We start from the raw sequence: 228,887 nt of genomic DNA on the forward strand, positions 1-228,887 counted from the left end.
GGTTTGGCACTACGGGGAATTGGCTCTCAACTACTTTGTTTACCCCTCTTAGATCCTGCACTAGTCTGTAGCCCCTCCCCCCACTCTTTTTCACAGGAAAAATGGGACTATTGGCCGTGCTAGAGGTTCGAACTAGGATTTCTTGTTGGAGCAATCGTTGGATCACAGGGTACACACCTAGTTCGACTTCAGGGGCGAAATGTAATAGGGGGCCAAATGTAATAGGGTGAGAGTTTCAGAAAGTGAGAGATTTTGGGAGAGTTTTCCCATGTTTTTTAAAGCAGCAATCAATTACATGGCAAAATCAATCTGGTTTTGCAGTGTAATTGATTGCTCCTTTAAAAAACATGGGAAAACTCTCCCAAAATCTCTCAATTTCTGAAACTCTCACCCTATTACATTTGGCCCATGGTGCGATTTTTTAGACTAAAAAAAAATCGCACCAAATCGCACCTTTAAAAATCGCGTTTTTTGCCGCGAATTCGCATATGTAATGAGATGCGAATTAGCGGCAAAAAAATGCGATTTGCCGCGATTTGCCGCGATTTTTAGTCATGAAAATGTGCGCATTTTCAGTCATGAAAATGTGCGCATTTTTATAAATGCGCTTTTGTGCCAAAAAAAAAAAAGTAAAAAAAAAAAACGGCGTGGGGTCCCCCCTCCTAAGCATAACCAGCCCCGGGCTCATTGAGCCGGACCTGGTTCCAAAAATACGGGGGAACAAAAAGCATAGGGGTCCCCCGTATTTCTGAAACCAGCCCCGGACTCTTGGACCGGTCCTGGTTCCAAAAATACGGGGGACAAAAAATCTGGGGGTCCCCCGTATTTTGAAACCAGCACCGGGCTCCAACAGCCCGCGGTGTCATGCCACAGCCGGGGGACACTTTTTATACAAGGTCCCCCGGCCAAAACATGAGCACCGTGGCTGGTCAGCCTTGGACGGGGTACCTGGAGGAGTGGGGACCCCCCCAATAAAGGGGTCCCCCCCCCCCAGGCTTCACCCGTCCAGGGCTGAAGCCCGGGGCTGTCACCGGCGTCCGTGGCCAGTGGACGCCGGCCTGATAGGGTTAAATTCATCATACATATCATTACATTGCTTTTTACCGGCGAACTACAAGTGCCAGCAGACCTCCCCCGCATGCTGGGACTTGGAGAACCACAAGTCCCAGCATGCGGGGCATTAATGGGCCCGCTGGGACTTGTAGTCCACCTGTAAAAAGAATGTTTATAAAAAACACACACACAGAGAAGTACAAGTTTATTACACACACACACCTCAATTTTACACCAGCGTTACTTACCATTCCTGGATCCAGCGCTGGTCTGGCTGCTTTACAGCCGGCTCCCCCCGAACTGACAGGCAGCGGGGAGAAGCGGCTGTCTCCGTCGCTTCTAACAGCCTCTGTAGCGCTGTCCGAGTGCTACAGAGGCTGAGAGCGTGATTGGCTGAGCTACAGTATGCGTCTCCATGGAGACGCATAGCTCAGCCAATCACGCTCTCAGCCTCTGTAGCACTGGGACAGAGCTACAGAAGCTACGGAGAAAGCCGGTGACAGGCAACGGAGAAAGCGGTTCTCCCCGCTGCCTGTCAGTTCGGGGGGAGCCGGCTGTAAAGCAGCCAGACCAGCGCTGGATCCAGGAATGGTAAGTAACGCTGGTGTAAAATTGAGGTGTGTGTGTGTGTAATAAACTTGTACTTCTCTGTGTGTGTGTTTTTTATAAACATTCTTTTTACAGGTGGACTACAAGTCCCAGCGGGCCCATTAATGCCCCGCATGCTGGGACTTGTGGTTCTCCAAGTCCCAGCATGCGGGGGAGGTCTGCTGGCACTTGTAGTTCGCCGGTAAAAAGCAATGTAATGATATGTATGATGAATTTAACCCTATCAGGCCGGCGTCCACTGGCCACGGACGCCGGTGACAGCCCCGGGCTTCAGCCCTGGACGGGTGAAGCCTGGGGGGGGGGGACCCCTTTATTGGGGGGGTCCCCACTCCTCCAGGTACCCCGTCCAAGGCTGACCAGCCACGGTGCTCATGTTTTGGCCGGGGGACCTTGTATAAAAAGTGTCCCCCGGCTGTGGCATGACACCGCGGGCTGTTGGAGCCCGGTGCTGGTTTCAAAATACGGGGGACCCCCAGATTTTTTGTCCCCCGTATTTTTGGAACCAGGACCGGTCCAAGAGTCCGGGGCTGGTTTCAGAAATACGGGGGACCCCTATGCTTTTTGTCCCCCCGTATTTTTGGAACCAGGTCCGGCTCAATGAGCCCGGGGCTGGTTATGCTTAGGAGGGGGGACCCCACGCCATTTTTTTTTTATAAAAACACTTTTACACATTTTTATTAACAGAACCATGCACAGATCTCAATGATCTGTGCATGGTTCTGTCAAAATCGCCTGTCAGAACCTGGTCTATTTTTTTTGCGATTTTTGGTAACATTGACCAAAAATCGCACCCTATTACATTTGCGAGTTGTATACTTTATAATGGGAAAACATCTGGATGCGAATTGAAATGTGACTAAAAATCGCACTTAGAAAAGTGCGATTTCGCGGTAAAAAGTGCGATTTTTTTACCGCGATTTTCAACCTATTAAATGTGCGATTTTCGGAAAATGTGCGATTTCGGCCGTTTTTGACCAAAAATCGCACATGTCTAACAAATCACACCCTATTACATTTCGCCCCAGGTTTTAAAGGGTATTGTGGTATTTTTGGGGCTATCCTGCCTTCTTTTAAACAAATCTCTACTGGAGCTACGTTTGCCATCAATCCAGCATCCTTGTGCTGTAATTTCAGCTACCCTAGATGGATTCGACTCTACAACAGTTGAATACAACATTAGCCTCTGAGGACTGTCCAGCATATCTTGCACTTCTTGTGCAAGATCTCTAGGAGTGTCCAGAAATACCCCATCGGGGGTGCAATAGATGACACATCCCATTTTACATAGTAAGTCTCTACCCAGGAGGTTAGTCGGAGCCGCTGCAGCCAACAGGAAAGAATGTTTGGTATGCAGAGGCCCGATTGTAACTTCTGCTGGTTTCGTCAGTGGGTAATGTTGTACTTTTCCTGTTACCCCAATTGCTGCTACTGATTGATCAGTGAAACCCAAGTGAAGGGGAGTGTTGAGAACAGATCTGGCCGCCCCTGTATCAACCAAAAAGGTTTGTCTTACTCCAGCTATATCAACTTTTACCTGAGGTTCCTCCCTAAGGTGTTGTGTCAATCTAACTGGCTGTAGGATACAGGTATGACCTGTTTCCTATTGTCTTACCTGGGTTGCCCTTAGTACGGTGTCAGCCATCAGATGGGGAGGAGGCATGTTGCGTGACCTGTCTGTCTCCTCCCATTGTCTAGGGGCTGGGTATCTCCGTATCTCACCCTGGTGAGATTCCCAGTCTCGCCTATGTGTTTTGTATCTCCTGGGGTTTCCTGACTTGCATTGATTTGCAAAGTGTCCCTCTCTGTTGCAGTTGTAGCATACCATGGGTTTTCTCCCTGTGTCTCTGGTGTTTGGTTGGTATGCAGTTTTATTTGGGACATTTGCAAAAGCTTGGATGCTAACCGCCATTAATTTTTCGGTTTTTATCTCTCTGTTTCTTAGTATGTTTTTGTCATGGTCGACAGCAGATTCCCGTAGGGCATCTACTGTCATTCCTCGCCAATTCGGGAAAGATGTCTGGACCCTGGTCCTCAACTTGCGGGGTGCGGCCGAGTTTTGCATAACACAAAAAAACTTGTTTTTCCTGTATCCTCAAAACTGGTATATTTCTAAAGTGGCTAATCAGATCACTGGGTTCCGATTTAGCTTCTTGTACCCTTCCGGTGGATCAAAATAGGTAGGTCCACGGAAGGGGCAGTTCCTATGGGCACGTCGTCACGTGCGCCTCTATGTCTTAAACCTTGTCCTACTCTGGACTGCGCTGAGTCGTGTCGTCACACACCCGTTCACCCAATGATTGTTTCACACTGGGTGCTACTTACACCTTGGTCTTACGCTTAAACTTGCAATATTTCTGTACAGAAAATCTTCCCAGGTTGGTAGTTTCTCACTAGATACTTATGCAGGTATAAATCCCTTTTAATGGCTATAGGAATCTATTAAAATAATGCTTGAGTTGCTTGTTTTTGGGAAAAATGAACAATAAAAGAAATACTTATTTTCTCTTATTAATTACCGCTTTATCCACAGTATGTTAATATACTGTTGTAAATAAAGCTTGTGATTAATACTAGCCACCTCTGGGCTCCTATGTGTGCTGCATGTGCAGTGCCAGTGAACAGCCACGTGTGCACGTGTGTTTATTAAACCTGTTCACAGGCCGCCGATGACTCGGCCACCCACGTGTTCTACAGTGTATTTGCAAGGTCGCGATCGGGTTTCGCTACACGCAGTAATTGCGCATAAATATGGAATAAATCCCTTAACTCAGTCCGAAAGTTACGTATAAAGATGCAAAATAAATCCCGCACTTAATCTGTAAGTTACGTACAAAGATGCAAAAATTTCCCAACGTAAGCACGTGCGTGCGCACCTTGTGTAATACACAATAGACGCTTCACGTTACTGTAAAAGGCCCAGAACTTATCGCCACGTGGCGGAGTCCCTGGCCCTGCAGTAACTAACAATAAAAGATTATAGTTTTGCACAGAAGGAATCCTCTATGTACTATAATAAACACAGGCAAAGAAATAGTGAAAGAACCTGCGCTCTAAACAAAGGGTGCAGCCCTATCATAAAAGATAGTCACCAAAAACTATCCAACAATGGTAGATACAAAAAAAGGGGTTTTGATAAGGCGCTCCCACTTGGGATATGGATCTTTTCAATATCTGTCGGTCCTGTCGGAATGCGGTACCTCAAAAAGAGAAGAACAAACACATCGCCATCTTCATAGTGTGAGTATTAAAAATAAACATGTATAAAATCTCTCTGGTCAAAAAATATTCTCCGTACCGCAAATGAGCCTTCTCTTAGGCCACAAGATTTTTCGTGTAGTGTTGCTTGATACTCTGTTTGGGATAGTATTCCCCTTTCTCCTCTGCTTGTATACCTCGGTTAAAATTAAATGGTGTAAATTGTTATAGTTTTTACACTATGTGCACCATTTAATTTTAACCGAGGTATACAAGCAGAGGAGAAAGGGGAATACTATCCCAAACAGAGTATCAAGCAACACTACACGAAAAATCTTGTGGCCTAAGAGAAGGCTCATTTGCGGTACGGAGAATATTTTTTGACCAGAGAGATTTTATACATGTTTATTTTTAATACTCACACTATGAAGATGGCGATGTGTTTGTTCTTCTCTTTTTGAGGTACCGCATTCCGACAGGACCGACAGATATTGAAAAGATCCATATCCCAAGTGGGAGCGCCTTATCAAAACCCCTTTTTTTGTATAATAAACACAGGCCTTTGCCTCCACGTGTGCGAACCTTATCGCACGTGGCACATATACTGTAATGAACAAGCAACTCAAGACACTATACCCCGTTAAACTACTTGTGGCAGGCAGAAGTACAGCTTACTAAACCCTTAACATACTTTAAAACACGTGGCTTAATATTTCCTTGGATTTCACTTATTGTACTTCGGGTTCAGACGCTAGCACCTCTCGAACCCTGCACCGCCGCGGACTTGGCCTCTCCAGCAATGGGTAAATAATCACTTCCACCCTTTTGCTGGTATAGGTCAAGCCGCGCAATCGGTACGGTGTTCCAGATTGTGAAACGCCCGGACATGAGCCCCCTATTATCAATACCGATATTTATATGACCAAAGAACAATAAGTGAAAAGCGTGGGTTACGTACTTTTTCCGTAACTTGCTTACCCTTTATTCCTAGCTACATGCGAACAAAGCGTAGCGCAGCGTAGCGTACCTTTACCGTGTATTGTAAACGCTTGAATCAATGCAGTAATAGGAGATCCCTTCGCAGTACTTTGTCTCAAATCTGCAAATACACTTCAAGGACAATGTCGCTTATCGCTAGATGCGAATAATTTAGACGAGACCACGATATAACAAGTGAGGAGATAGATTCTCCGTAAATAGTGTATTTAGTCCCTAATGGACAAAAGGGGATTACAGAAATAAGAAAATACAGGGTAACACGTGATACAATTATCTAACAATAATAATACAATTCAAACTCTACTAGGGAAAGAAAACAGGCACAGGATAAAATCAGCCAACAATACAATAAAAGAAAGTACAGGGAATGCAACCGTTTACCGTCTCAAATATTCGCAGCGCAGTGTGGTCGGAGCTCGCTATATTCAGATTGAACTATAGCCCGGTCAATGGTGAGGGATAGAAGCAGTGCCGAAGAAGTGACCGAGGCAGCCCAGGGTTAGCTATCTTATAGGGTCAGAAGGGGGAGGTCAAAGGCCATTCCTATTGGTCAGGGTTCGAATGTCCAGTCCTCAGTGATTGGGGCAAAGTATTACACCTGGTTTGGATAGGTGCAGGGGGAGTGAACTTTGGAGTCCTTTGTGTGTTGGCATAGTCGTCGGGGGTCGTAAATAGCAACAAGAACCGGTTATATCTAGATTCTTTTGTCACACACATTTTAACAGAAATAGTCCTTGAAATATAGATTTTGTCCGTAATTATCGGACCATATAAGTTGCGAAAACTTCGCAAAGACCGGAGTACTGCGCATGAGAAACGGAACGTAACGGTACCAAACATTATACAGACAGAAGTATGTAATGCTGATTAAACTATGTGTAGTGCTCTAAACCTTTAATTAACTATATTTTATTTGGTGTAAGTATGGCATTATGAATTTATGTGTAATAGTATGGCTGCGCTTCTGGTCCACTTTGTCACACAGACTCGGGTATGTATACTTTATTTGCGCAACTCTGCGAACCAAAATGGTGGCCATACTATCCTAAAATGGCATGTGTGCAACTCGACTTTAACAACGCGACCAAAATTCTCATTCACTCTCTTGTCATCTCCCGCCTTGACTACTGCAACATCCTTCTCTCTGGGCTACCTCTCACCCGCCTCGCACTTCTCCAAACCATTCTTAATGCTGCTGCTAGGCTCATCTTCCTCTACCGCCGCTCTACCTCCGCCTCCCCCCTCTGTCTATCACTTCACTGGCTCCCCATTCCTTTCCGAGTTCTCTTTAAACTCCTCACCACCACCTACAAGGCTCTCTCCTCCTCCACCGCTCCTTACCTCTCTTCACTGATCTCTATCCACACTCCCTCCCGTCCTCTTCGCTCCATCGCTGACCGCCGACTGACCTCTCACCTAATCACCTCCTCCCACTCCCGTGTCCAAGACTTCTCTCGCGCTGCCCCCCTGCACTGGAACAACCTCCCGCCACCCATCAGGCTTTCTGATTCCCTTACCTCCTTCAAGCGCTCCCTCAAAACCCACTTTTTTCAACTAGCCTATCCCTCCTCCTAACCTCTTTTGATCCTCCTATCCTGCCTCCGTTCCCCTCCGTTCCTACTTATCCTATTGTTTTTCGTTTGTCCACCCACCTCCTTTTAGTCTGTTAACTCTTATGAGTAGGGTCCTCCTTCCTCACGTACTCACCCTACCTCATTACCTCACCTGTGCTCCTGTCCTGTTCTTCCCTTCCTCTACTTCATCTTCAGTCTCCTCGACAATTTTGACACCTACTTCTGAACTGATGCTGATTTTATTTCTACCAGCTATAACCCTATTTATACTGTATTTTTCAACACACCCTGTACGTTACCTTGTCATTTGTTTTTTGTTTGCTATGTACGGCGCTGCGGACACTTTGCGGCGCCTTATAAATAAACGTACTACTACTACACTCCCACCAACAAAAGCAATCCCCAGTGGAAGATAATAGGCGGCACTCAATGTTTTTTGTTCAGATTTTGATCTGTATTTCAAAGTGCATAATAGTAGTTAAAAGACACAATCCATGACGACGTTTCAAGACCCTATGGGTCTTTTCATCAGGTCATACAGTGCAAAACAAAAGTGACAACATATGCAGGTGTATAGGCAAACAGCAGTTTCTTACCTCAGCTTGAGACATTATATAGGAGTACAAAACCAGCGTGCAGCTTCAGACGAGTGCGCCAGCACGGGCTTCATGGGGCCGGACACCATGGGACGCCCGAGGGTGTTCCGTCAGCTCCGTCACTGACACACCCCCTGTGGAGATGCACGCTGTAATAATAAACATTACAGTGTAGATATGTAAAAACGTGAATGAAGAAACATTGTGACCAAAGAAAAACACAATGGTCACAATGTTTCTTCATTCACGTTTTTTTGCATATCTACACTGTAATGTTAATTATTACAGCGTGCATCTCTACAGGGGGTGTGTCAGTGACGGAGCTGACAGAACACCCTCGGGGCGTCCCGTGGTGTCCAGCCCCCCGGAAGCCCGTTCTGGCGCACTCGTCTGAAGCTGCACGCTGGTTTCGTACTCCTATATAATGTCTCAAGGTGAGGTAAGAAACTGCGGTACTTGTGTAGTTTCACGGTGCCAGTATGGCGCCGTGCGTCTGAGTCCCCTTGCGGGGCTCGCTTCGCTCGCCCACGCTGCGGGCTCGGTGGCTCGCTACGCTCGCCACACTATTTTAAATCAACTCCATGCCAACATGGATAGTGGGGGTATGAACTATCCATGTTGGCATGGAGTTAAGTTACTTTTTTTAACATAGTTTGTGGCGAGCGTAGAACCCGGAAGTAGCACGGCGCCATGGTGGCGCCGTGAAAAGACACAAGTACCGAAACTGCTGTTTGCCTATACACCTGCATATGTTGTCACTTTTGTTTCGCACTGTATGACCTGATGAAAAGACCCATGGGGTCTTGAAACGTCGTCATGGATTGTGTCTTTTAACTACTATTATGCACTTTGACATACAGATCAAAATTTGAACAAAAACCATTGAGTGCCGCCTTTTATCTTCCACTGGGGATTGCTATTGTCGGTGGGAGTGTCGTTATATATATATATATATATATATATATATGTAAAAAAATAGACAAGAGCGCTCCATAGTGCAATAACAAACGGTAAAACAGGTTTTATTTTTAAAAACTTATCCAAAGACAGGTATCAGGTAACGTAACAAGGGGACTCTGTGCTCTTCGGAGGTGTTTGATGACCGATGATCACGTGTTTTCACCAGATAAGCAAAAAACTTTTTTATACATTGTACGGGCAAAATTTACTTGTCATGTTTGTAAGAGAATAAATGTTTTAGCAATACTTCACTAGTATATTTCCTATTTTCTTGTATATGTGAGGACTTGTCTTTGAGGAATAATCTTGGATGAACCAGAGAAGGAGAATATTAACTCCCTGACGTTGGAAATCTGTTATATAAACGCCTGTCAGAGTGGTTTGGAGACCACTATTAACGGTACACCTGAACTTTATTGGGGTGTATATCTCACAAACGGTGAAGGGTATCACTGTGACGTAAAAAAACGTATTGCACAAGGGGGCGCCCATCTCATCTTTTTTTCATATATATATATATATATATATATATATGTAAAAAAATAGACAAGAGCGCTCCATAGTGCAATAACAAACGGTAAAACAGGTTTTATTTTTAAAAACTTATCCAAAGACAGGTATCAGGTAACGTAACAAAGTGGGCGGTTAAACTACTGCACTGAAACAGCATGAAGTTCTGTGTTTTCCACACAGAGTTGTTGGAGCAGTTTCACTCTTGCATTTGGCAGACAAGACAGCAACACCAGTCCACACTCCAAAGCGATTCATATCCACGTACTTCGTCAGAGGGCTGGCCTGGCGTTGCACAGAATCCTCTCTTATAGCCCACCGACTGCCAATAAGAGAGGATTCTGTGCAACGCCAGGCCAGCCCTCTGACGAAGTACGTGGATACGAAACACGTTGGGGCGTGGCCTGGCGTTGCTGTCTTGTCAGCCGAATGTGGGAGTGAAACCGCTCCAACAACTCTGTGTGGAATACATAGAACTTCATGCTGTTTCAGTGCGGTGGTTTAACCGCCCACTTTTGTGCTGCTGGATGTCGCAGTCTGGTCGCTGTGTCCGTTCAGGTCACGTAAGTGCTCCAGTGGTGCTTGCTTCTGTTCCTTTCTTTATTTACTGTGGCAGGCTGCCCTGTTTCCTTGGTTACCTTGTATTTACTTTGGTCTGGCTCTCCCAGGTGCGGAGAGGCCCACGTTTGTGGGTTTACGCCTGTTTGTGGGTTTACGCCAGCGGAGAGGCCCACGGTTGTGGGTTTACGCCTGTTTTGGGGTACCATTTGTTATTGTGTAATCATTATTTACTTTGTCGTGTTTTAGGTTGAGGTACCCCGGTTCTGTTGTGTCCAGTTTCTCCGACTGGGTCACACTCCCCGACCTTGGCCTGCTGCCGCTAGGCAGGGTGTTCCTTCCAGACAGCGCCAGTTAGTTAGACCTTCTATTGACACTACCTCTGACGGTCGCCGAAGTCTTGTCACCCCGTAATACCTGGTTGCATCGGGGTTGGAGCGGGCCTAACTCGCTCCTTCGAATGCGGCGAATATAGGAGAAGCCTAGTTACCAGCAGACTATGGTCACCTGTCTGAGGAGGTCAACAGAGTCAGTGTAGGGTCTGCTGTGGCCGTTCTAAACAGCGGTCCCGGCTGAGGGTTCTGTCCACCATCACACTCAGGTACCCACTTACATTACACATTGGGAGACTGCACATTGATACCTGTGGCCACCAGAGCAATGAGGGACCGCACATGACACTACTTCCTGCCAGAGCATTGGGAGAGTGCGCATGACACTCCTGATCACCAGAGAATTGGGAGACCACACATGACACTCCTGGCTGCTAGAGCATTGGGAGACCGCACATGACAGTCCTAGCTGCTAGAACACTGGGAGACCACACATGACACTCCAGGAGTGTCATTTGCGGTCTCCCAATGCTCTAGCAGCTAGGACTGTCATGTGCGGTCTCCCAATGCTCTAGCAGCCAGAGTGTCATGTGTGGTCTCCCAATGCTCTGGTGACCAGGAGCATCATGTGTGTGTTCCCAATACTCTGGTGGCCAGGAGTGTCATGTGTGGTATCCCAATGCTCTGGTGACCAGGAGTGTCATGTGTGGTATCCCAATGCTCTGGTGACCAGGAGTGTCATGTGTGGTATCCCAATGCTCTGGTGACCAGGAGCATCATGTGTGTGTTCCCAATACTCTGGTGGCCAGGAGTGTCATGTGTGGTCTCCCAATGCTCTAGCAGCCAGAGTGTCATGTGTGGTCTCTCAATGCTCTGGTGACCAGGAGCATCATGTGTGTGTTCCCAATACTCTGGTGGCCAGGAGTGTCATGTGTGGTATCCCAATGCTCTGGTGACCAGGAGTGTCATGTGTGGTCTCCCAATATTCTGGTGGCCAGGAGTATCATGTGTGGTCTCACAAAGCTCTTGCAGGAAGTAGTGTCATGTGTGGCCAGGAGTGTTATGTGTGGTCTCCCAATGCTCTGGTGGCCAGGAGTGTCTTGTGCGGTCTCTCAATGCTCTGGTGACCAGGAGTGTCATGTGTTGTCTCCCAGTGCTCTGGTAGGAAGTAGAGTCATGTGTGGTCTCCCAATGCTCTGGTGGCCAGGAGTGTCATGTGTGGTCTCCCAATGCTCTGGTGGCCAGGAGTGTCATGTGTGGTCTCACAAAGCTCTAATGGCCAGGAGTGTCATGTGTGGTATCCCAATGCTCTGGTGGCCAGGAGTGTCATGTGTGGTCTCCCAATATTCTGGTGGCCAGGAGTGTCATGTGTGGTCTCACAAAGCTCTTGCAGGAAGTAGTGTCATGTGTGGCCAGGAGTGTTATGTGTGGTCTCCCAATGCTCTGGTGGCCAGGAGTGTCTTGTGCGGTCTCTCAATGCTCTAATGGCCAGGAGTGTCATGTGTTGTCTCCCAATGCTCTGGTAGGAAGTAGAGTCATGTGTGGTCTCCCAATGCTCTGGTGGCCAGGAGTGTCATGTGTGGTCTCCCAATGCTCTGGTAGCCAGGAGTGTCATGTGTGGTCTCACAAAGCTCTTGCAGGAAGTAGTGTCATGTGTGGCCAGGAGTGTTATGTGTGGTCTCCCAATGCTCTGGTGGCCAGGAGTGTCATGTGTGGTCTCCCAATGCTCTGGTGGCCAGGAGTGTCATGTGTGGTCTCACAAAGCTCTTGCAGGAAGTAGTGTCATGTGTGGCCAGGAGTGTTATGTGTGGTCTCCCAATGCTCTGGTGGCCAGGAGTGTCTTGTGTGGTCTCACAAAGCTCTTGCAGGAAGTAGTGTCATGTGTGGCCAGGAGTGTTATGTGTTGTCTCCCAATGCTCTGGTAGGAAGTAGAGTCAAGTGTGGTCTCCCAAATCTCTGGTGGCCAGGAGTGTCACGTGTGGTTTCCCAGTGCTCTAGCAGGAAGTAATTTTGTGTGGTTTCTCAATGGTCTTGTTGCCAGGAGTGTTATGTGTGGTCTCCCAATGCTCTGGTGGCCAGGAGTGTCTTGTGCGGTCTCTCAATGCTCTGGTGACCAGGAGTGTCATGTGTTGTCTCCCAGTGCTCTGGTAGGAAGTAGAGTCATGTGTGGTCTCCCAATGCTCTGGTGGCCAGGAGTGTCATGTGTGGTCTCCCAATGCTCTGGTGGCCAGGAGTGTCATGTGTGGTCTTACAAAGCTCTAATGGCCAGGAGTGTCATGTGTGGTATCCCAATGCTCTGGTGACCAGGAGTGTCATGTGTGGTATCCCAATGCTCTGGTGGCCAGGAGTGTCATGTGTGGTCTCCCAATATTCTGGTGGCCAGGAGTGTCATGTGTGGTCTCACAAAGCTCTTGCAGGAAGTAGTGTCATGTGTGGCCAGGAGTGTTATGTGTGGTCTCCCAATGCTCTGGTGGCCAGGAGTGTCTTGTGCGGTCTCTCAATGCTCTAATGGCCAGGAGTGTCATGTGTTGTCTCCCAATGCTCTGGTAGGAAGTAGAGTCATGTGTGGTCTCCCAATGCTCTGGTGGCCAGGAGTGTCATGTGTGGTCTCCCAATGCTCTGGTGGCCAGGAGTGTCATGTGTGGTCTCACAAAGCTCTTGCAGGAAGTAGTGTCATGTGTGGCCAGGAGTGTTATGTGTGGTCTCCCAATGCTCTGGTGGCCAGGAGTGTCATGTGTTGTCTCCCAATGCTCTTGTAGGAAGTAGTGTCATGTGTGGTCTCCCAATGCTCTGGTGGCCAGGAGTGTCATGTGTGGTCTCCCAATGCTCTGGTGGCCAGGAGTGTCATGTGTGGTCTCCCAATGCTCTGGTGGCCAGGAGTGTCATGTGTGGTCTCACAAAGCTCTTGCAGGAAGTAGTGTCATGTGTGGCCAGGAGTGTTATGTGTGGTCTCCCAATGCTCTGGTGGCCAGGAGTGTCTTGTGTGGTCTCACAAAGCTCTTGCAGGAAGTAGTGTCATGTGTGGCCAAGAGTGTTATGTGTTGTCTCCCAATGCTCTGGTAGGAAGTAGAGTCAAGTGTGGTCTCCCAAATCTCTGGTGGCCAGGAGTGTCACGTGTGGTTTCCCAGTGCTCTAGCAGGAAGTAGTGTCATGTGTGGCCAGGAGTGTCATGTGTGCTCTCCCATTGATTTCTACTTCTACTAGAAGTTCTAGATAACACGTTTAAAGGAAATTATACACTTTCATTATTTTTACTTTTTAATTAAAATTTTCACAGATAAATAAAATGCATACATCATATAAATAAGAAACAAACAGCATTAATATATCTAAACACACATTACACTCGTATAATAAAGGAAATTGTGGATCATGGGTTTATGTAATGAAGCCATGGACAGGGATCTGTGCTAGCCAAGGACCCTGATTTCTCTCCCAGCGCATGGCCCTACCATACAGCAAATTATCTTCTGAGACAGAGAAACAAATACTCTGTGATGGAGGAAAATAAAGAAACCAGTAAGACGCAAATCAAATACAGGAGAGAGGACGGGAAACCAGGAGGTGGCTACGCGGGGGGGGGGGGGGGGGGGGGGGATGGGGGACTGGGGCAAATCTAACATCTGGATCACATTCCAATTCGATTCACAGATAACATACACGCATATGATGTTATTTATATATATATACACACTGTATGTGTACTGTATATATATATACATACATACAGTGCATATATACATCTGTTGGCAGTACATGGAACTACATCTACTAGCTTTGGAAGCATTTGCTTTGAGCGGCTCACTAGTATACACACACACACACACACACACACACACACACACACACCCCCCCTTGCTTTAATGGGACTACTATACCATTTTGCCAAGAGTTCTTCATTCCTATCCCCAGACATTAACCAGACAGAACAGAGAGTTCTGGAACTGAGAATGGAGATGTGACGTACGTATGCTCTGTGATACCCCTGAACGGTAACTGTGCACTGATACAATCACCAGTATCTGTCCTGCAGCATCTGACATTTTGCCCAATTCAGACCTGATCATTGGGCTGCAAGTTGTAAGTGATATGGTAAATGCCGCCATGGGAATGTGAGGGGAAAGCCATTTACAATCACTCTCCATCAATGGTTTCCCCCAGGACTTACTCAGTGCTGCGATGGCCGCTGCGGATGACAGCGATCCTCCCTCCCAACGGCCGTAAAATGCCTTTCCAGGGGCATTCCCAGAAAACGCAGGGTTACTGGCCCCAAATGGCCGCAGGGTGTCAATTACCATGCCAGCAGCCAGTGATGCTGCCTTCGCATGGAGAGCATACGCAGAGCATACCGCGCACATGCTGGTTGTCCGATAATCGTCAGGGCTGAATTGGGCCCATTATCAGTGTTAGATTTTAGAGGAATCCAACATAAACAAAAGGTTCTGTTCTTGTTGCTTCTAGGAAGCTCTGGTCATCTCATTACCCCCCGGGCATGATGGGTGAGCGGTCAGTGGCATTTCCAGAAGGAATTTCTTTTAGTTCTGTGGTTGATCCCAATTGACTTCGTCAGGCTGATTTGCGAGTTCCCACCATAGACGTCTGTGTTAAAGTCTTGGTGAAACCCAGCCATAGACGCACATGCGCATCTATGGAGAAATGCACAGCCTATCAGAGGCAGAGATACCCTGGAGCTGTGCCCTGATAGGCTGAGGGGAGTCCCTCAGTATTGGGGAGGAGCTGATTGTGTAAATATGTGCGATGGAGCGGGTGCCTACTAGAGAAGGTGAGTATAAACATTTATTGGATTATTCTACTGCAGAAAAGGATCGGCCAATGGGGGACCCTATAGCTGAGTATATATGTATGTTGTATGTAAGGTGTATGGATGTACTGTATGTTAATAAACTTTTACTTCACAGGGTATATGTGTTTTTATTTTAACATTGGTACTGCTTTGAAACTGCAAGTCCCAGTGGGCCCTTTAATGCATTGCATGCTAGGACTTTCTGCAGGCAGAGAAGGCTTGCTGTTGCTTATAGTTCCACAACTATAATTGAACAACTACAAATATAGTTAAAAGGTATTGATTTTTATACCATTCTATCAACCTGGCAAACCCCCCCCCCCCGGCCCAGGGGTCCTGGGGATAGCCCCGAGCTTCAGCCCTGGACGGAGGAAGCTGGGGGGAGCTTAATTGGGGAGGTCCCCACTCCCCCATGGATCACGACCAGAGCTGACGAGCCAGGGGGTGATGTTTTGGCTGGGTGGAGTCTATATAAAAAGTGTCCCCCAACTGATTCAATATAGTGGTCCTACATCTAGGACATTACTACTTAACTGTGGCTTCTGTATACGCCCCCAATATGGAGCAGGTGCCTTCCACAATCACTTTTTTCCCAGACTTGAAAAATTAGTTAAGGGTAGTGTTGTTATAGGGGGTTACTTGCAGTACCTGATCTACACTGGGACCACACCCAGTCCCGTATTCCGAGCCCCCTCCACGATCACAGACTCTAAGCATCTGGTAAATTCTATAACCGCATATGGTTAGTTCGATCCCTCAGAATGCACATATTCCCGTTACTCGATTCCCCATGCACTGCACTCCAGAACTAACACCAATAAGCATACCTCCCAACAGTCCCGATTTTTTCGGGACAGTCCCGATTGTCAGGGCCTGTCCCGCTGTCCCACCCGCGGGCGGCAGTGTCCCGCGGTGTGGGGGGGCTGTTGGGAGTCCCCCCTGTCAGCTGCTAAGCAGCGGGGAATAAACGCTGTGCGCATGCGCACAGCGTCTATTCCCGCAGCCAGGGGGCTGGGGGCATGGCTAGAGGCTCACAGAGCCTCTGGGTCATGCCCCCATAGCGGCAAAATGGGGGCGTGGCCTCGCGGCACGCAGCAGCAGTGTCCCGCCTGCTGAGCTGCGGAAGTTGGGAGGTATGCCAATAAGACATAAAGGAAAGCCTGGGTTACTTCAGCTGTGTGGTGTGATCACTTAGCTGTATTCAAAAAACTTGTGTCCAACGTTTCGGGGTGCTTACACCCCTTTGTCAAGGTACAAATGGTGAACATTTGTACCTTGTACCTTGACTAAGGGGTGTAAGCTCCCCGAAACGTTGGACACAAGTTTTTTGAATACAAGTTGTTTGATTGAAAGACCTCCGAGTGCCGTTGTATTTTTCAAGCTACCTATCCTGCCACAAACAGGCACCGGGCCCCAGCGCTTTCAGGAGAGTGCCGGCTCGCTACAGTCTGCTATATATATATATATTTATAGTATGTACATTGATCTATTTTTCTATCTGTGCATCGACCCAGACTATATTTTTAATTATGAAATTAATAAACATTATAATTAAACTTTTTAAATAAAATTCATTAAGAGTGCCGCAACAAACAGTCTACTTTCTTTTCTTCTATATTTTGAATCTACCCACTTGACTCTGGGGAGCACAACACAGCAAAACCCCATTACATTGGTTATTTCCTATCATCTCTGACATCACACGTGAATGAATGAGACAACTATGGTGCGGCAGCAGTAATGTTTGATTTGAAGTGTCACATCTTGCTCTGCTGCAGCGCAAACTATAATAATAATAATATTAGGAGGTATAAAGCGCTGTTTTCCAGTTTAGACTTGAGGTGCTAGAATACTAAGATACTAAATAAGCGTAAGGAGTAACAGTCCACAGAACTGAGAGAGAAGCATCTGGGCTGCAGTTGCGTATGTCAGCACGTGAGCCCCGAATCTGGTTCTGAAGGTTCTAGATTGGATACCTCTCATACTGTGCAAGGGAGCAAGACCCAGAGAGTCAGAGCCAGACATGGGTAGTACTAATCGTCCTGCAGTATGGGATCAGAAGCTGGGTCAGATACCGGAGGCCCTGGTAATGTAGGGCTGGGAAAGTCAGTAACCATCTTCCAGGCAGCCGGTGACGGGAATAAAGAATAGGTGTTATGTGACTGGGACGGGGCTATTTGGGTGCATTCTGTACCATCTGTAAGCAGGGCAATTCTGTTTCTGGGATACCAACGGTAGAGGGCATGATGCAAGTATATCTGTAGGCATATCTTCTGAGGGATGTAAGAGTCTGATTGTGGCTCATACTTGATGTATAAGTGTCAGATGCACCAAGGTTCCACCATGGTCAGTGTGTTGTAGTTCTGATCCCCATGTAATTCCAGCTGGTTGTCTTGTCCTGTGATCTCACATAAGGACCTCTGTATTATCAGGATTCAGCTGCAGCCAGCTGGCATCATCTACTCCTGGAGCTCAGCTAGACACCATGTAGGGTACTGGTGTGTAGCGTATATACTGCATACAGAATTGAGGACAGTATAGAACCCTGTGGGACACCACATGGCAGCGACACTGTTGATGATGAGTAATATAATCCAGATGAAGCTCTCTGTAACCTGCTGGTGAGATATCAACCAGCTGAGGACTGTGCAATCCAGTCCACAGAAATTCTTCAGGTGATCAATCAGAATCCAATGGTCCAAGATTTCAAGTGCTGCAGAGATCCAGAAGTATAAATAGGGTGGCAGGGGGGGGGGGGTTATGCAAGATGACCAGTGGCTGACCAGGTCCAGGAGGGAGATGGAGTGTGAGATGACCAGCAGCTGAGGAGGAGATGGAGTGTGAGATGACCAGCAGCTGAGGAGGAGATGTAGTGTGAGATGACCAGCAGCTGAGGAGGAGATGGAGTGTGAGATGACCAGCAGCTGAGGAGGAGATGTAGTGTGAGATGACCAGCAGCTGAGGAGGAGATGGAGTGTGAGATGACCAGCAGCTGAGGAGGAGATGGAGTGTGAAATGACCAGCAGCTGAGGAGGAGATGGAGTGTGAGATGACCAGCAGCTGAGGAGGAGATGGAGTGTGAAATGACCAGCAGCTGAGGAGGAGATGGAGTGTGAGATGACCAGCAGCTGAGGAGGTGATGTAGTGTGAGATGACCAGCAGCTGAGGAGGAGATGGAGTGTGAAATGACCAGCAGCTGAGGAGGAGATGGAGTGTGAAATGACCAGCAGCTGAGGAGGAGATGGAGTGTGAGATGACCAGCAGCTGAGGAGGAGATGGAGTGTGAGATGACCAGCAGCTCAGGAGGAGAGGGAGTGTGAAATGACCAGCAGCTGAGGAGGAGATGGAGTGTGAGATGACCAGCAGCTGAGGAGGAGATGGAGTGTGAAATGACCAGCAGCTGAGGAGGAAATGTAGTGTGAGATGACCAGCAGCTGAGGAGATGGAGTGTGAAATGACCAGCAGCTGAGGAGGAGATGGAGTGTGAGATGACCAGCAGCTGAGGAGGAGATGGAGTGTGAGATGACCAGCAGCTGAGGAGGAGATGGAGTGTGAAATGACCAGCAGCTCAGTAGGAGAGGGAGTGTGAAATGACCAGCAGCTGAGGAGGAGATGGAGTGTGAGATGACCAGGTCCCGGAAGGAGATGGACAGTGAGATAACCAGCGTCTCAGAAGGGGATGACTTGCAATATGACTACCAGCTGAGATTGTGTGATAACCAGTGGCTGAGAAGGGAATGGAGTGTGAGATGACCAGCGGCTCAGTAGGAGAGGGAGTGTGAGATGACCAGGTCCCTGAAGGAGATGGACAGTGATATGACCAGCAGCTGAGGAGGGGATGGAGTGCAGGATAACCAGTGGCTCAGAAGGGGATAGAGTGTGATATGACTACCAGCTGAGAGGAAGGTGGACTGTGTGATGACCAGTGGCTGAGAAGGGAATGGAGTATGGTGATGACCAGCGTCTGAGAAGGGAATAGAGTGTGAGATGACCAGCGGTTGAGAAGAGGATGGGGTGAGACATGACCAGCAGCTGTGCAGAGGAGTGCAAAATGACCAGCGGCTCAGTAGGTGATGGATTGCGAGATGACCAGCAGCTGAGGAGGGGATGGAGTGCAGGATGACCAGCGGCTCAGAAGGGGATGACGTGCAATTTGACTACCAGCTGAGAGGAAGTTGGACTGTGAGATGACCAGTGGCTCAGAAGAGGATGGGGTGAGAGATGACCAGCAGCTGTAATGGGGGGTGGACTGTGAGAAGACATGGGGTGTATCAGGGGGTTGTGAGATGACCAGCAGCTGAGAATAGGATAGCGTCTATTCGCAGCTTAAGACTGTACCGGTCATGTCTCCACTCTGATCCCGCTAGCCCATGACACATACCCCGATGCCTCCACTCAGATCCCACTAACCCATGACACATGTCCTGATGCCTCCTCTCTGATCCCGCCAACCCATGACATGTTCTGATGCCTCCACTCTGATCCCGCCAGCCCATAACACATTTCCTGATGCCTCCACTCTGATCCCGCTAGCCCATAACACATATCCTGATGCCTCCACTCTGATCCCGCTAGCCCATGACACGTATACTGATGCCTCCACTCTGATCCCGCTAGCCCATGACACATGTCCTGATGCCTCCACTCTGATCCCACCAGCCCATGACACATGTCCTGATGCCTCCACTCTGATCCTGCTAGCCCATGACACATCCTGATGCCCACACTCTGATCACGCTAGCCCATAACACATACCCTGATGCCTCCGCTTTGATCCCGCTAGCCCATGACACATACCCTGATGCCTCCACTCTGATCCTTCCAGCCCATGACACGATCCCGCCAGTCCATGACATATAACCTGATGCCTCCACTCAGATCCTGCCAGCCCATGACACATCCTGATGCCCACACTCTGATCACGCTAGCCCATGACACATATGCTGATGCCTCCACTCTGATCCCGCCAGCCCAAGAAACATATGCTGATGCCTCCACTCTAAACTCGCTAGCCCGTGACATGTCCTGATGCCATCACTGTGATCACACTAGCCCAGGACACGTCCTGATGCCTCCACTCTGATCCCGCTAGCCCATGACACATCCTTATGCCATCACTGATCACACTAGCCCTTGACACATGTCCTGATGCCATCACGGTGATCCCACTAGCCCATGACACATACCCTGATGCCTCCACTCTGATCCTGCTAGCCCATGACACATGATCCCGCCAGCCCATGACATATAACCTGATGCCTCCACTCAGATCCTGCCAGCCCATGACACATGATCCCGCCAGCCCATGACATATATCCTGATGCCTCCAGTCTGATCCTTCCAGCCCATGACACATACGCTGATGCCTCCACTCAGATCCTGCCAGCCCATGACACATACGCTGATGCCTCCACTCTGATCCCGCTAGCCCATGACACATGTCCTGATGCCTCCACTCTGATCCCGCTAGCCCATGACACATGTCCTGATGCCTCCACTCTGATCCCGCTAGCCCATGACACATGTCCTGATGCCTCCACTCTGATCCTGCTAGCCCATGACACATGTTCTGATGCCTCCACTCTGATCCTGCTAGCCCATGACACATGTTCTGATGCCTCCACTCTGATCCTGCTAGCCCATGACACACCCTGATGCCCACACTCTGATCATGCTAGCCCATGACACATATGCTGATGCCTCCACTCAGATCCTGCTAGCCCATGACACATATGCTGATGCCTCCACTCTGATCCTGCTAGCCCATGACACATATGCTGATGCCTCCACTCTGATCCTGCCAGCCCATGACACGTCCTGATGCCATCACTCTGTTCACGCTAGCCCATGACATGTCCAGAAGCCTCCACTCTGATCACACTAGCCCATGACACGTCATTATGACATCACTCTGATCACACTAGCCCATGACACGTCCTGATGCCTCCACTCTGATCCCGCTAGCCCATGACACATCCTTATGCCATTACTGATCCCGCTAGCCCATGACACATTTACTGATGCCTCCACTCTGATCCCGCTAGCCCATGACATGTCCTTATGCCATCACTGATCACACTAGCCCTTGACACATGTCCTGATGCCATCACGGTGATCCCACTAGCCCATGACACATAACCTGATGCCTTCACTCAGATCCTGCCAGCCCATGACACATGATCCCGCCAGCCCATGACATATATCCTGATGCCTCCAGTCTGATCCTTCCAGCCCATGACACATACGCTGATGCCTCCACTCAGATCCTGCCAGCCCATGACACATACGCTGATGCCTCCACTCTGATCCCGCTAGCCCATGACACATGTCCTGATGCCTCCACTCTGATCCCGCTAGCCCATGACACATGTCCTGATGCCTCCACTCTGATCCCGCTAGCCCATGACACATGTCCTGATGCCTCCACTCTGATCCCGCTAGCCCATGACACATTTCCTGATGCCTCCACTCTGATCCTGCTAGCCCATGACACATGTTCTGATGCCTCCACTCTGATCCTGCTAGCCCATGACACATGTTCTGATGCCTCCACTCTGATCCTGCTAGCCCATGACACATATGCTGATGCCTCCACTCTGATCCTGCCAGCCCATGACATGATATCGCCAGCCCTTGACATATATCCTGATGCCTCCAATCTGATCCTTCCAGCCCATGACACATGATCCCGCCAGCCCATGACATATAACCTGATGCCTCCACTCAGATCCTGCCAGCCCATGACACATGATCCCGCCAGCCCATGACATATATCCTGATGCCTCCACTCTGATCCTTCCAGCCCATGACACATACACTGATGCCTCCACTCTGATCCCGCTAGCCCATGACACATGTCCTGATGCCTCCACTCTGATCCTGCTAGCCCATGACACATATGCTGATGCCTCCACTCTGATCCTGCCAGCCCATGACACGTCCTGATGCCATCACTCTGTTCACGCTAGCCCATGACATGTCCAGAAGCCTCCACTCTGATCACACTAGCCCATGACACGTCCTGATGCCTCCACTCTGATCCCGCTAGCCCATGACACATCCTTATGCCATTACTGATCCCGCTAGCCCATGACACATTTCCTGATGCCTCCACTCTAATCCCGCTAGCCCATTACACGTCCTTATGCCATCACTGATCACACTAGCCCTTGACACATGTCCTGATGCCATCATGGTGATCCCACTAGCCCATAACACATATCCTGATGCCTCCACTATGATCCCTCCAGCCCATGACATATAACCTGTTGCCTCCACTCAGATCCTGCCAGCCCATGACACATGATCCTGCCAACCCATGACACATACGCTGATGCCTCCACTCTGATCCCGCTAGCCCATGACACGTATCCTGATGCCTTCACTATGATCCCGCTAGCCCACGACACGTCCTTATGCCATCACTGATCACACTAGCCCTTGACATATGTCCTGATGCCATCACTGTGATCACACTAGCCCATGACACGTCCTTATGCCATCATGGTGATCACACTAGCCCATGACACATCATGATGCCTCCACTCTGATCACACCAGCCTATGACACATTTCCTGATGCCATCACGGTGATCACACTAGCCCATGACACGTCCTTATGCCATCATGGTGATCACACTAGCCCATGACACGTCATGATGCCTCCACTCTGATCACACTAGCCCATGACACATGTCCTGATGCCATCACTCTGATCACACTAGCCCATGACACATGTCCTGATGCCATCACTCTGATCACACTAGCCCATGACACATGTCCTGATGCCATGACTCTGAGCACACTAGCCCATGACACATGTCCTGATGCCATCACTCTGAGCACACCAGCCCATGACACATGTCCTGATGCCATCACTCTGATCACACTAGCCCATGACACATGTCCTGATGCCATGACTCTGAGCACACTAGCCCATGACACATGTCCTGATGCCATCACTCTGAGCACACCAGCCCATGACACATGTCCTGATGCCATCACTCTGATCACACTAGCCCATGACATGTCCTGATGCCATCACTCTGAGCACACCAGCCCATGACACATGTCCTGATGCCATCAATCTGAGCACACTAGCCCATGACACATGTCCTGATGCCATCACTCTGAGCACACTAGCCCATGACACATGTCCTGATGCCATCACTCTGAGCACACCAGCCCATGACACATGTCCTGATGCCATCACTCTGAGCACACCAGCCCATGACACATGTCCTGATGCCATCACTCTGAGCACACTAGCCCATGACACATGTCCTGATGCCATCACTCTGATCACACTAGCCCATGACACATGTCCTGATGCCATCATTCTGAGCACACTAGCCCATGACACATGTCCTGATGCCATGACTCTGAGCACACTAGCCCATGACACATATCCTGATGCCATCACTCTGAGCACACCAGCCCATGACACATGTCCTGATGCCATCACTCTGATCACACTAGCCCATGACATGTCCTGATGCCATGACTCTGAGCACACTAGCCCATGACACATGTCCTGATGCCATCACTCTGAGCACACCAGCCCATGACACATGTCCTGATGCCATCACTCTGATCACACTAGCCCATGACATGTCCTGATGCCATCATTCTGAGCACACTAGCCCATGACACATGTCCTGATGCCATGACTCTGAGCACACTAGCCCATGACACATATCCTGATGCCATCACTCTGAGCACACCAGCCCATGACACATGTCCTGATGCCATCACTCTGAGCACACTAGCCCATGACACATGTCCTGATGCCATCACTCTGAGCACACTAGCCCATGACACATGTCCTGATGCCATCACTCTGAGCACACTAGCCCATGACACATGTCCTGATGCCATCACTCTGAGCACACTAGCCCATGACACATGTCCTGATGCCATCACTCTGAGCACACCAGCCCATGACACATGTCCTGATGCCATCACTCTGAGCACACTAGCCCATGACACATGTCCTGATGCCATCACTCTGAGCACACCAGCCCATGACACATGTCCTGATGCCATCACTCTGAGCACACCAGCCCATGACACATGTCCTGATGCCATCACTCTGAGCACACCAGCCCATGACACATGTCCTGATGCCATCACTCTGAGCACACCAGCCCATGACACATGTCCTGATGCCATCACTCTGAGCACACTAGCCCATGACACATGTGCTGATGCCATCACTCTGAGCACACCAGCCCATGACACATGTGCTGATGCCATCAATCTGAGCACACTAGCCCATGACACATGTCCTGATGCCATCACTCTGAGCACACTAGCCCATGACACATGTCCTGATGCCATCACTCTGAGCACACTAGCCCATGACACATGTCCTGATGCCATCACTCTGAGCACACTAGCCCATGACACATGTCCTGATGCCATCACTCTGAGCACACCAGCCCATGACACATGTCCTGATGCCATCACTCTGATCACACTAGCCCATGACATGTCCTGATGCCATCATTCTGAGCACACTAGCCCATGACACATGTCCTGATGCCATGACTCTGAGCACACTAGCCCATGACACATATCCTGATGCCATCACTCTGAGCACACCAGCCCATGACACATGTCCTGATGCCATCACTCTGAGCACACTAGCCCATGACACATGTCCTGATGCCATCACTCTGAGCACACTAGCCCATGACACATGTCCTGATGCCATCACTCTGAGCACACCAGCCCATGACACATGTCCTGATGCCATCACTCTGAGCACACTAGCCCATGACACATGTCCTGATGCCATCACTCTGAGCACACCAGCCCATGACACATGTCCTGATGCCATCACTCTGAGCACACCAGCCCATGACACATGTCCTGATGCCATCACTCTGAGCACACCAGCCCATGACACATGTCCTGATGCCATCACTCTGAGCACACTAGCCCATGACATGTCCTGATGCCATCACTCTGAGCACACTAGCCCATGACACATGTGCTGATGCCATCACTCTGAGCACACCAGCCCATGACACATGTGCTGATGCCATCAATCTGAGCACACTAGCCCATGACACATGTCCTGATGCCATCACTCTGAGCACACTAGCCCATGACACATGTCCTGATGCCATCACTCTGAGCACACTAGCCCATGACACATGTCCTGATGCCATCACTCTGAGCACACTAGCCCATGACACATGTCCTGATGCCATCACTCTGAGCACACTAGCCCATGACACATGTCCTGATGCCATCACTCTGAGCACACCAGCCCATGACACATGTGCTGATGCCATCAATCTGAGCACACTAGCCCATGACACATGTCCTGATGCCATCACTCTGAGCACACTAGCCCATGACACATGTCCTGATGCCATCACTCTGAGCACACTAGCCCATGACATGTCCTGATGCCATCACGGTGATCACGCTAGCCCATGACACATGTCCTGATGCCATCACGGTGATCACGCTAGCCCATGACACATGTCCTGATGCCATCACTCTGAGCACACCAGCCCATGACACATGTCCTGATGCCATCACTCTGAGCACACCAGCCCATGACACATGTCCTGATGCCATCATGGTGATCACACTAGCCCATGACACATGTCCTGATGCCATCACTGAGCACACTAGCCCATGACACATGTCCTGATGCCATCACTCTGAGCACACCAGCCCATGACACATGTCCTGATGCCATCACTCTGAGCACACTAGCCCATGACACATGTCCTGATGCCATCACTCTGAGCACACTAGCCCATGACACATGTCCTGATGCCATCACTGATCACACTAGCCCATGACACATGTCCTGATGCCATCACTGATCACACTAGCCCATGACACATGTCCTGATGCCATCACTCTGAGCACACCAGCCCACTACATCCACCCTCACTCATTTATTTTGCCAGCACCATTTGTATGAGGAGATGATATAAAGTCTGTCAGGACATGGCTTCCTCCCCCGCTCTCTTGATGTCGCTGTCTCCTACCATCTGCAGCTGTCACACAGAGACCTATCTCATCTCCTGGACTTTTAAACATAATGTTTGAAGGGAACATATTGTGGTTTCCTTTTTTAGAGAGTCCTACAGTATATACCTATATCTTATAGGAGAAGCTCAGAGTATAACCCAGGGGTGTGGTCCATAGTAATGTACAGTATCATAGGCAGTGGAACATATGACATCAGTATAGAATGACTCCCTCAGTACTAGATACAGAGCCTGCCCCTTGTGCTTCTGGGTGACATATAACATTTAAACGCGCCGCTAACCTCCTACCTAGTGGTTCCTCTGTCTGACGCAGGTGTCAGCTTATTCTCATGTCATAATCAGCCTATGCTCCTCATTAGTAATACAGACATCTCCTGCAGCTCGGAAGGAGCGATTCCAATAAAAAGTCCACTCCTCCCACCGCCAGGTCCAGCTCATCACCACGGAGGATTCACAGAATTAGTAGATGAGTTTTTCAAGGTTTATTCTTTCACAACTCTACAAAAATACAGTTCTATTTGGGGAGTAAATTCAACATTTCTTTCATTTCACCTTTTCTGGAGACTCCCGGCCAGAAAAGGTCACACACCAGGAAGTCACTAGCGGGAGGGACATCTGATAAGAAGCTCGGGAGTCAACCATCCCGGTTCTTTGAGGACACCTCAGTGCTATCAGGTCTGCTGGTCACTGCTGGTCATCTCCTGGCGATGACGGGGTCTTTTGGCACAGGGTAAAAGTATCATTCGGCAGTGAAATCCTTGTAAGCGACGGTCAGTTTTTTAAGGTGCAAATATTTTGTCGCAAGTGAAGCTAAAATTGATGGGGTGGCACAAGGTCCTGTGCGTCACTGTCACACCATGTGTATGGCACTGACAATATAAAGTGTGTGACAAGGTACGCCTCTGTCCTTTCCATTACAGTCCTCCACCACTCAGCACCAGACCCCTTAATTCCCCTGCACTGAGTCCTGTCTCTGTGTCCTCCTGATCTGTGTCCAGAGAATCATCATCGCTCTGACCTCCTAACATCACCTGCTGGACAGCCAATGTGGCTCCATCCGATGTCAGTGACTGCAGACTGTCTGCTCCGAGACCACCAGGAGCTGAGAGTGTCACTACAGCACCTGAAACATAATAACACCAAGAGTCAGAGAGAGTGCAGCTGGGAGATTGTAGGCCAGCATACAGCGGGTAGTGAGGGCAGGGGGAGTGCAGCTGGGAGAGAGTGTAAGCCAACATATAGCGGATAGAGATGGCAAGGAATGTGCAGCTGGGAGAGTGTAGGCCAGCAAACAGCAGGTAGAGAGGGCAGGGAGAGTGCAGCTGGGAAAAAGTGTAAGCCAACATATAGAGGGTAGAGAGGGGAGAGAATGTGCAGCTGGGAGAGTGTATGCCAGCACACAGAGGGTAGAGGGAGCAAGGAGAATGCAGCTGGGAGATTGTAGGCCAGCACACAGCGGGTAGTGAGGGCAGGGGGAGTGCAGCTGGGAGAGAGTGTAAGCCAACATATAGCGGATAGAGATGGCAAGGAATGTGCAGCTGGGAGAGTGTAGGCCAGCAAACAGCAGGTAGAGAGGGCAGGGAGAGTGTAGCTGGGAGAAAGTGTAAGCCAACATATAGAGGGTAGAGAGGGGAGAGAATGTGCAGCTGGGAGAGTGTATGCCAGCACACAGAGGGTAGAGGGAGCAAGGAGAATGCAGCTGGGAGATTGTAGGCCAGCACACAGCGGGTAGTGAGGGCAGGGGGAGTGCAGCTGGGAGAGAGTGTAAGCCAACATATAGCGGATAGAGATGGCAAGGAATGTGCAGCTGGGAGAGTGTAGGCCAGCAAACAGCAGGTAGAGAGGGCAGGGAGAGTGTAGCTGGGAGAAAGTGTAAGCCAACATATAGAGGGTAGAGAGGGGAGAGAATGTGCAGCTGGGAGAGTGTATGCCAGCACACAGAGGGTAGAGGGAGCAAGGAGAATGCAGCTGGGAGATTGTAGGCCAGCACACAGCGGGTAGTGAGGGCAGGGGGAGTGCAGCTGGGAGAGAGTGTAAGCCAACATATAGCGGATAGAGATGGCAAGGAATGTGCAGCTGGGAGAGTGTAGGCCAGCAAACAGCAGGTAGAGAGGGCAGGGAGAGTGTAGCTGGGAGAAAGTGTAAGCCAACATATAGAGGGTAGAGAGGGGAGAGAATGTGCAGCTGGGAGAGTGTATGCCAGCACACAGAGGGTAGAGGGAGCAAGGAGAATGCAGCTGGGAGAGTGTAGGCCAGCACACAGCGGGTAGTGAGGGCAGGGGGAGTGCAGCTGGGAGAGAGTGTAAGCCAACATATAGCGGATAGAGATGGCAAGGAATGTGCAGCTGGGAGAGTGTAGGCCAGCACACAGCAGGTAGAGAGGGCAGGGAAAGTGCAGCTGGAGAAAGTGTAAGCCAGCACACAGCAGGTAGAGAGGGCAGGAAATGTGCAGCTGGGAGAGTGTAGGCCAGCACACAGCAGGTAGTGAGGGCAGGGAGAGTGCAGCTGGAGAAAGTGTAAGCCAACACATAGAGGGTAGAGAGGGCAGGGAATGTGCAGCTGGAAGAGTGTAGGCCAGCACACAGCAGGTAGTGAGGGCAGGGAATGTGCAGCTGGGAGATTGTAGGCCAGCAAACAGCAGGTAGAGAGGGCAGGGAGAGTGCAGCTGGGAGAGAGTGTAAGCCAACACATAGAGTGTAGAGAGGGCAGGGAATGTGCAGCTGGAAGAGTGTAGGCCAGCACACAGCAGGTAGTGAGGGCAGGGAATGTGCAGCTGGGAGATTGTAGGCCAGCAAACAGCAGGTAGTGAGGGCAGGGAGAGTGCAGCTGGGAGAGAGTGTAAGCCAACACATAGAGGGTACAGATGGCAAGGAATGTGCAGCTGGGAGAGTGTAGGGCAGCACACAGCAGGTAGTGAGGGCAGGGAAAGTGCAGCTGGAGAAAGTGTAAGCCAACACATATAGGGTAGAGAGGGCAGGAAATGTGCAGCTGGGAGAGTGTAGGCCAGCACACAGCAGGTAGAGGGGGCAGGGAGAGTGCCGCTGGGAGAGTGTAGGCCAGCACACAGCAGGTAGAGAGGGCAGGAGAGTGCAGCTGGGAGAGTGTAGGCCAGCACACAGCAGGTAGAGAGGGCAGGGAGAGTGCCACTGGGAGAGTTTAGGCCAGCACACAGCAGGTAGAGAGGGCAGAGAGAGTGCAGCTAGGAGTGTGTAGGCCAGCACACAGCAGGTAGAGAGGGCAGGGAGAGTGCCGCTGGGAGAGTGTAGGCCAGCACACAGCAGGTAGAGAGGGCAGGGAGAGTGCCGCTGGGAGAGTGTAGGCCAGCACACAGCAGGTAGTGAGGGCAGAGAGAGTGCAGCTGGGAGAGTGTAGGCCAGCACACAGCAGGTAGAGAGGGCAGGGAGAGTGCTGCTGGGAGAGTGTAGGCCAGCACACAGCAGTTAGAGAGGGCAGGGAGAATGCCGCTGGGAGAGTTTAGGCCAGCACACAGCAGGTAGTGAGGGCAGGGAGAGTGCTGCTGGGAGAGTGTAGGCCAGCACACAGCAGGTAGTGAGGGCAGAGAGAGTGCAGCTGGGAGAGTGTAGGCCAGCACACAGCGGGTAGAGAGGGCAGAGAGAGTGCAGCTGGGAGTGTGTAGGCCAGCACACAGCGGGTAGAGAGGGCAGGGAGAGTGCCGCTGGGAGAGTGTAGGCCAGCACACAGCAGGTAGAGAGGGCAGGGAGAATGCAGCTAGGAGTGTGTAGGCCAGCACACAGCAGGTAGAGAGGGCAGGGAGAGTGCCGCTGGGAGAGTGTAGGCCAGTACACAGCAGGTAGAGAGGGCAGGGAGAGTGCCGCTGGGAGAGTGTAGGCCAGCACACAGCAGGTAGAGAGGGCAGGGAGAGTGCAGCTGGGAGAGTGTAGGCCAGCACACAGCAGATAGAGAGGGGACTATACATCTTACACCTGGCTATGAGCACAGAGACTGGACTCTTACCATCCCCCATGTCTCCATGCTGGGATGCGCCTCCGGCAATCGAGTCTGGCCAGAACCTCTGCACAGGGCGGCTTTGACCACTCTTCTTCTTAGTCTTTGGAGTATCCGTTGTGCTGGAATCCAACATGGGCTGCAGGATTCTGCGTCGTGCGTTTATAAACCTGAAGGTGGAAAATGGTGTACACCAAACACAATGTAATAACTCCAGGTATAATGGCCGAGTAGCTATAACCTTTGATGCAGACAGCGGGGGCTTCGCTCATAACATGGATTCACAATTACCTGTACAATCGCTATTCTGTGATTTCCGCACTTCTGCGAAAATCTACATTCACAGCCGATCGCAGATTCAGAGATGGCAGTGACAGTTTTGTGGGAGCAGTTTGGATAATACATAAGTATACAGACCACTCGAGGGGGGAGGGTCGCGGCGGTGTGTGATGTCACACACAGCCGCTGCAGCCTGAAACATGGCCGACCTGTGCAGACAGTACAGACAGTCCCGGGGTTCCCTCACTCCCAGGACACGTGTAATACAGACAGTCCCAGCGTCCCCTCACTCTCAGGACACGTGTAATAATGACAGTCCCGGTGTCCCCTCACTCTCAGGACACGTGTAATACAGACAGTCCCGGCATCCCCTCACTCTCAGGACACATGTAATACAGACAGTCCCGGTGTCCCCTCACTCTCAGGACACGTGTAATACAGACAGTCCCGGTGTCCCCTCACTCTCAGGACACGTGTAATACAGACAGTCCCGGCATCCCCTCACTCTCAGGACACGTGTAATACAGACAGTCCCGGCATCCCCTCACTCTCAGGACACGTGTAATATAGACAGTCCCGGCGTCCCCTCACTCTCAGGACACGTGTAATACAGACAGTCCCGGGGTTCCCTCACTCCCAGGCCACGTGTAATACAGACAGTCCCGGTGTCCCCTCACTGTCAGGACACGTGTAATACAGACAGTCCCAGCATCCCCTCACTCTCAGGACAAGTGTAATACAGACAGTCCCGGCGTCCCCTCACTCTCAGGACACGTGTAATACAGACAGTCCCGGTGTTCCCTCACTCTCAGGACATGTGTACTACAGACAGTCCCAGCGCCCGCTCACTCTCAGGACTAATACAGACAGTCCCAGCGTCCCCTCACTCTCAGGACACGTGTAATACAGACAGTCCCGGCGTCCCCGCACTCTCAGGACACATGTAATACAGACAGTCCCGGCGTCCCCTCACTCTCAGGACACGTGTAATACAGACAGTCCCGGTGTTCCCTCACTCTCAGGACATGTGTACTACAGACAGTCCCAGCGCCCGCTCACTCTCAGGATGTCACACGTAGCCGCGACGGAGCGCGGCGGGTACAGTACTCACCCGTCCGCGCCCGCCGCCGGCTAGCGTGTGCAGGCTCCGGTCTGCGGTGTGCAGGTAGCGGCAGCTCTGGGTAGGGATGGCAGCAGTAGTGGTGCCGGGAGGCCGGCGTCGCCATCTTGGTTGAGGGCAGGAGACAGATTGGCCCAGAGTGGAGGTTCCCTCCTCATCCTGTGCTGACAGCCAATGGCAGCCATCCCCTGGGGATATAGGGGATCTGCCTAGGCTGTTCAGTGTCAGTGCAATGAGTCTTTGGAGTCATTCACAACTCCTAGCTGATTCCCGGATCCTGGCTCTTTCTCTCCTGACTCTGGTGCCTTGCTTCCTGCATCTTGCTACAAGGAAGTTTTCTCCTGACACCAATGCTGCAAGTCCTACCTAGTGCTTGTTCCTGCTTGTGTCCCAGAATTACCCTGCACAGCTTTCCGCTGTCCTCCTTCATACAACTCATTCATTCCATCATCTTTCAGTCATCCGGATCCATTTCTTCTGTCATCAAATCAACCTCCTTCCGGATCCTCATCTATGTACTCTGGCTCACCAAGTATACGTTTCCAGATTTCCCTGCCCGTTATTAGTATTGTGCTGGACTCTATTTAATTTATTCCAACTGTCACTTAAAGAAGTATTTGAGTGAAGTTTATCATTTATGAAATCAGTTATTAAACCTGCACGTTTCAATCCTACTCCTCCTGGTCCGTCTCCGGTTCCTGTGCACCGCACGACTCCATCCAGCCCTTTAGCCGTGACAGTTTGCACTGACCCGATGGAATCGGGTGAAGCACAGGCCTCCATGACGGATGTTCTTCAAGGCATCATGGCTCGATTGGAACAAGTAGAGACTACCCAGCGTCAAGTGGCTCAATTTCTCCAGACCTTGTCATCACCTCAGGTGGCTCCCTCAGTTTCAGCAGCACCAACCTCCGGAGCTTCGGCCTCTGCTGCTCCCCCTGGGCCAGCTGCTCCTCACCATCTACACCTGTCAACCCCCAGTAAATATGACGGGTCCCCGAGGGGGTGTCGAGGATTCCTGAATCAATGTGACGTCCATTTTACCCTCCAGCCTTCCAATTTCCCCTCTCCCAAGACTCGGGTGGCTTACATCGTGTCCCTACTGGCGGGTCCAGCCCTGGAGTGGGTGTCCCCCCTTTGGGAGCGTGCGGATCCCATCCTCAATAACTATGAAGAGTTTGTGGCCTCCTTCCGTCGCATCTTCGACGAGCCTGGCAGAGTGTCCTCCGCAGCCACAGAGATCCTAAGGATTCGTCAGGGCAGTCGCCCAGTGGGACAATATGTCGTACAATTTCAAACCCTGGCTTCCGAACTCAGATGGAACGAAGAGGCTCTCGTTTCTGCCTTCTGGAACGGCCTAGCCGGGCGCATCAAGGACGAGTTAGCAACTCGCGATTCTCCTTCCACCCTGGCTGAACTCATTTCATTATGTAACAAAGTCGATCTGCGACTCCAAGAACGCCAACTTGAGAGGAATCGCTCTGATCGCCTTCGCCCTCGATTTCCTTCCAATGTCGCACCAGCCTCCAAACCAACCCCGCCTCCTGCGGTGTCAATAGATGAGCCCATGCAAATCAACCGCTCCCGTCTCTCTCTCGAAGAGAAGTCCCGAAGACGGCGAGAGAATCTATGCATGTACTGTGGCTCCTCAGCTCACTTATTGGCTTCCTGCCCGCTGCGGCCGGGAAACGACCGCTCCTAATCTCCCCGAGGGAGGTCCGATTAGGAGTCTTGCTTCCATCTCCCTCTTCTTCTGATTCCACCATTCCGGTTACCCTTGTGTGTCCCCAAGGGAGAAAAAGAGTTCAGGCCCTATTGGACTCTGGAGCAGCGGGAAACTTCCTTTCTTCTTCTTTTGTCACCCAACATGCCCTGCCTGTGCAACCCCTGGATCACTCGCTGGTCCTCACTGCAGTGGATGGGAGTCGAATTCGTAGTGGACAAATCACCCATCAGACCACCCCGGTGACACTGCTCATAGGTGCTCTACATCAAGAGACCCTCGAATTCTTCATTCTTCCACAGTCCTCACACCAAATGGTCCTGGGCCTTCCCTGGCTCTCCAAACATAACCCACACATCGATTGGACCAATATGGAGGTCAAGGCCTGGGGAACAGATTGCCAGTCTACTTGCATTCCTCAGATCCTTCCGGTCTACCAGACCCATCCACAACGTGAGGGTAACTATCCTTCATCCTCTTCAGCTCCACCCTTGTCGATACCCGCACCATATCGTTCATTTACAGATGTATTCAGTAAAGGTGGTGCCGACACCCTGCCTCCTCACCGTCCTTGGGACTGCCCGATAGAGCTGGTGGCCGGGAAATTCCCTCCTCGTGGCCGCATCTATCCCCTGTCGCTACCTGAGACTGAGGCCATGTCCTCGTACATTCAAGAGAACTTAAACAAAGGTTTCATTCGACCATCTACTTCTCCGGCCGGGGCCGGGTTTTTCTTTGTGAAAAAGAAGGATGGCGGTCTTCGGCCATGTATCGACTATAGGGGCCTGAACGACATCACCATTAAAAACCGCTATCCCTTACCCCTTATCGCAGAACTATTCGACAAGATCAGAGGGGCAGCAATCTTTACTAAATTGGACCTGCGAGGGGCCTACAATTTGATCCGGATCCGTCCAGGTGACGAGTGGAAGACGGCTTTTAACACGCGCGACGGCCACTATGAATACCTGGTGATGCCCTTCGGCCTTTGTAACGCCCCCGCCGTCTTCCAACAGTTTGTAAATGATATCTTTCGGGACTTGCTGTACCACTCCATCGTAGTCTATCTAGACGATATACTCATCTTCTCTCCAAATCTTCAACTTCACAGACAGACAGTGTCCGAAGTCCTACGACGTCTTCGCCAAAATCAACTGTTCTGCAAGTTGGAGAAGTGCGTTTTTGAGGTCACGTCCATTCCATTCTTGGGTCACATTCTCTCCGCCACTGGGATAGAAATGGACCCAGAGAAGGTGAGAGCCATCCAAGACTGGGCAGCCCCCACAACACTCAAAGGAATTCAGAGATTCCTAGGGTTCTCAAACTATTACTGGCGATTTATCCGGAACTTCTCTACTATCGCTGCTCCCCTCACTGCTCTCACTTGCAAGGGAGCTGATCCAAGCCGATGGTCGCCAGAAGCATCCTCTGCCTTCCAGCAGTTAAAGAGAGCATTCATAACGGCACCAATCCTCCTCCAACCAGACCTCGACAGGCCCTTCATTCTCGAGGTGGACGCATCCTCGGAAGGGATCGGGGCCATCTTGTCACAAAAAGGTGAGGATCAAGAATTACACCCTTGTGCCTTCCTCTCCAAAAAATTCCTCCCGGCAGAGAAGAATTACCCCATCTGGGAACAGGAGTTGCTTGCAGTCAAAACTGCGTTAGAGGAGTGGCGATACCTTCTGGAGGGGGCACGGCATAAGATCACCGTGTATTCAGACCACAAAAATCTGTCCTTTCTTAAACAGGCTCAGTGCCTTACTGCCCGCCAAGCCCGTTGGGCCATGTTTTTTGAACGCTTTGACTTCCAAATTAAATTCCGACCTGGAACCACGAATACTAAGGCAGACGCTCTATCCCGCTCCTTTGAGACGACCTCTGACCTAGAGACACCTCCTCGTCCAATCCTCGATCCACTGGTCTTCGCCCAAGTAACCGTACAGCCATCTCCTCCTCCAGGTAAAACGTTCGTTCCCCCCGAACTCCGCAAGAAAATATTGTCATGGGCACATTCTTCCCGCTTCGCAGGGCACGCAGGAGCACAAAAGACCTTGATGTCCCTGTCACGTTCTTATTGGTGGCCAACCATCCGCCACGACGTAACCAACTTCGTCGCTTCTTGTGTAAGATGTGCTCAGCATAAGGTGCCCAGAACAACTCCCGCTGGTCCTCTCCGCCCTCTAACCGTTCCCACAGAACCATGGACCCATCTGTCAATGGACTTCATTTGCGAACTACCTCCCTCAAAAGGTCATACCGCAATCTGGGTAGTGGTCGACCGATTCTCGAAAATGGTCCATTTTTTCCCACTAAAAGGTCTCCCCTCTGCTCCAGTACTGGCTCAGCTATTTATCTCAACCATTTTTAAACTTCACGGACTGCCCAAAGAGATTGTATCCGACCGCGGAGTACAGTTCGTTGCAAAGTTCTGGAGAGCTCTCTGTGCCGCGGTACAGGTCAAACTCAAGTTTTCCACTGCCTTTCATCCCCAGACCAATGGCCAGACAGAACGGGTGAATCAAGACTTGGAGGCCTTTATCCGACTGTTTGTCTCGTCGTCCCAAGATGACTGGGTGGATCTTCTCCCGTGGGCAGAATATATGCATAACAACTCCTATCACTCTTCCTCCGGAACCACCCCCTTCTTTACAGTATTCGGCAAACATCCACGATCTCCGGATTTCTCAGAATTATCCTCTTCCGAAGTTCCTGCAGCAACCACTTCATTACAACGTTTTGCTAAAATCTGGTCGGATGTCCACACCGCTCTTCTTAAATCTTCCGCCCGATACAAGAGGATGGCAGACAGGAAAAGAAGGGCAGCGCCCAGATTGAAAGTCGGAGACCGGGTATGGCTGTCTACCCGCCATATACGCCTCCGTCTGCCCTCTATGAAGCTGGCTCCCCGGTTCATTGGGCCATACCCTATCATCCAAGTCATTAATCCTGTCGCTTATAGACTTCAACTTCCTCCTTCCCTAAGGATTTCGAATTCCTTCCATGTGTCCCTCCTCAAGCCTTTAAGGTTGAACTCTTATCAAAAGAAGATTCCCAAACCGCCCAAGATTAACTCCGAAAGTGGGTCTGAATTCGAGGTAAGACGCATTATAGACTCTCGTTGCCGCAATTCTCGTACCCAGTATCTGGTGGAATGGGTTGGGTTTGGTCCCGAAGAGAACTCTTGGGTGGATTCCATTGATTTGCACGCTCCAAAACTGGTAAAGCAATTTCTCCAGAGAAATCCGCACAAGGCCCATAGGCGCCCTGGGGTCACCCTGAAAAGGGGGGGTACTGTCACACGTAGCCGCGACGGAGCGCGGCGGGTACAGTACTCACCCGTCCGCGCCCGCCGCCGGCTAGCGTGTGCAGGCTCCGGTCTGCGGTGTGCAGGTAGCGGCAGCTCTGGGTAGGGATGGCAGCAGTAGTGGTGCCGGGAGGCCGGCGTCGCCATCTTGGTTGAGGGCAGGAGACAGATTGGCCCAGAGTGGAGGTTCCCTCCTCATCCTGTGCTGACAGCCAATGGCAGCCATCCCCTGGGGATATAGGGGATCTGCCTAGGCTGTTCAGTGTCAGTGCAATGAGTCTTTGGAGTCATTCACAACTCCTAGCTGATTCCCGGATCCTGGCTCTTTCTCTCCTGACTCTGGTGCCTTGCTCCCTGCATCTTGCTACAAGGAAGTTTTCTCCTGACACCAATGCTGCAAGTCCTACCTAGTGCTTGTTCCTGCTTGTGTCCCAGAATTACCCTGCACAGCTTTCCGCTGTCCTCCTTCATACAACTCATTCATTCCATCATCTTTCAGTCATCCGGATCCATTTCTTCTGTCATCAAATCAACCTCCTTCCGGATCCTCATCTATGTACTCTGGCTCACCAAGTATACGTTTCCAGATTTCCCTGCCCGTTATTAGTATTGTGCTGGACTCTATTTAATTTATTCCAACTGTCACTTAAAGAAGTATTTGAGTGAAGTTTATCATTTATGAAATCAGTTATTAAACCTGCACGTTTCAATCCTACTCCTCCTGGTCCGTCTCCGGTTCCTGTGCACCGCACGACTCCATCCAGCCCTTTAGCCGTGACACAGGACTAATACAGACAGTCCCAGCGTCCCCTCACTCTCAGGACACGTGTAATACAGACAGTCCCGGCGTCCCCGCACTCTCAGGACACGTGTAATACAGACAGTCCCGGCATCCTCTCACTCTTAGGACATGTGTAATACAGACAGTCCCGGCGTCCCCTCACTCTCAGGACACATGTAATACAGACAGTCCCGGCGTCCCCTCACTCTCAGGACACGTGTAATACAGACAGTCCCGGCGTCCCCTCACTCTCAGGACACGTGTAATACAGACAGTCCCGGCGTCCCCTCACTCCCAGGACACGTGTAATACAGACAGTCCCGGGGTTCCCTCACTCACAGGACACGTGTAATACAGACAGTCCCAGCGTCCCCTCACTCTCAGGACACGTGTAATACAGACAGTCCCGGGGTTCCCTCACTCCCAGGACACGTGTAATACAGACAGTCCCGGGGTTCCCTCACTCACAGGACACGTGTAATACAGACAGTCCCAGCGTCCCCTCACTCTCAGGACACGTGTAATACAGACAGTCCCAGCGTCCCCTCACTCTCAGGACACATGTAATACAGACAGTCCCGGCGTACCCTCACTGTCACGTGTAATACAGACAGTCCCGGCGTCCCCTCACTCTCAGGACACGTGTAATACAGACAGTCCCAGTGTCCCCTCACTCTCAGGGCACGTGTAATACAGACAGTCCCGGCGTCCCCTCACTCTCAGGACACGTGTAATACAGACAGTCCCTGCATCCTCTCACTCTCAGGACATGTGTAATACAGACAGTCCCGGCGTCCCCTCACTCTAAGTACACGTGTAATACAGACAGTCCCGGCGTCCCCTCACTCTCAGGACACGTGTAATACTGACAGTCCCGGCATCCCCTCACTCTTAGGACATGTAATACAGACAGTCCCAGGGTCTCCTCAATCCCAGCACACGTGTAATGCAGACAGTACCGGCGTCCCCTCACTCTCAGGAAACGTGTAATACAGACAGTCCCGGCGTCCCCTCACTCTCAGGACAAGTGTCGTACAGACAGTCCCGGGGTCTCCTCACTCCCAGGACATGTGTAATACAGACAGTACCGGGGTCTCCTCACTCTCAGGACACGTGTTGTACAGACAGTCCCAGAGTCCCCTCACTCTCAGGACACGTGTAATACAGACAGTCCCGGCGTCCCCTCACTCTCAGGACACGTGTCGTACAGACAGTCCCGGAGTCCCCTCACTCTCAGGACACGTGTAATACAGACAGTCCTGGTGTCCTCTCACTCTCAGGACACGTGTAATACAGACAGTCCCGGTGTCCTCTCACTCTCAGGACACGTGTAATACAGACAGTCCCGGCGTCCCCTCACTCTCAGGACACGTGTCGTACAGACAGTCCCAGAGTCCCCTCACTCTCAGGACACGTGTAATACAGACAGTCCCGGCGTCCCCTCACTCTCAGGACACGTGTCGTACACACAGTCCCATGGTCCACTCACTCTCAGGACACGTAATGATGTGGTTCTAGATAACTTTTTGTGCACTTACCAGTTGTTCACTTGAAGTAACGTCAGGTTTGTCTGAGCTGCAATCTGCTTCTTCTCATCCTCTGTGGGGTACGGGTGCTGCAAGAATGTGCAAGAGGTCAGTGGAAGGTAGGTGTAATTCCCCATTTATAATAAACACAGGTTTATAGAGGACAGGTGACACACATATCATATGTAAATGAGCTGGATCAGTGGGTACAGGTACTGTATGTGATCTCTAGTCTGTGGTCTATTGGGAACAGGTGTCACATATACATCATATGTAAATGAGCTGGGTCAGTGGGTACAGGTACTGTATGTGATCTCTAGTCTGTGGTCTATTGGGAACAGGTGTCACATATACATCATATATAAATGAGTTGGGACAGTGAGTATGGGTACTGTATGTGATCTCTAGTCTGTGGTCTATTGGGAACAGGTGTCACATATACATCATATGTAAATGAGCTGGGTCAGTGGGTACATGGACTGTATGTGATCTCTAGTCTGGTCTATTGGGAACAAGTGTCACATATACATCATATGTAAATGAGCTGGGTCAGTGAGTATGGGTACTGTATGTGATCTCTAGTCTGTGGTCTATTGGGAACAGGTATCACGTATACATCATATGTAAATGAGCTGGGTCAGTGGGTACACTGTGGAAGTCAAAATTGCAGCTCTACGCCATTAAAGTAGAACGACCACCCACTGCGCAATTCCATGGCGCCACTTGCATCTTATTAGCTTATAAGGGCCGGACGTGAAACATTAATGGTTAAATTCTTAAAGACATGTTCCCTATTGTCTCTTTCTGTTTGCGTGAAACTCCCTCAATAAACCCCAAATTTTGTTTTGATTTAACTTGTTTCAGTTGCCATCAACAGTCGCAGATGTCAGTATAGTGAAACGATCACTATATATATATATATATATATATATATATATATATATATATATATATATATATGACCTTACTGATACCTAGTTTGTGTTGTATGATGAATCAGTGTGCTTGAGAAACAATGACTATAATTCCAGCTCATACCAGTTCCCTGTTCCACCTCACCCCAAGAACAAAGACAAAGAATCCAGCATGCTCTGATGAGATTCCCATTTACAGGAAGACGTCACCGTGAAGCTGAGAGCCAATGAAGTGTTGCCCAGGCCCCTTTCTTGTACCCAATGATCATTTAACCTGACCCCACACCCCTTTGCTTTAAAAGGCCCAAGCGCGGGATCCAAGAGCCATTATGTGATCTATCCAGAACACATACCCAGGATCCTGGGATTTGTATCCGGCCGTGGTATCTGCTTCCCTTGACGGTAATTGCTGTCCCTTATTTGTGCCAGTCCTTGTGTGTGCTAGCGGTACTTGCAGTTATATCTATTGTAGTAATGTTTCTATTTCATGTATAAGCTGTACTGTGCTGGATGTGATCTCTAGTCTGGTCTATTGGGAACAGGCGTCACATATACATCACATGTAAATGAGCTGGGTCAGTGGGTACATGTACTGTATGTGATCTCTAGTCTGTTATTGGGAACAGGAGTCACATATACATCACATGTAAATGAGCTAGGTCAGTGGGTACATGTACTGGATGTGATCTCTTGTCTGGTCTATTGGGAACAGGCGTCACATATACATCACATGTAAATGAGCTGGGTCAGTGGGTACATGTACTGTATGTGATCTCTTGTCTGGTCTATTGGGAACAGGCGTCACATATACATCACATGTAAATGAGCTGGGTCAGTGGGTACATGTACTGTATGTGATCTCTAGTCTGTGGTCTATTGGGAACAGGCGTCACATACTGTATACATCACATGTAAATGAGCTGGGTCAGTGGGTACATGTACTGTATGTGATCTCTAGCCTGTGGTCTATTGGGAACAGGCGTCACATATACATCATATGTAAATGAGCTGGGTCAGTGGGTACATGTACTGTATGTGATCTCTAGCATGTGGTCTATTGGGAACAGGTGTCACATATACATCATATGTAAATGAGCCCGGTCAGTGAGTATGGGTACTGGATGTGATCTCTATTCTGGTCTATTGGGAACAGGCGTCACATATACATATGTAAATGAGCTGGGTCAGTGGGTACATGTACTGTATGTGATCTCTAGCCTGTGGTCTATTGGGAACAGGCGTCACATATACATCATATGTAAATGAGCTGGGTCAGTGGGTACATGTACTGTATGTGATCTCTAGCATGTGGTCTATTGGGAACAGGTGTCACATATACATCACATGTAAATGAGCTGGGTCAGTGGGTACATGTACTGGATGTGATCTCTATTCTGGTCTATTGGGAACAGGCGTCACATATACATATGTAAATGAGCTGGGTCAGTGGGTACATGTACTGTATGTGATCTCTAGTCTGTGGTCTATTGGGAACAGGTGTCACATATACATCATATATAAATGAGCTGGGTCAGTGGGTACATGTACTGTATGTGATCTCTAGCCTGTGGTCTATTGGGAACAGGCGTCACATATACATCACATGTAAATGAGCTGGGTCAGTGGGTACATGTACTGTATGTGATCTCTAGCATGTAGTCTATTGGGAACAGGTGTCACATATACATCATATATAAATGAGCTGGGTCAGTGGGTACATGTACTGTATGTGATCTCTAGCATGTAGTCTATTGGGAACAGGTGTCACATATACATCATATATAAATGAGCTGGGTCAGTGGGTACATGTACTGTATGTGATCTCTAGTCTGTGGTCTATTGGGAACAGGCGTCACATATACATCACATGTAAATGAGCTGGGTCAGTGGGTACATGTACTGTATGTGATCTCTAGCCTGTGGTCTATTGGGAACAGGCGTCACATATACATCACATGTAAATGAGCTGGGTCAGTGGGTACATGTACTGTATGTGATCTCTAGCATGTAGTCTATTGGGAACAGGCGTCACATATACATCATATGTAAATGAGCTGGGTCAGTGGGTACATGTACTGTATGTGATCTCTAGCCTGTGGTCTATTGGGAACAGGCGTCACATATACATCATATGTAAATGAGCTGGGTCAGTGGGTACAGGTACTGTATGTGATCTCTAGCATGTGGTCTATTGGGAACAGGCGTCACATATACATCATATGTAAATGAGCTGGGTCAGTGGGTACATGTACTGTATGTGATCTCTAGCCTGTGGTCTATTGGGAACAGGCGTCACATATACATCATATGTAAATGAGCTGGGTCAGTGGGTACATGTACCAGGTCAGACACAAGCGCAGAGGGGGTTAACAAAATGGCTGCTGGGTGTCAGACAGGGCTTCATGGGAGTCCACAACTGTGGAGCGAGCAGCAGTTTAGGTTACACTTGTGTAAGGCCGCTGCTGTCTGTGCCTCTCATTATGCTACACTAATTAAACACAGAATAACGCTACAGTATGAATGACATACTGTACGAGCAGGCCAGACTCAAGCACAGAGCGAGCGTTAACCAGGGCTTTGTGGAAGCGCACATCTATGCAGTGAGCAACAGCATAGATTTTACACGTCTAAGGGAAATGCTGAAGGTAGGTCTCATTACATTATAACACACAGGGGCTGCTGACAAAGCCACAGACGCTGCAATGATCAACCCGAAGCTCCGGTCCCGTGCCCACACTGCTGTCCAGGTTTGGGCACATCTGCAGTTGAAGAGGGAGCAGAGCACCTGGCAGGAGCTGACCCACCTGAGAGCAGGATTCCTCACTGTCACCTCCCCACAATCCGGCGATGGTTCCCTGGCTGCAGAGGAATCCAGAAACCCCTGAAAGCTGGGCAGACAATTGCACAAGTGCAGCAATGCACAAAATAGACTATAATAACACTAATAATATGCACAAGTGCAACAATGTACAGGATAGACTATAATAATAACACTAATAATATGCACAAGTGCCGCAATGCACAGGATAGACTATAATAACACTAATAATATGCACAAGTGCAGCAATGCACAGGATAGACTATAATAACACTAATAATATGCACAAGTGCAGCAATGCACAAGATAGACTATAATAACACTAATAATATGCACAAGTGCAACAATGTGCAGGATAGACTATAATAACACTAATAATATGCACTAGTGCAGCAATGCACAGGATAGACTATAATAACACTAATAATATGCACAAGTGCAGCAATGCACAGGATAGACTATAATAACACTAATAATATGCACAAGTGCAGCAATGCACAGGATAGACTATAATAACACTAAAAATATTCACAAGTGCCGCAATGCACAGCATAGACTATAATAACACTAATAATATGCACTAGTGCAGCAATGCACAGGATAGAATATAATAACACTAAAAATATGCACAAGTGCAACAATGCACAGGATAGACTATAATAACACTAATAATATGCACAAGTGCCGCAATGCACAGGATAGACTATAATAACACTAATAATATGCACAAGTGCAGCAATGCACAGGATAGAATATAATAACACTAAAAATATGCACAAGTGCAACAATGTACAGGACAGACTATAATAATAACACTAATAATATGCACAAGTGCAGCAATGCACAGGATAGACTATAATAACACTAAAAATATGCACAAGTGCAACAATGCACAGCATAGACTATAATAACACTATTAATATGCACAAGTGCAGCAATGCACAGGATAGACTATAATAACACTAAAAATATGCACAAGTGCAACAATGTACAGGACAGACTATAATAATAACAACACTAATAATATGCACTAGTGCAGCAATGCACAGGATAGACTATAATAACACTAATAATATGCACAAGTGCAACATTGCACATGATATAATATAATCACACTAATACACAAGTGCAACAATGCACAGGATCGACTATAACACTAATAATATGCACAAGTGCAACAATGCACAGGATAGACTATAACAACACTAATAACATACACAAGTGCAACAATGCACAGGATAGACTACGATAACACTAATAATATACACAAGCTGAGCAATGCACAGGATAGACTATAACACTAATAACCTACACAAGTGCAACAATGCACAGGATATAATATAGCACTAATAATACGCACAAGTGCAACAATCCACATGATAGAATATAATAACACTAATAAATACACAAGTGCAACAATTAATATCACTATTAATATGCACAAGTGCAACAATGCACAGGATAGACTATAATAACACTAATAATATGCACAAGTGCAGCAATGCACAGGATCGACTAATAACACTAATAAATACACAAGTGCAACAATGCCCAGGATAGAATATAATAACACGGTACTTGTGTACTTTCATGGCTCCCATCACATGCCATATGTAGTGGCATGCGATGCGATGTCATTTTTCACTGAAATTATGAGTTTTGGCTGTGTAGTCTTCTAGATGTGAAGTATTCTAGTGTAAAGTATGCAGACTATAGTAATATAACATAGGAGATATACAGGAGATGAACAGGAGGGAAACAGGAGGACAAAGAACACTTCGTCCTCCATCTGCAACCCCAGCAATCAACATACTGCAGTGAGTTTCCTGCCTCATCATCACCTTCAGTCTGCACAACCTGGACACTGATCTCCATGCTGAACTAAATGCTGTCACACACTGCTTCTGTCTCCCTTATACATTAACTATACTTCCTGTAGGCTCTCCACGCTTCCAGTAGATCACCCTCTCACTACTCATTCTAGGCCACTCCAACCTCATTCTATATCACTACTCTGATCAACTTTACACAGTAATATGGCTCCTAGATCCAGTCCCATACCAGTCCTTGCTGTCAGGTCTCACCCCCCCTCAACCTCCACACCTTTCACACGCACCCACAACCCTCACAACCTAATTACTATCTCACCTGTCCCCTCCCTTCCTTTCTCCTGTGCTCTCTGGAATGCTAGATCAGTCTGCAACAAGCTCCCAACTATCCACGACCTCTTTATCTCCCACTTTTTTAACCTTCTCGCCATCACTGAAACCTGGCTCTCCTCCTCTGACACTACCTCCCCTGCTGCCCTCTCTTATGGAGGCCTCTCCTTCACACACTCGGTCAGACCTGATGGCCGCCAGGGTGGAGGAGTGGGCATCCTCCTCTCCCCCAACTGCACATTCCGCGCCATCCCACCTGAGCCCTCCCTCACATTCTCCACCTTTGAGGTACACACTATCCGCCTCTTCTACCCCATTCACCTCCTTGTGGCTGTAATCTACCGCCCCCCTGGCCCCTGCTCCCCTTTCCTTGATAACTTTGCTGCGTGGCTTCCACACTTTCTCGCCTCTGACCTCCCCTCTATCATCCTCGGTGACTTTAACATTCCTATTGACATCAATAATGCTGCCTCCTCTAACCTTCTTGACCTTACCACCTCCTTTGGACTTTCTCAATGGACCTCCACCCCCACTCATAATCTCGGACACTCCCTTGACCTAGTCTTCACCCACCATTGTAATCTCTCTGATTTCTCTAATTCTTCCTTCCCACTCTCTGACCACAATCTGCTCTCTTTCACCCTCTCATCCTCCCCTCTCCCCTCATTGCCCAGACCCACAGTCACCAGACGTAACCTCGGGTCTCTTGACCCCACTGTCCTGTCTTCCCTGGAGACTTTCCTCTCTCCTCTCTCAACCATGACTTGCCCCAACCAGGCTGCCTCTTTCTATGACTCTTCTCTCACCTCTGCTCTCGACTCTGTAGCCCCCCTCCACACTGTTCCCCTTCGACGCTCTAAACCACAACCCTGGCACAACAAAATAACTCGATTCTTGCAAAAATGTGCACGCTCTGCTGAACGCCTCTGGAGGAAATCTCACTCTCTGGAAGACTTCCTCCATTTCAAGTTTATTCTCTCCTCCTACAGCGCTGCTCTCTCCTATACCAAACAATCTTTCTTCAAATCTCTCATCTCTTCCCATTCCTCCAATCCCCGACGTCTCTTTGAAACTTTCAACACTCTACTTCGCCCTGCACCACCCCTCCTCCCTTCATCCCTCACTGCCACTGACTTTGCCTCCTTCTTCCTCTCTAAAATTGAGGTAATCCGACATGATATCTCCTTCCATACCCCCGCTGCTGCCCACCCACCCCAATCATCCTCCCCTACCAACTACCCCACTCTGTCATCCTTCTGCCCTACTACAGCTGAGGAAGTCCACTCCCTCATCTCATCCTCTCCCCCCTCTACCTGTCCCTTGGACCCTCTCCCCTCCCGTCTCCTCAGTTCCCTCTCCCCCACTGGCTGCTCCCACCTTGCTCACCTCTTTAACCGATCTCTTTCTACTGGCATCTTTCCCTCACCCTTCAAACACGCTCTGGTCTCGCCTATTCTTAAAAAACCTAACCTGGACCCTTTATCTCCCACAAGCTACCGCCCTATCTCTCTTCTCCCATTTGCCTCTAAAATACTAGAACGGCTGGTTTACAGGCGTCTCACCAGCTACCTGTCTGACCACTCCATCCTAGATCCCCTTCAATCTGGCTTTCGCCCACTTCATTCCACTGAGACTGCCCTAGTGAAAGTCACCAATGACCTGCTGTCAGCCAAATCCAAGGGTCACTTCTCCCTGCTTATCCTTTTGGACCTATCTGCTGCCTTTGACACTGTGGATCACCCTCTCCTCCTCCACACACTCCAAAACATTGGCCTCTCTGGCACAGTCTTCAACTGGTTTTCCTCTTACCTCTTCAACCGTTCCTTCTCAGTCTCTGCCTCTGGCTCTACCTCACCACCTTCTATCCTTCCTGTCGGGGTCCCTCAGGGTTCCGTCCTTGGCCCCATTCTGTTCTCTCTGTACACCTCCTCTCTGGGTGCACTCATTAACTCCTTTGGCTTCCAATATCACCTCTATGCAGATGACACCCAAATCTACCTCTCCTCTCCTGATCTGTCCCCCACTGTTTTCTCTCAAGTTTCCAACTGCCTCGCTGCCATCTCTACCTGGATGTCTGAGCGATTTCTGAAGCTGAATATGGACAAAACCAAACTTATTATCTTTCCCCCACCCAGAGCTATGCCCCCTACTAATATCTCTATCACTGTTAACAACACCATCATCTCCCCCGTTCCCCAACTCCGCTGCCTGGGTGTCACTCTTGACTCCTCCCTCACCTTTGCACCCCACATCCAAACGCTGGCCCATTCTTGCCGGTTCCAGTTACGCAACATTGCTCGCATCAGGCCCTTTCTCTCACAGAGTGCAACTAAGCTGATCATCCACTCATTGGTCATCTCACGGCTTGACTACTGTAATGCTCTTCTCACCGGCCTTGCTCAATCCCAACTAGCTCCTCTCCAATCTGTCCTCAATGCTGCAGCCAGGCTTATCTTCCTCTCCCGCCGCTCTAATTCTGCTACTCCCCTTCAACAAAATCTGCACTGGCTTCCATTCCCCTACAGAATCCTCTTCAAACACCTCACACTCACATACAGGGCCATCTCTAATTCCATTGCTCCATATATCTCTAACCTCATCTCCATTCATACACCCTCCCGCCCTCTACGGTCAGCTGACGACTGTCGTCTCTCCTCCACCCTGATCACTGCTTCCCATGCTAGAGTACAGGACTTTGCCCGTGCTGCACCCCTTCAGTGGAACGCACTCCCTCGCTCCATTAGACTCTCCCCGACCTTGCAAAGCTTCAAACGGGCACTGAAAACTCACCTATTCATCAAAGCGTACCCTTCCACTGCATAAACCAGCTGGTTCTCCGACCCGTTGCCTGTTTCCTGTTTACATCCTGCTATCTAACCACCACCCCCTCGCTTGCACCTCTTGTAATCTGTCTGTCTCCCCTTCCTACTAGATTGTAAGCTCCTCCGAGTAGGGCCCTCTTCCCTCCTGTTGTCAAAGCCAACTTCTCTTCACATTTCACTCACAGCTCAACTTTACTCCAACACTCAGTGACCATCTTCGCCTGCATACTCCTCTCCATCATTGGCCTCAAGCCTCTAGTTGTATGTTGATTGAGTCCTCACTACTTATATCCAAGCTGTAATGTGTATTGATCTGTGGCGCTCTTTATTTGTACTGTATTTTTGTTATTTATTCAATGGTATGCCAAGTTTTGTTTCCCTGTATTGTTCCTTTGTACGGCGCTGCGAAACACTTGTGGCGCCTTATAAATAAAATTATAATAATAAATTATAATAATCATGTGAAATGCACCTAAAATGTCATTTTTCACACTGTACACCCCCACTATCAACGCCAACCTGAAGCGTGGCGAGTGCAGCGAGCCCGCGAGGGGCGGCGGTACGCGTCCTACGACCTTTTCATACCCCCACTATCCACGTCGGCGTGGAGTTGAGAATAGAAAGTGTGGCGAGCGCAGCGAGCCCGAAGCGTGGCGAGCGGACGCGGATACCTTCACAGGTATCCGTGTCCCCTTGCGGGCTTCACAGGTATCCGCATCCGCTCGCCACGCTTCGCGCTCGCCACACTTTCTATTCTCAACTCCACGCCGACGTGGATAGTGGGGGTATGAAAAGGTCGTAGGACGCGTACCGCCACCCCTCGCGGGCTCGCGGTCATGTCCATAATTTCTGTGAAAAATGACATCGCATGAGATCGCATAAGATCTCATGCGATGCGATGCGATTTTTCCCTGTACGATGCACATCGTGGGAGCCGTGATTGTACACAAGTACCAATAACACTAATATGCACAACTGCAGCAATGCACAGGATAGAATATAATAACACAAATAAATACACAAGTGCAACAATGCCCAGGATATAGTATAATAACACTAATAATATGCACAAGTGCAGCAATGCACAGGATAGAATATAATAACACAAATTAATAGACAAGTGCAACAATGCAAAGGATATAATATAATAACACTATTAATATGCACAAGTGCAACAATGCACAGGATAGACTATCATAACACTAATAATATGCACAGGTGCAACAATGCACAGGATAGACTATAATAACATACACAAGTACAACAATGCACAGGATAGACTACAATAACACTAATTATATATACAAGTTGAGCAATGCACAGGATAGACGGTACTTGTGTATTATCTGGGCGCCCATCTCATCGCATACCACTAATTAAGGTATGCGATGAGATGCGATGGGACCCGATTTCCGGGCGCACAGACCCGCACTGTGCAATAAAATATTGCATCGCATGCCATTACAAATGGCATGCGATGCAATATTAAATTGTACAGGCACCCTGATGGGTGATTACTAAGTTAAATGCACCCCCATTGTTAACGCCATCCCCACTATCAATGCCCACCTGAAGTGTGGCGAGCACAGCGAGCCCGCGAGGGGTGGCGGTACGCGTCTGCCAACCTTTTCATACTCCCACTATCCACGTCAGCGTGGAGTTGATTTTAAATAGTGTCGCGAGCGCAGCGGATTACATGGGAAGTAATCCGCTGCGCTCACCATGCTTCGGGCTCGGTGGCACGCTGCGCTCGCCACACTATCTAGAGTCAACTCCAACTTGGATAGTGGGGGTATGAAAAGGTCGGAGGACACGTACCGCTGCGCTCGCCACGCTTTGGGTGGGAGTTGATAGTGGGGGTGGCGTTAACAATGGGTGTGCATTTAACATAGTAATCACCCATCAGGGTCCCTGTACAATTAAAAATCGGGTCCAATTTGGTTGCATCGCATGCGATCGCATGCAATCGGATCAGATGCGATGCAACCAAAACTATGTCGTACGATGGAAATCTTGGGCGCCCAGATAATAGACAAGTACCGGATAGACTATAACACTAATAACATACACAAGTGCAACGATGCACAGGATATAATATAGCCCTAATAATATGCACAAGTGCAACAATGTACAGGAGAGAATATAATCACACAAATAAATACACAAGTGCAACAATGCACAGAATAGACTATAATAACACTAATAATATGCACAAGTGCAACAGTGCACAGGATAGACTATAACACTAATAACATACACAAGTGCAACAATGCACAGGATATAATATAGCACTAATAATATACACAAGTGCAACAATGCACAGGATAGAATATAATCACACTAATAAATACACAAGTGCAACAATGCACAGGATAGAATATAATCACACTAATAAATACACAAGTGCAACAATGCACAGGATAGAATATAACAACAATAATAATAATATAGACTATCATAACACTAATAATATGCACAGGTGCAACAATGCACAGGATATAATATAATAACAATAATAATATTATAAACTATCATAACACTAATAATATGCACAGGTGCAACAATGCACAGGATAGACTATCATAACATAAATATTATATACACACGTGCAACAATGCACACGATAGACTATCATAACACTAATAATATGTACAAGTGCAGAAATGCACAGGATAGACTATAATAACACTAATAATATGCACAAGTGCAACAATGCACAGGATAGACTATAATAATGCTAATAATATACACAAGTGCAACAATGCACAGAACAGAATATAATAACACTAATAAATACACAAGTGCAACAATGCACAGGACAGAATATAATGACAATAATAATATAGACTATCATAACACTAATAATATGCACAGGTGCAACAATGCACAGGATAGAATATAATAACAATAATAATATAGACTATCATAACACTAATAATATGCACAGGTGCAACAATGCACAGGATAGACTATCATAACACAAATATTATATACACAAATGCAACAATGCACACGATAGACTATCATAACACTAATAATATGTACAAGTGCAGAAATGCACAGGATAGACTATAATAACACTAATAATATGCACAAGTGCAACAATGCACAGGATAGACTATAATAATGCTAATAATATACACAAGTGCAGCAATGCACAGGATAGACTATAATAACACTAAAAATAGGCACAAGTGCAGCAATGCACAGGATAGACTATAATAACACTAATAATATGCACAAGTGCAGCAATGCCCAGGATAGACTATAATAACACTAATAATATGCACAAATGCCGCAATGCACAGGATAGACTATAATAACACTAAAAATATGCACATGTGCCGCAATGCACAGGACAGACTATAATAACACTAATAATATTAACAAGTGCAACAATGCACAGGACAAACTATAATAACACTAATAATATGCACAAGTGCCGCAATGCCCAGGATAGACTATAATAACACTAATAATATGCACAAGTGCAACAATGCCCAGGATAGACTATAATAACACTAATATGCACAAATGCAACAATGCACAGGATAGACTATAATAACACTAATAATATGCACAAGTGCAACAATGCACAGGATAGACTATAAAAACGCTAATAATATGCACAAGTGCAACAATGCACAGGATAGACTATAATAACACTAATAATATGCACAAGTGTCGCAATGCACAGGATAGACTATAATAACACTAATAATATGCACAAGTGTCGCAATGCACAGGATAGACTATAATAACACTAATAATATGCACAAGTGCAACAATGCACAGGATAGACTATAATAACGCTAATAATATGCACAAGTGTAACAACGCACATGATAGACTATAATAACACTAATAATATGCACAAGTGCCGCAATGCACAGGATAGACTATAATAACACTAATAATATGCACAAGTGCAACAATGCACAAGATAGACTATAATAACACTAATAATATGCACAAGTGCCGCAATTCACAGGATAGACTATAATAACACTAATAATATGCACAAGTGCAACAATGCACAGGATAGACTATAAAAACGCTAATAATATGCACAAGTGCAACAATGCACAGGATAGACTATAATAACACTAATAATATGCACAAGTGTCGCAATGCACAGGATAGACTATAATAACACTAATAATATGCACAAGTGTCGCAATGCACAGGATAGACTATAATAACACTAATAATATGCACAAGTGCAACAATGCACAGGATAGACTATAATAACGCTAATAATATGCACAAGTGCCGCAATGCACAGGATAGACTATAATAACACTAATAATATGCACAAGTGCAACAATGCACAAGATAGACTATAATAACACTAATAATATGCACAAGTGCCGCAATTCACAGGATAGACTATAATAACACTAATAATATGCACAAGTGCCGCAATGCACAGGATAGACTATAATAACACTAATAATATGCACAAGTGCCGCAATTCACAGGATAGACTATAATAACACTAATAATATGCACAAATGCCGCAATGCACAGGATAGACTATAATAACACTAATAATATGCACATGTGCCGCAATGCACATGACAGACTATAATAACACTAATAATATGCACAAGTGCAACAATGCACAGGACAAACTATAATAACACTAATAATATGCACAAGTGCAGCAATGCACAGGATAGACTATATTAACACTAATAATATGCACAAGTGCAACAATGCCCAGGATAGACTATAATAACACTGATAATATGCACAAGTGCCGCAATACCCAGGATAGACTATAATAACACTAATATGCACAAATACAACAATGCACAGGATAGACTATAATAACACTAATAATATGCACAAGTGCAACAATGCACAGGATAGACTATAATAACGCTAATAATATGCACAAGTGCCGCAATGCACAGGATAGACTAAAATAACACTAATAATATGCACAAGTGCAACAATGCACAAGATAGACTATAATAACACTAATAATATGCACAAGTGCCGCAATTCACAGGATAGACTATAATAACACTAATAATATGCACAAGTGCCGCAATGCACAGGATAGACTATAATAACACTTATAATATGCACAAGTGCCGCAATTCACAGGATAGACTATAATAACACTAATAATATGCACAAATGCCGCAATGCACAGGATAGACTATAATAACACTAATAATATGCACATGTGCCGCAATGCACATGACAGACTATAATAACACTAATAATATGCACAAGTGCAACAATGCACAGGACAAACTATAATAACACTAATAATATGCACAAGTGCAGCAATGCACAGGATAGACTATATTAACACTAATAATATGCACAAGTGCAACAATGCCCAGGATAGACTATAATAACACTGATAATATGCACAAGTGCCGCAATACCCAGGATAGACTATAATAACACTAATATGCACAAATACAACAATGCACAGGATAGACTATAATAACACTAATAATATGCACAAGTGCAACAATGCACAGGATAGACTATAATAACGCTAATAATATGCACAAGTGTAACAACGCACATGGTAGACTATAATAACACTAATAATATGCACAAGTGCCACAATGCACAGGATAGACTATAATAACACTAATAATATGCACAAGTGCAACAATGCACAGGATAGACTATAATAACACTAATAATATGCACAAGTGCCGCAATTCACAGGATAGACTATAATAACACTAATAATATGCACAAGTGCCGCAATGCACAGGATAGACTATAATAACACTAATAATATGCACAAGTGCCGCAATGCACAGGATAGACTATAATAACACTAATAATATGCACAAGTGCCGCAATGCACAGGATAGACTATAATAACACTAATAATATGCACAAGTGCCACAATGCCCAGGATAGACTATAATAACACTAATAATATGCACAAATACAACAATGCACAGGATAGACTATAATAACACTAATAATATGCACAAGTGTAACAACGCACATGATAGACTATAATAACACTAATAATATGCACAAGTGCCGCAATGCACATGATAGACTATAATAACACTAATAATATGCACAAGTGCAACATTGCAAAGGATAGACTATAATAACACTAATAATATGCACAAGTGCAGCAATGCACAGGATAGACTATAATAACACTAATAATATGCACATGTGCCACAATGCACAGGACAGACTATAATAACACTAAAATGCACAAGTGCAGCAATGCCCAGGATAGACTATAATAACACTAATAATATGCACAAGTGCCGCAATGCACAGGATAGACTATAATAACACTAATAATATGCACAAGTGCCGCAATGCACAGGATAGACTATAATAACACTAATAATATGCACAAGTGCCGCAATGCACAGGATAGACTAATAACACACAAGTGCAACAATGCACAGGACAGAATATAATAACACTAATAAATACTCAAGTGCAACAAGGCACAGGATAGAATGTAACAACAATAATAATATAGACTATCATAACACTAATAATATGCACAGGTGCAACAATGCACAGGATATAATATAATAACAATAATAATAATATAAACTATCATAACACTAATAATATGCACAGGTGCAACAATGCACAGGATAGACTATCATAACACAAATATTATATTCAGGTGCAACAATGCACACGATAGACTATCATAACACTAATAATATGTACAAGTGCAGAAATGCACAGGATAGACTATAATAACACTAATAATATGCACAAGTGCAACAATGCACAGGATAGACTATAATAATGCTAATAATATACACAAGTGCAGCAATGCACAGGACAGAATATAATAACACTAATAAATACACAAGTGCAACAATGCACAGGATAGAATATAATAACAATAATAATATAGACTATCATAACACTAATAATATGCACAGGTGAAACAATGCACAGGATAGAATATAATAACAATAATAATATAGACTATCATAACACTAATAATATGCACAAGTGCAACAATGCACAGTATAGACTATAATAACAATAATAATATGCACAAGTGCCACAATGCACAGGATAGACTATAATAACACTAATAATATGCACAAGTGCAACAATGCACAGGATAGACTATAATAATGCCAATAATATGCACAAGTGTAACAACGCACCTGATAGACTTTAATAACACTAATAATATGCACAAGTGCCGCAATGCACAGGATAGACTATAATAAGACTAATAATATGCACAAGTGCTGCAATGCACAGGATAGACTATAATAACACTAATAATATGCAAAAGTGCCGCAATGCACAGGATAGACTATAATAACACTAATAATATGCACAAGTGCAGCAATGCACAGGATTGACTATAATAACACTAATAATATGCACAAGTGCAGCAATGCACAGGATAGACTATAATAAAACTAATAATATGCACAAGTGCAACAATGCCCAGGATAGACTATAATAACACTAATAATATGCACAAGTGCCGCAATGCCCAGGATAGACTATAATAACACTAATAATATGCAAAAATACAACAATGCACAGGATAGACTATAACAACACTAATAATATGCACAAGTGCAGCAATGCACAGGATAGACTATAATAACACTAATATTATGCAAAAGTGCAGCAATGCACAGGATAGACTATAATAACACTAATAATAAGCACAAGTGCCGCAATACACAGGGTAGACTATAATAACACTTATAATATGCACAATTGCAACAGCGCACAGGATAGACTATAATAACAGTAATAATATGCACAAGTGCCGCCATGCACAGGATAGACTATAATAACACTAATAATATGCACAAGTGCCGCAATGCACAGGATAGACTATAATAACACTAATAATATGCACAAGTGCCGCAATGCACAGGATAGACTATATTAACACTAATAATATGCACAAGTGCAACAATGCACAGTATAGACTATAATAACAATAATAATATGCACAAGTGCCACAATGCACAGGACAGACTATAATAACACTAATAATATGCACAATTGCAACAGCGCACAGGATAGACTATAATAACAGTAATAATATGCACAAGTGCAGCACTGCACAATATAGACTATAATAACACTTATAATATGCACAAGTGCAGCAATGCACAGGATAGACTATAATAACACTAATAATATGCACAAGTGCCGGCATGCACAGGATAGACTATAATAACACTAATAATATGCACAAGTGTCGCAATGCACAGGATATACTATATTAACACTAATAATATGCACAAGTGCCGCAATGCACAGTATAGACTATAATAACAATAATAATATGCACAAGTGCCACAATGCACAGGACAGACTATAATAACACTAATAATATGCACAAGTGCAACAATGCACAGGATAGACTATAATAACACTAATAATATGCACAAGTGCCGCAATGCACAGGATAGACTATAATAATACTAATAATATGCACAAGTGCAGCAATGCACAGGATAGACTATAATAACACTAATAATATGCACAAGTGCCGCAATGCACAGGATAGACTATAATAATACTAATAATATGCACAAGTGTCACAATGCCCAGGATAGACTATAATAACACTAATAATATGCACAAATGCCGCAATGCACAGGATTGACTATAATAACACTAATAATATGCACATGTGCCGTAATGCACAGGATAGACTATAATAACACTAATATGCACAAGTGCAGCAATGCCCAGGATAGACTACAATAACACTAATAATATGCACAAGTGCAGCAATGCATAGGATAGACTACAATAACATTAATAATATGCACAAGTGCAGCAATGCACAGGATAGGCTATAATAACACTAATAATATGCACAAGTGCAACAATGCACAGTATAGACTATAATAACACTAATAATATGCACAAGTGCCGCAATTCACAGGATAGACTATAATAACACTAATAATATGCACAAGTGCAGCAATGCCCAGGATAGACTATAATAACACTAATAATATGCACAAGTGCCGCAATGCACAGGATAGACTATAATAACACTAATAATATGCACAAGTGCCGCAATGCACAGGATAGACTATAATAACACTAATAATATGCACAAGTGCCGCAATGCACAGGATAGACTATAATAACAATAATAATATGCACAAGTGCCACAATGCACAGGATAGACTATAATAACACTAATAATATGCACAAGTGCAACAATGCACAGGATAGACTATAATAATGCTAATAATATGCACAAGTGTAACAACGCACATGATAGACTATAATAACACTAATAATATGCACAAGTGCCGCAATGCACAGGATAGACTATAATAACACTAATAATATGCACAAGTGCCGCAATGCACAGGATAGACTATAATAACACTAATAATATGCACAAGTGCAGCAATGCACAGGATTGACTATAATAACACTAATAATATGCACAAGTGCAGCAATGCACAGGATAGACTAAAATAAAACTAATAATATGCACAAGTGCAACAATGCCCAGGATAGACTATAATAACACTAATAATATGTACAAGTGCCACAATGCCCAGGATAGACTATAATAGCACTAATATGCACAAATACAACAATGCACAGGATAGACTATAATAACAGTAATAATATGCACAAGTGCAGCAATGCACAGGATAGACTATAATAACACTAATAATATGCACAAGTGCAACAATGCACAGGATAGACTATATTAACAGTAATAATATGCACAAGTGCAACAATGCACAGTATAGACTATAATAACAATAATAATATGCACAAGTGCCACAATGCACAGGACAGACTATAATAACACTAATAATATGCACAAGTGTAACAACGCACATGATAGACTATAATAACACTAATATGCACAAGTGCAGCAATGCAAAGGATAGAATATAATAACACTAATAATATGCACAAGTGCAATAATGCACAGGATAGACTAAAATAACACTAATTATATGCACAAATGCAACAATGCCCAGGATAGACTATAATAACACTAATAATATGCACAAGTGCCACATTACACAGGATAGACTATAATAACACTAATAATATGCACAAGTGCAGCAATGCACAGGATAGACAGCTCAGATTCTGGTGGAATGTTGGTGGGTGCTATGTCGCATTAGCAAGACCCCCCAAGCACCAATACAGTGGAACCCCCCCACAAGTGACCTCATTTTGCAAACTACACCCCTCAGGGAATTCAACTAGGGGTATAGTGTACATTTCAAACCCCCAGCAATGCACTGGATAGACTAAAATAAAACTAATAATATGCACAAGTGCAACAATGCCCAGGATAGACTATAATAACACTAATAATATGTACAAGTGCCACAATGCCCAGGATAGACTATAATAGCACTAATATGCACAAATACAACAATGCACAGGATAGACTATAATAACAGTAATAATATGCACAAGTGCAGCAATGCACAGGATAGACTATATTAACAGTAATAATATGCACAAGTGCAACAATGCACAGTATAGACTATAATAACAATAATAATATGCACAAGGGCCACTATGCACAGGACAGACTATAATAACACTAATAATATGCACAAGTGTAACAACGCACATGATAGACTATAATAACACTAATATGCACAAGTGCAGCAATGCAAAGGATAGAATATAATAACACTAATAATATGCACAAGTGCAATAATGCACAGGATAGACTAAAATAACACTAATTATATGCACAAATGCAACAATGCCCAGGATAGACTATAATAACACTAATAATATGCACAAGTGCCACAATACACAGGATAGACTATAATAACACTAATAATATGCACAAGTGCAGCAATGCACAGGATAGACTATAATAACAATAATAACATGCACAAGTGCCACAATGCACAGGATAGACTATAATAACACTAATAATATGCACAAGTGCCGCAATGCACAGGATAGACTATAATAACAATAATAACATGCACAAGTGCCACAATGCACAGGATAGACTATAATAACAATAATAACATGCACAAGTGCCGCAATGCCCAGGATAGACTATAATAACACTAATAATATGCACAAGTGCAGCAATGCACAGGATAGACTATAATAACACTAATAATATGCACAAGTGCCGCAATGCACAGGATAGACTATAATAACACTAATAATATGCACAAGTGCCACAATGCACAGGATAGACTATAATAACACTAATAATATGCACAAGTGCAGCAATGCACAGGATAGACTATAATAACAATAATAACATGCACAAGTGCCACAATGCACAGGATAGACTATAATAACACTAATAATATGCACAAGTGCCGCAATGCACAGGATAGACTATAATAACAATAATAACATGCACAAGTGCCACAATGCACAGGATAGACTATAATAACAATAATAACATGCACAAGTGCCGCAATGCCCAGGATAGACTATAATAACACTAATAATATGCACAAGTGCAGCAATGCACAGGATAGACTATAATAACACTAATAATATGCACAAGTGCCGCAATGCACAGGATAGACTATAATAACACTAATAATATGCACAAGTGCCACAATGCACAGGATAGACTATAATAACACTAATAATATGCACAATTGCAACAGCGCACAGGATAGACTATATTAACCCCTTCCTGACACAGCATGTTTTGCCTTCCTGACAGAGCCCTTTTTTTCAAATCTGACATGTATCACTTAAGTGGGGATAACTTTTTTTTGCTTTTACTTATCCCAGTGATTTTGAGATTGTTTTCTCGTGAGACATTGTACTTCAAATTAGTGGTAAATTTGGGTCGATACAGTCTGTGTTTTTTTGTGAAAAATACCAAAATGTCGTAAAAAAATGGAAAATTTAGCAATTTGCAAAATGTTAAATTTTCTGCTTGTGAGACAAATAATCATACCACTCAAAATAGTTAATAACTAACATAGACCATATGTCTACTTTATGTTTCCATCATTATTTCAACTTCCTTTTAATTTTTTTGGACACTAGGAGGCTTACAATATGAATAGCAAATTTTCAAATTTTCAAGAAAATTTCAAACACTGATTTTTTTAGGGACCAGTTCAGTTCTGATGTGACTTTGAGGGACTTGTATGTGAGACACCCCCATAAATGATGCCATTTCAAAAACTGCACCCCTCACAGTATTCAAAACAGCATTTTGGAAGTTTGTTAACCCTTTAGGTGTTTCACAGGAATTAACCCCTTCCCGACATATGACGTACATTTACGTCATATGTCGGTTGGGGGTGAATCAAGCCAGCTCACGGAGTGAGCTGGCTTGATAGAGAGCAGGTAATGGCTGTATATTACAGCCATGTCCCTGCTCTCACGGCCACGAGCGGCGAGTTCGCCGATCGCGGCCGTTTAACCCTTTAAGCACCGCGGGCAAAGCGCCCGCAGTGCTTAAATAGCTGATCGGAGGGGGGGGCGCCCCCCTCCGGCGCCGATCGGGGCCCCCCGCAGCGCGATCGGAGGGTGCCGATCGGTTGCCATGGTAGCCAGGGGTCTAATGTAGACCCCTGTGCTGTCCGTGTATTCATACCTATTACATCCTGCCTCAGGCAGGATGTAAAAGGAAGTGCAAAAAATCACTACGTTCAGCCATAGAGCTCTATGGCTGAACCTAGTACAGGCGATCGCGCCCCCTAGTGGTCAAGTACACTAGGGGGCCTTGTAGTAAAAGTAAAAAAAAAAAAAAAATAAAGTTTAAAAATAAAAAAAAATAATAAAATATTAAAAGTTCAAATCACCCCCCTTTCCCCATTTCCCAAATAAAAATAAATAAATAATAAAAAAATAAACATATTTGGTATCGCCGCGTTCCTAAAAGTCCGATCTATTAAAATATAACATTAGTTATCCCGCACGGTTAAAGGCGTAAACGGAAAATAATCCCCAACGCCAAAACTACGCTTTTTGGTCGCATCGCCTACCCAAAAAAAAATAGCTAAAAGAGATCAGAAAGTCGCCCATATCCCATAATGGTATTAATTAAAAAGTACACTTCAGCCCGCAAAAAATGAGCCCTCACCCAGGTCCGTAGGTGGAAAAATAAAAAAGTTATAAGCCGCAGAACATGGCGACGCGACGCAAATTCGAAAAACCGTAACATTTTCTATTTTTTTTTTTAGTGGTAAAATGTAACGAAAACTATATAAGTTTGGTATTACCGGAATCGTAACGACCCATAGAATAAAGATAACCCATCATTTTAAACGAACTATGAACTCCAAAAAAACCGTAACCAGCGCAAAATTGTGGAATTGCGTTTTTTTTTTTTTTTACCCCACATTGAATTATTTCCTGATTCCCGAGAATATTATACGGTATAGTAAATGGTACCATTAGAAAGTACAACTTGTCCCGCAAAAAAAAAGCCCTCATGTGTCTATATAGCCGGAAAATTAAAAAAGTTAAGCTTATTTGAACACAAGGAGGAAAAAAAAAAAAAATTACCTTAAAAGGCAATGTCGGGAAGGGGTTAAAACAAAGTGTAGGTGAAATTTCAAAATTTGCAATTTTAATACATTTAATACATTTTTCTAAGGAACACAGTAGATTTTACTAGAGAAATGTGACTAAAAATTGATTCCCCCAATTCTTTTGTTTTCATAAATATCCTATATGTGGCCCTAGTGTGCACGTTGACCAAACCACAGGCTTCATAATAGAAGGAGCACCTACTTGATTTTGGAGCCTCCTTTTTATGAGATTATTTTTTAGGCACCATGTAGGTTTCTAGGCACCATAAGATGCTAAAAGTTAGGAACCCCCCCACAAGTGACCCCATTTTGCAAACTACACCCCTCAGGGAATTCATCTAGGGGTATAGTGTACATTTCAAACCCCCAGGGGTTTCACCAATTGTGGTACAACTGGGCAGTGAAAATGAAAAATTAAATTTTTTACACAAAAATGCAGTTCTGGCTCAAAATTTTTCATTTTCACAAGGAATGAAGGAGACAAAGCACCCCAAAATCTGTGCCCCAATTTCTCCAGAGTACGGCAATGCCTCACATGTGACCAAAAAATACCATTTGGGTGCATGGCAGGACTCAGAAGGGAAGGAGTGATTTTTGGATTTTGCAGCTCAGATTCTGGTGGAATGTTGGTGGGTGCTATGTCGCATTAGCAAGACCCCCCAAGCACCAATACAGTGGAACCCCCCCACAAGTGACCTCATTTTGCAAACTACACCCCTCAGGGAATTCAACTAGGGGTATAGTGTACATTTCAAACCCCCAGGGGTTTCACCAATTTTGATACAACTGGGCTGTGCAAATGAAAAATTACATTTTTTACACAAAAATGCAGTTCTGGCTCAAAATTTTTCATTTTCACAAGGAATGAAGGAGACAAAGCACCCCAAAATCTGTGCCCCAATTTCTCCCGAGTACGGCAATGCCTCACATGTGACCAAAAAATACCATTTTGGTGCATGGCAGGACTCAGAAGGGAAGGAGTGATTTTTGGATTTTGCAGCTCAGATTCTGGTGGAATGTTGGTGGGTGCTATGTCGCATTAGCAAGACCCCCCAAGCACCAATACAGTGGAACCCCCCCACAAGTGACCCCATTTTGCAAACTACACCCCTCAGGTAATTCATCTAGGGGTATAGTGTACATTTCAAACCCCCAGGGGTTTCACCAATTTTGATACAACTGGGCTGTGCAAATGAAAAATTACATTTTTTACACAAAAATGCAGTTCTGGCTCAAAATTTTTCATTTTCACAAGGAATGAAGGAGACAAAGCACCCCAAAATCTGTGCCCCAATTTCTCCCGAGTACGGCAATGCCTCACATGTGACCAAAAAATACCATTTGGGTGCATGGCAGGACTCAGAAGGGAAGGAGTGATTTTTGGATTTTGCAGCTCAGATTCTGGTGGAATGTTGGTGGGTGCTATGTCGCATTAGCAAGACCCCCCAAGCACCAATACAGTGGAACCCCCCCACAAGTGACCCCATTTTGCAAACTACACCCCTCAGGGAATTCATCTAGGGGTATAGTGTACATTTCAAACCCCCAGGGGTTTCACCAATTGTGGTACAACTGGGCAGTGAAAATGAAAAATTAAATTTTTTACACAAAAATGCAGTTCTGGCTCAAAATTTTTCATTTTCACAAGGAATGAAGGAGACAAAGCACCCCAAAATCTGTGCCCCAATTTCTCCCGAGTACGGCAATGCCTCACATGTGACCAAAAAATACCATTTGGGTGCATGGCAGGACTCAGAAGGGAAGGAGTGATTTTTGGATTTTGCAGCTCAGATTCTGGTGGAATGTTGGTGGGTGCTATGTCGCATTAGCAAGACCCCCCAAGCACCAATACAGTGGAACCCCCCCACAAGTGACCCCATTTTGCAAACTACACCCCTCAGGGAATTCATCTAGGGGTATAGTGTACATTTCAAACCCCCAGGGGTTTCACCAATTGTGGTACAACTGGGCAGTGAAAATGAAAAATTAAATTTTTTTACACAAAAATGCAGTTCTGGCTCAAAATTTTTCATTTTCACAAGGAATGAAGGAGACAAAGCACCCCAAAATCTGTGCCCCAATTTCTCCCGAGTACGGCAATGCCTCACATGTGACCAAAAAATACCATTTGGGTGCATGGCAGGACTCAGAAGGGAAGGAGTGATTTTTGGATTTTGCAGCTCAGATTCTGGTGAAATGTTGGTGGGTGCTATGTCGCATTAGCAAGACCCCCCAAGCACGAATACAGTGGAACCCCCCCACAAGTGACCCCATTTTGCAAACTACACCCCTCAGGGAATTCATCTAGGGGTATAGTGTACATTTCAAACCCCCAGGGGTTTCACCAATTTTGATACAACTGGGCAGTGAAAATGAAAAATTACATTTTTTTACACAAAAATGCAGTTCTGGCTCAAAATTTTTCATTTTCACAAGGAATGAAGGAGACAAAGCACCCCAAAATCTGTGCCCCAATTTCTCCCGAGTACGGCAATGCCTCATGTGTGACCAAAAAGTGGCAGGACTCAGAAGGGAAGGAGTGATATTTGGATTTTGCAGCACAGATTCTGGTGGAATGTTGGTGGGTGCTATGTCGCATTAGCAAGACCCCCAAAGCACCAATACAGTGGAACCCCCCCACAAGTGACCCCATTGTGCAAACTACACCCCTCAGGGAATTTATCTAGGGGTATAGTGTACATTTCAAACCCCCAGGGGTTTCACCAATTTTGATACAACTGGGCAGTGAAAATGAAAAATTACATTTTTTTACACAAAAATGCAGTTCTGGCTCAAAATTTTTCATTTTCAGAAGGTATGAAGGAGAAAAAGCACCCCAAAATCTGTGCCCCAATTTCTCCCGAGTACGGCAATGCCTCATGTGTGACCAAAAAGTGGCAGGACTCAGAAGGGAAGGAGTGATATTTGGATTTAGCAGCACAGATTCTGGTGGAATGTTGGTGGGTGCTATGTCGCATTAGCAAGACCCCCAAAGCACCAATACAGTGAAACCCCCCCACAAGTGACCCCATTGTGCAAACTACACCCCTCAGGGAATTCATCTAGGGGTATAGTGTACATTTAAAACCCCCAGGGGTTTCACCAATTTTGATACAACTGGGCAGTGAAAATGAAAAATTACATTTTTTTACACAAAAATGCAGTTCTGGCTCAAAATTTTTCATTTTCAGAAGGTATGAAGGAGAAAAAGCACCCCAAAATCTGTGCCCCAATTTCTCCCGAGTACGGCAATGCCTCACATGTGACCAAAAAATACCAGTTGGGTGCATGGCAGGACTCAGAAGGGAAGGAGTGATTTTTGGATTTTGCGGCTCAGATTCTGGTGGAATGAATGGTGGGTGCTATGTGGCATTAGCAAGACCCCCGAAGCACGGTGACATTATGAACCTAATAATCCATAGATGTGTGGTATATTTTAAAACACTCCTTTATACATAGGCCGGGTTTGTCGGGGCAAGTGTCACACTGGAAAGTAGTTTGCTTTCTTATTCCCTTTTTATAGCAAACTTTGCACCTTTTTTGTGTCCTGCCCTTTTTTCCAGTGGAGGGGATTTCATCAGGAAAATGCTGCCCTGGTACAATACGGGGGCCAGTACTAGAAGTACTGGGGCCCTCTGCCTGCTGGTTCCCAAATATTAGGCCCTTTATGACTTCCTCTTGAAAGTGCATAAATGTCCCCCTCTGGCTGGTAGAACGGAATAGCACGTAAGCGTTATACAGTGCCATCTGGATGATATACACGGCCAGCTTCTTGTACCAGATTTTTGTTTTCCGCAGGGCACTGTACGGCTTCAGTACCTGATCTGAAAGATCCACTCCGCCCATGTACCTATTGTAATCCAGGATACAATTAGGTTTTGAGGTGTGGGTACTGGTACCTCGTACAGGGACGGAGGTGGTACTGTCTCCGTGAATTGTTGTCAGTATAAGGACATCCCTCTTGTCCTTATATTTGACCAACAACATATTTTCGGTGCATATTCCCCTGCTTTCACCCCTTCTCATTACTTGGGCAATGTGCGTTTTTGGGAGGCCTCTTTGGTTCTTGCGCACAGTACCGCAAGCTGCTGTACCTCTTGATCCAAGGGCCTTAAACAGGGGGATGCTAGTGTAAAAGTTATCCACATAGAGGTAATAACCTTTATCCAGGAAGGGGTGCACTAAATCCCAGACAATTTTTCCACTAACACCTACGAGGGAGGGGGGGCATTCTGGCGGTTCAATTCTTGAATCCTTCCCTTCATATACCCTAAACCTGTGAGTGTACCCTGAGGTGCTTTCACACAGCTTATACATTTTTATGCCATACCTTGCCCTCTTACTGGGAAGGTACTGGCGGAATTTAACCCTTCCTTTAAAATGTATAAGGGACTCGTCTATGCAAATGAATTTATCTGGGATGTACATCTCTTCAAATTTGGCACTGAAATGATCAATGACCGGCCTGACTTTGAATAGCCGGTCAAAGGTGGGATCATCTCTTGGTGGGCACTGTGCATTATCGTTGTAATGCAAAAATTTAAGGATTAACTCAAAACGAGTCCGGGTCATGGCCATACGGTAAAGTGGGGTGCTGTACAGAACATCTGTACTCCAATATTGCCTAATTTCTGGCTTTTTTACTATGCCCATATGAAACACCAGACCCCAAAACGTCATCATCTCTACTGCATCTACAGGGGTCCACCTAGCAAATGATGACGTGGGGTTTTGAGCAATAAACTGCTGGGCATATAAATTAGTTTGGTCCACCATTAAATTTATAAAATCATCAGAGAAAAATAATTTGAAAAAGTCAATTTCTCTGAGACCTGTGGAATCAAATTGGATTCCTGGGATGGCCAAAAACTCAGGAACCTGGGGCTCAAAATTGTCTGGTGGTGGGGTCCATACGAGATCAATTATTGGGGGGGGGGGTCTCAGCTGCTCTACGGGGGCGTCTTTGAGGGGGTCCCTCATCACTAGAGGAGGAAGAGGAGCTTAAGATGAATCCTTCAAATTCCCCGCTTGCCTCACTGGCTGTGTCAGAGTCAGAGGCAAGCATGGCATATGCCTCCTCCGCTGAATACATTCTTCTGGATGACTGGGATGACATTTGGGATGACATTTGGGATGACATTTGGGATGCCATTTTTATTTTTGTGTTTCTGGTAGTGAAATGTTTCAACACGTGTATAGTGTAGGGGGGGTACAAACTTTATTTCAATGTAGTATGTAGTGTGTAGTGTGTATGTAGTGCAGAAAAAAAAAAAAAAAGGTCCTGCGCCAAAAATTGAGCACAGATGTTGGTCAGTAACGTCCGTCACTGAACATCGCTCAAAGGCAATAGGAATTTGATAAAAAAAAAAAATTAAAAAAAGACCCCACAGCACCCTCAAAAAAAAAAAAAAGGTGATCAGTGATGCGACACTGATTACCAGTGAGGGGCAGCAGGTGCACAACCTTTGGTGCAACTGACAGTGCAACTGGCAGCAACTGACAGGTATATATAAAAAAAAAAAAACTCTGCACCCCCAAAAAGTTGCTGATCACCTCAGATATAGTGATCAGCACAAAAGGGGGGGGGCAGCAGACACAAAATATAGCACTCTCTATCACTCTCTGTCACTATCTCTCTCTATCTCTCTCTATCTATCACTCTATGACACTGCAGCAGCAGCACTGACAGTTATATATATAAAAAATAACCCCTGCACCCCCAAAAAGTTGCTGGGGGTGCACAAAAGGGGGGCAGCAGACACAAAATATAGCAGTCTCTATCACTCTCTGTCACTATCTCTCTCTATCTCTCTATCTCTCACTATCTATCACTCTATGACACTGCAGCAGCAGCACTGACAGTTATATATATATAAAAAATAACCCCTGCACCCCCAAAAAGTTGCTGGGGGTGCACAAAAGGGGGGCAGCCGACACAAAATATAGCACTCTCTATCACTCTCTGTCACTATCTCTCTCTATCTCTCTCTATCTATCACTCTATGACACTGCAGCAGCAGCACTGACAGTTATATATATAAAAAATAACCCCTGCACCCCCAAAAAGTTGCTGGGGGTGCACAAAAGGGGGGCAGCAGACACAAAATATAGCACTTTCTATCACTATCTCTCTATCTCTCACTATCTATCACTCTATGACACTGCAGCAGCAGCACTGACAGGTATATATATATAAAAAAAAAAACCTGCGCCCCCAAAAAGTTGCTGATCAGTTAATTTATACTGATCAGCACAAAAGGGGGGGGCAGCAGTCAGTTGCACACGCAGTACAGCTGTATATATATAAAAAATATATAGCACAATCTGTCACTATCTCTCTATCTCTCTCTATCTCTCTATCTATAACTCTATCACACTGCAGCAGCACAAAATATAGGACTCTCTGTCACTAGCTCTCTCTATCTCTCTCTATCTCTCTCTCTCTATCTCTCTATCTATAAATCTATCACACTGCAGCAGCACAACACAGCACAGCACAACACAGGAAGTCACAAGAAGTAACAAGATCCAGGAACGCTACAAGCAGTGATCAGGTAAGTATTTGCAAGGATCAGGTCAGTATATCGTGGCAGATAGGCACGGTGACCGCACTGCACGCAATTCCAGACCGGAATGGCGTCTGCAGTGCAGTCACCGTTAGTTTAAATCACCCTCCATGGCTGTGATTGGTTCGTCGGTCCGACGAACCAATCACGGCCTTTGGGGGCAGGTGGGGTGAGGTGGGGTGACACCAGTGTCACCCTTACACCCCGTGGTGATTGGTGCTGTACTTTACAGCACCAATCACCACCGATCCCTGTGTCACCGGCGAACGTTATTCGCCGGTACACAGGAAAACGCTGTGAATGGCTGTTCACACTGAACAGCCAATCACAACGATCGCCGACGGGGGGGCGGCATCGCAGCCCCCCCTGGGCATGCAGGGACATGTCTGCTGTCAGGGACAGCAGACATGTTTAAACTGTCACCGCGTCTATAGACGCGGGGACAGTTTAAAGCCATGACGTACATTTATGCCATGTTCGGGAAGTACATCCCGACCATGACGTAAATGTACGTCAAATGTCGGGAAGGGGTTAACACTAATAATATGCACAAGTGCTGCAATGAACAGGATAGATTATAATAACACTAATAATATGCACAAGTGCCGCAATGCACAGGATAGACCATGGGTCCTCAAACTGCGGCCCTCCAGATGTTGTGAAACTACAAATCCCAGCATGCCTTGCCACAGTTTTTACACTCATAGCAAAACTGTGGCAAGGCATACTGGGATTTGTAGTGTCACAACATCTGGAGGGCCGCAATTTGAGGACCCATGGGATAGACTATAATAACACTAATATGCACAAGTGCCGCAATGCACAGGATAGACTATAATAACACTAATAATATGCACAAGTACCGCAATGCACAGGATAGACTATAATAATACTAATAATATGCACAAGTGCCGCAATGCACAGGATAGACTATAATAACACTAACAATATGCACAAATACAACAATGCCCAGGATAGACTATAATAACACTAATAAAATGCACAAGTGCCGCAATGCACAGGATAGACTATAATAACACTAATAATATGCACAAATAAAACAATTCCCAGGATAGACTATAATAACACTAATAATATGCACAAGTGCCGCAATGCCCAGGATAGACTATAATAACACTAATAATAGGCACAAGTGCCGCAATGCACAGGATAGACTATAATAACACTAATAATATGCATAAGTGCAACAATGTACAGGATAGACTATAATAACACTAATAATATGCACAAGTGCTGCAATGCACAGGATAGACTATAGTAACACTAATAATATGCACAAATACAACAATGCCCAGGATAGACTATAATAACACTAATAAAATGCACAAGTGCAGCAATGCACAGGATAGACTATAATAACACTAATAATATGCACAAGTGCCGCAATGCACAGGATAGACTATAACACTAATAATATGCATAAGTGCAACAATGTACAGGATAGACTATAATAACACTAATAATATGCAGAAGTGCCGCAATGCACAGGATAGACTATAATAACACTAATAATATGCACAAGTGCCGCAATGCACAGGATAGACTATAATAACACTATTAATATGCACAAGTGCCGCAATGCACAGGATAGACTATAATAACACTAATAATATGCACAAGTGCCGCAATGCACAGGATAGACTATAATAACACTAATAATATGCACAAGTGCCGCAATGCACAGGATAGAATATAATAACAGAGACCGGGGACTATGTAAGAACACCTATAACAAGTATCATCGGTATTGCTGAGCCAGAATTTAAAGTGCCCTCCAATCAGCTGACCATAGTGTGGGTGATGTCACATGCTTAACTCCACCTGCGTCCCAGCCACACCCGGAAGCCTGTGAGCGCTAAGCAGCGACCCGAGGTCCCACTTTGACCACTATACCCAGGAGGGCAGTAACGGGAAACTTGGTTCCTAACACCCTGAGACTTGTCCGTTGCTTGGACCCTTTGTATGGGAAACACTTTGGAACCATCTTTGATCCAGTTCTCTGATTGCCCTGCTGCTTCCTGTGAGTCCCTGTTGCCTGTAAGGTGTTATGCAGCCTACACCAAAAAGTGCATACATCAACTGCTTGGGTAGGTCCCTGCTAACAGTGTGATGACACCCCCAAATGGTCAGTTCCTGTCAATCTCTTGCAGAGGCGTCCTTATTATGTACAGGTGCACTGATAATCGTTCAGATCCATGAAACATCGACTTGGTGTCCATCTCTGACCCAGACCCCTCGTACAGAATATATGCAATGACTGACCTATGTGTGGTCACGGACAGATACCTCTGATCTGGTAGCTGAGTACTGATTCTTATAATGATGTGCACAAATGTATTTCTATATACAGATTAATATAGAATCAGACTGGTGAAGGACTGTAGGGGGTAAGTGCCCATCTGCAGCAGAGGCTTCCCCTGTGTCCGTGTGGTCGCACCTCATCCTAGGACGCTTGTGTGAGGTTCCTGCTGGTAGTGATTACACACGAGTGGCTGGAATCAGCGAGAGAAGGGATATTGGAAAGTACTCACCCCAATGTGCTGGAAGAGCCAGGATCTCATGACATTGGTGGCCTGCTTTGGGAGCACCCCTCGCTTGTTCTTCCCAGAGCCATCATCTGAGTGTAGGAGACCCAGATCCTGACTCAGCTGTAATTGTAACTGCAGAGGGAGAAGAGGACAGAGGGTAAGAACAGGGACATCCTGCAGTAATTGTAGCACCGGTATAAGGACACTGCTTCCCATGCACTGGGACACGTGTGATTGGTGGGACAGTCTGATTACTGGACGTTCCTGCATTACATGTAGCACCGGAATAAGGACATGGTTCCCCATGCACTGGGACACGTGTAATTGGTGGGACAGTCTGATTACTGGATGTTCCTGCATTACATGTATCACCGGTATAAGGACACGGTTCCCCATGCACTGGGACATGTGTGTGATTGGTAGGACAGCCTGATTACTGGACGTTCCTGCATTACATGTATCACCGGTATAAGGACACGGTTCCCCATGCACTGGGACATGTGTGTGATTGGTAGGACAGCCTGATTACTGGACGTTCCTGCATTACATGTATCACCGGTATAAGGACATGGTTCCCCATGCACTGGGACATGTGTGTGATTGGTAGGACAGCCTGATTACCGGACGTTCCTGCATTACATGTATCACCGGTATAAGGACACGGTTCCCCATGCACTGGGACATGTGTGTGATTGGTAGGACAGCCTGATTACTGTACGTTCCTGCATTACATGTATCACCGGTATAAGGACATAGTTCCCCATGCACTGGGACATGTGTGTGATTGGTGGGACAGCCTGATTACCGGACGTTCCTGCATTACACGTATCACCGGTATAAGGACATGGTTCCCCATGCACTGGGACATGTGTGTGATTGGTAGGACAGCCTGATTACTGTACGTTCCTGCATTACATGTATCACCGGTATAAGGACACGGTTCCCCATGCACTGGGACATGTGTGTGATTGGTAGGACAGACTGATTACTGTACGTTCCTGCATTACATGTATCACCGGTATAAGGACATAGTTCCCCATGCACTGGGACATGTGTGTGATTGGTGGGACAGCCTGATTACTGGACGTTCCTGCATTACATGTATCACCGGTATAAGGACACGGTTCCCCATGCACTGGAACATGTGTGTGATTGGTAGGACAGCCTGATTACTGTACGTTCCTGCATTACATGTATCACCGGTATAAGGACACGGTTCCCCATGCACTGGGACATGTGTGTGATTGGTAGGACAGACTGATTACTGTACGTTCCTGCATTACATGTATCACCGGTATAAGGACATAGTTCCCCATGCACTGGGACATGTGTGTGATTGGTGGGACAGCCTGATTACTGGACGTTCCTGCATTACATGTATCACCGGTATAAGGACACTGCTTCCCATGCACTGGGACATGTGTGTGATTGGTGGGACAGCCTGATTACCGGACGTTCCTGCATTACATGTATCACCGGTATAAGGACACGGTTCCCCATGCACTGGGACATGTGTGTGATTGGTAGGACAGCCTGATTACTGGATGTTCCTGCATTACATGTATCAGCGGTATAAGGACATGGTTCCCCATGCACTGGGACATGTGTGTGATTGGTAGGACAGCCTGATTACTGTACGTTCCTGCATTACATGTATCACCGGTATAAGGACATGGTTCCCCATGCACTGGGACATGTGTGTGATTGGTAGGACAGTCTGATTACTGTACGTTCCTGCATTACATGTATCACCGGTATAAGGACAAGGTTCCCCATGCACTAGGACATGTGTGTGATTGGTAGGACAGCCTGATTACCGGACGTTCCTGCATTACATGTATCACCGGTATAAGGACATGGTTCCCCATGCACTGGGACACGTGTGTGATTGGTGGGACAGTCTGATTACTGTACGTTCCTGCATTACATGTATCACCGGTATAAGGACATGGTTCCCCATGCACTGGGACATGTGTGTGATTGGTAGGACAGCCTGATTACTGTACGTTCCTGCATTACATGTATCACCGGTATAAGGACATGGTTCCCCATGCACTGGGACATGTGTGTGATTGGTAGGACAGTCTGATTACTGGACGTTCCTGCATTACATGTATCACCGGTATAAGGACATGGTTCCCCATGCACTAGGACACGTGTGTGATTGGTGGGACAGCCTGATTACTGTACGTTCCTGCATTACATGTATCACCGGTATAAGGACATGGTTCCCCATGCACTGGGACACGTGTGTGATTGGTGGGACAGCCTGATTACTGTACGTTCCTGCATTACATGTATCACCGGTATAAGGACAAGGTTCCCCATGCACTAGGACATGTGTGTGATTGGTAGGACAGCCTGATTACCGGACGTTCCTGCATTACATGTATCACCGGTATAAGGACATGGTTCCCCATGCACTGGGACACGTGTGTGATTGGTGGGACAGTCTGATTACTGTACGTTCCTGCATTACATGTATCACCGGTATAAGGACATGGTTCCCCATGCACTGGGACATGTGTGTGATTGGTAGGACAGTCTGATTACTGTACGTTCCTGCATTACATGTATCACCGGTATAAGGACACGGTTCCCCATGCACTGGGACATGCATGTGATTGGTAGGACAGTCTGCTTACTGTACGTTCCTGCATTACATGTATCACTGGTATAAGGACATGGTTCCCCATGCACTGGGACACGTGTGTGACTGGTGGGACAGCCTGATTACTGTACGTTCCTGCATTACATGTATCACCGGTATAAGGACACGGTTCCCCATGCACTGGGACATGCATGTGATTGGTAGGACAGTCTGCTTACTGTACGTTCCTGCATTACATGTATCACTGGTATAAGGACATGGTTCCCCATGCACTGGGACACGTGTGTGACTGGTGGGACAGTCTGATTACTGGACGTTCCTGCATTACATGTATCACCGGTATAAGGACACGGTTCCCCATGCACTGGGACATGTGTGTGATTGGTGGGACAGCCTGATTACTGGACGTTCCTGCATTACATGTATCACCGGTATAAGGACACGGTTCCCCATGCACTGGGACACGTGTGTGACTGGTGGGACAGTCTGATTACTGGACGTTCCTGCATTACATGTATCACCGGTATAAGGACACGGTTCCCCATGCACTGGGACATGTGTGTGATTGGTAGGACAGCCTTATTACTGGACGTTCCTGCATTACATTTATCACCGGTTTAAGGACACGGTTCCCCATGCACTAGGACATGTGTGTGATTGGTGGGACAGCCTGATTACTGGACGTCCCTGCATTACATGTATCACCGGTATAAGGACACGGTTCCCCATGCACTGGGACATGTGTGTGATTGGTGGGACAGCCTGATTACTGTACGTTCCTGCATTACATGTATCACCGGTATAAGGACACGGTTCCCCATGCACTGGGACATGTGTGTGATTGGTAGGACAGTCTGATTACTGGACGTCCCTGCATTACATGTATCACCGGTATAAGGACACGGTTCCCCATGCACTGGGACATGCATGTGATTGGTAGGACAGCCTGATTACTGTACGTTCCTGCATTACATGTATCACCAGTATAAGGACACGGTTCCCCATGCACTGGGACATGCATGTGATTGGTAGGACAGCCTGATTACTGTACGTTCCTGCATTACATGTATCACCGGTATAAGGACACGGTTCCCCATGCACTGGGACATGTGTGTGATTGGTGGGACAGCCTGATTACTGGACGTTCCTGCATTACATGTATCACCGGTATAAGGACATGGTTCCCCATGCACTGGGACACGTGTGTGATTGGTGGGACAGCCTGATTACCGGACGTTCCTGCATTACATGTATCACCGGTATAAGGACACGGTTCCCCATGCACTGGGACATGTGTGTGATTGGTGGGACAGCCTGATTACTGTACGTTCCTGCATTACATGTATCACCGGTATAAGGACAAGGTTCCCCATGCACTGGAACACGTGTGTGATTGGTAGGACAGCCTGATTACTGGACGTCCCTGCATTACATGTATCACCGGTATAAGGACATGGTTCCCCATGCACTGGGACACGTGTGTGATTGGTGGGACAGCCTGATTACTGGACGTCCCTGCATTACATGTATCACCGGTATAAGGACAAGGTTCCCCATGCACTGGAACACGTGTGTGATTGGTGGGACAGCCTGATTACTGTACGTTCCTGCATTACATGTATCACGGGTATAAGGACACGGTTCCCCATGCACTGGGACATGTGTGTGATTGGTAGGACAGCCTGATTACTGGACGTTCCTGCATTACATGTATCACCGGTATAAGGACAAGGTTCCCCATGCACTGGAACACGTGTGTGATTGGTGGGACAGCCTGATTACTGGACGTTCCTGCATTACATGTATCACCGGTATAAGGACATGGTTCCCCATGCACTGGGACACGTGTGTGATTGGTGGGACAGCCTGATTACTGGACGTTCCTGCATTACATGTATCACCGGTATAAGGACACGGTTCCCCATGCACTGGGACATGTGTGTGATTGGTGGGACAGCCTGATTACTGGACGTCCCTGCATTACATGTATCACCGGTATAAGGACACGGTTCCCCATGCACTAGGTCATGTGTGTGATTGGTAGGACAGCCTGATTACCGGACGTTCCTGCATTACATGTATCACCGGTATAAGGACACGGTTCCCCATGCACTGGGACATGTGTGTGATTGGTGGGACAGTCTGATTACTGTACGTTCCTGCATCACATGTATCACCGGTATAAGGACACGGTTCCCCATGCACTGGGACATGTGTGTGATTGGTGGGACAGCCTGATTACTGGACGTTCCTGCTTTACATGTATCACCGGTATAAGGACACGGTTCCCCATGCACTGGGACATGTGTGTGATTGGTAGGACAGCCTGATTACTGGACGTTCCTGCATTACATGTATCACCGGTATAAGGACACGGTTCCCCATGCACTGGGACATGTGTGTGATTGGTAGGACAGCCTGATTACTGTACGTTCCTGCATTACATGTATCACCAGTATAAGGACAAGGTTCCCCATGCACTGGAACACGTGTGTGATTGGTGGGACAGCCTGATTACTGGACGTTCCTGCATTACATGTATCACCGGTATAAGGACACGGTTCCCCATGCACTGGGACATGTGTGTGATTGGTGGGACAGCCTGATTACTGGACGTTCCTGCATTACATGTATCACCGGTATAAGGACATGGTTCCCCATGCACTGGGACACGTGTGTGATTGGTGGGACAGCCTGATTACTGGACGTTCCTGCATTACATGTATCACCGGTATAAGGACAAGGTTCCCCATGCACTGGGACATGTGTGTGATTTGTAGGACAGCCTGATTACCGGACGTTCCTGCATTACATGTATCACCGGTATAAGGACACGGTTCCCCATGCACTGGGACATGTGTGTGATTGGTGGGACAGCCTGATTACCGGACGTTCCTGCATTACATGTAGCACCGGAATAAGGACATGGTTCCCCATGCACTGGGACACGTGTGATTGGTGGGACAGTCTGATTACTGTACGTTCCTGCATTACATGTATCACCGGTATAAGGACATGGTTCCCCATGCACTGGGACATGTGTGTGATTGGTAGGACAGCCTGATTACTGGACGTTCCTGCATTACATGTATCACCGGTATAAGGACATGGTTCCCCATGCACTGGGACATGTGTGTGATTGGTGGGACAGCCTGATTACTGTACGTTCCTGCATTACATGTATCACCGGTATAAGGACACGGTTCCCCATGCACTGGGACATGTGTGTGATTGGTGGGACAGCCTGATTACTGGACGTTCCTGCTTTACATGTATCACCGGTATAAGGACACGGTTCCCCATGCACTGGGACATGTGTGTGATTGGTGGGACAGCCTGATTACTGGACGTTCCTGCTTTACATGTATCACCGGTATAAGGACACGGTTCCCCATGCACTGGGACATGTGTGTGATTGGTAGGACAGTCTGATTACTGGACGTCCCTGCATTACATGTATCACCGGTATAAGGACATGGTTCCCCATGCACTGGGACATGTGTGTGATTGGTGGGACAGCCTGATTACTGGACGTTCCTGCATTACATGTATCACCGGTGTAAGGACATGGTTCCCCATGCACTGGGACATGTGTGTGATTGGTGGGACAGCCTGATTACTGGACGTTCCTGCTGTACATGTATCACCGGTATAAGGACACGGTTCCCCATGCACTGGGACATGTGTGTGATTGGTAGGACAGTCTGATTACTGGACGTCCCTGCATTACATGTATCACCGGTATAAGGACATGGTTCCCCATGCACTGGGACATGTGTGTGATTGGTAGGACAGTCTGATTACTGGACGTCCCTGCATTACATGTATCACCGGTATAAGGACATGGTTCCCCATGCACTGGGACATGTGTGTGATTGGTGGGACAGCCTGATTACCGGACGTTCCTGCATTACATGTATCACCGGTATAAGGACACGGTTCCCCATGCACTGGGACACGTGTGTGATTGGTGGGACAGCCTGATTACTGTACGTTCCTGCATTACATGTATCACCGGTATAAGGACACGGTTCCCCATGCACTGGGACATGCATGTGATTGGTAGGACAGTCTGCTTACTGTACGTTCCTGCATTACATGTATCACCGGTATAAGGACATGGTTCCCCATGCACTGGGACATGTGTGTGATTGGTAGGACAGTCTGCTTACTGTACTTTCCTGCATTACATGTATCACCGGTATAAGGACACGGTTCCCCATGCACTGGGACATGTGTGTGATTGGTAGGACAGTCTGATTACTGGACGTCCCTGCATTACATGTATCACCGGTATAAGGACATGGTTCCCCATGCACTGGGACATGTGTGTGATTGGTGGGACAGCCTGATTACTGTACGTTCCTGCATTACATGTATCACCGGTATAAGGACACGGTTCCCCATGCACTGGGACATGTGTGTGATTGGTAGGACAGCCTGATTACTGGACGTTCCTGCATTACATGTATCACCGGTATAAGGACACGGTTCCCCATGCACTGGGACATGTGTGTGATTGGTAGGACAGCCTGATTACCGGACGTTCCTGCATTACATGTAGCACCGGAATAAGGACATGGTTCCCCATGCACTGGGACACGTGTGATTGGTGGGACAGTCTGATTACTGTACGTTCCTGCATTACATGTATCACCGGTATAAGGACATGGTTCCCCATGCACTGGGACATGTGTGTGATTGGTAGGACAGCCTGATTACTGGACGTTCCTGCATTACATGTATCACCGGTATAAGGACATGGTTCCCCATGCACTGGGACATGTGTGTGATTGGTGGGACAGCCTGATTACTGTACGTTCCTGCATTACATGTATCACCGGTATAAGGACACGGTTCCCCATGCACTGGGACATGTGTGTGATTGGTAGGACAGCCTGATTACTGTACGTTCCTGCATTACATGTATCACCGGTATAAGGACACGGTTCCCCATGCACTGGGACATGTGTGTGATTGGTAGGACAGCCTGATTACTGTACGTTCCTGCATTACATGTATCACCGGTATAAGGACATGGTTCCCCATGCACTGGGACATGTGTGTGATTGGTGGGACAGCCTGATTACCGGACGTTCCTGCATTACATGTGTTACCGGTATAAGGACATGGTTCCCCATGTACTGGGACATGTATGTGAGGGGCGGGTGTCTATGGGGGGAGGGGCAGGGGCGGGTGCCTATGGGGGAGGGGAAAGGGCGCCTATGGGAGGAGGGACAGGGACGCCTATGGGGGGAGGGATGGGGCACTTATTGGGGGAAGGGCACATATGGGGGAGGGGCAGGGGTGCCTATGAGGGAAGGGGCAGGGGCAGCTGGGACTCTTATGTGCAGAGTGTATCAGGAGTAATGAAAATATAGTTTAACGGCTTGATTTTAGTCTGTATTTGCACCAAATATAGATTACATAGACGGCATGAGGCTGAAAAAGCAGTTAATCATTACATACATCAGCTTGTATACTGATAATATAGATGAGAAAGGGGATATTATTTCTGGATTAACCTGGCGCTCAATCGCTGCCCTGGGATGCTGTTATTAGGTATTACAAGGGGATAAGAAAGGGAGGTGGTAGGCACTGAGAGGGTGGAATGAGAAATGGCATGCACTGAGAGGGTAGAATAAGGAAGGTGGTAGGCACTGAGAGGGTGGAATGAGGAAGGTGGTAGGCACTGAGAGGGTGGAATGAGGAAGGTGGTAGGCACTAAGAGGGTAGAATAAGGAAGGTGGTAGGCACTGAGAGGGTGGAATGAGGAAGGTGGTAGGCACTGAGAGGGTGGAATGAGGAAGGTGCTAGGCAATGAGAGGGTGGAATGAGGAAGGTGATAGGCACTGAGGGTGGAATGAGGAAGGTGCTAGGCACTGAGGGTGGAATGAGGAAGGTGATAGGCACTGAGAGGGTGGAATGAGGAAGGTGATAGGCACTGAGAGGGTGGAATGAGGAAGGTGATAGGCACTGAGAGGGTGGAATGAGGAAGGTGCTAGGCACTGAGAGGGTGGAATGAGGAAGCTGGTAGGCACTGAGAGGGTGGAATAGGGAAGGTGCTAGGCACTGAGAGGGTGGCATGAGGAAGGTGATAGGCACTGAGAGGGTGGAATGAGGAAGGTGATAGGCACTGAGAGGGTGGAATGAGGAAGGTGATAGGCACTGAGAGGGTGGAATGAGGAATGTGCTAGGCATTGAGAGGGTGGAATGAGGACGGTGATAGGCACTGAGAGGGTGGAATGAGGAAGGTGGTAGGCACTGAGAGGGTGGAATGAGGAAGGTGGTAGGCACTGAGAGGGTGGAATGAGGAAGGTGATAGGCACTGAGAGGGTGGAATGAGGAAGGTGATAGGCACTGAGAGGGTGGAATGAGGAAGGTGCTACGCACTGAGAGGGTGGATTGAGAAAGGTGGTAGGCACTGAGAGGGTAGAATAAGGAAGGTAGTAGGTATTAAAAGGGGATAAGAAAGGGAGGTGGTAGGCACTGAGAGGGTGGAATGAGGACGGTGATAGGCACTGAGAGGGTGGAATGAGGAAGGTGCTAGGCACTGAGAGGGTGGAATGAGGACGGTGATAGGCACTGAGAGGGTGGAATGAGGAAGGTGGTAGGCACTGAGAGGGTGGAATGAGGAAGGTGATAGGCACTGAGAGGGTGGAATGAGGAAGGTGATAGGCACTGAGAGGGTGGAATGAGAAAGGTGATAGGCACTGAGAGGGTGGAATGAGGAAGGTGCTACACACTGAGAGGGTGGATTGAGAAAGGTGGTAGGCACTGAGAGGGTGGAATGAGGAAGGTGCTACGCACTGAGAGGGTGGAATGAGGAAGGTGATAAGCACTGAGAGGGTGGAATGAGAAAGGTGGTAGGCACTGAGAGGGTGGAATGAGGAAGGTGCTAGGCACTGAGAGGGTGGAATGAGGAAGGTGGTAGGCACTGAGAGGGTGGAATGAGGAAGGTGCTAGGCACTGAGAGGGTGGAATGAGGAAGGTGATAGGCACTGAGAGGGTGGAATAAGGAAGGTGGTAGGCACTGAGAGGGTGGAATGAGGAAGGTGCTAGGCACTGAGAGGGTGGAATGAGGAAGCTGGTAGGCACTGAGAGGGTGGAATGAGGAAGGTGATAGGCACTGAGAGGGTGGAATGAGGAAGCTGGTAGGCACTGAGAGGGTGGAATGAGGAAGGTGCTAGGCACTGAGAGGGTGGAATGAGGAAGGTGGTAGGCACTGAGAGGGTGGAATGAGGAAGGTGCTAGGCACTGAGAGGGTGGAATGAGGAAGGTGCTAGGCACTGAGAGGGTGGAATGAGGAAGGTGATAGACACTGAGAGGGTGGAATGAGGAAGGTGCTAGGCACTGAGAAGGTGGAATGAGGAAGGTGGTAGGCACTGAGAGGGTGGAATGAGGAAGGTGGTAGGCACTGAGAGGGTGGAATGAGGAAGGTGGTAGGCACTGAGAGGGTAGAATAAGGAAGGTAGTAGGCACTGAGAGGGTGGAATGAGGAAGGTGGAAGGCACTGAGAGGGTGGAATGAGGAAGGTGGTAGGCACTGAGAGGGTGGAATGAGGAAGGTGGTAGGCACTGAGAGGGTGGAATGAGGAAGGTGGAAGGCACTGAGAGGGTGGAATGAGGAAGGTGCTAGGCACTGAGAGGGTGGAATGAGGAAGGTGATAGGCACTGAGAGGGTGGAATGAGGAAGTTGATAGGCACTGAGAGGGTGGAATGAGGAAGGTGGTAGGCACTGAGAAGGTGGAATGAGGAAGGTGGTAGGCACTGAGAGGGTGGAATGAGGAAGGTGGTAGGCACTGAGAGGGTAGAATGAGGAAGGTGCTAGGCACTGAGAAGGTGGAATGAGGAAGGTGGTAGGCACTGAGAGGGTGGAATGAGGAAGGTGGTAGGCACTGAGAGGGTGGAATGAGGAAGGTGGTAGGCACTGAGAGGGTGGAATGAGGAAGCTGGTAGGCACTGAGAGGGTGGAATGAGGAAGCTGGTAGGCACTGAGAGGGTGGAATGAGGAAGGTGATAGGCACTGAGAGGGTGGAATAAGGAAGCTGGTAGGCACTGAGAGGGTGAATGAGGAAGGTGATAGGCACTGAGAGGGTGGAATAAGGAAGGTGGTAGGCACTGAGAGGGTGGAATGAGGAAGGTGCTAGGCACTGAGAGGGTGGAATGAGGAAGGTGATAGACACTGAGAGGGTGGAATGAGGAAGGTGCTAGGCACTGAGAGGGTGGAATGAGGAAGGTGATAGACACTGAGAGGGTGGAATGAGGAAGGTGGAAGGCACTGAGAGGGTGGAATGAGGAAGGTGCTAGGCACTGAGAAGGTGGAATGAGGAAGGTGATAGGCACTGAGAGGGTGGAATGAGGAAGTTGATTGGCACTGAGAGGGTGGAATGAGGAAGGTGGTAGGCACTGAGAGGGTAGAATGAGGAAGGTGCTAGGCACTGAGAAGGTGGAATGAGGAAGGTGGTAGGCACTGAGAGGGTGAAATGAGGAAGGTGGTAGGCACTGAGAGGGTGGAATGAGGAAGGTGGTAGGCACTGAGAGGGTGGAATGAGGAAGGTGGTAGGCACTGAGAGGGTAGAATAAGGAATGTAGTAGGCACTGAGAGGGTGGAATGAGAAAGGTGATAGGCACTGAGAGGGTGGAATGAGGAAGGTGGTAGGCACTGAGAGGGTGGAATGAGGAAGGTGCTAGGCACTGAGAAGGTGGAATGAGGAAGGTGGTAGGCACTGAGAGGGTGTAATGAGGAAGGTGGTAGGCACTGAGAGGGTGGAATGAGGAAGGTGGTAGGCACTGAGACTGTGGAATGAGGAAGGTGGTAGGCACTGAGAGGGTGGAATGAGGAAGGTGGTAGGCACTGAGAGGGTGGAATGAGGAAGGTAGTAGGCACTGAGAGGGTGGAATGAGGAAGGTGATAGGCACTGAGAGGGTGGAATGAGGAAGGTGGTAGGCACTGAGAGGGTGGAATGAGGAAGGTGCTAGGCACTGAGAGGGTGGAATGAGGAAGGTGGTAGGCACTGAGACTGTGGAATGAGGAAGGTGGTAGGCACTGGGAGGGTGGAATGAGGAAGGTGGTAGGCACTGAGAGGGTAGAATAAGGAAGGTAGTAGGTATTAAAAGGGGATAAGAAAGGGAGGTGGTAGGCACTGAGGGCCTTATTCTAGTTCACTCTTAGAGGCAAATTCCTTCTTAGCCGGACAAAACCATGTGCACTGCAGGTGGGGCAGATGTAACATGTGCAGAGAGAATTAGATTTGCGAGGGGTTTTTCTTCAAAGTGAGATCAATATCGCAGTGTAAAAATAAAGCAGTCAGTATTTTCCCTGCACAGAAACAAAATAACTCACCCAAATCTAATTCTCTCTGCACATGTTACATCTGCCCCCCTGCAGTGCACATGGTTTTGGCCAGCTAAGAAGGTATTTGCCTGTAAGAGTGAACTACAATAAGAATGAGGAAGGTGGCGTGCAGTACAAGGGTGGAACATGGAAGGTGGTAGGCACTGAGAGGGTAGAATAAGGAAGGTGGTAGGTATTAAAAGGGGATAAGAAAGGAAGGTGGTAGGCACTGAGAGAGTGTAAAAAGGAAGGCGCAGAGGTTAAAATGAGAAAGGTGTTAGGCACTGAGAGTATGGAACAAGGAAGGTGGTAGGCACTGAGAGGATAGAACAAGGAATGTGGTAGGTATTGAGAGGGTGGTACAAACAAGGTGGTAGGCATTAAGAGAGTGGAATGAAAAAGGTGGAATAAGGAACCTGGTAGTAGTAGTAGTAAATTTATTTATAAGGCGCCGCAAAGTGTCTGCAGCGCCGTACATAGCAAACAAAAAACAAATGACAAGTTAACGTACAGGGTGTGTTGAAAAATACAGTATAAATAGGGGTATAGCTGGTAGAAATAAAATCAGCATCAGTTCAGAAGTAGGTGTCAAAATTGTCGAGGAGACTGAAGATGAAGTAGAGGAAGGGAAGAACAGGACAGGAGGACAGTTGAGGTAAAGAGGTAGGGTGAGTACGTGAGGCAGGAGGACCCTACTCATAAGAGTTAACATACTAAAAATAGGTGGGTGGACGAACGAAAAACAACAGGATAAGTAGGAACGGAGGGGAAGGAAGGCAGGATAGGTGGATCAAAAGAGGTTAGGAGGAGGGATAGGCTAGTCGAAAAAAGTGGGTTTTGAGGGAGCGCTTGAAGGAGGTAAGGGAATCAGAAAGCCTGATGGGTGGCGGGAGGTTGTTCCAGTGCAGGGGGGCAGCGCGAGAGAAGTCTTGGACACGGGAGTGGGAGGAGGTGATTAGGTGAGAGGTCAGTCGGCGGTCAGCGATGGAGCGAAGAGGACGGGAGGGAGTGTGGATAGAGATCAGTGAAGAGAGGTAAGGAGCGGTGGAGGAGGAGAGAGCCTTGTAGGTGGTGGTGAGGAGTTTAAAGAGAACTCGGAAAGGAATGGGGAGCCAGTGAAGAGATAGACAGAGGGAGGAGGCGGAGGTAGAGCGGCGGGAGAGGAAGATGAGCCTAGCAGCAGCGTTAAGAATGGATTGGAGAGGTGCGAGGCGGGTGAGAGGTAGACCAGAGAGAAGGATGTTGCAGTAGTTAAGGCGGGAGATGACAAGAGAGTGAATGAGAATCAGTGGAGAGGAATGGTCTGATGCGCGAGATGTTGCGGAGGTGAAAGCGGCAAGACTGTGAGAGAGCACGAATGTGGGGAGTGAAAGAGAGGGAGGAGTCAATGATGACACCGAGGCAGCGCGTTTGGTCGGTGGAGGTGATCTCGGTTTCACCAATGCTGATGGAGATAGTGGGAGAAGAGGGGATGTTCATGGGATGGAAGATTAGAAGTTCAGTTTTAGCCATGTTTAGTTTCAGGAAGCGTTGGGTCATCCAGGCTGAGATGGCCGTGAGGCATTCGGAGACCTTGGACAGGAGTGATGGGGATAGGTCGGGGGAGGAGAGATAGATTAGGGTATCATCAGCATAAAGGTGGTAATGAAAACCATAGGAGCTGATGAGGGTGCCCAGAGAGGTGGTGTAGAGGGAGAAGAGGAGAGTGCCAAGGACTGACCCTTGGGGAACACCGACTGGCTGCGGGGTAGTAGGAGAGGAGGAGCTCGTAGTGGAGATGGAGAAGGAGTGATCGGAGAGGTATGAGGTGAACCAGGAGAAGACTGTGCCAGTGATGCCAAAGGAGCGGAGGGTGTTGAGCAGGAGAGGGTGGTCAACAGTGTCAAAGGCAGCCGACAGATCAAGCTGGATGAGGATAGAGAAGAGGCCTTTGGATTTAGCCGATAGTAAATCGTTAGTGACTTTGGTCAGGGCAGTTTCAGTGGAATGTAAAGGGCGGAACCCGGATTGGAGGGGGTCTAGAATGGAGTTAGCAGTAAGGTGGCTTAGGAGACGATTATAGGTCAGACGTTCTAGGAGCTTGGAGGCAAAAGGGAGGAGGGAGATGGGCCTGTAGTTGGATGGAGAGTTGGGGTCCAGATTTGTTTTGTTGAGAATTGGGGAGACAAGAGCGTGTTTGAAGGAGGAAGGGAAGATCCCAGAGGATAGGGAAAGATTAAAGAGGTGAGCCAGGTGAGAGCAGACTGATGGACTGAGACGACGGATAATATTGGAGGGCATAGGATCGAGCGGGCAGGTGGAGGGAGAAGCGGATTGAAGGATAGAGTGGACTTCAGCAGCAGTGGTGGGGTAAAATGAGGACAGGGGTTGGAAGGAGGGGAGTGGAGATGTAGGAGGGGAGGAGGGAGAGGTCATGGCAGCAGTGATGGCAGTTCTGAGAGAGGAGATTTTGGTTGAAAAGTAGGTAGCAAAATCAGCGGCTACGATGGAGGACGGAAGAGCTGGAGGAGGGGGGGAGAGCAAGGAGTTGAAGGTGGCGAAGAGCCTGCGGGGATTGGATGATTGGGAAAGGATGAGGGACTGGTAAGCACTGAGAGTATCGAACGAGGAAGGTGGTAGGCACTGAAAGGGTAGATCAAGGAAACTGGTACGTATTAAGAGGTTGGAACGAGGAAGGTGTCAGGAACTAAAAGGGTGGAGTGAAGAAGGTGGTAGGCTTTGAGAGGTTAAAATATAGGTGGAAGGCATTGAGATGGCAGAATAAGAAAGGTGGTAGGGACTGAGAGGGTGGAAGAGGAAGGTGGTAGATACAGAGGTTGGAATGAGGAAGGTGGTAGGCACTGAGAGGATAGAATGAGGAAGGTGATAGGCAATAAGAGGGTGGAAGAGGAAGGTGGTAGACACAGAGGTTGGAATGAGGAAGGTGATAGGCAATAAGAGGGTGGAACGAGGAAGGTGGCAGGAACTAAGAGGGTATAATAAGGAAGGTGAATAAGCTGAGAAACAGAAAAATGTAATGCATCACTTGGCCCCGCCCCCCATGCCGGAAAACTCAGTGATTCGCGGGCCACGGAGAGGGGTGGGGCTTAAATGGTGCGGTCGCATCATTTTAGCCCCGCCCCCTCTCCGCAAACACACAATTTCAGGTAATTACACCAGCAGGCAAGGGGGGAGCGGGGGCAATTATCAGAATGTGGGAGACTTGCCCACCTTCCCGGGGGGGGGGGCGGGAGAAGGACCCGATTTCCGGGAGGCTCCCGGCTATTCCAGGAGGGTAGGCAAGCCTGGTATAAATTGTATGTGATAGTACAGGGATAATACTGAGAAATCAATAGATGAATAAAAAACAAGCAATTTATCACTACATACATTTTAGCAATTACTCTACAATAAGATAAGTGCATATCATATTTTATAGCAGGACAAGTACACACCTGTGAGTTCTGGATCCGAATGGTGCCTGGTGACAAAGCTTGTGCCACGACTTGCCCCTGTGGGGTAACAACAGTAACCGGCTGATACACAGTGCCACCTGGTGGCAGAGAGATATATTAAAGACACTGACATAAGGAATGTTGGAGTTCCGATAGATGAAAATGGAGAGATGCAAATACCTGCCACAGTTGCTACAGCTACATTCCCCTGCTGGAGGGCTGATGCTGGGACCACAATCCCCTGAGGACTGATGGCATTAGTGATACCACTCTGTAATAAACAGGGCATCAGTGAGGTGAAAGGTCAAAGGAGCATACAAAGAAAACAATCAATTCTAATAATATTCTAAATAGTGAACAATTTTACATAGTAATAATATCACTACACTTGGGAAAACACTCCTGCTGTGACCCTGCTCAGTAATAGGTATGTAGTATCAGTGACAGAGGGTATTATACAGGAGTAATGTACCTGTACTGGGGAGAACGCTCCTGCTGTGACCCCGATCAGTGATAGGTATGTAGTATCAATGACAGAGGGTATTATACAGGAGTAATGTAACTGTTCTGGTGAGTACACTCCTGCTGTGACCCTGCTCAGTAATAGGTATGTAGTATCAGTGACAGAGGGTATTACACAGGAGTAATGTATCTGTACTGGGGAGTACACTCCTGCTGTGACCCCGATCAGTAATAGGTATGGAGTATCAGTGACAGAGGGTATTATACAGAAGTAATGTACCTGTACTGGGGAGTACGCTCCTGCTGTAACCCTGATCAGTAATAGGTATGTAGTATCAGTGACAGAGGGTATTATACAGGACTAATGCACCTGTACTGGGCAGTACACTCCTGCTGTAACCCTCCTCAGTAATAGCTATGTAGTATCAGTGACAGAGGGTATTATACAGGACTAATGCACCTGTACTGGGGAGTACACTCCTGCTGTAACCCTCCTCAGTAATAGGTATGTAGTATCAGTGACAGAGGGTATTATATAGGAATAATGTACCTGTACTGGGGAGTACACTCCTGCTGTAACCCTCCTCAGTAATAGGTATGTAGTATCAGTGATAGAGGGTATTATATAGGAATAATGTACCTGTACTGGGGAGTTCACTCCTGCTGTGACCCCAATCAGTAATAGGTATGTAGTATCAGTGACAGAGGGTGTTACACAGGATTAATGTACTTGTACTGGGGAGTACACATCTGCTGTTACCCCGATCAGTAATAGGTATGTAGTATCAGTGACAGAGGGTGTTACACAGGATTAATGTACTTGTACTGGGGAGTACACTCCTGCTGTGACCCCGATCAGTGATAGTTATGTAGTATCAGTGACAGAGGGTATTATATGGGAATAATGTACCTTTACTCTGGAGTATACTTCTGCTGTGTGCCTGCTCAGTAATAGGTATTTAGTACCAAAGACTGAGGGTAATACACAGGATTAATGTACATAATATGTATGTAGTATCAGTGACAGAGGGTATTATACAGGAGTAATTTAACTGTACTGGGGAGTAAACTCCTGCTGTGTGCCCGCTCAGTATTAGGTATGTAGTATCAATGACAGAGAGGGTATTATACAGAAGTAATGTACCTATACTGGGGAGTACACTCCTGCTGTTACCCTGATCAGTAATAGGTATGTAGTATCAGTGACAGAGGGTATTATACAGGACTAATGCACCTGTACTGGGGAGTACACTCCTGCTGAGACCCTGCTCAGTAATAGGTATGTAGTATCAGTGACAGAGGGTATTAAACAGGATTATGTACTTTTACTGAGGAGTACACTCCTGCTCTGACCCCGATCACTAATGGGTATGTAGTATCAGTGACAAAGGGTATTATACAGGAGTAATGTAACTGTGCTGAGTACGCTCCTGCTGTGACCCCGATCAGTGATAGGTACGTAGTATCAGTGACAGAGGGTATTATACAGGAGTAATGTAACTGTACTGGGAAGTACACTCCTGCTGTGTGCCCACTCAGTAATAGGTATTCAGTATCCATGACAGTGAGTCTTATACAGGAATAATGTACCTGTACTGGGGAGTAAGTTCCTGCTGTACCCCGATCAGTAATAGGTATGTCATATCAGTGGCAGAGGGTATTATATGGGAATAATGCACCTGTACTAAGGAGTACGCTCCTGCTGTGACCCCGATCAGTAATAGGTATGTAGTATCAGTGACAGAGGGTATTATACAGGAGTAATGTAACTGTACTGGGGAGTATACTCTGCTGTGACCCCGATCAGTAATAGGTATGTAGTATCAGTGACAGAGGGTATTATACAGGAGCAATGTAACTGTACTGGGAAGTACACTCCTGCTGTGTGCCCGCTCAGTAATAGGTATGTAGTATTAGTGACAGAGGGCATTATACAGGAGTAATGTACCTGTACCTGTACACTCCTGCTGTGACCCCGATCAGTAATAGGTATGTAGTATCAGTGACAGAGGGTATTATACAGGAGTTATGTACCTGTACTGGGGAGTACACGCCTGCTGCGACCTCGATCAGTAATAGTTATGTAGTATCAGTGACAGAGGGCATTGTATTGGAATAATGTACATGTACTTGGGAGTACGCTCCTGCTGTGACCCTGATCAGTGATAGGTATGTAGTATCAGTGACAGAGGGCATTATATGGGAATAATGTACCTGTATTGGGGAGTACGCTCCTGCTGTGACCCTGATCAGTAATAGTTATGTAGTATCAGTGACAGAGGGTATTATACAGGAGTGATGTACCTGTACTGGGGAGTACACTCCTGCTGTGACCCCGATCAGTGATAGGTATGTAGTATCAGTGACAGAGGGCATTATATGGGAATAATGTATCTGTACTGGGGAGTACGCTCCTGCTGTGACCCCGATCAGTAATAGTTATGTAGTATCAGTGACAGAGAAGGTATTATACAGAAAGAAATGTAACTATACTGGGGAGTACACTCCTGCTGTTACCCTGATCAGTAATAGGTATGTAGTATCAGTGACAGAGGGTATTATACAGGACTAATGCACCTGTACTGGGGAGTATACTCCTGCAGTGATCCCGATCAGTAATAGGTATGTAGTATCAGTGACAGAGGGTATTAAACAGGATTATGTACTTTTACTGAGGAGTACACTCCTGCTCTGACCCCGATCAGTAATGGGTATGTAGTATCAGTGACAGAGGGTATTATACAGGACTAATGCACCTGTACTGGGGAGTACACTCCTGCTGTGACCCTGCTCAGTGATAGGTATGTAGTATCAGTGACAGAGGGTATTATACAGGAGTAATGTAACTGTACTGGGGAGTACACTCCTGCTGTGACCCTGCTCAGTAATAGGTATGTAGTATCAGTGACAGAGGGTATTACACAGGAGTAATGTACCTGTACTGGGGAGTACACTCCTGCTGTGACCCCGATCAGTAATAGGTATGTAGTACCAGTGACAGAGGGTATTATACAGAAGTAATGTACCTGTACTGGGGAGTACTCTCCTGCTGTAACCCTGATCAGTAATAGGTATGTAGTATCAGTGACAGAGGGTATTAAACAGTATTAATGTACATTTACTGAGGAGTACACTCCTGCTCTGACCCCGATCAGTAATGGGTATGTAGTATCAGTGACAGAGGGTATTATACAGGAGTAATGTAACTGTGCTGGGGAGTACGCTCCTGCTGTGTGCCCGCTCAGTAATAGGTATTCAGTATCCATGACAGTGAGTCATACAGGAATAATGTACCTGTACTGGGGAGTACGTTCCTGCTGTACCCCGATCAGTAATAGGTATGTCATATCAGTGACAGAGGGTATTATAAGGGAATAATGCACCTGTACTGGGGAGTACGCTCCTGCTGTGACTTTGATCAGTAATAGGTATGTAGTATCAGTGACAGAGGGTATTATACAGGAGTAATGTACCTGTACTGGGGAGTATACTCTGCTGTAACCCCAAACAGTAATAGGTATGTAGTATCAGTGACAGAGGGTATTATACAGGAGTAATGTAACTGTACTGGGGAGTATACTCTGCTGTGACCCCGGTCAGTAATAGGTATGTAGCATCAGTGACAGAGGGTATTATACAGGCGTAATGTAACTGTACTGGGAAGTACACTCCTGCTGTGTGCCCGCTCAGTAATAGGTATGTAGTATTAGTGACAGAGGGCATTATACAGGAGTAATGTACCTGTACCTGTACACTCCTGCTGTGACCCCGATCAGTAATAGGTATGTATTATCAGTGACAAAGGGTATTATACAGGAGTTATGTACCTGTACTGGGGAGTACACTCCTGCTGCGACCCCGATCAGTAATAGTTATGTAGTATCAGTGACAGAGGGCATTGTATGGGAATAATGTACATGTACTGGGGAGTACGCTCCTGCTGTGACCCTGATCAGTGATAGGTATGTAGTATCAGTGACAGAGGGCATTATATGGGAATAATGTATCTGTACTGGGGAGTACGCTCCTGCTGTGACCCCGATCAGTAATAGTTATGTAGTATCAGTGACAGAGGGCATTATATGGGAATAATGTACCTGTATTGGGGAGTACGCTCCTGCTGTGACCCCGATCAGTAATAGTTATGTAGTATCAGTGACAGAGGGTATTATACAGGAGTAATGTACCTGTACTGGGGAGTACACTCCTGCTGTGACCCCGATCAGTGATAGGTATGTAGTATCAGTGACAGAGGGCATTATATGGGAATAATGTACCTGTACTGGGGAGTACGCTCCTGCTGTGACCCCGATCAGTAATAGTTATGTAGTATCAGTGACAGAGGGTATTATACAGGAGTAATGTAACTGTACTGGGGAGTACACTCCTGCTGTGACCCCGATCAGTAATAGTTATGTAGTATCAGTGACAGAGGGTATTATACAGCACTAATGTAACTGTACTGGGGAGTACGCTCCTGCTGTGACCCTGATTAGTGATAGGTATGTAGTATCAGTGACAGAGGGCATTATATGGGAATAATGTACCTGTACTGGGGAGTACACTCCGACTGTGACCCCGATCAGTGAAAGGTATGTAGTACCAGTGACAGAGGGTATTATACAGGAGTAATGTAACTGTACTGGGGAGTACACTCCTGCTGTGACCCCGATCAGTAATAGTTATGTAGTAACAGTGACAGAGGGCATTATATGGGACTATTGTACCTGTACTGGGGAGTACGCTCCTGCTGTGACCCTGATCAGTAATGGGTATGTAGTATCAGTGACAGAGGGTATTAAACAGGATTAATGTACTTGTACAGGGGAGTACACTCCTGCTCTGACCCCGATCAGTAATAGGTATGTCGAATCAGTGACAGAGGGTATTATATGGGAATAATGCACCTGTACTGGGGAGTACACTCCTGCTGTGACCCCGATCAACGATAGGAATGTAGTATCAGTGACAGAGGGTATTATACAGGAGTAGTGTACCTGTACTGGGGAGTACGCTCCTACTGCGACCCCGATCAGTAATAGTTATGTAGTATCAGTGACGGAGGGCATTGTATGGGAATAATGTACATGTACTGGGGAGTACGCTCCTGCTGTGACCCTGATCAGTGATAGTTATGTAGTACCAGTGACAGAGGGTATTATACAGGAGTAATATTCCTGTATTACGGAGTACACTCCTGCTGTGACCCCGATCAGTGATAGGTATGTAGTATCAGTGACAGGGGGCATTATATGGGAGTTATGTAACTGTACTGGGGAGTACGCTCCTGCTGTGACCCCAATCAATGATAGGTATGTAGTATCAGTGACAGAGGGCATTATACAGCACTAATGTAACTGTACTGGGGAGTACGCTCCTGCTGTGACCCTGGTCAGTAATAGGTATGTAGTGTCAGTGACAGAGGGTATTATATGGGAATGATGCACCTGTACTGGGGAGTACACTCCTGCTGTGACCCCGATCAGTAATAGGTATGTAGTATCAGTGACAGAGGGCATTATACAACACTAATGTAACTGTACTAGGGAGTATGCTCCTGCAGTGACCCCGATCAGTGATAGGTATGTAATATCAGTGACAGAGGGTATTATACAGGAGTAATGTAACTGTACTGGGGAGTACACTCCTGCTGTGACCCCGATCAGTGATAGGTATGTAGTATTAGTGACAGAGGGTATTATACAGGAGTAATGTAACTGTACTGGGGAGTACACTCCTGCTGTGACCCCGATCAGTGATAGGTATGTAGTATCAGTGACAGAGGGCATTATATGGGAATAATGTACCTGTACTGGGGAGTACACTCCTGCTCTGACCCCAATCAGTAATAGGTATGTAGGGGGAAATTTACTAAAGGAAATTTGTAAAAAACAGGTGTATTTGTATCCAGAAATACACTTATTTTTGACATTTACTATCCCGAAAATACGGCAATTCGTATTCGTATTGATAGCACATCAATACGACTACGAATTGCCATATTTTCGGGATAGTAAATGTCAAAAATAAGTGTATTTCTGGATAGAAATACACCTACTTTTTTACAAATTTCCTTTAGTAAATTTCCCCCGTAGTATCAGTGACAGAGGGCATTTTACAGGAGTAATGTAACTGTAACTGTACTGGGGAGTACACTCCTGCTGTGACCCCGATCAGTAATAGGTATGTAGTATCAGTGACAGAGGACATTATATGGGAGTTATGCAACTGTACTGGGGAGTATGGTCCTGCTGTGACCCCGATCAGTGATAGGTATGTAGTATCAGTGACAGAGGGTATTATACAGGAGTAATGTAACTGTACTGGGGAGTACACTCCTGCTGTGACCCCGATCAGTGATAGGTATGTAGTATCAGTGACAGAGGGCATTATACAGGAGTAATGTAACTGTACTGGGGAGTACACTCCTACTGTGACCCCGATCAGTGATAGGTATGTAGTATCAGTGACAGAGGGTATTATACAGGAGTAATGTATCTGTACTGGGGAGTACACTCCTGCTGTGACCCCGATCAGTGATAGGTATGTAGTATCAGTGAGAGAGGGCATTATACAGGAGTAATGTAACTGTGCTGGGGATTACGCTCCTGCTGTGACCCCAATCAGTGATAGGTATGTGGTATCAGTGACAGAGGGCATTATACAGGAGTAATGTACCTGTACTGGGGAGTACGCTGCTGCTGTGACCCCGATCAGTGATAGGTATGTAGTATCAGTGACAGAGGGTATTATACAGGGGTAATGTAACTGTACTGGGGAGTACACTCCTGCTGTGACCCCGATCAGTAATAGGTATGTAGTATCAGTGACAGAGGGTATTATATGGGAATAATGTACCTGTACTGGGGAGTACACTCCTGCTGTGACCCCGATCAGTGATAGGTATGTTGTATCAGTGACAGAGGGCATTTTATGGGAATAATGTACCTGTACTGGGGAGTACACTCCTGCTGTGACCCCGATCAGTGATAGGTATGTAGTATCAGTGACAGAGGGCATTATATGGGAGTTATGTACCTGTACTGGGGAGTACGCTCCTTCTGTGACCCCGATCAGTGATAGGTATGTAGTATCAGTGACAGAGGGTATTATACAGGAGTACTGTAACTGTACTGGGGAGTACACTCCTGCTGTGACCCCGATCAGTGATAGGTATGTAGTATCAGTGACAGAGGGCATTATACGGGAATAATGTACCTGTACTGGGGAGTACACTCCTGCTGTGACCCCAATCAGTGATAGGTATGTAGTATCAGTGACAGAGGGCATTATACAGGAGTAATGTAACTGTACTGGGGAGTACGCTCCTGCTGTGACCCCGATCAGTGATAGGTATGTAGTATCAGTGACAGAGGGCATAATACAGGAGTAATGTACCTGTACTGGGGAGTACACTCCTGCTGTGACCCCGATCAGTAATAGGTATGTAGTATCAGTGACAGAGGGCATTATATGGGAGTTATGTAACTGTACTGGGGAGTATGGTCCTGCTGTGACCCCAATCAGTGATAGGTATGTAGTATCAGTGACAGAGGGTATTATACAGGAGTAATGTAACTGTACTGGGAAGTACACTCCTGCTGTGACCCCGATCAGTGATAGGTATGTAGTATCCATGACAGAGGGCATTATACAGGAGTAATGTAACTGTACTGGGGAGTACGCTCCTGCTGTGACCCCGATCAGTGATAGGTATGTATTATCAGTGACAGAGGGTATTATACAGGAGTAATGTAACTGTGCTGGGGAGTACGCTCCTGCTGTGACCCCAATCAGTGATAGGTATGTAGTATCAGTGACAGAGGGCATTATACAGGAGTAATGTACCTGTACTGGGGAGTACGCTCCTGCTGTGACCCCGATCAGTGATAGGTATGTAGTATCAGTGACAGAGGGTATTATACAGGAGTAATGTAACTGTACTGGGGAGTACACTCCTGCTGTGACCCCGATCAGTGATAGGTATGTAGTATCAGTGACAGAGGGCATTATATGGGAATAATGTACCTGTACTGGGGAGTACACTCCTGCTGTGACCCCGATCAGTGATAGGTATGTAGTATCAGTGACAGAGGGCATTATACAGAAGTAATGTACCTGTACTGGGGAGTACACTCCTGCTGTGACCCCGATCAGTAATAGGTATGTAGTATCAGTGACAGAGGGCATTATATGGGAGTTATGTAACTGTACTGGGGAGTATGGTCCTGCTGTGACCCCGATCAGTGATAGGTATGTAGTATCAGTGACAGAGGGCCTTATATGGGACTAATGTACCTGTACTGGGGAGTACGCTCCTGCTGTGACCCCGATCAGTGATAGGTATGTAGTATCAGTGACAGAGGGCATAATACAGGAGTAATGTACCTGTACTGGGGAGTACACTCCTGCTGTGACCCCGATCAGTAATAGGTATGTAGTATCAGTGACAGAGGGCATTATATGGGAGTTATGTAACTGTACTGGGGAGTATGGTCCTTCTGTGACCCCGATCAGTGATCGGTATGTAGTATCAGTGACAGAGGGTATTATTCAGGAGTAATGTAACTGTACTGGGGAGTACACTCCTGCTGTGACCCCGATCAGTGATAGGTATGTAGTATCAGTGACAGAGGGCATTATACAGGAGTAATGTAACTGTACTGGGGAGTACGCTCCTGCTGTGACCCCGATCAGTGATAGGTATGTAGTATCAGTGACAGAGGGTATTATACAGGAGTAATGTAACTGTGCTGGGGAGTACGCTCCTGCTGTGACCCCGATCATTGATAGGTATGTAGTATCAGTGACAGAGGGCATTATACAGGAGTAATGTACCTGTACTGGGGAGTACGCTCCTGCTGTGACCCCGATCAGTGATAGGTATGTAGTATCAGTGACAGAGAGTATTATACAGGAGTAATGTACCTGTACTGGGGAGTACACTCCTGCTGTGACCCCGATCAGTGATAGGTATGTAGTATCAGTGACAGAGGGCATTATATGGGAATAATGTACCTGTACTGGGGAGTACACTCCTGCTGTGACCCCGATCAGTGATAGGTATGTAGTATCAGTGACAGAGGGCATTATATGGGAGTAATGTAACTGAACTGGGGAGTACGCTCCTGCTGTGACCCCGATCAGTGATAGGTATGTAGTATCAGTGACAGAGGGCATTATACAGGAGTATTGTAACTGTACTGGGGAGTACGCTCCTGCTGTGACCCCGATCAGTGATAGGTATGTAGTATCAGTGACAGAGGGCATTATACAGGAGTAATGTACCTGTACTGGGGAGTACACTCCTGCTGTGACCCCGATCAGTGATAGGAATGTAGTATCAGTGACAGAGGGTATTATATGGGAGTTATGTAACTGTACTGGGGAGTATGGTCCTGCTGTGACCCCGATCAGTGATAGGTATGTAGTATCAGTGACAGAGGGTATTATTTGGGAATAATGTACCTGTACTGGGGAGTACGCTCCTGCTGTGACCCCGATCAGTGATAGGTATGTAGTATCAGTGACAGAGGGTATTATATGGGAATAATGTAACTGTACTGGGGAGTACGCTCCTGCTGTGACCCTGATCAGTGAAAGGTATGTAGTTTCAGTGACAGAGGGCATTATATGGGAATAATGTAACTGTACTGGGGAGTACACTCCTGCTGTGACCCCGATCAGTGATAGGTATGTAGTATCAGTGACAGAGGGCATTATATGGGAGTTATGTAACTGTACTGGGGAGTATGGTCCTGCTGTAACTCCGATCAGTAATAGGTATGTAGTATCAGTGACAGAGGGCATTATACAGGAGTAATGTAACTGTACTGGGGAGTTTGCTCCTGCTGTGACCCCGATCAGTGATAGGTATGTAGTATCAGTGACAGAGGGCATTATATGGGAGTTATGTACCTGTACTGGGGAGTACGCTCCTGCTGTGACCATGATCAGTGATAGGTATGTAGTATCAGTGACAGAGGGTATTATACAGGAGTAATGCACCTGTACTGGGAGTACACTCCTGCTGTGACCCCGATCAGTGATAGGTATGTAGTATCAGTGACAGAGGGCATTATACAGGAGTAATGTAACTGTACTGGGGAGTACACTCCTGCTGTGACCCCGATCAGTGATAGGTATATAGTATCAGTGACAGACGGTATTATACAGGAGTAATGTACCTGTACTGGGGAGTACACTCCTGCTGTGACCCCGATCAGTGATAGGTATGTAGTATCAGTGACAGAGGGCATTATATGGGAGTTATGTACCTGTACTGGGGAGTACGCTCCTGCTGTGACCCTGATAAGTGATAGGTATGTAGTATCAGTGACAGAGGGTATTATACAGAAGTAATGTAACTGTACTAGGGAGTACACTCCTGCTGTGACCCCGATCAGTGATAGTTATGTAGTATCAGTGACAGAGGGTATTATACAGGAGTAATGTACCTGTACTGGGGAGTACACTCCTGCTGTGACCCTGATCAGTAATAGGTATGTAGTATCAGTGACAGAGGGTATTATATGGGAATAATGTACCTGTACTGGGGAGTACGCTCCTGCTGTGTGCCCGCTCAGTAATAGGTATGTAATATCAGTGACCGAGGGCATTATACAGGAATAATGTAACTGTACTGGGGAGTACACTCCTGCTGTGACCCCGATCAGTGATATGTATGTAGTATCAGTGACAGAGGGCATTATATGGGAGTTATGTAACTGTACTGGGCAGTACGCTCCTGCTGTGACCCCGATCAGTAATAGGTATGTAGTATCAGTGACAGAGGGTATTATACAGGAGTAATGTACCTGTACTGGTAAGTACACTCCTGCTGTGACCCCGATCAGTGATAGGTATGTAGTATCAGTGACAGAGGGTATTATACAGGACTAATGTAACTGTACTGGGGAGTACACTCCTGCTGTGACCCCGATCAGTGATATGTATGTAGTATCAGTGACAGAGGGCATTATACAGGAGTAATGTACCTGTACTGGGGAGTACACTCCTGCTGTGACCCCGATCAGTGATAGGTATGTAGTATCAGTGACAGAGGGTATTATACAGGAGTAATGTAACTGTACTGGGAAGTACGCTCCTGCTGTGATCCTGATCAGTGAAAGGTATGTAGTTTCAGTGACAGAGGGCATTATATGGGAATAATGTAACTGTACTGGGGAGTACACTCCTGCTGTGACCCCGATCAGTGATAGGTATGTAGTATCAGTGACAGAGGGTATTATACAGGAGTAATGTACCTGTACTGGGGAGTACACTCCTGCTGTGACCCCGATCAGTGATAGGTATGTAGTATCAGTGACAGAGGGCATTATATGGGAGTTATGTAACTGTACTGGGGAGTATGGTCCTGCTGTAACTCCGATCAGTAATAGGTATGTAGTATCAGTGACAGAGGGCATTATACAGGAGTAATGTAACTGTACTGGGGAGTTTGCTCCTGCTGTGACCCCGATCAGTGAAAGGTATGTAGTTTCAGTGACAGAGGGCATTATATGGGAATAATGTAACTGTACTGGGGAGTACACTCCTGCTGTGACCCCGATCAGTGATAGGTATGTAGTATCAGTGACAGAGGGTATTATACAGGAGTAATGTACCTGTACTGGGGAGTGCACTCCTGCTGTGACCCCGATCAGTGATAGGTATGTAGTATCAGTGACAGAGGGCATTATATGGGAGTTATGTAACTGTACTGGGGAGTATGGTCCTGCTGTAACTCCGATCAGTAATAGGTATGTAGTATCAGTGACAGAGGGCATTATACAGGAGTAATGTAACTGTACTGGGGAGTTTGCTCCTGCTGTGACCCCGATCAGTGATAGGTATGTAGTATCAGTGACAGAGGGCATTATATGGGAGTTATGTACCTGTACTGGGGAGTACGCTCCTGCTGTGACCATGATCAGTGATAGGTATGTAGTATCAGTGACAGAGGGTATTATACAGGAGTAATGCACCTGTACTGGGAGTACACTCCTGCTGTGACCCCGATCAGTGATAGGTATGTAGTATCAGTGACAGAGGGCATTATACAGGAGTAATGTAACTGTACTGGGGAGTACACTCCTGCTGTGACCCCGATCAGTGATAGGTATATAGTATCAGTGACAGACGGTATTATACAGGAGTAATGTACCTGTACTGGGGAGTACACTCCTGCTGTGACCCCGATCAGTGATATGTATGTAGTATCAGTGACAGAGGGCATTATACAGGAGTAATGTACCTGTACTGGGGAGTACGCTCCTGCTGTGACCCTGATAAGTGATAGGTATGTAGTATCAGTGACAGAGGGTATTATACAGAAGTAATGTAACTGTACTAGGGAGTACACTCCTGCTGTGACCCCGATCAGTGATAGTTATGTAGTATCAGTGACAGAGGGTATTATACAGGAGTAATGTACCTGTACTGGGGAGTACACTCCTGCTGTGACCCTGATCAGTAATAGGTATGTAGTATCAGTGACAGAGGGTATTATATGGGAATAATGTACCTGTACTGGGGAGTACGCTCCTGCTGTGTGCCCGCTCAGTAATAGGTATGTAATATCAGTGACCGAGGGCATTATACAGGAATAATGTAACTGTACTGGGGAGTACACTCCTGCTGTGACCCCGATCAGTGATATGTATGTAGTATCAGTGACAGAGGGCATTATATGGGAGTTATGTAACTGTACTGGGCAGTACGCTCCTGCTGTGACCCCGATCAGTAATAGGTATGTAGTATCAGTGACAGAGGGTATTATACAGGAGTAATGTACCTGTACTGGTAAGTACACTCCTGCTGTGACCCCGATCAGTGATAGGTATGTAGTATCAGTGACAGAGGGTATTATACAGGACTAATGTAACTGTACTGGGGAGTACACTCCTGCTGTGACCCCGATCAGTGATATGTATGTAGTATCAGTGACAGAGGGCATTATACAGGAGTAATGTACCTGTACTGGGGAGTACACTCCTGCTGTGACCCCGATCAGTGATAGGTATGTAGTATCAGTGACAGAGGGTATTATACAGGAGTAATGTAACTGTACTGGGAAGTACGCTCCTGCTGTGACCCCGATCAGTGATAGGTATGTAGTATCAGTGACAGAGGGTATTATACAGGAGTAATGTAACTGTACTGGGAAGTACGCTCCTGCTGTGACCCCGATCAGTGATAGGTATGTAGTATCAGTGACAGAGGGTATTATACAGGAGTAATGTACCTGTACTGGAGAATATGGTCCGACCGGATCTCCACTCAGCAGTGTCTCACTGTTCATCTTGGTTTTGAGACATGAAATATAGCGGCTACAGAAATCTTTGCATAGCTCATTGACTTTTTCCAGCTCTAAAAGGTGAATCCGCAAAACCTGGATTGCCTTTACCATCTGCAGACAAAGAGACCATTACCAAATACTGAAGATGGACATATAGGAATGTACCCAACCTGCACATAGAAGTACATCTCAGTCTACTCCTACACAACCAATCTAACCCCAACAATATACCCCTTTCTTTTACAGTTTAACAGACATAACTGAAACCGAGTCCAGGCCGTCTTAATAGCATTGTAGGCCCTGGGGAAAGCAATGCATTTGGGGCCCTCCACACATGTACAGGGAAAAAGTCAATAAGAAAATCATAACATGCCGCTCTTGTGGTCCTGTGTCATCTTTCCAGTCGCTTCCATACTGTAATGGCGGTCACATTAGATAAGGACAGAAAAGGGTTTGTCACGTGTGTGGTGCACCAAAAAGAAAATTAAATAGAGACCTAAAATATACCTTTTATTAAGGTTATGTATTAAAAAGCTGCAAAGTATGACAAACTACATGCAACATGAAACCAAGACAAAGTGAATATAGTTTTTAGATTTTAGCATGTTAAAAAAAAAAGTAGTTTAATTAAGCATGTTTTAATGAAATTGGGATGTCGTTTTTACTCTGTAAGCCGGCATTATAAAGGAAAGAGCCAAGCAGTAATTATTATCGATAGACAGTGAGTAGCTTCCTGTCTGTGAAATGCTGAGCCACCAATAACACTATCCAGCGGCTATTTCCGGTAGTTGGAACTCAAGCGGTGACGGAGTTTCGCTGAATGGAAAGCACCACCATCTTTTATTGGCGTCATCGCGAGGAAGTCGGAAACTGTACGCCAGTTAGCGGCGATTACAAACAGCTGTAATTATGGGGCTGTAAGGGTATATATATGCTCATTTACGGAATTTGGGACATGCTTCTGATGAAGGTTACACGTTAAGCATGTACATTCGTTTCTTGGACCTGTGGATCCTGAGTGTATACTGCGGTGGCCGTGTATCCAATACTGAGGTTCCTTTCCGGATTGAGGGACCTGAGCTGGAGACCTGCTTTAACACCTTCGTGCCTGCTGCATGCCTGGGAAAACTTGTCTTATGCTTTTAAAACAAGTCACTTATTTGTAAGTGCAATGTGTTTATTCCAAACTTTCTTATATTGATCTGCACTATGTTGGCTTCTATTCTCTCTCCCCTTATTATTTAAAAGCGGAGACCCTGCAATCCCTGAAACCTAAAAACACTGCGTATGCATGTGAACTGGAGTACTGAAGAATTTGAGACAGATCTACGTTGTGTTGGTTTTGTATTGATTTATTCATATAGTCACACGGTGTAATTGTCTTGTTCCATAGTTACTTTTGAGCGCTATCCATCAAATCCACACACTATTTTCTTGCTATATAACTGTTGAGTAGTATATGGTGTTTCTACTCTGTGTTCTTTTGGGATAAGCTGCATAAAGGTTTTATTGCGCACTTCTTTGTCAAAATCTTTTATCTGTAGTCCCAAAACTAACACTAGAAGAGGCTTACCTAGATATAATACTAACCCTAGAAGCTTACCTAGACATAATACTAACACCAGAAGCTTACCTAGATATAACACTAACACTAGAAGAGGCTTACCTAGATATAATACTAACCCTAGAAGCTTACCTAGATGTAATACTAACCCTAGAAGAGGCTTACCTAGATATAATACTAACCCTAGAAGCTTACCTAGATATAATACTAACCCTAGAAGCTTACCTAGACATAATACTAACACTAGAAGCTTACCTAGATATAATACTAACACTAGAAGAGGCTTACCTAGACATAATACTAACACTAGAAGCTTACCTAGATATAATACTAACACTAGAAGAGGCTTACCTAGATATAATACTAACCCTAGAAGCTTACCTAGATATAATACTAACCCTAGAAGCTTACCTAGATATAATACTAACCCTAGAAGCTTACCTAGATATAATACTAACCCTAGAAGCTTACCTAGACATAATACTAACACTAGAAGCTTACCTAGATATAATACTAACACTAGAAGAGGCTTACCTAGACATAATACTAACACTAGAAGCTTACCTAGATATAATACTAACACTAGAAGAGGCTTACCTAGATATAATACTAACACTAGAAGCTTACCTAGATATAATACTAACCCTAGAAGCTTACCTAGACATAATACTAACACTAGAAGCTTACCTAGATATAATACTAACCCTAGAAGCTTACCTAGATATAATACTAACCCTAGAAGCTTACCTAGACATAATACCAACACTAGAAGCTTATCTAGATATAATACTAACCCTAGAAGCTTACCTAGATATAATACTAACCCTAGAAGCTTACCTAGATATAATACTAACCCTAAAAGCTTACCTAGACATAATACTAACACTAGAAGCTTACCTAGATATAATACTAAGACTAGAAGAGGCTTACCTAGATATAATACTAACCCTAGAAGCTTACCTAGATATAATACTAACACTAGAAGAGGCTTACCTAGACATAATACTAACACTAGAAGCTTACCTAGATATAATACTAACACTAGAAGAGGCTTACCTAGATATAATACTAACACTAGAAGCTTACCTAGATATAATACTAACCCTAGAAGCTTACCTAGACATAATACTAACACTAGAAGCTTACCTAGATATAATACTAACCCTAGAAGCTTACCTAGATATAATACTAACCCTAGAAGCTTACCTAGACATAATACTAACACTAGAAGAGGCTTACCTAGATATAATACTAACCCTAGAAGCTTACCTAGATATAATACTAACACTAGAAGAGGCTTACCTAGATATAAAATACTAACCCTAGAAGCTTACCTAGATATAATACTAACACTAGAAGAGGCTTACCTAGATATAATACTAACCCTAGAAGCTTACCTAGATATAATACTAACCCTAGAAGCTTACCTAGATATAATACTAACCCTAGAAGCTTACCTAGATATAATACTAACCCTAGAAGCTTACCTAGACATAATACTAACACTAGAAGCTTACCTAGATATAATACTAACACTAGAAGAGGCTTACCTAGATATAATACTAACACTAGAAGAGGCTTACCTAGATATAATACTAACCCTAGAAGCTTACCTAGATATAATACTAACCCTAGAAGCTTACCTAGACATAATACTAACACCAGAAGCTTACCTAGATATAACACTAACACTAGAAGAGGCTTACCTAGATATAATACTAACCCTAGAAGCTTACCTAGATATAATACTAACCCTAGAAGAGGCTTACCTAGATATAATACTAACACTAGAAGCTTACCTAGATATAATACTAACACTAGAAGAGGCTTACCTAGATATATATCCCTAGAAGCTTACCTAGATATAATACTGATATAATACTAACACTAGAAGAGGCTTACCTAGATATAATACTAACACTAGAAGAGGCTCACCTAGATGTAATACTAACACTAGAAGAGGCTTACCTAGATATAATACTGATATAATACTAACACTAGAAGTGGCTTACCTAGATGTAATACTAACACTAGAAGAGGCTTACCTAGATATAATACTAACACTAGAAGAGGCTTACCTAGATATAATACTGATATAATACTAACACTAGAAAAGGCTTACCTAGATATAATACTGATATGATACTAACACTAGAAGAGGCTTACCTAGATATAATACTGATATAATACTAACACTAGAAAAGGCTTACCTAGATATAATACTGATATAATACTAACACTAGAAGAGGCTTACCTAGATATAATACTGATATGATACTAACACTAGAAGAGGCTTACCTAGATATAATACTGATATAATACTAACACTAGAAGAGGCTTACCTAGATAGAATACTGATATAATACTAACACTAGAAGAGGCTTACCTAGATATAATACTAACCCTAGAAGCTTACCTAGATATAATACTAACAATAGAAGAGGCTTACCTAGATATAATACTGTATGGAAGTCGAAATTGCAGCTCTACGCCATTTAAATATTACGACCGCCCACTGCGCAATTCCATGGAGCCACTTGAGTCTTATTAGCTTAAACGTTACTACCAGGGCCGGACTTGAAACATTAATGGTTAAATTCTTAAAGATATGTTCCCTATTGTCTCTTTCTGTTTGCGTGAAACTCCCTCAATAAACCCCAAATGTTGTTTTGATTTAACTTGTTTCAGTTGCCGTCAACAGTCGCAAATGTCAGTATAGTGAAACGATCACTATATATATGACCTTACTGATACCTAGTTTGTGTTGTATGATGAATCAGTGTGCTTGAGAAACAATGACTATAATTCCAGCTTATACCAGTTCCCTGTTCCACCTCACCCCAAGAACAAAGACAAAGAATCCAGCATGCTCTGATGAGATTCCCATTTACAGGAAGACGTCCCCGTGAAGCTGAGAGCCAATGAAGAGTTGCCCAGGCCCCTTTCTTGTACCCAATGATCATCCAACCTGACCCCACACCCCTTTGCTTTAAAAGGCCCAAGCGCGGGATCCAAGAGCCATTATGTGATCTATCCAGAACACATACCCAGGATCCTGGGATTTGTATCCGGCCGTGGTATCTGCTTCCCTTGACGGTAATTGCTGTTCCTTATTTGTGCCAGTCCTTGTGTGTGTTAGCGGTACTTGCAGTTATATCTATTGTAGTAATGTTTCTATTTCATGTATAAGCTGTACTGTGCTATTCTGTAGTTTATATATCTGTATTGTGTTTTACTCTGTACCCCCCCCCCCCCCCTCCCTTTGCGTTCACTATGGACATCAATAATATAATGCACGGGGTCAGATCCGTGATCTCCATTTGACCAAATGTCCACGAGTATTATTTCATTATAATCAACACTACGCATTATCAGCTGTAAGCGTAATCAGTGTGTGATACGATAGATGGAATTGGTTAGCTGATCGTGTACTTAAGGTGATAAAGTGATATTCATTGTACAAACTCTCAGAGAGAGTCTCAATAGCATAATCTTCTGCATAGAACGTTTTACTTAGCTGTGCGGCAGCAGTGATCACACAGTATACAGGGTAAAAGCTTATTTCTTGTACTGCAGAGAACTGGTTAATCTTATACGTTAGGAAGGGGGTGGGGTGAAAAAGGGGGAAGACTAGCACAGACAATTGTAGTATTGCTACTACAAAACAGGCAATATATTCAAGTGGGGTAAGATGGCGGACAGACGAAGAACGCAACAACCCAGGAGGATGGGGAATTATACCGAAACAGAATCTTCAGGAGGAGAGAACATCTCGGATAATAGCGAATCTACTAACCCAGAAAGGGAATATAGACGGGAAACTCAAAATGACCCATCCTCTTTTTTAGATGTAGGACAAGGGGACAGATCCCGATACCGCCCAAGAGGAGGGTACGGAGGAGCTGGAAGAAGCAGAAAAAAACAACAAGAATGGAGCTACCAACGAACATCCAAATACCCTGCCAGGGTCAAGAAATAACAGAACCCGTAAATAACAACTTGCAAATAATAAACCTATCTGACAAGGAATTAACTAAGCCACAAATTGCGGTACTAGAAAAGGGACTCTCTTTTTCCCCCTCAAGATCTTTTAACCGATTTCACTGGGAGAGGGATTTGAGACTTTTCGGACGAAAAGTATTATTAAAAAAATTCTATGCTGCAAGAAAGAAAGAAGGTGAGACAACTGACCCGCTGGAATTCGATCAGCAAGATAGAGAATGTCTAACTATGCTAGAAGAACTGCAAGAGGAGTCTGAAGAACTGGATCATTCGTCCCCAACCCCACGGAAGAGACCATTATGCCGTAAGAAGTCTAATTTCTTCCCCCAGGACACCAACTGTCCTCAAGTAAGAATTTTCCAGGAACTAGTATCACGTGACCTTGATCAGTTGTATGAGAGAACCAACAAGAGGTATAACAATAGGAACCTGTTAAAAGAAGAAACAAAAGCATTAAAAGAAATAAAAGAATGGGATAACATACAGATTAAACCATCTGACAAAGGCGGCAATGTCGTCATATGGCCAACTGACATGTATCAAAAAGAGGCTTTGCGGCAATTGGAAGATAAAACATGTTATAAAAAGATTCTGTTTAACCCCACGGAAAATTTCAACACACTTCTCATGAGGATCCTAAATAAAGCTCTTGGAAATGGAGTCATTCTCCAACAAGAGTATGATTACCTCAAACCTGATCATCCTAAGACCCCAACATTTTACCTTCTGCCGAAGGTTCATAAGAACATCTTAGAGCCACCAGGCCGCCCGATTGTCTCGGGAATAGGGGGTATGTCAGAGAACCCGAGTATCTTCATTGATCAGCATCTACGCCATCATGTTTTAGGACTACCTTCCTACATACAAGATACAGCAGACGTGCTACTTAAACTCAACGATATAAAACTTGAAGACAATCATATACTTGTGACATTGGACGTGGAGTCCTTGTATACAAGCATTGAACACTCAAATGGCCTAGCAGCAGTCGCTTACTTCTTACAGATGGAAGGACATAGTGAATTTCACAAATTCCTGACAGACCTCTTGGATTTTATACTATCTCGCAACTACTTCACATTCAATGACCAGTATTTTTTGCAGACCAGAGGTACCTCAATGTGGGCTGCTTGTGCCCCCACGTATGCCAATTTATTTTTAGGTTGGTGGGAACGGGAACTAGTGTTTAGTGACCAGAATGATCGATATACCAGCCACATGATAGCGTGGTGGCGGTATATCGACGATATATTACTGATATGGGAAGGAGATCAACGGATGCTTCTGGAATTCATCAACATCTTGAATCTAAATGAGTTAAACATTAAACTGACCCACCATATCAGCTCAGAATCAGTTCCATTTCTGGATCTTAACATCTACAGAGGGAAGGATGGGATCATCCAGACCCAGCTATATAGGAAACAAACATCAACTAACTCTATACTACATCAAACTAGCTCTCATTTTCCCCCAACAGTGGAGAATCTCCCAAAAGGGGAGTTCCTACGTGTGCGGAGAAACTGCTCAGACCAGAAAGTCTTCAAGGAGCAATGCCAAGACCTCACAATAAGACTACAAGAGAGAGGGTATAGCAAAAGATCCATAAAGAGAGCAAAGAGGACGGTCACTCAAACTAACAGGGAGTCCCTAGTCTTCTCAAAAAAAGAAAGAAAAAATCAATGCCAACAAAATTAGATTTGTAGGCAGTTACTGCAATGAATGGAAAGAAATACAGCAGATTATCCAGGAGCATTGGTCGGTACTATTATTGGATGAAGATCTATCTGGGATTTTGGACCCAAAAGTAGTGATGAGCTGGCGTAGGTCTAAAAACCTGAGGGACGAATTGGTTCACAGCCATTTTGTAAAGAATCGTCAAAAACAAGACATCGCGGAGGGATCCTATGCATGTGGAGGTTGCAAAGCATGTGAATACATGCAAAAATGTGGAGAGGTGCAAGATCGCTATGGCAACCGATTGAAGATTCGGCAATACATCAACTGCAAATCCACAGGGGTTATATATTGCATTATATGCCCCTGCAATATGAAATACGTTGGGATGACAACAAGAACCCTAAAACAAAGAATCCTAGAACACGCTGGCTCAGTAAGAAACACACTATCCGACCTAGCAAAATTTAAGAAGTTAACATCAGTCGCTCGACATTACCACCGATATCATAAAAACTCATTCAAGGGAACCAGAGTCATCGGCCTAGAATGAGTGAAACTAGGCATCAGAGGGGGGGACCTTCAAAAGAATCTCCTACAGAGGGAGAGTGAATGGACCTTTTTACACAATGCCCTAGCACCCCTAGGACTAAACGAATATAAAAATTATCAAGCATTCCTGTAAAACCTATAAGGATTATAAGTATCATCTGGAATAATCCTATAATAACAGAAAAGAGAAAAGACTCCCTCCATCTTTCGTCCTTTCCAAATAGACGTCCGGTGTAGGGTCTATAGAATGAGATGGACTCTAGAATTATCATTTCATATACTACATATCACAACTCACAAATCACCTAACTTACAAGTAAAACTTAGCACAAAGAAAAATTATGCACATATTTGTATAAATAATCCTAAAAAAATATACACTCAGTTAGCATAGGCATATTCTGAGTATCAAGCACTTTAACAGATAATATTTGCGTATCACAAATACAAATCACCTTCATCGTATAAATTCACTTAATATTCTAGCACCGCACTTAACATGATACCGTTAAGGGGCCTTGTTTCCTCTTTTTTCTTTCTCTTCCCTCTCCTGTGTGTCTTTTTACCCCCCCCCCCCCCCTTCTTCTTTTTCTTTTCCTTTTCTCCCTTTCTTCCCTTTTCTTTTCCCTGTCTCCTTTTTGGTCCTTGCTTTTGTTGCACGTTTTTTTGCACCTAACCATTAATACATATTTTTTACACATTTTTACCACACAAATTATTTTCACTTGTCAAACATTCTACTAAGTAACTAGGCACTCCAATAAACTATGCAATTAGCATATGCAAGATATATACAATAATACAATAATATGAAATGAATATCATATAGACTTTAGGGGCTCTTTGACATGTTAGACAATAAAAATTACAGAAATTGAATCTTGATAAGAATACATAGAGCTAACGAGGATCATTATTAGTCCAAAAAATTGGTCCCAAAAACAAGGACAGGAGATCTGAATAATTTGAAGTATCCCTCCAGTCCCATAACATTATAGACCCCTGAGGGAATATTATTAACCATTATATCAACAAATTTTCTAATTAGAAATAAAGCTAAATAGAAGGAGGCAGATGGGAAATAAGTCAAATAGATCATAACGCTCATGATAAAAACAATACATGTACTCAATCATATCAAACAACTAAGATCCATTACATTACCATAGAACAATATGGGAGTATGGAGAGACGCTATCAGTAACCTAGGTTACGACACCACAGGGAGATTACATCCAGTGATACGCGTATTGAACGTGATATCACGTGGGCATGATAAAGGGATAGCTGTCACGGCCGTGAATACGGCTTCGCATCACGTGACCTACGTCCGTATTGATGACGCAAACACATAGAGACCGTTACTGTGCTCAGGGACGCGGCCGCATACATTGCGGTCACACCCAGAAGCAAGACGCGGTGACGTCACATGGAACCTGTTGCCAAGGACGGGGAAGCGGCCGTGTAACACAGGGCTCACGTAAAGACGTCTAACGTAATGAGATGTCACGTGACACCAGACTGAGCAATGATAGGTAGATACACGGACAAGCATACTCCAACTCCCAATGATTGCGGGAGGTACAGAGGGGGCTTAACCAATGAAGACACTGATACGGTCGACCCGCGAAACCTGGGTGGCTTAAATAGACATGATATTACACAAAAACATACACTGGTGAACAAGCAGAGGCGAAACGCGCGTCCAGGCAGGAGGGGCAGTCACGGTGGGAAGGCTGCCATCTACGGCACTATTACGAAGCAGACACACGATGAGTATCATTTTGAAAAATTATTTTTGACTTTTTTGTCATATTTGCTGACAGACTGGAGATTTCTCCATTACTGTCTATATCTGAATCCCAGCTCCACACTTTGCAGTTATATTTGAGTCTATTGGAAAGTTATAGCCTTGTGAGAATAGGCAGGGAACCTTCTGGATAATTGAATCAAGGTTTCCCTACTTCTGTTGGTATTGAACCCAGACCCCATAACTGTAGTGATATTGGAATGTCATTTGGAAGCTATAGATTCATGAGACTCATGCAGGGAATTGAATGGAGAATAAGGGAAAGCATGATAAGAGTATAACTTGATGTACCTAAATTGGAGTATGTACTTATTTATAAGGAACTTATCTATCTCAGATTAAGGGACTCTCATTGACTCCAGTCACTAATAGATCTCCTGCGCTGGTTTTTTACTAACAGGGGTGACACTAGAAGCTTATCCCCACCTAACCTTAGAAGACACATACCTAGATATAATATTATCCCTAGAAGACCTATATTAGACATAATACTAACCATAGAAACTTGTCATTTACTGTATAGCTGTAGCCGCTACAGTACAAAACAATAAAAGCTGTGCATGCTACTTAGTACGCAATGTGCTACTTAGTACTCAAATAGGAAAACGTGTATGGAGCACAGTGTTTTGGCTTTAAGCCTGACTGACTACTAGTTTACGTGACACAAGCAAGGGAAGTGGCAAGCAACCACGGGTGGGGTCCCCTCTAATTGTCTGCCCATCTTGCAGGAGTCTCTGGCTAAGGGACTTGGACACAATTTACAGTATTTACACTGGCTTCCTCCCAGGGGAGAGGGAATGGGGAGGGGAGAGGTGGAGGTGACCAGCCAGCATTAAGCAGCGTCTCATTACGCTGGTTTCCTCCCAGGGGAGGGGGAATGGGGAATGGGGAGGGGAGAGGTGGAGGTGACCAGCCAGCATTAAGCAGCGTCTCATTACGCTGGTTTCCTCCCAGGGGAGGGGGAATGGGGAGGGGAGAGGTGGAGGTGAACAGCCAGCATTAAGCAGCGTCTCATTACGCTGGTTTCCTCCCAGGGGAGGGGGAATGGGGAATGGGGAGGGGAGAGGTGGAGGTGACCAGCCAGCATTAAGCAGCGTCTCATTACGCTGGTTTCCTCCAAGGGGAGGGGGAATGGGGAGGGGAGAGGTGGAGGTGACCAGCCAGCATTAAGCAGCGTCTCATTACGCTGGTTTCCTCCCAGGGAAGGGGGAATGGGGAGGGGAGAGGTGGAGGTGACCAGCCAGCATTAAGCAGCGTCTCATTACAATGGCTTCCTCCCAGGGGAGGGGGAATGGGGAGGGGAGAGGTGGAGGTGACCAGCCAGCATTAAGCAGCGTCTCATTACGCTGGTTTCCTCCCAGGGGAGGGGGAATGGGGAGGGGAGAGGTGACCAGCCAGCATTAAGCAACGTCTCATTACGCTGGCTTCCTCTCAGGGGAGGGGGAATGGGGAGGGGAGAGGTGGAGGTGCCCAGCCAGCATTAAGCAGCGTCTCATTACGCTGGCTTCCTCCCAGGGGAGGGGGAATGGGGAGGGGAGAGGTGGAGGTGACCAGCCAGCATTAAGCAACGTCTCATTACGCTGGCTTCCTCCCAGGGGAGGGGGAATGGGGAGGGGAGAGGTGGAGGTGACCAGCCAGCATTAAGCAGCGTCTCATTACGATGGCTTCCTCCCAGGGGAGGGGGAATGGAGAGGGGAGAGGTGGAGGTGACCAGCCAGCATTAAGCAACATCTCATTATGCTGGCTTCCTCCCAGGGGAGGGGGAATGGGGAGGGGAGAGGTGGAGGTGACCAGCCAGCATTAAGCAGCGTCTCATTACGCTGGCTTCCTCCCAGGGGAGGGGGAATGGAGAGGGGAGAGGTGGAGGTGACCAGCCAGCATTAAGCAGCGTCTCATTACGCTGGCTTCCTCCCAGGGGAGGGGGAATGGAGAGGGGAGAGGTGGAGGTGAACAGCCAGCATTAAGCAGCGTCTCATTACGCTGGCTTCCTCTCAGGGGAGGGGGAATGGGGAGGGGAGAGGTGGAGGTGACCAGCCAGCATTAAGCAGCGTCTCATTACGCTGGCTTCCTCCCAGGGGAGGGGGAATGGAGAGGGGAGAGGTGGAGGTGACCAGCCAGCATTAAGCAGCGTCTCATTACGCTGGCTTCCTCCCAGGGGAGGGGGAATGGAGAGGGGAGAGGTGGAGGTGAACAGCCAGCATTAAGCAGCGTCTCATTACGCTGGCTTCCTCTCAGGGGAGGGGGAATGGGGAGGGGAGAGGTGGAGGTGCCCAGCCAGCATTAAGCAGCGTCTCATTACGCTGGCTTCCTCCCAGGGGAGGGGGAATGGGGTGGGGAGAGGTGGAGGTGACCAGCCAGCATTAAGCAGCGTCTCATTACGCTGGCTTCCTCCCAGGGGAGGGGGAATGGGGAGGGGAGAGGTGGAGGTGACCAGCCAGCATTAAGCAGCGTCTCATTACGCTGGCTTCCTCCCAGGGGAGGGGGAATGGGGAGGGGAGAGGTGGAGGTGCCCAGCCAGCATTAAGCAGCGTCTCATTACGCTGGCTTCCTCTCAGGGGAGAGGGAATGGGGAGGGGAGAGGTGGAGGTGACCAGCCAGCATTAAGCAGCGTCTCATTACGCTGGCTTCCTCCCAGGGGAGGGGGACTGGGGAGGGGAGAGGTGGAGGTGACCATCCAGCATTAAGCAGCGTCTCATTACGCTGGCTTCCTCTCAGGGGAGAGGGAATGGGGAGGGGAGAGGTGGAGGTGACCAGCCAGCATTAAGCAGCGTCTCATTACGCTGGCTTCCTCTCAGGGGAGAGGGAATGGGGAGGGGAGAGGTGGAGGTGACCAGCCAGCATTAAGCAGCGTCTCATTACGCTGGCTTCCTCTCAGGGGAGGGGGAATGGGGAGGGGAGAGGTGGAGGTGCCCAGCCAGCATTAAGCAGCGTCTCATTACGCTGGCTTCCTCCCAGGGGAGGGGGAATGTAGAGGGGAGAGGTGGAGGTGACCAGCCAGCATTAAGCAGCGTCTCATTACGCTGGCTTCCTCTCAGGGGAGGGGGAATGGGGTGGGGAGAGGTGGAGGTGACCAGCCAGCATTAAGCAGCGTCTCATTACGATGGCTTCCTCCCAGGGGAGAGGGAATGGGGTGGGGAGAGGTGGAGGTGCCCAGCCAGCATTAAGCAGCGTCTCATTACGCTGGTTTCCTCCCAGGGGAGGGGGAATAGAGAGGGGAGAGGTGGAGGTGACCAGCCAGCATTAAGCAGCGTCTCATTACGCTGGCTTCCTCCCAGGGGAGGGGGAATGGAGAGGGGAGAGGTGGAGGTGACCAGCCAGCATTAAGCAACGTCTCATTACACTGGCTTCCTCCCAGGGGAGGGGGAATGGGGAGGGGAGAGGTGGAGGTGATCAGCCAGCATTAAGCAACGTCTCATTACGCTGGCTTCCTCCCAGGGGAGGGGGAATGGGGAGGGGAGAGGTGGAGGTGATCAGCCAGCATTAAGCAACGTCTCATTACGCTGGCTTCCTCCCAGGGGAGGGGGAATGGAGAGGGGAGAGGTGGAGGTGACCAGCCAGCATTAAGCAGCGTCTCATTACGCTGGTTTCCTCCCAGGGGAGGGGGAATAGAGAGGGGAGAGGTGGAGGTGACCAGCCAGCATTAAGCAGCGTCTCATTACGCTGGCTTCCTCCCAGGGGAGGGGGAATGGAGAGGGGAGAGGTGGAGGTGACCAGCCAGCATTAAGCAACGTCTCATTACGCTGGCTTCCTCCCAGGGGACGGGGAATGGGGAGGGGAGAGGTGGAGGTGACCAGCCAGCATTAAGCAGCGTCTCATTACGCTGGCTTCCTCCCAGGGGAGGGGGAATGGGGAGGGGAGAGGTGGAGGTGACCAGCCAGCATTAAGCAGCGTCTCATTACGCTGGCTAAAACACGGACAATGGGGAAGTTGTGTGAGCGTCTAAATCCCGTAGCCAATACGGCCAATGAGCTGCTGGTTGGAATGATATCTGTCCTTCTCTAATTATATAGTCCAGCATGTGTTACATTGTCAGCAGCACTGGTGTAAAAGAAAGCTGCTATTAAATTTGCTATAGTTTAACCCTATGGAAAAACTAAAATGGACTTAAAGCTTAATTTCTCTAATTTTGGTAGTCCAATCAGCTCAGAACTGGGTTCTTATGGAAGGTTTAGCTACCAAAATATGGCAGGTGATTGCCTCGTTACTGCCAGACCAGACCCTGCAGGTGTGTAATACATTTTGCTGGCCGGGTGAGCCCATTTATGGGATGGGGGTGGAAGGATCTATAATAAATTGTGCTGGCTTATGTGCCGTAGTAAATTATGCTGGATAATTATTATTTTTATGTGAAACAGGTGTCTGTGTGATGGCTGTGTGCATGTATACTTAGTAAGTTTGTATGTATGTCTGTATGTATGTATACTATGTCTGTGTGATGGCTGTGTGCATGTATACTTAGTAAGTTTGTATGTATGTCTGTATGTATGTATACTATGTCTGTGTGATGGCTGTGTGCATGTATACTTAGTAAGTGTGTATGTATGTATGTATGTATGTATGTGTATACTATGTCTGTGTGATGGCTGTGTGCATATAATGTATGTATGTATGTATGTATGTATGTATGTATGTGTATACTATGTCTGTGTGATGGCTGTGTGCATATAATGTATGTATGTATGTATGTATGTATGTATGTGTATACTATGTCTGTGTGATGGCTGTGTGCATATAATGTATGTATGTATGTATGTATGTATATAGGTGTATACTATGTCTGTGTGATGGCTGTGTGCATGTATACTTAGTAAGTGTGTATGTATGTATGTATGTATGTATGTATGTATGTAGGTGTATACTATGTCTGTGTGATGGCTGTGTGCATATAATGTATGTATGTATGTATGTATGTATGTATGTATGTGTATACTATGTCTGTGTGATGGCTGTGTGCATATAATGTATGTATGTATGTATGTATGTATGTATGTAGGTGTATACTATGTCTGTGTGATGGCTGTGTGCATGTATACTTAGTAAGTGTGTATGTATGTATGTATGTATGTATGTATGTATGTATGTAGGTGTATACTATGTCTGTGTGATGGCTGTGTGCATATAATGTATGTATGTATGTATGTATGTGTATACTATGTCTGTGTGATGGCTGTGTGCATGTATACTTAGTAAGTGTGTGTGTATGTATGTATGTATGTATACTATGTCTGTGTGATGGCTGTGTGCATGTATACTTAGTAAGTGTGTGTGTATGTATGTATGTATGTATGTAGGTGTATACTATGTCTGTGTGATGGCTGTGTGCATATAATGTATGTATGTATGTATGTATGTATGTATGTATGTGTCACAGCCTCCCGGACTGCGGTGGTCACTTACCGGGTCCGGGGGCGTGGGTGGTGCGGGCGCCCTCTCCGGGCTCAGCGGCAGGTCTGGGGTTGCGTGCGGGGCTGTCCGGGTCAGGGCGCTGGGGTCCCCGCTGTCAGCAGTGGTTTCCCGGCGGTGCCGAGGGAAACAGGAAGCAGGGCTCTGTCGGGCAGGCGGGTGCGCGCTCACTAGGGGCGCGCGCCGCTCTCATGCACTTTTAAAGGTACAGGCAGGAAATTAGGGGTTTTGCCTGCAGGGATAAAAAGAAGTCCCTGTCAGGTAAACCCCGCCAGAGTATAGGCTCACACCTACTCCAGCGTTACTGTGCTTAAGTGCTTGTCTCCATTACTACTGTTATTGATCCGGCTTGTTACTGACGATTCTCCCGCTTAACCCCTTGTACTCCACTTGTGACCTCTCCGTGTATGACCCCAGCTTGCTCTCGACTATTCCTCCGTCTCATCCCAGTGTACCGCAACCAGTGTCTCCCGTGTATGACCCGGCTTGTCTTGGACCTCCTTTGCCTCTCCCCTGGGCTCCTAACTGACCGCATAGATACCGACCCGGCTAGACGACCGCCTCTCCATATTATCTACTCCCAGCCTCCAGCTCATAAAGGGAAACCTAACCAGAGGACCGCGACCGACGTGTCGAGTGCCGCAGAAGCCCAAATCCCAATTGGAGGGGTCACTGGCAGAAAACCCTTTGGCACGGTTAGACTCCGCACCTCTGCGTTAGGTCTAGCCAATTCCCAAGCTGAATAGGCAGGTAGTCCAGTGCAATTTGTGACAGAATACTCTGGCCCATAAATATGGATCCAGCGGCCGGTCCGTCTCCAAAGGAGCTTCTGGAGCATCTGTTCTGCAGGAACAGGATCAGGCACAGATCATGCAATGTCTGCAGACCTTGATGCAACGTATTGAAGCCCCCCCAGCTCCACTTCCCCCGGTGGTCGCAGCAAGTGCTCCTTCACTTCGCATTCCGAACCCAGCTAAATTCAATGGGAATCCTAAGGAGTGTCGGGGATTTCTGAATCAGTGCCTTATCCAATTTGAAATACAGGCAGCATCCTTCCCGTCGGATAGAGCGAAGGTAGCCTACATGATTTCGCTACTCTCGGGTCAAGCTCTGTCCTGGGCCTCCCCACTCTGGGAGAAAGATCACGCGGTGAATAATAACATCACTGAATTCATCACCGAGTTCCGTAAGGTGTTTGACGAACCGGGCCGGGTGACGTCCGCCGCTTCAGCCATTCTTCGGCTGAGACAGGGAACCCAGACTGTGGGAAAATACACGGTTCAGTTCAGGACCCTCGCATCCGAGTTAGGGTGGAACGAGGAGGCTCTGATGGCCACCTTCACACAGGGGCTATCTGAGAAGATTAAGGATGAGTTGGCAGGTCGGGAGCCGTCGACTTCTTTGGACGACCTCATTTCCTTATGTACACGGGTGGACCTCCGTTACCAAGAGAGGGACAAGGAGAGGGAACAATCCCAGAAGTACAGTTTCAAGTTGGCACCCCGATTTATTCCTCCAACTAGCCCACCGTCAGCATCGGCTTCCGTGGCAAGTCAACAATTGGAGGAACCCATGCAGATTGGGAAAGCTCGCCTTCCTTTCGCAGAAAGAGAGCGAAGATTCAAAAATCGACTGTGTCTGTACTGCGGGGAGTCAGGTCATCTCCTCTCTGCTTGCCCTAAGCGTCCGGGAAACGACAAGGCCTAACTGATTGTAAGGGGGTCAGATTAGGCACACTATCATATACCTCTTCTCAAGTGTCCGCAATTGGGTTCACCATCGATGTAACCCTTACTTATGGGAACTCTTCCTTGGTCTTCAAAGCGTTCCTAGACTCCGGCGCGGATGGTAACTTTATCACTGCAGACACAGCTAAACGCTTGGGAGTCCCGTGTCACGGACTGACGAATCCCCTACACATCATAGGAGTAGATGGCAATAGGTTGCCCTTTTCAAGCATCCGCTCCAATACTTCAGCAGTACTGATGAGAGTAGGGATTCTTCATCAAGAGTCCATTTCCTTCTTCGTGCTCCCTTCAGCAGAGAATCCCATCATTTTGGGATTGCCATGGCTGCAACTGCATTCACCTGTACTGGACTGGAAGCGTCCTCAAGTGTTGGCTTGGGGGCAGGGTTGTCAGGGGCGATGCCTTGAACAGGTCAAACGATATTCTTGTTCTATATCTTCCTCCAAACTGGGAACCGGCCTCAAGCTTCCAATCGCTTATCAAGCCTTTGCGGATGTGTTCAGCAAGAAAGAAGCGGAGAAGCTACCAGCCCATAGGATCTGGGATTGCGCCATAGATTTAGTTCCTGGGAAATGTCCTCCTCGGGGTCGAGTGTTTCCATTGTCCATGGCAGAGTCTCAGGCAGTCTCTGAGTATATTAAGGATAATTTGGAGCGGGGTTTTATCAGGGAGTCCAAGTCACCAGCGGGAGCGGGTCTGTTTTTTGTCAAGAAAAAAGACGGGGGTCTCAGGCCTTGTATTGATTATAGGGGTCTCAATGCCATCACGGTGAAGGATCGTTTTCCTCTTCCTCTCATCTCTGAACTCTTTGAGAAAATCAAAGGGGCTCGTTTTTTCACAAAACTGGATCTTCGCGGGGCATATAATTTGATCTGAATTAGGTCAGGAGATGAGTGGAAGACAGCCTTCAATACGCGAGATGGACACTTTGAGTACTTGGTGATGCCGTTTGGCTTGAGCAACACCCCGGCAGTCTTCCAGAGATACATGAACCATATCTTCCAAGATCTTTTGAACAAATTTGTAATTGTCTGCCTGGACGACATCTTAATTTTTTCAAGGAACCTTCATGCACATCAGCAGCATGTTCAAGAAGTTCTAGTTCGTCTTCGTAAGCACCGGTTGTATTGCAAACTAGAAAAATGCTCATTCGAACAACAAGAGATGCCTTTCTTGGGGTTCATTGTTACTGGGTCAGAATTACGGATGGACCCAAAGAAATTGTCTGCAATCTCTGACTGGCCACAACCGGTAGGGTTAAAGTCCATTCAACGCTTTTTGGGTTTTTGCAATTTTTACCGACAGTTCATAAAGGGTTACTCTTCTGTGGTAGCCCTTATAACCAAGCTCACTCGCAAAGGCGAGAATACCAAGGAGTGGCCTTCTGAGGCTAAGCAAGCCTTTTCATTACTCAAGCAACTCTTTCTTTCTGCACCCATCTTAAGGCGGCCTAACCCTGACAAACCCTTCTTTGTGGAAGTAGATGCATCTTCAGTAGGGGTGGGGGCAGTTCTTTCTCAAAAAGATGAAGCTAACAAATGGTACGCCTGTGGTTTCTTCTCCAAGAAATTTCAACCTGCAGAGAGAAATTACGCTGTAGGAGATAAAGAGAGGAGATAACCAGAGGACCGCGACCGACGTGTCGAGTGCCGCAGAAGCCCAAATCCCAATTGGAGGGGTCACTGGCAGAAAACCCTCGGCACGGTTAGACTCCGCACCTCTGCGTTAGGTCTAGCCAATTCCCGAGCTGAATAGGCAGGTAGTCCAGTGCAATTTGTGACAGTATGTGTATACTATGTCTGTGTGATGGCTGTGTACATGTATACTTAGTGTGTATATATGTATGTATGTGTAAACTATGTCTGTGTGATGGCTGTGTGCATATAATGTATGTATGTATGTAGGTGTATACTATGTCTGTGTGATGGCTGTGTGCATATAATGTATGTATGTATGTATGTAGGTGTATACTATGTCTGTGTGATGGCTGTGTGCATATAATGTATGTATGTATGTATGTATGTATGTAGGTGTATACTATGTCTGTGTGATGGCTGTGTGCATGTATACTTAGTAAGTGTGTATATATGTATGTAGGTGTATACTATGTCTGTGTGATGGCTGTGTGCATATAATGTATGTATGTATGTATGTATGTATGTAGGTGTATACTATGTCTGTGTGATGGCTGTGTGCATGTATACTTAGTAAGTTTGTATGTATGTCTGTATGTTTGTATACTATGTCTGTGTGATGGCTGTGTGCATGTATACTTAGTAAGTGTGTATGTATGTATGTATACTATGTCTGTGTGATGGCTGTGTGCATGTATACTTAGTAAGTGTGTATGTATGTATGTCTGTATGTATGTATACTATGTCTGTGTGATGGCTGTGTGCATGTATACTTAGTAAGTGTGTATGTATGCAGGGTGGGGTTTGGAACCGCACAGACTTTTAGTGTTTGTTTAACAATTTCTGAAGGACCAACATTAAGACTATACTAAGTGAGATTCTAATAGTCATGTGGTTGGTGGTGCAGATTCAGTACTGAATCCCGGCGTTCAGAATCCCGACGCCGGAATCCCGACAGCCGGAATGCCGACAAGGGGGGGGACGTGGATCGCCCCCCCCCCCTTGCGGGCTCGCTGCGCTCACCACACAGCGGGCCCGGTGCCTCGCTACGCTCGGCATACTAATTTATTCTCCCTCCAGGGGTGTCGTGGACACCCACGGAGGGAGAATGTGTCGGGATTTCGGCGGTCGGGATTTCGGCGGTCGGGATTCTGAAAGCCGGGATCCCGACCGCCGGTATTTTAACTGCATCCCGGTGGTGAACCCACGATTTCAGTATAGCAACTGAATGGGGATTTTTTGTTTGCTCAAGGGAGAGCAAACACAAGACTTGAAAAGGCTTTGTGGGCGCACTATTGTTTATGTATATGAAGTTAATTAAAACGTAACATTTATTTCGATCTATTAATATAAGGTAGCCAAGGTTTAAAAGATTTAAAGAGTGGAGTATAAAGGGTGAAAAAGGTAGATGAATGTAAATTTTTAAATTCTCGAGCACCAGTCGTAAAGTATATACAAAGTATAAAATGTTGTGTGATGGTACTTTTTGCTGTTCACACCTTACTCTCCATTCGGCGCATTACGTCCTCATCGACATTGATATATGGACAATGTGATTGTGGGCGAAAATGAATGGTTTGGGTCCCCAGTCGGTTTAAATAACCTATAGGGATATATGTTGCCCCAGCAACAATTTTTGTTGGTATTATCACAGCTTGTATTGCTCATGCAGTAGGCGTGTCCAGTACAATTTGCTTAGGGATACCTCTATTGATACCACACTAGGGGTTCTTCAGGGGTCTCCCACAAGAATACTATTCTGGCCCGTTGGAAAGAAAAGGAGGGGGGGGGGTTGTTAGGGGGGAGGTGGAGAGTGACGGGTTTGGGAAAGAGAACAGGAGGAAGGAAATAGAGGGAGAGATAGAAGCAATGGATGATCTTTGAGGCTCAAATCGACCGATGTGGTCGGTAGATATGGATACTAATGTTACTTAGAAATTCCCCATATCTCTGGATTCTTGACCTGAGATATTAAGTATTATGGGGTTAAATGTCTATCTACTGGATTTGGCTGGCATGTGTGATCAAATGATAGGTGGTTATTGGGGTTTATCCAGTGTCCGCAGTGATATCCACAATGCTGCTGACTCTGCTTCAAGGGTTAATTCAAATGCTGACTTTTGCATGTAATTGCTATCAGAGATTCTGCCAATTAGATGCCTAACTTGGTACAAATATTAGCTGTTTGCACAAGGTTTGTTAACAAAATAACACGTACTGTTTTTTTGCTATGTAACACACGATTTTGTTGGTAGCACTACTATCCAATGAGGGAGTTTCACTCCACTGCAGATGACAGATGGAGGAAACTTGCACTTAGGATGCAGCCACCAATGCAGATGAGGAAGTGTCACTCTGCAGACAGAGGACACTGTACCTTGGACGCCGCCGCCGGGCGTCTGGGCAGAGTCGCAGTGTGGGGGGTCTCTGATGATGGTCACGATGGTATGGCGCATACTGAAGAAGACGATCCCGGCGAAACACGTGTCTAGCGGACACCCCAGCAACCACAGCAGTGGCGTGACCATCATCAGAGACCCCCCACACTGCGACTCTACCCAGACTTCAAGCCCAGACGCCCGGCGGCGGCGTCCAAGGTACAGTGTCCTCTGTCTGCATTCTGCAGCAGAGTGACACTTCCTCATCTGCTAACAATCTGCCACACTAAAAAATCTGTACTGACTACATTGCTAAACTGATTGTGACTCCATCAACCTAATTATGTTAAACTACCAGCCTGGGTGGCGATGCCACTATTAGTGACTTTTGATTCAGCAGCTGATTGTGTGTAACAGCCAGCATTGGTGGCTGCATCCTAAGTGCACGTTTCCTCCATCTGTCATCTGCAGTGGAGTGAAACCTTTTCATCGGATAGGATTGCTACCTACGCTTGTATACAACATAGTAAATCAACAGTGACTGTTATTTTGTAAACCAAATTTTTGTGCCAGCAGCCAATATTGGTACTACACCAGCTAATTGTGAGCTATAACCGGCCTTGGTGGCTGCATTCCAAGTACCTTTTCACTCTGTAACTATTGGTAATTGTCAAATCACCAGCAAATATTGTGCTACTGCCAGTATTAAGGGCAGAGTCCCTGGTACAAGTTTCCTCCACCTGTGACCTGCAGTGGAGTGAAACTCCCTCATTAGATAGTAGTGCTACCAACAAAATCATGTGTTACATAGCAAAAAAACAGTAACTGTTACTTTGTTAACAAACCATGGGGGTTATTCTAGTTCACTCTTTCTGACAAAATCCTTCTTAGATGGACAAAACCATGTGCACTGCAGGGGGGGCAGATGTAAAATGTGCAGAGAGAATTTGATTTGGGTGAGTTATTTTGTTTCTGTGCAGGGTAAATACTGGCTGCTTTATTTTTACACTGCAATATAGATCTCACTTTGAAGTAAAACCCCACCCAAATCTAATTCTCTCAGCACATGTCACATCTACCCCACCTGCAGTGCACATGGTTTTGTCCATCTAAGAAGGATTTTGTCAGAAAGAGTGAACAAGAATAACCCCCCTAGTGCAAACAGCTAATATTTTTACCAAGTTAGGCATCTAATTGGCAGAATCTCTGATAGCAATTACATGCAAAAGTCAGCATTTGAATTAACCCTTGAAGCAGAGTCAGCAGCATTGTGGATATCACTGCGGACACTGGATAAACCCCAATAACCACCTATCATTTGATCACGCATGCCAGCCAAATCCAGTAGATAGACATTTAACCCCATAATACTTAATATCTCAGGTCAAGAATCCAGAGATATGGGGAATTTCTAAGTAACATTAGTATCCATATCTACCGACCACATCGGTCGATTTGAGCCTCAAAGATCATCCATTGCTTCTATCTCTCCCTCTATTTCCTTCCTCCTGTTCTCTTTCCCAAACCCGTCACTCCCCACCTCCCCCCTAACAAACCCCCCCCCTCCTTTTCTTTCCAACGGGCCAGAATAGTATTCTTGTGGGAGACCCCTGAAGAACCCCTAGTGTGGTATCAATAGAGGTATCCCTAAGCAAATTGTACTGGACACGCCTACTGCATGAGCAATACAAGCTGTGATAATACCAACAAAAATTGTTGCTGGGGCAACATATATCCCTATAGGTTATTTAAACCGACTGGGGACCCAAACCATTCATTTTCGCCCACAATCACATTGTCCATATATCAATGTCGATGAGGACGTAATGCGCCGAATGGAGAGTAAGGTGTGAACAGCAAAAAGTACCATCACACAACATTTTATACTTTGTATATACTTTACGACTGGTGCTCGAGAATTTAAAAATTTACATTCATCTACCTTTTTCACCCTTTATACTCCACTCTTTAAATCTTTTAAATCTTTTAAATTTATTAATAGATCGAAATAAATGTTAAGTTTTAATTAACTTCATATACATAAACAATAGTGCGCCCACAAAGCCTTTTCAAGTCTTGTGTTTGCTCTCCCTTGAGCAAACAAAAAATCCCCATTAAGTGTGTATGTATGTTTGTATGTATGTAGGTGTATACTATGTCTGTGTGATGGCTGTGTGCATATAATGTATGTATGTATGTATGTATGTATGTATGTATGTATGTGTATACTATGTCTGAGTGATGGCTGTGTGCATATAATGTATGTATGTATGTATGTATGTATGTGTGTGTGTGTGTGTGTGTGTGTGATGGCTGTGTGCATATAATGTATATATGTATGTATGTAGGTGTATACTATGTCTGTGTGATGGCTGTTTGCATGTATACTTAGTAAGTGTGTATGTATGTATGTATGCATGTATGTATGTATGTATGTATGTGTATACTATGTCTGTGTGATGGCTGTGTGCATATAATGTATGTATGTATGTATGTATGTATGTGTGTGTGATGGCTGTGTGCATATAATGTATATATGTATGTATGTATGTATGTATGTAGGTGTATACTATGTCTGTGTGATGGCTGTTTGCATGTATACTTAGTAAGTTTGTATGTATGTATGCATGTATACTATGTCTGTGTGATGGCTGTGTGCATGTATACATAGTACATGTGTGTGTATGTATGTATGTATGTATGTGTCTCTGTGTATGTATACTATGGGTGTGTGTGTGTCTGTCTGTGTGTACAGGATGTAAACTATATATGTGTGTCTGTATACAGTATGTATACTGTGTGTATGTCACTATATGTATATTATGTCTGTGTGTATGTATACTCTGTTTCTATATACAGTATGCCTACTATGTGTATGAATAATGTGTGTGTCTCTGTATATGTATACTATGCGTGTGTTTGTGTGTATGTATATTTGTCATAATTGCTTACACTCCCGAAAATAGTGCGCCATTCCTGGGCCCCCAGAATGGTATGCAAGTCTCCCTGAGTTGTATGTATGTATTTATGCTGTGTGTATTTATGTAAGCTGTATGTATGTATGTATGTATGTATTTATGCTGTATGTATGTATGTATTTATGCTGTGTGTGTATGTATGTATTTATGCTGTGTGTATTTATGTATGCTGTATGTATGTATGTATGTATTTATGCTGTGTGTATGTATGTATGTATGTATGTATGCTGTATGTATGTATGTATGTATTTATGCTGTGTGTATTTATGTATGCTGTATGTATGTATGTATGTATGTATTTATGCTGTATGTATGTATGTATGTATGTATGTATGTATGTATGTATTTATGCTGTGTGTATGTATGTATTTATGCTGTATGTATGTATGCTGTATGTATGTATGTATTTATGCTGTGTGTATGTATGTATGTATGCTGTATGTATGTATGTATTTATGCTGTGTGTATGTATGTATGTATGTATGTATGTATTTATTTATGCTGTGTGTATTTATGTATGCTGTATGTATGTATGTATTTATGCATTTATGCTGTATGTATTTATGCTGTATGTATGTATTTATGCTGTGTGTATTTATGTATGCTGTATGTATGTATGTATTTATGCATTTATGCTGTATGTATTTATGCTGTATGTATTTATGTATGTATGTATGTATTTATGCTGTGTGTATTTATGTATGCTGTATGTATGTATGTATTTATGCTGTGTGTATTTATGTATGCTGTATGTATGTATGTATGTATGTATTTATGCTGTGTGTATTTATGTATGCTGTATGTATGTATGTATTTATGCTGTATGTATGTATGTATTTATGCTGTGTGTATTTATATATACTGTGTGTGTGTATGTATGTATAAATGAATGCACAGATGTGTGTGTATAGGAGTATAGTCCAAATCTGTAACATGTTGTGATGTGATTTTATTATAAAGATAATGCGGGCCACTTTTCTTGTTGAATGTGTGTGTGTGTGTGTGTGTGTGTGCGTGTATGTGTGTGCGCGCGCACTCATGCGGAAAGCCCCTTCCGAGAATCCTGCGTTTGCCACTGCTGATATCTCCGGTTCTACGTCCTAGAGACTCGGACTGGTGCCATAGGAAAGAGGAGACTCTTGGCTATCAGGACAGTTTTTGTGACACCGGCAAGGGAAGCGGCAAGCAACAGCATGTGGGGTCCCCTCCAATTGTCTGCCCAGCTTGCAGGGGTTTCTGGCTTCCTCCATCCAACACTTCCTCCGTTTCTCCTGACAGCAGATTTGCGTTTCTGGATTTCGCCGTTTGGTTTTCCTGGGAATATCCCTATGTATCACCAAGTGACTGGATATGACCTTTGTAATACGCCACACTCCATTTTTTATTTTAAAACCTGGTCGGACTAATGTTTAATGCCACATTGCAATTTGAGACGCCCTATTTTCCTCCTTTTTTCTTTTTATTATTTTCCCTACCAATGTGCCTCTTTATGTATCCTGCGGTTTCTGTTTTGCTAAGGATAGTGTACTACTTATTTTTTATTATTGTTACCTTTGAGTACTATCTGCAAAATGTACCTGTATTTGTTGAGGGAGAGCTGGGCCTTGTCATTCAGGGACATTTCTTTGGTGTATTACAGTATCCTATATTTGGGGATTATCTATATGAGGGTGTGGGAGGGTAGGGGCATTTCTTTGTTGTATTATCCTGTATTATTGGGGGGAGGGGTAGTCTATATGAGGGTGTGTCTTCCCCATGTCTTCTCGAGCCCGCCTTCCACAGCTATGCCTTCCCGAGCCCTTCCTTCTGCAGCCCTGCCTTCATGAGCCATTTATTGCTGAGCCCTTTAATCCTGAGCCATTCATTGCTGAGCCCTGCCTTCACGAACCCTTACTACCTTAGCCATTCCTTCCTGATACCTGCCTTCATGAGTCCTGCCTTCCACAGCCCTGTATTTCTGACCTCTTCTTTCCTGGGCACTGCCTTCCACAGCCTCTGCCTTCATGAGACCTTCCTTCCTGAGCCATTATTTCCTGAGCCCTGCCTGAGCTCTTCCTTCCACAGCCATGTCTTTCTGAGCCCTGCCTTCCACAGCCATGTTTTCCTGAGCCCTGCCTTCCACAGCCATGTCTTCTGAGTGCAGCCTTTTTGAGCCCTGTTTTCCACAGCCATGCCTTCCAAAGCTCTTTCTTCCACAGCCCTGTCTTCTGGAGCCCTGCCTTCCTGAGCTCTTCCTCCCACAGCCCTGCCTTCCCAAGCCCTGTCTTCCCGAGCTCTTCCTTCCACAGCCCTGTCTTTCTGAGCCCTTCTTCCACAGCCCTGCCTTCCTGATCCCTACTTCCACAGCCCTGCCTTCCTGAGCCCTGTCTTCCACAGCGCTGCCTTCCTGATCCCTACTTCCACAGCCCTGCCTTCCTGATCCCTACTTCCACAGCCCTGCCTTCCTGAGCCCTGTCTTCCACAGCGCTGCCTTCCTGAGCCCTTCCTTCTGCAGCCCTGCCTTCACGACCCCTTACTCCCTTAGCCATTCCTTCCTGATCCCTGCCTTCATGAGTCCTGCCTTTCACAGCCCTACATTAAAGAGAAATTCCTTCCTGAGCCCTTCCTTCCACAGCCCTGTATTCCTGACCCCTTCTTTCCTGGGCACTGCCTTCCACAGCCTCTGCCTTCATGAGACCTTCCTTCCTGAGCCATTATTTCCTGAGCCCTGCCTGAGCTCTTCATTCCACAGCCATGTCTTCTCGAGCCCTGCCTTCCACAGCCATGTTTTCTAAATGCAGCCTTTCTGGAGCTCTGCCTTCCACAGTCCTGTCTTCCCGAGCTCTTCCTCCCACAGCCCTACCTTCCTGAGCCCTGCCTTCCACAGCTCTGTCTTCCTGATCCATTCTTCCACAGCCCTGTCTTACTGAGCTCTTCCTTCCACAAGCATGAGCCCTTCCTTCTTCAGCTCTGTCTTCCCGAGCCCTTCTTCCACAGCCCTGTCTTACCGAGCTCTGCCTTCCACAGCCCTACCTTCCTGAGCCCTGCCTTCCACAGCTTTGTCTTCCCGAGCTCTTCCTCCCACAGCCCTGCCTTCCCAAGCCCTGTCTTCCCAAGCTCTTCCTTCCACAGCTCTGTCTTCCTGATCCATTCTTCCACAGCCCTGTCTTACTGAGCTCTTCCTTCCACAAGCATGAGCCCTTCCTTCCACAGCTCTGTCTTCCTGATCCATTCTTCCACAGCCCTGTCTTACTGAGCTCTTCCTTCCACAAGCATGAGCCCTTCCTTCTTCAGCCCTGTCTTCCTGAGCCCTTCTTCCACAGCCCTGTCTTACCGAGCTCTGCCTTCCACAGCCCTACCTTCCTGAGCCCTTCCTTCTTCAGCCCTGTCTTCCCGAGCCCTTCTCCCACCGCCCTGTCTTACCGAGCTCTGCCTTCCACAGCCCTACCTTCCTGAGCCCTGCCTTCCACAGCTTTGTCTTTCCGAGCTTTTCCTTCCACAACCCTGTCTACCCAAGAATTTCTTCCACAGCCATGCCTTCCTGAGCCCTGCCTTCCCGAGCCATTCAATTTCCTGTGTGAGTTGTCAAGGAAGTTGTGTATGAGGTGTGTCAAGAAATGCATGCTTTCATGATCATATTGGTAGATAACCTAAGGAAATTGGATTGAACCCTTTTGGCATGTAATCTTGATTTAGTTATGTATTTCAAGTACGATGGTCTGATTGATACGCAAATCCTAAAGGTATATGTGGAGGATCGGACCATGCCAGTGTGTTTTCTGCCGATATAAAGAGGGCCTGTGAGCCCTGGTATTGGTACTTCTGCCTGTATCTGAACACTGTAACATCTGTATGCTGTGCCTCCTATGGAGATCTAGGAGAGGGTCCTTTTATGGGCTTATATTTGAACAAAACAGACATCCTTTGCCTCAAGATGACCATTTTCATCTTGTGACAAACAGGAATATGCCAAAACGTGGGTGAAACATCCAGCGTCTCCAAGCTCCACTCTGACAGCTACTGAAGCAGAGGCCTGGTCCATAATCAGTGGGGAACCAACCAACTCCACGCGGGGGGGGAAGGGGGGGTGTTTGTCAGCAGTGTGTCAACGCTTACAATCTAGCAGGTAGTACTCAGGTGCCAGCGGTTGACCTTGAGGAGGTATCCGTGGTTCCAGACACCACGTAGTAGGAGTCTGGTAGAGGCAGCGATATCCCCGCCCACTGCGTAGTGGGTGGAGTCAGTAACAGGCGGTTACCGACGGTAACAGGGAATCCCCTTATTGGCCCGTGTCGGGCATGCATCCCGTCACACCTTCCTTCAACAGCCCTGTCTTCATGAGCTTGTCTTTCACATCGATATCTTCCAGAGCCCTACCTTCCACAACTCTGTCTTCCCGAGCCCTTCTTCCACGGTCCTGTCTTCCCGAGCCCTTCTTCCACAGTCCTGTCTTCCCGAGCCCTTCTTCAACAGTCCTGTCTTCCCGAGCCCTTCTTCCACAGTCCTGTCTTCCCGAGCCCTTCTTCCACGGTCCTGTCTTCCCGAGCCCTTCTTCCGCAGTCCTGTCTTCCCGAGCCTTGAGCCTTTCTTCCACAACCCTGTCTTCCCGAGACCTTCTTCCACAGCCCTGTCTTCCCGAGTCATTCCTTCCACAGCCCTGTCTTCCCGAGTCATTCCTTCCACAGCCCTGTCTTCCTGAGCCCTTCTTCCACAGTTCTGTCTTCCCGAGCCCTTCTTCCACAGCCATGTCTTCCAGTGCCCTTTTTCCACAGACCTGTCTTCATGAGCCCTTCTTCCACAGTTCTGTCTTCCCGAGCCCTTCTTCCACAGCCATGTCTTCCCGTGCCCTTTTTCCACAGACCTGTCTTCATGAGCCCTTCTTCCACAACCGTCTTCCCGAGCCCTTCCTCCACAGCCCTGTCTTCCCAAGCCCTTCCTTCCACAGCCCTTCCTTCCACAGCCCTTCTTCCACAGACCTATCTAACTCAGCCCTGCCTTCCACAGCCCTGCCTTCCTGAGCTTTCTTCCACAGTTCTGTCTTCCCGCGCCCTTCTTCCACAGACATGTCTTCCCGAGCCCTTCTTCCACAGACCTGTCTTCATGAGCCCTTCTTCAACAGACCTGTCTTCCCAAGCCCATCTTCCACAACCCTGTCTTCCCAAGCCCTTCCATCCACAGGCCTGCCTTGCATAGCACCACAATATTATGGGATATGAGAGAAATGCTACACACCAAGCTGTCCGTCTCTGGGTCCTCAGAGAAGAAGTCCTTGCCCTCCTTATGCTGTCTCCTCACAAATGTTTCTATGTCGAGGTCGAAGCTGGCGGAGGTTGTTCCTTCTGATCCTTGTGTGCAGCCCTCACACTTCTCAAAGAGCAGAGCAAGAAGAGGGAAAAGCGGGTGCCTATGAGAAGGAGAGAAAGTGGGTGCCTATGAGAAGGAGAGATGGGACACTAGTACAGCCAGAGACTGGCATAGGACCGGGTTGGTGGTGCAGATTACAGGGCCTGGACTCACCTGTAAATGGCCTGTTTGTCTGTCTCCATAGGGCTATCTCCAGGCGAGGGACTATGTGCTGTTGGCTCCACACACCCAGGATCCTGCTCAGTTTTGAACTGCGTCACAACCTGTATCTGAAGATATGAAGTGATCACCAAATGTAACACAATTGTCTCCATCACAAATCAAAGCAACCACATTTTATTGTATTGCGAACTCATGTGTCACCCAATCAGAAGGCTAAATATATCTAAGCAGACAGCTGTACCATTACAGACAATGGAGGTGGAACGTGTTCTAAAGGTGACTCTTAAGGGGCATACACACGTAGAGATCTGTGCTAAGCAATATTGCTGGTGTCAAGATCTCCCATGCAGAGCACATACACACGCAGTGATTTGTGCTAAACAATTTTGCTTAAGCAAAAAAAGGCCGGGTAGTTGTTCAGAATGAGAGATTGCGATCAGTATCTCTCATTCTGTACACACAGAGAGATTTGCAGTCATGTGCTAAGCAATCTAACTAGATTGGGACTGCATGCACTGACTTAGTTAGCAAGAGATATTTAATCTCTCGGAGCATACACACGGAGAGATCTGTGCTTACTTTCTAAGCAATCTAGTCAGATTGCTTAGAAAATAGCACAAATTTACTCCGTGTGTACACCCCTTTACAGTAATTTCTGTGACACACAATGTACAGACCAAGGAGAACATTAAGTGAATGGCAGCGGGGGGGGGGGGGGGGGCAAGAACCGGACATGAACCAGGGCGGAGCCTAGACCAGGTATACGAAATGGAGAGAGGTGCATCATGAAAGCTGAGCAGGCTGTGTGCCCCCCCCCATCCGCAGGTTGTACGTCCCCCATTGTGCTAGTCATGTTCTGCCCTGGGTAGAAGTCCCGTGTAAAGGGACACGGCGTGATACATTTACACCGCCTCTGACCCAGGTCTGACCCCCGCGAAGACCTGGGGTTTTGAGGCAGTGTAAAAGGGGTATAAGTGTCAGGCAGCCTGGAGGGATGCAGGAGCTGAGAGATGGGGTCATATGACAGTGTGTGAGGTGGGTGTAGGTAAGTGTCAGGCAGCCTGGGGGGGGGGGACGCAGGAGCTGAGAGATGGGGTAATATGACAGTGTGTGAGGTGGGTGTAGGTAAGTGTCAGGCAGCCTGGGGGGGACGCAGGAGCTGAGAGATGGGGGTAATATGACAGTGTGTGAGGTGGGTGTAGATAAGTGTCAGGTGTGGCACCCCACAAGCTGGGGCACTTCAAGTGCCAGCAGCATAAAGTAATGTAAACACTGTAAAGGCCTGCAGGCATAAAGCAGCTGTGGCACAGACGCCATGACACCAGGGAAAACACATATGCTGCAATACTTCTCCAGTGACCAGTAATGGCGAAGCGCCCCCAGACTGCGGATGGACGCCATGACACCAGTGATAATACATATATACTGCAATACTCCATCTGTGACCAATAATGACGGAGCTCCCCCGGCCTGCGGACAGACGCCATGACACCAGTGATAACACATATATACTGCAATACTTCTCCTGTGACCGGTAATGACGGAGCGCCCCCGGCCTGCGGACAGACGCCATGACACCAGTGATAACACATATATACTGCAATACTTCTCCTGTGACCGGTAATGACGGAGCGCCCCCAGCCTGTGGACAGACGCCATGACACCAGGGATAACACATATATACTGCAATACTTCTCCTGTGACCGGTAATGACGGAGCACCCCCGGCCTGCGGACAGACGCCATGACACCAGTGATAACACATATATACTGCAATACTTCTCCTGTGACCGGTAATGACGGAGCGCCCCCGGCCTGCGGACAGACGCCATGACACCAGTGATAACACATATATACTGCAATACTTCTCCTGTGACCGGTAATGACGGAGCGCCCCCAGCCTGTGGACAGACGCCATGACACCAGGGATAACACATATATACTGCAATACTTCTCCTGTGACCAGTAATGACGGAGCACCCCCGGCCTGCGGACAGACGCCATGACACCAGTGATAACACATATATACTGCAATACTTCTCCTGTGACCGGTAATGACGGAGCGCCCTCGGCCTGTGGACAGACGCCATGACACCAGTGATAACACATATATACTGCAATACTTCTCCTGTGACCGGTAATGACGGAGCGCCCCCGGCCTGCGGACAGACGCCATGACACCAGTGATAACATATATATACTGCAATACTTCTCCTGTGACCGGTAATGACGGAGCGCCCCCAGCCTGTGGACAGACGCCATGACACCAGGGATAACACATATATACTGCAATACTTCTCCTGTGACCAGTAATGACGGAGCACCCCCAGCCTGCGGACAGACGCCATGACACCAGTGATAACACATATATACTGCAATACTTCTCCTGTGACCGGTAATGACGGAGCGCCCTCGGCCTGTGGACAGACGCCATGACACCAGTGATAACACATATATACTGCAATACTTCTCCTGTGACCGGTAATGATGGAGCACCCCCGGCCTGCGGACAGACGCCATGACACCAGGGATAACACATATATACTGCAATACTTCTCCTGTGACCAGTAATGACGGAGCGCCCCCGGCCTGCGGACAGACGCCATGACACCAGGGATAACACATATATACTGCAATACTTCTCCTGTGACCAGTAATGACAGAGCATCCCCGGCCTGCGGACAGACGCCATGACACCAGTGATAACACATATACTGCAATACTTCTCCTGTGACCGGTAATGACGGAGCGCCCCCGGCCTGCGGACAGACGCCATGACACCAGGGATAACACATATATACTGCAATACTTCTCCTGTGACCAGTAATGACGGAGCGCCCCCGGCCTGCGGACAGACGCCATGACACCAGGGATAATACATATGTACTGCAATACTTCTCCTGTGACCAGTAATGACGGAGCACCCTCTGCCTGCGGACAGACGCCATGACACCAGGGATAACACATATATACTGCAATACTTCTCCTGTGACCGGTAATGACGGAGCGCCCCCGGCCTGCGGATAGACGCCATGACACCAGTAATAACACATATATACTGCAATACTTCTCCTGTGTCCGGTAATGACGGAGCTCCCCCGGCCTGCGGATAGACGCCATGACACCAGTGATAACACATATATACTGCAATACTTCTCCTATGACCGGTAATGACGGAGCACTCCCGGGCTGCGGACAGACGCCATGACACCAGGGATAACACATATATACTGCAATACTTCTCCTATGACCGGTAATGACGGAGCGCCCTCGGCCTGCGGACAGACGCCATGACACCAGTGATAACACATATATACTGCAATACTTCTCCTATGACCGGTAATGACGGAGCGCCCCCAGCCTGCGGACAGACACCATGACACCAATAATAACACATATATACTGCAATACTTCTCCTGTGACCGGTAATGATGGAGCGCCCCCGGCCTGCGGACAGACGCCATGACACCAGTGATAACACATATATACTGCAATACTTCTCCTGTGACCAGTAATGACGGAGCACCCTCTGCCTGCGGACAGACGCCATGACACCAGGGATAACACATATATACTGCAATACTTCTCCTGTGACCGGTAATGACGGAGCGCCCCCAGCCTGTGGACAGACGCCATGACACCAGGGATAACACATATATACTGCAATACTTCTCCTGTGACCGGTAATGACGGAGCGCCCCCGGCCTGAGGATAGACGCCATGACACCAGTGATAACACATATATACTGCAATACTTCTCCTGTGACCAGTAATGACGGAGCACCCCCGGCCTGTGGACAGACACCATGACACCAGTGATAACACATATATACTGCAATATTTCTCCTGTGACCAGTAATGACGGAGCGCCCCCGGCCTGCGGACAGACGCCATGACACCAGTGATAACACATATATACTGCAATACTTCTCCTGTGACCGGTAATGACGGAGCACCCCCGGCCTGCGGACAGACGCCATGAACCAGTAATAACACATATATACTGCAATACTTCTCCTGTGACCGGTAATGACGGAGCGCCCCCGGCCTGTGGACAGACGCAATGACACCAGTAATAACACATATATACTGCAATACTTCTCCTGTGACCGGTAATGACGGAGCACCCCCGGCCTGCGGACAGACGCCATGACACCAGTGATAACACATATACTGCAATACTTCTCCTGTGACCGGTAATGACGGAGCGCCCCCGGCCTGCGGACAGACACCATGACACCAGGGATAAAACATATATACTGCAATACTTCTCCTGTGGCCAGTAATGACGGAGCACCCCCGGCCTGCGGACAGACGCCATGACACCAGTGATAACACATATATACTGCAATACTTCTCCTGTGACCGGTAATGACGGAGCGCCCCCGGCCTGCGGACAGACGCCATGACACCAGTGATAACACATATATACTGCAATACTTCTCCTGTGACCGGTAATGACGGAGCGCCCTCGGCCTGTGGACAGACGCCATGACACCAGTGATAATACATATATACTGCATTACTCCATCTGTGACCAATAATGACGGAGCGCCCCCGGCCTGCGGACAGACGCCATGATAACACATATATACTGCAATACTTCTCCTGTGGCCAGTAATGACGGAGCACCCCCGGCCTGCGGACAGACGCCATGACACCAGTGATAACACATATATACTGCAATACTTCTCCTGTGACCGGTAATGACGGAGCGCCCCCGGCCTGCGGACAGACGCCATGACACCAGTGATAACACATATATACTGCAATACTTCTCCTGTGACCGGTAATGACGGAGCGCCCCCAGCCTGTGGACAGACGCCATGACACCAGGGATAACACATATATACTGCAATACTTCTCCTGTGACCAGTAATGACGGAGCACCCCCGGCCTGCGGACAGACGCCATGACACCAGTGATAACTCATATACTGCAATACTTCTCCTGTGACCGGTAATGACGGAGCACCCCCGGCCTGCGGACAGACGCCATGACACCAGTGATAACACATATATACTGCAATACTTCTCCTGTGACCGGTAATGACGGAGCGCCCTCGGCCTGTGGACAGACGCCATGACACCAGTGATAACACATATATACTGCAATACTTCTCCTGTGACCGGTAATGACGGAGCGCCCCCGGCCTGCGGACAGACGCCATGACACCAGTGATAACACATATATACTGCAATACTTCTCCTGTGACCGGTAATGACGGAGCGCCCCCAGCCTGTGGACAGACGCCATGACACCAGGGATAACACATATATACTGCAATACTTCTCCTGTGACCAGTAATGACGGAGCACCCCCGGCCTGCGGACAGACGCCATGACACCAGTGATAACACATATATACTGCAATACTTCTCCTGTGACCGGTAATGACGGAGCGCCCTCGGCCTGTGGACAGACGCCATGACACCAGTGATAACACATATATACTGCAATACTTCTCCTGTGACCGGTAATGATGGAGCACCCCCGGCCTGCGGACAGACGCCATGACACCAGGGATAACACATATATACTGCAATACTTCTCCTGTGACCAGTAATGACGGAGCGCCCCCGGCCTGCGGACAGACGCCATGACACCAGGGATAACACATATATACTGCAATACTTCTCCTGTGACCAGTAATGACAGAGCACCCCCGGCCTGCGGACAGACGCCATGACACCAGTGATAACACATATACTGCAATACTTCTCCTGTGACCGGTAATGACAGAGCGCCCCCGGCCTGCGGACAGACGCCATGACACCAGGGATAACACATATATACTGCAATACTTCTCCTGTGACCAGTAATGACGGAGCGCCCCCGGCCTGCGGACAGACGCCATGACACCAGGGATAATACATATGTACTGCAATACTTCTCCTGTGACCAGTAATGACGGAGCACCCTCTGCCTGCGGACAGACGCCATGACACCAGGGATAACACATATATACTGCAATACTTCTCCTGTGACCGGTAATGACGGAGCGCCCCCGGCCTGCGGATAGACGCCATGACACCAGTAATAACACATATATACTGCAATACTTCTCCTGTGTCCGGTAATGACGGAGCTCCCCCGGCCTGCGGATAGACGCCATGACACCAGTGATAACACATATATACTGCAATACTTCTCCTATGACCGGTAATGACGGAGCACTCCCGGGCTGCGGACAGACGCCATGACACCAGGGATAACACATATATACTGCAATACTTCTCCTATGACCGGTAATGACGGAGCGCCCTCGGCCTGCGGACAGACGCCATGACACCAGTGATAACACATATATACTGCAATACTTCTCCTATGACCGGTAATGACGGAGCGCCCCCAGCCTGCGGACAGACACCATGACACCAATAATAACACATATATACTGCAATACTTCTCCTGTGACCGGTAATGATGGAGCGCCCCCGGCCTGCGGACAGACGCCATGACACCAGTGATAACACATATATACTGCAATACTTCTCCTGTGACCAGTAATGACGGAGCACCCTCTGCCTGCGGACAGACGCCATGACACCAGTGATAACACATATATACTGCAATACTTCTCCTGTGACCAGTAATGACGGAGCACCCCCGGCCTGTGGACAGACACCATGACACCAGTGATAACACATATATACTGCAATATTTCTCCTGTGACCAGTAATGACGGAGCGCCCCCGGCCTGCGGACAGACGCCATGACACCAGTGATAACACATATATACTGCAATACTTCTCCTGTGACCGGTAATGACGGAGCACCCCCGGCCTGCGGACAGACGCCATGAACCAGTAATAACACATATATACTGCAATACTTCTCCTGTGACCGGTAATGACGGAGCGCCCCCGGCCTGTGGACAGACGCAATGACACCAGTAATAACACATATATACTGCAATACTTCTCCTGTGACCGGTAATGACGGAGCACCCCCGGCCTGCGGACAGACGCCATGACACCAGTGATAACACATATACTGCAATACTTCTCCTGTGACCGGTAATGACGGAGCGCCCCCGGCCTGCGGACAGACACCATGACACCAGGGATAAAACATATATACTGCAATACTTCTCCTGTGACCGGTAATGACGGAGCGCCCCCGGCCTGCGGATAGACGCCATGACACCAGTGATAACACATATATACTGCAATACTTCTCCTGTGACCGGTAATGACGGAGCGCCCCCGGCCTGCGGACAGATGCCATGACACCAGTGATAACACATATATACTGCAATACTTCTCCTGTGACCAGTAATAACGGAGTGACCCCGGCCTGCGGACAGACGCCATGACACCAGGGATAACACATATATACTGCAATACTTCTCCTGTGACCAGTAATGACGGAGCGCCCCCGGCCTGTGGACAGACGCCATGACACCAGGGATAACACATATATACTGCAATACTTCTCCTGTGACCGGTAATGACGGAGCGCCCCCGGCCTGCGGACAGACACCATGACACCAATAATAACACATATATACTGCAATACTTCTCCTGTGACCAATAATGACGGAGCGCCCCCGGCCTGCGGACAGACGCCATGACACCAGTGATAACACATATATACTGCAATACTTCTCCTGTGACCGGTAATGACGGAGCACCGCCGGCCTGCGGACAGACGCCATGACACCAGGGATAACACATAAATACTGCAATACTTCTCCTGTGACCGGTAATGACGGAGCTCCCCCGGCCTGCGGACAGACACCATGACACCAGTAATAACACATAAATACTGCAATACTTCTCCTGTGACCAGTAATGACGGAGCTCCCCCGGCCTGCGGACAGACACCATGACACCAGTAATAACACATATATACTGCAATACTTCTCCTGTGACCGGTAATGACGGAGCTCCCCTGGCCTGCGGACAGACACCATGACACCAGTGATAACACATATATACTGCAATACTTCTCCTGTGACCGGTAATGACGGAGCGCCCCCGGCCTGCGGACAGACGCCATGACACCAGGGATAACACATATATACTGCAATACTTCTCCTGTGACCGGTAATGACGGAGCTCCCCTGGCCTGCGGACAGACGCCATGACACCAGTGATAACACATATATACTGCAATACTTCTCCTATGACCGGTAATGACTGAGCGCCCCCGGCCTGCGGACAGACACCATGACACCAGTAATAACACATATATACTGCAATACTTCTCCTGTGACCGGTAATGATGGAGCACCCATGGCCTGCGGACAGACGCCATGACACCAGGGATAATACATATGTACTGCAATACTTCTCCTGTGACCAGTAATGACGGAGCACCCTCTGCCTGCGGACAGACGCCATGACACCAGGGATAACACATATATACTGCAATACTTCTCCTATGACCGGTAATGACGGAGCACTCCCGGGCTGCGGACAGACGCCATGACACCAGGGATAACACATATATACTGCAATACTTCTCCTATGACCGGTAATGACGGAGCGCCCTCGGCCTGCGGACAGACGCCATGACACCAGTGATAACACATATATACTGCAATACTTCTCCTATGACCGGTAATGACGGAGCGCCCCCAGCCTGCGGACAGACACCATGACACCAATAATAACACATATATACTGCAATACTTCTCCTGTGACCGGTAATGACGGAGCGCCCCCGGCCTGCGGACAGACGCCATGACACCAGTGATAACACATATATACTGCAATACTTCTCCTGTGACCAGTAATGACGGAGCACCCTCTGCCTGTGGACAGACGCCATGACACCAGTGATAACACATATATACTGCAATACTTCTCCTGTGACCAGTAATGACGGAGCACCCCCGGCCTGTGGACAGACACCATGACACCAGTGATAACACATATATACTGCAATATTTCTCCTGTGACCAGTAATGACGGAGCGCCCCCGGCCTGCGGACAGACGCCATGACACCAGTGATAACACATATATACTGCAATACTTCTCCTGTGACCGGTAATGACGGAGCACCCCCGGCCTGCGAACAGACGCCATGAACCAGTAATAACACATATATACTGCAATACTTCTCCTGTGACCGGTAATGACGGAGCGCCCCCGGCCTGTGGACAGACGCAATGACACCAGTAATAACACATATATACTGCAATACTTCTCCTGTGACCGGTAATGACGGAGCACCCCCGGCCTGCGGACAGACGCCATGACACCAGTGATAACACATATACTGCAATACTTCTCCTGTGACCGGTAATGACGGAGCGCCCCCGGCCTGCGGACAGACACCATGACACCAGGGATAAAACATATATACTGCAATACTTCTCCTGTGACCGGTAATGACGGAGCGCCCCCGGCCTGCGGATAGACGCCATGACACCAGTGATAACACATATATACTGCAATACTTCTCCTGTGACCGGTAATGACGGAGCGCCCCCGGCCTGCGGACAGATGCCATAACACCAGTGATAACACATATATACTGCAATACTTCTCCTGTGACCAGTAATAACGGAGTGACCCCGGCCTGCGGACAGACGCCATGACACCAGGGATAACACATATATACTGCAATACTTCTCCTGTGACCAGTAATGACGGAGCGCCCCCGGCCTGTGGACAGACGCCATGACACCAGGGATAACACATATATACTGCAATACTTCTCCTGTGACCGGTAATGACGGAGCGCCCCCGGCCTGCGGACAGACACCATGACACCAATAATAACACATATATACTGCAATACTTCTCCTGTGACCAATAATGACGGAGCGCCCCCGGCCTGCGGACAGACGCCATGACACCAGTGATAACACATATATACTGCAATACTTCTCCTGTGACCGGTAATGACGGAGCACCGCCGGCCTGCGGACAGACGCCATGACACCAGGGATAACACATAAATACTGCAATACTTCTCCTGTGACCGGTAATGACGGAGCTCCCCCGGCCTGCGGACAGACACCATGACACCAGTAATAACACATAAATACTGCAATACTTCTCCTGTGACCAGTAATGACGGAGCTCCCCCGGCCTGCGGACAGACACCATGACACCAGTAATAACACATATATACTGCAATACTTCTCCTGTGACCGGTAATGACGGAGCTCCCCTGGCCTGCGGACAGACACCATGACACCAGTGATAACACATATATACTGCAATACTTCTCCTGTGACCGGTAATGACGGAGCGCCCCCGGCCTGCGGACAGACGCCATGACACCAGGGATAACACATATATACTGCAATACTTCTCCTGTGACCGGTAATGACGGAGCTCCCCTGGCCTGCGGACAGACGCCATGACACCAGTTATAACACATATATACTGCAATACTTCTCCTATGACCGGTAATGACGGAGCGCCCCCGGCCTGCGGACAGACACCATGACACCAGTAATAACACATATATACTGCAATACTTCTCCTGTGACCAGTAATGACGGAGCGCCCCCGGCCTGCGGACAGACGCCATGAACCAGTAATAACACATATATACTGCAATACTTCTCCTGTGACCGGTAATGACGGAGCGCCCCCGGCCTGTGGACAGACGCCATGACACCAGTGATAACACATATATACTGCAATACTTCTCCTATGACCGGTAATGACGGAGCTCCCCCGGCCTGCGGACAGACGCCATGACACCAGTGATAACACATATATACTGCGATACTTCTCCTATGACCGGTAATGACGGAGCGCCCCCGGCCTGCGGACAGACGCCATGACACCAGTGATAACACATATATACTGCAATACTTCTCCTATGACCGGTAATGACGGAGCGCCCCCGGCCTGCGGACAGACGCCATGACACCAGTAATAACACATATATACTGCAATACTTCTCCTGTGACCAGTAATGAAGGAGCGCCCCCGGCCTGCGGACAGACGCCATGACACCAGGGATAACACATATATACTGCAATACTTCTCCTGTGACCAGTAATGACGGAGTGCCCCCGGCCTGCGGAGAGACGCCATGACACCAGTAATAACACATATATACTGCAATACTTCTCCTGTGACCAGTAATGACGGAGCGCCCCCGGCCTGCGGACAGACGCCATGACACCAGTAATAACACATATATACTGCAATACTTCTCCTGTGACCGGTAATGATGGAGCTCCCCCGGCCTGCGAACAGATGCCATGACACCAGTGATAACACATATATACTGCAATACTTCTCCTGTGACCAGTAATGACGGAGCACCCCCGGCCTGCGGACAGACGCAATGACACCAGGGATAACACATATATACTGCAATACTTCTCCTGTGACCGGTAATGACGGAGCGCCCCCGGCCTGTGGACAGACGCCATGACACCAGTGATAACACATATATAATGCAATACTTCTCCTGTGACCGGTAATGACGGAGCGCCCCCGGCCTGTGGACAGACACCATGACACCAGGGATAACACATATATACTGCAATACTTCTCCTGTGACCGGTAATGACGGAGCGCCCTCGGCCTGCGGACAGACGCCATGACACCAGGGATAACACATATATACTGCAATACTTCTCCTGTGACCAGTAATGACGGAGCACCCCCGGCCTGCGGACAGACGCCATGACACCAGGGATAACACATATATACAGCAATACTTCTCCTATGACCGGTAATGACGGAGCGCCCCCGGCCTGCGGACAGACGCCATGACACCAGTGATAACACATATATACTGCGATACTTCTCCTATGACCTGTAATGGCGGAGCGCCCTCGGCCTGCGGACATACGCCATGACACCAGTGATAACACATATATACTGCAATACTTCTCCTGTGACCGGTAATGACGGAGCTCCCCCGGCCTGCGGACAGACGCCATGACACCAGGGATAACACATATATACTGCAATACTTCTCCTGTGACTGGTAATGACGGAGCGCCCCCGGCCTGCGGACAGACGCCATGACACCAGGGATAACACATATATACTGCAATACTTCTCCTGTGACCAGTAATGACGGAGCACCCTCTGCCTGCGGACAGACGCCATGACACCAGCGATAACACATATATACTGCAATACTTCTCCTGTGACCGGTAATGACGGAGCACCCCGGCCTGCGGACAGACGCCATGACACCAGTAATAACACATATATACTGCAATACTTCTCCTGTGACCGGTAATGACGGAGCGCCCCCAGCCTGTGGACAGACGCCATGACACCAGTGATAACACATATATACTGCAATACTTCTCCTGTGACAAGTAATGACGGTGCTCCCCCGGCCTGCGGACAGACACCATGACACCAGTGATAACACATATATACTGCAATACTTCTCCTATGACCGGTAATGACGGAGCGCCCCCAGCCTGCGGACAGACGCCATGACACCAGTGATAACACATATATACTGCAATACTTCTCCTGTGACCGGTAATGACGGAGCACCCCCGGCCTGCGGACAGACGCCATGACACCAGTGATAACACATATACTGCAATACTTCTCCTGTGACCGGTAATGACGGAGCGCCCCCGGCCTGCGGACAGACGCCATGACACCAGCGATAACACATATATACTGCAATACTTCTCCTGTGACCGGTAATGACGGAGCGCCCCCGGCCTGCGGACAGACACCATGACACCAGGGATAACACATATATACTGCAATACTTCTCCTGTGACCGGTAATGATGGAGCACCCCCGGCCTGCGGACAGACGCCATGACACCAGTAATAACACATATATACTGCAATACTTCTCCTGTGACCGGTAATGACGGCGCTCCCCCGGCCTGCGGACAGACGCCATGACACCAGTGATAACACATATATACTGCAATACTTCTCCTGTGACCAGTAATGACGGAGCGCCCCTGGCCTGTGGACAGACGCCATGACACCAGTGATAAAACATATATACTGCAATACTTCTCCTGTGACCAGTAATGACGGAGCGCCCCCGGCCTGCGGACAGACGCAATGACACCAGGGATAACACATATATACTGCAATACTTCTCCTGTGACCAGTAATGACGGAGCGCCCCCGGCCTGCGGACAGACGCATGACACCAGTGATAACACATATATACTGCAATACTTCTCCTGTGACCGGTAATGACGGAGCGCCCCCGGCCTGCGGACAGACGCAATGACACCAGTGATACCACATATATACTGCAATACTTCTCCTATGACCAGTAATGACGGAGCACCCTCTGCCTGCGGACAGACACCATGACACCAGGGATACCACATATATACTGCAATACTTCTCCTATGACCAGTAATGACGGAGCACCCTCTGCCTGCGGACAGACGCAATGACACCAGGGATAACACATTACCTGCTGCTCCTCTGAGTAGTTCTCCATACCCAGTGGCTCGGTGGACATCATACTGAGGGGATCATGTCACAGGGCAGGGGCCAACATAGACGGAACGATTGGTGCATTGACCTGTGGGAGATACAATAATGTCACAAGACGACACAGGGGACATCACATTCACTGCACAGTAATATGGACTCCAGGGTGCATAGAATGCACTCCACTTGGTTATATCGCCACCATGTGACGTGGCGCTGCACAAAGTAATAATCCATTATGCTAGTACCAGCCGAATTGGTGCTCACAGTGTAAACTATATACCGCACATATAGATATCAGCAGCTAATACCCCACCAGTACCTTCCTGGGGTATAGGGTAAAAGCAAACCGCAAACCTTTAGGCTGGGACAGAACATATAAACTCCACACAAAAACCGCAAGCATAGATAACATATAAACTATGTGCAGAAATGGAGATTCCATACAAACCACACACAAACTCTCGGACCAACTTCACTCAGGGATGACATAAAAACTCCAATAAATGTGGTAGGGTTAGGTACGTGACACGGGTACATGGCCACAGAAGGTACGTGACACCGGTACATGGCCACAGTAGGTACATGACACCGGTACATGGCCACAGTAGGTACATGACACCGGTACATGGCCACAGTAGGTACATGACACCGGTACATGGATACAGTAGGCACATGACACCGCTACATGGCCACAGTAGGTACGTGACACCGGTACATGGCCACAGAAGGTACGTGACACCGGTACATGGCCACAGTAGGTACATGACACCGGTACATGGCCACAGTAGGTACATGACACCGCTACATGGATACAGTAGGTACATGACACCGGTACATGCCCACAGTAGGTACATGACACCGGTACATGGCCACAGTAGGTACATGACACCGGTACATGGCCACAGTAGGTACATGACACCGCTACATGGCCACAGTAGGTACATGACACCGGTACATGGCCACAGTAGGTACATGACACCGCTACATGGATACAGTAGGTACATGACACCGGTACATGGCCACAGTAGGTACATGACACCGGTACATGGCCACAGTAGGTACGTGACACCGGTACATGGCCACAGTAGGTACATGACACCGCTACATGGATACAGTAGGTACATGACACCGGTACATGGATACAGTAGGTAAATGACACCGGTACATGGCCACAGTAGGTACGTGACACCGGTACATGGCCACAGTAGGTACATGACACCGGTACATGGCCACAGTAGGTACATGACACCGGTACATGGCCACAGTAGGTACATGACACCGCTACATGGATACAGTAGGTACATGACACCGGTACATGGATACAGTAGGTAAATGACACCGGTACATGGCCACAGTAGGTACATGACACCGGTACATGGTCACAGTAGGTACATGACACCGGTACATGGCCACAGTAGGTACATGACACCGGTACATGGCCACAGTAGGTACATGACACCGGTACATGGCCACAGTAGGTACATGACACCGGTACATGGATACAGTAGGCGCGTGACACCGGTACATGGCCACAGTAGGTACATGACACCGGTACATGGCCACAGTAGGCACGTGACACCGGTACATGGCCACAGTAGGTACGTGACACCGGTACATGGCCACAGTAGGTACGTGACACCGGTACATGGCCACAGTAGGTACATAACACCGGTACATGGCCACAGTAGGTACATGACACCGGTACATGGCCACAGTAGGTACATGACACCGGTACATGGCCACAGTAGGTACATGACACCGGTACATGGCCACAGTAGGTACGTGACACCGGTACATGGCCACAGAAGGTACGTGACACCGGTACATGGCCACAGTAGGTACATGACACCGGTCCATGGCCACAGTAGGTACGTGACACCGATACATGGCCACAGTAGGTACGTGACACCGGTACATGGCCACAGTAGGTACGTGACACCGGTACATGGCCACAGTAGGTACATGACACCGGTACATGGCCACAGTAGGTACATGACACCGGTACATGGCCACAGTAGGTACATGACACCGGTACATGGCCACAGTAGGTACATGACACCGGTACATGGCCACAGTAGGTACATGACACGGTACATGGCCACAGTAGGTACATGACACCGGTACATGGCCACAGTAGGTACATGACACCGCTACATGGATACAGTAGGTACATGACACCGGTACATGGCCACAGTAGGTACGTGACACCGGTACATGGCCACAGAAGGTACGTGACACCGGTACATGGCCACAGTAGGTACATGACACCGGTACATGGCCACAGTAGGTACGTGACACCGGTACATGGCCACAGTAGGTACGTGACACCGGTACATGGATACAGTAGGCGCGTGACACCGGTACATGGCCACAGTAGGTGCGTGACACCGGTACATGGCCACAGTAGGTACGTGACACCGCTACATGGCCACAGTAGGTACATGACACCGGTACATGGCCACAGTAGGTACATGACACCGGTACATGCCCACAGTAGGTACATGACACCGGTACATGGCCACAGTAGGTACATGACACCGGTACATGCCCACAGTAGGTACATGACACCGGTACATGGCCACAGTAGGTACATGACACCGGTACATGGCCACAGTAGGTACATGACACCGGTACATGGCCACAGAAGTTACATGACAGCACTACATGGATACAGTAGGTACATGACACCGGTACATGGATACAGTAAATGCATGACACCGGTACATGGCCACAGTAGGTACTGTGTACCCACAGTAGGTATAGCAGGGTGCACACATGGGGGGTGGTATAGCAGGGTGCACACATGGGGGGTGGTATAGCAGGGTGCACACATGGGAGTGGTATAGCAGGGTGCACACATGGGGGGTGGTATAGCAGGGTGCACACATGGGGGTGGTATAGCAGGGTGCACACATGGGGGGTGGTATAGCAGGGTGCACACATGGGGGTGGTATAGCAGGGTGCACACGTGGGGGATGGTATAGCAGGATGTACACATGGGGGGTGGTATAGCAGGGTGCACACATGGGGGTAGTCTAGCAGGGTGCACACATGGGGGTGGTATAGCAGGGTGCACACATGGGGGTAGTCTAGCAGGGTGCACACATGGGGGGTGGTATAGCAGGGTGCACACATGGGGGTAGTATAGCAGGGTGCACACATGGGGGTAGTATAGCAGGGTGCACACATGGAGGGTAGTCTAGCAGGGTGCACACATGGAGGGTAGTCTAGCAGGGTGCACACATGGAGGGTAGTATAGCAGGGTGCACACATGGAGGGTAGTATAGCAGGGTGCAAACATGGGGAGTGGTAAAGCAGGGTGCACACGTGGGGGGTGGTATAGCAGGGTTAGGGTTACCACCTAGTCCCTTTAATTCCGGACACATATTAATTACACAGGTTCTGTGGCTGGCTGACTTCAAGACTCCACTTCACCTGATTTTAAACTGCCACAGAACCTGTGTAATTAACATGTGTCCGGAATTAAAGGGACTAGGTGGTAACCCTAAGCAGGGTGCACACATGGGGGGTGGTATAGCAGGGTGCACACATGGGGGGGTGGTATAGCAGGGTGCACACATGGGGGGTGGTATAGCAGGGTGCACACATGGGGGGTGGTATAGCAGGGTGCACACATGGGGGTGGTATAGCAGGGTGCACACATGGGGGTGGTATAACAGGGTGCACACGTGGGGGTAGTATAGCAGGGTGCACACATGGGGGATGATATAGCAGGATGTACACATGGGGGGTGGTATAGCAGGGTGCACACATGGGGGTAGTCTAGCAGGGTGCACACATGGGGGTGGTATAGCAGGGTGCACACATGGGGGTAGTCTAGCAGGGTGCACACATGGGGGTGGTATAGCAGGGTGCACACATGGGGGTAGTCTAGCAGGGTGCACACATAGGGGGTTGTATAGCAGGGTGCACACATAGGGGGTTGTATAGCAGGGTGCACACATGGGGGTAGTATAGCAGGGTGCACACATGGGGGGTGGAATAGCAGGGTGCACACATGGGGGTAGTATAGCAGGGTGCACACATGGGGGTGGTATAGCAGGGTGCACACATGGAGGGTAGTTTAGCAGGGTGCACACATGGAGGGTAGTATAGCAGGGTGCACACATGGAGGGTAGTCTAGCAGGGTGCACACATGGAGGGTAGTATAGCAGGGTGCACACATGGGGAGTGGTATAGCAGGGTGCACACATGGGGGGTGGTATAGCAGGGTGCACACATGGGGGGGTGGTATAGCAGGGTGCACACATGGGGTTATTAATAGCAGGGTGCACACTTGGGGGTAGTATAGCAGGGTGCACACATGGGGTTATTAATAGCAGGGTGCACACATGGGGTTATTAATAGCAGGATGCACACTTGGGGGTAGTATAGCAGGGTGCACACATGGGGTTAATAATAGCAGGGTGCACACATGGGGGTAGTATAGCAGGGTGCACACATGGGGGGTGGTATAGCAGGGTGCACACATGGGGGGTGGTATAGCAGGGTGCACACATGGGGGGTGGTATAGCAGGGTGCACACATGGGGGGGTAGTCTAGCAGGGTGAACACATGGAGGGTAGTAAGTCTAGCAGGGTGCACACGTGGGGGTGGTATAGCAGGGTGCACACGTGGGGGTGGTATAGCAGGGTGCACACGTGGGGGTGGTATAGCAGGGTGCACACGTGGGGGTGGTATAGCAGAATGCACACATGGGGGGGTAGTATAGCAGGGTGCACACATGGAGGTAGTATTACAGGGTGCACACATGGGGGTAGTATAGCAGGGTGCACACAGGTGTTATAGCAGGGTGCACACATGGGGTTATTAATAGCAGGGTGCACACATGGAGGGTAGTATAGCAGGGTGCACACAGGGGGTGTTATAGCAGGGTGCACACGTGGGGGTAGTATAGCAGGGTGCACACATGGGGGGTGGTATAGCAGGTTACACACATAGGGTTATTAATAGCAGGGTGCACACATGGAGGGTGGTATAGCAGGGTGCACACATGGAGGGTAGTATAGCAGGGTGCACACAGGGGGTGTTATAGCAGGGTGCACACAGGGGGTGTTATAGCAGGGTGCACACATGGAGGGTAGTATAGCAGGGTGCACACACGGAGGGTGGTATAGCAGGGTGCACACATGGAGGGTGGTATAGCAGGGTGCACACATTGGGATATTAATAGCAGGGTGCACACATGGAGGGTAGTATAGCAGGGTGCACACATGGAGGGTGGTATAGCAGGGTGCACACAGGGGGTGTTATAGCAGGGTGCACACAGGGGGTGTTATAGCAGGGTGCACACATGGAGGGTAGTATAGAAGGGTGCACACCTGGAGGGTAGTATAGCAGGGTGCACACAGGGGGTGTTATAGCAGGGTGCACACATGGAGGGTAGTATAGCAGGGTGCACACATGGAGGGTGGTATAGCAGGGTGCACACAGGGGGTGTTATAGCAGGGTGCACACATGGAGGGTAGTATAGCAGGGTGCACACCTGGAGGGTAGTATAGCAGGGTGCACACAGGGGGTGTTATAGCAGGGTGCACACATGAAGGGTGGTATAGCAGGGTGCACACATGGAGGGTAGTATAGCAGGGTGCACACATGGAGGGTAGTATAGCAGGGTGCACACCTGGAGGGTAGTATAGCAGGGTGCACACATGGAGGGTAGTATAGCAGGGTGCACACATGGAGGGTAGTATAGCAGGGTGCACACATGGAGGGTAGTATAGCAGGGTGCACACAGGGGGTGTTATAGCAGGGTGCACACATGGAGGGTAGTATAGCAGGGTGCACACAGGGGGTGTTATAGCAGGGTGCACACCTGGAGGGTAGTATAGCAGGGTGCACACAGGGGGTGTTATAGCAGGGTGCACACAGGGGGTGTTATAGCAGGGTGCACACAGGGGGTGTTATAGCAGAGTGCACACAGGGGGTGTTATAGCAGGGTGCACACCTGGAGGGTAGTATAGCAGGGTGCACACATGGAGGGTAGTATAGCAGGGTGCACACCTGGAGGGTAGTATAGCAGGGTGCACACAGGGGGTGTTATAGCAGGGTGCACACAGGTGTTATAGCAGGGTGCACACAGGGGGTGTTATAGCAGGGTGCACACAGGGGGTGTTATAGCAGGGTGCACACATGGAGGGTAGTATAGCAGGGTGCACACATGGAGGGTGGTATAGCAGGGTGCACACAGGGGGTGTTATAGCAGGGTGCACACCTGGAGGGTAGTATAGCAGGGTGCACACCTGGAGGGTAGTATAGCAGGGTGCACACCTGGAGGGTAGTATAGCAGGGTGCACACAGGGGGTGTTATAGCAGGGTGCACACATGGGGATATTAATAACAGGCGGCTACATAGGGTGGGGGTTAGAATTAACAGAATGCACACGGGGGGCGGGCATGCAGGGTCACGCCCCTCCCTCCGGCCACCTTTACCAGCTGCCTCGGCAACAACAGTCTGCAGGCGTTTATTGGCTGAGTGCGGGATCAGCTGTATCTCATTGGCCAGCCAGAGATGGGCGGGAGAATAGCGCGTCCACGCAAGGGGAGGGAGGCACGGGAGCGCGCACTGGGAGGAGGATTGCCGGGGACGCGCAAGAATAGCACGGTGGAGTCTGGGGACGCGCAAAACGGGACGGTGTAAGCGGGGTGGGTGTGGGTGCTCCGTGGGGAGGGGTAGTCGGCGAGCGGGAGCCAGAAAGCGGTGCGGGGCGGCGGGCGGGCGCTGTGACTGACAGCTTACCCGGTGCCAATCTTCGTCACACTGACAAGCGGCTGCAGCAATCGGGACCCGCAGGGGCGCCTACGTCATCACGTTCCACGCCGCACCTCAGCCTCTGACTAGCGGGCGAGTGGCGTCACCGCGTATGGGCGGGGCTTTCCCGCTGCATGCTGGGAGATCTCAGACTGTGCCTGGGGCTAATGATGTCCCTCACAGTGTGTGTATATACCATAGCTATATACAGTGTACATTATATATACCCCGCTGCATGCTGGGAGATGTGTGTGTGTATACCATAGCTATATACAGTGTACATTATATATACCCCGCTGCATGCTGGGAGATGTGTGTGTGCGTATACCATAGCTATATACAGTGTACATTATATATACCCCGCTGCATGCTGGGAGATGTTTCTATACCATAGCTATATACAGTGTACATTATATATACCCCGCTGCATGCTGGGAGATGTGTGTATACCATAGCTATATACAGTGTACATTATATATACCCCGCTGCATGCTGGGAGATGTGTGTGTGTATACCATAGCTATATACAGTGTACATTATATATACCCCGCTGCATGCTGGGAGATGTGTGTGTGTGTGTGTGTATACCATAGCTATATACAGTGTACATTATATATACCCCGCTGCATGCTGGGAGATGTGTGTGTGTATACCATAGCTATATACAGTGTACGTTATATATACCCCGCTGCATGCTGGGAGATGTGTGTGTGTGTGTGTATACCATAGCTATATACAGTGTACGTTATATATACCCCGCTGCATGCTGGGATATGTGTGTGTGTATACCATAGCTATATACAGTGTACGTTATATATACCCCGCTGCATGCTGGGAGATGTGTGTGTGTGTACCATAGCTATATACAGTGTACAATATATATACCCCGCTGCATGCTGGGAGATGTGTGTGTATACCATAGCTATATACAGTGTACGTTATATATACCCCGCTGCATGCTGGGAGATGTGTGTGTATACCATAGCTATATACAGTGTACGTTATATATACCCCGCTGCATGCTGGGATATGTGTGTGTGTATACCATAGCTATATACAGTGTACGTTATATATACCCCGCTGCATGCTGGGAGATGTGTGTGTGTATACCATAGCTATATACAGTGTACAATATATATACCCCGCTGCATGCTGGGAGATGTGTGTGTATACCATAGCTATATACAGTGTACGTTATATATACCCCGCTGCATGCTGGGAGATGTGTGTGTGTGTATACCATAGCTATATACAGTGTACGTTATATATACCCCGCTGCATGCTGGGAGATGTGTGTGTGTATACCATAGCTATATACAGTGTACATTATATATACCCCGCTGCATGCTGGGAGATGTGTGTGTGTGTATACCATAGCTATATACAGTGTACAATATATATACCCCGCTGCATGCTGGGAGATGTGTGTGCGTATAACATAGCTATATACAGTGTACATTATATATACCCCGCTGCATGCTGGGAGATGTGTGTGTACCATAGCTATATACAGTGTACATTATATATACCCCGCTGCATGCTGGGAGATGTGTGTATACCATAGCTATATACAGTGTACATTATATATACCCCGCTGCATGCTGGGAGATGTGTGTGTGTATACCATAGCTATATACAGTGTACATTATATATACCCCGCTGCATGCTGGGAGATGTGTGTATACCATAGCTATATACAGTGTACATTATATATACCCCGCTGCATGCTGGGAGATGTGTGTGTGTGTGTGTGTATACCATAGCTATATACCCTGTACATTATATATACCCCGCTGCATGCTGGGAGATGTGTGTGCGTATACCATAGCTATATACAGTGTACATTATACATACCTCCCAACATGACCCTCTCCAGGAGGGACACTTTGCTCTGCTTCTGGACTTCCCTCTTAATGTATGATTGCCGTCACCTGTTTTAAACAGGTAAATGAGTAAGAAAGGTGTTTCCACACAGGTGCTGGCAATCATACATTATGAGGGAAGTACAGAAACAGAGCATTGTGTCCCTCCTGGAGAGGGTCATGTTGGGAGGTATGATTATATATACCCCGCTGCATGCTGGGAGATGTGTGTGCGTATACCATAGCTATATACAGTGTACATTATATACCCCGCTGCATGCTGGGAGATGTGTGTGCGTATACCATAGCTATATACAGCAGGGTTGCCGACTCTCCCGGAATGTCCGTGAGACTCCCGGAATTCTGGGACATCTCACGGACTCCCGGAAGAGGACCCCTTTCTCCCGCAGCCACCGCTTTGCTTAAGGCATCTGTGCTCACTACGCACACGCTATGACGCTGCCGACGCGATGACGCCGCGCCACCTGCTGGCCAACCAGTAGCTTCAGTTACATGGTTGCCGTGACTTGTAGTCTGACTTCTCCGTGTCCTACGCTGCCGGCAGATAGAGAGCTCGGCAAGTCAGCAGCAAAGACACGTGCATGCTGGGAAATGGAGTTCTGGGCGTCTTGCTGGAGAGGCCACATCATGCAGGGACTGCGTTCCCCACTGCCCCCCTGTCTGGTGTCAGATATGCAGTGACCGGTGACAGGTAATGGCTGAGGCAGAGGGGAAAGGGAGCTGTTCTGTATTATTGCTCCTATTACATACTATTGGTATGGGGCCTGGCAGCTCTGGTGGGAAGGCACAGTGTTACTGGCATTGCCTCACCCACTCCCAGTTCCCTCTATCTCCTACCTTAGTATTTAGCACATCAGCTCACACACTGAGTATGCCCCCTTGTATACCATGCCCATGGGTGCCCTGTGCTTCTGAAGAGTTTGGGGAATGCCTGCCTCATGTGTAAACTTCTGGATTTATAAAAACATTAATTCTTTACAGCAAGCTGTCCCTGTGCAGCACAATTCATTTGTGTAATATTCAGCCTTTCATTTGCTCAGTTTGTAGTGGTTGCTTGGTGCTCTTAGACCTCACCATGTATGCTATCTGCAGATCATTGCACTGTGCCCCAGTTCTCCTCACTATGTATGCTATCTGCAGAGCATTTGCTCTCAGGTCCAGTCCTCCTCACCGTGTAGTGTACCCCCCTGGCGATGCAAGGCCTGGCGGCGCAAGGTCGACCTCCTGGCGATGCAAGGCCCGCCCCCTGGCGATGCAAGGCCCGCCCCCTGGCAACGCAAGGCCCGCCCACTGGCTTTTACTTTTCTCCCTGAAATGATTTTTCAAAAGTAGGCAACTCTGATATACAGTGTACATTATACATACCTCCCAACATGACACTCTCCAGGAGGGACACTTTGCTCTGCTTCTGGACTTCCCTCTTAATGTATGATTCATCGGGGAGGGGTTGCAGAGAATCGCGGGGGGTGGGTTTTCACGCAAATCGTGGAAGGGGGGGTTGCGGGGGGTGTGCCACAAATCGCGGGAGGGGGGGTCAGGGGGTGGGGGGGGCCGAGAATCGCGGGAGGGTCGCGGGGGTTGTGTGTGTGCCGTGAATCGCGAGGGGGGGGGGGTGGGGGTGTAACGCATATCGCCACAAGAAAAAATCAACACAGAAAGGTCAACACATGTAAATGTTGACATGTGTGGCACTTCATTGGTGTCCATGTCGACACATGACAATGAATATGAAAACATTCAAAAAATGAAAAATAAATCTTCAAAAACTCATGTCAACCTTTTTCATTGTCGACAATAGCCATGTCAGTGTATTGCATGTGCCATTTAATCCTGGGGCTGCTGCGAATTGTGGGGGGTGGCGCGAATCGCGCGGGGGGGGTGTCTTTTTGCCACGAATCGCGGGAGGGGGGGTCGCGGGGGGGGTGTTTTTGCCACGAATCGTGCGGGGGGGTATTTGCCGCGAATCGTGGGAGGGGGGGGTCGCGGGGGGGTGTTTTTGCCGCAAATCGCGGGAGGGGGGCGCGGGGGGTGGTGTGCGGCGGGGGGGGTGCTCACCTGGTGGCTGTGGAGTAGCAGTGCTGGGCATCATGGGAAGGCAGAGGGTGTCTGGCACTGTGGGCTCACTGGGCTGGTTCTCTGTCATGTGAGTCAGTGGCTCCACCCAGCGTTATGCACACACTCACACACTTTGAGTGACAGATGTAGCCAAATATATGAAATACCCCACTGCATGCTGGGAGATGTGTGTGTGTGTATAACATTGCTATATACCCTGTACATTATATATACCCCGCCGCATGCTGGGAGATGTGTGTGTGTATAACATAGCTATATACCCTGTACATTTTTATATATATATATATCAGTCCAATAGACCGGCACAGTCCACGGCAAAATGCTGGATAATAAGGCTGGGTGCCTGCACCGAGAGATAGACACAAGCAGGGATGAGAGCGGCACTTGCAGCAAAATAACTTCAAAGGTACACAAGGTTTTATGAGCGACGTTTCAACGTCCTTTATTTGGACATTTTCTTCAGGCTAATGAATGCAACATCTTACCATACTTTTATACACCACCGTGCTAAGAACGTCTCCCGCCGTCACGCTGGTAGGCGCGTCCGGAGTGATGTCATCAAAGTGCTACCATCACCAAGGTTACATACACAACAATAGATGCAATCCGTAACATACAGACAGGCACCTAAGACAGAACAGATAAACAAATGCTGATTTTATAATGGGTAATGTAATAGCACAAATATCAATGTATACAAACACTATAAGATATGCACTCTACGTCACATCGATCAGGGAGGACATGCATCAACAGGGAACGGCATACACATTAACATTAATATCACGCCAATGGATGACGTATATGTAAGTAGCAGCTATGTTTTTAATGCGCCGTATTAAATGTATAGGACAATAAAACCAAATAGTAACTGTATATCTCAGTGTATCACTATTTCCTATTTAGGCAGCTAATGCCAGACAGTTCATTGAGACCACGGGGTGACAAAGTGTCAAGACGATGTATCCACCGTGTCTCACATTTTAAAAGTTGTAGCCCACAATTGCCACCCCTCGGATTGAGCGGGATGTGGTCGATCATGCGGTATCTTAAAGACGGTAAAGTGTGTTGACAATTCACAAAGTGCTTGGGCACTGGAAGATCACACTTGCCACCTGCGAGCGCTGCTCGGATGGTGGAACGCTGAGTGGTAATTCTCTCCTTAAAGCTTCGCTCGGTCTTGCCAATATATGACAAGCCGCACGGGCATATAAGTTGGTACACGACAAATTTACTTTGACAAGATAAAGTATGTCTGATGTTATATTTGGTACCCCGGTGTGGGTGGTAGAAGGTGTTACCCGGTATCATACATGCGCATACGGTGCATGTGCACCTAATGCAACCCCGGGGAGGTGGTTTGTCAGGTAAATTGAAGCCTGTGATATCTGTTTTCACTAAGACGTCCCGTAGGTTAGGGCCCCTCTGATAGCAAGCCATCAGTCTAGTATCAGGAATATTAATTTCCCGATCCGTTTTTACAATGGGCCAAAGTTTTTTTGAAATTTTATTAATTACAGGACTTTCTTTGGTGAATGTAGTGACCCAGGGGATAATGCAAGTGGGCTGTGAGTCACTCTTGGGAGCAAGCAGTTCCTCTCTAGATAATAATTGAACCCTGTTCTTTGCCAAGATTAAATCACGAGACTTGTATCCACGTACAAGAAACTTTTATATTAAATCCTCAATTTGTTGATCAGCCTCGATGGGGTCTGAGATGATGCGCTTGACGCGTACCATCTGAGAGTACGGGAGGCCTTTAATGAGACTCGCTGGATGACAGCTTGACCCATGTAAGAGGTTGTTCCCAAAGTTAGTAATACATCAAGAAAACTTATAGATTTTTGGTGGCAAGTCATAGTTAATTGAACAGGACTACCGCTAGCATTATGCGCATCAATGTGAAGCTTTAAATCCGCTATAGGACCAGACCATATGACCAAGAGGTCATCGATGAATCTCCGATATAGGAGAATTCTACTCGCAATCAGAGGAGCTTGAAAAAATAATAGCTGCTCAATGTGAAACATATAGATATTAGCATACGCCGGAGCGGCGTTAGAACCCATTGAGCAGCCATTAAGTTGTAACCAGAACCTGCCATCATGAATAAAATAATTTTTAGTTAGCACGAACATTAGTAACGATATTAAAAATTCAATATCTGGTCCTGAATAATCCTGTTGGAGTGCCAAGAACGTCCGAACAGCCTCCACACCATCCACATGGGGTATGATGGTGTAGAGGCTCTTCACGTCCAACGTCACCAACCACACTTCACCCTCCAAGGTGGGTAACTCACGCAAAGCAAGAAGCAACGAGGTGGTATCAAGTAAATAATATGGTTGGCGAACAATATACGGTTGTAACACAGCATCGATAAATACAGATGTAAATTGCGATAATGATTGCCGGGCCGCAATAATTGGGCGGCCGGGAGGATTGATCAAAGATTTATGTATCTTAGGGATACTGTAAATTACCGGCGCAACAGGATAGTCAGGAACAAGAGCCGTCATCAAGGTCTGATCAATAATTTGACGGTCGACTGCCCGTTTAAGTAACGACACCAGTTCCTTGCGATAGTCCGATGTAGGATCAAAAAGCATATATATATATATATACCCCGCTGCATGCTGGGAGATGTGTGTGTAACTGTATAACATAGCTGTATATCCTGTACATTATATATACCCCGCTGCATGCTGGGAGGTGTGTGTGTATATCATAGCTGTATACCCTGTACATTATATATACCCCGCTGCATGCTGGGAGGTGTGTGTGTGTATATCATAGCTATATACCCTGTACATTATATATACCCTGTACATTATATATACCCTGCTGCATGCTGGGAGGTGTGTGTATAACTGCTATATACCCTGTACATTATATATATATATGGTACTCTTTACCTAGAAGGGCGGCCATCGCGGGCATTGCATGCACTAAAAAATCGGGTGCGATGCGACCGATGCGATGCCCGTGATTTCCCATAGGGAACAATGTTAAATGTCTCAATTGACCCGATTTTCCTGTTCAATGCCTCAATTGACCCGATTTTTCCATAGGAAACAATGTTAAATGGGCCACAGAGGACAAATAGGCACCGTGAAGTGTGAAATGGCCACCCCAATTGTTAACGCCACCCCACGATCAACGTGAACCCGCGAGCGCGGCGGTACGCTTCCTACGACCTTTTCATATCCCCACTATCCACGTCGGCGTGGAGTTGAGAATAGAAAGTGTGGCGAGCGGACGCGGATACCTTCACAGGTATCTGCGTCCCCTCGCGGGCTTCACGGCTGTCCTCGTCCGCTCGCCACGTGGTGGCTCGCTGCGCTCGCCACACTTTCTATTCTCAACTCCACGCCGGCGTGGATAGTGGGGGTATGAAAAGGTCGTAGGACGCGTACCGCCGCCCCTCGCTGCGCTCGCCACGCTTCGGGTTCACGTTGATTGTGGGGTGGCGTAAACAATTGTGGGGGCCATTTCACACTTCAGGGTGCCTATTTGGCCACTGTGGGCCATTTAACATTGTTTCCTATGGAAAAATCGGGTCAATTGAGGCATTGAACAGGAAAATCGGGTCAATTGAGACATTTAACATTGTTCCCTATGGGAAATCACGGGCATCGCGTTGGTCGCATCGCACCCGATTTTTTAGTGCATGCGATGCCAGCGATTTTTTACTAACGATGCCCACGATCAAAATCGTGGGCGCCGTTCTAGGTAAAGAGTACCATATAGATACCCCGCTGCATGCTGGGAGATGTGTGTGTGTGTGTGTATAACATAGCTATATACCCTGTACTATATATATATATATATATATATATATATATATATATATATATAATTTTTTTATTTTTTTTTCAAAAGAAAGAGATGCACTCCTATCTAGGAGATTTGGATATCTGAAATGTTTTATAAACGATTTACTTAAAAAAAGTGGGAACTCCAGTTATCTTTATTTACAGGTTTCTGATAAGGAGTTACACATCAATATGCGAAAATGAAGAGGTTAAAAGATCTTGACAAACATAAACATGTATTGTGCTGGAAATAAAGATTGTGTTGAAAGATTTAAAACGTGTCGGCAGATTTGTTAGGAGGATGCAGCTATTTACTTCCGGGGATAATTTCCCTTATGATTGATACTTTACTAATGTGTATAAGGGTCACACTGTTGTAATAATTACAAAGCTCATATCTTACAATGGGCCTTAATAGGCTTAACAATATTTGGCAATTGCCTTCATATCGTTTAGCTTAGAGGATATGTCACTACACATCTATTTTACATGTTTTGATACAGTTTATATAACGACAAACTATATGCTGGCTTTATAGCGCATACAAATTACGCAGCGCTTTACAAATCATAGTTATGAGCAAAAACACATAACGAATTAAAGCACAAGACAGTTTAGGACAATTACATGGTAAATATGGATAGTTGCACCAGGGGACAGGACACTGAAGGACATCAGGGTGGCAGTGGTTTATATATTCTAAGAAAGGCACATAAGGGGAGAGGGCCCTGCTCGTGAGAGCTTACATTCTAAAGGGGAGGGTTAGACAGACAGGGGTGACACAGAAGGGAAAGAAGTGGGCATAAACAGTAGGTTAGGATGAGAGATGGTCAGGTTTTATGCAGGAGGGTGGGAAGAGGTCAGCTTAGTCCTTGATGTTTTAAGTCTAAAAAAGCGCTGGGTCATCCAAGAGTAGACAGCAGAGAGACAGTTGGAGAAATGAGTGAGGATAGAGGGAGAGAGATCAGGAGAGGAGAGGTAGATTACAGTGTTATCAGCATAGAGGTGAGGTAGGATGGAGGGAGAGAGATCAGGAGAGGAGAGGTAGATTACAGTATGATCAGCATAGAGGTGAGTGAGGATAGAGAGAGAGAGATCAGGAGAGGAGAGGTAGATTACAGTATGATCAGCATAGAGGTGAGTGAGGATAGAGGGAGAGAGATCAGGAGAGGAGAGGTAGATTACAGTGTTATCAGCATAGAGGTGAGTGAGGATAGAGGGAGAGAGATCAGTGGAGGAGCGGTAGATTACAGTGTTATCAGCATAGAGGTGAGTGAGGATAGAGGGAGAGAGATCAGGAGAGGAGCGGTAGATTACAGTGTTATCAGCATAGAGGTGAGTGAGGATAGAGGGAGATAGATCAGGAGAGGAGAGGTAGATTTCAGTGTTATCAGCATAAATGTGATAGTGAAAGTTGAGTGAGCAAATAAGCTCACCCAGAGAGGACATGTAGAGACAGAGAAGAAGAGGGCCAAGAATAAAATTTTGGGGGAAACCTATCAATGGAAGAGCAGGGGAGGTGAAGTCATTAGAGGTACAGCTGGGCATTTTCAAAACTGACAGTGCAAATACAAGCATTAACAGTGATAGTAAAAGTTGTTTTCAGCTGTTAAAATGATATTATGGTTGAATAGCCAGATTAAGTAGCCAGGAGTAGTATGTTGTGAGAATGAATTGAACTCACTCAAAGCAGTCTTTGGTTTTCTCAGTTGTTATTTCTGTCCTTCATACAGTCTAGCAGAGACCCCTTATTGTGCAGGCTTACAAGGACCTCTACTGGTGGTTTGAGGTATATTTAAAGATGTATATGTATAACATGAATCGCAATTTCATGTCATTTTAACGTGGGATTAATAAATTACCCACAGATGATATACTGTCTAGATATTCTGTGCAGCAGTGATATAACTGTTATCCAGTGTAAGAATATTGTAAGTCTTCAATAGAACACTCCTGATCTCTGCTGGTATTGGTCTGTCTGTTGTTGGGATGTGCTTCCTCACAAATTGTTAATCTGTGGTATTCACAGTGCCTCTATTCTGACAGATGAATATGCTATCCTGTATTGAATACTGCTTTTCCTCCCACACCTGTATTTTAGGTGGTGAGGCTATTGTGGGGACAGTGATCCTATCAATTCCAAACAGTGAATCTGGCACATTATATCAATACAGCTTGCATCTACACATCCTACAATCTGCCTTACACGAGTTTGTGACACGTGTTTCGCATTAACGCTTTCTCAAGCTAGCCAACTGGCTAAAACTTTAGCCAAAGGGATGTCCAGGTAGGTGGTGAGAAGATTTTCTTTCCTAAAGAATGATTCTTGAGATCCTCCTAGCTTAACCTCTCCTGTGTAAGCTAGGAGCGGGCGTTTCCTGGACGTTTTGGACAGAATTTTTTGGACAGAATTTGACTAAATGTTCTGGGGAGCCGCAGTACATACCCAGCTTCCCTTGTCTTCGCTTACGACGGTTAATTTGCATTGGTTCTTCAGAAACTTGGTCAAGTAACTTTGCAAATAACTTTGGAAGAGGAGAGAATCGGGGTCTTGGACTATCTGTTTTGGCCATCTCAGAGCATAGTTCTCTGTACCTCAAATCAACTTTATTACAAAGAGAAATCAAGTCATCTAGGCTGTTGGGCAAATCAATTGTGGTTAGGTCGTCTTTGATTCGGTCGGATAGACCGTTCCAGAATGCTGAGATAAGAGCCTCCTCATTCCATTTTAACTCAGAAGAAAGTGTCCTGAAAAGAATGACATACTGGCTGACAGGGTGGGTACCCTGGTGTAGTCGTAGAATTTCTAACGCAGCTGAAGAAATTCTACCTGGCTCATCAAAAATTTTCCTGAAGGTAGCAACAAAGTTCACATAGTTTGAAAGTAGATGATCTGCTCTCTCCCACAATGGAGATGCCCAGTCCAATGCTTTAATAAAGAGATAATATAAGCAATCCTGGTACGATCTGTTGGAAAATTGACTGACTGTAGTTCAAACTAGATCTCACATTGGTTTAGGAAACCACGGCAGAGTTTTGGAGTCCCATCATATTTGCCTGGAGAAGGAATCAAAAGACGAGGTGATGTAACTTGGACAGGGGTCACTGGGGCCACTGTCACCGGCCCGGACGGTTGAGCTGAAGTAGCCGGCATGGCTGCATGCAGCACATCCAGACGAGAAGACATTGTTTGCATATATTGAATAATTTGTTTTTGAGCTGCTTCTTGCTTCCCAAGTCGACCTATTATGTCAACCGTTGGATCTCCTCCGGCGGCTTGATCCCCTGCCGAATCCATTGGGCCAGTGCTTACTGTCACACTCTGGGGTTTTGTAGGGACTGGCAAATGGGGAATAACCTTAGAGGAGACGGGACTTGGATGGTGGAAGTTTGGTGGTTGGATGTACTGCTGCCTCATAAACCAGGATAGAGGATGAACGGAGAACTTGGATAATATTGAATAGTTTAATAATCAGGTATTAGAATACAACCAATAGGATTGATAGCACATAGCAGGTAATAAAGTGAATTAATGATAACAACAACAGTAACAGTTTGTATGATAATGGTAACTATGATGTGGAACTTGCACACACAATGGTAAAAAAGTTGAAGATGATGGAGTTTGGAGACCACTGTAAGAATATGTAGTAAACTATAAAGTCCTTGCAGATAACTGTAGTAACTAGAAGACATGAGAACTTGGTACTGTGAACGATGATGAAGAACCATAGGACTTTAATAGGACTGCAGGTACTGAGGCATAGGACACAGCTGCGAATGACTTTAGCACTCGAACACACTGAAGATACTTTAGCACTTTGAAGACACTGAAGATACTTTAGCACTTTGACACACTGTAGATACTTTGGCACTTTGGTATACTTGAACGCAATGAAGATACTTTAGCACTCTCTGGATCAAGACTGTAAACGCTGAGATACCTTGAAGCTTGCTGAGAATATCTGAGGAACTTTGGAGATAGCTGAGAGGCACAGAACGGCAATCCCAACAGGAGAGAGGTGGGTCCACTGCAGCGCGCTGGTAGGTCACTGTGGTACTGGTACCTTTAGAGAACACTGCACAGGAGCGACAGCAGGTTAGGCAGGAACACTGTGGAGCACAAGCCACTGAACCACTCTCCAGGAGGTAGACAGAAAAAAGATCAGCGCCATATCGGCCACATAGCTATCAAAGGGTACCAAATGACTACCAAACTGGAAGTGGAGGATATCCAGACCATAGAACCCTTATCAATAGCTTCAACCAGGGAAGGCGGGATCAAGAGGAGGAGTGCAACCTGTCCGCAAGGACACTTATGAGAAGGATAGAAGAGAATAATGTAGCCATTAGCTCAGGAGGAGAAGAAGATGTCACACAAGATGAAGCAGACCAGAATATGGATGCTTTTTTAGAGATAGTTTACAATGCACCCCAGAAATTAGGAGCAATCCTAAAGAACAACCCCATGCAGATCGAAAAAAAGGAAAAACGACAAAACGTGTAAGAAGTTCCGCCTCAAGCGAGGAAAGCGTGGAGGAGAAAAAAGTAAGGCACAACAAAAGAAGAAAGGAGGCAAAGAGGAAGCATCAAAAGGCGTTTTCAACTTAAGTAATTATGAACTCACCGAAATGGAAATACAAGTGCTCCAGAAAGGGCTCAAGTATGCACCTATGAGCAGATTAGATAAATTCAGAACCTTCATCGACCTCCACAAATTCATAAGAAAGTTGACTCTCAAGAAATTCTTCAACAAAAGAAAAGACAATGAAGACAACGAGGAAGAGGAGAATGAAGAAAACACGCGCCCCAAATGCACTACCCTTAAGGAAAAAACCTCTTTTTGTCCACAACACCTAAAAGGACCACTTATTAAAGCCTTTCAGAAATTGGTTGAGAATGACATTGAAAATATCTCAAGTACTATTAAGAAAAGACAGTGGAACATCAGGAAGAGAGAAAAGGAAGCTCTAGATTCTCTGAAGAATAACAAGGGGATAGTCATCAAACCCACGGACAAGGGGGGAGCTATTGTGGTCTTAGATAAGAATGCATATGAGGTAGAAGCAACTTCACAACTACAAGATAAGAACATGTATGAACAACTTAAATCAGATCCCACAGCAAGGTATATGAAGGAGTTAAAAGCTCTATTCTCGAAGGGGCGTGGCCATGGCGGCGTGTGAGTGAGTGAGGGAGGAAGGAGCCGACTCTCCTGTGCTCATGATCCCCGCCACCCCTACGATGCACGCATAGCCACGGTCACAGACGCCATAACCAGCCAGCATTACCCGTTCATGTCGGTCCCCCGCAGCCTGGCGTAATTCAGTTCCAAAGGAGGCGAGCGGCAGTCAGGGCGCGAGCAAGAGGAGGCTGGTGACGCAGACGGCTGCGACGCGTCTGGTTCCCGGCGCGTCATCAGTCAGTGTCCACTGGCTGCCTGAAGCAAGAGGCGAGCAGCGTGGACGCCGAGGAGCAAGACAGCAGTCCGGAAGCGACGGGCAGCAGAGAGCAAGCCTCCATTACCGGCTCCAGGCCAGCAAAGTGAATCCCGGACGGCAGGATTGTGGAGGGCAGTGGTGCAGGAGGCCCAAGGGCTTACACATAAAAGTCGGGGGAACCCGTACAATCAACAGGGGAAGCAGTGGATCTCGTCTGCAAGAGGCAGGTGCAGTATTGGAAACTCTTAAATAAAAGTACCAGGCGTGCTGAAAATACTGGAAAACCCAGATAGGACACTGCTGTACTCGTGGTTGTGATACATCTGCACTGGGAATGTGGTAGGGGGTGTGGAATCTACCGAATCTATTGGGACTTGTCAGTCACCCCGGGGTTTTACCCAGATACAGAAGAGCTAATATACTGCCGATACCAGCCCTCTGATCTCTAATCCTCTTGTGAACAATTGGTTTATATTCCCCTGGTCAAAAGGCCTCGGCGGCCGGTTCCCTGATCCTCCTGTGAACACTCGGCTTATTTCCTTTAGTTTTAAAGGACCCTGCCCCTGGCTCAGGGGCGGATTGGCCCACCGGGAAACCGGGCCGTTTCCCGGTGGGCCGGCACATTTTAGAGTAGAAGCGGCCGCCCACGCTTCTAACAGGGCTGCCGCAGCAACTCTGTGCTTGGCCCCGGCACTGTGCCCAATTTGAAGATGGCCGCGGCCAGCCTCAACCAAGTCCCAAAGTTAATATGGCCGCGGGAGGGCTGGTGCGCATGCGCGGGTGCACACAGCTGCTCCCGCGGTCCGGACTCCGGCGAAAGGATGTCTGCCTGCGCTGCCCACGTGAGGATCCCAGCAGCAGCGCGCAGGATTATTACGCGCGTTGGGCTGGATCCAATGGGTGGCGGCTGCGGCAGCAGGAGCACGGCAGCCAGCAAGTAAGCACAGCAGGCTGCTTAACTACAAGAGGTCTCAGTATGTGTGCGTTTAGGGGGGAGGGGAGGGTTCATATGCAGTGTGTGTGTGTGGGGTATATATGTGCATATACAGTCTATGTGTGTGTGTGGGGGTGTGTGCATATTCAGTATGTGTGTCTGGAGGGGTGTTCATATACAGTGTGTGTGCTGGGGATGTGTGCGTATACAGTGTGTGGGTGTTCATATACAGTATATATGTGTGTATATAGTATGTGTGTGTGGGATGGGTGTGTATACAGTGTGTGTGTTTATATACAGTATATATGTGTTTATATAGTATGTGTGTGTGTGGGGGATGTGTGCGTATACAGTGTGTGTGTGTGTGTTCATATACAGTATATATGTGTGTATATAGTATGTGTGTTGGGGGATGTGTGCATATACAGTATGTGTGTGGGGGGATGTGTGCGTATACAGTGTGGTGTTCATATACAGTATATATATGTGTGTATATAGTATGTGTGTATGGGGGATGTGTGCATTTACAGTATGTGTGGGAGGTACGTGTGCATATACAGTGTGTGTGTATGTGTGTGTGTGGTGTTCATATACAGTATATGTGTGGGAGGGATGTGTGCGTATACAGTGTGTGGGTGTTCATATACAGTATATATGTGTGTATATAGTATGTGTGTGTGGGATGGGTGTGTATACAGTGTGTGTGTTTATATACAGTATATATGTGTTTATATAGTATGTGTGTGTGTGGGGGATGTGTGGGGGATGTGTGCGTATACAGTGTGTGTGTGTGTGTTCATATACAGTATATATGTGTGTATATAGTATGTGTGTTGGGGGATGTGTGCATATACAGTGTGTGTGTGTGTGTTCATATACAGTATGTGTGTGGGGGGATGTGTGCGTATACAGTGTGGTGTTCATATACAGTATATATATGTGTGTATATAGTATGTGTGTATGGGGGATGTGTGCATTTACAGTATGTGTGGGAGGGACGTGTGCGTATACAGTGTGTGTGTGTGTGTGTGTGTGTGTGTATGTGTGTGTGTGGTGTTCATATACAGTATATGTGTGGGAGGGACGTGTGCGTATACAGTGTGTGTGTGTGTGTGTGTATGTGTGTGTGTGTGTGGTGTTCATATACAGTATATGTGTGGGAGGGATGTGTGCATAAACATATATTTGTGGGGGATGTGCGTGTGTGTATAAAGTATGTGTGTGTGTGTCGGATGGGGGGGAGTTGGTGTATATACAATGGCATGTATTCAATGCCGCAGCGAGCGGCCGGCGAGGGGGTTAAACAGCGAGGATTGCTGAAAACCAGCGATCCTCGCTGTTTAACCCCCGCGCTCCCCCCCGCCGCTCGCTCTATTCAACGTACTGGGGAAATCCTCGCCGTCACAGGACGGCGAGAATTCCCCAAAACAGCGAGACCCGCGGCTGCTGCAGAAAACTCGCAGTTTTTAGCCGCGGGTCTCGCTGCTTCTGGAGCCGCATCCGCCAATTCCCCCTCGCTCAAAAAACGGAGCGGGGGGAAATGGGCGGATGAGTGGGCTGCGTTGAATGCTGTCAGGGTGAGTGGTGACAGCGAGCAGGAAGCCCTGCTCGCTGTCACCACTCGCCCAGAGCATTGAATACCTGCCATTATGTCTGTGTGTGGGGAACGCTAAGCAGAAGTGCCCAGCTCACTATTGTTTCTGTGCTGTGTCTCCAGGCTTCCTTGACTTCCGCCGCCGTGTCCATGTCTGCCGTGCTGTCCACCAGGGATGTTACTGGATATCCGGGACAGATTAGCGCATCTACTGTAAGGGACTCCCTGCCACATGATGAAACTCAAGCAGGTGCAAAGGGCAAGGTTAGTACACTACACTACACTACATCGCCCCTGACAGCCCAAACCATATACCCCACATCCCAACCCTAACCATACACCCCACCCAGGCAGCCTAATCCTAACCATACCACCCCCATAGCATAACCAGAACGCCCCCACGCAGCCTAACCCTAACCATACACCCCACCCAGGCAGCCTAATCCTAACCATACCACCCCCTATAGCCTAACCCTAAACAAACACCCCCCCTCCACACACACAGCCTTACTCTACCCATACACACACACACAGTCACAGCCTAACTCTACCCATACACACACTCCCCGCAGCCTAACTCTTCCCATACACACACTCCCCGCAGCCTAACTCTACCCATACACACACTCCCCGCAGCCTAACTCTACCCATACACACACTCCCCGCAGCCTAACTCTACCCATACACACACTCCCCGCAGCCTAACTCTACCCATACACACACTCCCCGCAGCCTAACTCTATCCATACACACACTCCCGCAGCCTAACTCTACCCATACACACACTCCCCGCAGCCTAACTCTATCCATACACACACTCCCGCAGCCTAACTCTACCCATACACACACTCCCCGCAGCCTAACTCTACCCATACACACACTCCCCGCAGCCTAACTCTACCCATACACACACTCCCCGCAGCCTAACTGTAACCATACACACACTCCCCGCAGCCTAACTCTACACATACACACACTCCCGCAGCCTAACTCTACCCATACACACACTCCCTGCAGCCTAAGTCTACCCATACACACACTCCCCGCAGCCTAACTTTATCCATACACACACTCCCCGGAGCCTAACTCTATCCATACACACACTCCCCGCAGCCTAACTCTACCCATACACACACTCCCCGCAGCCTAACTCTACCCATACACACACTCCCCGCAGCCTAACTCTATCCATACACACACTCCCGCAGCCTAACTCTACCCATACACACACTCCCCGCAGCCTAACTCTACCCATACACACACTCCCCGCAGCCTAACTCTATCCATACACACACTCCCGCAGCCTAACTCTACCCATACACACAGTCCCACAGCCTAACTCTACCCATACACACACTCCCCACAGCCTAACTCTACCCATACACACACTCCCCGCAGCCGAACTCTACCCATACACACACTCCCCGCAGCCTAACTCTACCCATACACACACTCCCCGCAGCCTAACTCTATCCATACACACACTCCCCGCAGCCTAACTCTACCCATACACACACTCCCCGCAGCCTAACTCTACCCATACACACACTCCCCGCAGCCTAACTCTACCCATACACACACTCCCGCAGCCTAACTCTACCCATACACACACTCCCCGCAGCCTAACTCTACCCATACACACACTCCCCGCAGCCTAACTCTACCCATACACACACTCCCCGCAGCCTAACTCTACCCATACACACACTCCCCGCAGCCTAACTCTACCCATACACACACTCCCCGCAGCCTAACTCTACCCATACACACACTCCCCGCAGCCTAACTCTACCCATACACACACTCCCCGCAGCCTAACTCTACCCATACACACACTCCCCGCAGCCTAACTCTACCCATACACACACTCCCACAGCCTAACTCTACCCATACACACACTCCCCGCAGCCTAACTCTACCCATACACACACTCCCCGCAGCCTAACTCTACCCATACACACACTCCCCGCAGCCTAACTCTACCCATACACACACTCCCCGCAGCCTAACTCTACCCATACACACACTCCCCGCAGCCTAACTCTATCCATACACACACTCCCCGCAGCCTAACTCTATCCATACACACACTCCCCACAGCCTAACTCTACCCATACACACACTCCCCGCAGCCTAACTCTACCCATACACACACTCCCGCAGCCTAACTCTACCCATACACACACTCCCCGCAGCCTAACTCTACCCATACACACACTCCCACAGCCTAACTCTACCCATACACACACTCCCCACAGCCTAACTCTACCCATACACACACTCCCCGCAGCCTAACTCTACCCATACACACACTCCCCGCAGCCTAACTCTACCCATACACACACTCCCACAGCCTAACTCTACCCATACACACACTCCCCACAGCCTAACTCTACCCATACACACACTCCCCGCAGCCTAACTCTACCCATACACACACTCCCCGCAGCCTAACTCTACCCATACACACACTCCCCGCAGCCTAACTCTACCCATACACACACTCCCCGCAGCCTAACTCTACCCATACACACACTCCCCGCAGCCTAACTCTATCCATACACACACTCCCCGCAGCCTAACTCTACCCATACACACACTCCCGCAGCCTAACTCTACCCATACACACACTCCCCGCAGCCTAACTCTACCCATACACACACTCCCACAGCCTAACTCTACCCATACACACACTCCCCACAGCCTAACTCTACCCATACACACACTCCCCGCAGCCTAACTCTACCCATACACACACTCCCCGCAGCCTAACTCTACCCATACACACACTCCCCGCAGCCTAACTCTACCCATACACACACTCCCACAGCCTAACTCTACCCATACACACACTCCCCGCAGCCTAACTCTACCCATACACACACTCCCCGCAGCCTAACTCTACCCATACACACACTCCCCGCAGCCTAACTCTACCCATACACACACTCCCCGCAGCCTAACTCTACCCATACACACACTCCCCGCAGCCTAACTCTACCCATACACACACTCCCCGCAGCCTAACTCTATCCATACACACACTCCCGCAGCCTAACTCTACCCATACACACACTCCCGCAGCCTAACTCTACCCATACACACACTCCCCGCAGCCTAACTCTACCCATACACACACTCCCGCAGCCTAACTCTACCCATACACACACTCCCGCAGCCTAACTCTACCCATACACACACTCCCCGCAGCCTAACTCTACCCATACACACACTCCCCGCACCCTAACTCTACCCATACACACACTCCCACAGCCTAACTCTACCCATACACACACTCCCCGCAGCCTAACTCTACCCATACACACACTCCCGCAGCCTAACTCTACCCATACACACACTCCCGCAGCCTAACTCTACCCATACACACACTCCCCGCAGCCGAACTCTACCCATACACACACTCCCCGCACCCTAACTCTACCCATACACACACTCCCCGCAGCCTAACTCTACCCATACACACACTCCCCGCAGCCTAACTCTACCCATACACACACTCCCCGCACCCTAACTCTACCCATACACACACTCCCACAGCCTAACTCTACCCATACACACACTCCCCGTAGCCTAGCTCTAACCATACACACACTCCCGCAGCCTATCTCTACCCATACACTCTGCATCTCCCTTCTGTCACCCAACGCCACCCTGCGTCCCCCCTCCCTGTATCCTCTGCCACCATGCAACTAACGCCACTCTGCATCTACCCTCCCTGCATCATCCACCACTTTGTGACTCCCCTCCCTGCATCCTCTGTCACTCTGCGTTCCCCCCTCACAATCTGCGTCCTGTGCCACCCTGCGTACATCCTCCCTCCCTTCGTCCTCAGCCACCCTGCTTCTCCCCTCCCAGCATTCTACGCCACCCTGCGTCCCCCCTCCCATGCGCCTATTCTGCAGCCTGAGGGGCTGGGGACATAGCCAGCAGCTCAGAGAGCCACTAGCCATGCCCCCCAAAGCGGCAAAAATGGGGTGTGGCCTCCTGGAAATAGGCCACACCCCATATCGCTAGGCCACACACCCCAAAAAATTGGGCGTGTCTGCGGCGCGCCACAGCACCCCCGCCCCGGGATTGGGCTGCTTAAAGATATTTCCCGGGCTGGTTTGAATTCCCAATCCGCCCCTGCCCTGGCTCCACAAGTAATATTGTAAAATCTCCACTATTAGAACTTTCTCTGGCGTCAGTGAGAGCCTCACTAAGGATAATGGGCAAGACGGGGCAAAATACCGCAGCAGCTCGACTAGAGAAATATGCCAGAACACAGGGCAATGCAGCTTCCAACTCCCAGCCCAATACCCCGCAAACAACTCCTTCCAAGGGGTCTGGTGAGCCACGCCCCACAGAGGTAACTCTCCAACAGGTTTTGGAGGCGGTTAAGACCTGCGAATCCCACCTGTTGGAGCAAATCAACAAAATCCAATCCGATATATTGTTGCTGAGATGTGACAACCAAACAATCAGAGAAAGAGTCACGGAAGTCGAGAACCGGGTCTCCTCCCTTGAAGACGCGGTTACTCCGATACAGGAGCAAGTCATGGTAATGTCGGGCCAATTGGCCGACATGAGACTTAAAATGACGGACATCGAGGGCCGACTCCGTCGGATCAATGTCAGATTTATTGGCCTGGAAGAACGAGCTGAGGGGGGCCACCCAGAGAAATTTCTGGAGGAATGGCTCATACAGGCCTTCGGCAGAGAAGCTTTCTCTCAGCAATTCGCAATAGAGAGAGCCCACCGAGTGCCGTCCCGCCCTGCCCTTCCTGGGGGTCCCCCGCGCACATTTATTGCTAAATTCTTGAATTACAAAGACTGAGACTGTTTGCTTCGTCTGATAAGGAATAAAGAGGATTTTGGATACAGCGGTAAAAAGATATCCGCCTTCCCAGACTTTCCGGTTGAAATACAGCGTGAAAGATTTAAATTCAGGGAGGTCAAAGCTAGGCTCAGAGAACTAGGCCTAAAGTACTCGATGCTTTACCCCTCAAAATTAAGAGTGGAAGCAAACGGGACTACTACATTTTTCTTCTCTCCAGGTGACGTCGCTGGCTGGTTGGATGGGTTCCATCCGGGAAAGAAACAACTGGCCAACCCCTAGCAATATGCTAGGAATACTTTGTTGTGAAGTGCAAACCCGGGTGACTTGCTGGTGTGATAATAGTGGGCGGTCATGGCAATGCTAGGCCATTTGTGGGCGCTCTCCTCAATGGGTATTAATCATGTGAAATGTCAGAAATGCGGTGTAATAATTGATATGCTGGGAGGCTTCCAGGGTCTCTTTATCTCTTGACTTTTGCCTTTCCTATGTTTCTCTTTCCATATTGCTAGAACCTCCTGGTCCCACCGCTGATATGACAGCAATCCAGGCCATTGTCGGCCGGAATAGAGCTGCATAATGGGTTATACTGTAGCTGTGTGAAATGCCAGTGTGGAGTTAGTAATAAATGCTATGCTGGGGGTAGGGAGGAACGGGAGGGAAAAAAGGAAAAAAAAAGAAAATAAAAAAATAAATACTTAAAGCTGGGTCACCCCCAGGAAGCAAGGTGCCCAACATGTCAGTAACAACTATTAAGCCTGTCGACTTCAGTCGGGATCATAAGTCGGAAGTAATGACAATGTCAGGCTGTACGCAGGGGTGATGCCTTCATTTCTTTCTCTCTCATTAAGAAATTCCAGCATTGGTCTTCTAATATATACCATACCAGCAGGTCCGGAGGGCACACAGGTTAGGCCAGGTATAAGTCAATACTAGCCACGGGCGAAATAGAGCCGTAACTGTGGGTGCAGGGGGGAGGGGGGTCATAAAGTGAAAATTTATTAAAATCCATTTGGGGAATTAGTGGAGTCGGCCACGCAAATGGTGGTCATTTATTAAGTGCCCTTAGGGACATGAGGGGAATGGGATGGGAGTTAGGTACGCCAGGTGTTCCAGGTAGTACAGAGGGGGGGAGGGGTGTGTTTGTGTGTCGTGTGTTTACGTTGTCTTTGTGGTAATTGCAAACCCAAAATTCTATCAAAGGTAGGGAACAGGGGGAGGAAGAAGAGAGGCAGATGGTACACTCTTAACGGCGATGGTTACATTTTTAACATGGAATGTTAGAGGACTTAACGATAAAGTGAAAAGATCGTTGGTCCTGAACCACTGTAAATCTCTAGAGGCCGACATTATATGTCTCCAAGAAACCCACCTATGCTGGGACAAACTGGCGGCCCTGAGACGGCCGTGGATAGGTACACTGGTACACGCTCCATTTAATGCAAAATATGTTTATTGAATTTAAGGGGGGGGTACAATAAACGGGAATACAGAATGCAAGATAGTCTTAACAATAATCCAATAGTATACAAAATTGCATGGATGTATGAGCGTAGGAAAGCTCAAGAAAGTCAGGGGTGGGGGGAAATGAGGTCATAGAAAGGAGGGGCGAGGTGGGGTAGGGGATTGGGTGGTGGGGGGGGGGGTCCGATATAAAGCATAAAGGTCCGTTAGGAGGTAATAAGCTTATATTCCTCTAGAGTAATTAAGGGGTGTGGGTGGAGTATGTGTGAGGTATATACAAGGTGGGGTCTGGGGCGTCGTCAGCGAACTGGGGTGTCACTAGGGCAGCTGTGGTGGGAAGGGATGAAGTGCTGTTCTATATGAGGGAGATTCTTTAAAGTTTATCCAAGCTGACCAAGTATCCCTAAAGGCGGCTAAGTCCAGTCTAAAGTTGTTGGGGGAAGTGGCGAGCGCCATCGGACAGGAATAACCGCCTTTGCCGCATTGTTTAGGCGACAAAGGATAGATTTCTTATATCTTGAGATTGAGCCTGTTGAGTAGTGTAATAACCAGAACAAAGGGTCAGATGGGGCCGGTTCACCCAGTATTTTCCCAGAGATGGCAATAACATTACGCCAGTAGGGTTTTATGAATGGGCAGCTCCACCAGATGTGTAGGAGGTCTCCTGGGCTCGCGGAGCATCGCCAACATTTGTTGGGAAGACCGAGGCCCATTTTAGAAAGTGTGTCGGGGCATCTGTACCATCGTGACAACAACTTATATTGCGTCTCGTCTACTAGTGTTCTAGGGGAGCAATGATGTGCTAGTTTGAAAATTTTTCCCCAATCATCGTCGTTAAGATCTACCTTCAGGTCTGTATTCCATCTCGTAGTGAAAGAAGGAGGGCTATGGCTCCTGTCTCCCAATAGGAGATTGTATATCTGGGACACTGGGCGCGATGGATGGTCTTTCGCCTCACATAGCTGTTCAAAGGGGGTAAGGGTGGAGGTAATTGAGGTCGAGGGGTTCAGGGAGGTAAGGTAGTGGCGTGTTTGAAGGTATTTCCAAAGGCCATTCGCAGGTAAGTTCCATTTATTTTGTAAATCCGTAAAAGGAACTACTGATCTCTCGGACAGTAGCTGGCCTACCCGGTATAGACCCCGGTCATACCAAGGGCGGAAGGCAGTGGTCTCGTGTCCGGGGGGGGGAAGCGTTTGTCGAACACGCTCCATTTACATCTCTCGCTAGAGGGGTTTCAATTCTGGTAAGGAAGTCAGTGGTATTTGAAGGTCGAAATATCAAGATTGATCCCGGGGGAAGATACATATTTATGGATTTCAGTATATAAATCATGTAGACATTACATTGATAAGTATATATATCCCTCCCCCATTCTCCTTTTACGTTCTGAGGGCTGCCGTAGACTTTTCATTATCTTATCCAACAAACCATCTTATTTGCCTCAGAGACTTTAACAATGTAGTCTCCCCCCAGCTAGACAGATGGTCCAGGGTAAAAATTGATACCCATAGGGGAGGGAGGAACTTTGCAGAGTTTTTGGAAGGTATTGGGTGGCTGGACCCTTGGCGTATAAGATACCCAGCTCTCATTCAGTTTTCTTGTTATTCAGCATCATATTGTGCATTTTCAAAACTAGATATGATTTTCGTCTCAGATACAGTAATTAATAAGGTAACACAAATTGGGTATACGGCCCGGGGTATATAGGACCAGTCCCCCTTGGTAATGCAGCTGGACTTGGCTAAGGCTGAGGGATTCAGATATTGGAAGCTTCAGCCATTCTGGCTCTCCCAGATCAATCAGAACGAGATAGAACAAGAAATAGCAGCCTTCTTCGAATTGAATGAGGGGTCGGCCACTACATCTTGTGTCTGGGACACCTTTAAGGCTTTTCTACGCGGTATACTTATCAAGAGGATTTCACATCTTAAGGCTTGTAAGCTCGAGGAGAGCACGCTAGAACTAGAAAATGTATACCTGCAAAGTAAGCTAGAGTCAGACAAACAGGTGTGGCAAAATATGCAGGACAAATGGCTAGAATACCTTCAAGATGGGGGCGTGGCTTGGCGTCCATGGAGAGTAGCCACGTTTATTTACAGCTCCAGGCCTTTTCCTGCATCACCCAGCTCCCTCAGTGCCCCGACGACCTGACAGCCTCCTGTGGTGTGCCCCCACTCCCCCGCTACCCTCCAGAAAGCAAGGTAAAGGCCGCAGAGTCGGGGACCCTATTTATAGGGTCCTGCGGATTGCAGCCTACTTGCTGCCTATAAGCCGGGGACTCGCATGATTCCCGCGGCCACCGCTGACTTCCAGGGGTGCCGCAGGCGCGAACGGGACCCGCCGGATGCTAGGAGACCACCCTCCCACTGCTCCTTACCCTCCTGGGACCCTCTGTGCCGGCGCAACCCTCCATGGAAGAACTCCTGCGCCCTGCTGGGAGGCTGTAACAGCCCAGAACAGCAGCCTCTGTCAGCACCTGGCGGCCGTCTTGGATCTCTCCTCACCATGGAGACTGCAACCCCGCAGCCCCAGGCACACAATCCAGTTCCCTCTGGCCCTGCACCTCTGAGCCGCCTCCTGAACCCAGCCAGCTACCTGACTCCCTGGGTAAGCCCCAGCAACAGGGACTCTGCCCCATACATGGAATGATCCAGCAGGCTGGCCCTGCTTGATCTAGCCACTGCTGTGCTGCCCATCAGCTTCTACCCTGCACCCTTTGCCTGCTGGTGGTGGCTCCCACAAGGCTGCCCACCTATGCTGGCATTTGCCAAGTCTCTCTGCAGAAGCCCGCATCTTATATTTTTATATACCAAGTATTGTGTGAGTACAGATAACCATTGTATTGCTGCTGCAGTTCACATTTGTCCCTGTGACATGGCACTGGAGTGCTACCAGTTTATGTGGTCTGTGTCTGCCTGCTCAATTGTGATGTGATGCTCCCCTTATTACCACCCAGGGTCACTATGATTACTATATAGCTGATTACGGAACCAACACTACATATATAACTCCTATCTACCGCCTAGTCATAGAATTTACATTACTTACTAGCTGGTGATTGCCCACATGCAAATATGCCTACTAAGAGGACCAAAGGCACTTTGCCGCCCCCTTTGTCCTTCCCGACTCAGAGAACAGGACGTGCTTCCCTCGCTGTGAAAGATGGACAGCCCTCTGCTTCACCTAGAGGGTCTGGACTAGGCAATATTACCCAACCACCCTTATCATTATCGGGTATAGATCCTGACTCCTCTGAGCCCCTTACAGTCAAAGCCCTCTGCCAAGTACTAGCGGCCTTCAAGTCAGACCTATCTCAAGATCTCACAGCTGCCATACGGGAGGTCAAGGTTGAGCTTACGGCTATTGGTGACCGAACAGATCATATAGAGCATAAAATGCAAGAATTGTTGTCCTCGCACAACGACCTAATTGAGGCCCATGAACACCAACAAGCTGAATTGGAATCCCTTAAAACTAAGATTGCAGATGTTGAGGACCGTTCCAGGAGGAACAATATCAAGATTAGGGGAATCCCATATTCGGTCACCAACGCTGAGCTGCTGGACTACGTGATGTCTCTGTTTCGAAAGTTACTGCCTGCAGTGAGCGACAATGAGCTGCTTATTGACAGAGTTCACCGCCTCCCCAAGCCCAGGTCCCTTCCTGCCTCACTTTCCAGCGATACCCTGTTGAGGGTCCACTTTTTCACTACAAAAGAGCGTATCCTCCAGGCGGCCCGAGAAGCAGAACTATCTGACAATCTAGGAGGTATCCAGCTGTTCCCAGACTTCTCTGCATTCACAATCCAAAAACATAGAGCATTACCCCCTATTACTTCTGCACTTCGGTCCCTGGTAATAAGATACAGATGGGGCTTCCCGGTTAAATTAATAATCACTTACGACAACTCCTCTTATGTTGTTTCTGATCTCGATGCAGGGGCCAAATTGTTGGCCAAATGGGACATCTCAGTTAAAATCCCGGACGCGACCAGAAGACGACCCCCACCAAGCTCCGAATGGTCCACTACTTGAACTCTCTCAGCTGGTGCTCTTATTTTTTTCTTTTGGGCATGAACATTCTCTGCCACGTTGGACTCCTACTGTACTCCGGTACAATTTCATTTACAAGAAGCCGTGAGTTGTTCTGTTGGTTCCTAATGTTGTTTCTCTCTCCCTGTATATTAGCTCATTATATTTGTCTTGCTTGTTTATGTTATGATGACACTATACAATCATGTGCAATTCCTGTCCCTGTTAGGTCGGCCCTGGGTGGGTAGCCGATGCCACTTTCCCCCATGTTTACCCTACTGCATTCTGTTTTCCCTGCAGTAGTTACACAGGCCCGATATAATGGGTCATTTTGGTTTTTCTTCCCACCCCTATTTATGTTCTGTGTGTCTTTTTCTCTTTTTTTTTTTTCTTTTCGTCTTCCCCGCTTCCTTTTGTATTGTCTCCCCCCACCCCTCGGGATGCCCTCAATTTATCGACCAGTGTTTATGCTCCCATGGTTAAATTGATCTCTTTAAATGTTAAAGGCTTAAATTCTCCCAACAAACGTAGACTAGTCCTGTCCTTTTTTTACAAACATAAGGCAGATATAGTGGCCCTTCAGGAGACCCATTTTTCGTCTTTTCATCCGCCCACCATGAAAGATCATCATTACCCCACAGGCTACTTTGCTAATGGCCCTTTCAAAAGGAATGGTGTAGCTATTCTCCTTAGAAATACGGTATCCTTTGTCTTACACTCTCAATTTGCGAATAAATCTGGCCGATACCTAATCATCACAGGTCTTCTGGATGATAAACCCACTACTATTGTTTCCTTATACGCCCCCAACTCAAACCAAGTTCCATTCCTTATGAAATTGTGCTTACGTATTCAGAGGGTGAGAATAGGTTCATTGGTTTTGTTGGGAGACTTTAATTTAGTTGTTGATCCGAAGTTGGATAAATCCCCCCCAATTAACCCTGACACCAAGAGACCCCGCACCGCCACCTCCTTAGCCTTACGCAATCTCTTAACAGAATTTGACCTTTATGATATATGGCGTATCCAAAATCCATCCGGTAGGGACTATACGTTCTTCTCCCCAGTCCACAATTCATATTCCCGTATTGATCTTATTGTATGTGATAAATGGTCGTTACAATCTGCGGGCGAGGTGGATATAATGCCCATTTCCTGGTCGGACCACGCTCCTGTAGTGTGGCGATGGGAACCTTCAAAGCCTTTCCTGCCCCCTAGACATTGGCGTTTCTCCCCTCACTTGCTCTCAAATATTGCTGCAAAGAAAATTATAACTGATAGTATCTCTACATTTCTGGCCACAAACTCTCCCTCTGATACCTCTAACCCAACTTACTGGTGTGCCTTTATGGCAGTTATCCGGGGTTCCGCTATTCAAGCTAGAGCCATGCTTAAAAAACAAGCCTTACAGCTCCAAAATACGCTAGAATCTAAACTCAAAGTGGCCGAGGATAACAATAAACGGTTCCCTACTAGAGAGCTTCGCAAAGAAGTGTCCTAACTCCGTAGCCAACTACAAAAACTCTTGGTTGCTAGAACCCAAACCGCCCTGAATAGACTTAGACAGAAATTCTATTTAGTGGGGAATAGACCTGGTAGGATGTTAGCCCGGAAACTTCGAGCCCAGCAAGCCCGCAACCGGATCAAGTGTATTGTTTCCCTATCGGGCTCTAAATTAGCAAACCCCTTGGATATCGCTAATCAATTTGCTCAATATTACACACAGCTTTACAATTTGAATACAGATGCCTCTACCCCCCAGCCCACTCCTACACTTATTCAGAACTTCCTTTCATCTATAGACCTACCTTCCCTGCCATTGGATAAACTAGAGGAGTTGAATGCCCCTTGGTCCTCAGCCCAAATTGATATTGCCATTAAATCCTTGCCGACTAATAAGGCCCCCGGACCAGACGGTTTTACTAACGAGTTCTACAGGGAGTTTCGAGACTCGCTCTCCCCGATGTTGTCTAGGCTTTATAATGAAGTAGCACAGGTGGGTAGCTTCCCTGCAGAAATGCTGGAAGCCCGTGTGATTACGATTCCAAAAACCAGGGAAAGACCCTACCTCTTGTCAGAATTACCGACCAATTGCTTTACTCAACGGAGACGTTAAACTATACGCCAAATTAATCGCAACCAGACTCAATGCTTATTTACCGTCCCTTATACATTCAGATCAGGTTGGATTTGTGCCCGGCAGACAGGCCTCGGATAATACCCGTAGGGTCTTTAACCTAATTGACTCTCTCCAAGATACCGAGGGCTTCCTGTTACTTTCCCTAGATGCAGAGAAGGCCTTTGATAGGTTAAATTGGCTATTCATGAAGGCGGTCCTGTCCAAATTTAGCTTTAGCGGCCATATAATGTAAGCCATTATGGCCTTATATAGCTCCCCCACAGCCTGGGTGTTTAGCAATGGCTTTCTGTCGGACACATTTCCTATTTCCAATGGCACCCGTCAGGGTTGCCCTCTCTCACCCTTGCTTTTTGTGTTAGTGATGGAACCCCTAGCAGCTAAAATTAGATCAGACAGCGAGTTCCCAGGATTAGTGTTTGGCCAGACCTCTCATAAACTGTGTCTCTTTGCGGACGATGTCCTTTTTGTCACCAATCCACCTCCTCTCTCCCACACTTACATGACCTTTTGTCTAGCTTTAGTGCGGTTTTCTATTATAGGTTAAACACGACTAAGTCTGATGCCTTGCCGATAAATTTACCTGAGACGGATGTGGCAACCTTGCGCTCCCTCTATCCCTATAACTGGAATACCAAATCTATCATATATCTAGGCGTCCACATCCCCCCTCTACTTTAGCGGTCTTTAATGTGAATTTACCTCCCCTCATTGCTGCCCTTCAAGCTTTGACCTCGTCCTGGCTTTCTTACGAAATCTCTTGGCTGGGTCGGTTAGCTGCCTTTAAAATGTCTATACTACCAAAACTTATGTATTTATTTAGAACGATCCCCTTCAGCTTCCCCAAGACATACTTGGACAAATGTAGGGTTATACTCACTAAATATTTATGGAAATCGCACCCACCCAAGTTAGCTTACTCCCGTATGGTCTTACCCAGACACCGTGGAGGCCTGGATCTTCCTGACCTGTCTGCATACCAAGATGCCTGCATCTTGGCGCAACTGAAATACTGGATAACTCCCCTCACTTCTCCCTGGGTTACAATTGAACAAACTAAATGTTCCACATATCCCCTCACAGATATCCTGTGGACACCAAAGCAGTTACGACCATTAAACTTACCCTTACTCCCATCTACCTCCTCTGCTATACGCACATGGGACAAGTTAGTTTCCAAAGTGCCTGACCTTAGCCCCCCTATTGCAGCACTGTCGTTGACAGCCATTGCCAGATTGGTTCCCAACTTGAACATATCCCCATAGCTCCAGTGCAATATACGTGTATTGGGTGACATCCTAGATGGAACTAATCTGCTCACTTTCCCTCAGCTTCAGGACCGCTTTGCAATCCCATCCAGGGAACTGTTTCACTATAGTATAGGAGGCTGACTAAGCCTTGGCTGGCTATAGAAATCTGGCTTTAGAAATTTTGTCAGAATTCAAAGTAGGAAGGTTCTAAGTAGGAATATACAACCGCACACTGTCGCCTAGACTTAGCCTGGACTTGCTGTGACATAACTCCCGTCTTATTCTCTTCTCATTGCAGGTAAAATTCTATTCATGCAACAGTCATATTTGAACTAGCATCACTGTGATTAGTATACTGCTTTGTCTTAGGTAAAATTCCATTCATGCAACAGTCATATTTGAACTAGCATCACTGTGATAAGTATACTGCTTTGTCTTAGGTAAAATTCCATTCATGCAACAGTCATATTTGAACTAGCATCACTGTGATTAGTATACTGCTTTGTCTTAGGTAAATGTACAAATGTCTTTTTAAAATTAGATAGTGACTTAAAATTGACTAGTGACTTGGACATGGTCTGTAACATCTCACCATTTGCTTATCTCAGTTTTATTGCTCACTTTCTCTAGTGGAAGAGGGGCATTGGGTGCGGTCTTAATTACTGAAGTTAGAAACAGCTATTACAGACCTACTTATTAGAGTATAGGAGGCTGACTAAGCCTTGGCTGGCTATAGAAATCTGGCTTTAGAAATTTTGTCAGAATTCAAAGTAGGAAGATTCTAAGTAGGAATATACAACCGCACACTGTCGCCTAGACTTAGCCTGGACTTGCTGTGACATAACTCCCGTCTTATTCTCTTCTCATTGCAGGTAAAATTCTATTCATGCAACAGTCATATTTGAACTAGCATCACTGTGATTAGTATACTGCTTTGTCTTAGGTAAAATTCCATTCATGCAACAGTCATATTTGAACTAGCATCACTGTGATAAGTATACTGCTTTGTCTTAGGTAAAATTCCATTCATGCAACAGTCATATTTGAACTAGCATCACTGTGATTAGTATACTGCTTTGTCTTAGGTAAATGTACAAATGTCTTTTTAAAATTAGATAGTGACTTAAAATTGACTAGTGACTTGGACATGGTCTGTAACATCTCACCATTTGCTTATCTCAGTTTTATTGCTCACTTTCTCTAGTGGGAGAGGGGCATTGGGTGCGGTCTTAATTACTGAAGTTAGAAACAGCTATTACAGACCTACTTATTAGAGTATAGGAGGCTGACTAAGCCTTGGCTGGCTATAGAAATCTGGCTTTAGAAATTTTGTCAGAATTCAAAGTAGGAAGATTCTAAGTAGGAATATACAACCGCACACTGTCGCCTAGACTTAGCCTGGACTTAAACTGGACAGAAACTGAAGGAAACTACAATCAACATAAGTGCAACTCTTAACTGCTAAAACTTTGAATATTACTCTTTCTGCTTGCATATGCACTGTCTGTTTTGAAAATGCACAGCTGTACCTCTAATGACTTCACCTCTCCTGCTCTTCCATTGATAATAGGTGTCCCCCAACATTTTATTCTTGGCCCTCTTCTTCTCTATCTCTACATGTCCTCTCTGGGTGAGCTTATTTGCTCACTTAACTTCCACTATCACCTCTATGCTTATAATACTAAAATCTACCGATCCTTTTATGATCTCTCTACCTCTATCCTCACTCATATCTCCAACTGTCTCTCTGCTGTCTACTCTTGGATGACCCAGCGCTTTTTTAGACTTAAAATATTAATATCTAAGCTGACCCCTTCCCACCCTCCTGCATAAAACCTGACCATCTCTCATCCTAACCTGTCTAAGCTCACTTCTTCGCCTTCTGTGTCACCCCAGTCTGTCTAACCCTCCCCTTTTAGAATGTAAGCTCTCACGGGCAGGCCCCTCTCTCCTCATGTGCCTTTCTTAGAATATATAAACCACTGCCACCCTGATAATTGCTTCAGTGTCCTGTCCCCTGGTACAACTATCCATATTAACCATGTACTTGTCCTAAACTGTCTTGTACTGTAATTTGTTATGTTTTTTTGATTATATCTATGCTCTGTAAAGCGCTGCGGAATTTGTGTGCGCTATATAAGAAACTGTTAATAAATAAATAAATAAATATATTCAGATCCGATACTGGTTCCAGAGCCTGCCCCACCCCACGCATCCACCTAGTACTGTAGCCAACTCTGTCCTATCACGTTTAACCTCAGCTAGGGCAAGAGGGGAAATCTCTTTCTGGTATGACGTAATCGTTAACTTGCCCTAATCTAAAATATCAAATGCCCAGCTTCACTGGGATAAAGATCTTGACATTACATTATCAGACTCCCAGTGGGAACGTATCTTTAGTTCATCCTTTCAAATGTCCAAATGCTTGAACCACGCAGAGATGCATGTCAAACTGCTTAACAGACTGTATCTCACACCTGATAGGCTACACACCTATTGACTGTCCTGCTCCAAACATTGCTGGAGGGGCTGCGGCGAAGTAGGCCACCTCTATCATGTATTTGGGTCCTGCCCCTTACTGCGTAATTAATGGATGGAGGTCTTTCAGTGTTACACACCGCCATCCGGGATCTGCGGCACCCGGACGGCAGCTGCGGCACGGAGGCTGGAGGCGGGGGGGCGTTGCTAGGCAACGTCCCAAGCCTCGCTCTAAGGACGGGCGTCGGGGCGTTGCCTAGCAACGTCCCCGAACATCCGCCCGGCAGACGGGGAACACGTGCGCGCCTGAGTGACGTCAGGCGGCGCGATCTTCTGATAAATAGCCCGCGTCTGCTGGGCACAGACGCTGGTTATACAGGTTGCTTCCCCAGAAGCATACACTTACCCGGTCCCTGGAGCTGTTGTACCAGCTCTATTCTTACAGTCTGCTCTGCTCTCCTGGTTCCCTGCTGCCCAGCTAGCTCCTGTGGATTTCCTGACCTGAGCTAGTGCCTGTGTCTGATCCACATTTCTCCATCTGCTTGTGGGTCACGTAAGTGCTCCGTCGGAGCCCGGTGTTTTCTATCTTTTGCTATTCTGTTGCCCGCCGTGGGGCCCGTCTTTATTCTATGGTGTTATTCTCTCAGTTGTTCTTTTTATTCAGTGATTCTCTGTCGCCCTAGCTCCCGTCAGGCAGGGGTGTACCCCTCTTTATCTGCACCCGGCTTTGGGGAATCACTTGTCTTGGTGTGCCCCCATTCTGAGATTCCCCTTTTGTATCTCTTGTGTCTGCGACTGGGTCGCGATCCCCGTCCTTGACCTGGTGTCGGTTAGTCAGGGGTCTCTTCCAGCTAGGCCCATTAGCCAGTCATCCTTTTGAGATACTCCCTGGCGATCGCTTACCCCTTGTCTTTACGTAACACCTGGCTGCATTGGGGTCAGATCCGGCCTAACTGGCTCTGTCGAACGCAGCGGCTACAGGCGAAGCCTAGCACTTGCAGGGGTATTCCATCTGCCCGGGGGACTCAACAGAGTCAGTGTAGGTTTTGCTGTGGCCGTCCTAAACAGCGGTCCCAGCTACGGGCTCACGCCTGACCTATCGTCTCTTGCCAGCTGTCATACTCCCCATTGCCCTGCCGAGTCCTGTAACATTATAACCGGCCATAACAGACAGCCTGGTAGGGTCATCTTTGTGTATTTCCATCCCTCCTGTTGTTTTGTTGTGGATATGAATCCGTCAGCACAAACTTTTGCTGATCAGGTCCAGGGGTTAACCCAGATGGTGCAAGAGCTCTCGTTGAAGGTGGCTTCTCAAGAGCAAAGGTCACGTCCTCCGGAGCCAGGGGTTTCCGAACCTAAGGTGAACTTGCCGGATCGGTTTTCAGGAGACCGCAAGACCTTCTATAACTTTCGTGAAAGCTGTAAGTTATATTTCCGGCTTCGCCCACGGTCGTCCGGCGAAGTAGGCCTGGTCATCTCGCTACTCCAGGGGGATCCTCAAACTTGGGCCTTTGGGTTACCCGCTGATAGTCTGGCTTTGTCCTCAGTGGACAATTTTTTCAGTTCCCTGGGTCTGTTATATGACGACCCTGATAGGGAGGCTTCCGCGGAGACTCATCTCCGGGCCCTTAAACAAGGGAAGGACCCGACGGAGGTCTACTGCACAGAATTCCGTCGCTGGTCCAATGACTGCGGATGGAACGATCCTGCGTTACGCAGTCAATTCCGCTGCGGGTTGACTGATGAGATTAAAGACTGCCTAATTCAGTACCCCGCTCCTACCTCCCTCGATAAGTTAATGGAGTTATCCATCCGGATTGACCGCCGTCTCCGTGAACGGAGGTCGGAGCGGAGTTCTATAACTCGGCCGGTTCCCTATGTCCCATCTGTTCCCGAGGAATGCGAGGAACCGATGCAGCTTGGAGCAGCCCGCATTTCTCCAGAGGAGATAGCCCGGCGACTTGGCTCTGGCTTATATCTGTACTGTGGCAACAAGGGGCATATTCTCTGTAACTGTCCCAACAGACCAGTAAAAGCCCGGGCCAAGTGAACGAGGAGAGGGTTCACTTAGGCCTCCAGCTTTTTTCCTCTCTTAACTCGTTACTAGTGTTGGGGTGTATTTCTTTTCGGGGCGCCAACTTTTCGGGGTCCATGTTCGTTGATAGTGGCGCGGCCGGGAATTTTTTAGATTTCACGATAGCTCAGACTTTGGGCATTCCCCATATCAAACTTCCTGTACCTGTTACTTTACTTGGTTTAGACTGTAACGTCCTCTCCAACGGGGCTATCTCATTTCAAACTCCTCCCCTGCAGCTGTCTATCGGTCTATTTCATCAAGAGGAGATCTCCTTTCTGTTAACATCTTGTCCTGCAGTTCCCATTGTGCTGGGGTTCCCATGGCTGAAAAAACACAACCCCATCATTGATTGGAATCAAGGGGAGATTGCTCGGTGGCGTTCCACCTGTACTGAGCATTGTTTCAACACCTCACTCCCGCTTGCTTCTGTCTCCCTTTCCAAGATTCCGTATCCCTATCAGGACTTTTCAGATGTTTTTTCTAAGGGGAAAGCGGACGCTTTACCACCTCACCGTCCGTACGACTGTGCCATTCAATTAGTCCCTAATGCCCCCTTGCCCAAGGGGAGACTGTATGCCTTGTCCGTTCCGGAAACTAAAGCCATGGACGACTATATCCAAGAGAGTCTTTCTAAGGGGTTCATCAGGCCGTCTAAATCTCCTCTCAGTGCCGGATTCTTTTTCGTGGCCAAGAAGGACGGTTCATTGAGACCCTGTATCGATTTCCGGGCTCTCAACAAGATCACGGTAAAGAACACCTATCCTCTCCCCTTGATTGCGGTACTGTTTGACCAGCTATGGTCCGCAACCGTCTTTTCCAAGATTGACCTTCGGGGTGCATACAACCTCATAAGAATAAAAGAAGGGGATGAATGGAAGACGGCTTTCAGTACACAGACAGGGCACTATGAGTACCTGGTAATGCCCTTTGGCCTCTCTAACGCCCCAGCCGTCTTTCAGGATTTGATAAACGATGTCCTCCGTGATTTCCTCGGCAAATTCGTGGTTGTCTATTTAGACGATATTTTAATTTTTTCTCAAGACTTAGACTCACATAGATCTCAGGTTCGTCAAGTTCTGCAGAAGTTGCGAGAAAATCAGTTATTCGCTAAACTGGAGAAATGTGAGTTTGCAGTAACCCAGGTATCCTTTTTAGGGTACATCATTTCCTCCCAAGGATTCCAAATGGATCCTAAGAAACTGCAAGCCTGTCACGATCCGAGCTGTCAGACAGACTTTCTTACCGACTAAGTGCCTCCGCAGGTTCAGCTTGCGGTCCAGACGTCATCTCTGCCGGCCTCCTGTCTCCCAGTGACAGTCCGCAGTGCACGGCAATCCACCTGTCCGCCGCCATTGCTCCCAGTATCCAGCATGGTGTGCACAAACACACTTTCCCACCATAGCAGACATGGGGGCTGCCATGTTCTTCCCAGTCACATGTCTGTGCTGTCCAGTCCTGTTGGTTCTGATCTCCCTGTCATACTTCCTCGGCCAATCCTGGCCACCCAGTGGGGATAAGTATGCTGGGAGCTCTCAGAACCATTGCTAGTGCTTCAGTTGTCTCCAGTGTATGGTCAGCTGTCCTTGTCTCCGTGCAAGTGTATTTCTCTGCTGGTGTTGTTTTCCATGCTGCAGTGTGTTCCAGGTTGTTCCATCTCCTGTGAAGTCCAGGTTATTCCACCGCCTGTGATCCTGCCTCTCAGCCCAGCGACCAAGCCTAGCTCCGGGACTCTGGTCCTTCCGATGCTCCAGCATCATCCACCATCGATTTTTCATCGCTAGTCCGATATTCCGGATCTCCTGCTTCCGTCCGTCATTCCGGACCCACAGTCATCTCCCGTCCGTCATTCCGGACCCACAGTCTCCTTCCATATCCGATACCCGAATCCGATGTTCCCACATCATCATCGATAGTCCGATATTCCGGATCTCCAAGCCAAGCTTCTGTCCGTCATTCCGGACCCACAGTCAAGCTCAAGTCTTCCGTCCGTCATTCCGGACCCACAGTCTTCACATCCGATGTTCCACCATCGATCCCACATCACATCACATCTGTAAAGTATTGCAATCTGCATGAACTCTGTTATTTCTCCTGCATACTTTACTGTCTGTCATTATTACAACCATCTGCAAATAAACTCTGGTTGTATTTTACCTCTGACTGCTTATTGGCTCTGGGTGCACTGTCGCGCAGTCCATGCGCAAGGGTCCTCTCCAACCTCCCCGGTTCAGGTACCGGTCCAGGTCCCCACCAGAGGTCTCAGTCTTGTCGACTAAGCCCCCTGGTGTGACAGTAAGCACTAGCCAAATGGATCCAGCCGCAAACCAAGCTTCTCTACCTAGCCCTGTACAGCAACTGGCTGTTCGCTTGGATCAGCAAGAGGCTGCGCAGAGCCAAGTGATTCATTGTCTGCAAGATCTGTCTTCCCTGCTGGATAAGCTACAGACCACTCTCAGTGGCCCTGAGCCTGTCAGAGAACTTCCAAGTCCCGTTCATCCTCCTGTAATGGCTGCTGCACCTCGCCTTCATCTGTCTGTCCCCACCAAGTATGATGGGAACCCCAAGACCTGTCGAGGTTTTCTCAATCAGTGTGAGATTCATTTCGAGCTGCAACCCAGTAACTTCCCTACTGAAAGGGTCAAGATCGCCTACATCATCTCCCTCCTGTGTGGAGCAGAGTTAGAATGGGTGTCTCCCTTATGGGAAAGATCTGATGCCATCCTGTCCAATTACAAGGACTTCGTGTCAACATTCCGGCGTATCTTCGATGAGCCTGGGCGATCAGCATCTGCCTCCACTGAACTCCTCCGTCTCAGACAGGGATCCCGCTCCGTCGGGCAATATCTGGTCCAGTTCCAGATTCTGGCGTCTGAACTCTCCTGGTGTGATGGGGCCTTATACGCAGCTTTCTGGCATGGCCTATCCGATCGTATTAAGGATGAACTCGCTACCAGAGACTTACCTTCAGGTCTAAGTGACCTTATTTCATTGTGTGTCAAAGTAGACCTACGCTTCCGAGAAAGGGCTATAGAACGTCACAAGAGCGCTTCAGTTAAAGTGCCAACTCCTCCGCCTTCTTTACCCACTGCTCCTGCGGTCCATTCCAAAGAAGAACCAATGGAGATAAACCGTTTCCGTTTGTCTCCAGGAGAACGTCGACGTCGACGGTTGGCACAGCTCTGCCTGTATTGTGCCGATCCTGCACATCAAATTTCTGCATGCCCAAAGCGTCAGGAAAACTCCTCCTCCTAGCCCGTCAAGGAGAGGGTAGGCTAGGAGTAATTAAGTCCTCTCCATCAGCAACTGATTGTGTCCTTCCAGTTTCCCTACAAGTTGGTCAGCATTTCAAGACTGTCTCCGCACTTCTTGATTCCGGTGCCGCTGGCAACTTCGTTACTGCAGAACTGGTCCGCAAGTGGGGGTTGCCCACTGAAAATCTTTCCAAGACTTCTCTTCCTTACTGCCGTGGATTCCTGATGCGACAGTCTCCCGCAGAACTTTACCACTTACAGTAAAAGTGGGAGTCCTGCACACTGAACTTTTGTCCTTCCTGGTTTTACCCCGAGCCACTCATGCTCTGGTTCTGGGTTTACCCTGGCTCCGTCTTCACAATCCTCGTCTTGATTGGAAGACATCGGAAATCCTTTCCTGGGATCCTTCCTGCTCCGGTACCTGTCTCCAAAAGGTACTCCCAGCTCGTCATTCTTCAGCCGATGCAGCAGACCTTCCGCCTCTTCCCTACCAAGAGTACTCAGATGTATTCAGCAAGTCTGGCGCTGATGTCCTACCTCCTCACAGACCGTGGGATTGCCCTATCGAACTTATCCCAGGCAAAGAACCACCCAGAGGTAGAACCTATCCTCTCTCTCTTCCAGAGACTCAAGCCATGACCAATTACATCAAGGAAAATCTGGCAAAGGGATTCATCCGTCCTTCGACTTCTCCTGCTGGCGCAGGATTCTTCTTCGTCAAGAAGAAGGATGGAGGCCTACGTCCCTGCATTGATTATCGCGGCCTCAATGACATTACAGTAAAGAACCGATATCCGTTGCCCCTCATCACCGAGCTGTTTGACCGTGTCAGCGGTGCAACCATCTTTACGAAACTCGATCTGAGGGGTGCATACAATCTCATCCGCATATGAGAGGGCGACGAGTGGAAGACGGCGTTTAATACCAGAGACGGCCACTATGAGTACCTCGTCATGCCCTTTGGGCTCAGCAATGCCCCAGCCGTGTTCCAGCACTATGTCAATGAGATTTTTCGGGACATTCTGTATCGTCATGTAGTTGTATATCTCGATGACATTTTAATCTACGCCAATAACATCACTGAACATCGTTATTGGGTCAAAGAGGTTCTGTCCCGGCTGCGAGCTAATCATCTCTACTGTAAACTGGAGAAGTGTGTCTTCGAGGTGAAGTCTATACCCTTCCTAGGGTACATTGTCTCCGGTTCTGGTCTTCAAATGGACCCAGGAAAACTGCAGGCCATCCAAGATTGGCCAATTCCCTCTTCGCTGAAAGGTATTCAACGTTTCCTGGGTTTTGCCAATTATTACAGAAAATTCATTTGTAACTTCTCTTCTATTGTGGCTCCCATCACTGCCTTGACCAAAAAGGGGTCTAATCCAGCGAAGTGGCCGGCAGAAGCCATCGAAGCCTTCCATCTGTTGAAACAGAGGTTCACTTCCGCTCCTGTTTTAAGACAACCTGATACCACCTTGCCCTTTATTCTCGAGGTTGATGCCTCCTCCGTGGGTGTCGGGGCAGTCCTCTCGCAGAAAGCGTCCGATGGTCGTCTTCATCCCTGTGGGTTCTACTCCCGTAAGTTCCTGCCTGCAGAGCGTAACTATGCCATCGGCGATCAAGAGCTCCTCGCCATCAAGTTGGCATTAGAAGAATGGAGATATCTTCTAGAGGGCGCTGTTCATGAGATCACAATTATCACAGACCACAAGAATCTTCTGTATCTTAAGTCTGCTCAATGTTTAAATCCCCGTCAAGCCAGATGGACACTTTTCTTTTCCAGGTTCCGTTTCAAGCTGTCGTTCTGTCCAGGGACACAAAACCGAAAAGCTGATGCCCTTTCCCGCTCATGGGAGCAAGAAAGTGAGTCTAAGTCCACACATCAACACTTTATTATTGATCCAGTGGCATTCTCCGCAACGAGAGTTTCAAATCTCACGCCCCCTACAGGGAAAAGATATGTAAAGCCAGCTCTAAGAAAGAAGTTGCTCTGTTGGGCGCATTCTTCAAAATTCGCTGGCCATGCAGGCATTCAGAAAACTTACGAGTTTATCACCAGGTCCTACTGGTGGCCGTCCCTCAAACAAGACGTACAGGACTTTGTTTCTTCTTGTGCTAAATGTGCTCAGCACAAGACCAGTCGTCAGTCTCCTCCTGGGCAATTGATGCCACTGTCAGTGCCACATCGTCCTTGGACGCATATCTCTATGGACTTTGTAACTGATCTTCCAGAGTCTGACAAGTTCACCACCATCTGGGTGATTGTTGATCGGTTCACCAAGATGGCTCACTTCGTTCCCCTCACCGGTCTTCCGTCAGCTTCCAAGCTGTCCCAGCTCTTCATCAAAGAGATATTCAAGCTTCATGGGCTGCCTCTTGAAATCATCTCCGATAGAGGAGTCCAATTCGTAGCCAAGTTCTGGCGAAGCCTGTGCTCCCTGCTTCAAATTAAGTTAAAGTTTTCCACAGCCTACCACCCTCAAACCAATGGCCAAACGGAGAGGGTGAATCAGGACCTTGAAGCATTTCTCCGCACATATGTCTCTTCTTCCCAAGATGACTGGGCTCAACTCCTTCCATGGGCAGAGTTCTGCCATAATAACCAATATCATTCTTCATCAAATGTCACTCCATTCCTTGCCAATTATGGGTTTCATCCTCGAGTTCCTGACTTCACTCTGCAACCTGTGTCCTCTGTTCCAGCGGTCGACACGACCATCCGGCAATTCGTCAAATCCTGGAAGCTCATTCGTTCTTCACTTCTGAAGGCTTCAAGCAGGTACAAAAAATTTGCCGACAGGAAACGCAGAGCTGTGCCAGCCCTCCGTTCAGGAGATCGTGTCTGGTTGTCAACTAAGAATCTTCGATTGAGAGTGCCATCGATGAAGTTCGCTCCCCGATATATTGGTCCTTTCCCAGTTGAGCGAGTCGTCAATCCAGTAGCTTACAAGCTCAAGTTGCCGCCCTATTTGAAAGTGCCAGCTACATTCCACATTTCGCTGCTCAAGCCGCTGGTCTTGAATCGCTTTCATTCCAAGCTCCCCAAGGCTCCTAAGGTTTGCACCCAGCGTGGAACAGAATATGAGGTCAGTAAGATCTTGGACTCTCGCATCCGATATGGTCGTCTGCAATATCTGATCGATTGGAAGGGCTACGGCCCCGAAGAGCGATCATGGACCAATGCCATCGATGTCCATGCTCCCAGACTCATCCGGGCGTTCCACTCCAAGTTTCCCCGCAAGCCTAAAAGGTGTCATGGGGCCACCCTCAAAGGTGGGGGTGCTGTCACGATCCGAGCTGTCAGACAGACTTTCTTACCGGCTAAGTGCCTCCGCAGGTTCAGCTTGCGGTCCAGACGTCATCTCTGCCGGCCTCCTGTCTCCCAGTGACAGTCCCCAGTGCACGGCAATCCACCTGTCCGCCGCCATTGCTCCCAGTATCCAGCATGGTGTGCACAAACACACTTTCCCGCCATAGCAGACATGGGGGCTGCCATGTTCTTCCCAGTCACATGTCTGTGCTGTCCAATCCTGTTGGTTCTGATCTCCCTGTCATACTTCCTCGGCCAATCCTGGCCACCCAGTGGGGATAAGTATGCTGGGAGCTCTCAGAACCATTGCTAGTGCTTCAGTTGTCTCCAGTGTATGGTCAGCTGTCCTTGTCTCCGTGCAAGTGTATTTCTCTGCTGGTGTTGTTTTCCATGCTGCAGTGTGTTCCAGGTTGTTCCATCTCCTGTGAAGTCCAGGTTATTCCACCGCCTGTGATCCTGCCTCTCAGCCCAGCGACCAAGCCTAGCTCCGGGACTCTGGTCCTTCCGATGCTCCAGCATCATCCACCATCGATGTTTCATCGCTAGTCCGATATTCCGGATCTCCTGCTTCCGTCCGTCATTCCGGACCCACAGTCATCTCCCGTTCGTCATTCCGGACCCACAGTCTCCTTCCATATCCGATACCCGAATCCGATGTTCCCACATCATCATCGATAGTCCGATATTCCGGATCTCCAAGCCAAGCTTCTGTCCGTCATTCCGGACCCACAGTCAAGCTCAAGTCTTCCGTCCGTCATTCCGGTCCCACAGTCTTCACATCCGATGTTCCACCATCGATCCCACATCACATCACATCTGTAAAGTATTGCAATCTGCATGAACTCTCCGGTTGTATTTTACCTCTGACTGCTTATTGGCTCTGGGTGCACTGTCGCGCAGTCCATGCGCAAGGGTCCTCTCCAACCTCCCCGGGTTCAGGTACCGGTCCAGGTCCCCACCAGAGGTCTCAGTCTTGTCGACTAATCCCCCTGGTGTGACAAAGCCGTGGTGAATTGGGTCCGTCCCACTAATTTGAAAGCGGTCCAACGGTTTCTTGGTTTCGCCAACTATTATAGGCGGTTTATTCACTCATTTTCTTCCATTGTGGCGCCTTTGGTGGCCTTGACCAAAAAGGGTGCTGACCCCTCGGTATGGACACCTCCGGTGGAACAAGCTTTTAAAACACTCAAGCAAGCCTTTATCTCGGCCCCGGTCCTCAGGCATCCTAATCCTGATCTGCCTTTCATTGATGAGGTAGACGCCTCCGAAGTTGGAGCCGGGGCCGTCCTGTCCCAAACGGATCCTGAGTCATTGGAGTTACACCCATGTGCCTATATGTCCAGGAAGTTTTCCCAGGCTGAGTCCAACTATGATGTTGGCAATAGAGAATTACTCGCAGTCAAGTGGGCGTTTGACGAATGGCGACATTGGTTGGAAGGAGCCACACACCAGATTCTTGTCCTCACTGACCATAAGAATCTTCAGTATATTGAATCGGCCAAGAGGTTGAATACCCGACAAGCTCTGTGGGCCCTCTTTTTTACGCGCTTCAATTTCATCATTTCTTATAGACCAGGGAAGAACATCAGAGCAGATGCTCTTTCTAGATGTTTCCTTCCTCAACATACCAATAGGTTCAGTAAAGGACCCATTGTCCCAGCATCGTGTATTCATGCGGGAGTAAGTCTGACTCTGGAAGGCCTCCTTCGCCAGGCTCAGGATCAAGCTCTGGTCCAGACCCCGGAGAACAGGTTATTTGTGCCCCCGTCTCTTAGACGCAGAGTCCTTGCGGAGTCTCATGACTCCAAGATTGCTGGTCATCCTGGAGTAGGTAAAACCCTGGCACTTCTCACCCGTGTTGTCTGGTGGCCGGGAATGTCTCGTGACACCAAGGATTTTGTCTTGTCCTGTCCGGACTGTGCCAGGCATAAAGTTCCGCGGACACGACCGGTAGGGGAATTGATGCCTTTATCTATTCCTGGTAGACCTTGGTCTCACTTGGCCATGGACTTCATCGTTGGACTACCTGTCTCGTCCCATTGTCAGGTCATCTGGGTGGTCATCGATAGGTTTTCTTTGTGGCCCTTAGACAATTACCTTCAGGCAGGGAGTTGGTTACCTTGTTTTTGCAGCATATTTTTAGACTGCATGGTTTACCCAGCGATATTGTTTCAGATCGTGGTCCACAATTTGTGGCACAATTTTGGAGATTGTTCTGTTCTGCGCTGAAAGTAAAGACCAGTCTCACGTCTGCGTTTCATCCGCAGGCCAATGGGCAAACTGAACGGTTGAACCAGTCTCTCAAGCAATATCTTAGGTGTTTTGTGTCCAAATTACAGGATGATTGGGTGAACCTTTTGCCGCTCGCCGAATTTGCGTATAACAATGCATGTCATTCGGCTTCCAAGACCTCTCCCTTTTTCGCGGTCTATGGATTTCATCCGCGGGCCAACTCTTTGGGACCGGAAGCCCCCAGATCTACGTCTTCTGCTGCTTCCAGACACAGGGTGATTTGGCGGAGTATCCACACGGCTCTCAAGGAAGCTTCTTTTAGAGAAAAGGTATTTTCAGACAAATTCAGACGGCCTTGCCGTTTTAAAGTGGGGGACTGGGTGTGGCTTTCTGCCCGGAATATCAAGCTTCACCAACCCTCGGTAAGGTTAGGACCTCGGTTCATTGGTCCGTTTCGAGTTGTCAAGAGGGTTAATCCGGTAGCCTTTCGTGTCTCTCTACCTAAGTCCCTCAAGATCAATAATACCTTCCACGCTTCGCTTCTTAAGCCTGTGGTTTTTTCGCGGAAATTTCCGCGTAAGGTTAGAAGTGGCTCCGCTCCGGTGATGGTGCAGGGTCAACAGGAATTCCGTGTGGAGAAGATTCTTGACTCCAAATTTGTGGGAAGGTCTCTGCAGTTCCTTGTGCATTGAAGGGGGTTTGGTCCCGAGGAGAGGTCTTGGGTTACTGATCGGGACTTGCATTCACCCAACCTCAAGAGGTTGTTTTTCCGACGGTTCCCTGATAAACCCGGGGGTAAAGGGTTGTTAACCCTTCCTCAAGGGGGGGGTACTGTTACACACCGCCGTCCGGGATCTGCGGCACCCGGACGGACGGCAGCTGCGGCATGGAGGCTGGAGGCGGGGGGCGTTGCTAGGCAGCGCCCCAAGCCTCGTTTTAAGGACGGGCGTCGGGGCGTTGCCTAGCAACATCCCCGAACTTCCGCCCGGCAGACGGGAAACACGCGTGCGCCTGAGTGACGTCAGGTGGCGCGATCTTCTGATAAATAGCCGGCGTCTGCTGGGCACAGACGCCGGTTATACAGGTTGCTTCCCCAGAAGCATACACTTACCCGGTCCCTGGAGCTGTTGTACCAGCTCTATTCTTACAGTCTGCTCTGCTCTCCTGGTTTCCTGCTGCCCAGCTAGCTCCTGTAGATTTCCTGACCTGAGCTAGTGCCTGCGTCTGATCCACATTTCTCCATCTGCTTATGGGTCACGTAAGTGCTCCGTCGGAGCCCAGTGTTTTCTATGTTTTGCTATTCTGTTGCCCGCCGTGGCCTTCCCCCGCCATGGGGCCCGTCTTTATTCTATGGTGTTATTCTCTCAGTTGTTCTTTCTATTCAGTGATTCTCTGTCGCCCTAGCTCCCGTCAGGCAGGGGTGTACCCCTCTTTATCTGCACCCGGTTTTGGGGAATCACTTGTCTAGGTGTGCCCCCATTCTGAGATTCCCCTTGGTATCTCTTGTGTCTGCGACTGGGTCGCGATCCCCGTCCTTGACCTGGTGTCAGTTAGTCAGGGGTCTCTTCCAGCTAGGCCCATTAGCCAGTCATCCTTTTGAGATACTCCCTGGCGATCGCTCACCCCTTGTCTTTACGTAACACCTGGCTGCATCGGGGTCAGAGCCGGCTTAACTGGCTCTGTCGAACGCGGCGGCTACAGGCGAAGCCTAGCACTTGCAGGGGTATTCCATCTGCCCGGGGGACTCAACAGAGTCAGTGTAGGTTTTGCTGTGGCCGTCCTAAACAGCGGTCCCAGCTACGGGCTCACGCCTGACCTATCGTCTCTTGCCAGCTGTCATACTCCCCATTGCCCTGCCGAGTCCCGTAACATTCAGCTGATCAATAAGGTCATGGGCCTCACCCTCAACCCAGCCCCAACAATAGCATTATTGCACCTCTACCCTCCGGAAGTCCCACCCCATTGTAGATATTTGCTGGGACAAATGTGTATCGCGGCAAAAGCCACACTGGCCCAAGCATGGTAAAATCCTTTGCCCCACTGGTGATAAAAGTTTTTCATAAAATTAAATTCCACTTTACAATGGAAACCAAATTTATTCCATACTCCTCTACACCCTCCTCCCCAATTGTGAAATGGAGGGCCTGGCATAACTATGTTACAGATGGGGAGGGAGCGGCTCTGATATCCCAACCCTCTGGGTCATCCCCTTTGCAGTTCAGTCTGAACGAACCACCTGCTACTTGAGGTTGTCGGGGGTATACTTCCTATTTCCTATGTTTTATCACAATGTCTTATTCTATGGATGATCACTGTATTGTGCTTCTTATTGTTACATATTACATCCTTGTGTTATTACTGTGTGCATCCCATGCCCGTGTTTTTGTGTCCCCCCCCCTCCCCCTCCCAATTTCTATTTTCTGTATCCTATTCTTTTGTTTGATGAAAATTCAATAAAATATATTTATGGAAAAAAAGAATACCTTTAAGATGTTAACTGTCGCAGGCTTCAGTCTAGGTCACATCAATGGTATTTCAAAGCCGATAAGGGGGGGGGGGGGGGAATTGCTGGCTCTTCTATCTAAAGCTGACAAATCCTCTAATGTAATAGTTAAAATAGTAACGGAACAGGATGAAATATTGACCACAACCCCTAAAATAGTGGATGAATTTGTCGCCCATTTTGGCAAGGTATACCAATCCTGCGGGACAGTAAGCGATGAGGAACTTGGCGAGTTCCTGGAGGGCTTAGATCTTCCTCGTCTTTCCTTAGAAGCCCAAGGTCTACTGGATAAGCCAATAGTACTCGAGGAAGTGGTAAACGTAATCAATTCCCTGCCTAAAGGAAAAGCCCCCGGTCTCGATGGCTTGCCGGGTGAGGTATATCAAAAATTCACCAAGATCCTGGCCCCGCAAATAGTCACTCTATGTCAGGACATTCTGATGGATGACGAATTCCCAGTCTCAATGACCCAAGCATCGATGGTTTTTATACCAAAAAAGGGGAAAGACCCGATTAGGGTCGACTCCTACAGACCAATCTCTTAAGTATCATCAGATGCGAAGTCAAGTCACTCAAGATATAATACACCCTGACCAATCAGGCTTCATGAGTGGAAAGTCTACATCCATCAACCTAAGACGGGTATTTACATATGTTCAACACTCCAATGTAAGAGGACGGAAAGCCGCGATAGCTTTATTCGACGCGAACAAAGCGTTTGATTCCGTCGAGTGGAGCTATCTGTGGAACACTCTAAGGGCTTTCGGATTTGGGAATGGCTTCATAAATCGATTGAAGTTATTGTATAGGAATCCTAGGGCCCGGATTTCTATTAATGGCTATACCTCCTCTCCCTTTTCTTTAAATAGAGGTACAAGGCAGGGTTGCCCGCTCTCCCCATTAATCTTCGCAGTAGCGATTGAGCCCCTCGCCTGCCTGTTGAGATCAAAGTTGTATGGCCAAGATCCGCTAACAGACTCCAGATATAACCTAGTTTCACTATATGTCAACGACTTACTGGTGGGCTTGGCGGACCCTAACCAAGATCTTCCCTCAGTAATAGACCAACTCAGCCTTTTTGGTACCCTCTCGGGGCTTACCGTAAACTGGGATAAATCCCACTTAATGATTCTGGGAAACGAGAGTCAGGCAGATCGGGAGGAATACGCACCACTAGTCAGGGTACAGGGGTTTAAATACCTAGGAATAGTGATGTCTGGCAAGACAGAAGAATACATTAAGGACAATATTTATCCGGCTATTATTGAGGTCAGGACAAAATGTAAGATCTGGGCCAGACCCCCCCCTCTCAGTAATGGGACGGGTCAATTTGATCAAAATGGTCATCCTCCCTAAAATCTTATACATACTCCAGCATTCCCCCACTTACATAAAGGACGAATATTTCAGAAATCTAAATAGCATCTTATCTTTTATATGGGGTAATAAGCGCCCTAGGGTCAAGATAGCTACGCTATTGAGAAGCCGATAAAACGGGGGGTTAGCTATGCCTAATTTTAAGAGGTACTACATGGTGGCCCAACTAGTATATCTGAGCTCAAGGATACGGGCAGAAGAATATACCCCAGATCTCTTTAAATTGATAAAATGTGTAGACTCCCATATTACATCCCTCCAGACCCTGCTCCTGGGTAAAACCCAGAGAAAATACCCAGGTATCATTAATCAAGTTACAAAAATTTGGAACATGGCCTGTACAGTAGATAAGTACGAGGGGACAGATCCCGACTCCTCGTTTCTCCTCATACCCACAGTTAGAGAGGTCTATAAACAGCAAGGAGGAAAAGTATGGTCCCAATACGGGGTCAGTACCTTGGGTCACCTATATCACGACAATAATTTTAAGTCCTTTGAGCAATTAAGGAGCGAGTACTCGCTCCCTAGATCAATGTTTTGGAGATTTCTGCAGCTGAGAAATGCTATCACACAGTGGGGCAGAGGGAGGGCGCAAGACGCTCCGGTCAAACTACTTCTGAAAACCCTGACCTCGTGAAAACGGGTCTTCAAAATCTATAAATTCTTGTCCTCATTCGAACGGGAAGAGGGGCTACAGCAGCTCAGGCAGAAATGGGAACAAGACCTCCCATCCCTTTCCGATAGCCAGTGGCAGAGGGCCCTAGCTACCCCCTAAAGGCGCAACAAATTCGATCCGTGTCCAACAAGTTCAATTCAATGTCCTCCATAGGACATATAGTACACCGGTTGGACTACAGAAAATGTCAGGCTTAGCCTCAGACAGGTGCCCGAGGTGCGGCGAATCGGGGGCCTCCTTCTGGCATATGCTATGGGCCTGTAACACATTAGTATAATACTGGGACAAAATACGGCTAGTGTTGGTGGATATGGGATCACCACGAGATATCCTTACGGTCAAAAACATGGTATTGGGGATCTGGCAAGAAGAGCACATTTCTAGAAAGCTTTGCTCCCTACTATTAAACCTCACGGCTTCGGCCAAGTTGATAATAGCACGGCACTGGATGGCACAATCAGGTCCGGTATTTTTAGAATGGACATATCTAGTTAACACGATATATGAGCACGAAAAATTTCACTACGCCTCCATCGGGGGCCTAACTAAGTTTCACGCAATTTGGAACCCATGGTATTATTATAAATGGTATAAATTTGTAGGCTAGTAGGTTGAGTTACTTGGAGCCACACGGCCACAAAAAAAGAACTAGTGAAAATATTTTGGTCTTCTACACGAAAGGTATTTGTTTTGACACAAAGCTTTCTAGCTTCTTTTTCTCTTTTTAGATGTAATTATATTTAATATCTCTTACTCTTGTCTTTAGAATGTCACTATATAAATATGTAAATAAGCAAGACCCCTTACCTGTATTGTTCAAGATAATTACAAGTTGATCGCCAACACGGGCGGTACCACTACGGTAAGTAGAGGAGTTTTCCTTGGCACCCCTAATCTTTTCCCCCCTATACCTCCTCGACCCCTAGGGGTCGTAAGAAGCTGTTCCCAAGACCGGGGATATGATCGTAGTCACAAACTGTATGGTTTGCAATGTGTCTTACATGTATTGTATGTATCGTGGGTGTTTTTCTATGTGTGTACTTTTTATAATGTATAATATGTTTAATATGTCTGATGAAAAACTTAAATAAAGACTCAAATAAAAAAAAAAGCACTACTCTCAAAAGGCTTGACTGGGGGCATCCTAAATAAACAAGAGTTTGAATATCTGCTACAGAAGAGACCTATAATACCTGTCTTTTATTACCTGCCGAAATTACATAAGGACCAGAAGAAGCCACCAGGGACCCACTCTCCTCCAATCTGTCCAGACATGTAGATAGCTATCTCCAACCAGTCGTTATACAACAAAAAGGATACATTAAAGACACTACACATGTCCTCAAGCAACTGCAAGATCTAGAATGGAAAGACGATTACATCTTGGCCACATGTGACATAAAATCACTTTATACATGCATAGATCACAAACAGGGTTGTGCTAATGTGAAAAGAAGATTACAAGCGGATTCCAATCTGGAAGAGCCCCAAATAGAATTCCTCATCGAAGCAATTGTTTTCATATTAACCCACAACTATTTCTGGTTTGGGGATAATTTCTATCTGCAACGCCGGGGCACAGCTATGGGTACCAACTTTGCCCCGGTGTATGCAAATTTTTTTCTAGCGGACTGGGAACAAGAAACAATATGGAAGAACACACTGTACCAAATCAATTTGAAACTATGATCACGCTACATTGACGATATCATCATCGTGTGGAGCGGGGAGGTAAAAGATCTCATAGAATTCATAAAGCAATTAAATGTGAACACTTATAGGGCCTTATTCTGATCGGAGCGGCCAAACGTGCGTACGTTCACTATTAACGTACGCTAGCCGTACGCGGCCGTTAGGGTTAAGTCCACCCACAAATCAGCCGCTTACGTACGGGCAGAAATAACGTAGAAGGGGAGTGGCGTACAAATGAGCGTACGGCAACGTACGCGGACGGCCCAGCCCTTGCACTCCGACAACAGGCGTACAACTGAGCGTACGGCGCCGTTTATGGACGTCTTTCGTCCGTCTTTCCACCGACTTCTTGCGGAGATCTGAGCGTACGCCAGCTTGCACGGACGGGTCCCTATTGTTTTCAATGGAAAACACAGCTTATGTCACCGCTCGTGAGAGTGAGCGTACGTCCGTGTACGCTGCCATACCCTTCACATATATGGACCTGCACATCTTGCCTTTCAACTACAATTCTGACAATTGATTAATTAATCTATTTGTTAATCTATTATTGTTTTCTATTAACTCAATTGTCTACCTTAATAAAGACCTAATAAAACAACATTTGAACCCTCATTACATGTATATTTGTTATGTTCTAATCACTATCTATTTTAATCACTATCTATGTGTCCCCATATTGCTGTTACTTTTAAATCAAGTTATGTTGGTGTTTCTGTATATGTACTAAATTATGTCCATAATTACTTTGTCCACAATGTGTAACATGTATACCTACCCTGATGTTATGTGTGATGTTTTAATCTAACAACATTAAACATTCATGCATTTTCACTATGTGTTATTTTACTCAAAAACACACACATTCACACATCAATCATTACCCCTCACCTCAAATTACAAGTATAACTTACAGTACACATCTGTATGTACCTACCCTTACAAGCCCTCTAACATATTTCTGATTAAAAACACAGGCAATTTCGAACTGTACATAAACTTTTATTTAGAACAAAAATAATAAGGGGGGGGGGGGGATAAAAAAAAATTAAATGCGGGCCTCCAGAAGTCCAAATAGGATCATGAGGTACAGGAGGGTGAGGACGATCTCCCGCATTAGGGCTGCCACCTCCTCCTGCTGCTGTTCAGTGTCTGTAATGAAGGGATAAAACAAAAAATTAATATATAACATACACAAATGTTTGTTGTATTTGTACATAATAAAAAGTTCAGAGTTATGTGTGAAGGCCACATACATTTTGAAACTACATTGAAGATGGGTCTGCTGTAAACACAGTACTAAAAAATAATATGTTAACACACACATACTGTACATAGTAAATAACATTAATTCAATTACTCCTTCTTGAATGTATGTATGCTGAGACCCAATTGGTAGTTTGGTTTTGGGGGACTGTCCTCTAACCTCACAATTAGGCTGTGCTATTTAAGGGTTATGACATTGTTGTGGCTTAAGCACTCCTTACTATTTTAAATTTAGGACATTGCTGTACAAATTATAGGCCTACAGCTATGTTTGTAAAGCATGCATCCGCATGGCCTCACACACTATTAACAAAACAATCTCTACATTTATGTTGCACATCATGCTGGGAACTGGAGTTACCCAACACCTGGAGCCACATTACTACCACACCACTAATGTCGGATATCTCATTGGATGTACTGTTATGTCAATTATTCAAGGGGTGAGGCATGGCCACACTCAAAAAAACCACCAAGGGGACCCTTGTTCCTGGAGAAGGACAGGACACACCTCATGGTCGCCCTGCAGTGATATGTTGCAACTAATGTTGATGTTGGATACACATATGTGGTTGTTGTGATTGTTTATGTGTAGAAATGTGTAGGTAAACATTAGACACATTATTTACTTACAGCTACTTGAGCCATCCTGGTCGCCGCTGGTTGGCTGTGCGGTGGTTGGGGGGATCAGGAGCAAGGGGGATGGGATGGGAATTTGGATAGAGGTAGTGGGTGTGAGTGGGGATTGGAGAGGTTTGGGGGTGGGTGGTGGAGAGGTGTAGGGGGGTAGGAAATGGGGTGGGGAGGGGGTGGGGGTAGGGGAGGGGGTAGGGGAGGGGGAGGGGGTTGGGGTGGGGGTGGGGGTTGGGGAGGGGGTGGGGGAAGGGGATGGGGAAATTGTGTGGGCCCCAGCTTGAGCCATTGTCTCGGCCTCCTCTTCCTCCTCCTCCTCTTCCTCCTTCTCCTCTTCCTCTTCTTCCTCCTCCTCCTCTTCCTCCTCCTCTTCCTCCTTCTCCTCTTCCTCCTCCTCTTCTTCCTCCTCCTCCTCTTCCTCCTCCAGGGCTGCCTGCTCCTGGGCTGCCTGGTCCCGGGCTTCCATGCGTGCCCTTGCCCGTGCTGAAATGTTCATGTTGATGACATCGAAATCGAAGATTGGGTTGCATAAAAAAGGGGGAAAGAAAAATTCACATTAGTCATGCTCATAACCTTCCAAATTATCATTGCTGTTATATTTCAGACATTTATCATGCAAACTAATTGATATGCTACACCCAAAAACTGAGCAACTACTTAAACCCCCCCCTATACACCCCCTATACACCCCCTATACACCCCATATACACCCCCTATACACCCCATATACACCCCCTATACACCCACATACTCAGGAAGATATTTATAAAAAGTACAGAAAACATTTGCAAAAAAACGCAGGCATACTAGTAAATAAAAACTTACATCGGGCAATATGGCGGCGAAGTGATGATAGCAACACTGGCTGCCGCCGGCGCAGGTCAGACCAGCGCCGCTCAACTTGCCCCAGGCTCCTGTGAACGCCGGTCCGGGCGAAGATTAGCTGGCGGGCAGTATTATATGCCCGCCGCTTGTCATTATTTGACACATAAGGGCCCCTGGGCCCCAGGCGGCGGTCCATGACCTCAACCAAGGCCAATAGCTCCTGGGTAGAAAACGCCCTAGCCCTGGTTGAAGTCATGGTGGCAATGGCGCAGTTATTAATTGCAGGTACATATATCACTTTTGGTGCTTGCTGATTGGTGTAAAAAATTGTTTGTTTGGTATTAACTTTATTAATCCTTCTTACATTAACAAACTGGATGCGAATAGAAACTTACGCGGACCGTTCCGATATACACAGACCAAAACCAACAGCATGCATTCAATGTATAGAGAGGAACTGTATATACAGTGTGCGAAAAATAATACACGCAAGCGTCTACTTACAAATACGCTGCTTAAAGGGGGGCACAATACACCGTTTTCCATGGAGAGACGTACTGTATATACAGTGTGCGGAAAATAATACACGCAAGCGTCTACTTACAAATACGCTGCTTAAAGGGGCACAATGCAACATGTTGGTGTATGACAATTTCAGACTCATTACATATGTAAGGAAAGCATTATAACGTGATGTTTTGAAATGTGACTCACAAAGCATACACAAACTCCAACAGATACCAGCTGACAACACTCATCATTGGAATGACAGGTGCACACATTTCACGATGCAGAACACAATGCTCCACAACCTGTGTATGTGCATATACAGGTGATTGATCAGGTGCGCGGAGACCTGCGTAATTTAAGCGGCAGTTATCGGCGGGAAATATCGGCGTAAATTAGCAAGTCCATTGCAGGAAAAAATATACGCCCCCTTGTTCATGGCGGGAGATTAACATATAAATATTCAGTCAGATGCAGGCCAGAATTGCTGCAAACATGTCTAGTTCAGACGATTCCGCAGCTGAAGACGCTCTCCAGAGAGCCAGAGCAGAATCCTTGCTGGAAAGGTTGAGGCAGAGGGAGCAGGAGAGGACAAGGAGGACCCAAGACCAAGCGGGCCCCTCAGTAACAGGCCCTGTTCAACCTCCACCAGCTCCACAAGGGCCAAGCAACCAGCCAGAACAAGAGGTTGCATCTCTCCAAACAGGTGTGACCCAGCAGGTGCATGGTGAGAGAACTGGGGCCACCAGAAAACAGGCTGCAACATCGAGGGTGAGGACTGAGCAGGATGCCACCACCAGAAAGAGAAACCCTGCATTTGTAGAGGCCGAATTAAGAATCTTAGTGCCCAGGGCACGCGAATGGATAGAATTGGCAACCAGGAAGCCGGGTGCCAGTGCAAGGAGAAAGCTTTGGGACAAGATCACAGAGGAAGTGAACCAGGTGTCACCAGTGGTCAGAGATTGGCTAGCGGTGAAGAAAAGGTTAGTGTGTTTGTCAGGGCTATTTTTCAGCAGGCTCCAGCAGGAACTGAGGCCCTTATTCTAGTTCACTCAGACAAAATATTTCTTAGATGGACAAAACCATGTGCACTGCAGGTGAGGCAGGTGTTACTTGTGCAGAGATAATCAGATTTGGGTGGGGTTTTACACCTGCCTCACCTGCAGTGCACATGGTTTTGACCATCTAAGAAATATGTGCTCAGAAAGAGTGACCTAGAATAAGGGCCTCAGTTGCTGCTGGAGCCTGCTGAAAAATAGCCCTGGTGTTTGTCCCCCTGATAATGTCATATGTGTTTACATATGTTACATGTATGTTTTGAGAATAATAGAAAGGTGTGTTTGTAGATAGTGCTACACTTCAATGTCACATGTGAACACAACCATGTCTAATAACCCACATTGATATATGAAACATGCACCATTGGTGTGATGTGAGGTTATGGGCACAGTTCTGCTCATGTGAAGTATGTGATGGGACAAGAGAAAGTGTGTTTTTGAAAGAGTTGTTGTAACATGTTCCATATGATGCTACTGAAACAAGAATGAGCAAACTGTGCACATGTAGCTGGTGAGAAACTACACATCCCAGTATGCCATCCCATAGTTAAATTACTCCATAATAACCACATTGTCAAACTATGGTGGAATGTGTAGTTTCACAACAGGTGGAGGTGCATAATTTGGCCATGGATGATGTCATTTCTGCATAGTGATGTATGTATGTGCATTTAGTGGCCTAATGAATGTGATGAGACACTGAAATGCCTCGTAATGGAGACATGAATGTGTGTGTGGGACACATATGGCTAAAAAACATAAGATCACCCACACTAGGAAATGTCACGTAGCTAGGGGTACCACCTAGTCCCTTTAATTCCGGACACATATTAATTACACAGGTTCTGTGGCTGGCTGACTTCAAGACTCCACTTCACCTAATTTTAAACTGCCACAGAACCTGTGTAAGTAACATGTGTCCGGAATTAAAGGGACTAGGTGGTAACCCTACACGTAGCACAGTGGTGCACATATCTCATGGTGATATTTGTATTTTTAAACTTGTAGGTGGACTGACTTCAAAACGGCAATGAAGAGGAAGATGACTGACCGGTACAACCACAGCATGTCCACCGGGAGAGGTCCTATGCCCGATCATTTGGAGTATACCCCCCTGGAGCAGGACGCCTTGGACGTGATTGATGTGGCCGAGGTCAGGGGGATCTCCAATATGGACAGTGAGCTCCCGGCGGAGGTCTTTGATGCTGCTTTTGATGGTAAGTCACAGTAATGCATTGTATTTTGAAAGAGATTTTTTAGTGCGTATGTGATGGTGAAATTTTTTTCAATTATTATCCTAGCAGAAGCAGAAACCCAGGATGTACCGGCAGCATCTTCCTCTGCAGAGCCACAGGTGGAGCGAGTGGTCCAGCCTCCACCAAGAAGACACCCCCAGCCCCAGCCACAGGAGACATGGGATGAGAGCGTGATGGTGATGCTGGAGAGGATCGAGCAGCAAGGGGTGGATGCCGCGCTCCGTCAGCAGCAGATTGGGGAATTTTTGGAGGAGTGGAAGGCCACAAACAGGCTGCAGTGTGAGGCCTTGAACCGCATTAATGACACTCTGGCGGCTGGCATGCTAAGCATTGGCCAACACCTCAGCCGCCAGAATGAACTTCTTGCGGAGCAGCTGACCACCACCAGGTCCCTAAGGGACAATCCCCCATCTGCTGGCCCACCCCAAGCTGCTCCCCAACCTTCCACCTCTGCTGACCCTCCTGTGTCCACTAGGGGAAGACGCCGCAAGCCAGCTGACCCAAAGGCCCCTGTCCCCAAGGCCCCATCTAAAAGGGGGAAAAAAGGGCCCAAATAATGAGACCTGGTTCACTTCCTCTGTGGTTGGACCCCAAATGTTTAAATTGCACTGGACATCCACTTCCTGAGTTGGCCATCTATCCATTTGCGTGCCATGGGCATTAAAGTTCTTATTTTGACCTCTACAAATGCAGGATAAATTTTTGGTGGTGTGTATCTTGCTTAGTATTCACCCTGGTTGTTGCAGTATGTATTCTGGTGTCCCCATTTCTTTCACCATTGCATTTGCAGGGTAACACATGTTTGGAGATATGCAACCTCTTGTTCTGGCTGTTTTTTTTATTTTTGTGTCTATTTGATTTGTTTATTTGATTTCTGACATTAAAGTGTTCACACTTTAAGCTGTGATGCTGAACAGCAAATAAATTTCTTTTACCAATTAAATCAAAATTGTTGTATGTGTAATTTCTTGTGTGAAACAAATACTAGATTTATGTGTACTTACTGACCAGGGTATTTTTGAACATTTGTTGAAGTGTGGTCGAAGTTTCCCATGTGTAACCCTCTCCATGGCCATTCCCATGTTCCTATCCAACTTTTCCCTGCTAATTAGTTTGTGTCAGCACATGTGCAGAGCAACTTAATAGGTGAGAAAGCAGTTTGTGTGCAGGTGAGGTAGCTCCTACAGTAGTAGGTAAAAGCAGGTCCAGAACAATGCTTTCCTCATGGAGTGGGTGAGGCAGACAAACAAGGGTGAAAAGGTAAATTTGTGTAGGAATGCATATGTGTCCTCCCTAAAAAAAGATGTGTGAATGGGCCAAACATGATAAAATTGCTTGTGAACAAACATGTATAAGTTTTTACATATATATGATTTGACAGTATCATAAGCAGATGTAGGAATCCTTTGTTAGAGAGATGTGAGTGCAATAATGTTATTGGTGGCATCTTACATCCAGAGTGTAGTCAAATCCAATTCATAGCAGATGAGATAGTGGTAGAGTTCTGTATTTTGGGTACTATACAAAGATTGTGTGCAAAATAGTGGTCATGGCCTTCAAACATTGCTGAAACATCCTTTGTAGGTGTTAGATGTGGTTTATGTTATTGTATCCTAAATACAAAACCTATGTTTGTATTAGAGTGAACACGTTGACACATGTCGACTTGTGTAGATTGAGTGTGCTACTGTGTAAAGTCTATGAAAGCACGTAGTGAATGTGTCTAACTGTTTAGCAAATAGCTACCTTAGCATATATAAGCAGGTCTTCAAAAGATTCTTACCTTAAATTAAACAAACCTTTAAATGTCGAGAAGTATAGAAAGATAAGCTTCCAATGTGTTTGAGTGCTGTGTGTGGCTTGCAGGTAGTGAAATCATGGTTTGGACTTAATAGACTGCAGCATTGCTTATTACATTCAGGTGTATGTGTTTGAGTAGGAATCAGCGTTAATTAGCAAACTCAGGCGCACGCTGGCATGCGGTATCTGTAGGGGTGGTTTGAGCTGGCGGTTGGCGGCCGCCTGTTTTGTGTCCGAAATGAACGGTGCCTTAGTCGATCGTGCGGTAGTAGCACCGCTCATTTTTGGTGCACACCCCCGTGTACGCCCATATTTACGCCCATTTTCCCTCATTATTTCGGCCGCTCCCCTCAACACGCCCCTATGCCGCCCCCAATACCGTACACTCGCGTACAGGTTTTTTCGCACGTAGAGACCCCGTCCGTAAGCGTTGGTGAGTGGTCGCGCCTGCGCATTGGCGAATGTACGCATGCGCAGATCAAAAAAAATCCCCGGACGTACGCGTACGGCCCGGCCGCTCCAACCAGAATAAGGCCCATAATCTGGAATTCACGAGTGAAGTCAGTAAAAATAGCATCAACTTCTTGGACTTGAACATCTTCAAGGGCATCGGTAGCATAGAAACAAAAATCTTCATCAAAGCCACCGATTGCAACAGTTACCTGAACGCGAAAAGTAACCACCATAAGAAATGGATAAAGAACATCCTGGGAGGACAGTTCAAGAGAATTAGAAGGAACTGCTCCAAAACCAACGATTACGAAATCCAGTCTAAAGAAATGATGACTAACTTCATCGAAAAAAACTATTATGCAAACCCACTGGAGCTGGAGAGAACAAAGATTAAGGACCTTGACCGAAAGGAACTTCTACAGTCTAAGACAAAAGACAAGGCACAGTTAAAGAGAGATGTTCTATTCATCACAAAATTCTCATCACAGAGTTACCATCTTGAAAAAAGCCTACGAAAGCATTGGCATATCCTGCTCACAGATGATGGATTGAAGGAACACCTGCCGGTACACCCAAAAGTAGTATACAGAAGGGCAGCCACTGTTAAGAACACCCTTATCAGAAGTCACCTGAGGAAGACGGAACTAACTTCGAAAAAATCCACAGGGTTCTCCAGATGCAGCATATGCACAGCCTGTAGAAAGACATACACAACAAATACCAAAATATCCAAGGATGTGAAATCATCCAAACAACAGCACCTTCAAAATTAAAGAAAGACTAACCTGCAACACCAGTGGAGTAATCTACATGCTGCAATGCCCATGTGGCTTGCAGTATGTAGGGAAAACCAAGAGGAAGCTTCATGTCAGAATTCAAGAGCACCTATGCAATCTACAAAATCAGAAAGAAAACCATAGTGTACCACTTCACTTTAAGGAGAAGCACAACAGTGACCCAGCAGGTCTGTTGTTTGTGGGCCAGAAGAAAATAGTAGTACCCTGGAGAGGAGGAGACTTCGATACTTTACTAAGGAGGAAACAAAAATGATTTATAGGATGGGCACACTCAGCCCGAAAGGACTGAATGTGGACTTCAAGATGGCTCCTTTCCTGAAAGAATAATGTGCAACATATGAAGAACTATCCTGTTGTACGAAGAAATAATCCCTTCCTCCTTCTCCCCCCCCCCCTCTCCGCCTCATCTTCAAAGATATGCATTCGATAGCTGCTAGATATCTACTACTCCATCATCACTCCAAGTAGAAGAATGTAGATCCATACCAGACATACTATAGTAATAAATCGTAAGACACTTTCGATCTATTTAATACTAGTAGAGTGGAGCTTACTAAAATTACAGTGGGGACCTTCACTATTTCTCCTATTAGAAGAATATAGATCCATATCAATACCTGACATATAAATAATTTAATATAAATTAAAAATATATATATTGTATGACACTTTCTATCTATTTAATACTAGTATAGTGGAGCTTACTTTTAAAAAAACTTTAGTGGGTATCTACATCTCTTACGACCCCGTCCTTTTATATAGAAAGGTTCACCTTGTTGTGTATATGTATGTTCGTACTATATGTAAATACATTCATTATCCTATTCATATTTTTATTATATATGTATTTATTTTTATTTGTTGTTTTTATTACTTAACTCTTACATTTTCCATTACCTGTCACTTGTATGAATAAACGTGAACAAAGACACAATACAGACTGCACGGCAGAAAGACAGTTATGACCATCTATCACTACTGGCAATAGACATATGGGGCCTTATTCTGGTCGATGCGTACATTTTTGAATTCTTTCGGTTAGGCGTTTTTTAGCCGTCTGCGCATGCATGGGCAACGCTAGTACTCGTTCTCACTAATACCGTACAGAAATGTGCACCGCATTCACTCGTGAAATATGGGCATAATATGGGCGTCATTCGGAACTACACAGAGGCGTACACGAGGGAGTGCACTAATTCTGGTAGGCGTGCATTCGGATAGAACACCGACTGCAAACAAACCAACAGCCAGGAAATATGCGGTCTTCATAAGCAAGTTTCACTTTGCAGACACCACTCGGTCATGCGCTAGGCATTCGGATCGCCCAATTAGTACGGCCGCACCTGAACCATAGTCAGCTGAACACAATACAATCCACTCCTCTACTCATTAATTACACTCTTTTTATTGCTTCAATTGGAACCATTGCAGCCTAAATGGACCATTACTAAACACACAAATATATGCTGAAAGCACGGCTGCATTTTTTACACACATTTACACTGCAAGCAATGGACAGAACTTGGTATCACTAATATAAATATACATGTCACTTTTACATTCAGCAATAACACCACACATTTGGGGATCAAATGAAAAATTTATTACAGTTAGGGAAAGCATAACATTTTAATAGCATGTTATGTGGCACATGCCAAAAAATAAAGGGACCATAACAGGAATTTACAAAACAAACAAAAATTTACAAAAATGTATTCTTTTCATACATAGCCTCAGCAGAATCATTAGGAACACATCAGGTGGCTTCACAAGAAAAGTATACCACCAACACTTCAAGTACAGCAGACAGTAATGGTAGCAGAAAGAGGGCAACAGGGAAACCAAACAAAACATTTGAAACTAGGGCAAATGTGGGTACCCTGTGCACGGGATTGGGTTGCACACATGAAGCTGACACACACAGCAAAATTAAAGATTTGGGAAGACATAAGGGTGGAGATTAATGCGGAGCCAAGTTCATTTTCGGGACCGTTTGGCCATGGTAGGGTCCTTGCCACGTGCAGCAGCTCCACGGCCATGGCCAGGTTGGGATGGTGGGGCAGGTGGAGCAGATGATGTGGACGGGGGGGATGGTATTCCCCTTCTGCCAGCAGGGAGTGCTGGTGTAGGGAATGCACCAGAAACGGCTGACAATAGGGCCCTATTGGTGGTAAGTAGCTCCGCCACAAGCTCGTTATGGCGGAGGAGGAGGTAATTTTGGCGCAGGGCTTGCTCTGCCAACACCTGCAGGCCGCCAGCTATGGACTGCTGGGTGGCAGCGATGGTCTGCTGGGTGCTGGCAATACCCTGCATGACCTCCTCGGTCCTACGCAGCCGCTCTGATGCTAAGTCTCCCTGCTGGTGAATCTGCCCAAGCATCTGCACCCACCTGTCCAAATCCTGTGTGGCCGTTGGCTGCTGCTGCTGCACATGGCTGGCACGTGTGGCAGGTAGCACTGACTCCTCCGCCTCCTCAAGAGTCTCACTACCGCACGTTGGAGATGATGCTGAAAGAGAAACTTACAATTACAACACATTCCTATAAAATGAGTACAAACTACTTATGCCATGCAAACAAATTACCTTCTAAATCAGCCGCAAAGACTTCCACTGGGGCCTCACTATCCATGTTGCTCACCCCCCGGACCTCCTCATTAGCAATGCATGGCAGAGCCAACTCCTCCAGAGGGGTGAGCTTCAGGCGGCCTGGCATGGGGCCAGCCCCAGAGGTGTGGCTGTGGGTCCAACGTGCGGTCATTTTCTTCTTGAGGTTGGTTTTGAAGTCATGCCACCTGCAACCAAAGTTTAAATATTATTACATGTCACCCCTGACGTTTGATGTAGCATGCATTGAAATCTGCTACAGATTACAACATGTGCTTCATTCCACATAACTTACATTATGTTAAACTATAAAACCAACACTTTGAAAAATCATTCACACTCACCCGACAATAAATATAGAATAAGCGACATGGCAATCATGTCTGTTGCTCCTAGCAACGTGACCGACCATTTACCAAATCCATCTAACATCTAATAAAAACATTAATGGTCTTGTTCTGCTCAAATGTAACACACTTGAACTTGCCTCTTTTTCACGTGCTCCGTCTCACGAACTGGTGGAGCTACCGCATTAATCTCCACAGTTATGTCCGCCCAAATCTTCCATCTCCTTGTGTGTGTCAACCTGTCCTGTCTCAACTCTATCCAATCCCGTGCACGGGGTACCAGTATGGCAAGCTCCTGCGCTTCAAATGCCATGTTCCTGCTGCTTGGTTCCTCTGTTGGCCTCTTTCGGCCACGGCTACCAGTCGCTGTACTTGAAGTGCTGGCCAGGCTACTCTCTTGTGAAGCCACCTGCTGTGTTCCCAATGATTCTGCTGAGGCCGAAGATGGCCCAGCTGTAGGTTAGGCAGCTGTAGATTGGCCAGCTGTAGATGGGCCAGCTGCCTGCTTACCTCCCAATGGCTGGTCTCTGGTGAGGGGCACATTGGAGGTGATAGAGTCCAGGCGAGCTAGGAGGCGCTGATGCTCCTGTTCTCCCTCTGATTGTGAACCCGACATGTTTGCAGCACAATCTTTTGTTCCATGCACACCTATATATACACATTGCTTTAATTGGCGTACATCAGCCCCACCGTGCGTTCTGTGCGGCAGCGTTCCATACGGCAGCGTTCCGTACGGCAGCGTACACCGTGCGGCGCATAGGCCACGCCCATACCAGCGGACAAACAAAAGTACAAAACCAGGCGTACATTCCATGTCTGATTTTGTACTCATTGCCAGCTTTGAACACCAATAAACACCTACAACTGTGGTCAGACATAAATTCTATATGTGAATGTTCATTTGTACTGTGCACTTGTTTGGTATGTACAACAAATGACACAAACCCATTCCATATGTTAATCCAGTCCACAACTCAGGCAATAGTAATCAGTGCTTGCATCCAAATCACATGTGAAAGGTCTCTCAATACTGCCTTGATGCTAGGTACATAAATGGCACCATGGGAAAGGGAAAAGGTATAGCACTGTTTTGTATGTTAGTGGTGTATTGCTTTCTGACCACTAAGGCTGACTAATGTAGTACCTTGTACAGATATGTGTAACTGTACATTGTTGCACACTATTTCACCTGTTGTTTTCTGCCATGTTTGGTGATTACATTGGTTTTCAAACTTCTTTCACCCTGTCTGTTTAGTATATACTAAGTAATGCCAAGGTTAGCGCAGCGATGCCAACCTACAGCAAGTGTTGTTTTGCGATGCAATGTTTTAGCCGTCTGTTGTGGCGCATACACGCTGTTAATGTAAAAATGTTCAATAAAGTTATTACCAAATATCACTGTGAACAACCAATGACAGGACATGATTGCTTGTATTGCGCAATTGCTAAGATGGCGGCCTATGGGAGAGCAGCCCCATTCTCTTCTGCGGAGCTCAGGGCACTGGTCTCCGTTATGGAGAGTAGGCTGGGCTGTGTGGGGCCTTTTATTACAAACAGGCAGAAGCGCAGTGCTTATGCTGCTGCCCGCCACAGAATATACGCCCGCACCCAGGTGCGGAGGACCATCGCCCAGCTGGAGAGGCGATGGTCAGACCTCCGGAGGCGACAGCCAGAATTGCTCCAGCAAATAAGGCGCAGGATTGCTCAATGTGAGTGTTTACACAATAAATACAAATTTTAAATTGATTGCTTAAATAACCTTTTTAAGCAATAAGGTAAACTGGCTGATCATGAGTTTAAAATGGCATACACTATATTCCTCTTTGACATGCAGTCATGTGGATATAATATGTAATTCTATAGGATTATTGATTGTGATGCATACAATGACCCTTAATTAGCACTATTCGTTCTTTTCTCCAACACAGCACGGGAACGAGCACGACAGGCCCGGGAGGAGGCAGAGGAGGAGCAGGCCCGGGAGGAGGTGGAAGAGGAGGTGGTGGCGGAGGAGGTGGAGGAGGTGGTGGTGGCGGAGGAGGTGGAGGAGGAGGTGGTGGCGGTGGAGGAGGCCAGGGAGGAAGTGGAGGAGGTCGAGCTGGAGGAGGAGGAGGCCTGTGAGGTGGTGCAGGTGGCTGAAAGTGGTAGGTATACATAATGCATCATTACTAACTTTTTTGACTACTATTTGTTATGTAGCACTGGTGAATCAATTGTATTTTACAATAGTATAAAGTAATAAAACAAAGTGGGTAGCAACAGACACACTTGGGGGTTAGATAGGGTGACCAAGTCATCCCTTTCATCCGGGACATATATTAATGACACAGGTTGTGGGGATGGCTTTCAGCTCGATTTTAACTGCCACAGAACCTGTGTAGTTAATCTGTATCCTGGCTTAAAGGGATGACTTGCTCACCTTAGGGTTACATGTCCCTGCTGCAAGCGTACAATCTGGAGCCTCATATAGGTGAGTAGAGTTTACAGGTGATTGATATTTCTAAACTAGATTAAGTATGGCATAAATGGAGTATGGACAGGCGTGGCTTAGAATGGAGTCACAAGTGGTCAGTGCCCCTGGGCCCTCCTCTAGCTAGCCACCCCCTGTGGTTGGCATGTATTTTTGCCAACATAATTGTTGGTTGATTTTGTCTTAATAAGGATTTTGTGCATGGGAGTGGGTTAGTGCTGCAGCTTCACCTAACTGGCAATATGACAATGATTTATGGAGCAGACCATCAGCAGGCAAGCCATGCATGATTGCACAAATGTACTGTGCATTCCTGAGAGTTGACAAAGTCCCATGCCATGTTGCATCAAAGAACAGAGACTGAGAGGTTTTTGATGCGTTGTGATTGGTGGAGCTCGTTACATGCTTCTCATGTCCAAGGACAACAGCAGCAGCAGCAGCAGCTTAGTCATGGGTGGTTTGGGATTCAGAGGGAGCACTATGACTGTGAGGTCTCCTACAGAGTAAAGGGTAGAGGGACAAAAACAGGATTTTCATGTGGTATGTATGCATGCATGTATGTATGTATGTATGTATGTATGTGTGTGTCATATATATCTATCTATATCTATATATATATATATGTAACCTTACATTTTTTGGATTTATGTCTCACTATGTTAAATGTATTCATGAATATCAATAGTAATTTTGTACCCCCTTTAACATGCCCACAGAGTTCCCTAGCCAAGTAGATGAGGGTGTCCGTGGGGCCCTCCTACGACTCTGGGAGCACCTGCAGCTAGTGATGGCCGACCTGCAGGACCTAACCGACCTGCTCCTATAATTTTATTTTGTTTATTTTTTCATTTTCATAGTATATTGTTGTTCTAATAAATTGTTGTGGAAAGTTAGAAGTTGTCTGTGTATTTTTTCTTTTAACAGTATATGTGTAAATAGTTCACAATATTTGTCACTTACAAAAGGTAAATACTGTATATAGATGTATGTTATTGTAGTGTGCACATCCTTGCAAGACACAAATGTAATATAATTGTATAGCAAATAACATTATCCAAAAAACTTAATACACACACACTGTGTTTATAACTGTAGGTAAGTTTCCTTTAGTATGTGTTAGTAATAATTAGCACATTGAAGAATATTTCATTTGACGTGCAATTATTATATAATATGCATACATAAAACCTAGATAAAGGGGTAACAATGAATAAATAGCACTTCACATGATGTAAGGGTTAATGTAAAGTGGTAGTAATGTGTTTATATCTATTAGGATTTAATTGATTCCAATTACTAACAAACACTTTTTAACGAGGTTGCCTAATTGCATAAGTGTGTCATGTGACCGAATTATAAGTTCAGATAATAGTCGTGAGTTTTGCGTTAATACACCACATCGGTGCGTACGGGCAGGTTCCCGTCCGTTCTGACGCTGTAAGACCGTGCAGAATGTGTGTGTCCACCGCACACGCAAGGTTTGGATGTCGTCCGTAAACACGCCCTCTTCTTAAAGAGTGAGTCCATCCGAATGCGGAGGACCTGTGGGCGTTTCTTCGTACGATATCCGCACAGCGTGGCGTGCGGTCCGCTCCGAAAGAATTCGGAAATTTACGCACCAACCATAATAACCTCCATAATGAAGCCGTTTTCATGTCCATCTATTATTACTGGCAACTGACTTATAATGAAGCCGTTTTAATGAAGGGCGGATATACAGACACATGGCAATATGACTACTGCAGCACTGGATACCCGAGGTGCGCACCTAAAAAGCATTCACAGTATATGGCAGCAGAAATGACGGAGGAAAAGGGCAAGAAGACCCGAGGCACGGCAGCCGCTGCTATAGTGCTAGAGATGCACATTAAGGGCGGAAGTGACGAATGAAAAGGGCAGAAAACCCGGGACATGGCAGCCGCTGCTAGAACACTAGTGACGCGCGAGAAGGGCGGAAGTGAGCCCCGGAATCCCGAAAGTGATGGGGAGAGTGGGCGGAAGCCCGACTCAACTGATGAGACAGCCTGGGGATAAAAAGGGCACCATCCGGATACCACTTTACTCTGCAATTTCTTCCTGACGAAGCCTGACTTACAGGTGAAACGCGTTGAAGGACATACAAAGAAATCAGTCTCCAGACTGTCTTCTAAGTATTACAGTGGGAGTAGAGTCTGCGGCAGACATTAAGGAGTTTTATGGTCAGTGAGTATCTGGACATAAGGTAAATCCCTTCCATTCCTCCAAGACCCTAACATCAGCTTCCATACAAGTTGCTACCCTGATTTCAGGACTTTTTTTCACCCAATTGGGGATCATTTTGGATTACTTATCACACCATCTGTCCTGTGCGCAGTACGAGGACGATACTGCGCATGTGCCAGAACCCGGGATGCAGAATATGCCTTTGGGGCTGCTGCAAAAGCAGCCCACAGAGGCTGGGGGCCAGAGCATGCGCAGTACTAAAGAGGCTACTGCACATGCGCCGGCTGCACGATGGGGACCGGGACCGGCGCAGGCAGCTGAGGGGAGCAGGAACATGACAGCGGCAGTGGAGGGGGGGCCCGCATCACGGCAGCCCCCTCCTCTGGAGAGGTAAGAACCGCTACTGCTCTTATGCAACACAATAGTAGACACCCTTATACTGTACTTGTCCCTTACACATTATACCATATGGAATAAGCCAAATTTCACAGAGATTGGGCAAAAATTCACATTATGTTACACAGAATAAGCCATAATTTACACATAATGAGCCAAAATTTGCATAATGCCACCTGAATTGAGCCAAAATTCACAATATGCCACACAGAATAAGCCAAAATTCACACGCAATGATTAAAAATTCACATTATTCCACAGAGAATAAGCCAAATACTGTACACATTGTAGGAGACAAAATTCACATTATGCCACATGGAGTGGGCCACAATGCAGGGACATTGTCGGTGGGGATGCAGGTACATTGTCGGTGGGGACGCAGGGACAGTGAGAAGTCCTCTGTGATGGAACAGAGGCCACGCCCCTTTTCGCTATGTGTATTTCTCCCACCTCTTTCTGCGCTTCAGCAAGAGAATCGCAAAATATCACTGGCTGGATTCGTTTCTGGGCTGCATTCCCCAGACTTCTGTATACCGGGGACATCACAGGACTGTGTGTTCCATAGTAATAGAATGTGACTTTATTAGATACCAGATGTATCGGGAAATAGTCCCTTGTTTCTATAAGTGTTGCGCCTATCAGGGCATATACCCCTGAGCCTGATAGGTGTCTGTCTCGGTAATGTACTGTTTATTGCATGTGTGTAATTTCCTGCCGTCCAGTGTGGGCTCAGCCAGGTGACTTCCCTGTGTGAGTGATAAGGCCCCCATACATTAGTCCGACTTGTCCTAAGGACAAGTCGGACCTGATTTCCCCCTGCAGCTCCCCGGGAGGGGGACACACGATTTGGCACTTGATGTGCCAAGTTTTGCAAATGATACATCGCATGCGATGTATCATTTGCAACTCCCGGGGAGCTGCAATGTGGAGCGAGCAGGGGGGCCGGGGACATCGAGGTGGCGGGCGGGGGATGCTGGAAGGCGGCTGGGGGGACGGACGCATGCTGCTAGTAGTGCGGACGCTGCGGGGAACACAGGCGGCAGTAACATAGAGCCAATTGCTGACAGGCTGAGAGAGCGCTCAGCCAATCACAGGCTGCCCATTCATTGTATGGGCTTTTTTTTTTCAGTGCTGACAGCTCCCGGCTGCCCCCGCCCGGCTCTATGTCACTGCCGCCTGTGTCCCCCGCAGCGTCCGCACTACTAGCGGCGTGTCCCCCCCCTACCCGGACGGAGCATGACAGCTTCCTACTCCGGCTCCCCCTGTCGCCCCCCTCCCTCGCCGGCATCCTCAGAGTCCCCACGGCTGCACATAAGATTTATCTTATGTGCAGACGGTCCGACATCTCCAGACTCTGACCCGATGCGCATCGGGTCGGACCGGGTGTCAAAACCTGCGATTTGGTCCGATTTCACTGCCCGATCCATCTGGATCGGGTGAAATCGGGGCCAAATCGCATAGTGTATGGCGGCCTTTACATTGAAAATCCAGGGATGACCCCCCCCCTCCCCTGTGGTCACAACCCCTCCCTGCACAGGAAACAGCAGTCAGCTGAGAAGGCTGTGACATCACAGATGACTACAAGGGGTTAACATGGCTCATTATACGATCCCAAAGTGGACATCCCCCTTATCAGCATAATTACACGGCCTTTGCTGTAGCAGGGATCCTTGCAGACTACATGTCTCCAAAGCCACAGGGGGTCTCCATATGGCTCTGAGACACTTTCTAAAGAGCAGGATTGAAATCCCTCCAATCAGGGCGCTCTGTGATGTCACCAGGTGAGAAGAGCATCCTGGGAATTTGGAAGTTTTCAAAAGGTCTCGCACCAGGGTTTGGGAGGTTGTTGAGTTTGAGAAACTGCAGAGGACAGGCGGCTGCCAGGAACCAAGCCTGTCCACCTGGTGCTGGTAGATGGGAATGCAGCCAAGCGTATTGCCCCCATCAGAGCATCACAGGTGCCTGGCTTAAGTGTGCCAGCTGGAGCTAGGTGACTTTTCCAGGGTGCACAACTCCCAGGAGTAGTGATTGGCGCAGGCCAAGATCAGCAGGATGACATCATCGCCCTCCCAGCGACCAACATCCAGCAAACGCAAATATTCCCTGAGGTGGATATTACCGGTATAGGGGCAGGGGTTCTTGCTTAGTGTGGTTCTAGTCCAATTTGTCTATTCATAACTGTGTTTAATGTTAATGCTACCTGTATATTAGGGCGGAGTGGAAAAACTGAAATTGAGAAATTCACAATCGGCTACTGTGGGAAAGTTGTGACTTGACCTGAATAAGAAACGTGCAAAAGCTTTTTGATCTGAGTCAACATCTTCTGTTCTGGCAAGAGGCCTAAAGTTCCACTTTTTTGGTGAAAATGACGAAAACTGTGAAGATGCTCCGATCTAGTTATAATTATGTCAGGATGTCTTAGAGTGGTTTATTAATATACTTTAGCTTAGTAAAAGAGAACAAGCTTGTTCTAGTGCAAAGTGACTGAACATTTTTTTTATTTTTTTTTGGGAGAGGATGCTCTATAATTGATGTGATCACTGCCCCCCCTGCAGTGCAGCATTGTTTTGCCTATTTTGAGAACAAATTTTTACTGTGATCAGGTTTGAATAAGGGCCAAAAGGCAGTGATACAACAGTTCACAGAAAAGCCTCATTACCTTTTCACTAGTAATGATGCTGACCGTTCATACATTCGGCCTGCTTTCATTTAGACAGCAGCACCGATATGGACAGGGGGGCGCGTAGCCCCCCCTGTCCTTCACTGCACGCTGGCTCCATCATATATGGGGGAGAAGCGGCATCAGTACACATAACGTGCGCTGATACCCCTTCTCCCCCATAACGATCTTTCATACATCTGCCCCATTGTGTCCTATCAATAAGAGTGTCTGGTTGTCAGATCTTGCTAATAAGAAATAACTGTTGCAGTCTGTTATTGAAAAACAGTAACTGTTACAATAAGTATTACAAGTAACAGTGTAAACTGTTTAATGTATCATTTTAAATATCACTAAACATTAGATGTATTTGTTTATTCCATCATAATACACTTCAACGAGTTTAACTGTAATATATAGGCTTATCTTTGGCATAACTATGGCCCTTATTCTGGTTGGTGCGGTAATATCCGCGTGCGTTCGTACCGCCGATGTTTCGTGTCTGCGCATGTGCAGAGGCGTCTCTGCGCATGTGCGAGCTGGACGCACGGCCACATTCCGCATGAAATGTGAACACTCCGAACAGGGGGTGGAGAGGGGCGTGAAGGGCTATTTGGGCTCATTACCATATGTTTACACCCCGCGTTTCATGGGCGTTCCCATGCAAACGCTGGGCGTACGTATGGTAATGCGGCCGTGACGCACTTGTAGGGGGCGGACATATGACATTGCCGGATGTCAGCTGCCCGCCCAGATCCCTGCTTTTGCACAGAGAAATGTCCGTGTGGTCTGAGGTTGCGGGAGGTGGTGGAGCACTCGGTCCTGCATTCGATGTTCTGCGACCATCGAATGATGGGGGAGGTTCCCTGAGATGGAGGAGGTGTATTCATGAGAAATACACGTGCGGTCCGTTCGGACAGCTTCTTACCGCGTACGGACGGAGTTGGCGATCCGTATGGAAGGTGGGGTTTAGGACGCACGGTGCTGGCCGCATATTCGGATCCGGCCGCACCGATCAGAATAAGGGCCTTTATGCTGTAATGCAGTCCTTTCATGTTCCCAGCAAAGGGGATGCAAAACTGTTTTTCAAACAAATAAACTGCCACAAGTAAAGACAATAAACAGAAGTGTATAAAATCCTGCACCTAAAGAACAGAGTGTAATGCATTGTTACTGGAGCATTCAGTAAAGAGTTTGTTGGACATTATCCACCATGGCTCTCACCCAAATCCCCTGTGCTGTGCCCAGCCCTAGGCTCTCTAACCGCATGTCTAATGCTATGGCGCTCACCTCCGCTTGTGTCCCTGGTCCTGGTGGGGTACATGTGCCCGTGCTGTCACCGTGTGGTGACAGTGGTGCTGTGTGCTCCGGTGCCATGCTGGGCATGAGCGGCATGAGACCTGAACCTCCATGTGTGTTTGTGCCTGGTTAGGCCTCTGTCTGAATGCCGGCAATTGCACACTCACTGCCAGCTGAAACCTGTCGCCCCTCTGGCGGCCGCCATCTTTTCGGTTACCTCAGCCTGTCCTGTGCGGCTCCGCCTCCCCTGTCAATAGGCTAACCAATAGCCGCACAGTTCACCTGTTAAGTACTGACTGGCCGGGTTAGACCGGCAGTCAGTACAATGATGTCTCTGCCTAAGCATCATTGCTCCGGTCTGTCCTGTGCGGCTCCGCCTCCCATGTCCATAGGCTAACCAATAGCCGCACAGTTCACCTGTTAAGTACTGACTGGCCGGGTTAGACCGGCAGTCAGTACAATGATGTCTCTGCCTAAGCATCATTGCTCCGGTCTGTCCTGTGCGGCTCCGCCTCCCATGTCCGTAGGCTAACCAATAGCCGCACAGTTCACCTGTTAAGTACTGACTGGCCGGGTTAGACTGGCAGCCAGTACAATGATGTCTCTGCCTCAGCATCATTTCTCCGGTCTGTCCTGTGCAGCTCCGCCCCCCCTGTCAATAGGCTGACCAATAGCAGCACAGCTCACCTGTTAAGTACTGACTGGCCGGGTTAGACTGGCAGTCTGTACAATGATGTCTCTGCCTAAGCATCATTTCTCCGGTCTGTCCTGTGCAGCTCCGCCCCCCCTGTCAATAGGCTAACCAATAGCCGCACAGCTCACCTGTTAAGTACTGACTGGCCGGGTTAGACCGTCAGTCAGTACAATGATGTCTCTGCCTAAGCATCAGTGCTCCGGTCTGTCCTGTGCGGCTCCGCCTCCCCTGTCCATAGGCTAACCAATAGCCGCACAGTTTACCTGTTAAGTACTGACTGGCCGGGTTAGACCGGCAGTCAGTACAATGATGTCTCTGCCTAAGCATCATTGCTCCGGTCTGTCCTGTGCGGCTCCGCCTCCCCTGTCCATAGGCTAACCAATAGCCGCACAGTTTACCTGTTAAGTACTGACTGGCCGGGTTAGACCGGCAGTCAGTACAATGATGTCTCTGCCTAAGCATCATTGCTCAGGTCTGTCCTGTGCAGCTCCACCTCCCCTGTCAATAGGCTAACCAATAGCAGCACAGTTCACCTGTTAAGTACTGACTGGCCGGGTTAGACCGGCAGTCAGTACAATGATGTCTCTGCCTGAGCATCATTGCTCCGGTCTGTCCTGTGCGGCTCCGTCTCCCCTGTCAATAGGCTGACCAATAGCCGCACAGCTCACCTGTTAAGTACTGACTGGCCGGGTTAGACCGGCAGTCAGTACAATGATGTCTCTGCCTAAGCATCATTGCTCCGGTCTGGCTCTGTAGTTTTCCTGCTACAATCCTCGTGTCTTCAAGTGAAGTATTCTCCTGCTGATCGTCTCACTGCTCCTTTCGTGTACCACGGACTCCACTGCCGCCAATGCGGACCGAGTAAGGTTAGCCCCCAAAGGGGTACTATCTTACTTCTCTTTCCCAACTGTAACTATTCCACGGTCACCTCTGATTGCAGCCACGATCCAATCCAGAAAGGACAGACTTCTTCATCATTTCTTTATTCATCCAATCATCCAACCAATCCTCCAACCAATCCTCCAACCCATCCTCCAATCCTGCAACCAATCCTCCAATCTTTCAACCAATCATCCAATTCTCCAACCAACCATCCAATCTTCCAGTTATCCTTCAACCTTCACCCCAATCTTCAATTCAACCAATTATTCAATTATCCAATCAAACCTCCAATTCTTCTGTTATCCTTCAATCAACATTCCAATAATCTTCTCAAGTACCACGCATCGTCATATTCTACAATAAAGTATTGGACTATTGACTTTCTCTATTGCATAACCTACAGTATATTAATTGTGCCATCAGTATCAACTTGTATTACAGTATCTTTATTAAACCCGTTTCATTTTATCCTATTGTTTCACTCCCTTCTGTCGTGGATGCAACATCCTTACATTAAAGCACCAAGCCCCCGTTACACTACAGCTGGTGCTTCTAAGAACGTGACATGCACTATTCTATTAAAGGCAAACAAAAGGGATTTACCCTGTTTTTTTTTAACCAAGTTTCTTTTCTTGATCACATCAATTACAGAGCATCCTCTCCCAAAAAAAAAAAAAAATGTTCTGGAGAAAACACCATAATCACAATTGAAACCATGAAAATGGGTCATTTATCAGGAATTTTTTCTCCCGCCAAAGTCAGTCACTTTGCACTAGGACAAGCTCGTACTCTCTTTTACGAAGCTAAAGTATATTAATAAACCACTCAAAAAGCTTTTGCACGTTTCTTATTCAGGTCAAGTCACAACTTTCCCACACTAGCCGATTTTGAATTTCTCCATTTCAGTTTTTTCACTCCGCCCTACTGTGTATGTGTATATGTGTATATATATATATATATATATATATATATATGTACATAGTGTGGTTACGGTTTACATGTTTTGATTTAGTCTTTATGTAATAAAGGTGCCATTGCACCTTGCTATTTTGGTCTTTCTGTGCGATCTTTGGTACACAGAAGGAAATTGGGGCCCATGCGAAATGCATAAGTCGCGCGGCTCAGCTGTATGGTCCCGGGATCCTCACATCCTCCTTGGATGTGGTTCCACAAGTTGTTCTCTTTGTACTTCATGGTTTCACAATCATGGGTTGGCTAGCATTCAAACCGATGCTGGCTCATTGACTTTGTTTTATATTCGACAGGCTTATGTGAAATCTGCTCTTCCAGGTCCAGTGGAAGTGAGGGCACATTAAACGAGTCTGCAAGTGGTTCGTGGGCCGCTTGGAACAGCTTGTAGGCCAGCGGCATAGTCATCAGATCATACCTTTCTGCATTTCTGCGCTTTTGATACTTTTGCTTCCAGTGACTCGGGCAGAGGGTCCTTAAAGCAGCTCAGGCATGTCCCCACCCTTGGGATATTGCTTTAGGACGTCCCAGCATTAGCCCTGTGTCTCCTATGGAGTGAAGAATAAAATGAAATTTATGTTCTTACCTTTTAAATCTCTTTCTTCAAGATCCATGAGAGACACCGGGATCCCTCCCGGACACACCTGCCTTTAGAATACTGCTTTTCTAGTTTCGCTGTCCCTTTTGTGTGTTGATTTTCTTCTTGCTCCTGCTAAACTTAACCGGCTGCCTAGGGTGGAGGCGGGGCATAGGGGGAGGAGGAGCCTGGGCTGCCTAGAGGCAAGAGTTTTAACCCGTTTAGTGCCAGGTCCTACATCCAACAACAACTCTGTCTCCCCTATTGATTATGAAGAAAGAGTTAAGAACATAAATCTCATTATCCACTGACCAACAGTAGTTATTAGCCGGATAGCTCTAGCACTGCTGAGAACACGACAATAAAAAAAACAAAATACAGTAAACTGTATAGAGCGCTTGTGTCAAGGCTGTTGATTCAAAATGAGCTGCTGCAGGAGGGATTAGTCAGATCCTTTTGGAAAATGCAAACAAAGATGGGGTATGCAGCGCTCTTTTAATGATACCAACAATATATTGTACAATACATATTTATTAATAATAGGTAAAAAAAACAACAATAAAAAACACTAGATGGCAATTATGATAAAAAACAATATGGACCTGCCAATATGAAATAGATTGTATAACCTACTCTGGTCACTCAAAAGGTACAGCACGATTGGAGAGAGATAAAGTAGGAGTCCAGTGCGTATAATCCTTGTGCTCTGCTGGAGGTGTCCCGGTCCTTTGGAAAGGATTGAAAGGGCTTGTGGGGAGCCTCTCTAAAGTGCGGCTGTGCTGGTGTGCTGGTTTAGGAAGTGGTACTCCAATCTGCAATCTCCATAGGATTTCTGGAGGTGTCCCAGTCCGTCATGTAAAAACCGTTATGATAACAAACCGGTGACTAACGTAATTGTTACACTATATTCGTTACCTTATAATACATATAAACTGTTACCCTTAGCAACAAGGTTACCATAGTGATGTAAGCAGATACCTAACTCAGAGTTCTAAAGGCTCTCCTATTCACAGACACTTTGGAGGGCTGTAAACCACATTAGCATATGAATAGATGCTCTTGAATCCATTGTACAGTGTGCCCCACAAGTTGAACCTGTTCACTGGCTTTATAAGAAATAAACCTATATACATTACTATATGCTTATCCAGAAATAAATCTATACTGCATGTCTAATGCGGCCCCACATGTGACTATGCGTGTGAATCACTCATTAATACGACTAAAGAAATGATGCACATAGACACACGGTTATATTTGAGATCACAGATAGTATATTATATGGGAAAATGGTCTAAAAAGGGTAACAGATATTTACATGGTACTTACACAATACTGTTTAGACTATACACAGGTTATAAACTATAACAACTATACATGTAAATGAACGCAGGCCTGACCATCCTAACACCAGCATACACACATGGATACAATTACCGCCACAGAGACCGGGGAAAAGAGTCCTCCTTGGATCACATCTTCTTGGTGTGTCTGGGAGATCAGAGAGAGCCTGAGAAACACAGTATAGTTTTGGGGGCAGGTAAGGGGGCGGGGAAGTCAATCTTGGTTGGCATTGGCTAAAACAAAGAGACTGGGCCTCTCTTTATTGGCCCTCCTGTCCACAGGGGTATCTTCCTGTTCTCATGATGCATTTCCTTTAGATACTCCCTTTGTTTCTGGCCATGGGGCAAGAACCTGTTTTGAATTGATTTGTCCTTGGTGTCCCACATAATGATTCACTAGATTACACAGTTAAAATATATCTAAGGTCATGTATTGTGATCACATTACAATCACCATACTGACCTTGCGTCTGTGGCGGCAATTACAACATTTCCACATAGAACATATGGACGATCATATTCCAATACTTTGGGGAATACACAAATGTACATACAAAAAGGAATATCACTATGATTTAGCCATTAATGCATTACGTCCGTCCTTGTCCGTGAATTTATGCTAATAAGACGCGACTGCGCCTGAGTATTGCGTAAAGGCCGACCGTAATACGCCAATGGCGTTTGAGGTGCAAATACGTTCTCCACAGTCAGGACTTCCTTGGTATTTGGATCCTCTCTAAAGTGTGTTTGTGCTTGGGGTGGAAGTTGGTCCCAAATGGAGGGATTAAAGTGCAAGTCCAGATAATTGGGCAGGCAGAGGAATTTGGCAGGTCTCAGTCAGGTCCCTGGAAAACACCAACGCGTTTCAGTGACTTTTGAGTGACCAGAGCAGGTTATACAATCTATTTCATATTGGCAGGTCCATATATTGTTTTTTTATCATAATTGCCATCTAGTGTTTTTTACTTTTTATTATTATTAATAAATATGTATTTTACAATATATTGTTGGTATCATTAAGAGCGCTGCATACCCCCTCTTTGTTAACACGACAATCAATCCAACCCCACAAGCTCGCTGCCTGACTCTGAATTGTCTTTTGTTTCCCAGATTCTGTCCCAAAATCATGCTACATTCATCTAACAAATCAGACTGCTAACACTCTAACCCATGCCGTCATCCTCTTCCGCATTGGTTTTTGCTATAGTCTCCTTACCAGTCTCCCCCAATACAGGCTCTCACCACTACAATCCATCCTGAATGTAGCGGAGAGGCCGATCTTCCTCTCCAGACATTTATCATATGTGGATCTGCTGTGTCAGTCCCTTCATTGGTTACCTGTATTCTACCGTATTCAATATAAATTACTTCTACTTACACTCAAGGCCATAAACCAAACTACACCAACATACAGGTCTGGCCTGCGACAGTGTTTGTTTATCACAATTTCCAATTGTTAAGTGGAATTTGCTGCAATATAGAAGAAATGGCCAATAAATAAATACAGGTCAGCAGGAGCGTGAAGTTGCTAAATGCAAGGTGGTTTGGACCCAGCTTTCACAATCAGCATTGTACTGTGGGAGACCGTAGTAGTATAGGACCCAGCTTTCACAATCAGCATTGTACTGTGGGAGACCGTAGTAGTATAGGACCTAGCTTTCACAATCAGCATTGTACTGTGGGAGACCGTAGTAGTATAGGAGATTCAGATTTCACAATCAGCATTGTACTGTGGGAGACCGTAGTAGTATAGGACCATCAGATTTCACAATCAGCATTGTACTGTGGGAGACCGTAGTAGTATAGGACCATCAGATTTCACAATCAGCATTGTACTGTGGGAGACCGTAGTAGTATAGGACCCAGCTTTCACAATCAGCATTGTACTGTGGGAGACCGTAGTAGTATAGGACCATCAGATTTCACAATCAGCATTGTACTGTGGGAGACCGTAGTAGTATAGGACCCAGCTTTCACAATCAGCATTGTACTGTGGGAGACCGTAGTAGTATAGGACCATCAGATTTCACAATCAGCATTGTACTGTGGGAGACCGTAGTAGTATAGGACCATCAGATTTCACAATCAGCATTGTACTGTGGGAGACCGTAGTAGTATAGGACCATCAGATTTCACAATCAGCATTGTACTGTGGGAGACCGTAGTAGTATAGGACCATCAGATTTCACAATCAGCATTGTACTGTGGGAGACCGTAGTAGTATAGGACCTAGCTTTCACAATCAGCATTGTACTGTGGGAGACCGTAGTAGTATAGGACCATCAGATTTCACAATCAGCATTGTACTGTGGGAGACCGTAGTAGTATAGGACATTCAGATTTCACAATCAGCATTGTACTGTGGGAGACCGTAGTAGTATAGGACCATCAGATTTCACAATCAGCATTGTACTGTGGGAGACCGTAGTAGTATAGGACATTCAGATTTCACAATCAGCATTGTACTGTGAGAGACCGTAGTAGTATAGGACCATCAGATTTCACAATCAGCATTGTACTGTGGGAGACCGTAGTAGTATAGGACCCAGCTTTCACAATCAGCATTGTACTGTGGGAGACCGTAGTAGTATAGGACCATCAGATTTCACAATCAGCATTGTACTGTGGGAGACCGTAGTAGTATAGGACCATCAGATTTCACAATCAGCATTGTACTGTGGGAGACCGTAGTAGTATAGGACCATCAGATTTCACAATCAGCATTGTACTGTGGGAGACTGTAGTAGTATAGGACCATCAGATTTCACAATCAGCATTGTACTGTGGGAGACCGTAGTAGTATAGGACCTAGCTTTCACAATCAGCATTGTACTGTGGGAGACCATAGTAGTATAGGACCATCAGATTTCACAATCAGCATTGTACTGTGGGAGACCGTAGTAGTATAGGACATTCAGATTTCACAATCAGCATTGTACTGTGGGAGACCGTAGTAGTATAGGACCATCAGATTTCACAACCAGCATTGTACTGTGGGAGACCGTGTAGTATAGGACCATCAGATTTCACAATCAGCATTGTACTGTGGGAGACCGTAGTAGTATAGGACCATCAGATTTCACAATCAGCATTGTACTTGTGGGAGACCGTAGTAGTATAGGACCATCAGATTTCACAATCAGCATTGTACTGTGGGAGACCGTAGTAGTATAGGACCATCAGATTTCACAATCAGCATTGTACTGTGGGAGACCATAGTAGTATAGGACCTAGCTTTCACAATCAGCATTGTACTGTGGGAGACCGTAGTAGTATAGGACCATCAGATTTCACAATCAGCATTGTACTGTGGGAGACCGTAGTAGTATAGGACATTCAGATTTCACAATCAGCATTGTACTGTGGGAGACCGTAGTAGTATAGGACCATCAGATGTAGAGATGTCACAGCCCTTGGCACCGCGTGTGGTGTAGGGTGTGTTGGCACTTATCAGCAGTAAGTTATCCGCTCAGAAATGCGCTTTCCCCTTGAGCACCTTTAGTAGATGAAGAAGTACTAGGTATGGCAGCAGCTCCAGCACTAGGTGCTCCCCTCTTTTTAGACTGATCCAGGACAGGAGTAACACATGTAGCTGAACGTGACCGCAACAGTGGGGACACTAGCTAAACAAAAAAAATATTTTTTTCATCCAGCAGGGGGCACTGGAGTCCATTGCGATGGGCACAGAGGTGTGGGTAGTGGGAGCTGGGCACTCCTACCAATCAGCCTGCTGCCTAAAGGGAGCTGGTCATGCTTTATGGACGTTCTCTTCCTACAGAACCCTTCCCACTCATACAACAGTAGGGGCTGGGTGTCAGGATAGTCGGTCAGAACTTCTATCACTGCCCTGACAGGTACTTGCAGTCTCTAACTAAGGGGCCACACTGGGGCCCCCGGTGTCTCTACCAGAAGGCTCCTGACTAAGTAGCTTGGTTATGTGGGGAACCCATTCCTGTCTGCCCCCTCCTCCTATGGCTGCTCTCTCCCTTAGGGACAGGGACGCACAGGTCCCGGGACCTAATTCCACACCTCGATACCCATTGTAATGGACTCCAGTGGCCCCGTAAATTCAGAGACACAGGTTTACCGGTAGGTGCCAAAATCCTATTTTTCCCCACATATAATGTTGGGGTGCAGTTAATGGGAAGAGCACACACCCAGTAACACAACCATAATATAAAAAATCCACAACAAACGAGATCCGACTCCTGGAAAATGTACAGCACCCGAGATCCGACTCCTGGAGAATTCACACCACCCGAGATCCGACTCCTGGAAAATGTACAACACCCGAGATCCGACTCCTGGATTGTCACACTTGGTCTCTTTCTGGGTTTCGAGTTTGGTGACTGTGACTGTATAACTATATCCTTTTAGAGATGAGTGGTACAGAGGAAGATCCAATGCAGGTGATAGCTGTGCTATCTTGTAGATCAGTGGTTCTCAAACTCTGTCCTCAGGATCCCACACAGATTTCCCAGGACATCCAGCAGGTGCACAGGTGTACTAATTACTCACAGCCCAGTTTCCCAGGACATCCAGCAGGTGCACAGGTGTACTAATTACTCACAGCCCAGTTTCCCAGGACAGCCTGAAGGTGCACAGGTGTACTAATTACTCACAGCCCAGTTTCCCAGGACAGCCTGAAGGTGCACAGGTGTACTAATTACTCACAGCCCAGTTTCCCAGGACATCCAGCAGGTGCACAGGTGTACTAATTACTCACAGCCCAGTTTCCCAGGACAACCTGAAGGGGCACAGGTGTACTAATTACTCACAGCCCAGTTTCCCAGGACATCCAGCAGGTGCACAGGTGTACTAATTACTCACAGCCCAGTTTCCCAGGACATCCAGCAGGTGCACAGGTGTACTAATTACTCACAGCCCAGTTTCCCAGGACAACCTGAAGGTGCACAGGTGTACTAATTACTCACAGCCCAGTTTCCCAGGACATCCAGCAGGTGCACAGGTGTACTTATTACTCACAGCCCAGTTTCCCAGGACATCCAGCAGGTGCACAGGTGTACTAATTACTCACAGCCCAGTTTCCCAGGACATCCAGCAGGTGCACAGGTGTACTAATTACTCACAGCCCAGTTTCCCAGGACATGCAGCAGGTGCACATGTATTCAGAACTCATGACACGCTTCCCAGGATACTCGGCAGGTGCACAGGTGTATTCATTACTCACATGTTTCAAAAGAACCACAGATGGAGCTAATTATTTAACGGGATTCTGTGAGGAGACCTGGAAAACATGCTATGTTTGGGGTCCCTAATTTGAGAACCTGTGATGTAGAAAATATTAGTCCTCAATTACATGACACTAATATGATCCTTCTCCGTTGCAGGTTTCCACTTTTACCTCCCCAGACAAGATTACAGCCAGGTGTTGACAATCTCATGCTGCTTTCACACCGCAAAACCTGCTTTGGACCAGGTATTTAAAACATTTTCTTAAAAGGGGTCAGAGCAAGTTTAACCCCTTTCACACTGCATCTAAATACCTGGTCTAAAGCAGGTTTGCGGTGTGAAAGCGATAGTAAAAACTGTAAATTCTGGGCAGCTTTGCACCCCCCTCGCCGTGTTAACATTAGGGCCCCCAGGCTTACTCACTGTGGGCACCCCCCACCCATGAATCAGTGTGGCGGGAGGACCCCCGGGCAGCGTCTTCCTCCCCACCCAATGAATAAGTTTTGCCGTAGGACACCTGGGCAGCCTCGCCCCCCTCCCCCCCCCCCCCCAATTAATGTTTTGCCGGAGGACCTCTGGGCAGCCTCTCTCCCCCCACAAATCCCCCCCACCGCCCGGACCGGCCACAGTGCACTGAGGAGCACAGGACTGTATGATTGTAAGCCTGAGAGCAGGGTTTCCCCGTAACGCTCACCGCTGCTGGGTGCAGGACAGGAGACGGCTATCTGCACTCTGTCTCCGGCGATACAGACTCCGGAGGTATGGACACGGGGGGGGGGGGGGATTGGGGGGGGGGGGGGGGGGGAGCAGCAGCCAGCTCCAC

The 228,887-nt window shown here is 47.3% G+C and overlaps 1 protein-coding gene and 1 long non-coding RNA gene across 4 annotated transcripts; one reads left to right on the top strand and one right to left on the bottom strand.

The window, feature by feature from the left end:
* Nucleotides 1-25,602: 25,602 nt before the first annotated feature.
* On the bottom strand, nt 25,603-148,901 carry PKNOX1 (PBX/knotted 1 homeobox 1). Of its 3 annotated transcripts, none has more exons than XM_083171430.1 (11): nt 148,768-148,901; nt 141,985-142,095; nt 128,628-128,743; nt 128,343-128,514; nt 99,332-99,496; nt 85,804-85,894; nt 85,624-85,721; nt 70,246-70,374; nt 38,922-38,998; nt 30,183-30,343; nt 25,606-27,330 (listed from the first exon to the last, which is right to left on the bottom strand). In XM_083171430.1, exons 2-11 carry the CDS (start codon nt 142,033-142,035, stop codon nt 27,122-27,124), a joined length of 1,269 nt encoding a protein of 422 aa, XP_083027556.1. In that variant the 5' UTR covers nt 142,036-142,095; nt 148,768-148,901; the 3' UTR covers nt 25,606-27,121. The 3 variants fall into 3 exon arrangements, with proteins under 3 accessions (XP_083027558.1, XP_083027556.1, XP_083027557.1); XM_083171431.1 differs by lacking the exon at nt 148,768-148,901 and adding an exon at nt 142,456-142,602; XM_083171432.1 differs by lacking the exon at nt 141,985-142,095 and having other exon boundaries at nt 25,603-27,330; nt 148,768-148,829.
* A 15,748-nt stretch (nt 148,902-164,649) lies between these two features.
* LOC146059312 (uncharacterized) lies at nt 164,650-178,727 on the top strand. The gene is made up of 3 exons (XR_014470216.1): nt 164,650-164,786; nt 174,763-174,959; nt 178,540-178,727. It is a non-coding gene; the product is annotated as an uncharacterized LOC146059312 (long non-coding RNA).
* Nucleotides 178,728-228,887: the final 50,160 nt, after the last annotated feature.

Source organism: Crinia signifera, chromosome 2 (assembly GCF_055691185.1).
Source record: "Crinia signifera chromosome 2, ASM5569118v1, whole genome shotgun sequence".
In the NCBI taxonomy this organism is placed as follows: domain Eukaryota; kingdom Metazoa; phylum Chordata; class Amphibia; order Anura; family Myobatrachidae; genus Crinia; species Crinia signifera.

Coding starts and splice junctions, on each gene's coding strand:
- PKNOX1 (XM_083171430.1), bottom strand. CDS start 142,035: ATGATGTCCACCGAGCCACTGGGTATGGAGAACTACTCAGAGGAGCAG. Junction 38,999..70,245: donor GGCTCTTCCAGCACATTGGG/GTGAGTACTTTC, acceptor ACATTCTTGCAG/CACCCGTACCCCACAGAGGA. Junction 30,344..38,921: donor TTACTTCAAGTGAACAACTG/GTAAGTGCACAA, acceptor TTCCACCTTCAG/GTTTATAAACGCACGACGCA.